Source organism: Aythya marila, assembly GCF_965140915.1.
Source record: "Aythya marila genome assembly, chromosome: 14".
In the NCBI taxonomy this organism is placed as follows: domain Eukaryota; kingdom Metazoa; phylum Chordata; class Aves; order Anseriformes; family Anatidae; genus Aythya; species Aythya marila.
In genome coordinates, this window is record NC_139055.1 from 13,914,779 (window position 1) to 14,183,809 (window position 269,031).

The 269,031-nt window shown below is 58.6% G+C and overlaps 17 protein-coding genes across 31 annotated transcripts; 9 read left to right on the forward strand and 8 right to left on the reverse strand.

Annotated features, from left to right (window-relative positions):
• Window positions 1-14,392: 14,392 nt before the first annotated feature.
• On the forward strand, window positions 14,393-56,629 carry FAT2 (FAT atypical cadherin 2; the record flags this gene model as incomplete). The annotated part of the gene is made up of 23 exons (XM_082771989.1): window positions 14,393-17,657; window positions 18,062-18,376; window positions 24,748-24,809; window positions 25,677-25,988; window positions 26,578-26,788; window positions 29,156-29,295; window positions 30,742-31,017; window positions 31,440-31,650; window positions 32,644-36,696; window positions 38,533-38,729; window positions 40,015-40,168; window positions 40,593-40,826; window positions 41,614-42,003; window positions 43,705-43,919; window positions 44,546-44,683; window positions 45,311-45,454; window positions 45,563-45,760; window positions 46,830-47,637; window positions 48,347-48,492; window positions 50,762-51,203; window positions 53,594-53,747; window positions 54,693-55,285; window positions 56,091-56,629. The coding sequence occupies 23 exons, from the start codon at window positions 14,393-14,395 to the stop codon at window positions 56,627-56,629; spliced, it is 13,197 nt and encodes a 4,398-aa protein (XP_082628115.1).
• Window positions 56,630-57,838: 1,209 nt separating this feature from the next.
• Window positions 57,839-75,846, reverse strand: LOC309883314 (proton-coupled amino acid transporter 1-like). Of its 2 annotated transcripts, none has more exons than XM_082771262.1 (11): window positions 75,769-75,846; window positions 72,910-73,057; window positions 72,368-72,458; window positions 72,000-72,088; window positions 71,691-71,786; window positions 71,336-71,420; window positions 70,085-70,303; window positions 69,809-69,907; window positions 68,350-68,516; window positions 63,991-64,160; window positions 57,839-60,012 (listed from the first exon to the last, which is right to left on the reverse strand). In XM_082771262.1, exons 2-11 carry the CDS (start codon window positions 73,050-73,052, stop codon window positions 59,747-59,749), a joined length of 1,425 nt encoding a protein of 474 aa, XP_082627388.1. In that variant the 5' UTR covers window positions 73,053-73,057; window positions 75,769-75,846; the 3' UTR covers window positions 57,839-59,746. The 2 variants fall into 2 exon arrangements, with proteins under 2 accessions (XP_082627388.1, XP_082627389.1); XM_082771263.1 differs by having other exon boundaries at window positions 75,762-75,796.
• A 1,816-nt stretch (window positions 75,847-77,662) lies between these two features.
• Window positions 77,663-81,266, reverse strand: GM2A (ganglioside GM2 activator). Its single transcript, XM_082771315.1, has 4 exons — window positions 80,948-81,266; window positions 78,775-78,927; window positions 77,914-78,096; window positions 77,663-77,822 (listed from the first exon to the last, which is right to left on the reverse strand). Exons 1-4 carry the CDS (start codon window positions 81,065-81,067, stop codon window positions 77,667-77,669), a joined length of 612 nt encoding a protein of 203 aa, XP_082627441.1. The 5' UTR covers window positions 81,068-81,266; the 3' UTR covers window positions 77,663-77,666.
• Window positions 81,267-85,498: 4,232 nt separating this feature from the next.
• Window positions 85,499-93,901, forward strand: CCDC69 (coiled-coil domain containing 69). The gene is made up of 9 exons (XM_082771459.1): window positions 85,499-85,748; window positions 89,387-89,450; window positions 89,774-89,937; window positions 90,056-90,143; window positions 90,271-90,344; window positions 90,506-90,607; window positions 90,973-91,092; window positions 91,342-91,439; window positions 91,566-93,901. The coding sequence occupies exons 1-9, from the start codon at window positions 85,701-85,703 to the stop codon at window positions 91,732-91,734; spliced, it is 927 nt and encodes a 308-aa protein (XP_082627585.1). The 5' UTR covers window positions 85,499-85,700; the 3' UTR covers window positions 91,735-93,901.
• A 1,364-nt stretch (window positions 93,902-95,265) lies between these two features.
• On the forward strand, window positions 95,266-107,261 carry ANXA6 (annexin A6). 3 transcript variants are annotated; one of them, XM_082771888.1, is made up of 26 exons: window positions 95,266-95,403; window positions 97,716-97,776; window positions 99,499-99,583; window positions 99,781-99,875; window positions 100,051-100,164; window positions 100,249-100,339; window positions 100,440-100,519; window positions 100,596-100,652; window positions 100,795-100,888; window positions 101,133-101,228; window positions 101,330-101,388; window positions 101,603-101,725; window positions 101,930-101,988; window positions 102,202-102,280; window positions 102,950-103,031; window positions 103,198-103,292; window positions 103,683-103,796; window positions 104,044-104,134; window positions 104,254-104,333; window positions 104,465-104,518; window positions 105,301-105,318; window positions 105,728-105,824; window positions 106,089-106,184; window positions 106,396-106,454; window positions 106,739-106,861; window positions 106,980-107,258. In XM_082771888.1, the coding sequence occupies exons 2-26, from the start codon at window positions 97,759-97,761 to the stop codon at window positions 107,037-107,039; spliced, it is 2,019 nt and encodes a 672-aa protein (XP_082628014.1). In that variant the 5' UTR covers window positions 95,266-95,403; window positions 97,716-97,758; the 3' UTR covers window positions 107,040-107,258. The 3 variants fall into 3 exon arrangements, with proteins under 3 accessions (XP_082628014.1, XP_082628016.1, XP_082628015.1); XM_082771889.1 differs by having other exon boundaries at window positions 95,276-95,372; XM_082771890.1 differs by lacking the exon at window positions 105,301-105,318 and having other exon boundaries at window positions 106,980-107,261.
• A 4,189-nt stretch (window positions 107,262-111,450) lies between these two features.
• On the forward strand, window positions 111,451-122,852 carry TNIP1 (TNFAIP3 interacting protein 1). Of its 3 annotated transcripts, none has more exons than XM_082771806.1 (18): window positions 111,451-111,548; window positions 116,389-116,559; window positions 116,990-117,112; window positions 117,242-117,321; window positions 117,427-117,495; window positions 118,603-118,794; window positions 119,048-119,142; window positions 119,221-119,302; window positions 119,492-119,584; window positions 119,691-119,756; window positions 119,901-120,032; window positions 120,107-120,235; window positions 120,548-120,670; window positions 120,844-120,969; window positions 121,374-121,454; window positions 121,565-121,759; window positions 121,918-122,008; window positions 122,394-122,852. In XM_082771806.1, exons 2-18 carry the CDS (start codon window positions 116,427-116,429, stop codon window positions 122,417-122,419), a joined length of 1,836 nt encoding a protein of 611 aa, XP_082627932.1. In that variant the 5' UTR covers window positions 111,451-111,548; window positions 116,389-116,426; the 3' UTR covers window positions 122,420-122,852. The 3 variants fall into 3 exon arrangements, with proteins under 3 accessions (XP_082627932.1, XP_082627931.1, XP_082627933.1); XM_082771805.1 differs by lacking the exon at window positions 111,451-111,548 and adding an exon at window positions 112,971-113,130; XM_082771807.1 differs by lacking the exon at window positions 111,451-111,548 and adding an exon at window positions 112,971-113,130 and having other exon boundaries at window positions 119,495-119,584.
• Window positions 122,853-123,539: 687 nt separating this feature from the next.
• GPX3 (glutathione peroxidase 3) lies at window positions 123,540-125,698 on the reverse strand. Its single transcript, XM_082771808.1, has 5 exons — window positions 125,487-125,698; window positions 124,683-124,836; window positions 124,451-124,568; window positions 124,265-124,364; window positions 123,540-124,165 (listed from the first exon to the last, which is right to left on the reverse strand). The coding sequence occupies exons 1-5, from the start codon at window positions 125,571-125,573 to the stop codon at window positions 123,959-123,961; spliced, it is 666 nt and encodes a 221-aa protein (XP_082627934.1). The 5' UTR covers window positions 125,574-125,698; the 3' UTR covers window positions 123,540-123,958.
• A 4,514-nt stretch (window positions 125,699-130,212) lies between these two features.
• On the reverse strand, window positions 130,213-132,889 carry SMIM3 (small integral membrane protein 3). Of its 2 annotated transcripts, none has more exons than XM_082771581.1 (2): window positions 132,762-132,889; window positions 130,213-131,174 (listed from the first exon to the last, which is right to left on the reverse strand). In XM_082771581.1, exon 2 carries the CDS (start codon window positions 131,022-131,024, stop codon window positions 130,854-130,856), a length of 171 nt encoding a protein of 56 aa, XP_082627707.1. In that variant the 5' UTR covers window positions 131,025-131,174; window positions 132,762-132,889; the 3' UTR covers window positions 130,213-130,853. The 2 variants fall into 2 exon arrangements, with proteins under 2 accessions (XP_082627707.1, XP_082627706.1); XM_082771580.1 differs by lacking the exon at window positions 132,762-132,889 and adding an exon at window positions 132,096-132,205.
• A 1,077-nt stretch (window positions 132,890-133,966) lies between these two features.
• DCTN4 (dynactin subunit 4) lies at window positions 133,967-144,272 on the forward strand. Its single transcript, XM_082771535.1, has 13 exons — window positions 133,967-134,159; window positions 134,890-134,960; window positions 135,339-135,517; window positions 136,422-136,465; window positions 137,234-137,341; window positions 138,879-138,952; window positions 139,049-139,161; window positions 140,467-140,576; window positions 141,569-141,642; window positions 142,055-142,109; window positions 142,598-142,705; window positions 142,997-143,094; window positions 143,776-144,272. The coding sequence occupies exons 1-13, from the start codon at window positions 134,025-134,027 to the stop codon at window positions 143,987-143,989; spliced, it is 1,383 nt and encodes a 460-aa protein (XP_082627661.1). The 5' UTR covers window positions 133,967-134,024; the 3' UTR covers window positions 143,990-144,272.
• Window positions 144,273-145,734: 1,462 nt separating this feature from the next.
• Window positions 145,735-152,712, forward strand: RBM22 (RNA binding motif protein 22). The gene is made up of 11 exons (XM_082771536.1): window positions 145,735-145,837; window positions 146,355-146,408; window positions 147,327-147,356; window positions 148,118-148,250; window positions 148,534-148,634; window positions 148,852-149,024; window positions 149,607-149,807; window positions 150,311-150,475; window positions 150,951-151,039; window positions 151,598-151,729; window positions 152,398-152,712. Exons 1-11 carry the CDS (start codon window positions 145,784-145,786, stop codon window positions 152,526-152,528), a joined length of 1,263 nt encoding a protein of 420 aa, XP_082627662.1. The 5' UTR covers window positions 145,735-145,783; the 3' UTR covers window positions 152,529-152,712.
• A 1,370-nt stretch (window positions 152,713-154,082) lies between these two features.
• On the reverse strand, window positions 154,083-160,708 carry MYOZ3 (myozenin 3). Its single transcript, XM_082771607.1, has 7 exons — window positions 159,406-160,708; window positions 158,362-158,448; window positions 158,112-158,266; window positions 157,859-157,927; window positions 157,612-157,756; window positions 157,157-157,328; window positions 154,083-155,291 (listed from the first exon to the last, which is right to left on the reverse strand). Exons 2-7 carry the CDS (start codon window positions 158,390-158,392, stop codon window positions 155,129-155,131), a joined length of 735 nt encoding a protein of 244 aa, XP_082627733.1. The 5' UTR covers window positions 158,393-158,448; window positions 159,406-160,708; the 3' UTR covers window positions 154,083-155,128.
• Window positions 160,709-160,889: 181 nt separating this feature from the next.
• SYNPO (synaptopodin) lies at window positions 160,890-173,018 on the reverse strand (the record flags this gene model as incomplete). The annotated part of the gene is made up of 4 exons (XM_082772004.1): window positions 160,890-161,804; window positions 163,200-165,499; window positions 170,784-170,972; window positions 172,754-173,018. 4 exons carry the CDS (start codon window positions 173,016-173,018, stop codon window positions 161,025-161,027), a joined length of 3,534 nt encoding a protein of 1,177 aa, XP_082628130.1. The 3' UTR covers window positions 160,890-161,024.
• Window positions 173,019-187,574: 14,556 nt separating this feature from the next.
• On the reverse strand, window positions 187,575-203,888 carry NDST1 (N-deacetylase and N-sulfotransferase 1). Its single transcript, XM_082771809.1, has 15 exons — window positions 203,800-203,888; window positions 195,055-195,979; window positions 194,199-194,681; window positions 193,821-193,908; window positions 193,424-193,578; window positions 192,136-192,321; window positions 191,764-191,892; window positions 191,453-191,635; window positions 191,037-191,133; window positions 190,770-190,893; window positions 190,406-190,580; window positions 190,025-190,195; window positions 189,322-189,431; window positions 188,663-188,765; window positions 187,575-188,494 (listed from the first exon to the last, which is right to left on the reverse strand). Exons 2-15 carry the CDS (start codon window positions 195,562-195,564, stop codon window positions 188,375-188,377), a joined length of 2,634 nt encoding a protein of 877 aa, XP_082627935.1. The 5' UTR covers window positions 195,565-195,979; window positions 203,800-203,888; the 3' UTR covers window positions 187,575-188,374.
• A 6,382-nt stretch (window positions 203,889-210,270) lies between these two features.
• On the forward strand, window positions 210,271-213,224 carry RPS14 (ribosomal protein S14). Its single transcript, XM_082771853.1, has 5 exons — window positions 210,271-210,422; window positions 211,572-211,722; window positions 212,027-212,188; window positions 212,395-212,471; window positions 213,114-213,224. The coding sequence occupies exons 2-5, from the start codon at window positions 211,574-211,576 to the stop codon at window positions 213,179-213,181; spliced, it is 456 nt and encodes a 151-aa protein (XP_082627979.1). The 5' UTR covers window positions 210,271-210,422; window positions 211,572-211,573; the 3' UTR covers window positions 213,182-213,224.
• Window positions 213,225-217,637: 4,413 nt separating this feature from the next.
• On the forward strand, window positions 217,638-221,803 carry CD74 (CD74 molecule). 2 transcript variants are annotated; one of them, XM_082771537.1, is made up of 9 exons: window positions 217,638-217,776; window positions 219,041-219,216; window positions 219,429-219,520; window positions 219,626-219,688; window positions 219,877-219,972; window positions 220,092-220,182; window positions 220,707-220,895; window positions 221,122-221,193; window positions 221,325-221,803. In XM_082771537.1, the coding sequence occupies exons 1-9, from the start codon at window positions 217,706-217,708 to the stop codon at window positions 221,330-221,332; spliced, it is 858 nt and encodes a 285-aa protein (XP_082627663.1). In that variant the 5' UTR covers window positions 217,638-217,705; the 3' UTR covers window positions 221,333-221,803. The 2 variants fall into 2 exon arrangements, with proteins under 2 accessions (XP_082627663.1, XP_082627664.1); XM_082771538.1 differs by lacking the exon at window positions 220,707-220,895.
• Window positions 221,377-241,581, reverse strand: TCOF1 (treacle ribosome biogenesis factor 1). 8 transcript variants are annotated; one of them, XM_082771530.1, is made up of 18 exons: window positions 241,454-241,581; window positions 240,766-240,821; window positions 238,581-238,723; window positions 237,861-237,967; window positions 237,242-237,602; window positions 236,355-236,452; window positions 235,639-235,863; window positions 234,725-234,994; window positions 230,880-231,051; window positions 230,572-230,723; window positions 228,874-229,032; window positions 228,226-228,487; window positions 227,923-228,005; window positions 226,960-227,179; window positions 225,549-226,109; window positions 224,058-224,158; window positions 223,462-223,498; window positions 221,377-223,020 (listed from the first exon to the last, which is right to left on the reverse strand). In XM_082771530.1, the coding sequence occupies exons 1-17, from the start codon at window positions 241,562-241,564 to the stop codon at window positions 223,466-223,468; spliced, it is 3,114 nt and encodes a 1,037-aa protein (XP_082627656.1). In that variant the 5' UTR covers window positions 241,565-241,581; the 3' UTR covers window positions 221,377-223,020; window positions 223,462-223,465. The 8 variants fall into 8 exon arrangements, with proteins under 8 accessions (XP_082627656.1, XP_082627654.1, XP_082627660.1 ...); XM_082771528.1 differs by having other exon boundaries at window positions 223,462-223,501; XM_082771534.1 differs by having other exon boundaries at window positions 221,377-223,498; window positions 228,241-228,487.
• Window positions 241,582-260,075: 18,494 nt separating this feature from the next.
• Window positions 260,076-263,524, forward strand: ARSI (arylsulfatase family member I; the record flags this gene model as incomplete). Its single annotated transcript, XM_082771332.1, has 2 exons — window positions 260,076-261,071; window positions 262,123-263,524. Exons 1-2 carry the CDS (start codon window positions 260,752-260,754, stop codon window positions 263,522-263,524), a joined length of 1,722 nt encoding a protein of 573 aa, XP_082627458.1. The 5' UTR covers window positions 260,076-260,751.
• Between the last annotated feature and the right edge of the window lie 5,507 nt (window positions 263,525-269,031).

The following is a 269,031-nucleotide window of genomic DNA, read 5'->3' on the forward strand; positions in this document are numbered from 1 at the left end:
GCAGCCCCCTGCAGCAGACGAGGCTGTTAACGTGCTCTGCCAGTGCTGTGGAAAGGCAGACCAGTGCTCCCAGTCTGCTGGCCATGAGGTGGAGCTGTCAGTGGCTTTTGCACTCACTGGGTGTTCGTAGGTGCTTTGTAAAGGGACCATCTAAAAGCCACCCCGACCTTCTGCCTGACCATTCCTCAGGCTCTGCCTGATGCGTGGCTCCTCCATGAGCACCAGCTTCCTCATACAACCTCACAGCAGCAAGGCATGGCAAAGAAAAGGGGCTCAAAGAGGGCTTCTGTCACCGCCTGGGAGAGCAAAGAGGGCACGAAGGAGAGCTGGGTGACACGATAGTCTCCTGCCTTGATGAAGAACAGCCTTTGCAACCTTGCAGGCTGATAGCTCTCAGCTTGCTCCATGAGACCAAATGCCCCAGGTCCGTCAGAGGCAGGAGCAAGGAGCACTGTACCCGGCCACTTGTGAAAGGCTCCGCACGCAGGGAAGTGCTGGCTCTTGCAGCAGTCAGCTGATGCCCTGAAGCCAGAGGTTTGCTCACTTGTACCTTGGTGTGTCTAACCAGAATACGCGCATTGTTCTGAGCCCTGCCTCAGCCCCATTGAAATCCAGCCACCAATACCTGATTTTCTCGCCTTCCGTGGCTGCGAGACGCAGCTCCATGGAGGAGCTTTCCTTTCATTCCTCCGAAATGCAACACCCACTGCCACAGCTGACTGATCCTCGGGCCCATTGTCATGGGGCATCTTCACGAAGAGGAGCAGATTAGCATGTTCTAGGTGCTCTTACGTCTACTATCACTTTCATAATCCACAAAACTTCAAGTTTTCTGCAAGTCACCTGACTCAACCAGCCAGAAAAATGGACAAGCTGAGCACGTAAAACCCTCATCTCTCCCTCAAAGACACCCTCACTGCTGGGCTTCTCACTGCGAGCAGCAGGGATGGTTGTGGCAGTGGGACCACCAGGCTGGGGCTTCCTGCGTCCAACTGCTCTGCTAACGAGTGCCACAGTGAAGCTTTCATCCCATCGATGTGAAGAGAGACACCGTGTCATTGTCAAAATCCTGATTTATTCGTAATGTTTTATTTCTGATGTACTGAAATATCTACACTCTGGGGAGATGCTTCCTCTCCAGTTCTCAGTCCAATCCATTCACGAGATTTAGTTTAAAATTCTGAGTAATTTTGGTTCCCTCAAAAATGCATTTTCTGATGAATTTACCAGATTGTTCTGGCTCACCTTCACTGACAACCCCAAATAGTCCAATATCATGCACCAAGCTCTCCCCATCTTTTTGGATTTTGATTAAACCACATGGATTTTCCCATGGATTGGTGTCCCGTGATTTGAGTCACTAGTGTCTTGTGAACTCACAAGTGTCTTCACTTGTCCAAGACAAGTTCCAGTTGAAGCTGTGTGTGTGGCTGGAGGACTACTCCTCTACCTGCTGCCGTGTTCACCTCCATCATTGCCCCCTGCACAGAGCCTCAGAAGGAGTGGTTATAGACCTATTCAGACTGTATTAAGTTAAAATTGTCCAGTGGTGTATTTTGTTTGTTTTTTGTTTGTTTTTTTTTAAAAAAAAAAAAGTTTTCTCATCATTTCCTCTTCAAAAAGCAGCACAGGGAAAAAGCTTTGCATAAACTTACACCTTTATCACCCGTGTGGAGCTCCACACCTCTAGTTCTTCAAACTCCATTGCAATCTAAAGGGGATAAATCAACATTTCCTGAGGGTTGGCAAGGTTGGAAGGAGGAGAGGAAAGGAAGGGGACTGGCACACAGAGGGCTGAAGGTACCCACGGACAGCCAATGCAGGGAGAAACACTCCCTGGGTCGGCACGTGACAGCAATGCCCAATTTCCCTGATTTTGCTTTTGCCAAGAAAATTCCCCCAAAGCTGCGGTGCAAAGTTTGGTCTCCCTGCGCTGCTGTCTCCTCGCTGCCTCCTTCTCTCTTCTCTGCCTCCTGCCTTTTCAGGACAGGGACCACCTTTTCATCCTCTGCCCGTACAGCGCCGAGCACCCCGAGGCTTTCTGGCGGCAGCTGGGGTTTCGGGGGGCTCCCCCAGCACAAACAACAACAACCTTCAAAGCGCCTCTCGGCACGCAGCTGCTCTGAGGGCAGCTTCAGGTTTCCCCCACCCCCTTCTCCCCATCCCTCCTTGCAACACCCACCTGGCAGCTGGTTAAAAACAGTCTTCGGGTTTTTCAGGTGTGTTGGAGGGATTTACCTGACATATTCCCCCCCCCCCCCCCCTACACACACCTCCCTTGCAGTTGAGGTCCCGGATTTCATGGCAATGGTAGTTAATCTAACAGTAGAAAGCTCCGAGATTATTTGGCTCTAAGGCTTGGGTGCTTGCCCAGCTCTGACACACGCACACACACACACAAGTTCACTTCTGCAGCGAGGGCGCGAGCGATGCCTCTCCTCCTCCTCCTCCTCCTCCTCCTCCAGCCCGTCACGGAAGGGCTGGCTCTCCAGCGAGGGAGTTCCACCTCCTGCAACTTTCTCCCTCGCTGCTCCCAACCTGTGCTGCCGGAGTTTCAGCCAGCCAAATCCCTTCTCGCAGGAATTTCTCCCAGCCCTCTCCTCCGCGTCGCGAGCGCCATGGACCCCCGGCAGCCAGCGAGCTGCTGCTGCTGCGGGAGGGGATTTTCAGCGGCGAGGGCAGGGAGGCAGTAAACTTCAGGAGAGGTCTCTCCTGTCCCAACAGGTAAGGCACGCTGCTCGCTGCTGCGGGAAGTCGAAATGACTCAGGGAGAGGTCTGTACAGCGTGGATGGAGGAAGGCATGGAGGATGGAGAGATTGAGTTGTGAAACTGCTTTTTCACGTGAGTAACTTTCACTGGAAACGGCCTCATCCGAAAGATTCAGGCTTCGGGATGCAGAGGGAGAGCTTTTTCATCTTTTCCTCCCTTCTGGAAGCCGTAGAGTGGGGGCTTATGGATGGAGCTAGGAAAACCTTTGGCCCTGTTTGCATGGAATTTGCATCTGGTCTTAACTGGACTTAGCTGGGGGACCTGAGCACGCCGCAGACAGTGCGGGCAGGTGGGCTCAGGGCAGCGAAGGCAGCAGGGCAGGCGAGCAGGGGCCAAGCAGAGAAGCGCCCGGGCGCGCACACGGGGCTGGGTGTCTGCAGGGAGCGTGCTGGGGCTGGAGCAGATGGAGGTGCTGCTGCACGAGCCGTGATGGCGCCCGGCCGTGGGCTCAGCTCTTGGCTCCACACAACCTCACCGAGGGGCAGGCGGTGCCCCACCAGCCTCCTGCCCCATCCTCCCCGCTGAGAAAACCCTGCTGCTGGCTCAGAGCAGGAGGATCCTGGAGGATCCCCGAGCGCAGACGCGGTGCTGGTGTTTCCCCGGCCAGCGCTCGGTGCCCGTCCTGGGCAGCAGAGCCTGGGAGCCCCGCACACCCCGGGCCCTGCCTCACTCAGGAGCGCACACCAGTGGGTGCAGGTTTGCATCAAGGCAGCTCTTTTCACCACCAGGTGATGGCAAACCAAGATGAAACCCTCCAGCAAATCCCGTCCCAATCCATGGCACGCGCACAGGAGTTATTTTTCCTGTACATGTGCGATGTTCAGAACAGAGGTGAAAATGAAGGGAAGGAGACCCGGGCTTGGAGCAAACCGGGCCCTTCCAAATGGCAGTTATCAGCTAATCAGCCTCCCAGGGCAATTAGAAGGCTTGGTGGTGTGCAGGGCTGCGGAGGGGCAAAGATCAACTGTCACACAATGGGGCTCGCTCCGGACAAAACTCTCTTAAAAAAGCTGGTGCTAACTGAAAACACTCCAGGGTTCATGGAAAGTCCTCCTGGTTTATGGCTGGAGCTGGGGGGCTGCGTGGGGGCTGGCAGGGCTGCAGAGCTCCTGCTCCTGCTTCACCCAGGCCAGCAGGGCTCGGCGTGCTCGGGCTGCGGGATGGCAGGGAGCCCGCTGAGTCCTCCGCCCCGGGGCAGAGAGGGGCACGGGACATGGCAGGAGCTGGCGAGGCGCCGCGGGCTGCCAGCTCCAGAGAGCCAGGAGGTTATCGGAGCCTCGGGGCTGGAAAGCAAACAGGCTGTATCAGGCTCCTGAGGAAGGCTGGGCTGTCTCGGTATTCGGGGAGGCAAAAAGCACCGGGCTTTGTATTGTGCACCCTTATCGCCTGCTAATACGCAGCGCACCTCTCCTTATCGGCACCGGTTCAGGGACATCCGCCTGTCTGATAAGTGCTGGGGTTCCCCAGGGACTGAGCAGGCTTCTAACCCCGCCGGGTGGGCTCAGCCTCTGCCCCTCTGCCCTCTGAGGGCAGCCGCTCCCCTGCTGCAGCCTGCGCCGCGAGCCCATTTCAAACCCGAACGCTCGCGGAAGGCAGCGCGTCTCCCAGCCCTCCAAACAAACAAGCATCACTCATACGTGAAGGGAGAGTTCAAAGGAGGCGTAACACCTGGAATCAAACATCTGTTAGAAACTAATGCGTTTTGCATCCTACGCTCCTGCCAACTGCTCCAAGGCAAGTCCTAGAGGATTCTTGCAGCTACCTCCGCGCTGCACAAGTGGCATTCCCTGCTCCGTGCTCCTCTCTTTGTGCTTTGCCACGTGTGGAGGGTGCGAGTGCAGCTGTACCTCGAGCAGTGGCCTCTCTCCTGTATCATGCATGAGCATAAGAGGATTAAATACCCTCCTTTTTTATTATTTTTTTTGCCTCTGGGTTGGCAACACTGATGCTCCATTGTCTATTAGCAAGCTGATTTGCTGAGCAAGCGATTTTCCTCTCAGCCACAGTTCTTTCCTTGGCAATGGGGCAGGTGCTGGTTTATTAGCAAAGAAACTTTCTTTCCTAATTCTTGGAAGAAGGAGCTCCAGGGAGGGGCAGGCTGCAAGGGCTGTTAGGAAGGTTAGTAGCTCAGAAATGAATGAGCAGCAGGTTTGAAATAAACCAAAGGAAGTATTATTATTTATTTTTTTTTTCATACAGAGGGCATAATTAAATTCTGGAACGCGTTGCCACAGGATATTGCAGAGGCCAAAAGCATACTCGGCTTCAGACAAGGTTTCGATCCGTTTGGGGTGGATGGGTGCAGGGGAGGCTGTTAAACACGGCAGCCCAAGAACAGCTCCAGTGGCTACTTGCACTTTCCTCCTTGTGGAGCTCCGTAGGACTGATCCCAGGCTGAGCTTTGGGAAGGTGCCGTGACTCAGGCAGCCCGGGACGTGCTGGTTATGCTGTGAACAGACTCCTTGGGCTCAGGCTGACCAGGACGCTGCCCTGCGTGTGCAGGCTGGCACCAGGCACTGTCACAGGTGCTGCTGTGTCGGTCACAGCTGCCTGCTCGCAGAGGTGTTGCAATGCCCAGATCTTTCAGAAAGGTGTTTCCAGCAGACGGTCCGGAGTGGGAGGGAGAGCAAGGAGAGCTGACAAGGACACGCTGCGGCAAGGAGACCAGCCTGGGCAAACATGCCTGTCTGGGGGGTTAATCCTTCCTCGGCTGAATCCCCAAGCTCCCCAGGCACTGGGCTTTGCAGCAGCTTGTATGGCTCCGGTGCATTGGGACTGTGGGTACAGAAAGCAGCAGCAAATCGGGTGGGCTGCTGCGGGCAGGACTGGGAGCCGAAGGGGGTTTATGGGCTTGGGGGGACCTCGTTGCGCCCAGTAAAAGTCTGCTTCAGGGAAATTCTGTGGCACAGCTACCTGTGTCCTTTTACAAGTGAAGATCGTGCCCTGACCAACTCATTCATCGTGTCCTCGGTGTCCTTAGGCTGCCTCTGAACACGCGAGAGGGGCAGCAAGGAGCAAGGCAGACAGATGGCAGCGGGCAAGGATGCTGCAGGCAGAGCGGAAAGCTGCTCTCCCTGCTCTCCTTCGGGCACCAGAAGGGAAAGACCAGCGGGGTGCTGGGCAGGGGGAAGAGCAGATATTCCTACTAGAGCAAGGACAGGTCTGCGGCTGGATGAGAATTGCCTGGGAGGAGAGAAAGAGGCAAGGAAGGAGGCACGGAGGCTGCAGGGCAGAGTGGAGCCGAGCAGTCCGTCCTGCTGGGCGCTGGGCTCCTGACCTGCATCCATACGGGCACGTGCTCCTTTGGCCAAATCTTCACGCCAGGATGCTCTCAGACTCCTTCCCCCAAAAATTTTGCCAATAACAGAGGAACGTGAGTGCCTTCCCCAGAGGGAACCATGGGGAAGGGCATCAGAGGACTGCCAGCACTCAGGTGATGTCCTCGCTGCAAACACCAGGGTGGGTTAAGGCATGGATGAGGTCCCCCAGGGTCCAAGAGCTCGGGGCTGGAGCCCCTTCAAACACGGCTTGGGGGGAGCAGAGCCCAGCTCGGATTCACATCTCTGGGGGGTCGGATGGGGGCTGTGTGCTGGGATCCCAACAGGGATCTCACAGGCTTTGCAGCACCTAAATAAACAGCTGTTTTGTGAGCAGCAGGATTCATGAAGCTGGGTTGCCCGCGGCACTCACTCTTGTGTGGATTCTCTGATGTCTAATAATTGGGTTGGGCTCACATTAGAGCCTTTTCTTCCAGCTGGGAGTCCTAATTTGGATTTCTCTCCTCTCTCCTGCTGATTTTCACAAGCTTGTGCAAACCTAATGCCTTTCAAGTCTTTACCTATCTGGTTAAATTTGGCCGAAACTGGCCGGTGGATCTGGAAAATAGCAGGGAGAACTGACAGTGTGGTCTCACGCAGCAGCTTCCCTCAGTGGTCTGACAACAGGGGAACTATTATCAGCGCAGGATGATTCGCATCCCAGGCATGAGGACAATGTGAAAGGCTCCCTGTGGCTTTTGGCAGGAGTTAGCAATCAAGAGCAAGCCCGGGATCCCTCGTGGGCTCTCGCAGCCTGTGCTGACGGTCACGGCACAGTCTCCGGGCCGGTGGGGTTGCAGTGCCCGAGGTTTGTGGCCCCGTGCACTGACAACCTCCGTGGGAACCGGCTCCCTGAGAGCGGCCCCGGCAGCAGCAGGGTCAGGGCACGCTCACGCGAGTACCTGGAGGCTGCGGCTGCCTCCTGTGCCAACACGCCTGGGCTGCTGCTCCCCGCTGCCCGGCCCCTCGCAGCCTGCCTGCCGAGCAGCTCCCACCCAGCTCCCTTCCCTCCAGCCCTGCCCTCATCCAGCCCCCCGGTGCTGCTCTGTTTTATGGCCAGCAGGTAGCCAGTCCCCATCAGATCCACCAGCGGGATCTGCTGTGTCCTGCCCGGCTCCTGGCTGCCCCAGCTGCTGTCCTTGGTCAAGGAGATGGTCACCTCCAAACCGACAGCTCCTTGGTTGTCTGTGCGATGGCAGCTTCTGGACCATGGGTAGGACTTATCCCTGCTGTGGGGAGCTGGGGAAGATGGGGTGATCAGCAAGGGACAGGCAGGGAGAGTGGAAGGGGGTTAGGGATACTGCATAAGGGTGCTTCCCCCTGCCCATGGCACAAGTCAGCCCCCTGGTATCACACTCCCTGTGGGACAGGAGCTGGTGGCAAAGTAATGCTGGCCCTTGGCAAGGGCTGGGTGTTGTGGGGTGGCCGAGCTGCCGAGCCTGGGCTCAGACCCCCCCTGAGCGCTCCATGGCTCCGGAGCTGTGCGATTGACTCTTGCTCTGGAGCGATGTCGCAATGCCAAGACAGATAAAGATCGCTGACCCTTATAGCTGTGTGGGAAGCTCAAGCCTGTTCAAGTTCCCTGCGCCTCGCAGACGAGCTCCTGGAGGCTCACAACAGTGACAGAAACCTCAGCTATGTGACACGCCGAAGCCAGGCTCCCTGGCATCCTCACGGAGCACTGGCTGGAAAGCACACACTGTGGGTGGAAAGGGGACAGGAGAAAGCCTTTGGCTTTATGTGCAAGGTGTTCCCTTGCACGTGACAGAAGATGGCTTGGAGGTGAAGACGTGTAGGACCTGCTTGCTTTGGTGAAAGAGCAAACCAGGGCAGCAGGCAGAGCATCAGGACACGTACAAAGACACCAGGATGGGGCAATGGGTCCCCAGGAGGAAGGGGTGAGCTGGTTGGGGGAGGCACCGTGGAGGAAGGTCCCTTACAGCCAGCCTGGAGCCCAGAATCCGACCGGGGGTGACCACCAGCTGGGGGGACAGACAGACCTTGGGACCAAGCACCCCACTGTGCTCTGCTGCCAGCCCTGATCATGGTCCTGGTGGGATCCCTCACTGGCCAAGGCAGAGCAGACCCCAGCAGTGCCACAGCACCTCGGAGTGAAGCAGCGTGTGCCCACCCTGCAGCCAGCAGCCCGACCAGACAAAGGGCTGTCCCAGCACCAGCCTGGGGCCCGGACCACGCCACCCAGCTCAGTGACTCACTGGCTTCCCCACAACTCCCTCCAGAGTTTCCATTCCTCCAACACCCCTGGGAGGCTGCTCGCCCAAGCTCCCCGTGGTACCTGAGCTCCCCAGGGTTAATGCGCTTGCCTGGTCCAGCAGGTAGGTGATGGGGTGAGCATCTCTGTGGTGCTTGTAAGGCTGCATCCATCCTGCTCTGGAGTCCTGTGTGAATCTGGCAGTCCAAGCGAGAGCCGCTGCTCCATCGTGATGTAGCCCTGGGTTGGAAGCACCTGCACCAGGTTTTAAATGATCAGCTGCCTCACTCCAGGCTGTTTAGAAAACTGGAAACAATTTCCAAAGGTCTATCCAAGCTATTTGGAGATTGGAAAGGTGAGATGGGGAAGAAACAGCTTGGCTGTGCCCTAGTGAAATCTGCAAGTCCAGCAAAAAGCTGTGCCCACACAAGTGCAGTCCCCGAGCAGGCTGCTGCAGAACTGTCCTGCCAACACCAGCTCTTCCAAAACCATCCACAGGCACTGGAAAACCCTGAGATAAACTGAGGAAGGGAGCACCATAACTTCAGGGACAATTCACATTAGTTTTCTGGCCCTGCGTCGTACCTCCAGGATGCGTTTCTTCTGCTTCACTGCAAAACCAAGCTCAGCGCAACCAAATCCAGAGCCCTAAGGACAGTGCCTGCCGCTAGCCTGGGCTCAGCACCCCACTGAGAGAAATGCTGCCGAGAACATGGGAACGGCTCCGTGCCATGGCTTGGGAAGGGATCAGTTTGTTTGTTTTGCGAAGTCCAAGAGAAACAGTTCAGAAAATACCCAGCTCCCCGCAGAATGCAAACCCCACAGGCCTGGCTTTGTTAGATGCCAATGGGAAACTCAGAAGCTGAGCGAGGCACCAAGAACAGGAGGACCTGATCCCGACAGCGTTGCTGCAATGAGGAAAGGACAAGCATTATCAAGCACCAGCCCCTGAGCAATGTGTACACGGGTTATTTTACTGCTGGGAATCGGAACGTCTCACAGACAGCCCAGCACCTGCACAACAAGCGGAGTTTTCAGTCGGTGACTTTCAAACGTGAAAAACCCCACGGACTGCTTTCTGATTGACCCTACTCAAAAGGTGGCCATGAGGAGATTGCCCTGACCATGGCTGAGCCCCTTCTGCTCCGTTACCACCAATGCAGGAGAAGACAGAGTCCAAACTTCCACTCACTTTCCCAAATCCTCATCCCAAAATCTTATAGAACTTGCTTCCTGCACTCTCCCTCTATTCCCCCATGACCACCAAATTTCAGACCCACCCCTGAGCTGCCCCACTGCTGGTTATTAGAACAACCAGACACAGCTCCCTTCTCCCCCAGCTCTAGTGCTGGGAGCCTCCAAGGTGTTGGTGTGCTCAGGGATGGTTTGGGTTGGTATTTACGCCAGGTGGGAGGTTGTTTTGTTAATGGAGAAACAAAGGAAGGAATGGAAAGAAAAAGCAAAAAGAGAGAGAGAAAGAGAGATAAGGAGAGAAAGAGTTTGGGATGCATGCTGAGAAAAGAGCTGAAGGGAAAGAGCTGTTCTTATTTTCCCATCAAAATTATGACTTTTCTCTGCTCTTCTGATCCCAAAACTTCAGGCCAAGCCCCCACCGCAGCCAGCGAGGGGAATGCTGCTCTTCGTGCATTCGTCTTGTTTTGTGTTTGGGGTTTTGATTGCTTTTAAATGCTCCTCTTGAAGGGAATCAGAAGGTGGGGCCGGGGCCACACCTGCTTCCTGGCAGGCTGCAGCGTTGGGCTGTGGTACAGCCAAAAAACATGGCAGCCCCATGCCCTGGGGCCCCCGGGGTCCGTGCCCCAACCCCGGCCGCTCGCCCCGGCCGGCGGAGCCGTGCCCTGCACCGAGCCCCCCGCAGCGCCCGTCCCCGCGGCCACCCCACGCACAGGCTTTGAACCTCGGCGCCGTGTTTGTTCCCTCGTTTCAAGCCAACAGATTGGGGCATGTCTCTGACAGAGGAGCCCAATTTGGATGTTAAATTTAGACGCGCGCTCGGGCTGTGATTAGAGATACACGAGTGTTTACTGGCTCTGCGGGGAGTTTGCATCTACAGGGCTGAGGGCGAAGCCCCTCGAGGCTCTCTGATCCTCGCCTGGTGATTAGGAGAGGAGGCTGAATCACCACCTAATGATGCTCTGGTATTTCCCCCAGTCAGGAGCTTGCCTCCCCTGCCTTGCTCCGTCCCAGTGAGGTGCTTTCTCCAGCACATCTGCCCCCCATGTGCACCCAGCTCCTGGAGGGCACCGTGCCCAGGGGAGCCATGCAAGAGAGGTGCAAAGACCCTTCATACTTGGGCAAGAAGCAGGATTAGAAGTATCAGATCCCGTGAGATGATGGAGCAGGGCTAGGTGAGGGTATTTAAGTGTCCAGTGCTTGCAGCCCCGAAGCAGGTATGGCCCTTGCCCATGAGTCCCACAGATTGTGCACTGGCAGCACAAGGACATGGGACAGCACAGCTCAGAGGAACAGGCAAAATGTTTCTCCTGATCTACCAGAAAAATATGTCACAAATTTCACCTGGTTCTGACATGGAAATCCTTGAACATCTTTGCAAGTACCCCTGAGCCTGTCCGCGCTGCTCCTGCCTGGCTGCCCAGCTCCCACCTCCCTCTGGGATTTTAAGTGCCAATAGATTGATTTTATTCCATTTCCACTTTATATGCAGCTTTTCCCATGCTGCAAGAGTCACAGAAAGCTGCCGTGTTTCTGTTAGTTTGTTAAGGACATCTGTCAGGGGAGATCCCAACAGGGCTTTCCCTGAGTCAAGGCTGGAGCTCATTGCGTTTGCCCCATTTCAGAGCAATGCACCCCATTTTCCTGCTGAGCTTCACAACAGCTTTTGGAAATGGCCCACTCCCATTTCTGCATGGTTCTGCACTGTGAATGTGGTGTAAGTGATTCCACTTTCTGCCCATAAGCAAAATGATCTATACACTAACAGCTATCATTCTGTCATCGTTAGAAGCTGTCCTTGTAAGCTCTAGATCCAAACAAAAATGAAGCTGCTAGAGCTGAAGGTTGGTATGTGGAAAAAGAGAAGGGGATCTGCAAGGCCATCTCCATCTGTTATGAGGCAGTGGGCAGAATCAAGGTGCTGGAGAAACCTTGATTTAATGGGCCACACCACTTTTTGAGACAAATAAGAGGCAGTCTGATAGCTGAGCTTGTATTCCAGGTGCTAGTTAACATGTGGACAAGCTGGAGGGACCTTGAGCACATCAAGAGAGCAAAAATATCAGCATGCGTTTTACGAAATTCTGCTGCTCCATCTGCAAACGTGGGCTTGTGCAGAGCTGCACAAATAGCGACAGGATTTCCTCTGGTACAGAAATTGTCCAGGCAGATACATACGCAGTAGTCGAGGTGATGAAATTGGACATCTCAGAGCACAGGCAGGTGCTGGCAGGGGGCACAAAGGTCTCTGTGTGCTAACGTTAGGGCTTTGGGCATGGGGCCTGCTGCAAAAAGAAACTATAAGACTTCAAGAGCTGATAGTGATGTCTACTGGAATATTCTCCCTAAATTTTGGCTGTGCCTTTCACTTTTTCAGATTATTTCCAGAGGAAATGAGGCTTCTGCCTCGTGCCCTGTGTGTGTAGTAACTCTCCATCCTTCATAATAACTGCTGAAGCCATTGATTGCCTTCAGCCCAACTTGTAATTGAGAGCAAAGCTCTCAGAAATATGAGGTCACAACAGGTTTTGCAAAATAATTAGCTGGACAGAGGAGTAAAAACCCCACAGAGGAAAAAAAAAACAGCAACCTGAGCGAAGCCCTTCTTAGATGTCAGGAAATCTACAGGCAACAGTCAGGTTAAGGACATTCCAGGAGAGATTAAGAAGAAAGTTTGCATCTTGTTAAATGCCAGAAAACCCACTCCTTGCTCAAGGTTATCCTCCCATATTGAATTGCTGGTGCCCAAGAAGGCATGTGCTCCAGCTCTGGCTTTTCTTGTGGTTGTGCAGTTCATAACGTCTCTGCCTTGTGGGTTCTCTGATGTCTTATAAGAGATGAGTTCACACTGCCATTTCAGTACAATTGAATTAAAAAGTCAATTAGCCCAGATACAAAGCGATCGGCTTCATTAATTCGCCTGCTCATGGAACAACACTGTATTTTTGTTGCTGTTTTATCCTGCTGTCTTATTCCACTCTGAATTCTATGTGACTTTTCCTGCTCCCCAGTCCTAGCAGACACACGCGCACGCAGCATGCATACACCTTCTTTCCAGGTTCAGCAGTTGAAAATGTTGGAAGGGAGCAGCTCTAGGCAAGTCCCTACACGCTGCAAAACTCTTAAGCGCGGTTAAGTAACGAGCAGATCTTTTAAGAACATGGTTTTCAACTCCTCAGAAGGAACAGCGTGCCTTTCTGGATGAGCTTGCACAGTCCTCCACGTTTTTCTTTGTATGCTGTGCGTTTGTGACTGTGCTGTATTTCCTATAAGTGAAATGACGTCATCACAAAAATGAGTCCGAGGTTTTATTTTTCACTTATGGCAAATCCAAATTGCATTAACTTGTCTGGAGCTCTGATAGTTTCCTAGAGACAAAGGCTTCAACTCAGCTTGAGACCATTTGTTGCAAATGAATGGCCACGGCAGGGAGATTGCTGGATGATTGGCACCTACTTACTAAGGAAAATGTGATTGGAAGGGAGCATCAAATTTACAGCTTTGTATTTATCAGTAATTAGCTATCTCAGTGAGAGAATATGACACAGATTGCTAGTTAGGCTCCAATAATTTGTTCCTAACATTCGACTTGACTTCTAAACTAAACTAGTTCTGGCTTTTAAAGAGATGAGTCTTGAAAAAGTGTCTGGAAAAACAAGTCTTCCCTGTTTCAATTAGGAATGTGCCAAATGACTGGCAGGTACTTGATATATAATTTAAATTTAAAAGAGGAAGAAACAGTTCTAGATAAAGATCTTCAGGGATATCTAGGGGAAATATATGCACCTATATTTAGCTCATCCCTGGCTTCAACCCCTAAATGCACACACAGCAGCACGCACTTAGCTTTTCAAAAGAACAGGCCTTGATCCCTTAACAAGCCCAGCAAAGCTCACTAATAAAGTTACAACCTTGTTATTCATAGATGTGCTCCCCGGTTCCCTCTGTGACATCAGACTCACGTCTTTGATACTACATATTCACAGAGATAAATCACAAAACCACAGACTTTCACGAGTTGTTAGAGAGGGAAGGAAGCTGATGGCGGGTGGTCATGGATGACAGGAATCCTGACCCTGGGGCTTTGCCATGAGAAGGAGGAACCAGGGAAATTACTCAGCAACTGACAGAGACATGGTGAAAGTGTCTTGCTAGAAAACTGCTTTTTCAAGCAACGCAGATGTTCCAACCAGAGACAGATCTAAGAATTAGAAAAAGGGTTTGGTAATTGTGATACAACTTGACTATGAGCTCAACTAGAGTGGGCAAAAAGGCCTCATGCTGTAGGGCTGGCTGATAAGAAGGAATTTGTACAACATAGCAGGGCATATCTACTGGGAAAAGGAGGAAAGATTGCTGTAGGAGGAGAAGAAAGGGAAAAACAAGCCACAGGGAGAGACATCAAGTCACAGTTGGTGTGTAAGCTCTCGAAAATATTTTGCAAGAACTTGTGTGGAGAGAGAAGTTAAGATGTAGAAGGGAAGATGGAGAAACAGATTGGAGGTGAGGTTTGGGTTGGGGCTGGGCAGTTCAAATATGCTGTTTGACTAGGGAGAAGGCAGAACTGAAGGGGGGTAGAAACGATATGCAGAATAGGAAATCAGCTTGATCATGACATTTCACAGAGCATTTCACATGGCATGTCACACTTTTACTATAAGGGAAAAACTTTAAGGAAAAAAAGTGAGAAGCCCTGGGGGGGACAGACCTCTGGGACAGAAGGGAAAAAAAGAACTGAGATACCAACCATGCTGGCAAAAGTCAGGGTAGAGAGAGTACAGAGGTAAAGACAGACTTTTCCTCTAGCACACTGGCCTTAATAAAACTACCTCTCTTCTATACTTGCCAGAATTACCCATGTTTTTCTTTTAATCCCTGCAGGACCTGAAGAGACACCACACCATGGAAATCATTACCAAGAGGCACTTCCTGAGTTTTGCTGTTTTACTGGTGCACTGCACGGTCCGTGAGGCAAGCTGTGAGAAAGGCAACACGTCCCCTCTGCACTTCACCCACTTCTTCTACAATGCCACCATCTACGAGAATTCAGCTCCCAAGACCTACGTGGAGAGTTACGTCAAGATGGGGATTTACAAGACAGACCCCGAGTGGGACATCAGATACAGAATAGCTTCTGGGGACACCACCGGTCTCTTCAAAACAGAGGAGCACGTGATTGGGGATTTCTGCTTCTTGAGGATAAGAACCAGGAGCAGCAACACAGCACTTTTAAATCGGGAGGTCAAAGATAGTTATATGTTGATAATCAAAGCCACAGAGAGCACTTTTGCCTATGAAGCCTGGGCCAAAGTCTTGATCCATATTCTGGACAGAAATGACTTGAAACCTCTCTTTTCACCCCCCTCCTACAAAGTGTCCATCAGAGAAGACACTCCTCTGAAAACAGTGGTCAGCACGCTCAGTGCCACGGATGCCGATGCTGGCCAGAATGCGGAGTTCTACTACTCCCTCAACACCAAGTCAGACCTATTCACCGTACACCCCACCACGGGAGCAGTTATGACCATGGGCAGGCTGAACAGCACCCATCGAGGCAGGCACCACCTGCAAGTTTTGGCTGTGGACAGAATGAGGAAGATCACAGAGGGGAATGGCTTTGGGAACCTGGCTAGTCTCACTATCCAAGTGGAGCCATCTGCCAGGAAACCCCCCTCTATCTCCACCGTGAAGGTGACACCTCCCGACTCAGCTGAAGACTTGCTCTATGCAACCCTGTCTGTAGAAAGTGGTGACTCGGAAGCAGGAATAGATTCAGTTGACCTTGTGGATGGAGATCCAGGCAGGCATTTCAAAGTTATCCCATCCTACTTTGGGAGCACAGAGTTCATGATTGTGTCAACCAAAGAAGTCAACTGGCTACTCTACCCCTTTGGTTTCAACCTCAGTCTGCAAGCCAAGGACAAGAGCAAGCCACCACTTTTCTCTCCTGTTAGAGTTATACATATACCTCCTGCCAAGTATGTCTCTGCCAGATTTGAGAAAGAAGTGTACCGGGTCCAGCTCAGTGAATTTTCCCCAGCTGGAAGCCAAGTTGTAATGGTGAAGATTACACCAGTCTTCCCAAATCTTAAATATGTTTTGAGACCCACTCCTAACAGCACAAATTTTAAAATCAATCCTCACACTGGGCTGATAACTAGTGTCAGAGCAATGGACTTCCATGAACAGTCTCATTTTGAACTTGAAGTTACAACCACTAACAGCCATACATCCACAGCTGTTTCCATTGACATCATTGACTGCAACAATCATGCGCCAAGTTTTAGTCAGTCTTCATACCGGGGGGCCTTTGATGAGAACACTCCTCCTGGTACCAGTGTCTTAACAGTAATGGCTACAGATGAAGATGAAGGAGACAACGGCTTTGTAACCTACACCATAGCCAACCAGAAATCAGTCCCCTTTGTCATCGACCCGTATTCTGGCATCATTTCCACCTCCAAGTCGATGGACTATGAGTTGATGCAGAGATGGTACCATCTGCGAGTGTGGGCATCAGATTGGGGCTCACCTTTCCGTCACGAAACGGAGGTGTACGTCTCCCTCGTGCTCAACAATGTCAACGACAACGCCCCTGTGTTTGAGAAGGCAAGCTGCAGTGGCAGCATCCCCCGGGATTTTCCTGTCGGGAACCCTGTGGCCACGGTCTCTGCAATCGACAGCGATGAGCTGCAGCATATCAAATACGAAATCAAGTCTGGCAATGAGCTACGGCATTTTGAATTGAATCCCATCTCTGGAGTAATATCCCTCAGAATATCTCTGAGAGATCTTCCCTCTGAACAGCCACTCTTCTACTCTCTGAAAATAACTGCAACAGACGGAGAGAACTATGCTTTGCCGACATCTGTAAATATCACTGTGGTCAGCCAAGGTCTCCCAGTCAAAATGCAGTGTGAGGAAACAGGAGTACTGAAGCAACTGACAGAGACTATCATACACTCCATTGAGTCTCAGTCCCAAGGCCATGGGCAGGATGACGAAACTTCTCTGAACTTGCACCTTATAAACCATAACGCTCCCAAATTTGATGACAGCTTTCCACGATCTATTGATATCATAGAGACTGTTCCCATCAACTCAACTATTGCAGACCTTTCAGCTGTTGATCCTGATACTGGTTTTAATGGGAAACTGGTCTATGTGATCTCGGATGGAAATGATGACAGCTGCTTTACCATTGACCTGGAAACAGGTCTCCTTCAAGTCCTTACTCCTTTAGACCATGAACGAACCAGCTTTTACATTCTTAACATTACTGTGTACGACCTTGGCACACCACAAAAATCATCTTGGAAACTGCTGGCTGTGAATGTGTTGGATACCAATGATAACACTCCTAAATTCCCACAGGGTGCCTACTGGGTGGTGGTACCTGAAAATGTAGCAACAGGGACAACAATAGCTCAGCTGAAAGCAGAAGATGCTGATACAGATGATAATGGGAGGGTAAAATATTCTCTGCTAACCCCCACTGACAAGTTTGCCATTAACAGTGTCACTGGAGAAGTGACAGTCACGGGTGCACTGGATAGAGAATCGTGGCCCTGCTACGTGCTGAAAATCGAAGCCAGGGACCAGCCCAAAACTGGCTACCAGCTGTTCTCCGTTACAGATCTCACCGTGACTCTGGAGGATGTGAATGACAACACCCCGCAGTGCCTGCCAGCCCTGAACAGTGTGAAGGTCCCAGAGGACCTGCCTGTAGGAACCATTCTCCTCTTTCTGGAGGCTTTTGACCCAGATGCTGGCTCTGGGGGAGAGGTGAGGTACAGCCTCATTAACGACGAGGAGATGATGTTCCATGTGGATAAGCTGACTGGGGCGCTCCGGTTAGAGAAGGAGCTGGACTATGAGAAGAAGGACTCTTACAATCTAACCGTGCAGGTCAGTGACAGTGGGAAGCCCTTCTCTCGCTCTTCCCTCTGCCACCTGGAAGTGAACATCCTTGATGTCAACGAGAACTTGTACCCACCACGCTTTGCCTCCTTTGTCTTCAAAGGCTGGGTGCAGGAGAACAGCCCCGAGGGCACATCAGTGATGATGGTCACAGCAAAGGATATCGACAAGGGGAAAGATGGAGAGGTTCAGTATTTCCTCCGAGAGGGCACTGGCCTGTCCATCTTCCGCATTGAAAAGGACACAGGTAATGCAGCTTGGTTTCAGGGTGCAACTCAAGGGCTTAAATCATGTGTTTTGTTTTGCTTTATTTTCATTATTTATTTTTATTTTATCCAATGTATTCAAATCCTCCCACTTTGTGCAGGGATGTACAATGTGCCTCCCTGTGTATGGGGAGGAACGAGCATGGCTTGTCTGCTCTCCCTCAGAATACCCAGGCCTTCGTTTTCACTCTTGTACCAAATTACCCTCAGCTCAAGCAAGCCCTCACCTTCCACACAATCTCATATCCATGCAAGGCTGGTGCCAAGGTTCATATCTCCAGCAAAAGCCAGGAGGCAGAGCAGAGACACAGACTGGTCTGGCATTAAGGATAAAGTGATCTGAGTGCCCTCGATCCCTCACAAGCCCTGTCTGTCATTCCTCTAGGCACCATCCGGACCATCGGACCACTCGACCGAGAAGGGACGTCTCACTACTGGCTGACAGTGCTAGCTCTTGACCTGGGAACAGTTCCTCTGTCTTCTGTGACTGAAATCTATATTGAAGTCACCGATACCAATGACAACCCACCTCAGATGTCCAGGCCTGTCTTTTATGCCTCTGTGATGGAGAATTCCCCACCAAACACATCTGTCCTTCAGCTCGATGCATTAGACCCTGACTCCAGCTCAGAGGGAAAACTGACTTTTCACATCCTAACTGGAAATCCTCAAGGACTCTTCACCATTAACCTCGTTACAGGTAAGACTGACCCGATTCGGCATTGGTTTTTGAGGCTTTCAGGTGCCCAAAGGATGTTTCATATTCAATATAAAGAGCCCACAGAGCTGCATTGTCATCTCCTTCTGCAGCAGAAGTCCCAGTCTCCAGATACACGGTGTGGGGAGGCTCACAAATAAAACCCTCAACCTGAAGGCTTCTATTTGCTCTTAGAGCGACACAGATGTGCTGTTTTCAAAGTCCTGCACAGAGAGAAGGAGCTGCGTTTAATATTCCCCCTTATAAACAACTGGCCTACTGCACAGCCTGAGCCAGCAAACACCCTTCTGAAGGTGACTATTTGCTCCTGGGACAGAGCAGGGCAGGATTAATAAAAATGAATCCCACTGCATTTAAAAGCTCCACCCATCCTCCGGCACAATTAGCGTAGTTAGTACAGTAAGCCTCTTCTGCCATCTTCCTAGACTGTATCTTTCATCTGAGGATTAATTACCAGATCTTTCAGAGCCATCAAAAACCCACTGATGTTTGGTGTAAACAGCTTCCTCAAACTATCCCAGCAGTGCTGACATTGGGCCAGTCTGGCAGGGAAAGCTGCGCCGTGCCCTTCGCTCCATCAGCTCCTGCGAGGAGACGGAAGGGAGGGCGCAGAGCCTCACTTTTGGAGAGGATTAATTGCATGACTTTGATCTCTTGCGGGTGATAAAAGCAGTTCACCTACTGCAGCGGGAGAGCAGCCTGCTCTCAGATGGGAAAGGAGCTGGGTGCACAGAAAAAGGCTGGTGCAGCTCTCGGTTACATGCTCCCTGGTGGCTCTCTGGCAGCCCTCTACAGCTGGCTGGGAGGAGGGTGTTAAGAAAGTAATTGTTATGCTGAAATGCTGAAATCCTTCTGGTTGCAAGAGATTTGTAGGGTGTCTGTACGTGGCACCATGTGGATACAGATGGAGATGTCAGCTGCACCTCTGCCACCCCCAGTCAGAAGTCTTTTAGCCAGGTCAGGGCATTGCTCTGTATCTGACCTTCCCACAAAGCCCAAATAAATGTGGACAGCTCAGCCCCGTGGACAGCTTGCACAAGTGCTGGGTTCCTGCTTGCACCCATCACCCTGCAGGACATCCAGCCTTCTCCATGCTCTCAACAAGGAAAACTTTCACCCTGGTGTGAGCGCAGCCCCACAAAGCCATGAAAAGACGAGCGGCACTGGCAAAATTCGAACATCTGCGAATGAGACGCCTCACCTCTAAGCCAACCCTTTAATTCCCATCTTAGACAAAAAAAGCTCTGTCGGGTGTGAGTCACCTCCCATCCATTTCTCTCTACAGTCAGGTAATTTGCATGTGAAGAGTGATACGTTTGTCAGTCCGTAAGAAACTCAGGAGCTGATCTTATCTCTTGGCCAGTTGCTGGAGGTCTCTTCTTTAAACCCTGAGCTTGGAGGTTGTTTAAGGACCTGCTTCCAAGCCTGATGAGGATTCATTTTTCCTTTTCTTTGCATGTGTTATCCAAAAGAACAAATGATTACCTGCAAACGTTGGCATAAACTGAGCAGTTTATATCCTCGTGCTTACAGTATCTAAAGAGAAGTCATCTACTACTACTGCCAGAAAAAATATCACAGCTTGTCTAAAGTTCTGAGCTGCAGGCAGCTTATTGGAACCCCTGTGATATTTTTGTTTTGCAGATAAGGACATGCTAGTTGCTCCATTAAGTAGAATAAAAATATAATCTTTGGTCTCGGCCTGGTGTTGGCAGATGAACCGCTGGTGTTTCAGTTTCTGGTCATTCATATCAGTGCAGGGCTGCATTCAAAAAACAGTTGTCCTAGTGAAGTGCTAATGAAAGGAATTATTTTTAAACAGGAAAAGAGAGGAAGCACTGCAAGTATCTGAGCACTGCAGTGCTACTAGAGCACTGGGGTTTATTCTGGATTTTTAGTTAGGACATATCTTTTGTTGTTCAAATGCAATAAATGTATCTCTTGCCTTATTAGCTAGAGGAAACCATCATGAAGAGACTCGTTAGCAGCTCAGTTCCTGAGATGCCAGAGGTCTGTATGACCCAGCTCCCCTGGGAGCTCCCCCTAGGAGCCCCTTGGCAGAGAGATAGGAGAGGAAAGTTGTTCTCATCGTGCGCACTGAGGGAATTCAGGACCCGACCGACTCCTGCAACAAGCATGTCTACACCCAGAATAACCCTGCAGAATAGCCCGGGATAATTATTGAGGGCATGGTGCCACACTGCTGCAAGTAACCTCTTTCTGCTCCTGGAGCCAGCTCGTTCTGCATTTGATCCAGGATCCCAAGAGGAGGGTGGGCTGACCAGCGGAGACAGACCCAGCAGGGACCCTTCTCCTCCTGGGGCCTTGGCAGGACACAAGAACAGCCACGACAACTGTCCCCAGCAGGGCTGGGCTCCTCCAGCAGCCCTGAACCACCACAGAAGGGCTCTAAGCTCTTCCAGCTCTCAGTTCCCTCAAGAGGGTGGAGAAAAAGAGGGAAAATAAATGAAAGGCTAATGAGAAGAGGGAATAAAACTGCGCAGCGAGATGAAAGCTTTCTGCCATGGGCGATGGAATCTCTCCAGCCCAGCCTGGCAGATGGTGCAGAGCAGCTTTTATGGGAGACAGATAGAGAGATAGAGAGATAGATGGAGAGATGGAGAGAGAGTTGGGTTCGGGGTATTTTGCTGGAAAAGTTTTCAGCTTGTTTTGTGCTGGGTTTGAGTCCCTGATGCGAAGCAGCAAGTTCCAGTCCAAACAGGATTGGGAGGAATGAGGAGACTGTGGCAGGAAGAGTCAGGATGAAGCCATTTCTCCTGCTGAAAGTCTGTCTGGAGAATCCTTTTGCCTTGGACTATTCACCTCCAGCTCCTACCTATTGCTTGTCCTGGTGTTTCTCCTGCAGTGTCCGTGTCCACAGGCTTCCCAAGGCTGCCTGTTGTTGCCTGCATTGCTCTCCGTGGAAGATCACCCCAACACAGCCCTGAATGTGAGGGCTGGCTGCACTGCTGCTGCCAGAGCCATGTACCACAGCTCCAGTGCAAAGCCAGCTCAGAACAAAAAGGGAGGTGATAGGAGAGAGCAGAGAGTGTGGAATGGAAACAGGCGTGGGACAAGAAAAAGAGGATTTAAAGGGAACGGCCTCTTCCCTTCCCCAGCTCCTGTGAAAGCCTTGTTGCTTAAAAACCTGATTCTGGCTATTTTAACTATTTGAGATTTTCCTCCCTGCAGCCAGGGCGGGGGGCCAGCAACCTCCACCCCAGCTCTGCTCTTGCCAGCAGAAGTTATTACTCTTTTTTGTTCCCTGACAACAACGCACTGTTAATTTTGCTGCTCCTGTTCCAACACGACCAGCTTTCCTCTCTCCCCTTTCCAGGCAGCGAGCGGGAGAATCGCAGACAATCTTTCCCATTGCTGCATGTAGGTAGGTGCTAGGGAAGGGCTTAAGCCTGGCTGCATGTAAGCAGGAGAAAGGATCGTTTCTGGACCTCCAGGTGAGCACTGAGCTCAGGGAGTCGGCCAAGTGCAGTCAGGACCCTCAGCAGTTTTGTTCAGCCACCAGAAGTCCCATCAGAAACCTTCGGGGCCATCTATGTGAGCACAGACAGGACACCCACTCTGGCTGCTGCTCTCTAGAGAGGCAGGGATTGTGCTGACAACACGCAGGTGCACACACCAGAACACTCTCATTAAAAACTGAAGGGCACTTCCCAGGTCCTTGCAAGGGGCAGCAGGAGGAAGGGAGGAACTTTTTCCCCAGGCCACAAAAGCTGTCAGCAGTTTTCCTTAAATAATGGTTTCTGCTTCCATTTGAGCCCTCCGGCCTCACAGGATGTATAACCAAGCAGCAACAAATAGAAGTAAGCATGAATTCCAGCTGGCTTCTCTCGAGCACTTCGTCTGATCCCCGTCCCCCTGTCTCTGGGCGCTCAGCCGCCACGGGAGCACCGCGGGCAGGTTGTGCATGGTGGCAGCCCTGTGTGGGAATGGGAGCAATGAACCCTTAACCACGAGGGGTTTCTGACCTCATGGCAGAGCTGTATCCACCTCTGGGGAGCAACTGGGAGCTGCAGTTGGGCTTGGGGTGAGGGACAGAGGGATTTTGGCTGGGGTCAGGCGGAGAAGCCAACCCTTTGACTTGTGGTCACCAGATAGGAAGCTAAACCCCAAAATGCTGACTGAGTTATGGCACAGGTACGTGATGGAGAGCAGAGACAGCTCTTGCTTCCCAGCAGATCTGAGCATCCTACGTAGACGCTCAGGATAACCATTAAGCCCCAGTCCACCTGCCATCACAGTCCTTCTCCAGCTGTAAGAATCTCAGCTATGATCCTGTTTCTTTCATTTTTATTGTTAGGTCGCAGAAGAATTTCAGGGTGTGGCCAGGCAGATCCAAATAATCTCTTTAGAGTGGTTTAAGTTCCTTCCATCAGCTGGCATGCAGTAACCAAGTGCACACTTGGTATTAGTCTGTTGCAACTGAATTTTGCAATCGGATAAACTGGAAGTGTCCGCAGTATCCCCACAGGTACTGGGTGGCTCCATTGGCGATATCCAGCTACATGCCCTATGGACTTGTCAGGCCAAAATCATGAATCATTCCCTGAAGTTGCTGAGTTTCAGACTTCGCTCCCTGCCCTCTCCAGCCTATTGGCAATGTGGACGGGAGCATCACAGATCTCAGCAAACCACTGCTGTGATTCCCTATTTAGGCCCCCACTAAGAGAATATTTCCATGCACATCAAGATTTTTTGCTCCTGTTGGAGCCCTTCCGCCTCTCACAAGCCTGGGAAGAATTCAGGAGCTCCCCAGCCAGGGTGCTCCCAGGCCACTGCCGAGTTCTCGTCACCTGACAAAATGTCAGAAGGAAGAGTAGAGAGAAAAAAAATCCGTGACATACGTGCAAAAAGAGCCTTTCAAATCTTCTTGTCGTAGCACATTAAGGAGTGTTGATTTATGATTGTAAAGGCATCAAATAAATGTTTAGTGCAGCGCCTGGTGCCAAACACGAATAATTTGAGAGAAAAAGTGGAAACGGTTAATGATAGCCTTGTTCCAAGCAGCTGCTCCTCACTCCCTCCTTCAGCTGCCCGATGTTTCCTGCAGCCGTTTGGAATGTTCTCCTGCCCATCATGCTTAAACAGCAACACACCAAAGAGTTATGATACAACTGAAAACAATATTGTTAATTAAAACTTTTTGGCTTTGGACCAGACATGAAAGTTGAGAGGGGTTCACGCCACTCTGATCTGTAAGCCCTTCAGGATGCACAAGCGCACGTGCTCACACCACTGCAAGTGCCTCCCATGCAAAGCATTTCCCAGCAGCAAAGGTCTGCATCACTGCTGTTGCTTGGCAGGAGAATTCACCCTGATTTTTATTTGTGTGAGGAAGCAGGGCTTCCCTGAGTGAGGAACAAATGCCATGGAACAGCAGGAGGTGCAGGGAACGGACAAAAGAATTCATGGGTGTCAGACTTGAGGGCCATCAGAAAATCATGTGTTACATGCATAATTTCCATCGTCTGTAAAATAATTGTGCAAATGGTCTAGAGCCGCTTTTCAACAATGGTAAAGAGTCAAGGCATGTGGTAAGGACTATTATCAGACAAGACATGGAAACTCAAACCTCAGCTCCATCCTTTCCACACTTTCGTCTACTCCGCTTAGGCCAAAAAGAGGCAATTATGATGATTTTCATTTAAACTCTACTTTATAAAAGCCATATTTTCCCTCCTGCATCCAGCCTATTCCCTGCAGTTAAACAATATTTATTTTTTAGAAAACCCTCAAATCTTGCAGGTGTTAGGGGACTGACCCCATCTCTCAGCAAGGGTTAAATAATGCACCGACATTACTATCAACAATGTACCTTATTTTTAGCCTCAATGCATTTGTTCTAGCGGTAGAAGAGAGGGTATTTCCCAAGACAGACGGCAAAGTTTTGTCAAAACACTGTAAATTACAAAGAGCAAGGTTCAACACGGGGAAAATAGGAGTTGAGACATGTTAAGAGGCCGAACTTGTGCCAGTGCACACAGAACGTTTCTGACTTAGAGGCATAAGAAAGGCTTTGTTTTCACCGTCCTGCAGCCTTTCTCACCAAGTGCCTCACCACAAGGTCTTCACACCCCTCAGCTGAGGTGGGCATCGGGTGGGTGACACATCCCTCGGGGTCCCTGCAGGCAGAGGAGGGAGAGCAGCCCTTCCACCCAGCGAGCCGCATTGACAGATGCTCTCTGCAGATACCTGTTGTCTCCTCTGACCCCAACAGGAGCAAGGAACAGCCCTGCTAGGCATGCTCACACTGTGCACATGGGGATTTGATCAGCCCTTGTTCTCCTTGGACGCTGAGTCTTGAAGCTCAAAGGTGTTTTTTTTTTCCTTGGCAGGTCTGATTTCTACAACTTCGCGGCAGCTGGATCGAGAATACAAGGCTGAACATATCCTAGAGGTGGGTAATGATGATTGTAATTAGCTTTATTTACTTACAAGTGTATTAAGTCCTCAAAGAACTTTCCTTGCAAGTTGGAGCACAGAGAAAGAATCTCATCCCATCAGCTCCCAACTGCTGGGAAACTTAATTAAATGGTGTGCGTTGCCGTAAGAGACAGCTGCAGCAGGACTGCAGGGTTTATTATTTCCTTGCTGAAGACTGGAGCAAAAGGCCTGTTCTGGAAGCTGTGGGAATGTAGGAAGAGGGCTGGAATTGTCCTCTAGCAGGATGGATAATAAATTGCCAAAGAAAGAGGAATCCACCGTCATTTATCTCGCTGTACCGAACATCATTCTGTAGCTTTGCACTGCCTGCCCCCATCCCTAGCCGCTCCAAGCCATAGGTATTTACATTATAGGGATCTCAGGGTGTTTCAGGCTGTCAGGGTGATTGAGGATAAAACATTTCTGTCTGCAGCGCAACAAGCTGGGAGCATGCACAGGCACAGCAAAGCAAGGGTGGGCAATAACTTGCTCAGCCGTTGCAATACAGGCTGAGATTTTTGGTTGTGTGGCCCCTAATGACAATGGCCTGACCTCGCAGTGGGGTCTGACCCACTCCCTGCCCTGCTGAAAAGCAGGAGCCCCGCAGCACATGCCATCTACTTGCACAAGCCTTGCAAGGTACAGCCACCAGGTTTTGCTCTGTGGAAAGGAGCAATGTCTGAAAACATTGAGGTACAAACGTAGATCCATGTGAAAACCCTATCATCCTTCAGGATGAGGGAAATAGGTAATGTTCATTACCTTCAGCCTGAAGGCTGGCAGCTCACAGCCCAGGAGACAACGAGCAGCTCTATCACCTTCTCCTTTGGCTTGCTGGCAGGTGGCTGTTTCTGACAACGGGGACCCAGCCCTGAAGTCCACCAGCAGAGTCGTGATACAAGTCCTGGATGCCAACGACAGTCCCCCCACTTTCCCCCACAAGCTCTTCATGGTGCAGCTCCCCGAGAGAGAAGCCTCAGAGACACCACTGCCGGTCTACAGGCTGATCGCTTCTGACCGCGACCAGGGCCAGAACAGCCAGGTCACCTACACCATCGAGGAGGAGGAGGAAGGGATATTCACCATCAACCCCACAACTGGCATGGTGTTCTCCAGGAAGGCTTTTCCTGCCTCCGAATACAACATACTGACGGTGAGAGGAGAGGGAAACAGGGAGTGGGTGGAGAGGGAAGGGAGCAGAAACAGAAAAGATAAAAGAAGGAAAGAGGTGGATGAAATACAGGGGTGGGAGGAGATCTTGTATGAGATAAGGGTGGGCTAGAGAGAGAGAAAGTGGGAGGGAGGGCATGAGAGGTGATGCAGAAGGGAAGAAGCTATAGAAAATTGAGGAGAAGATTGAAATGGACCATCCCATGCGCCATCAGAGATTGTCATGGTGATCCACAATCCCATCTGGATGTGGACCCAAACATGAACAGCCCTTGAGTTTCAGGATTAGGGCTCACCCTCTTCTGTGGGTCTTCACGAGCTTTGTGACCCAGGCCCCCGCTGTGCATTCAGCTCGGCAGGCTTGCTTGATGGCCAAGAGGCATTCGGGTCGCACGGCTCCACCAAGGCCAGAGCACGGCCTACCGGGACCAGATGTATTCTGTGGGACTTTGGGTGTCTAAAATTCCTGGTGGGTGGGAGAAGCAGCTTCCTAGGGGGCTTTAACCACTCCAGTCAGCCCCGGTTCTTGCAGCAGATTGCCAAAACAGCCCTCACCCTGCCTCTCCCGGCAGGTCAAGGCAACGGACGGCGGCAGCCCCCCGCTCTCCTCCCACGTGCGGCTTCACATCAGCTGGGTCGCCCGGCCCGGCCCTTCCTCGGAGCCGCTGGCTTTCGACGAGCCCCACTTTAACTTCGCCGTCATGGAGACGGATCCCGTGAACCACATGGTGGGAGTGATCAGCATCGAGATGGGCCCCAGCCAAGTGTGGTTCAATATCACAGGTGAGGCACAGAGACTGCACCCACACAAGGGTGTCCGGAGCGCTCACCCCGACTCCCTTGGCTTCCAGGGAAAGCTTTCTCACAGACACCGAGAGGTTTTAGCTACACTAGACAAAGCCAACTGTCCAAGGGCTCTGCTTCAAAGTGCAACTATCTAACACACTTTTTTTAACAACATTCTGCCACTTGCCAGTGTTCGAGGCATTCTCTGATGTCTCCCGAAAGGCAGGGCACACCAGACCCGGCTCCTCCTGGGAGCTGAGGGACATTTGGGCTACGGTAAAGCACCCTGTGAGGATCCACGGTGTGTCTGGGTCCTGCAGACAGCTCTGTCTCTGCCTGCCTGCAGAGCCCACGGTCCCACCAAGGAGCTGAGAAGGAAGGGCTCCTCATGGAGCTGGTTGGACCAGCCTGGTGGGGCCATCGCTTCCACCTCGCAGCGTCCTGGGGGTGATGTAGACATGAAACCAAAGTGGCTCTAGGGCCTCCTCTGAGACACGGGATGCCAGGGCAGAGGGGACGTGGGCTGTCACCCCCCAGGGACTCTCATCAGGCAGTGGGCGTGCAGAACTGGTCCTACAAACGAGGGCCAATTGTGCTCAGGTAATTTGGTGTTTTGAAGTGTTGCCCCAATCTGCCTCGCACAGCCTCTTCCTGACACTGCCTGCAGGGCTAGCCCTCGTCAAACAAAGCCTTAATTGGGCGAGTGAATAGCTTTCTCCGTTAGAATGTCAGGGCAGGGATAATGGTGCGTAAATACAATTAAGCAATGGGAGATACAAGGCTGCAAGGAGCAGGCAGTATCAGCGCGAGGCTTATCTGGCAGCAGCAGTGCCTGCGTGGGTTTGCAGCATTAACGACGCCTTCCTCTGAACCTTATCCCATCCTGAACCTGCTGAGCACTTGCCTGTGTGCTCGGTCTCGTCTTTGGTGGTCCCTGGTGCCCGACATGCTAGTCAGGGTGCTGTTGGTTTGTGTAGCAGAGGAAGAGGACAGGCCCTCATTTCACCAGCTTGGCGTCCCAGCAGCAGGCAGTCAGGCAGCTGAGGCAGAGATCCAGGAGCCCTCAGCTCCATGCTCAAAATCTTGCCTTTCCCAGTCCACAAGGGCTCTGTCACTGGGCTGGTGGTGCTGGCAAAAACTCTCACAAAGCAGCATTTTAATGGCTCTCCTTTCCTGGGCTTCCTCTTTCCCTTTGGCACCACGCAGAGGGAACCCTTGTCTTCTGTCAGGGAAAGGCATCCATGGGTCCCTCCCTTTTCCTCTGTCTCTGCTTCCTTCTGTCTCCTTCCCAGCAGGAAGGTGCTGCTCCAGATGGCTGGCAACCCCTGCATTTCTCCCGCAAGGGAAGGTGTGTCAATTAACAGCCAGCCAACATTTTCCCAGCTGGTAAGAGCATAAAACAGAATCCAGAGCACCTGGTAGCCAAGAATGGAGGAGCTGAGAGCTGGGATACAGTGGCAGAAAGCTGCTTCTATCTAGCCAAATCTCAGAATGACATAGTGGTGCTTCATCTGTGATGGGGAACTAGGGAGCCACCAGCAAGTGAGGTGTGCGAATGGACAGCGTGAGGGGCAGCCTGCTGGTGCTGAGCTGCTTGGGCTGTGGTTCCCGGCACTATGGAGCCATCTGCATGGAGGCAGTGGGCTCTGCTCACCCTGCAAGCACCGTCTGCTTCCCCAACTGTTCCAGATCTGGGCTGCTTCAGGAGCTCGCAGGCTCCCAGCCGTGGCAATGAAGATCACTGCTGGCATGCCCATGGTGTCACCTTGAAGTGGAGGCCAGCAGGAGCATTGTTCAGCCCTGCAGGCACCTGCTCCATGTGATGCAGCGCAGCTGGAGGCCTTGTGCAAATAAATCAATGCTCAGGTGTGTCTGTTGCAAATCTAGCCAGGACATCACATGCATATGTGCATCCATTCTCCTCTCCTCCCCCTCATTTTCTCTGATTTCCCTCATCTTTCCTCTCGTACTCCTTTGTCCTTATCCGTTACTACCTCCTTGTCCAGCTTCTCCATGTTTTCCCTGTCTCTTGTGTCCATCCCTCACATTTTGTATTGATTTTCCAGATCTGGGGGAAACCTTGCCTATGGCACTGCCTCCAACTAGCTGAGTTCCAGGGGTAAATGCCTACACACCCCCATTCCAGGTGTACTGCCTGGCATGCCACGTATCTCTGTGGCTGGGCGTGAGCTTGGTGTGTGGTTTGTGTACAGTGTCTGGAGGGGAGATCCTCATCCTTCAGATCTCCTGGCAGCTCCTGAAATCCCTTTGCCATGCAGGTGCTTGTAGCTAGCTCCAGACAGAAATGTAGCTGTAACTCTCCCACCATTTCCTTTTTTATTTTTCATTTCTCTCTTATTTCAGGTGGCGATGATGACATGGATTTTGATATTGAGAAGAGTACAGGTAGTATGGTTATTGCAAGAGCCCTTGATGCAAGGAAAAAATCAAGCTATAACCTGACAGTAGAAGTCACCGACGGGTCCACTACCATCAAAACTCAGGTAATCCTTTCTGCTTTAGTAGAAACCCATCGAGAATGAATATATGCCAAAGGGAATCTTCCTTCTGACTCCACTGATAAGGTGCCAGGTACAAGAATCTCATTACACCGTGATCTATCATTACACAGTGACACAAGTCTTGCACAAGTCCCAGACTAAGATTTTTTTTATGTTGTTGGAAACACAAACAGTCTAGGAAAGCCGTGTCCTTTCCTGCTGATATATAGGGACACAGCTACACCACTGGCCAAGCTGGGATGGCAGCACACACTCAGCCCTCAGCTCACTCTCAGCTGCTCAGACCAAATTACAGCATGGCTGGAACAACATACTAAGATGTAAGGTAAATGTGTGTGCAGCTAGGTCATGCTTGGGTCTGTGGGACCACAGCCTGGGACTCGCTGCCTTGTAAACCCAGCGCAGACACAACTTCAGGAGGTGAGGTCAGGTCCTGCCCTGTGCTGCTCCAGCACATGGAGCACTAACAGCATAACAGCTCGGAGCTGCCTGGGGCTGAGCGGGGCAAACGCAGAGGTGCTGTGTCCTCGGAGCTGCCACATGAAAACAAGAGCAGGTGAAAGGAGGCACGTTGCTCTCAGGCATGTCCCTGAGCCCCCGTTCCTGTGGCTGCTGAGGTTCACGTATCTTTAGCTACCCTCAGGAGGGGTGTTCAGGGCTTGATCTTTCACCAACCGTTCTCTCCATAACTAAGATGCAGCCAGAAATGCAGCCCTCCCTACCGAGGAAGGCCTAGATCATGAGTCACCCACCAGTGACGCTTATCGTGGGAAATTGGCTGGGGAGGTTTGTGGGGGATGATGAATGAGGAGCGCTTCTGTTCCTGTGAAACGCACTGCTAATGGAGAGCTATCTCAATTATCTTCAGGTATTGCTCCAAATAAACAAACAAAGCCCTGCCTTGCCTGGTGTGCATTCCCTGCCACCTTGCATCTCATCCCCAAGTTTATTTTGGCACTCAAGGCCCCTGGCAGATGTCAGGAAACCTGCTGGTGCAAAACACCCATGGCATGTTCAGGTTTGTTAAAGGAAACAAATTACTACCCTTGCCTGGGACTTCCTCAGATGCAGTCAACAAGTCAGTATGGGGGTGAGGGACAGTCAGGGTGTGAGACCAAACAGAAGAAACTAGGTGACTTTGCAACTAGGGCCCAGACAGGCCATTCTCAGAGCTTTGCTCTCAAAGGGGAAGATTTGTCTAAAAAGTGCAGATTGTGAACTTTTATTTTGCATTGCTTCTCCACGCACATGAAGAAGGCACAGCAGGGGTTCCCAGTCACCATGATCCAAGCATTGGAGAGGCTGTGATGGTTACAGGGCTCAGAACACAGTCCCACCCAAGAGGGAATAGGAGATGAGATTTTGCATGGCTCCATAAATCATGGCTCTCAAGGCTCTGCTGCCCTCACTGGGCTGTCTCCCCAACAGGCCTTTATCCACGTGATTGACATCAACCAGCACCGTCCCCAGTTCCTGGAGAGCCATTACGAGGTGAGGATACCTGAAGATACCCCCTCGGGGAGGGAAATCCTTCAAGTCAGCGCAACAGACAAGGACAAAGGCAAGGGGCTGATCTACACCATTCATGGCAGCGTGGACCCCAAAAGCACAAGACTTTTCCAGCTGGATCCTAGCAGCGGGGTCCTCACAACAGCAGAAGGCTTCAGTTCCCAGCCCATGCCACAACACACCCTGACAGTGATGGTGAGTCCTAGCCAAACCCTGCCAAATCCCTCAGCTTCACCAGGATATACGGGTTGGTGAAAAAATTCAGACTGGTTCAAGTCTTTGAAGGAGAATTTGCCTAGAGTGACAGGGAAGAGGAAAGCAGGGTGTTAAATTTTACTATATAAATCTAATTAACAACATAACCGTGAAATGCACCCTTCACCCAGCTACTTTCATCAGACAGCCACTGGCTTCTTGTAACAGGAACACAGATAATTGTTAACTTTTGTTTTCAACTCCATGGTTGTGCTTTGGCTCTGAAACTTGCAGGAGGGGCTGGTATCGATGAAACCCATCAGCCTCTGTAAGGGTCCTGACAAAATAGTGGGAGCCCAGTGCACAGAAGACTGCCTGCTCCCTAAGTGTGACCGTACCTGCTCTTCCTCCCTGTCATGCAGGTACGGGACCAGGAGGTGCCCATCAAGAGGAACTTTGTTCGGGTCATCATCCACGTGGAGAACTGCAACCTTCACCCCCCGCAGTTCAGCACCATCCATTACGAAGCAGAAGTGCTGGACTCAGCAGCGGTGGGCACAGAGGTTATACAAGTCAGAGCGCTCGATCAGGACCAAGGAGCCAATGCCGAAATCCACTACTCTCTTCAGGCAGGTGAGAGCCATGCAGCAAGGCAGTTTGGGCTATGAGCATGCCTCTGCTTCTGTGCTGTAGCTGGTGGGCAGCCAGCTGTCCAGCTTTCTCTGGTTGTTGCAAAAAAAACCAGCAAACTGCGCATTTCTGAGCTGTCATTCCCTTCCTATCCAGAGAAAATCTAGAGCAAGAATGTAATTTCCATGTTATGGAATGTTAGCATCCTTCCTTAAGAAGACAGTTCAGTGTTGTGTCACCGATCTATGGTAAAATATGACCAGGCAAGTCAGAACAACGTAAAATCTGATCTTCCCATCCATCAGAATGGAGTGAGGGATCACTGTCCAGTATTTAGGCAAAACTACTCACTTTGCACAACTTCTGTCATCAATTCCAACAGTTCTACCAAGAAATACATCCTCAGAAAAGGGGAACAGCCTCTCAGCATTAACTGATTGTCTTTTAGGGTCATACAAGCTCAGTGGGCAGGTATTTTATCATTTACTCTAAAGATTAAGACTTAAATACTTGTGGTTGTGCCACACTGCCTATTTAGCAGGCAAATTCTTTGCAGAAGATAAACCATCCGCCACTCCATCTTTCTCACTGCAATTGAGATCAAGGACTGGGGAATTTAATTGCTCCTGAAGTATTGGTAATTATAAGCATGACAGGGCTTGAAGCAACTAGTACCGTCTGTGCTGCCGTGTTCTGCACACAAGGCAGAAGTCTCAAGCACAAGCTCTGACACCACTAAATAAGCTCAAATCAGAAGAGCATTTATTCTCTAATTTACATTTTGATTGATTTAAATGTTAGCCCATAGATCTCAATGAGTTCATTGTTCTTAGAATGAAAATTATTTAGAAATTAATGAAGAAGATTGTTGTCTCTCAATTAAAGAAACAGATGTTAATTAGGTCTGAAATTAGGAGCATCTGTAGAAAAGAGGCACAGAAAGCCTAGAGCAAGAGGGTGTTTTCATTCTTTACTTTGTCATTTTTCTTCTTGCAGGTAATGGGGAAGGTTTCTTCAGCATTGACCCACATTCCGGAATTATTACAGTTGCCCAGAAACTGGACCCATCCAAGCAAGAGAGATTTACACTCATTGTAAAGGCAGAAGACCAAGGATTCCCCCAGCTTAAAGATTCTGCTACGGTGCATGTCCGCATTAGACCCTCTGATCGGACCCCTCCAAAATTTCCAGAGCCCGAATACATCACAGAAATCAGTGAATCCACTTCTGTTGGCTCTCCTCTGATCCAGGTTTCAGCCACAAGCTTGTCACCAGTCAGCTATGAAATAAAAGATGGAAATGGAGATGGAGTGTTTTCCATGAACTATCAGTCAGGCCTTATTTCCACCCAGAAGAGCTTAGATTTCGAGCAGGTGTCTTTTTACCAGTTGAAAGTCCGTGGCACCAACATGGCTGGAGCTTTTATGGACACAATGGTGCTTATCTATGTCATCGATGAGAATGACAATGTGCCCATCTTCGTTAAGCCTGCCTTCACTGGCTGGATCATGGAGAACGCTCCGTCACAAACCATGGTTCTGGATGAGAGCAATGCTCCCCTGGTGACGCACGCAACAGATGCTGACCAAGACTCCAATGCTTTGCTGGTCTATGAGATTTTGGAACCAGAAGCACTGAAATATTTTACAGTAGATCCCAGCACAGGGACCCTTACCAGTCGTGCTGATATAGACTATGAGCTTACCCCAGTTTTCCACTTCAGTGTACACGCACATGACAGTGGAAGTCCCAGTTTATTTGCATCCAAGCCAGCCAAGGTGACAATCCATGTTAAAGATGTGAATGACTCACCTCCAGTCTTTGTCAAAGACACTTACGAGCTTTCTGTCCTGTTACCTGTCCATCCAGGGATGGAGCTTTTGTCAGTGCAGGCAAAAGACGCAGATTCAGAGGTAACCTACAGCATCGTGGAAGGAAACCTTGATAATGCTTTCTATATTCATCCACTCACTGGTCTCATCTCCATTCTCAATGCTACCAGCTTGGGAAGCCACCGTGAGCTCACGGTCAGAGCTGGTGATGGCTTATATAAGAGCACTGCTCTGGTTAAACTAAATTTAACTCAAGTACAAGGTTCTGGCTTAAAATTTGATCAGGATGTATACACAGCAACTGTGATGGAGAACTCTACAGATGAAAAGACTCTCACTGTTCTTGGGGTCAAGGGCTATCAGCTAAATGAACCGCTCTTCTACTCACTTTTGAACGGGAAGGAAAGATTCAAAATGATCCAGGCATCTGGAGTACTCCAGACCAAGGGTGTGAAATTTGACCGTGAAACCCAAGACATGCACGAGGTAGCGGTGGAGGTGAAGGACAACAGGAAACCACCGAGAGTGTCCCAAGCCACGGTCAAAGTTTATGTAGAGGATGTCAATGACAATCCACCCCAGTTTGAGAACGTGCCGTACTACACCTCGGTGCAGGATGGCACGGAGCCAGGTGATGTACTCTTTCAGGTATCAGCAACAGATAAAGACATAGGCAATAACGCAGCCATTACCTACTCATTTGCAGAGGACTACAAGTATTTTTGGATCGACCCCTACCTAGGAGACATCTCACTAAAGATGCCCCTTGACTACCAAGCATTGAATAAATACAGCCTCCGAGTCATTGCTAAGGACAAAGGCGAGCCTCCGCTCCTCGCTGAAGAGGAGGTTGTGATCAGCGTGAGGAATAAATCCAACCCTCTGTTCCAAAGTCTGTATTACCGAGTGAAGGTGCCAGAAAACATCCCCCTGTACACCTCTATCCTCCACATACAGGCCCGCAGCCCTGAGGGCTTGCGCCTCATCTACAACATTGTGGAAGAAGACTCCCTGAAGCTGTTCAGCACCGACTTCAAAACCGGTGTCCTTACTGTCACAGGCCAGCTGGACTATGAGCTGGAGACAAAACACACGTTCACTGTTAGAGCCACAGACACAGCACTAGGATCCTTTTCAGAAGCCAGGGTAGAGGTGGAGGTAGAGGACATTAACGACAACCCACCGGTGTTTTCTCAGATGATCTACACAGCGTCTGTCTCAGAGAGTATGCCTGCGCATACCCCTGTTATCCAGATCTTTGCTTCTGATAAAGATTCAGGCAGAAACAAAGTTGTCTCCTATCAGATATTGGATGATGGTTCAGATGCTACCAAGTTCTTTAATATAGATGCCAGCACAGGGCAAATAACAACAGCTCAAGCGCTTGATTATGAAAAAAATCAGCAGTTTCGCATGAAAGTGAGAGCTGCAGATCATGGGATGCCTCCACTTAGCAGCGATGCCCTGGTAATTGTGGATGTGATGGACATCAATGACAATCCTCCCGAGTTCAGCCAGCTTCAGTATGAAGCCAAGGTAAGCGAAATGGCTACGTGTGGGCACATTGTGATAAAAGTCCAGGCCCTGGACCCCGACAGCGGAGACACCACCCGACTGGAATATGTGATACTCTCAGGCAACGACAACAGGCATTTCACCATCAACAGCACTTCTGGAATAATATCCATGTTCAACCGCTGCAAAAAGGACTTGGAGTCATCTTACAATCTCAGAGTTTCTGCTTCAGATGGAGTTTTCAAGAGCACAGTGCCAGTGTATATCAACACCACCAATGCCAACAAATACAGCCCCTCTTTTCGGCAGAATGTGTACGAGGCAGAGCTGGCAGAAAATGCTGAGATAGGTACCAAAGTGATTGAGTTGCTGGCTATCGACCCAGACGGTGGCCCGTATGGCACTATAGACTACACCATCATAAATAAACTTGCTGATGAGAAGTTCTCCATAGATAACAAAGGCCATATTACCACACTGCAAAAACTGGACAGGGAAAACTCCACCGAGAGAGTCATTGCCATTAAAGTCATGGCCAAGGATGGGGGTGGGAAGGTGGCATTCTGCACTGTCAAAATAATCCTTACAGATGAGAATGACAACCCACCTCAGTTCAAAGCATCTGAATACACGCTGTCCATCCAGTCCAATGTAAGCAAGGGCTCCCCCGTCATTCAGGTACTGGCTTATGATGCTGATGAAGGTGCAAATGCAGATGTCATTTACTCCGTTGACTCCGTGGAAGATGTGGCAGAAGACCTTGTTGAGATCAATGCTGCCACTGGGGTGGTTAAGGTGAAAGAGAGCCTTGTTGGTTTAGAAAACAGAGCCTTTAACTTCAAGGTGAAAGCTGAAGATGGCAGGCCCCCTCACTGGAACTCCCTTGTCCCAGTGAACCTTCAAATTGTCCCCAGGGAGGTGACATTGCCAAGGTTTTCTGAGCCCCTTTACACATTCTCAGCCTCTGAGGACCTTCCAGAAGGTTCAGAAATAGGGTCGGTCAAAGCTTTTGCAGAGGATCCCATCATATACAGCCTGGTGAAGGGAACCACCACAGAAAGTAACAAGGACGAGGTGTTCACAATGGATGAACAAACAGGGGCTTTGAAAATCAAAAAGGCAGTGGATCATGAGACCACCAAGTGGTACCAGATTGATGTTATGGCTCACTGCTCGCATCAGGAGACTGAGCTGGTCTCCCTGGTCTCCGTGAATATCCAAGTGCAAGACATCAATGACAACAAACCTGTTTTTGAGGCAGATCCCTACAAAGCTTTTGTCATGGAGAACATGCCATCAGGAACCACAGTCATTCAAGTGACAGCTAACGACCAGGACACTGGAAGCGATGGGCAGGTGACCTACAGCTTGGAAGCAGAGTCTGGCAACCTCCGAGGACTCTTCACCATTGATGGAGAGAGTGGATGGATCACCACACTGAAAGAGCTGGACTGTGAAACTCAGGAGACTTATCGTTTTTATGTGGTCGCCACTGACCATGGCAGGAAAGTCCAACTCTCTTCCCAAACCCTGGTGGAGGTGACTGTCTCTGATGAAAATGATAACGCCCCACAGTTCACATCAGACTTCTATAAAGGATCAGTAATTGAGAACGCAGAGCCCGGGCAGGTGGTTGTCACACTGAGCACCATCGATGCAGACATCTCTGAGCAGAACCGGCGGGTCACCTGCTACATTACCGGTGAGTTTGCCTGACTTTGTATCTTCTAAATGGGCAAAAATAATTAGAATTTCATCTCCAAGTGAGGCTTTGATACCTTGTCTTGTAAAATACTGATACAGAAATAGCATTACACTGACAGTCCTATCAGAAATAGTATAGGAAGCCTGAGCTCTGCCAGGAGCAAGACTCTTTGGTTAACAGAGTCTAGGGTATCCAAAAATCTTTAGAAACTAATTCGCAGTACTGTAATTTCATTTATTTACACTTTCCTGTTCACGTCAGTCTTTGTGAGTGTTTTGGCTAACAAGAAACACCAAAGATGACTCTTGCATCCCTGCAGCATCAGTTGTGCCAACTAAAATTAACCACTGCAGTAAAACAACAAAAAGTTATACTGGAATGTTTGTTGTGCATCTACACAAGTAGAAGCTTGATTTTACAGTACTGTTTGACCCCAAAGGGGTCCTGGAACAGATGCTTCAAATTAAAATGTTTGCTCAAACTCAAATGAAGACCCTTCAGGGTCAAAACATTTAACCAAATCATGCTGCAGCCTGTTATCTGTTATAGGAACCATTCAAAACAGGGGAGGAATGCTGGTACTTTCAGTTGGTTTATGGCATGCCTAGGAATTTGCAAGCCTTTGGGAGGAAAGAGGCAATTCATTTCTGTATTAGCGTTTCTGCCGTTTTAAAGGAAGCAGTAACTTCCAATTACTTTAAGCCTGAGAGAATGCACATTTGTGTTAGTGGTGAACACCATATATTCTTGCTGCTTTGTACTTAAAAGTGCCGGTCAAACTTTACACAAAAATACATAAATACAGCTGCAGTGTAGTGCTATAGCAGGAGGTGAACGCAGAGCCTGACTTCCTGTGTTCACCTGCGCATTGATTTCAAACACGCTGGAGCTAAATCTGAGCAGGGGCTGGGGTCTCCCAGCATCAGAAGAGAGGCCAGCAGATGTCTCAGTGGCCTCCAGACTCACGACCACAGCACCACTGCACACATAAAGCAGAAAGAGAGTGAATTTAATTTACCTGGCTGCACGAGGCCCTTCAGAGCCTGGCATGAACAAGCCCTGCAGCCAGCTCTCTTCATTGCCTCCCGTTACCCCGTGTGCTCTCTCCTTCTCTCTAATGGCTTGCGTGCAGCAGAGGACGTGAGCTCCTTGCCAGAAGAGAGGGATTCTCCAGGGGCAGCATCTGCCCCTTTTATATCCACCTTGTATAGCACCAGTGGGAGAGACACGAATCCGGTGGACTGGCGAGTCTGCCTGGTCTCGATTTTACCTATGTCTCTCATCATTTTGGTCTTATAGGATGAAAAGTAGCTCCAGGAAGCAGAGCTACATATTAAATGCATCTAAATATTAAAAGGAAATAAAACTATACATGGTATGTAACAATAAAATCCAACCAGTGTCTCCAGGGTATCTGCAATTCTCAGATCCCTTTAGGAACATACACCGAAAAGGCTGACATGTTTTAGGAAAGTGAGAAGATGTGGTTTTGCAGCAATGAATATGCATGTCTGCAGAACATTACAAAGACATTTTTGCAATTGTGAGCTGTTTCCTCTTTCCATTCCATTCATCTCCCCAGTGTAATACTCAGTGCATAACAGAAATGTGCAGGGTATTTTGCAGCTGTGCAGCGAGGTGGACCAACCACTCCCCTCCTGACTGCTGTGATAGCAGTGCCTTTTCCGTGTCACCACTGCAAGTCCTTCAGCTCTCCTACAGGACTGGCATGGAATATCCCCATTCCTTACCACTTCTGATTTTCAACGCTCAGTAAATGCCTTTTTTCTTTTTTCTTTTTTTTTTCTTCTTGCCTCTTCTTGCCCCTTCTAGAAGGAGACACGCTAGGACAGTTCCAAGTTAACCAAATCGAAGGAGAATGGACAATTTCTTCCAAGAAGCCTCTGGACAGGGAAGATACAGAGAAATATCTCCTCAAGGTTATGGCTTCTGATGGGAAATTTCAGGCTACCACAGAAGTGGAAATTTTTGTTCTGGATATCAATGACAACAGCCCCGAGTGCGGTCAGGTAAGACATCTGTCCCGGTACATCTGGGGGCATGAAGGGAGTGGCTGGGAAGGAGAGAACACAAGAGCAAGGAAGAAAAGGCAGAAAGAGCACATGTTGAGAGGGTTTGGCTTGTCATTATTCTTCTCACACGATCCTGTTGCTTTGATTATACTTAGCAAATTTAATTAAGGTGCACGTCAAGCAAGAACATTAAATCTAGCCTCCAAGCATGTTTGCCAGCAGTAAGTGAGCACCTAAGCATTATGAAGGATAATTCTTGGAGATAAACAATGCCAGGAAGCCTCCTGGGTAGGGGCATGTAAATTACCAAGTTTATATCCTGCTAAGCTGAAAGATTCCCATCAGGAGTGTTGTTACTGCAGAGAGCTGATCGCTGGTATGGATTTACTTGTGGTGAGAAAGGACAGAAGCAGTTGTTTCCCAAAGGAGATTCAAAGGCTTGTGTGAAATGAGCTTATTGGTCCCAGTCCTCACCTCCCACTGGTCCCAGTCCACAGCCTAGCAGCTGGCTACCCTCATCCCAGTGGCATAATGCAAATTACTGACCTTCACGTTCTCCCAGCAGGGACAAGGACTGGGTGCTGAAATGTCCCTATAGCAACCTCAACAGCTCTTTGCCTGGTGTAAGAGGGAGGATAAGAAAAATTAAATCTATTATTTACCACTTTCTAATGAAGAAATCTAGGCTTTAAAAGAGCTTCAAGCTGTCATTGAGACCCCCTGTTCACAAACAAGATCCATTTTACTAAAACTACCTGGCCCATTCCTAGAGGCAGAGATGGAGGTTTGCAGCCACTCTTAATTGTCTGCTCCCGAGCTTCACAGCATCATCTGTCAGCCCACGTGTTGAAATTGAATCATACTGGAAACAGGGATGCAACAGTCTCTTCCAGATAGTCATAATTAAAATGATTGCTCTGATATTTATTTGTATTTTTATAAAGCTAAATGGCACTGATTAGGTTAACCATGGGTCGTATTTTCTTCATCTCCAAGCCTCTCTCCAAGTGTTCTGTATCCTTCCCAGGCTGTGGTTTTCACAGTTGGCTGCTGTTCTGGCTAGGGCCATAAAAGTGCCAAACATAACAGGCCTGTCTTCTAGTCTGTGCTCGCATCTCCTGACGTTGTGGTCGTCTTTCACAACAGCTAGACATTAGGCACGTTGTGCTCTCCTCTGTTTTGCCCTTCTCTTTGAACCTTCTGCTAGTCCGTTCCTCCCCGTACGGAGTGGAGGTATTTTGGAGATGGTTTAGATACCAATCACACTTTCTGTCTTTGCCAGATATTCTACACTGGGAGAGTCTCTGAAGATGCTCAGCCAGGTCTCTTCATTTTGAAAATATCAGCGACTGACCCTGATGTTGGTAGCAATGCCCAGATCACCTACAGCCTCCACGGCCCCGGTGCAGAGGAATTTCGGCTGGGCCCCCACACAGGTGAGACCTGGATCTGCGAAGGTGTCCTCCCGTCCAGGCAGACACAGTGATCCTTCCAGGGATTACGTGGGGTTTGTCACATAGCAGGAGGCTTGATGCAGTGAGGTTTACAAAGGGGGGTTGAAATAAAAGATTTATGAGCACTTTTATCCCATGTTGGCATCCCTTGCATGAGGTTCTGCCTGAGTTGCAGGACTCCCCGTGCCAAGCCCTGCCAGGGCAACGGCTGGCAGAGATCTGAGAACAGCCCTGAGCTGTTGGTGTGGACACATCACCACTATTAACCTGATTACAGCCAGCATTCAAACTCAGTCCGTTCCTCCCACGGTTTGCTCAGGGCGCAGCCTGCTTGAGCCTCTCCGAGCCCTCCTGGGCTGCGGCTGTGGTTGCAGGAGCCAAGACCACCTCCTGTTCCTTCCCACAGGGGAACTGACCACCTCTGCGCCTCTCGACCGGGAGCAGAAGCCTACCTACCACCTCGTCGCCAAAGCGACTGACGGCGGAGGCCGTTCCTGCCAGGCAGACATCATGCTGAGCGTGGAGGACACGAACGACAACGCGCCCAGGTTCTTCCCCAGCCACTGCGCCGTGGCCGTTTTTGACAACACCACGACAAAGACACCCATCGCTGTGGTTGCTGCCAGGGACCTTGATGAAGGTGAGTCGGGATGGGATTTACTTCTTAGCAGAGTCCATCCTCCATCCTGAATAGATACCTTTAAAACTTAGGGGAGGGCAGCAGCACTGGGCACAGATGATTGAACCTTGGCAAGACGTGCCTGGATCTCATCACTGACATGTCCTCGGCTAGCAGGCTGGCATCAGCACTTTTGTGATGCTGTAGGAAGTACAATATCTGTACAAAATTGAAGACTTTGAGGAAAAGCTCAGGAACTGTAACTATGATGCACAGCACAAATTGTGACATGCAGTTTGTCTGGGCTCCAAACTGGACAGAAATTGTACCAAAGATGGAGAAAGAGAATGGGCACAATAAGAAGAAAAGGAGCTTTGTGTCTGGAGAGGGTTGATGATATGGATGGAGAGGTCCTTCTGAAAGTGAAAGATTTTCATGTATGTAAGGCTCTTAAGAAAGGATCTTTCAATAAACCTCTCCAGGAGAGACTCAACTTACGGTGATATAAAAGCAAGATGATATTTATCTGCTTTGGAAGCAGGGATGAAGGAAAATAGCATTTAAAAACATGGGGATTAAGACTTAGAAGCACAAGTAAACACAGACATGTGATGCTGATGGCTGAAGGTGGCTCGATGTCTGAACCTGCAGGTGGACAGAGACACCTTGGAAGGGGATGTCCATACAGCCTCCATTTTATCTATAAATTTTAGGTCACTTAGGTACCTACATTCCTACTGCAAAAAAACCTTTAAACCAGCAGCATTCCTACCCATGCACCAACGCAGCCTGTCCCTTATCCTTCCAGGTCCCAACGCCGAGGTGGTCTATTCCCTCTCTGACTCCGCCAATGGACACTTTTCAATTGAGGAAACCACGGGGGTGATCCGGCTGGAAAAGCCCCTGAAGGACTCACAGCACTCCGCCTTTGAGCTGACAGTCTGTGCTACCGACCGGGGCTCCCCAGAGCCCCTCTCTGCTCTCGGCACTGTCACCGTCTCCGTCGTGGATCTAAATGAATATCTGCCTGTTTTCCTGGCCCCTGAATACATGGCTATGGTACAGGAGGATGTGGCTGTGGGTACGGAGGTCCTCAACTTGTCAGCGTTGACAAGGGACAACACAGAAAACACAGAAATCAAGTATGAAATTGTGAATGGCAATGACCATGGGAAATTTCAGCTCAACTCAAATACAGGTAAGACGGTCTGATGCCTCCTTCTCTGGTTCTTTTCCTTTTGGTTTGCACTTCTGCTCTTCTCTCCTCTGACTTTAATCACTGTAATGTATTGCACTTGCTCTTTTTATGCCTTTGCTCTTTCACCCTCACCCACTTTGCTGATTCTTAAACATTTCTCAGGCTTTCATCCCCCTCTTTTCCCCTTCTGTTTCTCTGAAGGTCTTTTCTTACCACCTTTCACTTCTACCCCTCTCTCTCCCTGTTCTCACATCTGTCTCTCCTTCACCTCTGATCTTCCCAGCCTCTGTTTAACACTCCCCATTATTCTCTTCACATGTGTGTACATGTATGTCAGAAGAAAGGGCTGGGGGAAAAGGAGGATGTTAGAGTACTCCATTTTCTAAAAGAGCTTCCCCTGATGTCTCCAAGCAGTCAGTCTTGGCCACAGATCTTTTCTGCCCGTATAGAGAGTACAGCATGGGGGTAGGGAGTGCAGTCTTCTACACTAAATTTGTCAGCTAAGCCACTTTAAGTGCGACCCCAATCTTCCTGAAATTAACAGAAAGATTCCTGCTACATGTCTGGGATCTGAGATGGGTCTGCGAGAAAGAGGATTACATGGAGATTAGGATGGGGAAATTTTTCCACTTCAAAATGCTAGGGAAGGTGATTTCATTTAGAAAGCCTCTCCACTGTGATCTTACAAGGTACCTGCAGCCCAAGCTAACAGGCAGTTTTATTAGGCAGCACTCAGTGAATGTGGCTATTACCAATCCATTAACCACAAGCAGGTGTTGAGACAGGTTTACCAGCCAAATAAAGCACTGCTCTATTTGCACAGCGATCTGATAAGAGCTGTTATCGCGAGGCCAGTGTTAGATCCCTGGAACAAGCACCGGCTGCATCCTCAGTGGCCTTCTGCTCTTGGCTGTAACACCCTCACCCACAGCGCCTTCCTCAGCTTCTGTGTCCTCAAGGCTCCTGCTACTTTTTCCAAAATGATCTTCTCATTAGCATGTACACCTTAAAAGACAGCAGAGCAGTGTAATTTCCAGGGAATAATTCTGTGGCATTTGCAGTGCAGAACCCAGGAAAACAGTGAAGTACAATGTCCCATTGTGTTCTTGTGTCCCTTTCCTTTTTTTTCCTTTAATTTTTTATTTTCTTTCAATGTACGTCTTTATTCCTCGTTCCTCAATCATTTGAGTTCATCAGCCTCCCTTTTCCTTCTATACTACATCCCAAACCTTGGTTACAAATCACAACACCTTGCCATACACCTTTTTCTCCTGTACAGTTCTGCATCTACATCTCACACCTTTTCACCCTGCCTATGACACCAGTGAGTGGTGCTCTGCTACTGCCTTGGTCACAGCCTTTGATAGCATTGTTGGATTCTCACCCTATTTTGTCCCAGATCTCTTCCAATCAAGACTCCTGGAGACCTTCCAGAACGAGAGGTTGTTTCACCTCTTCAGACACCTGATACCAAACACAGGCAGGTTATGGCAGAATCACTTCAATTACAGCTTGTTTTATGTGATGTCATGACTTTCAATATCCTGCTTTTAACCAGAAAAGGTCAAAAACAGATCAACAGCACCTTACCAGCTGGCAGTCTTGGCAAGCATCTTGGTAGTCCTGAAGTATTCCAAAAAACTCTCATGTACCATTCATTTAAAGTATCTTCTGTCCTTTTCTGCCCATCTGCCCATGCAGGTGCCTTATACATAAATGGGAGCTTGGACTTCGAAGCGAGTCATGAGTATTACTTATCCATTGAGGGCACAAGGAAGGGCTCAGCTTCCCTAAGTGATGTCACCATGGTGGTGATCAACATTACTGACATTAACGACCATGCACCAGAGTTCATCCAAGACCCCTACTTCGCTGATATCCGGGAGGATGCTGCAGTTGGAGAAATCATCCTCACGGTATGATTATAAAAAAAAAGCCACTGTCTTTGCCTCTGCACTATGCATTATTTGTTCTTCCTTTGCACTTTACTCAGCTTTGGACACAGCCAGTTCGGTGGGTTTGTGATATTCAGCACCTAAAATTTAGGCATGACTTTAAAATGGGTGATCGCAAGGACTCCCAGCAGCCCACAGACAGGGCTGACACTTTGCTTCAGAAGGCACCTTTGAATGAAAGCTTGGAAAACCTAAGGAGGGCTCAGGAGCTTTGAGGACCTCCCAAAAGAGCTAAAATGCCTGCCCATAGCCCACACCATTGAGGCCTGAGGAAGGCAGGGGATTCCCTAGTGCAGAGTAGAGGAGTCAGGGTATTGCCGTGTGGAGTCCTCTGCCCAGCCTGAGTTACCATCACAGGGATGGTGAGGTCAGGAAAGGAACAAGGAGAAAGCCAATGCTGTAGCTTTGCTTATTTTTTTCCCAGAGAAAACTCATGAATGACACTGATATAAAACACCTTCTTTCCTCCTCATTTAAAGCAAGCTCAAACCAATACCCTTCAATTACAAAGAGGTCACGTCCCTGGAGATTCCCCCATGGCCAGGCCCTTTGAGGCCAGGAGTCCTAGTTGTTTTTTCTTCTGACAGGTGTCAGCTGATGACTTGGATGGAGCAATGAACAACCAGATCACGTATTCAATTGTGGAAGGGAACCCACTGGGACATTTTGCCATTCAGCCCAAAAGCGGGCAGATAAGCATTGCCAAGCATCTGGACAGGGAAGAGGTGAGTTCAAGAAAATGGAAACAGGAAAATTAAAACTGATGTGTCACAGAAGCCCAAGGGAGCACAGTATATTCAGCTGCCTGCTGTTTTCTGAATGATCTCCTGATAATGCCATAAGCAGAGAGCAACTCTTTCATTCATTCAATCATTTCCTAGACCCATAGGTGTAGAAACAGTGGGCTTTGGAGAAGGCAATACAGACTTCAGTGGTCACAGCTCTGTGCTGTGATCTGCTCTACCAGTACTTCAAGCTGTCTGGGTGAGAATCAGCCCCAAAATGGAAACCAATGTGGCTGGTTTATGCCCATATTCATCAGAGCATTACAGAAAATGGATATGGGCAGGAGCTGGAAAGGCCATCTGGACAATCTCTTCCATAAAGCAGTAGCAGCTCAAACCACTGCTGACAGATGTTCGCTCAGCTTGGGCCTCATCCATCTTTGGCAAGTTGTTTCCCTGCTCTGCAGCTACTGTGAGGCTGATTTTTTGCAGCAAGGTGCTGATTTACAGAGGGAGACCACTAGCTGAGGGCAAAGCTATTTAACAAGCTGTAGTAGTAAAAGATGAACATGAAAAAGCCTCCACTCTTGCATTTCTCCAAGTGACCATGAGCTATAAATCCTCCAGATCTCCAGCTACTCCCTGACAGTTCGAGCCACGGACAACGGCCACCCTGCTCAGTCCAGCGATGTCGCCGTGCGTGTCCATGTGTCTGATGTCAACGACAACCCTCCTCGGTTCTTCCAGCTCAACTACAGCGTGGTGGTGCAGGTAAGCTGGGGTGCTGTTCCTTATCCAGCAGCCCTAGGAGCAATATGAGTTCCCCTGGGCCTTGTCTCTTTGCTTCTCTTTCTTCCCTAGCATCTTTCTGCATTTCAGGAGAATGCCCCCGTGGGAACAAGTGTCCTGGAGCTGATCATGAGTGACAGAGACTCCCCAGAAAATGGTCCGCCGTATTCATTCCAGATTACACAGGGCAATGATGGGAAGGCTTTTGATGTCACCCAAAATGGTCTGCTGGTAACATCATCCGTCCTGAACAGAAGAGTGAAAGAGCAGTACCTTTTACAAGTCCAGGTAAAGCCTGCCTTTCTGTCCTGGTAGCTGGACTCCCAGCGGGGTTTAAGAGCAACACAATGAGATTAGGATGGCACAGCCGGATGGGAAATTCCCTGGTATTGGAGAAATCCAATCCAGGAAAAAATTCTGCAGTTTGGAGTCAGATTCAGAGCTCATTGCTCTGCAAAGTCTGCCCACAAGAAGCTGGGAACCAGCCTCGGCATTGATAAAATCAGTTAACATGATCATGAGAAGTGCTCTGTCGGCAGTGTCCTTAGGCAGATGCTTTTCCCAGCGTAATTCTAGCAACTTCAGTTTAAAGTGATCGTGCAAATTTTCTCCAAGTATCCTAGAAGTGATTTAAACTCCTCTTTTTGAGGGTTTCTACTGTGGCAGTGTAAATGAATTAATTTTCAATGTTATCACTAAGGATAGTGTTTTACAAACAATAGCATAATAACATGTAAAGTACATACTTCTCCAGTACTAGCAGTCATTCTAAAAGCTAGGTACTATTATTATTACAAACCTCAACCACTAACTGCCTAAGATGAGGGAGAGACTTATCCTGTAATCTGATTATTCACATTTTTCTATTCTGAGCTTCCTTGGCTCATGCTAGGCAGACATTGTCAGAGGTGGGATATGGGCTTAAATAGTCCGGAAGGTGAGCAAATGTGTCAACATGCGTAACTGCTTTTATCTATCTCTGTACACCCGGTTACGTATGGAACACCAGAGATTGGCAGCAGCTCTAAAGATGATTAATCCTCAGGAAATCAGAGCCACTCAGGTGTGCCTCAGCTGCTGATGAGCACACGGAAATGAGCGCGACCCCACCACGAACAGAAGGACTCAATCAGTCTCCAGGCTGGAAGGCACGCTGCCGCTTCCCTCGGGAAGCCAGCCCCAGGCAGAGGTCCAACACTGCTGCCAATTTTTCCTGCTCCTTCTCCATTCCTGCTGCCTGAGAGCTCCCACCCATTGCTGCCTGTGCAAAGGACACGGTCCTTTGGCAAAACCTCAGCCCCTCAGGGGACGGCAAGCAGCACACGGCTGTAACAGGTCCTTCTCTTTTCTTTGTCAGGTCTCCGACAGCGGCATCCCTCCCCTGTCCTCATCGGCATTCATAAACATCCAAGTGACTGAGCAGAGCCAGTACGCCCCCTCTGCCCTTCCCCTGGAGATATTCATCACCACCAACGAGGCAGCCTTCCGAGGAGGTGTGCTGGGCAAGATCCACGCCACGGACCGAGACCCCCACGACACGCTGGTGTACACGTTGGTGGCAGAAGTGCCCCGGGAGGGACGCTTCTCCGTTGGGGCCACAGACGGAAAGATCATCGCTGGGGACAAGCTTCCCCATGGCCATTACCTCCTGAACGTGACGGTGAGCGATGGCACCTTCACCGCCAGCACCACCGTCAATGTCCATGTGTGGTGCTTCACGCAGGAGGCGCTGGACAAGGCGGTGGTGCTGCACTTCCGACACCTCTCCCCAGAGGAGTTTGTGGGGGATCACTGGCGCAACTTGCAGAGGTTTCTAGGAAACGTCCTTGTCACCCGGCGCCAGAACATCCACATGGCCAGCCTACAGCCCGCGGCTGCCTCTGATGGGGTGGACCTGCTCTTGGCCGTCGGAGAGCCCCATGGCTCCCTGTATGAGCCTCGGGTGCTGGCAAACAAGATCACCGTCTCAGCGGGGGAGATGGACCAGCTTGTGGGACTGCGGATGAAGAAGGCAATTCACGTGCCGTGCCATGGGTCAGACTGTGCCCACCGTGTCTGCAAGGAGACCATTCAGCTGGATCCAGGCATGATGTCTACTTACAGCACTGCCCGGCTCAGCGTCCTCACCCCGCGGCACAGCCTGGAGCAAATCTGTTCTTGCAATGGTGAGCAATCCTTCTTGGTAGCATGCCACAATATAAACCTCTTAGAGCTTGAATAATTCACTCTTTTTTTTTTCTTCTTTTTTTTTTCTTCTTTTTTTTTTTTTTTTTTTTTTTTTGTATGAATCTCTGGTAGCTTTTAATTAAGCAACAGTAATATTTATCTCATTGGTAAAAGTCACTCAAGTCACTCATACCTAGCAAGTAACAAAGCTCAGTGATTAGATTTTCAATCTTTGAGCTCCTGTGTTTATTCAGGGCTCATAAAAATAGAGACTAACTGATAAATTCCAGGGAAGGCAAGTAGAGCATATTTGTTATGTGTACTCTAGAGTGCTTCAAGTAATGAGACAACAGAGGTTAACACATCACTTGGGCAGGAAAGGTAGGGAGATACTGTAGGCTAAGATAAAGACATATTAAAGGAAGAGGAAATCCAAGGGTGTTGTAGACCATTCTGAGGGCACCCAGAAGCTGCTGTGGGACAGAACTTGCAGGGCTGCTATCGCAGGACTGTCTTACAGTTGTGTACCCAAAAGAAATACTGGGAACACCAAATGGGAGCTGTGGGAGCTGCAGTGCAGCTGCACGTGGGTTGCTGTGGGCAGGATTGTTGCTGGGCAGTTATGGTGTCTGGCTGGGAAAAGAGGCAAGGCTGAAAACAGCCTCAAAATGTGACAAAGATGAGACCTTTCGCTCACTCTGCTTCCAGGAACGGCTGTGAGGTTCGGGGGCCACAGCTACATTTGGTACCAGCACTCTCAGGCGGGGTCCTGGCACATGCACTTTCGTCTGAAGACCCACCAGCAGCACGCCGTGGTGTTCTCCGCCAACGGGACCGACCAGGCCGTGTTGGAGGTACGGATCACAACATGCAGGGCTTCTTTCCAGTGTAAAAAGCACTTATTGTTTCAGGGAAGGGAACCAGAGAAAGAAGATGCAGTAGTTATCATCTCTAGTAATTGATCTAGAAAAGCAGATGAATAAAGAATAAGGGGTTTGTATATTCCCCACCAATTAAAATTGGTCTAACTGGAGACCAAGATCACGGGATGTACTTATCAGCTTACTGAGACTTATCCCCGAGACTAATCACATTGTGATCTACACACTGCAAATCTACCTGCAAGTGTTCATCCTGTCCCCGAGCTCCCTCATCCCTTCTCATGGTTTCGCAATCCCATCTTCCTATTTTGAAACACTTTTCTTCCCACTGCTACAAAAGACCGACACAGACAGGAAGCTGTGCAGTGGCCAACACCCAGAGACCTACCCAAAGTATGTGTTGCTCCTTGCTGTCACAGCCCTAGCCACTAAGGACAAAAGCAGAGAAACATCATCTCTAAGTCCTGTGCCCACCTCCAGCTGTGACTTTAAGCCATGCTGCAAAGGGCTGACGAGAGAAATATAGCTTCTCAAGAAGGGTCTGTCTGGCCTGAATGACTGAAGGAAGCCCTCAGGATTTTAAGCTTTGTGGTGTGCTTTTAAGCTTTCTAGGTATGAGACAAAGCTGTGAAAGAATTTTAGCTGACAGTTTGTAGATTTGGTAAAGAGGACAGCTTCCCCCAGGGGTAGACATATCATTGCTCTTCCAGTTGCTAAGCTCTACCGATATTCAGAAGCAGGACGCAGTGACAGGATGGCAAGCCAGGCACGCTGGGAAGGACTTGGCAGTCCATCAGCTCTTGCTCCAGGGAATCAAGTTCTCAGCCGTCTCCCAGCCCCAGAAATCGATAAGCCCAATCTACAGACCCATCTGAAGTGAAATCACCTTCCTCCAGATAAAGCAAAGTGACAAAGCTCTCTGGTGTGCCTGCCAATCGTGCAAAGGGATTTACACACACGTTGCCCTGAGGCCCTTCCATGGCGCGTGCCGGCTGCATCCAGTTCTCCCTTCCCTTTGTCATCCCTGCTTCTTTCGGCGGGTGCTCTCTCCTCTCACTGAGCTTTGTTTGTGCCACAGACTTCTCTAAGAGTGAACTGATATCCCACTCTGCATTTGGCCCCTCCAGAGCAGCCCGACCACACCAGATGTAGGTTCCTCTAAAGTTTGGTGTAGCCCATAATCACTCCTCTTGCTCTAGCCTCTTCCAAGCATCCTCGTCTCTAATGTCCCCCAGTGGAGATCTCATCTGCTTGGGATTCCCAGCAGCAAGCTGTGCAGGTTTTCTGTGAATGTCTTGTTCTGTCATTTCTCCTTCTCCGTGGGCTCTTGGCTTCTATGAAGGAGAGCTTTTATCAACAGAGCCCTGGGGAGAAAAGGTGAAAAAGGGATTTACCCCTGAGTTCATCCCAAAACAACACAGCCAACCTTTCCTTCCTCCTTCTTCCATGAGTTTTAAAGAGGAATCTTGGGTTGCAGACAGGAATTCCTGATGGCCCAGTTCAGTGCAGAAGACCATGGCTTGCTTTTGGAAGCTCAGTAACTTGATTGTCTCCCTCCCATCTGCTGGAGAGCAAGGACTGGATTGCAACCCCTATTAGCAGCTTTGGCCTGGGTTTCTGGCAGGCTGGTGAGGAGCTGGGTACAACAGGAATCCCTTTCTCTGCCTCCTGCCTTCTCCTTGCCTCCCCCAGAGAAAGCTGCCAGGTGCTGCTCCTCGTCGAGGTCCTTTCAGCATCCCTCACCCATGCCAAAGCGGGAACCACTCCAGCACCTTCCCCACCACTAGTGAGACAGTGAGAAAAGAATAAAGGCCACGTGGCCCAGAACAAGAGCCCATCTGTGCCCGGTGATGGAGTTAGGACAGCCTGAATACCAGGGCTCTGATTAGGCTCGGGAAGGGGGAAGAAAGGGTGAGCAGCTGCAGCAGCATTATCGCATGGCTCTGCACCCTGTTAGAGGGAAAGGTGAGCTTCCCTCCCTCCCTCCCAGTGGTCAGTGGTTGCAGGGCCATGGGCGAAGTTGTGCCAGCAAGATGAAGGTGGTTTGTAAAATAAAAGAGATTTCAGGGGCTGTATTTGCCTAGCTGGTAATTCTTGGGGCCCAAAAACTGGGATCCCTCTTGACTCACAATGCTCAGGCAGGGAGAGAGGGGACTAAGTAGCAAGAGGGATGCAGAGAGCCCCCACAAACACCACCCACATGCACCACAGCTAACCGGGCCCCCTGGGATGTGTTTTGCAGGTGGTGAACGGGGTGCCTCACCTCGGGTACAGCTGTCGGGGCAGCTACACCGGGAACCTCTCCTCCTCGCGCCTCGTGAGCGACGGCGAGTGGCACTCGGTCTTCCTGGAGGTGAAGAACACGTCTGTCCGCCTGCTCATCGACGGGCTGGGGAATGCCTCTCTCCAGCTGCCAGGGACCTGTGGCATCTCCCGGGGCAGACGAGACCTGCTTTTTGGGGGCCTCCGGCAACCCCTCCAGTCCCAGAGAGTCACACGAGGGTTCAGGGGCTGCCTGGATGTGCTTGCGATCAACGGCAGGGAAGTGGTCCTCCTGCCCGGGAAAGGGCAATCCAAGGAAGTGGTGGAGGAGGTGGGGATAAAGCAGTGCTGCTCCCCGACCGGTGCCTGCAGCAGCAATCCGTGCCTGAACAACGGGATGTGCTCCGAAACACACGGAGGAGGTACATGGATATCCTACGCAGAGCAATGGGGGAGCAGCGAGGGAAGGGAAAGTCACAACTTCTTCATTTGTCCCTATCAAGGGGCTTCTTGAGTGAGAGGTCCCCGGTCCCAGGGGAACTCAAGGGATAGCTGGCTCAGTGCAGGAGCAGCCGGGGCCATGAGATCATCCTCCTGGCTCTCAGCAGAGGGCCGTGGCCCAGAGGGAAGGAACACATTTCTAAGGAGCGTGCATGACCTAGGAGAGAGCACCTTTGCCAAAAATTCAGACGCAAATAGAAATTCCACCCTCCCCGCTACATCCCCTTTGCTTAAGGAGCCATTAGTGAGGTCGGAATTGGGCGAGATGGGATCATGCAGCGATGGTATCTGGGCAGAAACAAGCCAAGATCTTCATCTATCCCCACTGCACTCGGTGACTCCCCGGGGCTATGGGAAAGGATATGGGAAAACAGCAAGCTGACAGCCGAGAGCGGCAGGTTAACGCGGGGTGCGGGTGCTCAGCAGAGGTTTGGCACCAGGCTCTGCCCCAGACAGGCTCCCCACTGCCCCAGCTCCCATCAAAGGGCTTTTTCTACCAGCTGCATCACAAAAAGTGCTCATTCCAGGGTGAGGACCCCTCCCAGCTCCCCTCTCATGCCACTGCCGTGCACCCACATCCCAGCTGCCAGCACAGCTGCAGGGCTGCACCCCACAGCACCCTATCGCCTGAGACGGGCACCCTCAGGGCTCTGCAGGCTGTGGAGTGGGGCAGGAGCTCTGTGCTCCTTGGGTCAGCTGCCAAAGCCCAAACCCTGCCCAGCGAGCAAGCAAGGACCGGAGGAGGGAGCAGAGCTCCTCCTGCCCTGCCCGCAGCTGCTGGGAACGAGATCCCCAGCCCTGCCGACTCAGCAGCTGCCTGGCTCAGGTGAACTCGTTTGACGCAAGCTGTCCACACCAGTTAGCCTGGACCTAGTGCCTCAGCCTTAGCCCTGCACCCCTCTGCCTGGAAATCCCCTCTGGCTGGCCTGGAAGGGGCTCAAAGCCCTACAGGTGAAAACTCACTTCTGCAGTGGGTCAAGGCAGCACCTGCAAGCTTTGCAGAGAGGATACAAAAGTGAAAGAAAAAATCCCTCCCTTGTTAATAATCACCCAGCGCCCTTCCCATAGCTTCCTCCCAGCGTGAACAGCCTCCCCTGCAAACGGCCAGCTGCCCAGCAGGGTTCTTGTGGGATGCGGCCCCAGCAGGATTGCACAGGGCATTTCTGCAGGGCAGGGGTTGCTGGAGGGAGGCGTAGCTGTGAGGTTAGCCGGGGCGTGCGGCTTCCTGCAGCCCCGCGGGCTCACTGCCGGACACCGCGGGCACGCAGCGCGAGTTTGTGCAGAGCTCTGCCCGGGGACCGCAGGCACGGGATTACCCGCACAGGCTAAGGCACGTCTGGGCAAACGAGCCCGGGTGGGCCACGAGCCACGTGAGAACGCGTCTGTGCCGAAAGGGTCAAAGCCAGACCAGGCACCACATCAACTGAGAGCACAGGGCGAACGCAGGCAAGCCCCGCGCCCAGGAACACGTGTGTGTGCGCACACGCAGCCCCACGGGCGATGTCCAGCACCTGCCGAGCGAGCGCCGGCACGTCCTGGCTGCACAGCCCCTGGCACGCGTGTGGGAACAGGTCTGCCCTTGCTCGCGCTGCGCTCTAAAGCGGGGAAGTTTGGCTCGTGGCTGAGCAGCCAAGGCTTGGAGCGTGCTGCAGCGTGGCAAGCCTGACCTTCCCGCACAGCACCGCCAGCCGAGGGACTGGCAGGAGTTCAGCAGAGCCAGGGATGTTCCCATTTTGGGGTTACGTGAAGCAGCAGCCCAAAACCCAGGCAGCAGCAGCCCCTCCATGTCCCCAGGTGTGCCGGGCTCCTCTGGCTGTGACCAGTCACCTCCTGCAGGCAGGAGAAGCCAGGCGTGCCGAGACAGGCGCCTCGCGCCGCCAGGACTCGCAGGACCGAGGCTGCAGAGAACAATGGGTTGCACGGGATCGCTTTTAGCAGGGCCAGAAATGCTGATGCAGCCCACCAGGCTCCCCTTCCTTTAATCTAAGTTTGACCCCCAGTTTCTCCATGAGGTAAAGCCACGTGCTGTCTGGAGAGGCACTGTGTCAGGAGAGGGCAGGCTTCTCCTCCCTAAACAGCTCTGCAGCACCCAAAGCCTCCAGCAACTGCTCCAGGTCCTGTAATGTGGGTACCAGTTCTCCAAGGATGGTTTGGGTGCCCCACAAACATCCAGCAGCACCAAGTGCGTGTGCTCAGGCAGCTGGATTGAGCCCTCCATTTGTGCTATCAGTGCCGGGCACTGCTCCACACCGCTCTCACCAGTTCCTCCGTGTGGATGTGGTCTCCTTACAGCTCCCTCTCACCCCTCCAGGTTACACCTGCATCTGCTCCGGGCTGTTTTCTGGGGAGCGCTGTGAGCTCGGAGACAGCCCCTGCGACTCCAAGCCCTGCTTGCACGGGGGCACCTGCGTCCTCTCCGCCACCGGCTACTCCTGCCACTGCCCCGACTGGTACCTGGGCGAAAGGTAAGGCCAGGAGGTGTCCTGTGGTGGGCTGGGATCATGATGTGCTACTGGTCCCTGTTATCACCAGGCATCACAGTGTTTGGCTTTGGCCCCAAACCCTATGGTTAATACCACTTTGGAGTTCTCACCAGCAATGTTACAGCCTGGATATGTTTCCCCTACACTAAATGTCAGCGAGTGCTTGCCAAATATCCACAGCTGGAGAACTCACCAAGCCCAGAGGCTGCTCTGCTGCTTGGTGTCACCCGCCGCAGCCATGCACCCTCCCCAAGCTTCCTGCCCTGCCTCCAGCCCAGCGCCACCAGAGGTGCCCCGCGTGGGGCCCCGAGTCACTTAGCTGGGGTGAAAAGTGGTGTTTTTAACAAATGTGAAGGCAGAAATCATTACTGCAACTCTTGGATAAAGGAATGTATCTGGGCATTAGGTGGCAGTGTGATACCTGGAATGGCACACACGCCGGCTCACACATCCTAACGCAATGGCTAAGAAATAAGAGAAGTGAACGCTTCATGGTGTCTCTGCAGTGAGAGTAATAGGGAAAAAAAAAAAAAAAAAGGAAGGAAAATCAACCAGTGCATATTCCCCCTAGCACGGGGAGAGCATTACTGCTGGAAGGGAAAGTCCCTGTCCTGCAGGCAAGTGAGAAAGGAGAATATTTAGGTTCTACGGGGCTGAGCAGGACAGAGAATTCAGTCTGAGCTCTGCATATGCTCCATAAAATGCCAAAAAATGACCATCCTGTAAACCTTGCAGCCTTCTTATGAAAAGCACTATTGTAAATGCCAGGATCCCCACCCTCTGCCAGGAGAGGCAGGTAGCACGGCGGCTGGCAAGGGAGGCAGAAGCCCAGAGGAGGCACCCCAGGTGGGATAAACCAGAGCTCTGAGCAGGACAGTGAAGCTTTAGCCTCTTCCCCAGGCTGACGTTGTCCCCATCCCTTCCCAGGTGCGAGAAGCTGGCCGAGGAGTGCCAAGACAACCCGTGCCGCAACGCGGGGCGCTGCGTGAGCGCCCAGGGCTCCATCCACTGCATCTGCCCGTCGGATTACCAGGGGGACTACTGCACCCAGCCCATCATCACCCCCGCCATCGTGCCCACGCAGTGGGCGGTGGGCCCGGAGGAGATCGCCGAGATCGTGGCCGGCGTGCTGGGGGTGGCCATCCTGGCCGTGGCCTTCGTGCTCATCCGCAAGCGCTACCGCCACCGCGCCAAGGCGCACAAGCCGGTGGCCCGGGAGGACCCCGACCTGCTCTCCAAGAGCGAGTTCTCCAAGAGCGTGGGCGTGGGCACCCAAGCCGTGCCCCCCATCGAGCTCAACATCCTCGGCGACACGGCGCACAACAACCTGGACCGGGCCACGCCGGAGCAGCGCAAAGCAAGCGGCACTCCCGAGTTCGTCACCTTCAACTCGGCCAACGCCCCCAAGCACCGGGGCACCATCGTGTGCAGCGTGGCGCCCAACCTGCCCCCCGCCGCGCCCCCCTCCAACTCCGACAATGAGTCCTTCGTCAAGTGCACCTGGGCCAGGGAGGAGATGGGTCAGTAGCTGCAGTTTTGGCTTGCTCTCGCCAGGTCCCTTTACCCCTGTGAGGTGGATCACGCGTTTGCAAACATGGGAGAGCAATGGTGTCGGGCAGAGCAAAGTAAAATGTGGGTGAATGATGCCCTAGTCCCTCCACTGGCTCTTCCCTTCCCCAGGTGTCACCTCTGCACCCCCATTTTCAGCTTTAATTCACTTAGCTCCCATTAATGGACGGCCTGAATTCCCACATGCCCAGGGTCAAAAGTCCCTGTAAATGGGGATGTTGAAGCCAGTGAGGAATATTTAAGATCCTAAAAGTCAGCGTGAGTTTTAGTGGAGTCTTTCACACCAAATGCCCACAGCCAGAGGGATCATGCCCGGAGGGAAATGCGGCTCCAGGCAGCCAGGTCCCTGCTCTGTTCCTGCCCAGGAGCTCAGCAGCCAGGAGAGCTGCCAAAGAGAGCTGACAAGAGTGAAGTAGAGGGAAAGGGATCCAGTGGATCACTTGCTCTGCACCATCCCTTCATTGTGGAAGCTTTTTGCAACCATGTGGCGTGCTGAAGTGTGTCATTTGCGTGCTAGGGCAGGGAGTGTCAGAAGCCTGGTGGGAGCACTGCCCCGGCACAGGTAGGGGTGCCCTGAAATCCCATCTTCTCCCGGGGCAGACACTGCAGCTCCCCAGTCCCCACAGCTCCTCTCTCCCCTCCACCCCATCTCCTGCAGGCTCAGGCTCACGCAGTGAGAATCAACAGGAGGGCAGGAGAGGGAAAACCCCAACCTGGGGCACGCACTGCAGCTAACACAGCTCTCTTCTCTTCCAGTCTACCCAGCAGAAACAACCTACTGGCCGCCCCGCTACCTCTCCTCGGACGTCCAGGAGTATTCCCACTACGAGATCATCCAAGCCCCCCCCGCCTCCTCCTCCCACCCTCCTCTCCCCCCGCCGCCCCCTCCTCCGGCCGACGCCGAGCCGGTGGCTCTGTACGGGGGCTTCCCCTTCCCGCTGGACCAGAGCAACAAGCGGGCCCCCATCCCTCCCCGCTACAGCAACCAGAACCTGGAGGACTTCTTGCCGCTGGGGCCGGTGGAGATGGGAGCCTCCCAGTGCCAGAACGAGTACACGGCCATCAGCTACTACCCGGCCCAGCTGGTGCAGGGCGAAGGGGTCCCCTACCAGCCCGAGCCCGGCTACAAGCGGGTGAGCATGAGGCTGAGCGTGGCGCAGCCGTCCTACGCCGACTGCGAGGTGGTGGGCCACCACCAGCCCGGCCTCCGCCCCCAGCCCCTGCCGCCCCCCAACTACGAGGGCTCCGACATGGTGGAGAGCGACTACGGCAGCTGCGAGGAGGTGATGTTTTAACCGAGGGACTCGTCCCGGAGCTGAGAAGGGAAGCGCACACGTGTGTGTGTGTGTCCCCAGCCCGAGGGAGGCTGGCGTTCCCCCCCGCCCCGGTTTGCAGCATCTCGCCCCCCGCGCTGGGGTGGGATTTGGCTGGATCTTTTTGTTCCTGCTGTGGACGGAGGGGAAATGCTCCGGCCATCGCCAGGACACGGAGGATGCTCGTGGGATGCCAGTGACTAACCGGCCTCCTTGCCACGGAGCATTCCCCCCGACGACGCCGTGCATCTCCTCGCAGCCTGGGCTGCCCGGTCCCGGGGAGGAGCAGAGCAGGCACTGCAGCAGCCCTGGAGGAGAAGGCAGGGAAGGACTAGCACTGCCCAGCCCCCGGCGGCCAGCTCTGGTGCCGAGGACTTGCATCAGGGCGATGGTTTGCCCGGTGGGATGGTGCGGTTGGTGCAAACCCTCTTCTGCGTCTGCTCCCCACGAGGCTGGCTGAGAGATGAGGGGGTGCAGCCAGGCCTGCCAGCACGCCCTCAACTTGGCAAAAAGAAGTCCAAGAAAATAAAACAAACGTCCATTTCTACAGGGGAAAAAAAAAATTAAAAAATGCAACAAGGCACATGGCACCGGCATGGACTAAAACCAGCCCGTGGACCCTTCCCAGCTGGGCTGTGCTGCGGGGAGCAGGGGAACCTGCCCCGAGGCTGCAGCGGTACCCAGCCCTCACACCCCTGGGGCTGGTGTATCCCAAAAAGACTGCAGGGCCAGCCCCTGTGCCATGGACTGCACCCACGGCATCCCCAGCGCGGGATGGGCACCGACCGAGGGCTTGTTGTACGTCCCTGTGCTCGGGAATGTGCTGTTTCTTGTGAAAGGTTTTCTTCGGTTGGTCGTTTGATGTAATTTTTGTTCCATTGATTTTTTTTGGAAAGTATTAAAGATGATTTTTTTTTTACTAGTCTGATTTCATAGGATAACTGATTCTCCTGTAACTAGGAGATCCCAGCTTGTTTTGCACACTGGCACCCCTCAGCCCTGTGCTTGGGTGGTATTTGTAGAGAAAAACTGATCCAGAAACGGATCCCAAAAGCTGCAGCAAGTCCCTGGTGCTCCTGGCACACGGCTGCCCCACACCTACCCCCTGCAGCCCAGATGAGTCCCCTCGCATCCTCCCACAGCTCCTGCTCGCCTGCACAGGCGAGAGAAACCCCCTCCCATCGCTTTTTTCAGGTAAAAAATAAATCCAATTTATTGATTACAGTGAGATACATGATTCGGGTGCCGCACCAGTTCCCCCACTGGGCAGCCACCCACGCTGACAATATCCATAGGCACGCGACACGGACGTGAATCACTTCCATATGTACATGATTCCCCTGGTTACAAAGCAGCCTACATCACACAAGTGTCAAGTTTTCGTGTCCATCTGGCCCCTGCCAGGTCCCCTTGGTGTCCCACCACCCCTGCTCACCCCCCGCTGTGCCTCAGCCCAATAAAACACCAAAAAAAAATCACCAAAAAATGGTTAATGCTGCAGAAGTACCCCAGCGTCCTGGGAGCATGTAGATGTCCCCTGCCAGGGAGGTGACATTTCTGCACCCAAACCCAGCCCAGGTGCAGTAGCCTCATGGGTGAGCCCTGCCCAACCCTCCCTGCACAGCACCAGCGCTGGTACCAGCCTGGGAAGAGGCAGAGCCGGGGTCCCCACACAGCACAGGATACGGATATTGCACTTTTCCCACCCGCGGGGTGCCCTGGAGCTCCTACAAGCTGCATACACGCTGCTCTGCACAGCCTTCCCTGCCTGGAAGCGGCTCAGATGCCAGAAGTAAGCCCATGTCCTGCTCACCAGCCACGGAGGATGCACAAACACAGCCTGCTGGCACTGCATTTTGGCTGCAGGGCACACGGCGCTGAAGGCTCCCAGACAAGGGACCCCAGAGGGACAGCTCAGCCAACACCACTTCACACCACTAGGAAGAGACATCCCATGGAGAATGCATTTGCTCTCATCTGCCCCCCCCCAAAAAAATAAAAATAAAAAGCAGCAGAAAGGCAAGGCAATGCTCCAGGGAAGAGGCTGTGCCCCCCGAGAGGAAGGAAAGCAGCAGCGTGGCAGGGCAGAGCCAGGTGCCCCTGGGCATGCACTGGCCACAACGCAAGCAGCAAGAGGAGCAGAGGGAGAAGCACCAGCAAGCAGCCTCCTCCAGGGCACCGGAGCTGCAGCAGAGGATGGATGCCACCAGGGAGGGAGGAGGACCAGGAGGGAAGAAAAAAAAAAAATCTTTTTGGGGATTTGACATTCAGTGAGGGACTGCAGATGCAGCCAGAGCGCACGGGGCCAGCTCGGGCACTGTAAACAAGGCGCTGGGTTCTGTGATGTGACAGCACGCGGAGCCCCAGGGACACCACGGCCCCCTGGCAGAGCAGAGAGGGCTCCACACACCTGAAATCCTAATGCTTCCAAAAAAACGTGCGTGGGACATGTGCGTTAGGAAACTGAATGAAACCCTTCCACGCCAGCCCTCTCTGTTCGGTGCCAGAGAGGGCTGGGAACAGAGCGGGGGCACAGCAGGAGCCTGTGCCCACCGGTGGTGCTCGCACCCAGGGGTGCCATCGTGGGAGAGCTGGGGGCTCCCACACTGGCCCTAGGATGCTCTGCACCTCAGTGCTGCTCTCCATCCCCACGGGGCCGGGGCAAGGAGGCAGCTCCATGCTCTCCAAGCTGAGCTGAGGTCTCTCTGTTGCCACAAAATAAAGTGCTGAGGGGGTGGGGAAAGGGAGAAAAAAGAAAACTGGCACGAAGAAGAGCAGTCCCTGTTCCCCACCCTGACTGAAAGGATGGGGGAAATACGGAAAGGTCGGGATCTAAAAAAAAATAAAAATAAAATCTACATCCCCAGGATTCCTCCCCCTCCCAAAATACCTATTTACAGGAGTGCCGAGGGGGCTGCTTTGCTGTGTCACCTTCCCCCTAGGCAGGCACTGCCCCGGCCAGGGCCAGATCCCTCCTCCCCAGCCAGGCAGCCCCTTCCCAAACCCACCAGGACTTGCAGGAGGAGAAGGGAGAGCATTCCCAGGGACAACCTGGCCCCTGTGCCCCCAGCAAAGCACTCAGAGGGGCCGGGGGGACCGTCACTGCGCCGAGATGCTGGTGGCATTGATAACGGCCGCGGGCGTAGCCAGCTCCACCAGCGCCTCGTACGTGCCCACCACGAAGCCCACGAAGCCGATGAGGCTGATGGCCACGTCCTTGGCGATGACCAGGGGGTGCATGCCCTCCACGTAGTACGTGGCGATCTCCAGCAGCGGGGGGAAGATGAGAGCCAGGGCGCTGCTGCTGACGGAGCCCACCAGGGAGATGACGATGTCCAGGCGCGGGATGAGGATGGCCAGCACGCCTGGGGAAGCAGAGGACAGGAAGGTGAGCGAGGCGTGAAGGGAGCACAGCCAGCTCCAAACCGCCCCCCTTTCACCCCAATTAGAGCAGGCAAAGCCATCGCGGGGATGCTGTTACTTGCGTGATGCCTCTGCCCTTTTCACACACTGAACTTTGCAGAGAGACCCCAGCAAATGGATGCTGCTCGTGGAACAATCCCCAGCCCCTTCACGAGAGCCAGCACTCGCTCCCCCGCACCTCCCAGGTCTCTGCCTCACACCTGGGGAGCCTCAGAAAACCCACGAAAGCAGAAGGCGGCAGGAAAAAGCCGCATCCCCCCCCCCACCCCTGAATAAATCCATGTGGTTTGCGAGCGTTTAGAACCTCCCCACCCCCGGAGCACTTCCAGCACAGCCTGGAGGGGCAACATTTGTCCCGTAAAAACTGCAGCCAAGGAAAATCCCCCTGGGAGACTCCTTCCAGCTTCCAATTAGTGGCTGCAAACCCCCGCACGTTCGTGCTCCCTCTCCTCCTGCTCAGGGCAGGTGGAGGAACGGGGACGGTGCCTTCTCCTTCCAACCACCGCCACCACAGCAGCTCCGGGCTCTCCTCCTGGTGCCGTGGCCCACAAAACCCAGAGCCACCAACGGCGTTTGCAGTTTGCCTCACTGGGAAAAGTGCAAAAGGACTTGGCAGAGCACCTGGGTACCGCAGCACTATGCTTTGGGTGGATCATATAAAATAAAGGGTGGGCAAGGTCCCGTTCTGCAGCTGGGAGCAATGCTTGCGGTGAAGCTCTGTGCTTGAGTGCATTGCTACTGCTTCCCGGTCAAATCAAGTCCTTGGGAAAAGGCAGCCAGAGCTTTGCATGACAGAAGAGCGTCCTCTGCAAGAAAGGCAGGCTTCAGCACTTAATCAGAATGACCAGAAGAAATAGATTGGTTCACTGCGTAGACTTAGGAGACCCCAGACCTGTGGCAGCTACAGCTGCAGTGGAGATAAGCTCTCCTGGGGCTCCTCACACACAGGACAGGGAAACAAAGCAGCCAGCTGGTCTCTGACAATCACTGGAGCACGCTGCACTTTCAGGGGGGTCAGCAGGCAAGTGGCAGCTCCCACCAGCACACCCAGCTCCAGGGAAACCCAGCTCCTCCAGCCCTGTGCCAGGCACAGCAGCGCTTCAAACACAACAGCTCGATGCCAGCACCACCAAGACTGGAGGCAGAGATAGGGGAATGTCTGGGCAATGCCCTCTGCTGGGCATTTTGAACCTTTTGTGCCTGCCCCAAAAAGCTCCCCAAGAGCCTAGCTGGTGGATTTGTGGTCTCACTGCGTTGGGCCCTCCCGAGTTGTCCCAAAAGGAGTTCAGGGGGGAGCTGGATGGACAGAGCTCTGAGGGGACACGGGACAGGAGGGTCCCTGCCACCAGGAGCATCCCTGCTCCAGCAGCTGGCTGCTAACAGCATCCTCAGCCCACCCCACCCCGCTCTCTGGGCTCAAAGCAAACACAATTAACGCCCCTCCGCAGCAGGCAGAGCTGAAGTACCAGCTGCAGCCCTCAGCCTCCGGGGCAACGGTCGTGCTTTCCACAGATATTCATTCAAAGGGTTCTGAAGCCTGCTGGTTTTGAAGTCGAAGCTTGAAAGACACCCCTACACCAAACTGCATCCTCTCTTTGCGAGCCAAAAGCCACGATGCGGGCTTGTTCTGTGGCCACGCACTCACACAATGAATATTTATGCAGCCCCCCCCTAATTGCTTTTATCCTCACCAACAGCCACGGCGATTTCTTACGGGGAAAGATAAGGGGAGGAGGTACAAAGCAACCAGCACCCCCCTACCAACGCCCAGCTGCCTCCCCACCCCAAATGGGGGGGCACCGCTGCTGCTGTTGCCTAAACCCACCAAACCCCCTGTTCCCCTGGCCAAGCACACCCCAAGACCCGCAGGGAGCCCTGACATCAACCACTGGCACTGGGGAGCTGGAGCACAGCGGGATTTCATCCCTCACCATGCTGCAGGGACAGGACACGAGATCAAACGCTCGCTGCGGGCACTTTGGCCCCGCTTTGTGCCGGCTCCAGCTCCTCCAATAGCCTCTGGTCTCGCTCTCAGGCTGGACATGAAGAGGCTTTCCTCCTGCCTTTCTCGAGGAAATGAAAGGCAGAAAGATCAAAGGGGGCTCTTCTCAAAATGAGCTCTGAGCAATTAAGGGACCGGGGGAGGCGCCTGCCCCTCACCCTGCTGCTTTCTGGGCCCCAACCCCGCTCCAGCCGCCACCAGCACGGCTCGGCCTGGGGCAACCCTGGCTGTACAGAGACTGGCGGACGAGAGGCTGGAGAATCTGGGGGTTTTGGGTGATGGCAAGTTGGATACAAGTCAGCAGCATGCCCTGGCAGCCCAAAGGGGCGCATCAGGCAGGGCCCTGCTGGCCGGCCAAGGGAAGGGGTTGACCCATCCTGCTGCGGCCTCACCGCCAGCACTGCGTGCTGCTTTGGGCACCACAGTATGAAAAGGACAAAAAGCTGTTAAAGAGCTTCCAAAGGAAGGCTACAAAGATAGGGAAGGGTCTGGAGGGGAAGATGCGTGAGGAGTGGCTGAGGTCCCTGGGTTTGCTCAGCCCAGGGCAGAGCAGGCCGAGGGGAGGCCTCATGGCGGCCTGCAGCTCCCTCACAAGGAGCAGAGGGGCAGGCGCTGAGCTCTGCTCTCTGGGGACAGCGACAGGACCCGAGGGAATGGCATGGAGCTGGGACAGGGGAGGGTCAGGCTGGGGGTTAGGGAAAGGTTCTGCACCCAGAGGGTGTTTGGGCACTGGTTCAGGCTCCCCAGGGACGTGGACACAGCCCCAAGCCTGCCCATGTTCAAGAAACATTTGGACAATGCTCTCAGACACGCGGTCTGATTATCAGGTGGTCCTGTGTGGAGACAGGATTTGGACTTTGATCCTTGTGGGTCCCTTCCAGCTTGGGATATTCTCTTAAGACCTCAGCAAGCAGCAGCACCCTGCTCTCAGCCAGCACCACGCTCTGCTCAAGCCCAAACCAGAGCCACTGGAATGCAGGGCCAGGCCTCTGATGCTCAGCTGCGGTGCATCAGCAGCGTCACACCGTGCAGAAATGCTCTTTTTTTTTGGTGGATGACGCCTGGAAGTTCAGTCAAGCATCTCAGCTGTGCTGAGAACAGCAAGCGTTTAGCCTGCAGGAATCAAAGCCAGACAAAAATCAGATAATCCTGTACTTTGGTGACCTGGTGGCCCTTAGGTTTCCACACACCTACCTTTCCCAGCTCATATTTTTCCCCTTAAGAAGGCAGATAGGTCAAACCTCCTTCCCAACCTGCTAAAATCATGTGTTGGGCTGAACTTTAAAAGCACAGAGGCAGCTGTGCACAATGACTTCTGCAGCAAGCACTGGGCTGCACCTCAGTGCTGCAGACTCAGTCAGGACAGATCACAGCCCTCTGGGAGGCTGAAACATTTCTGAGAACCTACAGCTCTTAAAAGCCATCTCCAGGGGTCCCAAACCAGCCAGGTCCAAACACTGCCCTCCCACAACAAGCGGTGTCAGACTGTGCACTGACACTGCCCCAAAAGCTGTGCATCCTTCTGCAGGGAGAAGCCAGCAGTCCCCAGAAAAGCCAGAAGGTTCAAAGAGGCATCCCAGAAGGAATGACATCTCTATATCTGGCCAGAACACCTGGAAAAACCTTCCAAGATCTTAACTCAAAGCCAGAGGAGCAGAAGGCACTTCCAAGCCGTGCTGTTTCAGCCAGCACGTGAGGCTTGGGTAAGTCTCCTGCCAGCTCCACACCCTTCCAAAGGTCCAGCAGGCTCCGGTCTGAGCTGCCCACACACCAGACCAGCTGCTGGGACGTGTCATATAAAGCTCGATGGGACTGTATAGCTCCTCTAAATTAATTTGGACATTTGCCACCCCTCTGCAGAGAAGACCGCTCCCAGGTGGAGGGATGAAGGCTGTGGGACAGGCTGCTTTCTACTCACAGGTCACGCTAACCAGGGCCACCCTGAGGAGCAGGTTGACCACCCAGCCCCAGCGCTCCGACACGCGGGCGACGAGGGGAGGGATGATGATCTCGGCGGGCACGTAGAACTGCACGGCGTACGTGAAGAAAATCCCGAAGGAGAAGAGCAGCTTCACAGCTTGGTACAACCTGCAAACGAGAAGGAGGGGACCAGTGAGATTCGGTCTTGTTCCAAACCCCTATGGCATCAACAGCAAAAAGGAGGAGCACTCTGCCAAGAAGGACTTCTGTATCCCAGCCATCTACTCCTCTAAACGTGCTCTTGACAAATTAAGGGTGATGCATTCACTTCACCGAGACACTTCTTGTGCAAGGGATAGCAGAACCTCCGAGCCCACACCTAATTAGAGGTTTCAGCCCTGGCTTTGCGTAAGGAAGCAGCAGGCCAGCAGCCTCGAGTGTTGCTTCCCCTTGAGAAACCTCCTGGGCACGGATGTGAAGGGCCACTTCAAAAAATAAAAAAAGGCACGGGGATGGCCAATATGCCTCTGCCCACGGGACAGGAGCCTAATTTGCCCCTTGACACATCACGGCACCCATCTATTTTGTCGATGTCCCTGTGCAGCACTGCCATTGCCCACTCCAGGCAACACATCTTCCAGGTTTGTCACCACTTAACGGAGGGATACGGGCTCCGTGCTGCCCCCTCCATGTGTCCAGGATGACACAGTGCCACGGGGTGGCCTTCTTCCTGATTGCCAAGCATGGACAAATATTTCCTAACACAGATACTCAAGTGTTAGGAAACAGCCCTCACCAGAGACACAGCAAACAGCACTGATACTGCCTGCAGTCTGCAACCCCGACTCTCGGTCGGTGACCCAGAATGAAGTTCCTTCTACCACCTGTCCCCAGAGGCGATGGTCCCCTTGAACTTCACCTGCAGAAAACCTGCTTCTGAGCTGAAGAAAGGGGAAAAAGCTCTCTTCCCTGTTTACAGCCAGGTGGAATTTATTCTCTGCCTTAAGACAGGAGATAAAGAACACCTTCTACGAGGCTTATCAGCTCCAGCCATGAATATTTCACTGATTTCACTTACTGCTGATTGTGGGGGGAGGACTGTGCTGCCAGCAGAAGTCTGGGCTTACAAAGCAAACGCAACACACACATCACCACTTCCACCTGCAACTCAGCCTCCTCCACAGAACTACGGAGCAGCTGTTTCCATAATGCAGCAGGGGGCAAGCGTGGCTGCAGGAAAGCCAGAGAGCCACCTCCCTCCTGTCTCTGCCCTGAGCTTCCCAGCAGCCAGAACCAGGCTGTGACAGAGGAGCGATATCTGTAACCATATCATGTAACCATCAGCTACAGCCCTACCTGTTCCCTGAATCGAGGCATGCTGACCAAGCAGGAATCAGGGCTTGTAAAGCTGCAGCTGGAGCACCGTGTCCAGCCTCCCAGGACAAAACAGACACGAAGCTACCAGAGCAAGCTGAGGAGAAGCTACTGAGGTTGCTGGAGGACACGATGTGTGAGGAGAGGCTGAGACCTGCGTTTTTTCAGCATGAAGAGGTCAAGGAGGATATTGTTACTGGCTTCAGCCACCTAATGGGAGAGCAAGGAGAAGGCACAGCCAGGCTCTGAGCTGCACAGCAGGGGTGCCAGAGGCAGCAGGACAGAGCTGCAGCCCAGCAGGGTGGCTAAACACCAGAACATGGCCCCAGGGAGGTGGGGACTCTCCATCCCTTCTGACGTTCAACACTGAAGTTGGCTGTGCTCTGAGTAGGTGGTTGGAGCCGATGACCTCAGGATACCCTCCACAAACCAAATGATCCTGCGATTCGATAGGCAAACAAAGCAAAGCTATCAGAAGAGTGCAGAGGGCACCCACTCGGCCAAGCATGCACCGCACACGACTTGAGCGCACGGTAGCCTTGAGCCACGCATCCCACACTCTGCACATCCCATAGCTGTGTTCTCAGGAAGTGAACGCTGTAAAGCAATAAAGCGCTCTTAAGGCAATCCATTTTTTAAGAGATGTTATTAAAAAAAGGCACCAAGTAAGGCTGGGTCCTGATTCTGCACAGGTCAGGAGCAAGGACACCAAGCTCAAAGGGCAGTTTAAATACCAAGAAGGGGAAGAGCTCCAGGGTTAGCCTTGACCCAGAGAAAACTCAGGGGCAAGTGGGGTCTGGAGAGGCACTGCTTCTCCAGGAGAGCCACACCAGCTCATCCTGACAAGCTGTGCCCCGAGATATTTCAGCAAGAAATGGGAAACCCTCCTCTGACGGTAAGCTCTGGCATTACACACCTCCAACGGGCCGTACGCAACCAGGCATCTCCCCCCTCGCCGCAGGGCTTCTTCCCTTTTAGCTGGTGAGGTGAGGCAACCTTGCCAGGCTGCGAGGAAGGATTTCTGCAGAGCAGCACAGCGTTTCGGGGAGGCTGTGGTTAGACCCAGGCACCGGGAACCGCCACGCTCCTCGCTCGAGGAAGCTGCGGTGGCAGAGAAACGAGGCTGGAAAAGTCCTTAGTCATCCTCTATCTCAACGACTGCCAGCAGGCTCGGCAGACGTGTTCCTAGAGACCTCCAGGCGATGGATACGGCTGAGCAAGGCTGCAGCATCTCCTCCACCATCCCTGCCCTGTCTCCCACGCTGCAGGCAAGCCCCGTGATTTCTCACCCGCAGCCCTTCTGGCCAGCTGCTGCAGCCCGGCGCCTTTTTTACTGCTGGGGAGAAAACCTGCTGGCAAAGCAGAACTGGTAAAACACCCGTGTCAGGAGCAGGCCTTCACCCATCACCCAGGGGGTAAGGCATGCAGGGGAAAACAGCCTTCAAGGCTTTAGCCTGAGTTTCCCAGCCCTTATTTTAACAAGACAGATAACGTATTTCCAAGTGCAGTGTTTACAGCCTCCATCAAACGTTTTGCCAGAAAGAAGCAGGCACGATGACTGAAGAGTTTCATGCTCTGAGTCACAAGGGACCACAGCACTCCTTGCCCAGGGGCAGCCCTGCCATGTTCTGGGGCTTCCCTGGGCCCTGCTTCCAAAGGGCCATATCTGAGAAATCCTACGTGTCTCCCCCCCCAGAAAAATCACTTGGACAGAAAGAGAGAGACTCCTAGAAACACGCATTTGACAGAGGATCTTGCTTTCCCCAGAGCCACGCCTGGGCAGCTGCAGAAGGCCAGGATGTGGAAGTCCAGCAGTGACTCAAAAACCCAAGTCCTGCCCAAATCTGCCCAGGCTGTGGGGAGGAGGCAGCAAGTCACGGGGCACAGCACCGAGCAGCTGCTGACCGAGCAGAGGACAGGGCTGGGGAAGAGCACAGCCACTTCAGCTCAAACTCTCACTTCGGTCTCTTGCTGGATTTCAAGCCAGTGAAGGCTTCAAAGAGAAATTTTTTAAACTCCTAACCAGCCTGGTAGCATCCTGAGAAAATGTTTTGCCACGGGACAGCTTTCCAAGAAGCCTCGTGGCATCCAGACCAGACCTCAGCCCCGGCTCCGCACCGACACACAGAGATGCTTTGGGGCAAGCAGCACACGGAGGACACGAGCTTCTCTGCAGCCTCCTCCCTGCCTGCCAGGCAGGTGCCCCAGAGCAGCGAGTGGTGAGAAGGGACAGCAACGGGGTTGTGCAAGGCCTCCTCAAATACTCCCAAGAGGAGCAAGCTGGGAAAGGCTTTTATTCCCAACATCTGCATGCTGAAGAGCCTCCATGCTTCTCGTCACAAAGGCAAGGGAAGCTGCTGGCATTTCTCCTCCAGGGTTGATACGGAGCCACTACACTGAGCACCACCTACCCCCGGGGCTGTTAGTGAAATGCCAGAGGTGAAAGCCAGCACGGGGAACCACAGAAGGTGAAGCAAAGGAGTTTGCCCTGACACTCGTGTGCAGTTCCCACAAGTCCCACATCTTTACCCCCCATTTTCTAACCCATCTTGGTGGCTGGTGGGAGCTGCCAGAGCCATACGAGAGGCCCTGCAGGACAGGCAGGTTGGAGGAGCTGCAGAATTCGGCCCCTAAGGGATGGAGCACCCCGATGGCCACAGCATCCACGCACAAAGCCCCAGCTCGCCATGAGCTGCGAGGTGCCTGGGTGCAGAGCTTGGAGTGGGAGTTCGAGCTCCAGGGCTGCAAACAGGGAAACACAGCCCATGGGCAAAACCACCACGTCTCCCCCACACCGGGAGCTCCCAGCTTTGGGTTTAGGTTTCCCACGTGCTTTGTTTGGGGAAGAGAAGCGGTTTGGTGCTGTTTACTGATCACCTGGTGTGCCAAGGGCTGTATTCAACGTCTCAACAAGCTCCTCTGGCCAGTTTTGGCCCTCCCCCAGGTGAGGTGACCTAAGGGGTGACCCCCTGCAGGGACTCACCAGCAGTTGGGCAGGTTGAGCGTGATGCTGGCCTGGATGTTCGCCCCGAAGCGCAGGTAGCCCAGCACGCTCAGGCTGATGTACAGGATGGTGACGATCGTCATCCCCACGTAGAGTATCACCGGGAACTGCCGTGGGTTCTTCATCTTGTTTTCCAGAGGCAGCACCTGGAAGGAGGAGGAGAAGGATGGAGCAGCAGTTTTCTCCCCTGTTCCTCCGCACCCCCAGCCCCATAGCTGAGCACAGCCCTCCGCACCGAGCCTGGAGACCCCAGCTGGACCTGCTGCACTGGAGATGAGACCCTCTGCTCAAATTTGAGACCTCTGGGCTTAGCACGGCGAGCCCCCAGCAGGGTCATTTGTGCCCTTGCAAAGGGACCGTGTGCCTTGCCAGGGGCTGTGCCCACGGGAGCCCAGCACCTCAGGGCGATGCTGCCCACCCTGCATCCCAAAGCAGCATGGCGGTGCCCGTCCCAATTCCTTATCTTATTTTTCCCAGCAAAGGCTGAGGCATTTTTTCCTCTCGCTGCAAGTTTGTACGGACAGGTTTCAAACAGGCAGGACAATAAAAAAAGAACACACGAGAAAAAAAAAAAAAAGGAGCAGGGACAATGCCCCATCTTGACACTACCAGCACTTGCTTCAAAGAATTTCAGCAAACATTTTTATAGCTGTCCTTGGGTGGTGGTGATTTCAAGGAGAGACAGTGGCAAGACCAGAATAGCTTTTATTTGCTTCCCCACCTCCAAGCTGCGCAAGGAAGAAAGAGCGTGCACCTCGCTGCCAGCAAGAGATCTCTGTCCTGGGCAGAGCATTCTGTAAATACTCCTCCTGGAATGGATTTGGCACGCTGCAGCCCCGTGTTTACATAGCCAGCTTATATTAAGAGATGAAAACATTTTATTTTTTTTCTCCTTTGAAGGGAGCTCCCGGAAACAACCCACAGCATCTCAGCGAGCCATTAAAGCCTTCCACCCACCCGGCCTTCTCCGCAGCTGCTCTGTTTGCAGCACCTGGTCCGGGAGGCACACAGAAATCCAGCTCCGCAGCAGGCTCGTGCCGCGTGGCTGCTGGGGGGAAGTCACGCTGCCTCCCAGCAGGGTGGGGAGGAGCGGGTGACGTTTTACCATGCCGTGCTTTTCGGCCTCCCATTTCAGGATTCAGCCTGAAGCAAGAGCCAGGATGCCTCCTGCAGCTCTGCTGGCTGCCCTGTGCTAAGTGACACCCCCAGGGGAGCCCAACCTAGCGCCAGACACGGCCCCCTTCAAAGCTCGTGCTCCTCCAGCCTCGGGTGGAAGCACCAAAGGCTGACCCTGGAGGTAGCCTGGAGCGAACAGCATCATCCAGAGCCTGGGCTGCTCTCAGGGAGGCTGCTCTGCAAATTCAGCTGCAATGCACAGCGGGTCCCACGGCAAGCCCGAGCGCAGGCTGAGCCTCTCGTGCCACACGCCGAGACTTACCACCCCGATGCCTTCAAAAGCAAAGATAGCCGTGCCGAAAAACAGAGGGTAGGTCTTCCAGGCTGCTACCAGGGGCAGGTCGCTGGGATCGGGAATGTCCTGGAAAAAAAAAGCCCATACTGAATGGAGCAGCAGGGAGGACGCAGCCTGGTCCTGCAGCTCCCCACAGAGCAGAGGGCCAGCACCATACAGCCCCTCTCCACCCACCCCACACACCACCACAACCCCAGCACCCCGTAAAGCACAGGGAGCCGCAGCGACAGCATCAGCACATACCCTGACGATGTACTGGTAGATGACCACAAGGCTGACCAGCATGGCCACGTTGGCCAGCATGGAGAAGATGGACAGGACCTTGAGGTTCTGGATGAACGACAGCAGCACCACGAAAGGCAGCAGGGACAGCATGTAGAGCCGGGAGTCCATGGTGGGGGTCAGAGTCACCGTGCGGGTCGAGTTGCAGTCATTGTTGGTGTCGTTGGCAGCGGCCACGACCTGGGGAAGCAGAGGGATGCTCCAGGAAGCCCATCGAGGTCTGACAGCCACGGATCTCAGCAGCCCACCCCAGGTGGCTGGGATGACCACCTCACTTCATTTTCAGAGGCAGCTGACTGATTCAAATCAAAGCCATGCAGCCCTTCAGGTGGTTTTGGAGCAGATCCCCGTTGCTCCAAAGCTATTTTCCAAACCAAAGCTCTGCCCAGCACGGTGCCACCTTGCCTGAGCTACCACCCGCACCCTCGCTCCCCACCTCAGACAGAAACAAGCAACATTCCCCTCTCTCCACCCAAAAAAATGCAAAAAAATGAACCCAAAGCAACCAACAGAGAAGGGTTAACAAGAGGCACTGCCACGGTGCTAGGGACCAGGCTGCTACTGCAAGAGCAGGATTGGAGCACGCCGGGGGAACGGTGCTCAGCAGCATCCGCACGGCACGGAGCTGAGAGCACGGACCTGCTGCCAGCTCCTTACAGCCCGGCAGCCAGGCGGGTTCAGGGTTTCTGTTTATTTTCCTCCCGACGCCAAGCAGAAGGAAACTCTTCACCGTGTAATTAACCTCCAGAGCCGTGGGATGAGGCAAAAAAACTGGAATGCAAACCGGACCAAGCCAGGGAGTGGAGAGGTTCACGCCAGGTCCCGGTGGCCATCACACGCTGCTCGCTCACAGGGTATCAATAAACCAATTAGCCAAGCTAGGCAGGACATCAAAGGCACAATTCCTCCTCTTTCACCCCATTCCTGCCTTCCCTCCCCAGGAACGAGCCTCTGCTTCTCCCGGCCAACACAGGCAGCTCTGACATCTCTTCACGGGGAGCAAACAAGGACCCTCAGGCAGACCGTGCCCTCCAAAAACACCCCAACACAGGACTTGTACCTTCCTGAGCAGCAGCAGCCCCAAAAAACAGACCTTTTGTGAAGGGCAGGGCTGGGACACGGGAGGTAGAGCACAGCCCAGGCTCCTCCACGCCTCCCAGCCAGGTCGGGGGGCTCTCCCTGCCTGCTCACGGAGCAGGAGCGAAGCCTCACCTGCCTCAAGTTGTCCGCCAGGAAGACGAAGTACACGCAGCAGAAACCCAGCTGGGTGAGGATCAGGAAGAGCCCCACCAAGCGCCTAGCAAAGAGAAAAAACTGCTTGTTAGAAATGTAACCTGGGAATAGGAGTGCACATCCCCTGGGACTCCCCTGACTGGGGGCAGAGCTAAATTAAATACCCCCAGCGTTACCTTCCTGGGGGGGACACTGAGCACTGGGGCCAGGTGACCAAACACCATTTGGTGAGCCAAAAACCATTTTGCATCCCTGCTGCTGGGCTGCCAGCACAGCTCCAGGACCAGCCAGCTCCACCCCAGCAGCTCAGCACCCTGCCCGGGGGCTCAGGTACCTTCCCCAGACGGCGTGTGTCCGCAGCCAGGCGCTGGGGGTGGACTCCAGCCCGTACATCACGGCTCCTCCATAGTCCACAAACTGCTTCTGGAACCTGCCCGGCACAGAAAGAGAGGAGAGGCATCACTTCAGCCCCATCTGCTGGCTCCCGTGGCAAACAGTGGCACTAACGGGGAAATCGGTGGTGAAAAAGCCCCAGGAGGTGCCCGGCTGAGGCTTCACCACGGGGAACTTGGTGCTGGGAAGCTTCAGAAACGTGACAGGGGCCGGGGGGAGGGATGGGAGAGCCGCAGGAGCCGCTCCTTACCTGTAGCAGAAGTGATGGGCGCATTTCACCAGGATGCTCATGCAGTGCACGGCCACGATGCCCATCACCAGCAGGCTGAGAGGACCCAGCTGCGGGGGAACAGAGGGGGAAGGCTGCACTCTGACGGCCGGGGACAGAGCTGCAGGACGGGGTTTGGGGTGCAGACAGCGCCTGGCACCAAGGCAGGAGGAACCAGAGCACCCCCTGATCTCCCCACGGGCAGAACCACCAGGAGAAACCCCACAGAGGGTAAAATCCCATGGCCCCACAGCACAGAGCAACGGCTGAGGGGGATTGTGAGGTGTGTGCTGTGCTCCCAGGGCCCCGGGAGCGCACCAAGAGGGCTCAGAGGCTGCGAGCTGCCTTACCAGGATGCCGGCATTCTTCAGAGCCAGGGGCAGCCCCAGCAGCCCCGTGCCGATGTTCCCCTTCAGGAGGTGGATCAGGGTCTGGTACCACCTGAGGGAGGGGAGATGCCGAGGTCACCCCGGGGCAGAAGCACGCACCCAGACGCAGCCCTCGGTGCTGCCCCGGGGCCAAATGCTGCTCCGTGATGCTGGGGGAAACACGCACGAGGTCCAGACCCTATAGACCAAACCCAGCAGGAACTGGGACGGACTGGAGGTGAAGACTTCACTCTTTTAGCTCACCAACAGCTTTTGGGTGGATATCTACAGAACCAGCTCCCAGGCAAAACCCAACGCATGAAATCCCACCGGCAGCAAGCCCGGCATCACCAGGGAGCCACACCACACCAGGCAGCTGCCTGCCCCATGCCAGCAGCCCCCGCCACCCCGAAGGATCCCCCCCACGCCACCACCCCCCAGCACTGCAACACGGAGCCACCGCTTGTCCCCTTCCACCCCCCAGTGCCAAACAAAGCCCCGGCGGGGCAGGAGGGGTCCCTCACGTGGTGCCGTTGGTCTCCCCGAAGCGCTGGTAGGACTCGGGGTGCGCGAAGCCGTTGATGCCCCCGGGGGGGCTCCCCTCGGGCGTGACGTCCGTGGAGCTGTAGTCGTTGTAGTCCTCGCTGCGCAGGCGCCGCGTGGACATGGTCCCTGGGGACGGAGACGTGTCAGGGACGCCGGGGGAGCCCAGCTCCACCGCCCCCAGCCCGGGCTCCTTGGCATCGGCCATGGTAGGAAGGGACGGGCTGCTTCTGCTGGAGGCAGCGCTCCCGCAGGGCTTTTATAGGGCAGGCTGCCCGCCCCAGCAATCAGCCAGCCGCCGTGCCCCGAGGTCAAGGACCCAGGGCACGTTCCCCCCCCTCCTCCACGGCTCTTCCTCCAGGCTGGTGTCCCCGTTTCGGGCACACCCGTGTGGGTGTCCCTCGCTCCGGCCAGGAAAAGAGGTTTCCTAACACGCTTTTTTAGGTTTTTTGATAGTTAAAGGTTGAAAATTTGATTGTGCCCCACCGGGCTGGGGCACAGTCCCCATGCAGGCAGCACGGCGCTCCCCCCAAAGGTTTCAGAGCCATGGAAGTGCCCACGGGACCAGGGGGCTGCCCAGTGCAGCCTGGCACGCTCACTCCAGCCCAAAGCCAGCCCCTACAAGCCCCACAAAGTCCTTCAAGCCCCACAAAATCCTTCAACCCCCCCTGACAAAGCTCCTGCCCCTCGGCTTCAGCTGACGAGCCACGGGTTGCTTCAACTCCGGCACGCACCCCAAGGAGCTCCTGCTGACCTTGCACAGCCCGCTCCAAACCCAGCGCTCGCTTCCTCTTAAGGCACCAGAAAACGTCCAAGGGAAGAGCAAAGCCAGCGGCGAGCCCGGAGAGGACAGCGGGAGCCCCAGGGCAGCACCCGCTTTCGGCTGAAACCTCCTCCTGCGTTTGCACAACGCCCGCCAGGAAACCGAGCGCCACCGGGGAACCGCGCCGGGCACCCGGCTCCGCTCCCCCCGGCAGTGACCCACGGAGTCAGAGGAGGACGGGGCTGCAGGAGAGCCCTGAGAGCAGCCCCCACCTCATCCTTCAGGCAGGGCAAAGACAAAAATCTCCTAAAAGAAACAATCCCACAGCTGCTGGCCGTCGCTGCAGCTCACCCGACGCAGACACCGAGCGCTGTCCCCGCAGAGCCACCGCTCCCCGCCACCTCCCACAGCCAGCCCAGCTTCCCCGAGGCCTCCCGACCTCCCTCCTGCTTCTGCTTCTGCCTCCTCCTGTAGGATTTTTCTTCTTCCTTCCCCTCCCGGGGCTCAGGAGGATGCTCCGGGGATGCTCGGGCACCGCTCGTCCCCAGGCAGAAGGTGACGGCGACGGGTGAGCACGTGCCGCAGCAGGGCCAGCCTCCTGCCCCGCTGACTCGGCACCTCCGCAGGGTGCCACCAGGGCCACCCAAAGGGTCCCCAAATGGGACGAGCCCTGCCTGCCCCGTCCCCCCCCCCAGCGGAAGCGGCAGAGGCTCCGCAGCCGGGCTCTGCTTCCTGCGGGGCGGCTCCGCACGCACCCCCGGGGTCACGCGAGGGAAGGAGCCCGGAGCCGCAGGCAGCCCCGACAGCGGGGAAACGGGGACCGAGGGCGTTTACCCAACGCCATCCCCACGTTTTGCTCCACATCCCAGCCGGCCACGCTGCCCCGGAGAGGTTCCTCTCCTGCAGCACCGGCAGCGGTGTGAGGGCAGCCGCGGAGCCGGGGCCAGCCATGCTCCCAAGCCGAGGGCAGGACACAAAACCCATAAATCACCCCCGCCCGGCCACGTCACGGTGCCCGGAGCCGCGGCGAAGTTTACACAAGCGAGGAACCCGTTTGTCATCGGGCAGGGCTCCGCCGAGCAGCCCCGGCCACCGCTGGGCACGAGGCAGCCGAACGCAGCCCCTACAGGGAGCGGGGCAGCACCACAACCCCAAATCCCAGCCGCCTTCACGCGGGTTCCCCTACACGAGCAGCCCTGCTCCTTGTCCCCGCTGGCCCCCGCCCCACGCAGGACACGCAGCCACCGGGAAAAGCCTTGGCTAAATGGGATGAAACGGAACTCAGCGTGTCCCAGCCACGGTGTTTGGCGCGCTGCTGCCTGCAGCACATCGCGACGGGACACAATGGGGTTCTGGACTTGCACCCCATACATCACAACCCATGTGCCCCACAAACTTCACGCACCCTATGCACGGCATCCCATGCACCCCACACACCCCACACACCCCATACACCCCCCACACCACACCACCGAGCACCCCACAGGCTGCCAGCACCCCTGTCCCCTAGAACTGCCCCGCAGGGTGCCCCCCCACACCCCACATGAACATCATGTACCCCATACACCCCACACATCCCATACACCCCCTATATACCCCCTTTACACCCCATATACCCCACGTAGCCCCTGTCCTCCACGTACCCCACACACCCCATATACCCCATATATCCTATACACCCCTTATACCCCACACACACACCCTATACACCCCCTATACACCCCCTATACCCCATACACCCCACACATCCCATACACCCCCTATACCCCACATATACCCTATGTACCCCGTCCCCCATGTACCCCATGTACCCCACACCCCCCATACACCCCACACACACCCGCTATACCCCACACACCCTCTATACACCCCCCAATACCCTATACATCCCCTGTACCCCATACACGTCCTGTATCCCATATATCCTATATACCCCATACCCCTCATATACCCCATATATCCTATATACCCCATGCACCCCATGCACCCCACACATCCCCTATACCCCACACACCCCCTATACCCCCCCATACCGCCCACACCCCCCTATACCCCATACACCCCCCATACCCCGCACCTCGCCGCCGCCCCCCGCCGCAGCGGCCCCGGCCGGGCGCGCTCCCTGGGCCGCGCGGTCACGTGACACCCCGCTCAGCTGACCGCGCCGCCCGGCCGAGCCCTCCGCCGGCGCCTGCGCACGGGGAGGCAACGAAGCCGAGGGGCGTGGCCACGAAGTGAGGGCAAGCGGGCGCGGCCGCGGGACGGCGGGGTGGGCGTGGCGGTGGGCGTGGCGGTGGGCGTGGCCTGGTGCGGTGGCGCGCCCTGGCGGCGGAACCGCGGGAAAACCTGGCGGGAACCGGGGCCACGCGGTGGCGGCGGCCCCGCAGCGCCGATCGCAGCCCGGAGGGGGCAGCAGCTCCCGGCCCGCCCCCAGCCCCCCCCAGCGCCACCAGGCTGCAGCCCCGCGTCCTCCTACAAACGTTTATTAAGGGCCCGGCACCCGCCCGGCGGGGGGGGAGCAGGGAGCGGAGGGGGGGTGTTAGTGGTGCTGCGGGGCGAGGTCAGGGCACCGGGAGGAGGTGGGAGCACGGCGGGGTGCTGAGGCACCTCCTGCAGGATCTGCCCTGGCAGCCGTACCGGGGTTAAGGCGTTAAAGTGCGTGGGGGACCGGCAGCAGGCACGGAATGTCAGCGAGGGGGGGGGGCACAGATGGGGGTGAGGGGGTCACCGGCACCTCTGGGCTGTGGGGATGTGGCCGGTGTCAGAACGGGGTCAGGAGGTGTTTGTAGGGCAGCGTAGTTCAGCAGGATGGATGCTGCCCGCTAGCCCCAGTGCCTACACCACTAGCCAGCCCCCAGGCTGCAGCTGAAGGGCCCCCAAATGTGACCAGGCTGCTGGGCTTGGCGGTGCGGCCCCAGTTCATCCCACACTGGGTGCAGCATCCTGCCTCGGCTTGGTCCCAGGAGCGAAATGAGATGACCGGGACTTGGCCTTGGCCTTGGCCGTGTCACAGCCACGTCCCACCCTGAGCAATTGTGGCCCATGGCCGGCCACCTCCCCTGGCTGCTGGGAGCAGCACGAGCCGCCTGGTGCCTTGTGTCTGGCTGAGGTTTGGGGGCTCTCCCCCCTTTTGTGCTCATTGCAGGCACACGGGGAGGTGTCCCCATGAGGGCCTTGTGTCTCTGAGCTGGTCCCATGCACACCATGGGGATGCTCCAAGGGCAGACCTGAGCTGCCGTGCTGGGGACAGGTCTCCTGCAGCTGCTCTGGGGACACTTCTGTGAAATTGCCCCGTCTGTGCTCCGGCCAGAGGTGGGGACAGCCACCACAGCTCGCCCTGCATCCCTCCAGCCTGCCCCCGGCGCTCCCCACGTGCTCCCTCCTTTCCTTGGGCTGCTTCAAGAAATATTGCTTTTCCCTGGAATGTTTGTTTGTTTGCTTGTTCGTTGCTTTTGTTTTCTTTTGTTTTGTTTTCTCTAAAATTCCCCTGGTGAGATTAAGAAAAGTTTAAAAAAAGGGGGCAAGCAGGTAAAAAAAATAGCTACCCCCAAGCCCCACCAACAGGCTGGGGGGAGGCTCCAAAGCCACCCTGTTCTGGGCTGGGGACACGGGTGGTGGGGTTGGGGACAGAGGGACAGCCACGGGGGGCCCTCCTGTGCTTAGCATGAGAGGGGGAAATGGGGCAGGGGTGAGGGGGGGGGTCTCCTCCTGGCAGCGGTGTCACTCCCCCTGCAGGGACAGGGCTGGGGAAAGCCCCTGAGCTCGCCCAAATCTCTTCTCCTGCTTCAGATGTTAGTCTGGGACCACCGGGAGGGACACGGCGCTGGAGGGGGGTGCAGACAGAGGCGGGGATGGACGTGGGGTGGGGTGGGAGAGGTCGGACGGGGTGAGCTGAATGAGATGCAACTGGACGGGATGAGATGAGACGAGGGGAAAAAGGCGACGGGGGGAGGAGGGACGGCCCTCCCCAGCCCCTCACTGGGACTGCAGGGAGAAGCCCAGCTTGACGCAGGCCAGCTCCTCTCCCTTGCTGCTGACGACCGCCCGCACGCGGTAGTTGCCGTTGGTCATGAAGGAGGGCAGCTCGACGTCGGGCAGGGCGAAATCGCTGGCTGGCAGGGAGTAGGAGCCCTGCGGAGAGGGAAGATGTGTCAGCACGGCCCCCCCCCGAGCCCCCCGTCACCCTCCCTGAGACCACCCATGGGCAGGCTGGGGGCCGTACCGCTTTGAAGGGGCAGTGGCAGGGGATGCCGTAGGTGAGCAGCGGCTCCGGGCAGGGGGTGCCGGGCGGGATGAGGGTGTCGAGGATGGTGCAGATGTCGTCGTAGGTGCAGCTGCCCAGCTGGTCGATGCAGGGCAGCTGGATCCAGAGGTCGCCCAGAGCCTTCTCCACCACCAGCACCGTCTGGAAGAAAAGGTGTCCGGCACCGGTGCGACCAGCACAGGCACCCAGCGCCCCCTCCCCAGCCACCTCTCACTCCAGAAACCTTCTGGGACGTCTACGTGTCCAGCACAAGCCCTCACCTCCTTGGCTTCCTCCCTCCTTCCCCCTTCTGCTTTCGGTTCCTCTCCCCCCACAGGTTTCCCTTCCTCCAGGCTCAACCTCACCCCTCGGCACCGAGCTCTGCGTGCGCCCGCTGCTTCCTCAAACCCTGCTGCCCCGACCCACCTGGCTGGGCGAGGACACGGCACCCTGCTGGCCCCCTGCCCCGGCAGGCACCGTGGTCACCTTGGGCAGCAAGCCACCACGGACCTGTTCAGTCTCATCCCCCAAAATCCCCAAAAAGTGCTGCAGCTCGGCCAGGCTGGCCGGGGCACGTCCCAGGATGGAGCAGCCGGGTCTGGCTGCTGTGAAATAAGCGCTGCAAGGCTGGGAACACCCAGGGCACTTTGCACTTTGTTTTCTCCCCCGTTGGTACATCCCCAGGACATGGGACGCATCCCAGGCTGCTCATCCACCTGGGGACGTTCAGCCCAGCACCGCTCCGTGCCCGGTCCCCAAAAAGGACGGCTCATTTTGGGGCATTTTCTGGCTCCTGGTGGTTTCATGAGGCTCCCTGCCCGCCCTCGTGCCAGCACCCACCTTCAGAGGGGAGGCCATGGCCTTGTTCCCGTTCACGGCCGCGCTGATGCGCAGGTTTCCCGGGATGCTGATGGGGTCAGGCGCCACGGAGAGGCTCTGGAGCACGACGGGATCCTTCCCCTCACCGCAGTTCTCCCAGGAGAAGCCTCCAACCTGTGGCACCGGGGGGAGAAGAGTCAGATCCCGGCTCTGCCTTGCCCTGGGTCTGCAGGGGGCTTCCCCAGGGCTGGTCCCCCAACACGCCAGCTCACAGACAGGCAGAAAATGACCTTCAGCCCCCTCAAAAAGCCAAACCCTCCCTCCCCCTCCTCTCTCAGACCCCCAACCCCACGAGCCTCAGGGCGTTTCAGGATCTCCCCATCAAAAAGCAATTCCAACCCCCCATTCCCTGTGCATTTTCCCCAAACCCCTGTTCCCAGGCTGCCATCTCCACGCCAGCCAGCTCAGCCTCGAAATGCCTGGCCTGCAAACGAGCTGAAAATCATTTTTCACACCGGTTTCAGCACCGCAGAGCAAAGGTTGGGAAAGGGAAGGTGAGAGGAAGCGGGCTGGCCGTGTGGGCTGGCGGTGGCCGGAGCCGCTCGGTGCACAGACGGCGCTGGGGCTGGGGCAGCTCCCAGCCTTGCCCTGGGAAATCGGCTCTCGCTTTGCACTTCAAACGAGGTGGAATATTTCCCCAGTCCCTGGTGCTCGGGAGAGGCAGGCGAGCCTGACTCATCAGCCTCCCTGCTCCTTTCCACTCCTCCAGACACCTCGCGGGGCGGGCGCCGAGCCAGCTGGGGGACCTGGGCTGGGGAAGAGTCTGGAGGAGCCTGGCGAGCAGTTTGCTCTGGTGGGATGAGGGAAACCCACGTGTAGGGGATGCCAGGCGCACACAGGGGATGTCACACGGATGGGGGGACATCCTCTGTGTGTCCTGCACCGTTTGCTGTGGGTTTGGGAGAGGGGAATGGGGTCGTGCCCTCAGTGTGGCTGGGAAACCTCAATGCTCTGGTGCTGCTCCTCCTTGCCCTGCTCAGCACCCTGGGCTCATGGGGACGGCCAGGCTCAGCCCTCTGGTGTTTCCCTCATGTTCCACCAGTTGGCAAAGCCAGCAGCGAGGGCTGGCAGCACATTTTGCTCCCAAACCACAGCATGGAGCAGAACGATCCCTCGGCGCCACCTCGCATCCACCAGCCCTCGGGCAGCCTCTGCCTCCGGGACCGGGCGAGCAGGTGGAAGCAGCCAGAGCAGGCGGGGTGCTTCAAACCACAGAGAGAAAACCCGAAATCTCAGGCGGGAGGATGCCGGGGCCGTGCAGCACGAGCAGGTTTGGCTGGAGCTGCCCTGCGAGCGGCGGCGGCTGCGCGCCCCGGTGCCCGCCCCGGCGGTGGCGCTGCCCACGCGGGGAGCAGCCCCAGCTGGGCGCAGGGCAAGCCAGGGCACGGGCAGCACGTCCTGGGCTTTTGCAAGAGCTCGGAGCCCCTGCAGCCCCGTGCCCGTGGGGCTGAGGGCACAGAGGTGAGGAGGAGGGGAAGCTGGAGCGTGGGTGCGTGCGGCCGTGCGCCCCCTGCCCCTTCGCGGAGCCCTGTCCGGCCGTCATGCCCGGCTGCCCCCTCCCCAGGCAACATCAGATTCACTGGAAACAAACAAACAAAAAAATAAAAGATTTCCTTCCACAGCATGTGAAAGTCATGCGGAGGTCCCCCAGAGCTGCCAGGGAGTCTTCTCTCTGTGTTTCAATCGGCGAGGGTGGATCCTGCTGCCTGGCGCTGCGTGGGAGAGCGCACGGAGGGCAGGAATAACGCCCGGGCTGCCGGGAGGCTGCGCCGAGCACCCAGCCGGCTGAAAAGAGGCCACCAGGCTTCTCCTTCCCGAGGGATTTGTCCAAACCCAAATCCCTGGCTGCTCAGAGATGGGGAGATCCCGACCTCCAGTCCGCAGCCGTGCCCAAAAAGCTGCGGTGGGGATCGTGGGGTCCCTCCTCACCCCCAGCCCTGCTCGGTGACCCCGGGCATTGCACGGGGCGTTCGGGCAGGGGCAAAAAACGTATTTGCTCTCTTGCAAAACCCCGCGGCGTGCTGAGAGCCCTCCTGACCGAACACACCGCCCCCCACAAAGCCCCCCCAAACCCCCTGGACCCCCCTTCCCTGCAGCCAGGGGAGCGGGGAGGGAGGCTGGGGAGTTCTCTCACCTTGCTCAGCCTCCTGGAGCCGCTCCTCTCCACCAGGAGCTGCGGCCGCAAGCCCCCCAGCGCGGCCGGGCACAGCTGCAGCAGGGCGCAGAGCGCCAGCACCAGCCCCGCTGCCGGCATGGCCACGGCGGCTCCGCTCGCCGCAAGGCAGCTGCTCCGAAATCGGGGACACGAGCCCGGGAGGGAGATGCGAGAGGCGAGGGCTGGCCACAGGGCGCCGGGAGCTTTGCTGCAGCTCGCAGGGCCTGGGCTGGCAGCGGGGAGGCCGGGGAAACCAGGACGCGCTGTGCGCCGGGGCTGCACCCTGCTAGCTGCACGCCCAGCCCAGCTCCCGATTCCCCTCCCTCCACTTGTGCATGCTCGCAGGCTTTCCCATCCTCCTTTTTTTTTTTTTTTTTTTTTCTTTCTTTGATTTTTTTTTCTCTCTCTCAAAGCACGGGACTGGAGCTGCAGGGTTGCAGGACGGGAAGCGCTGCCTTCCCAAGCACCCACGGCTCGCCCTGCACCAGCATGGGGGGGGGGGCGCTGCCAGAGCAGGGACACCGAGGTGCCCACACCGTACCCTGGGCACCCACAGCACCCAGCGTCGGCCAGAACATCTCCCCATCTCCCACCCCTCATCTCCAGCCCCGCTCGGGCTGGCTGAGACATCTGCAAGCACGCACAGGGGCTGCACGTGCCCCCCCCCGGCCAGGCACAAGCAGCCCCGTGCCCCCCCCTCGCTCGGCACAAGGACACCCAGCAGCTGGAGCAACCTGAGACCCAGCTCCATGCCGCGCGTGCTGCAGCAGGGTGGGGGATCCCAGTTTGCTCCAGCACCCCGCTGCCCACCACCCACCCCCATTTCACCATTTAACACCCCCCCTGGTCCTGTCCTCCCCCATTTAGGCACCCCTACCCAGCCCCAGTTTGGGGTTGTTCCCCACCAGTCCCCAGTGGGACAGGACTCAGACTTTCCTCCCCTCGCGTGCAGATGCTGGCCAAGCTCCCCGTATGGTTCCCAGCCCTGGGAAGGGTGTCCTAGCTCCTCCAGCCCTGCCGGAGCTCTATTTTTAGCTTTTCATCCTTATTTAGCAGCACGGCCGGCCGGGAGCACGCAGAAGGACGCGGCAGCGGGCAGGGGATGGGACGGGCGCTGCCCCCGGCGACAACTGCACCCCTGATCCCCCTGCCGGGGCTTAAGGGCAAGGAATAAATAGCCCCCATTCCTGCAGGCCCTCCTCCTCCCCGGGAGCAGGGCGGAAAGTTTTCCCCGGGATTGGTTTCATGGTGGGGGCCTGGAGAACGGGGATGGAGATGCGTGGGGAGAGGCGCAGGCACCCGGCACCGTGCCCTTCGCCACCAGCGTGGGTGAGGGTTTCCCTCCTCCATCCCCGTCCTGTCCGCATGGCTTTTTTCAGTGTAAAAAAATAAAATTAAATAAAAAATAAAGATTAAAATTTAAATTTAAAATTTGCATTTAAATTTAAATTTTAACATAAAACTGAGAATTGAGTGTACGGGTCTGGAACGCGCTGTGGTGGCAGGGAACCACCTCTTTCTGTCTGGAAGATCGCAGAGGCAGGACTGCCTGGGAATCACCACTCGTCCTCCACGTATGGAGGACACCGAAGGAGCCCAGGAGGCTTTTTTGGCCCCAGCACCCACGAGATCCTTCCCGTCTCACACAGCTCCCCGAGCTCCCCCACCCGAGCTGCGCCCAAGTCACGAGGTCTCGGCGGCTCTGGCTCAACGCCTTTGATTTGCATAGAAGGAAAGCAGCCGTGGAGATAAGTGGCAAGGCTAGCGACTTCGCCTCTCCTTTACAAAAGCAATCCGAGAGCAAATAAAAAGGGGGCCAAAGGCTGCAACCACCGAGCCCCTCGCTCCATCCCCCTGTGCCTGCTCCTGGCCGCTAAATCTGTTTTTTCCCTTCTTTCCTTCTTCCTTTTCCTTCATTTTTTTCCAGAAGTGTTGGTTTCTGGAGAAAAAAAAAATGGGCAGGAGAGGGGAAAAAGACATTAAATGATCACAGCAGGTAGCTGTGCGCATGGGACACCCAGAAGGTTCAGGGGTCCAGCCCCAGGAGGGACCCCCCCATGCTGGCACCAACCCCCCCTGCTACCACCCCGTCCTGCCCAGTCCTCACCAGCTGCAGCTGGAGGGAGAGAGACACTCGAACAGCTCGCACAAATGCTTCTCTTATCCATCAGCTTGGGCAAACACTTTGAAGCACCATCGGTACAAATTAACTCTGTATTGGGTCAGCTGCCACCTTACCAACAGCAATTCAGCAGAGCACGAGATAAACCTTCCCTCCCGGGATCGCTTTTCCAGGCAAAACCCTTGGGGTGTCTCCAGTCGCTGCCATTCCTGGGAACCCGGGGACATCGCAGCGTCCCTGCCACCTCCGAAATCCTGGCAGAGGTCCCCGGCCACCCCTGGGATGGGGCAAAGCTGGTGGGGCCAGCACAACCCCAATTCCCCCTGCAAAATCCTCTGCGTCCTTCCCACCCGGCAGCAGCCCTCACCCCCCCGGCACTGCCATCCAGGCTGAGAACAGCTCCGATTTTCACCCTGCTCTTTCCCCACACCACAGGGTTTGGGGGAGCTGGCACATCACCCCCCAGGCAGGGGCAGGGGGACACCGGTGGCAGAGCTTGGGGGTGCTTAAAGGGAGTCCCAAAACTTTCTCAGCAAGAAGGCATCGAGGCAAACTTCAAAACAAGCCGAAGCCACCCCGGATGGGTTGGCCATGCACTGCTTCTGCTTTCCTGCCTCTGCACAGGCAGAAATCCCCTCTGCCACGCTCCCCTGCATCTCCAGTGTGGTTTGCAGACACCAGCCCGTGTGTGCCCAGCACCCCACGCTGCCCAGCAGCACTTTCTAGGGACAGGGGGAGAAGCCACATGGCCACGTCCTCGTCCTCGCCCCATGGAGAGCCCCTGCTTTGCTGGAAGCAGCTGGGCAGTCAAGTTTCCGTCTGTTTAACCACCACCCTGCAAAGGGAGCAGATTATCGATGCACTGGGGCAGAGAGAAGCACATCAGCAGGGCTGGTAGGGGAAATCTCTCCAGCGGCGCGCATCCTGCGCAGCCCACACAGGAAAGCCTGGAGAAATGGGTAAAATCAAGCTAAAACATGAGATTTGGGGGGCAGCACAGGCAGCAGGCAGTGCTGGGGGTGAACCAGAGGAATCCGGAGCCAGGCTTTGCGGGGCGTCTCGGTGCACCCCATATCTGCACCCCACTGTGACCCCGAATCACCACGGGCACGCGTGCGCACCGCTGGAGATCTGCACCCCAGCCAGACGTGCTGGCAGCCGGGCTCTCCTCAGCTGTGCACGCAGTTGTTTCGCTGCAGCCACGGCACCAGCAGCGTGAGTTCAGCCCCAAAATATGCGTGCGCTGCTGCGCTTGCCCGCGCTCTGTGCCTTCAGCCTCCGAAATCTGGCTCCGGGTTTTGAATTAACCCCGGCGAGGTGGAGAGCAGCTCCCTGCAGCCCTTTTTATCCCGTAAAGGATCTGCTCAGCCTGGCAAGCCGGGGAAGGAGGCTTTGGGGAGATAAGAGCAGCGATGTTCGCCGTGGTTCCGACCGGTGCCAGGAAGCCGCCGTGACTCACGGCACTGCTCCCAGGTTCCGCAGCACCTACCCGAGAGGACGCAGCCAGCCGGTCCCACCAGTCCCCACCCTTCCATCCCAAAAGCATTGCACAAGTCCCCTGGGAAGTGGGGGTGTCCCCGGCCCCAGCCCGGTGTCACCCCAGCAGCTCGGGGCAGCAGCACCACCTCCGAGCCGCGGGTGACACCTCGGCACCTCCCCGGTGGCACCCTGCCACCCGCCCAGCCGCGGGCTGCTTGGACTTCTCCCAGGGGAAATTTGGAAAATGTCAGAATAGAAACTTGTTGACAAATTCTGGCGATGTTTCCATAGGGGCACAGCCTTGTGACCAGGTTGAAACACTTTTTAGGGCAGTGCTGGGTGGCAAAGTTGTGTTCTTCTTTTTTTTTTTTTTTTTTTTTTTTTTTTAAGGTCAGGATGTGTTTTCTTTTAGAAATGTTTGTTATTTTATAGCGTTTAAAAAAAATAAAAAAAAAATCATCACAACCCAAGCACGTGGAGGAACCTGCCTTCTTTGCCCCCAGTTTTTAGGCAGGACGCTTTCATGTGCTTCCCTCCCTGCTCAGGACCCTTCTCCAAATCACAGGATTTCCACCCAGAAAAGGGCACCCTGGCTCCAGACCCAGCATTTGGAGCACTTCGGGGTGCTCAGGAGGGGCTCCCCCATTCCACACGTACAACCCCAAACCCCCTTCTCTCCAGCACATCCACCACCAGCCACCCCCAAAAACCCAGCACCTCCCCAAACCCCACCCTCCCACGACCCAAAACTTGACGGGATGACACCAAAACCCGGCGCGGGCGCTGCCTTCACCCCTCAGCCCTTTATTCCAGGGTGGGGGGCTCACAGGGACACCCCCCCCCCGCTGCGGGGCCCCCCTCTCCTCTCGGAGCATCCCAGAGATGCGCCCCCAGGGCCAGCCCCGGGGGCGGGCAGGCAGCGGAGCGGGGCGGGGGGAGCGCAGAGCACCCTCTCCCGGCGCTGCCTGCGAGCAGCCTCGGGGATTTTTGTTCTTTTTTATTATTTTTTTTTCTTTTCTTTCTCTGCTGGGACAGCCCCGGAGGAAGCCGTTGGCTGGGGGGGGGGCCGGGAGGGGGGGGGGGATGCAGCGCCCCGCGCCCCGAGGCTGAGCGGCTCCGGCCGGGGGCTCCATGGGCTGCACCGGCAGCGCCCTGCGCTGCTGTCCCGCTGGTGGCAAGGTAGGGATGTGGGGAGCCGGGGGGTGTCCGGCGTGGGGACGGGCTGGGGTGGGACAGGGGGGGCGTGGGGTTAGGGTTTGCTTGGGGGCTGGCTTTGCTTGGGGTCCCGGCTTTGCTTGGGGTCCGGGTTTTGAGTGGGGTCCGGGTTTTGAGTGGGGTCGGGGTTTTGTGTGGGGTTGGGGTTTTGTGTGGGGTCCCGATTTCGCGTGGGGTCGGGGTTTACGTGGAGCTGCATCTTGACGTGGGGTCAGGGTTTTGCGTGGGGCCCGGGTTTTTCATGGGGTCGGGGTTTTGCGTGGGGTCGGGGTGCGCGTGGAGCCCCGCTTGCGCTTCTTTGGCACCGGTATTTCGCAGGGGGCTCCCCACTTCGGGTCCTGCCCCCTGCCCAAAGTGGAGCAGAGCGGAGCCGAGCAGCAGAGCTGTCCCCCCACTGTGTGGGAGCCCCCCGGTGTGGTGGGGGGGCACCGGGCATGGCGGGGGGAGCAGCCACCTGCCCTGCTGCACCCCTCCGGGAGAGCCCCCGCGGCACGTGGAAGCCGTCCTGAAGGCGGTGAGGCACGCGGGGTGGCAGTGCCCCTTGGAAAGGCTTGTCCCATGTAGGATGGGGATGGGTCCCCCCAGACAGACCTCTGCTGTCCCCACAGCATCCCCCCCACCCCAAAAGCTGGCTCTCCCCCTTTGCCATGCCCCCCCCTGTGTGCCAGGGGAACCCCTGGAGTCCCCGGCATCGCTCTGCACCACAGAGGGCTCCTGCAGGTTAAACCCCAGGAATTACCCACACCTAATTACTGTTATTTTTTGCCGTGACCCCGTTGGCCTCGGGGTTGTTTGTGAGGTCGGATGTGCTGCGTGCGCCGCTCTCATGGGCTGTGGTGGCAGGAGGATGGAGGGGAAGGAAGAAAGTCAGAGGAGCCCCATGGTGCTGGCGTGCCCCCTGCACGGGGAGCCCCCTGCTCGGGGGGCAGCAGGAACACGGGGCCCAAACCCGACCCGCTGCTGGGGGAGCGGGCTCGGAGCTTACACACACCCGCAGCCAGCAGCAAGTGTCTGTATTTACAGCCAGCTCGGCTGCTTCTCTGTATCATGGAAAAAAATCCGCCCTCCTCCTCTGTGTCATGAGATCAGACGCTTCTGGGCCGCATTGAGACTCGGAGAGCTTGCAAGAAGGGGGCACGGGGCAGGGAGGAATAACAGCCCGGAGGCCCCAGGTGCTGTGAGCCGCACGTTGACCGAAATGCGGAAATTTGAAGGCAATCTGCAGGCGCCTCCCTTCCTGCGCTCCCCCGCTCTCAGCTCTCTGCTGGGCCCCGCCGTGCTCTTTGCCGCCCTTCGCACCCCGCACAACGGCCCTGCTGCTGTGACTGAGCTGCAATTCATTCCGAAAGCAGCACCAAAAACCCCCTTTGTGGCCAAAAAGGGTAAAGAAGGACACGGAGCCGCCGCTGCCCGTGCTTTGGTGCCCGACACGCGGGGTGCGCGACCTCCCCCTGCCCGTGGAGCACGTCCCTCGGGGCTGCTTGGGGAGCGGGGACCCCAAAAAGCCCAGGAGGGTCCTGGAGGACCGTGGGGACGTGGTGGGGGCGCAGACATCACACGGTGGAGGTGACCTTGAGGAGTGGGTGCGGGGCCGGCTGCGGTGGGCGGCCGGCAGAGCAGGAGCCCCGGGGGAGGCAGCTTGGCAGCCGCGTCCTCCCCGGCACCGGCATCGCCGGCAGCGATAAGGCGGCGTGGGCACAGGTGCTGCGGCCAGGGCCTGTTCTCAGGGGCCCCTTCCCCTCCTGGCTCTCTCCGCTTGCTTTTCGGCCTGGAGAAAGTTTGGGGTTGGGGTTTGGACGCTTTCCAGGGCCGGGGGGTGGTTGTTTTGGAGACAGGGAGAGAAAGCCCGAACGCAGAGCTCGGGGCTGTCGGCGGCGCAAGGGGTTGTGTGTGGAGGTGACAGCCAGCCTGTCACACAGCCCTGGCAGGGCACGGGGCAGAAACAAGGAGAGGAAGGCAGGTCCCACAGAGCTGGGCAGCTCCAGGCATCTGCGGGGTCCCGGGGAGGCTGTGGGGACGTCGCCCAAATCCTGCCCCTGCTCTGCACCACGGCCACAAAGCCAAACCTCCACCCCAGGGCCCTGTTCGGGATTTAAATGCCCGTTTCCTGCCTCTTTGTGATTTCATTTGTTGTCGGTAAGGTTGCAGAGTCTGATTGCCTAACGTGCGTGTATAACAGGAAAAGGGGAAGAAAAATACAGTGCAGGGAGCCACCTCGCACGAAAAGCTGAAGCAGAGGCCGCGGCTGACCCGCAGCTGCCCGGAGCCTCCACAGCCCCGTGGTGCAGTCCCCACGCCTCGAGGTGACCAGGGTTCGGGTGGAAATCCTGGTGAACCGACCCCAAAACAGTGTGTTCCTAGAGGTAGGAAGGGTGCCGTGACCTGTAGCCCTCCAGAAAGCATTCAGATCCACCTCTCGGTGCTGGCACACCTCTCGCTCCGTTTCTGAGCTTGATGCAGTTGTCTGAAATCAAACCTCTCGAGCTGTGGAGGGCTCCGAGGCTCCATCCCGCTGGATGTAGGGCATGGGAAAAGGGGAAAAATGCCCCAGATCCATGCTGGGGACGCTGTCTGTGCAAATCTGGGGGTGCCCAGGGCTCCCCGTCCCTGCGCATCACCTCTGTGACGGTTTGGGCAGGCGCGGGTCTTCGGGGGCTGCTCCTGCAGGAGGCACCTGCATCCTGCTCCCAGGTCATCCAAAAACCCTTCAGGGGGTGTGGGAGGACAGTCCTCCTGCACAGCCTTTGCTTGGTGAAGGCCCTGAGGGGGCTTCTGAGGTTCCTGAGGGGGCTTCTGAGGTCCCTGCGGTGCTCCCATGCTCTCATCCCTCCACCCCCTGCCAAACCCCAAACCCCGGCACGGGACACAGGGTGCATTAAATCATAGAGGGATGCACATCAGCACCTCAGAGGCCCCGCAGCCATCGGGACACCACGCACACGGCCGTGACATTTGCACCCTAACCACATGTGTAAATGGTGCACCACCACACCACCGCACCAGTACCGGAGCAGGAGCGCCGCGCACCCCGACCTCCCCGCACCTCCTCGCCCCGCCGCCTGGGCCGGGCTCGGCGCCGCGTCCACCAGCTCCATAGAAGGGCAGACAGAGCTGCAGCTTCGCACAGGCTCGGAGTTCCCCTGCTCTGTCTGGCAGCCGCGCTTCCCCGCGGCTTCGCGAGGGGGAGGAGAGGCAGCGCGCCTCGCCGCTGCGCCTCTCTTTGCGCCCGAGCCCGGCGCCCCGATCTGGTTTGTATCTGGGATCCTGGGCTCCACGGGCTGCCCGCTGGGATGGGGGGGTGGTTAGGGTCAGTGTGTTTAAGGGTTGCTGCCCCAGGGGCTGGGGAGCAGCCCGCACCCCTGCCCAAATCCGCGGGGATGGCACCAGGGCTGTGTTCACCCCACGTGGGGAGGCAGAGAGCCGGTGAGCTGTGCTTCTCCCTGTCAGCAGCAGATAAAAGCACATCAATCTCCTGGCTCTGCTCCTCCCAGCATCCCAGGACAGCAGGGACGGGGCAGGAGGAGGGCAGAAAAGCAGCAGCCGGCTGTCCCCTGCCCAAAGGTGCTCACGTTTTGCATCGGCACCTTGTCTTTCTCTGCCAGAGACAGCTGAAAGCCCAGCAGGGACCGGCTTCCCAGGAGCTCACGGCCTTGAAGACTGAGAACGGTGAGAAGGAAACGTGTCTCCCCCAATGCCCGGGCTCCACGCAATGCCCAAAAGCAATCCTGTGCCCGGGGGCGATGGCTCCAGCTTGGGCACAGATAAGGGAGGGAAGAGCTGATGGCACCCCAATGGCACCCATCATTGGGAGCAGCTGGGTCACCATGGGGCGCACTCACAGCCTGCCAACACCACCCCAATTAGCGCTAATTCGCACCGACAGGGTGGGAGGGAGGATTTTGTCTGGTGGAAGAGCAGAGAGGACCCTGAAGCAGCGCGGTGGTGAGCAGGACGTGGCCGGCCCCGTTTCAGCCCTGTTTGCGTTGCAGCCAGTGCTGGTCCACGGCATGGAGCTGGGCAGGAGAAGGCAGCGCTGCGGGACGGGCAGGGCACGGAGGCTGCACGACTGCTGCAGGGGCGTGAGGAGGAGGAGGAGAGGCTGCGAGGAGCCCCAGGCACGGAGGCCGAGGGACCTCGAGGTGTCGGCACCCAGGTGGGTCAGGAATAGGGCTGCCGGCGGGGCGGGGAACGCTCAGCCAGCGGGGACATGCAGGGCACGGACCTGGCGTCCCTCCTGCCCCATGGGACACTTGGGGTCTGTCATCCGCCAGGTGGAAAAGGGAAAAGCCGTGGAGCTGAAGGAGCAGCTCTCGGAGCGGTTCGAAGCCCTGCGGAGAGAGCACGAGGAGACCCTGCAAGGTGCGTGCCAGCCCCTGGGGGGCCGTGGGACACACACAGGGGGGCCACCACCGGCACCACAGGGCTCGGGCCGGGCTCGCTGTGCATGTCCTCGTGGCGGTGACACTCAGCACGTGTCCCCCCGCAGAGCTCCGGAGAGCGCACGAGCAGGAGAAGCTGCTGCTGGCGGAGACGCACCACAGGTCCCAGGAGGCCTTACAGGTACCCAGGGAGGAATCCCCACGGTTTTAGGACCACTGCAAGGTCCTCGGAGTGCCACAGAGACTGTGCCCAGCCTCACACAACCTTGGGGCTATCGGGGTGCCCCTGCTCGGGCAGGAAACCCGGACACCCCCTGTCCCGCTTCTTCCCCCGGCTGCCAGGAGACGGTGGAGGCGCTGAGGGCGCAGCTGAAGTCCTTCCAGGAGAGGATGAAGCGGGTGGAGGAATCGCTGCTGAGCAGAGACTACAAGAAGCACATCGAGGTGCGGGGAAGCGTGGGACCGGTGGCTCTGCGGGCTGCCTGGGTCACAGCAGAGGGCACAAATCTTAGTGTTTGGGAAGCGTCCTGGCCCACGGCTCGGCCCTGAGCTTCTCTGATGGACCCAGACAGGGGGTGCATGGGCTGGAGCCAGGGGAGGGGGCATGGGATAGCCAAAAGGATGAGTAAAACCCCATCCCTGGGAGGTGTGGGGGCTGTTTGGATCTCCTGAGCACAACCATGGGCAAAGCCTGGTGCACCGGGGGTCCAAACCCATCCCGGGCCATGGCCAGCTGAGCCAAGGTGGGGATGTGGTGGCCCCGTGCGCCCACCCTGCTGTGACTGCTGACCCCTCTTCATCCCCCCCAGGAGCACGGGAGCCCCAGCCCGTTCTGGGAGCAGGAGCTGGAGAGCCTGCACTTCGTCATCGAGATGAAGAACGAGCACATCCACGGCCTGGACAAGAAGCTGCTGAACCTGGAGACCGTGGTGGGTTCACAGAGGGGTGCGGACAGGTTTTGCTCTCTCCGTCTCCCCTCCACACCTGAATATCATCCCGAAATTGCAGCTGAGGTGGAGCCTGGTTCCTCCCTTGGAGTGTGGGCGCAGCAGGCAAAGCCAGCACGCTGCCATCGAGATGGTTCCCCAATGGATGGGGCATCGGGGGGGCTCGGAGGCAACGAGGAGCTGGCCGGGGGCACTTCCAGCCCCCTCCTCACCCCCGCGCTCCCCTTGCAGGCGGAGAGGAACCTGCTGCTGGAGGAGAAGCTGAAAACCCTGCAGCAGGAGAACGAGGACCTGCAGGCGCGCACGCAGAACCACCTGGTGATGACGAGGTAGGTGCTCCCCAAGGGCTCACCCCGCGTGCCCAGCGGCTCCTCGGCCGAGCCCGGCGCCCAGAGCCCGGGCAGAGCCGGCGGCAGCGGGGCCGTGCGTGCGGCAGCGCCGCTGTTTGCCCGCAGGCAGCTCTCGGAGGAGCTGCTGGCCGCCCGCGGGGCGCTGGAGAAGGAGGCACAGCTGCGGGAGCAGGCTCGCCGCGAGAAGGAGGAGCTGCTGTACCGAGTGCTCAACGGGGGGGACGGCTCCCCCTTCCCCATCGCCGCCGGAGACGTGCCCCTCATCGCCACGTAGCACCCAGGACGGGCTGGCCGGGCTCTCCGCTGGGTTTGGAGCCCGGAGATGCTGTCACGAGCCCCTGCGCTCCCGGGGCTGGCCCTCGGGGTGGCCGTGTCCCCGCGGTGTCCCCCTGCACGGGGCGACGGAGCGCTTCATGGGATGCCCCCACCTGCCTTTCCCCAGCCTGCGCCCTCCCTGTGCTGCGGGGGGGCCCCGCACCGTGCCGTGCCGGCAGCCTTTCCTCCGGTGTAAGGCCGTGGAGCTTTTTGGGGACAAAAGGGGCCACCCAGGGCACTTGGACAAACACTGGGCTGGATCCAACTCCACGCTTGGCTCCGAGCACACCCAGCATCGGTGCTGGAGGTGGGGCAGGCACAGGGGGTGCCGTGCCCAGGGCACCCAGAGCTGTCCCCATCCACGGGGCAGGGCTCCCACCTCGCCCTCCTCTCCCCGCCGCCCCCTCCAGCTCCATCCCACAGCCCCCGGGGGTGGCTCCCACGGCTCGGGCACGTCCCCGCTCACCGCCACGCCAAAGCCGAGCCCTCCCCGTCCTCCCCCATGGGGGAAAACCCCTCTGCGGGGTCGCGGCACGCGGGAGGGACCCGGGCTGGATGCACGCGAGCACTTTCCCCTGGGAAGAGGGGCCCTTCCCGGGGGGCTGCGTAGCCGAGGTGCGTGTGTCTGTGCGTGTTTGTGTGTGTGTGTGTGTGTGTGTGTGCACGCACGGGGCCCACGTGCTACGGGCTGGAAGGATTACAAGTCTACGAGAAGCAGCAGCCTCAAGAATCCAGCGTTGGTGGTGGTTTTTTGGGGAGGTTTTGGTGTTTCGGGCAGCATCGCGCAGCAGGACCCCGTGTTCCATGGGTAGGGTGGGAGCTGCGGCCCCATAGGAAGTCCCCCCGCTGCTGGGCCCCCTTTTCTGTCTCCTTCCCCCATTTCTTTGGGTTGGGTGCCCCCACCCCCAGCAGGCACCTCAGCATCTCAGCAGGCGTTTCCGTCCTTTGTGCCGATCTTATCAGGGGAAGGAGGCAGCCAGGAAGGCAGAACCAACCCCCGTGTGCCCGCCCTGCGTCCCCGCTGCTCCACGCAGCCCTGGGGGGTTTGGTTTTGGGTGCACCTGGGCAGGAGGTGCTGGGAGGGGGGCGGCAAACCCCCATAAAGGCTGCCCAAGGGTAAGGAGAGCTCTTGTCTCAGGACCTGCTCTGGTTTGGGCGTAGATAGGAGCCCGTTATCCAGCCTGCGGGATGCAGGGGGAAGAAACCAAACCCCCACAGCCCCCATGGAAAACCCCCTGAGCTGTCAGACACCTCCAGCCGTGCTTTATTAAATGGGATGCAGCAGGGGTCTGGCTGACCCGAAGCTGACAGCACAGCCTGACCCCACACAGCCCCTTCCCCATGCAGCTCGCCCCCTCTCCATCCCCGAGGTTTGGTTTTTCATTCTAGCCAGCACGGGGAGCAGGAGCCCTCAGCCCCTTCAAGCCCCATCGTGTGGGATTTTACAGGGCCAGGAACCCAGCTGGAAACCCAGCAGCACCCGTGCAGTCCCCACTGTGTTAGGGATCCCCAGGGGACGGGGACAGCTCCGCAGCACACCACAAATCCCACCAGGAACATTTTACCATGATAAAAAATAACCCAAAACATATCAAAGTCAGCAAAATTATTAGGATTTTCCTGGCAAGACAGGCTGCTTCCCCTGGCGGTGCTTTAGGCAAACCTCTCCAGCTGCACACCAGAGGGGAAGGAGCACCAGCCCCAGCAGCATCCCTGCTGGCCCTCCTGCTTAACCCCCTTTGGAGCCTCCTGGCCCTCCCCTGCCCTCTGCTGACCACCCCTGCACAGCACAAAGGGAATTTACGCAGAAATATCTTTCCCACAGCACCTTCCAGATCCTGCACACACGCACCCACCGCTAATAGCCTCAGGGCATCATTAGAAGGGGGTTAATTAATGCTCCCAGGCTGCTGGCGCAGGTGGAAGGAGGAACACCCTCCCTACAGCCTCCTTTCCCTGCACCAGGAGCCCCCAGCCCAATTTGTGGAGCAGATTTGGGGGAAATGCAAGCAAAAAGAAGCAGAAACACAGCCAGGGTGTAGCACAGCAAGAGCTGGCAGCTCCTTGATAGGGACACCAGAGGTGACCCCAACCTCATCAGGTAGGACACAGCGCCCCCAGAAAACAGGAGGAGGCCTGGGGCTGGGCTTAAATCTGTGGGTGGGGGCTCAGATGAGGCTGTTCAGGATCAGTAAGTTATATCAGTGCCCTCAGGCCCCAGCACAGCCCCTAGGCAGGGATGTGCTAATGGGGGCTGCTATGGGGTGGTATGGCACGACCTGGCTGTGCCCTGGTGTTTGGGGAGAGGGGTACCAAGCCTGGGCACAGAAAAGAGGTTAAAAGATTGCGTTTTGGGGGTGAAAAATAAAAGCAATTTAGGTTTATTTTGGGTGTTGTCTGCAACACGTCCCCAGCACACCCTGTGGGCAGCAGCGCCAGGAGCAGAGCGGGGCTGTTGTCCTGCGTGGCAGGGCGCACAAAGCCGTGCCTGTCACCCACGCAGCCTCACATGAGCGAGGTCTCCGGCCACCAACGCCACCCCAGCCCGGGCTGGGTGCCTCCAGCAGGGTCCAGCACAGCCCTGGGGGGTGTCACGCTGCACCGGGGGGCCCTGCAGCCCAGGATCCCCCTCCCAAGCCGGGCTGAGCAGTGCAGCTGCCCTGCAGCCCCCTGCGATGCTGCTGCAGGCAGCAGGAGCCAAAGGGGCTGGGCTGAGAGCCAGCAGCTGCTGCCCCATGCGTTTTGGGGGGATCCCAGCTTTACAATGCTCCTGCTGGGGTCACTGCAGGGACATCAGAGCCTGGAGGTGCCCCGCCAGCTCCCCTGGTCCTGCTGCAGCCTCGGTGCTGGCTGGGGAAGGTGGGAGGGAGCCAGGGCTGCCAGGAGCAGCGCGGAGCTGCTTGCCCTGCATCCGCACCCGCAGCTCTGCTGCAAGGTCTGATCTCTGTGTCTGCGGCACGGGAGGGAAATTTGGGGGAATTGGCACCCCCGGAGCTGGGGTGCACTGAGCACCTCTCCCCAGCTCCCTGCAGCATTTATCTCTGCCCCGTGGGTGCTCCTTGCTCAGCACCTGCCCCCTGAGAGGGTCCCGGAGGGGGGCAAAGCCTCCCTCGGCGTTTTCAGGGGGCAGCGGGGACGGATGCTCCCCCAGGGAAAAGGGGTGAGTGCTGGAGCTGTCTGGCAGCGGGACCGGGTAGCGGTGCCCCCATCCCCCAGCATTAGCCAGGAAAATGGGGGCGATGACATTTCCGCAGCTGAAATGCAATCCCGGTGTCACCCTGCGCCCTGCGTGTCCCCGCGCTTGGCACGCAGCCCCCGGTGCGCACCGGCGGGGGTCTCGCCCCCCCGTCCCCCCGCACCGTGGGCACCCAAAATCAGGGGGACGGGGTTGGCCTGGCGGTTGGCTCGGCGAGGGTGGGAGCACAGCTCTGACCCCGGGGGCCCGCGGCAGGCGGGGACTGGAGGCTTCTCGGTGACGTTGTGCCGAGGGGAGGAAGCAGCCGCACGGCAAGGGCGAGCGCACGGCCACGGGAGCGCCAGGAGCGTGCAGCGGGCGGCTGGTCCCGCTGCCCCACCCCGCAGGCCTTGGAAGCACTCGTGAGTGTGCAGCGGTGTGCAAGGGGCTGAGGTGTGCAAGGGGCTGGGCTGGGGGGCAAAGCGACCGCATTTGGGGGAGAGGGGAGGCAGGAAGGGGGGCAGCCTTGGGTGGGGGCGCGCAACGCCAGCGGAGGGTCCCTCCGAGGGGTGGATGTGGAGCGGGTGGGCACCCAACCACCTTTTATAATATTTTTATTATTTAAAAAATCATTTATTTTTAATCAAAGCCTGGGGCTGTGCTGCGGAAAGAGGATTTGGGGGCGCTGCTGTGGGTTCGGGGCCCATGGGTGTGTCCCGGCCGGCCGGGGATGCGGCTTTGTCTGCTCCCAGAGCTGCAGCACTCGCAGCAGCACCCGTCACCGAGCTGGAGCTGCCCTCCCCATGGTGAAGCAGCCCAATTTCTGTCCCCACTGAAGTTCTGCTCGGGGAAAGGCACCGTGCACCGCCACCAAGGCGCTAAAAGCACAGGGGACTTTTTGGCGCTGGGGTGGGGCAGGGGATGTCGGGGAGCTGCCTTGCCTCGGGGGGAGGATGGGGGCAGCTGCTTTTGGCCCTGCAGAGCCCCGTTTCTGCCCCACGGTCTGGCCGAGGGGGGTGCTGGGCATGCCACGGCCTCCATTGCGCTAGTGGTGCGGCCGTGCCAAATTGGTGCCGGGCTCCCGGGATGGGATCCCTCAACCCCAAGCCCTGGTGGGGCCACTGGGGTGTGGGGTACGGCAGGATCCAGCCAGCTGCAGCGGGCTGCAAGCTGTCGGGGGGAGAAAACAGGGTTTGGGGGAAAAAAAAAAAAGAGGTTTGGGGTAAAGGCTGCTCGCTCTGCAAAGGGCTGAGAGCAGCTGGGAAGCGGGGAGTGCCGCGGGTGGGGCGTGCATCCTTCAGGGCTTTTTGTCCAGGGGGACCCAGATGCTACCAGGGCCACTCCCTGGGTCCCTGTGGGTGCCAGCCGCAGGGGGAGCCCCCGCAGCAGCGTCAGGAGCAGGGGACAGGGGCGCTGCAGGGGCTGGGTGTGGCAGGGGATCCTCCGCCGCTGCTGAGATGAGCCGGGAGGGCTCAGCCCCGCTGCTGCATGCAGCATCAAGGGGAAAAAAGGCAGGGGGGCTGCACTGCAGGGCTTTCTCCGTGATGCAGAGGGGTAAAGCTCACGAGAATCTGCATCGTTTGCAGATTAGGATCTCTGGTTCTCGTGGCTGCAGCAGCACAGGGGCACGAAAGGGTGGGGCTGAGCCCCCTGGCACCCCCCCAGCCGCCCGGCGCACTGCAGCCCTGCTGGGCATGCGGGGGGCTCGCCGAGCCCCAACCACCACGGAAGGACAGCCGAGGTGCACGGCTTCCCCAGCCGAAAAGGGAAGGACAGCGGGGAGGTGGGGGCAGCTCTGGTCTTCTGCAAAACTTCCTGCGCTCAGCCAGACGCCCGCAGAAACGTGCGGGGCAGGGGGTGCCCCGCGGCACCGGCTCGCCCGCCTCGGGTGCCCCCCGGTCCCGGCTCTCGCATGGGGTGAAGCTGGGGAAGCTCTGGTGCTTTCCCCTGCTTGCTCCCCGGCCGAAAATCCTCCCGGAGAGGCCTTGCTGCGCCTGGTGCTTCCTTGCAACGTGTCGAGGAGGGAGGCCGGGCGCTGGCTGGAGCTGGAAGGGGGACGGCGCTCGGGGCCGGAGGCGCTGAGCGGCTCGGATGACGTTCGGGGACTGGTTCCCAGCCACCCTCCATTTTCCAGCTGTTTCTCTCTTTCCGTCGGCTTTCTCCGAGCAAGCCCTGCTGCCTGGGGACTTTCTCCCCGGGGGTGGGGACGCACGGAGGTGGCCGGCGGCTATAAACGGCACCGCTTGTAGAAAACAAGCTGCGGGTTACCCGAGAAACCGAGCTGCGTTTCCTGGGCTCGGCTCTGCTCGTTGGGCTGCCGGCAGCCTTCATTTGGTGTGTGGAAACCCAGGCAACGCCAGCGGGTGCTACCCAGCCCCAGAGGGCTTTCCCCAGATGTATTTAGAGCCAGGATGACCCCAGGGTTTGGGGGGCTGCGGGGTGGGACCCCAGGAGCCAGGGGAGCGCGGTGGCGTGCAGCGAGGTCAGTGCTGCAGCACGGTCCCTGCGGAGGATGCTCGGCCCATTTCCACTTATTCAGCGCTTTCTTCCCCTCCCGGTTTGTCATCCCCCAGCTGGCAGGAAGCTGTGCGGGGGCACGTCTCTGCTGTGCCCAGCCTGTAGGGTCCCTGACTCGCTGCCTGGTGCCAGAAGCAGCTCGGGTCTCAATGCAGCTCACATTTGGGGAGCCCCATCCCAGGGGTGGAGGTGCCCAGGGTGCTGAGGGGTCGTTTTGCTCACATCTGCTTTTCTCCTCCCTCCTGCAGCTCCTCCGTGCCCTCGGCCCTGTGATCCCCGGCCCCACAAGCCATGGCACCCAAAGGAAAGGTACGGACGGGGGAGGCCGGTGGGGGCAGCAAAAAAATCCCTTTGGGGCCGCGGCGGGATGGGAGAGAGAAACGGGGCTGTGGGACGGGGAGGAGGACGGACATTGCGCTGGGATTTGGGCTTCAGCTGGGGACAAACCCCGTTCGTGTCCCAGCCTGCTGCAAGCCCTCCAGCCTGGGGGGTTTCTCCCCCCTCCAGGTTTGGGGCTGAGCGAGGCAGCAGCTGCCCGAGCAGGTGTCCCCATCCCGGCGTGGGAGGGGAGCCGCGGCTGGGCAGCTGTCACCAGCTCCCCGTTCCCTTGAGAAAACCCACGGTTATCACCCCGGGTGCAATTAACCACGGCTCCCCCCCGGCTGATGAGGGGACGGAGGCCTCTAGGTGGGGAAACCGAGGACCCCCGGGGGGGTCCCGAGCCCTCGGAGCCATGCTGCGGGGTGGGAGCGGAGCCACGCCGGGAATTTTGCCTCCGCGTGCTCGGCCCCAGCCGGGATTATTTTTAGCTGCGAGGTCCCAGACAGGCTGGGATGAGTCAGAGGCTGGAGGAGGGGACGTGGGGGCCCCCGAGCCGCTGCAGCAGGGGGATGGAAGGGGTGGAAGGGACGGAGGCGTGGGGAGGGCGCAACCTCGGGGTGCTGCTGCCCTGCTGCGTAATGCTGCTGCACCTCCTGGACCCGTCCCCACGGGTGCAGGGGGTGATGCTCAGCGCTCAGCTCCTGCCTCAGTTTCCCTCACCCCCGGCTGCTCACCGGGCAGGGCTGCAGCCCTGCTCCCCCCGGGAGACCCCAGCACCCCCCGGCCACCCTCGTCCCTTCCTTATTGCCTCCGGGCGCCTCCTTTGCCTTGCAAATCTTTATCAATTGCCTTGCAAATCCTTATCAACGCCCGGCTCAGGCTGAGCAGGGGAGGTGTGGGAAGGGCTGACGGGAAGCGGGGCTAAATGCAGCCCTCCAGTAAACCTGCAACACAATCCGTCCCCGGGCCTGCACGCCTCCTCCCCAAGGACAGCTGGCCTGGCACCCGCCACGGGGGACAGCAGGGCTGGCAGCACCTCCCGGGAGGGAGAGGAGCCTGGAAAATAGAGCCAGGAAAACACAGGCGGGCTGCTCCTGTTTTCCTCCAGGTCCTGCCTGCGATGTGATGTGCTGGGGCTCCCTCGGGTTCATTCCCGGAGGCACCCCCTGGGTTGGGGACGCCGGCCCCTGTCCTGCCCCGCTGCAGGAATTCCCACCGGGGGGTTTCTGCTCGGCTGTCCCCCCGCCGGGGTCCAGCAGGGCCATGTCTGGTTCCTTCTGCTGAGCCCCCGCGGGTGGTTTCACATCTGCTTCCAGCCAGGGACGGTGCTGGTCTCGTGCGGGGTCTGGTGCTGTGCTCACCCGGCGCTCAGGCGGGCTGTTTGCAGCCCTGCTGCTTCTCAGGGCTTTCTGTTTAGCAGCTCTTGAGGATTTGTAGATTTGTCTCATTGCCCAGACCCCATGTGGAGCCTGCTCCTCCTCATTGTCCTGAGGGTTTCCTTGCTCGCCGCGGGTGGCGGAGGAACGACTTCCCCTCCTTTGCTTTGAATCCGACGCCTCTAATTCCTCGTGGCTGCGTTGCAGGGGGCTGGCCCCGGTCCCTGCCTTCAGGGCCTCTCCCTGGGGTCCCCCTCTTGTGCCCGAGGCTGAGCTCTGCCTCCTCCAACCCTTCTGCTCCGTCCCCCTGCATCTCCTCGCCTCCTCTCCCCAGGTCTACAGGGGCTCGGTGAAGGAGTTCCCCGGTTTCGATGCCAGCCAGGACGCAGAGGCGCTGTACAATGCCATGAAGGGATTGGGTACGGATGGCTTAGCAGCGTGCCAGGCCCCCTGGCTCCCCCTCCTCTTCCTCCCTGTGCTGCCCCTTGGCTCTGCTTCTCCTCCTGCCCCAGCCGGGAGCGGTTTTGGGCACGGCAGGACCGTGATGCTGAGCCCAGAGGGGGGTGAGAGCCAGCCGTGAGGCCGAAGGCAGCACCCAGCCGTCTGTCCCCCGCAGGCAGTGACAAGGAGGCCATCCTCGACCTCATCACGTCCCGGAGCAACAAGCAGCGCGTGGAGATCTGCCAGGCCTACAAGTCCCTCTACGGGAAGGTAACGGCAGGGACCGTCCCAAATCCGTGCCCCAAAAGCGAGCTGCAGGGGCTGCCACCCACGAGCCGTGGCCCCGCTGGGAGATGCTCCCCTGCTGCGGAGCTAAAGGGGTCCCAGCCCCTTCCTCCTCATCCTCATCCTCCTCTTCATCCTCCTCCTCCTCCTCCTCCTCCAGGACCTCATCGCCGACCTCAAGTACGAGCTAACGGGCAAGTTCGAGCGGCTGATCGTCAGCCTGATGCGGCCCCCAGCCTACAGTGATGCCAAGGAGATTAAAGATGCCATCGGGGTAAGGGCAGGGTCAGCCCCCCGGGACCCTTCTGGGGATCCCCATCCCGTCCCGCAGCTCACCGGGCTGCGTCTCTGCCCGCAGGGCCTCGGCACGGACGAGAAGTGCCTGATCGAGATCCTCGCCTCCCGCACCAACCAGGAGATCCACGACCTGGTGGCCGCCTACAAGGACGGTGAGGGCTGGGGAAGGGCAGGGGCTGCCCCGTGTCCCCTGGGGGGCAGAGTTAATGGGATCCAGCTCCCCGAGCCCTGATCTTTTTCCTCTTCCACCAGCCTACGAGAGAGACCTGGAGGCCGACATCGTCGGAGACACGTCGGGGCACTTCAAGAAGATGCTGGTGGTTCTGCTGCAGGTATGTCCGTCTGTCCGGACCCTACTGGTGATGGGGGACCGAGTCCTGCAGGGCTGAGCCCGTGGCTGTCCCGCAGGGTGCCAGGGAGGAGGACGACGTGGTGAGCGAGGACCTGGTGGAGCAGGATGCCAAGGTGAGGCTTCGCGGGTGCCATCCGGGCAGGGATGGGGCTGGATGGACCCGGAGCTTTGGTGGGCAGTGGGGCAGAGCCCTGTGCGAGCAGAGCCCTGATTTGGGTCCTCTACACCCCTCTCCATCCCTCTCCATCCCACCAGGACCTGCTGGAGGCCGGCGAGCTGAAGTGGGGCACGGACGAGGCGCAGTTCATCTACATCCTGGGCCGGCGGAGCAAGCAGCACCTCCGCATGGGTGAGCGCCTCCTCCTGCAGGGCTCGGGCACCTTCCCCTGCCAAGGCCACCCGCCTGGTCCCCTGGGCTCCTCTGCCAGCTGCTGGGGTGCCCTGCGTGCCCCACGAGGGCTCGTGGGGCTGGGCTGAGAGGTGGGGACGCCCAAGCCACCGGGACACCCTGCCCGTGTGCCCCAAGGGGATGCTGGCCCCGCTGCTGGCCGTCCCCAAAGGGCTCAGAGGCTTTGTCTGCTCTCATCCCACAGTCTTTAACGAGTACCTGAAGATTTCGGGGAAGCCCATCGAGAGGAGCATCAAGGGAGAGCTCTCTGGAGACTTCGAAAAGCTGATGCTGGCAGTGGGTATGTCGGCACGGGGGGCAGATGTGCTGTCGTTGGGCTGTGCTGGGCAGTGGGCAGGGGTGCTGGGGTCCCTCCCCTCACTTTGCCCGTTTCCCCTGCAGTGAAGTGCATCAGGAGCACGGCGGAGTACTTTGCCGAGAGGCTCTACAAGGCCATGAAGGTGGGTGCCTCGTCCCAGCCCCAGGAGAGCTCCCCTCGCCACGCTGTGCACGGGACCTGCGTGTCCTGGGCTCTCTGCTCTTCCTCATTCAGACCCAGGGCTGAGGGGCAGATCCGATAGCACCCCAAATCCGAGCACCCTCCCCAAGCCCCCTTGCAGGCAGGACCATGGGTTTGCTGTTCTGGGGCTTGACGTGGGGGCTCCTCCCGTGCAGGGGCTGGGCACGAGGGACAACACGCTGATCCGCATCATGGTGTCCCGCAGCGAGATCGACATGCTGGACATCCGGGAGGTGTTCAGGACCAAGTACGAGAAGTCTCTCTACAACATGATCAAGGTGAGGCTCGGGGCTTCCCGGCCTCCCTCCCCACACGGAGCCCCCTCCCCAACCCCAGTGCTGGGGGTCCAGCTGGGAGGAGGCAGCTGGGGGAGCCCCTTTCTCCCCGTGCCCTCCCCACGGCACCATCCCGTACCCATGGCACCATCCCATGCCCACGGCACGTCCCTGCCACGCACCCTTCTCACTCTTGCTCCTTTCCAGGAGGACACCTCCGGGGAGTACAAGAAGGCGCTGCTGAAGCTGTGCGGAGGGGACGATGAGTAAGACCTCCTGTCACCCCCCGTGCACCCCTCCTTGTCCCCACGGCACAAACCTCCGGGCTGGATCCTGGCAGAGCTGGTGCCGTGGTCGGTCCCCCCGTGCCCAGCACCCAGCGGGTGCAAAACCCTTTTTGGCCAGGCTTTCTGGGGGATGGGGCGACCTCTCCGCGGGGCTCAGCTCACCGCCCGTCCCCCCTTGCCCTCCCCTTGCAGTGCTGCGGGTGAGTTCTTCCCCGAGGCGGCGCAGGTGGCCTACCAGATGTGGGAGCTCAGCGCGTTGGCCAAAGTCAAGGTCAGCACCCCCAGACCACCCCTGAGCCCCCCCCTCCTCTCGCTGCTGCCAGCTTTTGGGACCCGGCCGCTCCTCTGCGCCGCGGGGCACGGCCACCCCGCTCCCTGCCTCTCGCTCTGCGCCTTCTCTCTCCGCACTTCTGGCTCTTCGGTTCCTCGGGCGTGAGGTCGGCGTGGCGTAAGCCTCGGAGGCTGCCCGGCCTCTGCACCACCGCTGCGGGCTCCACTAACTCCTCTTTCTGAAGCCTCTCTCTCGCTGTGGCAGCGGGTCCCGCATGCGCCCCGGGCACCCACCCCACGGCAGGGTAGCGCAGGAGGGCGCAGACACAAAGCTGGAACCCTTTCCGCGCCCTCTCCTGGCTCTCAGCTGCTGCACCCAGCTCTCCCCGAGGTGCCTCAGCACGGGCACGGCACCGAGCAGCGCTGCGGGACTCCGGGGACCGCCTGCAGCCTCCTCCCCACCCTCTGCCCGCCTGGCTGCGGCATGCCCTCGGATGGAGGGGCCGCCCGGGTGGCGGGGACATCCTCCCCCAGCCCCAGGTGCTCGCACTAACCTCACCACCCGCTTGCGCATCGCCTCTCCGGGCGGCACCGTCCCTGCATGCGTCCCCCCACCCCTGCCGCCACCCCGCTGTCTCGGGGCAGCCCCCGACCCCTCTGTGCCCCGCAGCTCCAAGGCACCGTGCAGCCCGCCGCCAGCTTCAACGACGACGGCGACGCGCAGGTGCTGAGGAAGGCGATGAAGGGTCTGGGTAAGCAGCAGCCCCTTCTGCTGGCACCACGGGGAGATGCTCCCCGACGGATTGTGGGGGGGGAGAAAATTCATACAGGGTCCTAGGGGGCATGAGGAGCTGTGGGTGGGTGGCGGTGTGCCCGGTTGTGGCCTCGGGGCTGCAGCTCTCGCTGCTGTCCTTGCAGGCACGGATGAAGGGGCCATCATCGACGTGGTGACGAAGAGGAGCAACGCCCAGAGGCAGCAGATCATTAAGGCTTACAAGGCTCACTACGGCAGGGTACTGCTGGCCCCGCTCCCACCCTACCGCCCGTGTCCTTCCCCCTCCAACTTCCTTCCCTCACTGAAAGAAATCCTGCTGGGGCCGTGGTGGGCGGCCCTGCTGTGCCCCATAATGACTCCCCCGTGGCAGAATGAGGTTTTCCGAGCTGCCTCCCACTCGGGGTGCATCAGCAGCCCCAGGGAACATCCTTTCCCCTTTGTTTTCCCCATCCTGGAGGCCTCCAGAGCCAGCATGTCCCCAAACCCCCCCGAATGTGACCTTAAGCAGCCCCGAGGTCTCCCCAGAAGCCTCCCCCCTCCCTGCTTTATCCCTGCTGTTCTCCCTGCTGTCACCTCGCTCCATCCCTGCGAAGGATCGGGGCTGTGAAACACCCGAATGCCTTTGCAGGACCTGATGGCGGACCTGAAATCGGAGCTGTCGGGCAGCTTGGCCAAGCTGATCCTGGGGCTCATGCTGACGCCGGCGCAGTACGACGCCAAGCAGCTCAGGAAGGCTGTGGAGGTAACCGCGGGAGCGACGCGGGCGGCTCCAGCCTGCCCAAATTGAGCGGTTTTACACCATCCATGGCAAAAGCGGGGTAGGGGCGATGTTGGCTGGATGCTGCAGGCTTTTGGCATGCTGTGGCACTGGGGTTGGAGCAGCTCATCCTTGGGGGGGCACCAGCGGGGTGATGCCGTGGTGTCCCCACGCAGCCCTGGCACCCCACATCCCACGTCCCACCTCTCCATCCCACCCCGCTCTCTTGCAGGGGGCCGGCACGGATGAGAGCGTCCTCATCGAGATCATGGCCACGAGGAACAACCAGGAGATCGCGGCTATCAACGAGGCGTACCAGCAGGGTACGGCACGGGGGGAGCACGGGGGGCACCGAGGGGCATCCTCAAACCCATCCCGTGGTCTGGTGGGCGGTGGACCCGCAGCCGGGGTGCAGTTCTCAGCTTTCCCCCCCTGTCCGCAGCCTACCACAAGCGCCTGGAGGACGACCTGAGCTCCGACACCTCGGGCCATTTCAAGAGGATTCTCGTCTCCCTGGCTCTGGTACGGGGATGGGCCCCTGCGTGCTGCGGGGAGGGTTTGGGGGACGCAGTTTGGAGAAGACAGAGCACGGGAGCACTTGGTGGGGGGCACCTCTCGGATGTCCTCTCCATGATTTCTGTATCCAACCACAGGGCAACCGCGATGAGGGGCCGGAGAACCTCACCCAGGCGCACGAAGATGCCAAGGTAAGGAGCTTTTTTAATTACTTATTATTTATTATTATATTTTGCGCCCCGAACCCCGAGCGTATTGCATCCCCGGGGCAGCACACGGTGCTAAAATCTGGGACTTCAGCTCCGGAGGCAGCCCTGGGCTGGCCTGCAGGAGGCACCCACGTCCGTGCGGTGCATGGGATAACCCCGCAGCTCCGGCTGCTTTGCACTTCAACCCAAAAAAACCCTCCCATCCTGGGCTGAGTGGGCCAGGACTGGAAGGCACTGAGGCACCAGGAGTGCTGGGCCCATTGCCTGGCTCAGCTTTGGTTTCGGCTGCCGGCAGAGGGAGCGGTGCTTGGCTGCCCGCGCGCTGCAGAGAAAGAGAGAGCCAGGAATGACACGCACACGGGGACGAGCCAGGCGGGCGGCGAGCTGTCCCAGCCCCAACTGGTCTTTTCCTGGCAAAGCCACCCCGGGCAGGCTGGTGGGAAGCAGCTGGGGGTTGTTTTCAGCCAGCCCTGCCCCGGGCAGCGTTCCCATAGGGCCCCGTTGGCCGCGGTGCTGGGGTCACACAAGGATGCTCCCCGAGGAGCATTGGGCTGGTACCCAAGCCCCAAGGGTGTGGGGCTCGCTTTGCATGGCCAAACCCCCCTCCCGACAGCCAGCGGTGCTGGGACAGATCAGGCTGACCCCTGGGAGAGGTCATTTTAGGGGTTTTGGCTAGAATTCCCCCACTTTGTCAGGGGAGGATAAGGGTTGTGCAGCACCTTCTGACCCTGTTGTCTTCCTGTCTCTCTCTCTCTCTCCACCAGGTTGTTGCTGAGACCCTGGTGAGTGCCTGCCCTTTGCCTTGCGCATGGCTGGGGGGGGGATGCTGCGGTCCCTGGGTGCGGGGCTGGGGCTGGGGAGCAGCCCCAACACCCGGCTCCTCCGGCCACGCTCGGGGCTGCAGGGTCTGTGCATGAGGATGGGGAATATAAAAAAGGATTTTGATTTTTTCTCCCATAAAACCCGGAGCATGTCTCTTCTCCCAGATAGCGTGGTGGTGCAGCTTCACACCTTCACATCCATGCACAGAAAATGCCATTTAGCTCCCCCAAAAAGCACTTTCCCTGCCCGTAGGAGGCCACCCACCCCATTCAGGACTCGCTGTCCTGGGAGGAGCCGCCTGGCGTCCCTTCCCCTGTCCCCTACACCCATCCCCTTGTCCCCCCTCCTCACTGTCGATTCCTCTCCCAGAAACTCGCCGACGTCTCCAGCAACGACTCCAGCGACTCCCTGGAGACCCGCTTCCTCAGCATCCTCTGCACCCGCAGCTACCCCCAGCTCCGCAGAGGTAAGGTCACCGCGCTCAGCACCCCCGGGTCCTGGGCTGGGTGTCCCCACGTGTGACACCCGGTGTCCCCACGGATGATGGGGGCAAGGTGGCAGGAGGACAAGGCACAACCCTACATTTGGGGAGGCTGGTTGAGGTCACCCACACCCGCGTGGTCCAAAAACCTCCACGGCTGGGGCTCGGGTGCCCTGGGAGCGTTGGGGCTGGGACGAGCGGCTCAGCGGTGACCCCCCCTTTTATCCCCCCCTCTTTTTTCCCCCGTAGTGTTTCAGGAGTTCATCAAAATGACCAACCACGACGTGGAGCACGCCATCAAGAAGCGGATGTCAGGGGACGTGAGGGACGCCTTCGTGGCCATCGGTCAGTGACGGGCACGAGGCAGCAGCCCCCTCGCCTGCCCCTGCCAAGCACATCCCCACACGTTCCTGCTTCTTTGGGACCAGCATGGAATGGGGTTGGGGCGTTTGTTGGGGCCGTGCCCATGCCCCTGTACCAAGCAGGGGCGCAGCTCCCAGCTGGGACGTGTCCCATGGGTGCCCCGAGCCCACCCCGTCCCCGCTCTGTGTTGCAGTGCGCAGCGTGAAGAACAAGCCGGCCTTCTTCGCCGACAAGCTCTACAAGTCCATGAAGGTGTGTGGGGGCTCTCACGCAGAGGGAGGGGGCTGTAGGGCCCCTGGGGCTCTGGGTTAACCCCCCAGCAGCAATGGGGCTTGGCCTCCCGCTGTCCCCGGGGAGCAGGGCTGAGCTCAGAGCGATTCCACATCATTTTTCTGGATAAATGTGGGACGGGGCAGCTCGTGCCGTGCCAGCAGCACGTCTCCAAGGGGACAGCTCCAGCTTGGGCTGTGCTGGAGGAGCCACGAGGGTCCTGGACTGTGTTTTTTGGGGTTATTTGCTCAAGCTCCTCTCTGCAGGGTGCCGGCACGGATGAGAGGACCCTGACCCGCATCATGATCTCCCGGAGCGAGATCGACCTGCTCAACATCCGCGCCGAGTTCGTGGACCTGTTCGACAAATCCCTGCACCATATGATCGAGGTGAGGGCACAGGGACACCCCTCTCGGGCTCGGCACCATCTCCAGCCTGGCCCCCAAGCCCTGGGCAGGGGCTCCAGGACCAGAGGTGGTGGTGCTGAGCCCTCTCTGCCCCCTGCAGAAGGACACCTCCGGAGACTACCGCATGGCTCTGCTGGCCCTGTGCGGCGGGGAGGACTAGGGGGCCGCGCCAGCCCCGACTTCTTCTGAGCCAGCAGCACGCACACAGCCACCGCCTGGGCCTCACTGCAGCTTCGGGGGCTTGGGGGGGTCGCTGGGGACCCCCGCGAGCCCCCCTCACTTGGAGCAGCACCATATCGCAGGGAGGGAGGGGAGCCTCGGGGAGGGGGGGTCACCGTCTGTCCGTCTCGGTGCAGAGTAATTCGTACCCAAACGTGCCACTTAACCCAGGAATATTTACCCGCGGGGGCAAGACGGTTTTCGGTCTGGTGAATAAAACCTTACTGTCGCTGAGCGGGGGGTGAGAGCAGCCCCTATGGTTGGTTGGGATGCGGCCGGTGCGGGGTCCCGGCAGCTCCGTGCTGCTGCAGGCAGAGCTGGGGAGGGGGGACCAGGCTCCCCAAAACCCCCTGAGACCCCCCGAGCGGCACCAGGCCAGGCACAGGGGTCGGAAACGTGCCTAGGGCTGTCCCCGAGAGCTCCAGGCCGTGCCTCTGAAAGCCCCTGGCAGGTTTCGTGCTGCTCCCCTGCAGGCTGCGGTCAGGGGCTGGGCTCTCGTGCGGATGAGGCTTGTTATAAACCAGAGATAGAAATCAGACTCGATGGCACCCACTCGCCCTCGCAGACGGTTTCCTGTGCTTTCAAGTTGCCACGGAGGCAGCCGGAGCGCACACACATGCCACAGAGGCTACACCCCCAGCCAGTTTGTGTTTGCGCTTCCCCCGGCTCCCGGAGGAAAGAACTGGAATTTCCAAAAGCGGGAAATTCCAGCGCTTTCAATTGTTTCCAAGCCCGAACAAAAAGCCTTCAATACCCGCGTTTTCCTCAAAAAAAAAAAAAAACAGTCCGCTGAGTAGAGGTTCGCCTTCCAAAATAGCAAAGGGGCACGGGGAATAGGAACAGCGCTGCTCCAGCACCTCAAACCCCGCCAGGGTCGGGAGGCAGCAGCGTGCACAAACCACAGCAGCCAAAAGGCCTCGGCGTGGGGTGGCTGCGCTCAGCCTGCCCTTGGTGCCTTCCTGTAAAACATCGTGCCACAAACACGCTTTTCTCGGGGGTGAATAACCCCAAAGAGGCTTTTTTGCCCTCTGGTAGGGGTTTGGGCTCCTCGATGTTCGCTGTGGGTGGAGGTTACCCACCCCTCAGCAGCTCGTGTTTTGGTGGGGAGCTGCCGCAAGGGCTGCGAGCAGAGCACGAGGGTGCTTTGAAGGGAGGACATGACCCTGATCCTCATCTGCCCAGCTCTTCCCGGGGCACAGCACCGTAACGGTGCAATCCTGATGGAGAGGGACCAGGGGGAGCAGAGCTGGTCCCATCCAGGCTGCGCACTGGGAGCTGTGCTGGCCCTGGGCAGCCCCTAAAGCCCCTTCCTGGCCGTGCCATAAACCCGTGATGGGTGATTCCATCGCTCACAGCCTCTTGAAGCCCCAGCACCCCCCTGAGGGCCATATCCCCGCCAGCCCCCTCCCCAGAAGCCCGGCTGACCCAGGCACCCCACTCCCTCCACACCAGGAATTCCCCTGGCACCCGCTGCCGCTCACCAAAAGGCCAGCGAGATAGCAGAGTCACGGCGTGTTTGGGGACAGGGAGGGAGAGCGAGATGGGATTTCCTCCTCCGAGGAACTCCCTGCCCTGGAAGAGCTCTCCTGGCAAGCCCTGCTGCCCAAACCCCTCCGTCTCGCTTCCTGCGCCCTCCAGCAGCTGCTGTTGCAGCTGGGGCAGAGGACAGCCAGCGAGGTTTTAATTGCTGCGAGTGCCCAGAAACAGCATTTGGGATGGATCGAGTGGAACCTGGAGCAAGGGGAACTGCGACGAGGGAGGGCAGAATGCTCAATGCTTGTGTGTTGTTTCATGCACAGACTGCTGACTAGAAATGTGTACTAACTGGCAAAATCTTTAATCGAGTACAAATTTCCCAATCTGGGACTGTTTTGCCCACGACAAGCCTCCACACGGGGCAGGTCACAGAGCCTTCAGACGAGGCGGCTTCAGCCCTGCAGCACCCCAGCTCTGCAGGAAGAAAAAAGACCCGTGTTGCACTGCAGGACCATCTTTCCACCCGTGGGATCCAGCCCATGGCGAATGGTAAAACGGGAACAAGAGGACAAAATGTCAGGGCCAGGGGCCTGCAGCCCTGCGCTGCCCAGCATTGCTGCGGGCAGGGGCTGGCTTCCAGGCACGGCCAAGGCTAGGTTGCACCGGTTGCGACATCCGAAAAACCCCACGAGCCCTCGTTGTGTGTGCAGAGGGTCAGATCCTCGCCTCTGAGTCAGCTCCAGATCCTCTTTGGTACCGTACCTGCGAGGGGCAGGCACACGGACGCTGCCATCCCAGCGAGATGCTCCCGATTTTCACCCACCGTGCTCCCCATCCTCCGCAGGGGGGAAACCCCTCGAGTCCTGAGAGTTATTCCTCCAGCTTTTTTTCTTCCTGAGCTGGAGGAGGAGGAAGCGGTGCTGCCTGCACATCTGCGTGCTGCTCGGCGGTGGGTGCTCCCCACGGCGAGCTGAGGCTGGGAAGCGGCCGAGCGATTGCAAGGGGATGAGACACGGCCTGGGCAGAGAGGGAGAGGGGAAAATCCCCTCTGTTGAAGCACGACGTTGGGATTCCGAATCATCGGAAGCTTAAAGCACGCCAAATGATCTTGGAGCGCTCCTGGGGCCTGGCTCCTGGAAGCTCTGGGGGTGTCCACAAGCTGCTGCATCCAAAAAGAGGGCGAAACGAGGCAGGTGACAGCAGCCTTGGGACATCCCCACATCCACGAGAAGCCACAGGGCAGCCCCGAAGAAGGCAGGGGGCTGCAGGAGGCCCGGAGGAGCAGGATCCCTCCCCGACATCTCCCTGTGCCATCCCTCCACCAACCTCTCTCCCACCCGAAGCCCTCCCGGCAGCCCACCGCCCCAGCACCTCTCCCCCTCGCCCTCCCAGTCCCCCCAGGTTAATTGGAGTTGCTGATTTGCATAGGCAGCAGATCACAGCCTTCTGGAAATCCCCTGCTGCGGCCGGAGCTTCCTCCCCGGGCTCTTGCAGCGTCATCGTCGTCCTTCTGCTTTCCTTCCCCCGGCAGGGTACCGGGATGCGGCAGGTCAGTGCGGTGTCAGCAGCAGCCCCCAGCAAAACCCCACTGCTGCTGCCCACGGGCACCCTCGTGAGGACCTAAACCCATAAGGGTCCCAGGCAGATCTAACCCAGAAGGGGTCCCGGGGCCCCGCAGAGATCCGGCAGCCCCCGGCATGGCCACCCGGGGTGCCCGATCCCATCGTCTCCATGGGGTGAATGCACTCAGCTCGCCTGGCGGCATTTAGGGCAGGATTTCTTGGGTGCTGCGGGCTGCTGCTCGCTGAGGAGGGCGAACCCAAAGGGAACGTAACCCTAAAACGAGCAGAGGGCAGGAGGATTGCTCCCACAGGCTGCCCGCGCTCTCACCCCGCCGCAGCACGGGCTGGCCCCGCAGGAACCAGCAGCAATGACGGTGCCCTCACGTGCACCAGGCTGAGGCTGCCCCCAAAAAAAACCCTGGTGTGTAAAAGCAGCAGCTGTGAGCTCATCCCCAGAGCTGCTCCTGCTCGCCCGTGAATCACGGCCGGCATCAGGTGAGCCCCATGAGCACCGAGGGACCGGGGGAATGAGGAAGAAGCGACAGGACGAGAAAGCTCTGCTGTCAGCCGGCCCCGCTCAGGGGGAAATTTGTCCCAGCCAGCCTGGGGGTGACCCAGGAACGCAGAGAGCAGCCGGGGAAAGTGGAGAGCTGTTTGAGGGGGCAGAGCAGGGTCCCCCGTCCTCCTGGCCCTATTGCAGGAGGAATGTGTCTGGCACATCCCCGGTGGAGATGTGAGCTCCCCCAGGCTTTCAGGGGTAACTCAGGACCACGGGTGAGGAGCTCAGCAGCTGGGTTCAGCCTCTCTCAGATAAACATTTCAGCCTGGGGTGTTTATTCCAGCTCCAGCTTTAGTTGCGAGCACCTCAGTGCACAGTCCTTGTGTCTGGCACACCAGCCTGCCTTCACCAGCAGGCACAGCTCCTCCCTGCTGCCCCACGGAGCATCCTCCTGTTTCGGGTGGCCAAAAAGGGGACAGGCACACACAAGGGGACAACGACAGCACCTCTTGCAAGCTGCAGCAGGTTCCCTGGGGATAAGCACCCAGCGTTTGCAAACCTGCAGCCGCTCAAAGGCAACCCGAGTGATGCAAGCCGCTCCTCCAGCAGTCCCTTGGTGAATCACAGCCTCCCCGGCAGCCCCCTCCCTGCCTGCGCTGGCTGACTAAGCCCTCGCACCCCTCGGATTGGGAGGAATGGCACGGGAGAGCCCTTTAAGCGCTGCCTGGCTGCCTATCAAAACCACGCAGAGGCTGTCTGGGGCCTCCATCATGGGGAATTCCCCTTCTCCATGCCTAAAAGTAAACTCAGCTGGGCCGGGCTCCTGCAGTCGGGGATCGCAGCCGGAGGGTGCCTGCACCAAAGGGCTCGTGGGCTCCTGTCCCCCTCCCCGAGCCCCTCCGCGCCCGGCCGGGTGAGTAGCACGCAGCTTCGTTCGGTGGGCAACGGGATGGGGAAGGGGGGATCGCAAGAAGTTTTTCGGCCCCCAGCCCCAAAGCTCTGCAGATCAGCTCTCCAGGTCACCCCTCCTGCCCCTGGAGGAACAGGACTGGGTTCGGCTCTTTTTTTTTGCTGGAGGGGAATATGGTATCAATGGGATGCTTTCTGGGCGCGTGGGGTTGCGTTTAGCTCTGAAGGCGGGTTTTCTGAGGGTTTGCAGAACAAGATTGGGCCTCTGAGGTAAAATATGTGATTTGGGGAAGAACTGGGGAGATGTTGCCTGTTCAGGGGTGCCTGGCTGAGGAGCACAGCCCCGTCCCCACGGCACCAGCACCCCGACCAGCACCTCGGGGTGCCAGCACCTGCCCAGCTGCCTCAAACCCCAGCAGGGCTTCAAGGGCGACATCCTGCTCAGATGGAAAAACACACAGGGAAAGGAATTTGTGTTTTAAAAAGCTTTATAACCCAGAGAGCAGCCCAAGACCTCAAATTAGCGAGGAACAATGGAAGCGAGCAAAGAATAGGGCTGGGACAGCTGGAGACAGCACGAGCCCCATGAAGGCCACCTCGGAGAGCACAACTGTATACAGAAAGGAAGCAATGTGAGGGTACTGGCTTAGTATGCTTAGTATGGGGCTTCTCCACTTTATTATTTTTATTTTTTAATACCCTTGTGGTAAAATAGGGGCAGGTGAGGCAGGCAGGTAGCGTCGGAGCGAGCTCCAGAGCCCCGCGGGAGCCTGAAGGCATTCCCCACGGCTCCTGCTCCTCTGGCCCATTCCTGCAGCCCACAAAGCCGCGATCACCGGCACCGGGAGATGATTGCTGGGCACGGGCACTGCAGCTGGAGGTGATAATTGCTCCCCTGTAATTAGAGCCAGCTGTAATTAGAGCCAGTGGGGAATTCTCCCTGCCCCAGCTGCTTATGAGGAAAGCTCTGTTGGTCCTCCAGCACACACTCTGACCAGACAGCCCAGGGTTTCCACAGAACCCCCTTTTTTTTTTTTTTTTTTTTTTACCCTTTTTTTCCCATTTTTCCCCTCACATCAGCTCTCCCCCCTCAGAACCCCAACCCACCACAGCGGGGGCTCAGAGGGGGCTTCCCACCAGGAGGGGCCCGGCCATTTTGTGTGGCTGTAAGCCGGGAAAGGAAACCGACAGCCGCGGGCCTACTGCCCACCTCACGAAAATAATAATAATAATTTTATTTTAAAAAAACAGCGAGGGTTCACAAAGCCCCCCGCCCCCCCAGCACCGCCCCGGCCGCCATTACAGCGCGCACTGCCCTGCGCCGCCACAACCCGCCCCTTTTATAGCTCGTAACCCGCTCCGATTGGCTGCGGCGCCTGTCGGTCAAGCTGGGAAATTCCCGGGGGGGCGGGGATAGCGCTTCCGCCCCGCTTCCGGCTGGGCTGAGGGGACCGGGACCGGCACCGGGACGGGACCGGGAGCAGGACCAGGACCGGGAGCAGCGCCGGGAGCGGGTCCAGAACCGGCACCGGGACCGGATCCAGCACCGGGAACGGCACCGGGAGCGGGTCCAGAACCGGCAGCAGGTGGGCTCGCCCCGCGGCCGTGCCGCCGTTGCCCCCCGCAGGGCCCTCCCGGCCACTAGGCCCGAGGGCTCTGCCCGCCGCCCCCCCCCCCCGGGGCACGGGGCCTGCTCCTCCCCTCCCTTGGGGTCCCATAGCCCGGCCTTCCCCGAGCCCTGAGGGCTGCTACCGGGCTTGGGGTCGCCGTTTGGGGTCCCTACCGAGGGCTCGGTGTGGCTCCGGGGGCTCGGTGTGGGCCGGAGGGCTCTGCGGCGCCTCCATCCCCTTGGCCGAGCTGTCAGGGTGCTGCTGCCTGTCCCCAAGGCCAGGTTTTTATTTGCCACCTCCCGGGCGGTGAGGAAGGACGTGGAGCACCGGGGGCAAACTCCAGAGGCTCCGGTGAGGCACCGTGGCACGGCCAAGCAGGCGATAAGAGAAGCAGAGGGGCTCCTGTGTCCCCTGCCATCCCTCCTGAGCACGGCAGCAGAGGTTTTTAGCCCAAGGGATGTCTGGCCGTGGAGCTGGAGGGGATAAGAGGCTTGGGGCCGCGGTGTTTTGCTGCTTTCCAGCAAAATATGCAGCTAAAAACACCCCCACGGCGTGCAGCTGGGCTCTGAGGGATGCCGAGGACGGGTGGCCGTGCCGTGGGGGGTGATGCTGTAAACGTGCAGGGTTTACTTTCCTCCTAAGCATTCCTGCTGGGGAGGAGGCTTCCCAGGAACAGGGTGCGCCGGGGCGAGGAAAACCCCGCTCTGCATCACGGGGGGAGCTCCGCCAGCCTCGTGCCCCCTCCCGAGCACGGGGACATGGCAGAGGGGACAGGTTCTGTGTCAGGTGGGGACCTCGCAGCGTCCCACGGCTCTGCTCCCCGGCTATTTAAATGCCGGGCTGTTTTCAGCTCCTCCTGGGAGTCTCCGCTGCCCACTCGCTCTGTCATTCTCTCCTCCTGCTGAGCTGTCGTGAAAATTTACTACCTAAAGGGCCGGCGGCCCCGCGTCTTCCACCCGGCACCCGCCCACGGGCAGCAAACGCCGAGCTGCCGGCGGTGACCGCGGCGTCTCACAGCCTCTCCCGGTGCTGCCACCGAAGGGTTTTCTGCCTCCCTCCTCCGGGAGCATCTCGTGACCGGCGAGGAGTCACCGGGAGGACCCGAGTGGTTTTAATCAGAAGAAAAAACCCAGCCAGCCCACCCGAAACCCGGCAGGCGTGGGGCTGGGGAGTGCCGGCACGCCTCTCTGTTGTTCTCTCTCCTCCCCCGTTTTTGGTGAAATGGGAGGTTTTTGTTGCAAGTCGCACATTTCGGCACTCCCAGCCCTTTAAGAGAAAAAGGGAACTCTGAGAGCAGGCCTGGGAACTGTGACCTGGTCCGTGTGCCTGTCCCAGAGGTGACAGCTCTGTCCTAGGGCTTCCGTGCAGAAATTGGGCTGCCCCTCGACCCTGTGCCCCCCAGCCAAGCTCGTGCTGCCACAGTGCTCCGTGCTGCCTGCGCCTTGCTCGCTGCTGAATTCTGTCTCATGGGGGGATAATTCACAGATTTCTCTCCCCGAGGGAAGTGATAAAACCACAAGAACTGGGAATTAGCAGAGCCTGGAGCCTTTTTTTTGGCTTCATCCAGTCTGGTTGTGGTCCACCCTGTGGTGGACGTGCTGCCACCTCCCTGAGTGCCCTGTGTGTCCCGCTGTCACATTCCGTGACCCCCTCCTCACCCGTGTGCATCCCTGGGCAGGGGACGGGGACGTTTCACAAGGCTGCGGTGTCACCGCGGTGCCACTGCGGTGCCACTTCAGCTGCCCGCTGGCCCCGGGAGCTGGCGGCACAGAAACTGCCCTGCTTCTTCCTCAGCTTCCTGCCAGCTGCTCTCCTCCTCCAGAAATAGCCCTCCCTCGGCCTGCCGGGGGCTGCAGCCGAGAAGCTGCCGTCCCCCCGCTGCCACGCGCCCCCCTTTTGGGGATGACGAGCCCCCCGTGTGAGCTGCGGCCCCCAGCACAGTCCTGCCAGCGAGCAAATGTGCCTCCGCCGAGGCCAGGAGGTGCCGTTCCCAAGGCAGGCTCCTGCTGATGCTGTGCTTAATTACCTCCCAAGGAGGCGGGTGTTAATTGCTGTGGGTGCTGCCAGGTGGCGGCTGTCAGCCGGGAAGTCCCCAGGTTTGCCAGCCCGCCTGGGCCATCGGCCCAGATTGCGCCTGGCACGGGCACGAGCCTGAGGTCGAGACGGTTTCGGGGCTGGGCTTTCCCTTCCAAAACAGCCCCCCTGGAGCCCTTCCCATTCCCAAGCTTTGGGACGGGCACTCGGGGAGCTCTGTGGGGTCTGCCCCGTGTCCCCATCGCCCTCCTGGGTGCCGAGCCGCCCCTGGCACTGGCACAAACGGGCACCAGGGAGCTGTTTTGGCAAGCGGGGCTGTGATCAGCAGCAGCTTCACCACCCCCGGGAGTGGGAACCTGCTCCCACGAAGCAAGGAGTTTAACTGGGACACCCACACCAGCAAACAGCGCGCTGCCTGCGGGGGTTCCCCTCCCTCGTGCCGTGCTCCCGGCACTGACCTGGTCATCTCTGGGCACCCAGTTTCAGGAACCTGTTCCGTGAGGACCTGGTTTCTTAGGGTAAATCCGAGGGCGCAGCATGTCCTGGCTGCTGGAGGCTCAGCCCACGGAGCTCTCAGGCTGCTCCTCGCCCCGTGCCCTCTGTTGTTTTCATTTGCAACGCGTGCAGTGCTGGGGAGCAGAGTGGAAGCGTCTGGTGGTTTGTTGTTATTTTCTTCTTTTTTCCCTCTCCGCTCTGTTTTTGGTGAGAAATATTTGCAGAACTCTTGGTCTGAGGGGCTTTCCAGTAGGATGTTGGCAGGCTGGGTGTGTTGGTTCGGCTCAGTGTTTGTTTGCCCTGCTGCGCAGGAGGAAATTGTGACTTTGGTTTAAGACTCCGTCCCTTTCACACTCGGGAGGAAAAAGCATTCAGCAAGAAAACACAAGCCTGGCCCCAGATCCTTTCCAGAGGCTCCTGAATGAAAAGGAGAATCCTCCCGGCCGCGGGGATGCCCCAAAACCTCAGGGTCTCCGTCCCCAGGGGGATGCGGGTGGCTGCCACCTCCCCGGGGACCGCTGGTGATGCCCCCTCTCGTGACGGCTCTCGTGGCTGTGACTCAGCCCGGCACGTTCACCCACGTGGGGTCGGAATGAGCAGAGCCCTCGGGGCGAAATTCCTTCACCTGGTGCCCTCCGTGCTCGCCGTGGTGGGGACCAGGGACCCGTGGGGTGCGGAGAGGTGACGCCGTGCTCGTCCCCGCAGGGATGCCCGGCCGGGAGGTGGGCGGCTGACTGGCAGGCATGGAAGGGAGAGGCCCCTACCGCATCTACGACCCCGGCGGGGGCACGGAGGAGAATGGATCCGCGGCTTTCGAGCGGCTGATGGAGGAGAACGCCCGGCTGAAGGAGAAGATGCAGGGGATAAAGTGCATCGGTAACTCTGTCGGGAACTGCTGGCGGGCAAGGTTTGGCTGCCGGGCAGCCCCAGCCTCGCAGCCTGCGCCCCTTCCCTGGCTGTGTAAAAAGGGTGCCCAGAGCCAGGGCTTTAACAGAGGGGCTGGGACCTTTGCTGAGCTCCTGGGGCGCTTTGCAGCGGGATGCGGGGCTCCAACAGCCGGGACGTGCCGGTGCTGGAACGCCCCAGCCCAGCAGTGCCACCCCCTTTCTCCTCCTCGGCCGCCTTCCCCCACCCCGGGTTTTGCTTTCGGTGTCGTGACCCAGCTTCCGCTTTCGAGTCCTGCTTCTGCAGCCGAATTTCCACCTCCCTCGTGAGCCCTTGGGGCTCATGGCCGGGGCTGCGGCAGCGCGGGTCCCCGGGGAAGGGGGGTGAGCAGCGGGTGAGCATCCTGCTGCTGCCCCCCCAGGAGAGCTGCTGGAGGAGTCCCAGGTGGAGGCGTCCAAGCTGCGGCAGAAGGCAGAGGAGCTCGTGAAGGACAACCAAATGCTGATGGGCTCGTCCGCCTTGGAGGAGCTGGTGGGAAGCGGAGGTAGGGGGAATTTGGGAGATGGCAGCAGGGACGGGACAGAAAAGGGGAAGCTGCATCCATGCCTGAGCTCACAGTCCCTGCTCTCTGCATCCCAAAGCACTCACAGATTTCTCTTCTCCCCTCTCACAGCCGCCGGCCCCAAGCCCAGCTCCACCCTGGCCGCCCCAGGCAGTGCCCAGCCAGAGGCAGAAGCGCGGAAATCTCCAAGTGTGAGTGCTGAAAGCCAGAGCTGCTGGGGGATGCACGGCGGGGAGATGCTCTGTCCGGGGGCTGCCGCTCCGTGTCGGACCTGACCTGGCTGCCTCCTGTTGCAGGGCTCCTCGTCGGAGTTTGAGATCGTGGCTGTGGAAGCGCAGGGATTCCCCCAGGACAGCGGGAGAGCGGTGAGTGAGTGGGGCTGGGGCTGGGACATGGCCGGTCGTGGGCAGGGGGAGCTGCACAGCCCCAGGGCTGTGCTCCCCACACCTCGCTCCGTCCCACCGTGTGCAGGGGGCTGGGGGAAAGGCATCCATGCCCCTGCCATCTGGGGAAAATGGTGTGGCAGGGACGGGAAGGGCCGTGATGGCCTGGTGAGCTGCTGGGGGTGCCCTGACTCCAGCCATCGCAGCCCCCATGGCAGCACCAAGGGGACAAATATTAGGGGACACCCTGTGCCAGGCTGGGGGCTCGTTGGACACCCGGCACACACCCGTGGGGTGATAAAGGACCAAGTGGGTGGTGTCCCCGCTGTGCTGCACCCCCTCCCGTGGCAGTTTCGGGGCTGTTACCCCAGGTACGGGGCACCGGGGCAGGAGGGGCCGCTGGGGATGCCCAGGGAGTTCCCGAGGGCGGCCGGTGAGTCAGCAGGGCTGGGAGCGCTGCGGGCAAAGGTGTGCCAGCGTGTCCCCGGCTGGGAGGCAGCCAGGGCCAAGTTGTGTTGTGCTGGTGCTGCCACAGCTCTCCCAGGCGTGCAGGACTGCAGCAGCCTCGGGCAGGGAGGACGAGCCCTTTAGGGACACCCTAAAGGTGCGTGCGTAGGGAGGGGTGTGCCGTGACGCCTGAAGGTGTGCCCAACCCAAGCTCTCCCAGCCTCTGATAAATGTCCCGCACACTGTGTGGGGCTGCAGGGGTTGGGCATCAAACCTTTATGAAGCCAACGCAGTTTTGTTAGTGCGCTGAGGGCTGCTGCAGTGCCTCTGTCCTTGGCAGGAACCTGGGTGTTGCCACGGCCTGAACGCTTGCAGTGCTGCCCTCTGCTCCTTACTTCCTTCGTGGGTGGTGAAGAAGTGTGGGGTCAGAGGAGCACAGCCTGTAGGTTTAGGGCAGGTGTCTTTGGGGCACAGCGAGGGCAGCACTGCCCGCAGGCACAGATGCCATCAGAGGGAGGGGATGTGTGAGCAAGCAGCCAGGAGCGGGGCAGAGACACAACCAGAGACAGAACTGCCCAACAGGGGGGCTCCGCGCTGCTCCCTGAGCCCCTCTGACCCCAATTCATCCCCTTCCCTGCCCAGGACCTGGAGCCGCTGCCCACCGAGGACGCCAACCTGCTGCCCCAGCTGCAGCAGCTGGAGAGCACGCTGAGCGGCTGCACCCAGGAGGCCAGCAAGGACCAGGTCTTCGTGCGCATGGGCTACATGGCCTCCGAGCTCAAGCGCCTGGCCTCCAAGGTGCACAAGAACGAGCAGAGGACGTCGTTCCTGCAGGTGAGTCAACCCTGCCCATTTGTTTTTTTTTTTTGTTTTGTTTTGTTTTTTTCCCTTTTTATTTAACCAGACCCCTTTTGTAGCAGCTCTGTGAGGTGGGCACCCCCCTAAAGCTGGGAATGAAGGAGGTTCTTGTGCCAGGGGTTTGGTGCACACCCAGGGAGGGTCTTGGGGCCGTCAGCTTTGGTAAAAGGAGGGTGTTTGTGTGCAGTGGTGCCGGGGGGTCCTCACGCTGCTGGTGTTCGCCCCGCAGACGCTGTGTGAGACGCTGCACACTGAGAACAAGGAGCTGCGAACCAAGCTGGAGAGGGACCTGGAGCAGAGGAACCAGGCCCTGGAGAAGCTCAGGTGAGGGTGGCCGGCAGCGAGAGGATGGGGTCGCCCCGGGGGGTTTCTCCCCGCTGACCCGGGGGTCTCCGCCTGCAGGTGTGAGAACCAGGAGCTGCGGAGGATGGTGACGCTGAGCAACCAGGAAAGTGCCAAGAGGGAAGCTGCCGAGCAGCAGCAGGTACGGGGGCAGCGTTGTCCTCGGAGGGGCTGGGGAGGGAGCAGGGAGCCAGCAGACACCCGAACAGATATCCCCCACCTCATCTGAGTCCTCTCCCAGTGTGACTGGAGCACCTTCTCAGGGTCTTTAGGGAAGGGGTGGCTGTGGGAAGGAAAATGGCTTGCAAAAACCCCGCGTGTGCACCCACAGCAGAGCGGGGCAGGAGCAGAGAAGGCGCTGGGCAGAGGAGACCTGGAGGCCAAGGAGAAGAAGGTGAAGATCCTGGAGCACCAGCGCAGGGAGGTGAGGATGGGGCTGGGAGGGAGGCAGCAGCACGGAGGATCGGGGTGGGTTTGGGCTGTGGGGTTGCGTGCTGGGCCCCTGCTCAGCTGGGACTCTCTGCCCGCAGCTGCTGGAGGTGAACAAGCAGTGGGACCAGCACTTCCGAGCCATGAAGCAGAAATACGAGCAGAAGGTAGGGCTTGGGGCTGTGTCCTCAGGGCTCATCCCTCTGCCGGGCACAGAGGGTGCTCAGAGGAGACCCCGCGTGGGGAAGGGGCTCGGGGCAGTGCCTTGCTGAGCTCCAGGTGGCCCCAATGTCCCCGTTCCCTGCTGGCAGATGACAGACGTGCACCAGGAGCTGGCCGAGGCCCGGCGGGCGCTGACCGAGATGGAGGCAGAGCGGGAGCAGAAGCAGAGAGATTTCGACCGCAAGCTGCTCCTGGCCAAATCCCGCATCGAAACGGAGGAGGCGAGTCCCCGGGGTCGGGTGCTGGGAGGCTGCCGGCCCCGTCCCCCTCCCCTGACTGACCCCAACCCCTGCAGGCGGAGAAGGACAGGCTGGCCATGGAGGTGCGGGACCTGCAGCAGAGGATGCGGTTCCTGCAGGAGCAGCTGGCGCCGGTCACCAGGCAGAGGGAGTACCAGGAGAAGGAGATCCAGAGGCTGAACAAGGTGAGGGACGGGGCACGGCCCCTGCAAAATGGCTTCTGTGCTCTTCTCCTCCCTCACATCCAAAGCTGATCGTGTTCAGCCCCTTCCAGCCCAGCTCCTTGCCCAGGAGCCATGGAAGAAGCCCCCTGTCCCGTGCTCACCCTCTTCCTGGGGGTGGCAGCATCAGGAGATTCCCACCCCATCCCTCTGGGCTCCCCAGAGTGGGGATATCTGTGGTCCTTCATGCCCTTTCCCAGCTGTACCCCCTTCCCACGACCCCCCAGAGATGTCACCCACTCTGACACCCTCCGTGTCCCTCTTTTCCCTCACCAGGCACTAGAGGAGGCCCTGAACGTCCAAGCCTCCCCGCCGCCCATCTTCGCTGCCACCCTGGAGCCGGCCGGGAAGGTGCCGCAGCAGGAGCTGCTGACCCAGAACGAGCTGCTCAAGCAGCAGGTAGGACAGGAACAAGGGGCACGGTGGTGCTGGGGAGCTCAGCATCCTCCAGTCCTTCGCTGGACACGCGTGCCAGGGGCTTGGTGCAGCTGATGGGCTCAGGGAATGATAACGCAGCAGCGGTGCCCACCTCGGGGAAAGCCAGGCACCCACCCAGCCCTGCTTTCCACCAGGTGAAGATTTTTGAGGAGGACTTTCAGAGGGAGCGGAGCGACAGGGAGAGGATGAACGAGGAGAAGGAGGAGCTGAAGCAGCAGCTGGAGAAGCTGCAGAAGCAGCTGGTGGTCTCCAACAACCAGGTGAGCAGCGCCGGGTCCTGCGGGGGCAAGTCCCCATCAGCACGGAGGTCACCGTGCCCACCTCAGAGCAGGAGCTGAGGAGGGATGGAGGGGACAGAGAGGTGGTTTTGCTGCCACTTGTCCTTGCCAGAGCTGGATTGGGCAGGCTGAAGTTTGCTTGGACGGGTGACACAATGCACCCGTTGAGCCTGGCACAGGAAGGTGTCTCTGAAAGGTGTCAGCAGCTATCCACAGTGAGCCTGACGTGTTTGTGCCCATGGGGAGGGCTCTGGGGCTATCTCCTCCCAAATATCTCCATCCTGCTCTTCTCCTGGAGGTCTGGTTTGGGGAGACTGGTGCAGGCAGTCCTGCGGGGCACTGAGCATCAGGGTGGGCTCTGCACTAAGCTGTCCCCTTACCCCCAGCTTCGGGCCTCCAAGGACGACTGCCAGAGGGAGAAGGAGGAGAAGGAGAAGCTGAAGAAGATGCTGAAGCAGCACAAACAGGTGGGACGAGGGAAGAACCCCTCCTAGCCTCGGGCAGGGGGGCTGGAGGACGGTGCTTGGCATGGGTGGGCTGCCCTCGGGCTCTCAGCATCTCCCCTGGCTCCTCGCAGGCTTCTGGAGAGCGGCTGCACCCCGAGCCGCTGCCGGGGCCGCTGGGCCCCGCCTGCCCCATGTACCAGTACCAGTACAGCCCCCCCGTGCCTCACCCCGTCTACCACGGCTTCGACGAGTGGCAGCAGATCCGATACCCGCCGGCAATGCCGGGCGAGCACACGCCGGGACAGAACTTCCACCATTTCCCCCCGGTGAGCACCTACCCGCGGCGGCACAACGGGGAGCACAAAGTCCCCTGGGCGAGCGGGTTTGGGGTTCAGGGTTTGGGGTTTTTTGGGCTGCGTGGAGTGCAGCCTCGTGCTGTACGTGCCTGGTCACTCACCGGTTCTGTTTCCATCTGCTCTTGCAGCCAGAATACCCCTGGCGCCCGCCCTGCGCCATGTCCCGGAGCCAGAACGCCCCGGCCGTGCCTGGGGTGAAACCAGTCCCCAAGGATTTGGGTAAGGCTCCTTCTGCAGCCCCAGGGCCAGCACACCTGCTGGGGAGGCATGGGATGGGTTTCCAGGCAGTGCTTTCCCCTCAAGCCCCCACTGATTTGAGGAGATGGGCAGCGAAGCTGCCGCGTGCAGCACCCAGCCTGGCCGTGGGGTCAGTCCCCGCTCTGTCCCCCTGCTCATCCCCTTCCCTAAAGCCCCCCAGCCACGAGGGGCTGGTAGCAGTGCTGGAAATGTCTGCGGGTGCTGCACCCTGAGCATCCTTGGGGTTTATGGCACTGGGTGGGAACGGCTGTGGGCTGGGGCCCTGCACTCCTGCCCCTCGGCCACCGTGTCTCGCTCTGGGACGAGGAGCAGTGCTGAGGCCGTGCTGGTGTCTCTCCTTTCTCAGAACAGGCAGGCCCCGGATTGCCGTAACGCCCAGGAGCGCCGTCGCCGTGCCACAGGCTAGCAGCAGAAGGAAGTAGGATGTGTGTGTGTGCCCGTGTACATAGAGCTAGGACCTTCCTCCGGCCCTTCGCCCTGCGCGGAGCCGGAGAGCCCCGCGAGGAGAGCGCGGCGCCGCCGGAGGGCCCGCGGGTGGCACGGCCGTGTGCCCGGCTGGGCGAGCGGGGCCACGTCTTCGGGAAGAGGAGCTGGCGCTGCCCAGGGGCTTCCCATGGTCCAGGAGCTTTGCCTCCTCCCCATGAGGAGCATCTCCCCCAGCGGGTCCCCTCCCGGCGCAGGGAGAGCCCGCACCCGCAGGCGAACAGCCGGGCCGAGGGTGGTTGGTGTCGTCGTATTTATTTAAGGACCGAAGCTAAGCTGAATCTCTTTTGTTTTCTTCCTGAAAGAAAAGCTTTCTCCGGAAGAGCCTCGGTGTAAATGCTCGAGGTGGGAGTTGTCTAGACTGTTTTTCCAGATTTGTTCCCATGTAGCCACGTGGCCAGAGCAAAACAGGAACCGAATCGCTGCACAAGCAACCCCGTATTTATTTATCTGAGCGCCTGCTCTGCCTGCTCAGCCCCCTGTCCCCTGCGTCCCCCCGCTCCCTGCGGCTCTGCGGCCGGGGCCAGCTGCTCCAACTCGAGCTCGCTCCAGGAAAACAAGTCTGGAGGGGGGAAAAAATAAAACCCAGCCTGCAAGCGTCACTGTCACGTGCGAGCCAGCAGGAGCCGTGCAGCCGGGGCATGCTTTGCTCCAGGACCTGGGTGCTGCTTACAGCTCGCAGCAGCGCTCCTCCTGCCTGTTTTTGCCCGTGGTTTTTCCCTTCTTTGCTCTGGACTGAAACCTGATCAGTGCTCCCCTCGCTCTGCCCTGGCCCCAGCCTGGCACGGCCAGGGGCTCTGGAGCCAGGCTGATAAATCCGTGATTGCTGTAAGCCGGAATAAACACCGGGAGGTTTTCCAGCCGGGGGTGGCTGCAGTTGTCATCCCTGCCTGGAAATGCTGTCCCCTATCCTCGGCTTGTCCCCTGCCCCATAGCCGAGGTAGGTGACGCCTGTGTCCCCTCTCTGTCCCCACCTCGGTGCCCCCCAATCCTGTCGCAGAGGCAGGGCTGCGCGTTTGCAGAGCCTTTATTTGGCATTTCTAAGGGGGGGGGAACACGGGGTCCGGCCCCCCCGGGCTGGGAGAGGAGCGCGTCCCTGCGCGGCACCGCGGGCAGCCTGAATGCACTGAAGAGCTGCTCCGCGCCCGGGCAGGATCAGGCCCGGCCCGCCCCACAGCAAGGGCTTTAGGGCCAGGCCTTCATGGAGATGCGGACTTCTGCCCCCGGGGGGGCGACCCCAGCGCCCGCTGAGCTTTGGGGTGAGCTGGTGGCCGAGCTGCTGGCTTGGGGGGGGGTCACCAGCAGGGGTGGAGGTGGGAAGGAGGCGGTGGGGACTGGTCCTCGGGGAGAGGGACGGGGATGCAGCGTGGGGTTGGGTCTTTGGGGGGGGAGAGAGGGCATTTTGGGGTGACCCCCTCCTCCCCGGCCCTACTGCCCCCGCTGCTGCCGCATGTAGGCGATGATGTCGTTCTTCACGGTGGCGATGTTGGCGCGGTGGTACCAGCGCATGACGGGCACGCCGTCGGGGCCCACCAGGAACTTCTCGAAGTTCCACTTGATGTCGTGGTTCCGCAGGGGCTCCCAGAAGAGGTTCTTGGGGTTCCCGAACTCCTCCGCCACCGGTGGGCAGGAGTTCTGCAAGGTTGGGGCGACAGGTCAGTGCCTCGTGTGTCCCCCTCCCCAAAAAACAAAGCACGCTGGGTGCTGGCCCCCCCCCTTTGGCACGGCACCCACCTTCAGGAAGCTGTAGACCTTCTGCTCCTTGGCCCCGTTCACATCCCCTTTCTGGAAGAGCTGGAAGTTGGGGACGAAGCCGCCTCCTGGCCGGACGTACCTGCAGGGGGACAGCAGGGGGTGACCCACACCTCACCCACAGGGGGGGCTCCCAAAAACCTCCTCAGCAACCCCCGCGGTACTCACTTCAGCGCCGGGAGGATCTCGGAGTTCTGGCCAGGCTCCTGCTTCCCGAATTGGTTGGAGGGGAAGCCCAGGACCACGAGCCCGTAGGGCCCCAGCTCATTTTGTAGTGCATTCAGTTCTGCGCGCACAGACAGGGCTGGGTTAGTGGGACCAGGAGCCAGGATCCTGCAGCTGGGGGGGCAGCGTCCCCCCTTCCCCAGGTCCCCAAGGCCCCGAGGTGTCCCCTCCTTACCCAGGTACTGCAGGGTGAGCCCTCAGTAGGTGGCCACGTTGACGAAGAGCACCATCTTCCCCGCGTACTTCCTGAAGGGGATGTACTCGTCCCCGTCGATGGTCAGGGCCCCGTAGTCGTAGATGGTGCCCCGCACCGAGTCATAGCATTTCACCTGCGGGACGGGGAGCGGGGTGGGGGTGTCCCAGAGCCACCCGAACCCACGGGACGGGGCCGGTGGCTGTCACCCTCACCTCTCCTGCCACCCCTGGCTGCGGTGCGCCCAGGTGGCGGCGGTGAGCCGGGCAGCTTTACGCACACACGCGTGTGCAAAGAGGTGCACACTCACGCAGCGGGGTCAGGGCTCGGCAGGGATGGTTTTTTGTTTTTTTTTTTCCAGCCGGGATCTCTCAGCCAGGCGAGAGGCCAGCCAGCAGCCCCAGCGTGCCAGCGCCCGCAGGAAAACAGCCCCAAAAGGGCTGGCACCGGGCACTGGGCACTGGGCACCGGGCGGAGCGGGGCAGGATGGGGTCCCCAAGGAGAAGTGCGAGGGTGGAGCAGCAGGGGTTAACCCGGGGGGGGGGCACCTCGCGATCCCAGGGCACCCAAAGTGGCACCCGGGGGCTATTTTGGGAGCTGGCAGGACGCAGAGTCACGGGGAGGGGGGGCTCTGCCGGGGGGGGGGCTCAGCCTCCGTGCGGCCGGATCCTGCTCCGCTCCGCACCCCGGGCGCACACGAGGCTTCCCCCCCGCTGCTTCCCGCGACCCCACACCACCATCCCCGCGGTCCCCCGTGCCGGGGGGGGGCCGCCCCCCACCCCATACCTTCTCCTTCTCCTGGCTCTGCCCCGGCTGGACGAACCCGGCCAAGACGAGGGACAAAATCCAAGCTCCCCGGCACCAGCTCCCCATGGCTGGGGGCGGCTGCGGGGGGGGGGCGGTGGCGGGCACCCCCCGATAAAACGGCACGGAGGGGCTCAGCCTCGTCGCCTTCTGCCCGTTCCCAGCCCGGTGGCGACGGGGAAATAGCGGCGGGGCCGCCCCGCGGAGCCAATCGCCGCCGGGAGGGACGGGGCCGCGCGTTAACCGTGTGCGCCCTGGGGCGGCCGCTGCGCAAAGCGCCCCCGCCCTCGGGGGGGGCGATTTTTTAAGGAGTTTGGGGTTTATTTTTTTTGGTATGGGGGAGGTGGCGGGGCCAAGGTGGTATTTGTGGGGCGTGGGGTTTGGGTTTTGTGGGGGCAACGCGCTGCGGGGTGGAAAGGGAGGGGGTGCTGGGTGGGGGGCACCGCGTGGAGCGGGTCACCGGGCTGGGGACGGGGTCTGGGGTCACTGGGCTGGGAGCTGAGCACCAACCCCATCACATCCCTCTGTCAGCATCCCTCGGGAGCCTGGGCAGGGGTCTGTGGGGTCCCCCCCAGCTCCAGTGCCCTCTCCCCCCGTGGCCGTGCTGCTCAGGGGTGCAGAAGCATCCATCGAGCTTCACGCCTGCAGCCAGAGCAAATGGGGCTTTCCTGCTCTTCCCCAAAGCCACCCCGGGTTTGGGGGGGCTTTGCCCCCCGAGTGATGCTGTGCTCAGCGGCCGGGGGCAGGGCATGGCGGTCCCGTAGCCCTCATTGTCCCCAGGGACAGGAATTTCCAGGGCCCTGCTTGCCTAACCGGGGAATGCAAACATTTATCCTGGGCCGGCTCCAAGGAAATATCCGCGGTGAGGTGTAAATTCCCTTAAGCCCTTTAAAATAATTTAATGGGAGGATCGACCAGCCGGAGAGGAGCTGGGGGGAGGCTGCGGTCAGGGGGTGACCGTCCTAGGGCAAAGGGTGGCAGTGGGGGAGCCCCGGGGGACCCCAAACACCCCGCTGCCAGCACCGGCGTGGGAGTTTGTCTTTGCTAGAAAGCAGGGCCAGCCCTGCCAAGGCTTTGTCAAGAGCAGCCTCCCAGGAAGGGCAGCAAGGCCACAGCTTTGGGGGAGGCTGGGAGCGATCCCCGTCCCACGGGGAGGGCAGGAACGGGACGTGCTGGGACAGGCTGGCTGCAAACCACCGTTGGGTGCACGGAGGAGCTGGGATGTGGGAAGGGGCACCCTGGGGGGCTGCATTTGGCACCCACAGACAGCGGTTTGGGGTTTGGGGGCCGATGCTGGTGCAGGAGGGAGCAGCGGGGACGCTCACCGTGCTGGGGTGAGCGGCCCTGGGGGCTGCTCGGGGCCAGCAGGGGGAAAAGTAGCAGGCAGGGACACGCTGCTGATGGGAAGCAGCTGGGATTGCTCAATAAATCGGGGAAATGGGGCTGCAGAGCACTGAACCTCCGGTCTTTTCTAGGGACAGAAGGGACGGGGCATGCCCGTGGTGGGGACAGCCAGGGCAGGGTCTCCTCCCTGCACTAAGGAGCGGTGCCTCTGGGTGGAGGGGACCCCACAGCCGGGCCGTGGGGCAGTCGCTGCGGGTCCCTCTGTCATTTGGGTGGCATTTCCCCAAGGCTTAGTGGCTCAGCCCTTCCCTAGAGCCTGTCCCGGAGCGCTGCGGGGCGGTCCTTCAACTCCACACAAACAACAGCAAAAAATAAAAGTGCCTTTTTGACCTCTCCACCCCCGGCTGGAGATTCCTGGCTCGGGCAGCGGGCTGCAGGGTGGGAGATGAAATCCTCCACAACGCTCAGCCCCCGCATGGGGAGCTCAGAGCCCCGAACGCCGTGCTCCTGTGGCAGGGGGTGCTCGGGATGCGCCGCTCACCCCTCGCAGACGTGGCCGTGGGCGGTGTGAGGCGGCTCCTTGCCAAAACCGGAGAGGCTGCAAGAGCCAGAGCAAGCAGGCTCGACCCTCCCCTCCCACCTCCTGGGCTCGGGGGGTGTTTGGGACGGAGGGGCTGCAGCTCGGGGCCGGCACGTCGCTCACGTCCCGCAGCCGGCGGGGCTGCACACCCTGGGCACACGGAGCTGCTCGGGGCTCCCCGCTATTTCCCATCACGGGAAGAGCCTCCCACTCCTGTTCCTTGCCCTAATTGCCCCTGTGGTAGTTTTTTTGGTAGCTTTCTGTTGTTCCCAGGGATTTGGGGCCGGGAGGAGGGCTGCACCCAGCCGCGGCTCCCCACACATCCCCAATCGCCTCCACGCGCTCGGGAGGGCTGACCCGCTCCTGAACTGCTTTTTTTTTTTTTCCGAAACCAAACTAAAATAAGGGGCTGACCACGCGTGAACCTCCCTCCTCGGATGTTTTTCCTCCGGAGCCGGGCTGGAGCCAGCCCCCGCCTGCTGCAGCTGTTTGGCAGGGGGCTGAGGCTGGGGGCCAGCGGCACTTCCAGCCCCCGTCACCGCCTCCCCGGGGGCCAGCAGCATCCAGCCCCTCATCGCTCGGGTGCGCAGCACAGCACCAGGTGCTTTTCAGCCGATCACATCCAAACCCGTGTCCCCTGGCGGTGCTTGTCCCTTCTCCACAGCACCAGGGGTCCCCCCGTGCGCCCTGGCCACAGCCCGGGAGCCGGCGCGTGGCACTGGCACAGGGTCAGGCCCGGGGCAACCTCTGAACTTTTGTTCTAGGTGTGCAACGGGAAGGAAAAGCAAAACAAGCTCTGATGGGAGAGAGGCCCGGCCAGGCAGGGGAGGGGATGAGGGTGGCCGCTGGGTGCTCCCCATCTCTCTCCAGCCAAAGGAGCCCCCGGCCATGCCCCCGGCTGGGATTTGTTCTTTCCCAAAGTGGAGAAAGGAGGAGCCCACGGGGTGCGAGGACTCTGCTGGTTGTTCCACTGCAGCCAGGAGCTCAGAGGGCGGTTTGGGAGCCCGTGAGCCTCCCTTTAGGGCTTTGGTGTGGGCCCTGTGCCAGCAGCTGCTGCAGGCAACACCACCTCTGCCCCCATGGCCAAGATGTTTGGGGTCAGCTCCTGCTCTCCTCTGGAAATACATGACCAAACCTCTTAGGGCTGCACAAACCCCGTCCCCTTCCCTGGGACCTGCGGGGACAGGCTCAGAAGCTGGAGCTAGCACAGGGGGGCTGCTGCCGGAGCCCCCCGCGACCCTCCCGAGGAGCCCCCACCTCCTCGGCGCGGCTGGGCAGCGTTACGCAGGAGCCGTGCAGGCGATGCGGCTGCCGCTGTGCTCCTGGCAGCTCTCGTCACCGCTCGGAAGCGAGCTGAAAAATAACATCCTGCGTCAGCGCCTCGCCGCAAGCAGCCTCCGCGTCCCTGGGGCCGGCAGCCTCCCCCCGGCACGCTCCAGCACCTGCCCTGACCCCCCCCCCGGGCGCACACATCGCGAGCCCCCGGCTCCCTTTGGGCAGCAGGAGGCTTTTTTCTCCTGCAAAACGCCAGGCAAAGGCTGCCCAACACCTCGGGCGCTGCTCCAAGCGAGGGCCCCGCGAGGATTTGCTTCTCTTGCTGGCTCTCGGGAGGAGGAATTTCCAAGCGTGCAGCAGCCCCAGTCCAATCCCCCCACTTGTCATGCCTTAAAAATGTCTCGGCTCCCCCTCGCCCTCCCCTCCGTTGCCTCTTGTTTTGTTCCGAGTGGCTTCTTGCCTCCTTGCCCCTAACAAAGCCTCCTTTTCACTGCCTTTCCTGGAAACCTCTGCCGTGCTTCCCAGAAAACTCCCACCACAACAGGCGACCTCACGCACACACCCCAGGAGAAAACGAGGTTCGGGGAGCTGGAAACGGCCCCGGGAAGGGCTGGGGGAGCAGCTCAGGCTTTTCCTCGGCAGCGTTTCGCCCCCGGCCAGGCTTCCCTCGCCGCCCACAGCCTGGCGCGTGGTTTTGCCTCTTCCTCTCACGGCGCCGATTCCTGGAAGCTGCGCCGGTGCCACCGCCGCTGCGGATTTCCCTGGGGGCTGCCGAGGCTGCCGGCAGCCCGGGGGGGACGGGGAGCAAGGGGGGGAGCAGAGCAGGGGCTGCTCGGACCCGGTGTAATCGCCTCCAGCTGCCGGCACCGCGTGTGCCAGCGAGGGAGGGCGAAGGGAGGAACAAAGGACAGACAGAGCCGGGTGGAGGACAAATAACTCCGGGTGGAACCTCCAGGGCTGCGGCTCCGGAGGGGAGAGCTGAGTAAAAACGCATTTCCAGGCTGGGTGAGGAATATGGGGGTGTCCCTACCCGGCACAGCCACATCCCACAGCTCCAGGGTGGCCGTCCCCGCGCCCCAAGGTCCCCATCCCCACACCGGGCTCCTTCCCCCCCCCCCAGCCCCATTTCCAGCCTTCAGCACCCAAGGGGCCGACTCCTCAGCGGTGCGAACAGGGTTTAACCCGCTTCCCACCGCCGCCTTTCCCACATCCCCGCCTGATTCACCCCGTTGCTCACGGCCCCTCTGGCGTTGAGTCACCGGGACGCCGGGTGCCGCGGGGCTCCTGCCACGTGCAGGGCTCCGGGCGAGCCGGGGTGGCTGTGGGGGCAGTGACGCAGGTCGCCCACGCCTGAGAAACGTGGCCACGGCCCCACAATGTGCTCAGCACCACCAGGAAGCCCCCGGGCACCAGCAGCCCCTGCTGAGGATTCGTGCTGCAGGAGGCAGGGGGCCCCGCCGTGCGCCCTGACACCAAGCGCAGCCTGCACGAAGCTGCAGGACGCACGTGCAGAGCGAAGTCCTGTTTATTTTCTGGCAGTCCAAGAGATTTTCAGCCCTTCTCAGTGCCTGGGCACGAGACCCCTTTGCTGTCTGCGCCACAGGGAGCGGGGCAGGTGAGGGGTACACAGGTACGGGCTGCCCACGCTCCTCAACCCCGCAAGATGCGGAGGACCCAAGCGCCCCACGGAGTTCTCCTGCGGTTTCAGCCGATAGCTGGGACGTGGAAAAGCTGCTGCCAGCTGCTGCTCTGCCCTGCAGCAGGGACGGGCTCCTTCACCGACTCTTTAGCAGAGTTTCTGGATGCGCAACCAGAAGCCGCATCCCTCCTCCTGCTTCCACTCTTCTTTTCCAAGCACCCCCAGAGCGGGGTCACCCAAGAGAGAGCAGCTTTACCGGGCATTTAGGGCCGTTGCTGCCCAGCTGCTGATGCCAGGGAGGGTCCCGATGGGGAAATAACACAGCTGCGAGGGGCCGGGGTCACCAGCAAAGGCGAGCTCGGCACCGCGGGACCAAGCTGCGTCCATCCAGCCGTCACCTCCCCGTCCCCACAGCCCCCCAGCTCCGGGGCCACGGGCTCCCTGCTGCTCCCGGGGGGGCTCGGTGCCTTCAGCCCGGCTCCTGCCCCATCTCCTCGTGCCCAGCCCGGGCTCACACGATGCTGTTGCGCGTGGGGTGAGTCCGCACCCGATAGATGATGACGGCGGTGGCCGGGCAGAGCACCAGGGCCGTCATGACGAGGACGGTGGCCAGGATGATCAGGACGATGACCCAGATGTCCAGGATGTGCTTGGGGAGGGTGGTGGGGTCCGGGAGGTCCATCCTGCAAGAAGGGGGGGCACACCCCGAGCCGCAGGGCGCTCAGCACCCCGGGGAGATCGCCTCCAGCCTGGGCTCCTCGGAGAGCGCAAAGCCTCGGCCAAAGCTCCTCTGGGAAGGCTGAGGGAGGATTTATGGCGCGCTCCGATGCGGCTGGATGAAAGCCAAAAAAAAAAGAAAAAAAAGTTCCCTGCTAATTGCTGCTGTAATTAGAGGAGCTGATGAAGGCAGGCGGCGTCTCACCGCTCCCCCCAGGCACTGCCCCAGCCCCACAGTGGGGTGCCCAGGCTCTGGGGGGGGAGTGCAGGTTCCCGGGGGGCAGCGGCTGCTTCGGGCACCCCAAGAGGTCCCAACCCCCCCGGCACAGCACCCCCACACCTCCCGGCCCCTCCCGCAGCTCCCCGCTGAGTCACACAGCCCGTGGCTTAATTAGCAGGGCTCGTTAATGGAATAAGGGCACAGAGGGCATCGGGGTGGTCTCAGGGTGCAAAGCACGTGTGGGGCTGAGCTCCCAGCACCAGCACCCGTCCATCACAGCCCCAGCACCACCAGCACCACCACCAGCACCCATCCCAGTACCATCATCACCCAGCCCAGCCCCAGCACCCTCCCCAGCACCCATCCAAGCCCCAGACCCCATCCACCCCATGCCAGCACCCATCCGTCTCAGCCCCAGCACCCATCCCAATACCCATCCCAGCCCCAGCACCCATCCCAGCCCCAGCACCCATCCATCCTATCCCAGTACCATCCATCTCAGCCCCATCCACCCCATCCCAGCACCATCCCAGCACCCATCCCAGTCCCAGCACCCATCCCAACCCCATCCATCCCATCCCAGCCCCAGCCCCATCCATCCCATCCCATCCCCATCCATCCCATCCCATCCCACCCCGACCCCCTTGGGGTGCTTCCCCCCTCCACAGACAGGGAGAAACCCCCCGGACCCTCCCTCTCCGTGCCGGGGGTGCCCCGGGGGCCACGCGTTTTGGGGCTGGGGCCAGCAGCCCCGGGCAGCCCCGAGACCCCGTGGGGCCGATCCCCGAAGCCCCCCCCCCGGTGCCCGACCCTCACCGGCGGCGGGGAGCGATCGCGTCCCGTCCTGCCCCGATCCCAAAACCCAGTCCCGGGGAGGCTGCAGGGGGAGGGACGGGGCGGGGAGGGGAAGGGAAGGGGAAGGGATGGGGCCGGGCGAGGGAGGGCAGGGCTGCGAGGAGAGGAGGGGAAGGGGGAGCACGGGGAGACCTGGGGGGGCTGGGGGAAACCGGGACAACGGGGGGGAAACGAGGGGCTGGGGTGGGGATGGATAGGGGGACAGAGATGGGGACAGACACGGGGACAGGTATGGGGACGGGTGTGGGGAGAGACACGGGGACAGATATGGGGACAGACACGAGGATAGACAGAGGGACAGATATAGGGACAGACACAAGGATAGATGTGGGGACACAGGAACAGACGTGGGGACAGGTATGGGGACAGACAGGATAGATATGGGGACAGATGTAGGGACAGGTGTGAGGACAGACACGGGGACAGATGTGGGGATAGGTATGGGGAGACACACGGGGACAGATATGGGGACAAACACAAGGCTAGACAGAGGGACAGACACAAGGACAGATATGGGGACAGACGTAGGGACAGGTATGGGGACAGGTGTGGGGACAAACACAAGGCTAGACACAAGGACAGACGTGGGGACAGACACGGGGACAGTTGTAGGGCCAGACACAGTACCAGCAGCAGGAGAGGCCCACGAGAGCGCTCGGCAGTGGGGCAGGAGGGCACGGAGCCTGGCCCGGGGCTGGCTGCTGCCGTCAGATGACGCTGCCGGGGGTTATCAGCACGCAGAGGAAGCCTCGCGGCTTCCCTCCGGAGCTGCACGCAGAGACAGGGGCTGGGGACGGGGCTGGGGGGGGCACACGCTGCAGGACACCCACGGGAAGCCTCGGTGGCATTTCCCGGATCTGAGTCCTGATGCACCTCGTGCCCTCTGAGCGCTCTGCGGGGCACAGCACCGAGAGCTGGGGGGGTTTTGGTGGATCCCACAACACGGGGCTGCTGCTGGGTCGCTTGGTTTGGTTTGGTTTGGACACTGCTGCGCCCCACAGCACCCACAGGGCAGGTGGGGACCCTGCTACCAGGGTGTGCCCTGTGCCACCACGTCCTGCTCGGGCAGGCGCATGCCTGACAGCACTGCACGGCCACTGCAACGCTGCAGGGGGCACGCAGGTGATGCACGGCCACTGCACGCTGCACAGAGCCTTGCACAAACCCTTGCACACCGCATAAAGCCGTGCACAGACCATTGCACATTGCACAGGCTCTTGCATAAACCATTGGACGCTGCACAAACCCTTGCCTAAATCATTGTGCATTGCAAAGACCCTTGCATGCTGCATAAATCTGTGCACAGTCCCTTGCACGCTGCACAGAGCCTTGCATAAATCATTGCAAACTGCATAAATCCGTGCACAGACCATTGCACACCGCGCAAACTCTTGCATAAACCATTGGACGCTGCACAAACCCTTGCCTGACTCATTGTGCATTGCACAGACCCTTGCATAAACCCTTGCACACTGCATAAACGCGTGCACAGACCATTGCACACTGCACAGCCCCTTGCACGCTGCTCAGACCCTTGCACAAACCCTTGCACGCTGCATAACTCCGTGCACAGCCCCTTGCACGCTGCACAAATCATTGCACACTTGCATAAATCATTGTGCATTGCACAGCCCCTTGCACAAACCCCTGCACACTGCATAACCCCGCGCACAGCCCCTTGCACACCGCACAGCCTTGCACACACCCCACCCCGCTCCCCCGCGGCACCGCAGGGGTTAACCCCGCTGGTCACGTGGCCTCCACCCCTCCAGCAGGGGCGGGGCGGGGCGGGGGCGGGGCGATGACGTGTCCCCTCCCTCCCGCGCGCGCGGTGACGTCAGCGCGGCGGCGCGGCGCGCGCGCGGCGGCGGCCGCACCTCCCCCGGCAAGATGGCGTCGCTGCTGCAGTCGGAGCGGGTGCTGTACCTGGTGCGCGGCGAGAAGGAGCTGCGGGCGCCGCTGCCGCAGCTGTACTTCTGCCGCTACTGCAGCGAGCTCCGCTCCCTCGAGTGCGTCTCGCACGAGGTAACGCCGGCCCGGCCGCGCCGCTCTCCTCCCATTGGCCGCCTCGCCCGTCGCTCTTTCTCATCGCGCCCCGCTATTGGCTGGCGGAGCGGCTCGGGGGGCGGGCGCAGAGCGGGGAGCGGTGGGTGTGGGAGGGGGAGGGAGCCGGCGGTGGATTGGCTGAGCGCTGGTGTCAGTCTGCGCGGGGAGGGCTGGGATTGGTGGAGGCGGGCGGGGGGGGCGGGAGTTGTGAGGGGTTAGTGTGTGAGGGGAGGCGGGGGGTGACAGGGCGGGGGGAGGGCGAGAGGAGGGGCGGCCTCGTCGCCTGCTCTTGGCTAATTGCCACAGTGTTAATTAATTATAATTAAATGACCCTGGGGCAGGGGTGAGGCGCTTGGGGAGTGTGTACGGTTTGGCCTGGTGGGTGACCAAGGACCCGATAATTGTGAAAAATAAAGAAAAAAGTGGTTTATTGAAGCTTTCTGTCACAATAACGGCACAAATAAGCGGGAAGCGCCTCACGGAGCCCCCACGGGCAGCCCCGGGGGCTGAGGAGGGCCCCTTCGCGTCTGGTTTGAGCCCCTCGCTTTGAGGAGCCTCCCCACGTAGGGATTAATTAAACAGCACCTGGGGCTGAGGGCAGTGGGGTCGGTTTGGGGCTGGGAGGGGCCGATCCGAGCCAAACCCCACAAATATCCCCGAACCCGGAGCCTCACGGGGTGCCTGGGCCCGTCCCTGTGCTGTTCCGCAGGTGGACTCGCACTACTGCCCCAGCTGCCTGGAAAACATGCCCTCGGCCGAAGCCAAGCTGAAGAAGAACAGGTAAGGGTGGGTCCTCCGCTTCCCTCGGCCACGTGCACCTGAAGCTCTCCTCAGAAATCACATCACTCACTACATCTTAATCCGTTAGGGGACAAAGTGCCTTCCCACAATGTGCCACGTACCCTTGGTGTCATCCTTTTTTTGGTGACCTGCTCTCAAACCACAAAGAGAAGCATTATTTCTATCACCCAAATTTTTCTCATTGCTGCCATTCTTGCACTGACCCTAAACTCCTCCATTCCTCTAGTGCTGCTGCATTAGATAGGAACGTTTATTATTTTAATCATGATTTGCTCATTGAAAGCATTCTCCTGTGCCTGTGGGCTGCGTCTGGGCCTTGTCAGCTCACTCTCACACGTAGGCTTTCCTCTTTTCCAGGTGTGCCAACTGCTTTGACTGCCCCTGCTGCATGCACACCCTTTCTACCCGGGCCACCAGTATTCCTGCTCCGCTCCCTGATGACCCGGCCAAAACTACGATGAAGAAAGCCTATTACCTGGCCTGTGGGTTTTGCCGCTGGACTTCCCGGGATGTGGGCATGGCAGATAAGTCTGTTGGTAAGTGACAGGCAAAGGCACGAGGCTAACAGCAGGAGTCCGGCGTCTTTCGGAAGTTAAAAGATAATCAAAGGTGGTTTGTGGCTGGATGGTGGGTGTAATGTTTGCCTAGGTTTTGAGTCACAGTTGGGGAATTCACAGGAAAATGATTTGTCTCTGAAGTCTTGGCTGCAGAGCTGAGTGCGTGTAACATCTGGCCTGCTGCCAGGCTCGTGTTACCTGCCTCATGAGGAAGCTGTAAAACACAGGGCTCTGACAGTCGGTGGGCTCTGCCCCTTCTGGAGAGCTTGCTCGTTCGCCTTCAGAGTCTTTGAAGTTGCTCAGTCTAACAGCATAGAAACCTAGTTTATTTTCTGTCACTTTTTGTTTACTCAGGCTTATTTCAGAGGTGCTAGTCTTTGCACTTGTTTTTTTTCTATTAATGACAGCACTGGAACAAAGCTTTTATCTATTTCTTGACGTGTAAGGCATGCAGAAAGCATCTGTCTGGCTCCAGGAGCGAGGCTGAGTAGACCAAGCAGGTCCTCTTTGATTTCTGGTGTTCTGTGACTGTAGACTTGAAGCTGAAGATGCGAGGACACTGGCAGCTAGAAATAAGAGAGTGTTCTTGTAAACTTAATTGCATGCTGCTGGGTGCTGTGCTGAGCATCTGTCAAGCAGCAGTTGCTTAAAAACACAGTATAAAAGCTGGGCAAGTGACTTCCACCCAAACCTGCCTGGGAAAAGCTTTCAGAGGTAGATAGTTATGCAGGTATGAGCTTGAAGATTTGTAATGATAAGCGTAGTGAGCACAGGGCAAGCCATGTTTCACGATGAGGTCCAATGCAGTTCGAGTGTTGGTGATTTCTGTGTAGAATCAAGAAACCTTCTCCTGAGGAGTTTGTTCTTTCTCTTTCTCATGCAGCTAGTGGCGGCTGGCAGGAACCAGAGAATCCACACACGCAGAGGGTGAGTGAAGGAGAAGGCCGTGCTTAGGCTGAGGTGGCATCAGGTAGAAAGAGCTGTTAGAGGTGCTGAGCCCTCTCGATCGCTTTTTCTGCACCTGTGTAATTCTTCAGCTGCCAGGTCCAGCTCATGATCTCTATCTTGACTGAATTCAGTGGAAGGGAGGCCTCTGAGAGGCTCTTCCTTGGATGCCACGGTGTGAAATCCAAGTTCAGAAGAAACTTGGTTGCAAAGATCACGTCTAGCAGCACTGTTAAAATGAAACTAGTGGGCATGTTGTGTCTGAATGTCTTGGGGAACTGGGGAAACGGGGGGAAGGCTGCTAAGGGAGAGTGCTGCTAACCTGTGACAGAGCACATCAGATTTTGCTTTACTGGTCTCCATTTAAAATTCTTACTGCAATCAAGTTTAAAAACTTGCACATTGCTCTGGAAGAAGAAAAGGCTTGATTCTAAAAGGGGCTTATGTCCAGGTACTACCATGCAGTGTGCTTGGTGGGCTTTCTTCATGTGAACAGAACTTATTTTCTGATCAGCAGTGCTTACAGGATCTGGAAAACAGAACTGCACCTCTGTGACCTTTCCTTGCCACCAGTCAGGGCTCTGCACTAAACATAAATCAGCCTCTGGGTGGGGAGATGCTGATTGCAGCACTAACGCAATCTACTAAGACACAGAGTTAAGACAAAGAAATACTGTGACGCCGGCTCCTGCAGCTGGTCTGGCGCTTGTTCTCCTTTCACTGTGTATCTGTTCCTCCTCGCCCCTGCAGATTAACAAGCTGGTGGAGTACTACCAGCAGCTGGCTCAGAAGGAGAAGATCGAGCGGGACCGCAAGAAGCTGGTGCGACGCCGAAACTACATGCCGCTGGCCTTCTCGGTGAGCTGTGAGCACCGTGCTGCCAGTGCAGGAGAAGCGATGTGCAGCAGCAGCAGCTTGGAAACTTAGATGAGTGGTAGCATGATAGGGCTGCTCTGCTTCTTTATTTGTTCCTAACTGAGATCATGAAGAAAATGCGCTAGGGCACTTGGGTTTCTTTGGGGGCGAGCAGTTCTGCACGCATTGTGTATTGCCTTGCCTCACTCTCTGATAGTCCTCTCTGATAGCACCAGAAGGGTTTGTAGCTGCCATCTGAAGGAACACGTTATCCAGCAGTGAAATGCAGCACAACTGCACTCATGATACCAGTGGTAGCTCTCAGGATAGTTTCATACCAGTGCTCGGTAACAGATCAGAATTATCCTGCGCTTTGCTGCGTGAAATCTCAACTGAACTGAACTTTAACACTCAATTGTGGCCTGAATAACTTGTTTATTGTACCTGCCAGGTAAATGCTTACTTTGTTCAGCTAGGTGACTGCGTACGCTTGCTACTTTTCAATTAACTGTGCCTGCTCTGTGCCCTTGCTTGTGTCTTATGGCTGCATTTTTTGTCTCCGTTGCTACCTGCTGCTATTTTGGGGGCTCTCCACAGCAACACACTATACACGTAGTGGTAAGTCTCTTCCCGGTTTCTGCTGGTGTTAAAGCTCTCCCGGTACCAACTGAAGGGCAGTAACGTGTCCTGCTCGTCACCTGTCCTCAGGGCCTCTGACTTGGACGTGCCTAGAACAAAGGCACCCGAGGGCTAGCTAGTTAGAGGGGAACGTGGTACAAGAAGTACTGCTTAGTAGCTTAGAAGCAGGCAGTGCCTTTGGGTAAGTAGCATGTGATTTAAAAGCATTCCTTCACAAAGCCTGGCCAAGACACAGACATCTTAACTGCCGGGGGGAAACGGCGCTGACATCAGTCTCCTGATCCTTGAAGAATCACCAGGGCAGACGCTCACATTTCTCATTTGGTGAGAATTGGATTTTCAGCTCTGCCCGGAAGGAAGATTGCTTCCTAACGTCTTGTGTGCTTCTCAGCTGTAGGGAGCTGGGGGGTAGCTCAGCTGTTCCTGCCGAGCCGTGGTGCCTTGCGAGAGAGTCAGAGTAACTAAGTTAGAGCTGCAAGGCTCAGAGGAAGCTGAACGCTCCAGCTGCTTCTAGGAGTGCTGCAGAGCGTCTCAGATGGACACATAATCGTGTTTACCCAGTTCTTAGGCAGTTGAACTCTCATTCTGCACTACTTGTTCAGTACAGAGAACACGTCAGTAGTGCAGGCTGGTGGTTAAGGGAAGAAACAATTTTATAAGCAGTACACACACACCTGCCTCTTCCAGTCTGCAGCGTAGTGGTAATTGTTTTCTCCTTACTAACAGCTTGAGCAGGAAAAATAATCTTGAGAGACCTTGAATACCTTTCCCTTTTTGCTTTAATTTGCTTGTTTCCCTATGCTTGTCATGCAGTTTTAAAGGGTGAGTTTGCAGGAGGTCTTTTTGTCCTGGCAGGAAGCAGGACAGAAACTATTTTCTGACAGCACCTTTTTCCCTGTAGGACAAATACGGCCTGGGAACCAGGCTTCAACGCCAGAGGCCCGGCGCCCCGATCAGTGCTCTCGCTGGACTCTCGTGAGTTCCTGGGTTGGGGTTATCTCTGTGGGAAGGACAGGAGGTGTAGGGGAGGAGGTGTTCTCTCTGACCACATTTTCCCTTATTTTGCGTCAGTCTGAAAGAAGGCGAAGACCAAAAGGAGATCAAGATTGAGCCAGCTGATGCAGTGGAAGAAGTGGAACCTCTTCCTGAGGATTACTACACCAGACCAATCAACCTGACAGAGGGTAATGCCTTAATGTCCTGGCACTTCTGCCGTTCCCTTTTATAACATGGGCAGTGCTTGGAGACTTGCCAGTAGAGTTCCTAGTGCTCTGAGGTTTTAGAAATTTTTACATTGTTGTTGAAATGGTGTGATTTTTTTTTTTTTTTGACCTTTTAAATGGTAATTTTGATTGCAGCTCAGCTTTGTATTATATGTGAAAAGCTCAGAGCCAAAACCAGCAGGCCTCTTTACTATTGTTTCCTCTTTTTTTTTGGTCTTGGTTCCTCTGCATGCGAAATGTCAAGATTTGGATGGAGGAAAGGGCTGACATTCTTTTTCAAATAGTAGCAGGAAATAAGGAAGTGGTTGGGCTGCTGGGGAGTTGGCACTTTAATTGGCCTGTTCAGTAACAATTGTGCGTTATTTTGACATCAGCTTGGAACAGCTTGCGGACGCTTTAGCTGGCTCGTGATTTAATCAGCAAATATTGTAAATTGGCCCAGAAAACTGGGGAGCGAATGGGATAAAACAGCGGGTACAGGAAGCGATGTGGACTTCCTGCTGAGGTGGCTTTAAGCAGGTCAGATGTCCTCAGTAGTTCTGTGGGACCACAAAGTCCACCAGCATCAGTTCATGAGGGCTTTTTGGAACGGGGCAGAGCATCTTTGTGGTAAGACTCCGTCAGAGTTGTGAAAATACGATGCTGGTGGAGAAGACAACTCACAGTGGTTCCCTGGCAGGGGGGCTGCCAGGTGGCTCGCGGCCTGTTAGGCACTGGGGTATTCACCAGGAGCCTGTTTTGGGGGAGAAACCCACGGGGAGTTTGGCCACTGTGGTTCCTTGCCTTAGGAACTATGCAGTCACTAATTCTCTGCGTGAGTCTGAATTATGCAAACTCCTTACGGAGAAGCTGGATGTTCGACTTGCGCAGTGCCCCGCTGTGGCAGTAACAAAGCTATGAAATCTGATTTGCCCTTTGCAAAAGCATGGTTTGTTTTCTAGATGTCAATAAAATACTCTTGCCATCTCAGCTGAGCTTCAAAAACAGATCAAAGTTTCTTGTTCCTCCTGGCTTGGCACTTGTATTGTACAAATGTTACCATGCCCAGTCAGGGCAGCCCTTTTTACCCCTCTTACCCTTGTGTTCATTCACTGCTAGGAACAGTGACACTTACCAGTGGCTTCTGAATTAGTGGGTGCAGGTGAAATTAAATTCTGCACAGCGCACTGCGCGCTTGCAGTTAGCACAGCACATATTTACAGTCTAGCTTGAGTTCCAGTGCCTGGGTAAGACTTAAACTTGGTTTGTTTTCTCTTGTGCACCCAGTGACGACCCTGCATCAGCGTTTGCTGCAGCCCGATTTCCAGCCGATCTGTGCTTCCCAGCTCTACCCACGTCACAAGCATCTCCTGATCAAACGCTCGCTGCGCTGTCGGGTAGGTGGCTAAACAGCACTTGTAGGCTCACAGGAATTGGGTTGTGGGGAAACGGGCTCTGTATTTCTCTTTAGAAGAAGCTGCTCAAATGCTTCTTGTTGTTGTAAGTTCTCTAGAACGTTCTCTTGGTGCTGTTAGCAGTTACAAGGGAAACTGTCACATCTCTGATGTGACTACGAATGTGAAGGGGTAGCCACACTGTCAAAGACACACAAAGGTGAATTTGCAGAAGTGTCTGTGCACCGTGCCTAGCAGAGGACTTACAGAAGGCAGCCCGTACAGTTGGCATTACAAAATTCTGCTATTATTAAAGACAAAAATCAAGTCAGTAAACAACATATTAGTGATAGGCACCGTAGAGTGCTGAAGTTGCCCCTGGAATGAAGGCAGAAAGAGTGGAAAAGCAGAGTGCTGCAAAGTAAAGACAAGCAAGAAGTAAATCCAAGTTCTGCCTTTGGCTTGCTACATCATCTTCAGAAAGCTGCTTGCTTTCTCAGTGAAATGGGGATATTGATCTAGTTCCCAGGCTAATAGAGCAGTATTCTCCTAAGTATTTAGGATGCAAAATGCTTTGCAAATGCAGATTATTTTCTCAGAAATAATTAACGTCAGGCTGGGCCTGTATTGGAAGAGTAGTCTGTGAGTGGATCAGTTTTGGGTTGCAGCTGTTGGCTATTTAATGGATTCTGGAGTATAAGTCAAAGGGCTGCAGTTACTTGTGCCTTCTTCCTGCTGCATTCAGTGTCTGAGTATTTTTCATCCTGGTTCTGAATCCTGTGTTTCTGAGATTGCAGTAGCTTTGCTGGAATGACGTTTTCAAAAATATGAATAACTTGACACCGGTCTGACTGCGTGCACCCCACGTTAGCTGTTACGTGCGCTGTGCTAGAGGGGTAGTGCTGTGGCTGGTGGCACTGTGCCTGCAGCTCTGATTCATCAGTTTGTGACTGCACGCTGTTTTCTGGTGTTTACTAAAATGTCTTTGCTTCTAGAAATGTGAGCATAACCTGAGCAAACCAGAGTTCAATCCAACATCTATCAAGTTCAAGATCCAGCTGGTTGCTGTGTAAGTAAGATGCAGGGGCCGGGGGTAACAACTGCCTACCAACGCTTAGTTAAAGCCTTGTATTTCCATTTCTTTTGTACTTTTGATTTGACCTCTTTTATGATTGATTGTGTCATTTCTTACAATGATGTAATTGCCTTTTGTATTTTATGGGTAAATTTTCAGTAAGATTGCTTCATAATCTGCTGAAAACTTCAGTTTGAAAGAAGGGATGGTGAGCTGTTCCAGCCCCATTTCACAGCAGGAGTTAAAAGGATTAGCCTTACATAGCAAAAGGGCACTTTATTTATCTGTTTGATGTAAGCTAAACTTTTGTAGTGTAGAACATGTCTTGCTGGATGCCTGTGACTACGTATTAGGTTGCAGACAGCTGCACAGTTCCTTGTGCCCATTTCCTTTGTTCTCCTTGCAGGAACTATATCCCTGAAGTGAGGATCATGTCCATTCCCAACCTGCGCTACATGAAGGTCAGTGCTTTTTTTTTTTTTTTCCAGAAACGTTTTATGGTGAGTCACAGCTGAGAGGTGTGCATGGGGGATCTTTTTGGGAGCTTGCACGGTGTGATGAATGTTTCCTGAAGGCTCCGCTCCTTGCAGAGAGGGCACAGGGTTTAAGGGAGTGGTCAGAATAATGCTGCGTGTACTTGTCACTCTGCATGAGTAGATCACAGTGTGCTGTGATGTCTGGCATTGCAAGTACATGATTATATCTGGTGAATAAAAGGTGTGGGGTTGCTATCTGGGCTAGAGTCCAAAGACATGCATTTCTGCTATTAAAAAGAGTGCTGTGTGACATTGCCACCTTTCATACAGAACGGGGCTCTTTGCTTTCAGTCCTTTGAGTACCTGAGACAATTTTGAAGGTGTTAATCAGTCACAGGGCGTGGAGGTGCTCACAGTAAAGGTGACTTTTAGAATAATTACTTCTTGACCTGGGATTCTTGAATCTTTTCCAGGAAAGCCAAGTTCTTCTGACTTTGACCAATCCGGTGGAGAACATCACGCACGTCACGCTGCTGGAGTGTGAGGAGGGAGACCCTGACAACATCAACAGCACTGCCAAGGTACTGTGCCCTCCTGATTTTATTCCTTGGAGGCTTAAATGACCATCACCAATGTAAGCGTCAGCTCATAATGCATTTTAAAATGGTGTCTGCTCACTGAATCCAGAGCCCAAGGGAGAAATGCACAACTTCCCAGGCAGAGTGGTAACTGGGTGCTGTTAGAGAGGAAAGCCAAGGATGAATCACTTCTGTTAAGCCATAGTAAAGCAGACCTCAGAAGGGGAGTGCTCCATCCTGCTCATAGTGTACATGGTGAGTACTAAAAGGCTGCTTCTCTTTGTGTCATTTCAGGTGGCAGTTCCTCCCAAGGAGCTAATTCTGGCTGGCAAAGATGCTGCAGCAGAGTATGATGAGCTGGCAGAGCCTCAAGACTTCCAGGATGACCCTGAGTGAGTGCGGTCTGTTCTGTGGGCATCCTGCCCCTTAAATACTTGGCACTTGAACCGAGTAATTTGCTCTCCTCTCTCGTCAGTACTTCTTGTTACATTGACCACATATTTCGGTCAGAGATTAGCAGTGCAAATCTTTTTTCTGTTTGTGGTTTGGACTCTTCAGGAGATGTTTGATCTAAGGCAAGGGTTGGGTTACAGGTGCTGGTACTGATTCTGGGAATACTTTGTAATCCTCTCCTCTGTAAGCAGAGGGTTCACAGGAGTGCCCAGAATTATGCAGTGGGGGATGCAACTGAGGTACCTCCAGGCCTCAGGGGGGAATATGCTCAGCAGGCTCTTACAGAGCAACTGGAGCTAAAATATCACAGCCTCTCCTTGTCGCACAACGGGGTGTGTAACTTGTGTGGCCAAAGCAGGCCTGTTCTGTGTGGTGGGTTTGTCAGCAGCTGCCAGCATGAAGGGGGTACCACATCCTGCTCACGGGGCAGGAGGGGCTGCTGTCTCCTGGAAGAAGAGCAGCAGGGAGCAAGCTACACACCAGGAGAATTGTTCTGGCAGGGCATGTGCAGCCTGCGGGCTGTAAACTGAGCATCCCTCTGACACGGCACCAGAATGAGCCTCTCAGAACAATTGTTTGAGAACTCGGCTGACCCAGTTCTTTTGTTTTCTGCCTTGCAGCATTATTGCCTTCAGAAAAGCCAATAAGGTAGGAGTTTTCATCAAGGTCACCCCACAGAAAGAGGAGGGCGAAGTGACCGTGAGCTTTAAGATGAAGCACGAGTTCAAAAACCTGGCTGCTCCCATCCGGCCCAGCGAGGAAGGCGACCAGATCTCCGAGGTCATCTGGCTCACCCACCACGTCGAGCTCAGCCTCGGCCCAGTGCTCCCCTAAAAGCTCCCGAATTGTGTCCCGGTGGCTGGCCGCAGGACGGACTGTCGGTGAACGAGTGCGCCCTGGTGAAACCTTCTGTCAGCTCCTCTGCTGTGTGCGTGTGCGCCACGCGCCCCAGCCAGGCCACGAGGAGGAGGCTGCGGGGTGGGGGTGCTGTGCTTCGGGATGGTTTGTTCTCCTCTTATCGTAGTGCCCACTAACGCTCTGCTTCCCTACACTGCCACAGGCTAGTTTAACTTGCAGCACGTGTGTCAGCACGCAGAACGAGCTAGCTTTCTCCAGGTTTGCACTACTCCTGGCTGAATTTGGCTGTGTCAACAAAAAAAAAGAACCCGTATTGGTTTTTCTTCATGTCAGCCTGCAAACCTAATGTTACGTACCTGATAGTGAATGTCTCATCTCACACAGAATTACGCCCTTCTCGAACAAGTATTTTAGGAGGTGGCAAGGTCTGCTGCGTTCTGGCAAGTCTGTTGCCAGCAGCATGCTGCTTTCTTCTCTTTTTTCTGCTTCCTTGTAGGATACCTCAAGTAACCGTGGAGCACTCGGACACGAAACCCTTTTATTTTCGTGAAAAGCCCCTGGCCCGTGTAGCTTCCTTAGCCAGGGTGATGCGTCTTTTCACAAAGGAGATGGTCGGTTTGCCCTTAAACTCCAAGTGTAGTGTACTGTAGTGTTCGTGGATTTGAGTGGTGACCAACTGCGCTGTGAGCCCGTTGTGTTGCGAGCTGGGTGTGGTAGCATGATAGATTATTACAAGCTGGGAAAGCAGATCCTGCTGCCTTGCTTTGCGGTCCTGAGAGGCTGCCTGGCAGTCTTGGTATTAATAGATGTGTGTTAAAAGATAGCAAGTGAAGAGTACTTAAACGTGGAGAGTTAAAGTTAGGTCCAGTGTACAAAAAGGAGCTGCAGAGGTTGTCCAAGTTCGTGCTTTGTCTTTTTCCAGTTGTGGGAGGGGGGAGTGGAGGAGGAAGGAGCATTGTACTGCTGGGGAAGGATCACTGGCTGCGGTGTGCCTTGGCCGCAGTCCCTGCTGCGAGCAGTGATTACGAGCAGGGCACCCAGGAGCAGATCCTTCCTCGGGAGCCTCCAGTTTCACTCCCAGCCGAGCCGTTTGCCTTCACGACACAGTCCCATGGCCTTTGCTGTGGTGGTGGCGGGGGCCAGGCCCCCTGCCACCAAGCTGCAGCTTCATTACTCAAAAGATGCTCGCGTGGGGCTCTGCCAGCCGGGGATTCCTGCCTGTAGCCACACTAACCTAAACACTACCCCCACCAACACCCCAAAATTGCCCCCTGGGGGGCTCCCTGCGAGCCCCATGGCTGGGGATGGCCTCGCTGTGTGTCCGTCTGTCCGTCTGTCCCTGCTCCTGTGTGAGTGCCCCCCCCCCCCGCCCTCCTGCTTGACTGCTGTAGTAATAAAGCCGCCTGCCTCTCGGCCTCCCGTGCTGTCCGTCGCAAATAATAACGCTAATAATCGTTAAAATAAATGAATAAATGCATAAAAATGGCAGCGCCCCCCCCCCTTCCACAGTGGTTTCTCCCCCCATTCCCTATGGGCTCTCCCCCTCCCTCCGCGATGGTTCGGTCGCCATCTTCCCCCCCCCACCGCCCAAATGGTTTCGCCCCCAGCTCCCAATGGGTTCCCCCCCCCACCCCGTCCCAATGGTTCCGTCCCCCTCGCCCCAATGGTTCGGCCCCGCCCACGCTTCTCTAGCCACGCCCACCGCGGCGGCGGCGCCGGAAGTGACGCCACTTCCGCCTCCCCCCGAGGCGGAGCGGCGCGGGGGCCGCCATGTCGACGTCGCTGGGCTCCAACACCTACAACCGGCAGAACTGGGAGGACGCCGTGAGCGCCGCCACGGGGGGGGACGGGGGGCACCGGGGGGGATCGGGGGGGACGGGGACGGGCCCGTTCGGAGAGCACGGGGTGGGGCTGGGGGCGTGGGGCAGGCCCGAGGCCGGGGTGTGGGGGTGAGGGGCGGCGGGGGGGGGCGGGTAGAGACAGGGAGGGACGGGAACTGACAGGGGAAAAAGGAAAAAAAAGAGAAAAAAGGGAATAAGGGGGAAAATTGGACGGGCACTGGCAGGGGAAAAGGGGAAAAAGAGAAAAAAGAGAAGAAGGGGGAAAATTTGGGGAATAATTGGGGGAAAAAGGGGAAAAGCAGGAGCAGCCGGCCTGCTGCGGGCCTGTCACCAGAGGGGTTCGGGTGGGGGGCTCGTGGCTGTGCCCGAGGGCGGCCTTTGGTGCCCTCCCAGCGCTCAGGTGGGTGACAGTCGGGTGTGTTAGCACAGGAGGTGATTTAAGCCCTGCCGCGGTGATTTCGTTGCTAATTCCGCGTTTTCTTTCTTCCTGCTCGATTCAGGATTTCCCTATTCTGTGCCAGACATGTCTTGGAGAGAACCCCTACATTCGCATGGTACGTGCCTGGTGACAGCAGCCCTGTGCTGGGCCGGTCACGGATGCCTGCCCGGGGACTCTGCGGTTCTGAGAGCAAAAATAAGCTGGAAAACAGGAGGTTGAGCTGTTTGCACTCCCAATTAGCTGGTTGTGCACAGCAGGATCTAGTTCATACCTTTGTTGGTGTGTCATGGCACGGCGGTAGGCACAGGATGTAGGAATAAGTTGGGCAAAAAGGGGGAGGAAGGTGGCAGGAAACAGCAGAAAACAAAGCTCTGGGACCAGGAAATTGTGTGCTGCAGGGAGCGGGGAGCTACTGGAACATTAAGTAGATGAGCACAGTTTGTGATGTGCAGGGTTTGTACCCGTGAAGGTACGCTAAGGCTGCCTTAGGGAGGCATCCTGGCAGTCATTTAAATCCTTGTTGACCTTGGTTCTGTCCGTTCAGGCTGAGTCAGGCCGTGCTGTGCCGCTTTTCTCTGTTACTGAGGATGAGGGTTTAGGTTCCCTCCTTGTTTCCTTTCCACAAATTTTGCTGAGAGCTATTACAGCGTTTTTAAGAAACATTTTATTGCTGATAGAAATGAAGGTTCAAAAATGGTTTTTGTGTACTTGGTTTAGGTAATTACATCACCTTTGTTTAAACATAGCTATTAATGTTCCATTTCATTTGCACCTCTCCTAGTACATGAAGCGAGGCTCATCAAACCCTGTTTAAATGAGTGATTCTAAAATGGGTTGAGAGTTTCTTAGGATTATTTTTGTCCTGTTCACCAACTGAGGAAGATTCCACTTAAGCACAAAACATGGGGGTGGGTGAGCCTTGGTGCAGCATGTAAGGGAGAGGACGCAGTGCTGTAACTGTGATGTTTTGAGTCTTTTTTGGTCAAGTTAATGATATTTCACATTTTCTTTTTTGATTTTGATTATGTTTCAGACCAAAGAGAAGTATGGAAAGGAATGCAAGGTATGTTTGGTGTCTTTTGAAGCATGTCTAGGAGCAATATGTTGCGATGTTTATAAAATATCTGCTGCCTTCAGGAAAGTGCTTATCTGGGTTAACATCTTAACGCACACATAACTGCATAACATTTTAGGGCAGTCAACAATCTGCTTTGTTACGTGGCTGTTCTTGTAACAGTCAAAGTATTGGTTAGACAGACCTCGGGTTTGCTCGTGTTTATCAGAATCTTTAGGTTTTGCTAATCTCATTGTACTTTATTTAAAGGTATTGCAACATTCAACTCTGTTCAGTCCTTTCTGTTGCAAGTTTCTTTTTGTTGTTAAGTGGTGCATGAATAACTGGAGTTTAGGGTTTGCTGTGAACATGTTGTTCTTGGCCAGCCAGAGATTACTGTTAGAAATAACCCAGGTTTACTTCTGAGAGGGATGGAAATATTAAAAGTTGTTGTGGCTTGATGGAAGTTAAGGTCCATCCCTGCTTCCTTTATCAGTTGTTACCTGAGGTAGGGAGAAGGTTTGAGTAGAAATCATGCTTTCCTTCCTCAGATTGCACGTGCATTGGCTGCAGATGCATCTTTCCTGCAGATAACGTAGAGGGCAGTGGCTTTTATCTGGACCAGAAGTCCCATAACCTCTCACTGGGCTTGCTGCTATTCCATTGACTGTTCAATTTACAAATAACTGCCAATTTATCTTTAATAATGCAAGACCCTGAATGGTAAGTTCAGTGCTTTGGGATTCAGCTCTCTGCTTTCTGTCTCTCAGATTTGTGCCAGGCCCTTCACAGTGTTCCGCTGGTGCCCTGGTGTTCGCATGCGCTTCAAGAAAACAGAAGTGTGCCAGACGTGCAGCAAGCTGAAGAACGTCTGTCAGACCTGCCTGCTTGACCTGGAGTATGGTGAGTACCAAAAAGCATTAACTAAGAGAAGCAGCAGTTCTGCTTGCCTCTGAAATGAAAGTTGGTGAAATGGCTTTAAACGTGTGCATGAAATTGGCGTGGTTGTCTGCAGACAGACTTTGAGAAGAACAAATCTTGATGATCAGATCTCTTCCAAGATTCAGGGACAGCTTGGTGTACCTGGGCAGTAGATAAGTTATCTTTGGCTGATGCAGGATGTAGGAGCTATTTTTTGTTCTTTCGGTTTGTGCTTCATAGGGATTTTTTGCTTGTTTAATTCTAGGTTTGCCAATCCAAGTCCGAGATGCAGGACTCTCCCTTAAGGATGAAATGCCTAAATCTGATGTCAATAAAGAGTATTACACCCAGAACATGGAACGTGAGGTATGCAAGTGTGGTTTAATCATGCTCTGTTTTGTGTGGATGTGTGCAAGGGAGGGAAGGGGCCAAATGCGCTTTCTCTGAAAAAGAATTACCCGAGTCATCTTAAAATCACGTGCTTCCTTTGATTCTGTGCGTTACTTCTGATGTTTTTATATTATACAGTATTTGATATTGTAACAGCTCTCAGCAAATCATTTGTCTTTTAACTTCTGTGTAGATAGCCAACTCTGACGGCACCAGGCCAGTGGGCGCGCTAGGAAAAGCGACTTCCACCAGTGACATGCTGCTGAAGCTGGCGCGGACCACGCCGTACTACAAACGTAACCGTCCTCACATCTGCTCCTTCTGGGTTAAAGGAGAATGCAAGCGAGGAGAAGAGTGTCCTTACAGGTACACATACATCTTAACAGTTATATCTGGCCACAGGGAACACATTTATCTTCCCCTAGGGACTGAGAAGCAGGAAATGTTGCAGTGGGTAGGGGACACAATGCAGTGATTATTGGGGTCAGTGTGAAACCTGAAGGAGCTGGCGTGCAGCACCACTGAATGGATCTTTGTTGTGACAGGCTCGGTGGTGAGGCATTTGCTGCGTGGTTTTGTAGTGTGTGGCCAAAGCAGTGACTGCAGCTCTTCTGCGTAGTTCATTTCGTCCCTTCGTGGCATCAGTCCCCTCCGTCAGAGGTCTTTGTGTTTGAACAAGAGGCCGTTTGAAATCCAGCTCTTGTGCTTTGTGGTGCTGAATGCTCGGCTCTCAGAAGTGCCATTCACTCAGAGCTGAAGGCGGTCCTGCCTGTAGCGTGTTGTTAGCTGCAGTCTAAGCTCTTGGGGCTTTTTGTTGCATTTTGGCCTGTTTATGTCAACAGGGTTATAAACCAGACTTTCTTTAGAGGGGAGAGGAGCAGTTGTAGTCACTTTAACCTGATGCAGCTGTCACTGGTGTTACAAAATGCTTTGTTTGCTGAACCTTAGGCATGAGAAGCCTACAGATCCAGACGATCCTCTGGCTGATCAGAACATCAAAGATCGTTACTACGGAATTAACGATCCTGTGGCTGATAAGCTGCTGAAACGAGCATCGACCATGCCTCGACTGGACCCTCCTGATGACAAGACCATCACTACGCTGTATGTCGGAGGGCTCGGAGATACCATCACTGAGTCGGATCTCAGGTGTGTTGGTGCAGCTGTGCTGCACGTGCCTTTGTATTTGATGCTTTGGCTGCTGCTCATCTTCAAGGGAAGGAAGAATCTGGCTTGCAAGGAAATAAAAACAAAAACAAAACTGGCTTTCAGTGTTCCTTAATGGGGAACTGGTTGGTGGGCAAGTAGAGAGGAGTACCAGCTTGTTGGAGAACAGACAAACAGGCGTGCTTCAAAATGCTTTGATTAAGAGAGAAATCTTAACGATGAGTCATTCTCCTGAGCTCTTGGGGGTACTGTTATGCTTTACAACAAGGCCCCATACCTTCTGTCTAGCTAGCTGCTGAGAAAAGCTGCTGCAGTGATTTTATTGCTCCATAATGACACAAGGGAGCCAAGAGACTTGATTTGTAGTGGTTGTTCTGAAGTGGTGACAGAGAAAAGAAAGGATGTGATCATATCGATTTCATCACCCAAAACATTACCCTGCGGCTAGGAGGAACGGGATTTCACATGCATGTTTTTCCACGCAGAAATCACTTCTACCAGTTTGGGGAAATTCGGACGATAACTGTGGTGCAGAGGCAGCAGTGTGCTTTCATCCAGTTTGCCACCCGGCAAGCTGCAGAAGTGGCTGCTGAGAAATCCTTCAACAAGCTCATCGTCAACGGCCGCAGGCTCAATGTCAAATGGGGAAGGTGAGTGGGGTGGGAGGTGTGCACACTCGTTACCTCTTTCTCAGATGCCTTGTGAGCATTCCCCTCAGGGGCTCGATTCTTAAGTGGAATTCATTTTTTGTGGGTCTTTGTTCAGTTTATGCAGCCCTGAGGAGCTGGATTGGACGTTAAGCTGAAGTAGGTGCTGAGTTGATACACAGTTGGGGTTCTCTTGCAGTCTCTTTCTTTCAGTAGTGGGATCTGGGTTGGATATGACACAAACTGTGTAAGGGTTGTGTTGGCTGAGGGCATTGGATGAGTTTCACAGTTCTGCTTCTTCTCCAGGCCTTGTGAACGTTATTTGCATACTTTGTATCAGCCGTCTTTGGCAATGAGGTTTTCATCCTTGGCCTGAAGCAATGGATCCAGATTAGATAATGTGGAACCACTGCAGTATAAATATCTGCTTATCCTGCCTTTTCTTATCCTTGTTCTCAAAATTTTGTCTGTTCTTTAGGTCTCAGGCAGCAAGAGGAAAAGAGAAGGACAAAGAAGGTACCACAGAATCTGGGATAAAGCTGGAACCAGTTCCAGGACTTCCCGGAGGTAAGGGAGTAGTCTTCATCCCTGAAACGTTTCATGCTGACCTTCTTCCACAAGAAAGGCTGGTGTTCAGCCTCCGAGAACATTTTAAATTCAGGACACTAGAGGCACTGGTGAGCCCAGAGCAGTCACTGGCTGTGGGTTTGCAGCAGATAAAACCTGGCACGGGAAACGAGCTTTGTCTAGAAGCAAATTCTTGCTGGAAAGAGAGGTTGTCATGTGATGAGTGAAAAGTTAAGGCTGCATTAATTAATGTTACTCAGGTCCAAGATACTGGCAACCCACGCTGTTCACGTCTTGCTTCACGTTTTTGTAATTCATTGAGTGTTGTGTGAAGGAAAAAGCAAAGCTGGTTTCTGCTGGACTAAAGTGGGGAGTGTTCTGGGGGTTGGTGCAGTCCTGTTCCTTGCTCCACCTCGAACATGTGGCAGCAGCAGCAGTTTGCCCTTGTGGAAGAATTGGTTGTGCCTCCTCCTCGGAGGCAGATGTGCCTGCATTTTTTGATGGAGAGATGAGGTTTTCCATAACCACAGTACGTGTTTGTTGTTTTTTTTCCTGCAGCTCTCCCACCTCCTCCAGCTGCAGAAGAGGAGGCTTCTGCAAATTACTTCAACCTACCTCCAAGTGGCCCTCCAGCTGTGGTGAACATTGCCTTGCCACCACCTCCTGGCATTGCTCCGCCACCACCTCCAGGTACTTGTTTTTCCTCTTTGATGAGGGTTTCTAAATTGGTGTTCCAGCGCAGCGGGCTGGAGGTCTGCTCCTCCTTGCTCAGCCTAACTGCAGCACTGAGGCATCCCTGCATTGATTTTCCTGATGATACAGGCTGAAACGATGCCATAAAAGGAGCTGTCAGCACAGTTTGATTAAACTGAGCTGCCTGTTGTGGTAGGTATTCACCTGCAAGTTTTCAGGCACGTTACAGATCCCTGGTATGGGTATTCACACCTGCCTAGGGCGTTTGCTGGCTGTGTAAACGCTGCACTGCCCTGAACTTCAGGGGGTATTTCCACAGCTGGTTGAACACAAGCCTGTGTTTGTGTACATGCATCTGTCTGGAGGTTTTTTTGTGGGGTGTCAGACTCTTTGGTTGCTCCACAGTTGAGCAGAAAGCATTTAGCTTGGCGTTAGTCACCCATGCCAGTCCCCCAGCAGCTCATATCTGGGACTAGGAATGTGTTGGGTAAGGATTGCTCCCAGTTCCTCTGGGAAGAGGGAAGGAATTTGAGGAACTGTGGGAGCTGGGCGCCTCTCTGAGTTGCAGCTGGTGGCCAAGCGGTTTCCATCGGCAGTTTCAAACAGCGGGACATTTGTGGGGTTTGCTCTCGTGCTGTGTCTCAACGCGACAACTCTTCCTGCAGGTTTTGGACCACACATGTTCCACGCCATGGGGCCGCCGCCTCCCTTCATGAGAGCTCCGGGCCCCATTCACTACCCGTCCCAAGATCCCCAGAGGATGGGTGCCCACGCGGGAAAGCACAGCAGCCCCTAGCACATCGTCTCGCCCTTGTCATTTAAGTAAATGTCATTTTCTAGTTACCATGGTAGTGCCGTATGTTGAGCTGTGGGTGAGCTAGAGCAGCCTTATTTCCCTGCTTGCAGGCGCTGGGCAGGCTGAGCTCCGCGTCACCGTTACCGTCGATGCAGCCCGGGTCTTGCGTTTAGTACCGGGGGGGTGGGGGGCAGGCAGAAGGGCTGTCGGGGGGGGGGGCTGTGGATCAGGTGTACCAGGATTACAGTGCTCGTAGTGTATCCCATTTGCACACTTTTGAAATAAACTTCTGGAAAAACAAAAACCAAACCCTCTTCAAGCCCGTTTGATATCCTCAGTCTGAACACCGTGGACTATTTAAGTGTAACGAGAGACTTCTCTGTGTCAAGTAGCCACTGAATTGTGACCCTAATGACCTATTAATCGTGTAGCATTGAGCCAGGACTGAATAAGAGCTGAAAAACAAGCTTGTCAATGTGCCAAACCCATGGCTTTGCCTTACTAGTGCCACAGAATTATTTTTTTTCCTCTACTTTTTAAAGACTTGTAACAGAAAGAAACCTTCTGGTGCTTCACTTCTAATCCTGCATGTCCTGAGCAAGAAAAGTTGGGTTGTGCAAGCAGCCCCCTGGTGCTGCAGGCGTGACCTGGAGTGACAGGTTGGCAGTTTTAACCTGCTTATGCTCCCCAGAAGGTGCTCGTGTGCCCCCCCTGCAGCTGTCCGCGGCACAGCACAGCTGCAGACTCATCCTGTGCATTTTCAGAACACGATCAGGGCTTTCAAGGCAGTTGGATAGAGTCTCCTCTGAAACTCTGAGATGGATCCAGCACCTTTTGATAAGACCTTTCTGTGCTCCAGCTATAGTGTTTGTCTAGGAGCAACTGCATGGAGCCTGCCTTTGAATAAGATGTACGGGCACATGGCTAGAGGATTCTGAGATACCTGTATGTCTGCTGCTTTCATGTAACTGATCTGTGGGCATCTTTCTGTAAAGCAAAACATGATGGACCTGTTCTGAAGACTCCTTTGCTTGTTTAAAAAATAATACATTAAACACATGAGTTTTTCAACACTTTGCTTAGACCCTGCTTCCTGGAGCAGGGCAGCTGAGGACTTCGATTTTTTCGGCTGCTGCCAAAGCTGGGGTGAGGAGTGGGCTGTGCCAGGGGGTCCATGGCACCAGCGGCAGGGCTGCAGCACAAGCTGGCCTTCCCTGGAGAAAGGGCTGAGCTGTGAGCACAGGTAATTAGTTTGTGTCAGGTAAGAGACATCCCAGGCAGTGCTGGGGGGGCTGAGGCACACTGAGGGATCAGGAGGGCTGTGCTGTGTGCTGCTGCCCTGTCCCCAAGGCTCCGGTCAGGGCCCGTGAGCACTGCAGACAGACCTTGAATGCAAGCAAGGTGTGCACTACAGCAATTTATTTATTTTCCAACCAGGTTCCCCAGAGGTGTGTGTGTTCTGCAGCTGATGGACAGAGGGAAGAGAGGTGTGTTTAGAACAGGACAGCAGTCGTACATCATACATTTTTAATGTTAGAGGACTAGACCTTTATTCTTTACATTTGCTTATCCCCTCATGCTTCTGTGGGAAGAACAGGGCAATGCAGGTGTCCTGCCTCAATGCTGTGTTGTCACAGCAGAATCCCTCCACGGCATTACAGTGCGCTGTACAAGCCAGGCAGCTGTTAACTGCAGCGTTACCACAAAATTTACTTACCTGGTTTAACCACAGCGGTGGAAAAAATACTTTTATCCCAGTGCTCCTGGTTTCACGGGACTAAATAAGGGTGACAGGAAGAACTTGACAGAAGCAGTTGTAGAAAGCGTGTGCTGTGTCAGAGATCTTTGGTAGCAGCTGGCAGGGTTTTCCCTAAGTTTTTGCTTGCTCTCCTACGAACTTCTAGCTGCGTGTCCCACCGCTGAAAAAACATTGTGTAGTCAAATCCCTACTGCTGATTTTTGCATTTAAGAAGTCCGTGCTTGCTGTAGGGACACGACTGCACTGCTTTTCCTTCCCACTGATGCTGTAGTTGCTCAAATCCCCCAGCAGTTTCTTTCAGACTCCTCAGACTGGCGCAGTTGTGGACCGGCTGTATGAAGCAAACCTGGCACTGGAGGATCGAAGGGCTGAGAGGTTCGAGCGAGGCGTGCAGGTGGGAAGCCCAAAAAACAGCAGTCACGTGCTAGCCAGGAGCTTCTGGAAAAAGTGGCACAAGTTTCCAGCTCCCAGTGCTCCCCTCCCTGTCTGGGCAGCGCAGTAAGCAGGCAGGCGACCAGCTCATCCTTGCTGTTGTCCAGCCAAGCCTCAGCTCGCTGCTTTTAACGTGCTGATGCCTCTGGTTGCTCGTCCTGCTGCTGTCCTGCAGTCCTCACCTCCTTTCCGTGTCCTTCGGGTGGAATTCCTCCCCGGGGGCACCACCTGTCGGAGCAGGGCTTGTGTGCCAGCGCTTGTTCAAACCCCGAGGAAAAGGAGGACGAGCTGAGACCTCTAGCTTGGCTTTCCCGAAATGCTAGGCGAGGACACTCACCCCCCTCTCCCCTACTACGGCTGAGTCTAGCGAGAAAAGCATCTGTGGCGCCAGGGAAGGTAGCAGGGGGTGCTACAGCTCGTCGCTCTCCGGCAGGACCCGCGCCCAGCCCTGCGGCACTCTGTTGAAGTTGGGTCTCTGGGCGAGCAGCTCCAGACCGCTCAGGGGGTCCAGCTCGGCGGCGGGCACGTAGAAGAGGTCGCTGAGCACTGCTCTGTCAAACGGGGTGGGAGTCCTGCAGAGCAAGGCAAGTGAACTTAGCACATTGCAGAGAGGAAAAAGCGTGTTTTACCTCGAGCCCAGCAGCAATCGGTGATACCCGTGACAAGCGACCACCCTCTTTTTTTCCCCCCCGGGATGCTGTTACAGCCTCTGCTCGCCCCGCAAGGTGCTTCCCTTGCTCAGAGCACACTCCAGCTCTGGGTGTGTGAGTGCCCGTGGCTGTACGGGGAGGGAGGAAGCGTGCTGCTGCCTCACCACGGGCTCTGCCACCAGCCAGAGATGCGAGAGGGCTCTGATTAAGAGAGCAGGTGGTGGTGATGGACCCACCAGCGACTTGCCTGCAGCTAACGTGTTGTGCAGGGGCCGAGGCTCCTCCTGCTGCCTCCTGATTGCTCTAGCACATGTGCAGGCTTTCTCCTGGCCCCCGTTCCAGCCAGCCTTTTGGGACAGCTTCTCCACCTCTGACTAAGAGGACGAGCAGTGCGGGGGCAAGAGCTGTCATCCCTTCCCGGAGAAATGCGCGGAGGGAGCGGGGATGAGAGTGCCAGCTCCCCGGCCGCCAGGAATGTTGGTTTTGGAGCAGCGCAGCACGGCTGACCTACCAACGAGGCAGGGCTGGCAGTGTTTGCCTTGGGAAGCTGCTGGAGCATGAGTAATGTGGCACTGTTTTGCAACAGCGTCCTAGCGAGAAATTAGCGGGGGAAAGGTAAAAGAGGGGGGTTTGCTCCAGAAACAGCCTCCTTTCTGCGAAAAGACAGGCGCTTGCAGAGCTTTGTTCTCGCTCTCTCCTCGAGTGGCACACCGTAACGAGGTCCCTGCATCACAGCCCGGATTTTTAAAGCTGGGAATAAAGCCGCCTGCCTCCCTGCGGCTGCTGTTGAGGTGGTGAACTTGGCCTTGCCCCGGGACACAGGCGGGCCCTGCTGGGATTCACCTAGCTCGAGGCGAGGCTGCTGGCTAGCCGGGCTGCTCCCAAAAGCGTTTCTGTGCCGTTTGGTATTTGACGAACTGAGGAGGGAGTTAAAAGCCAACAGCTTGGAAGATCATGAAAAGCCCCGTGAAAAGCAGCTTGGCTGTCTGAGTCTTCATGCCTCAGTGAAGAATTAGAGGAGGTGGCAAGAGGCTCGGTGTTAAATTAGCATCCATCTGTATTAAATAACAGCTCGGGCCTTGAAATAGAAAGGCAGCGTGCGAGAGGGGAGAAGCGGCTCGGGGGAAAGCATTATTCAGAGCCGTGCCCTTGCTTCGGTCCCTGCCCACAAACAAATGCTGAGGCAGGAACGGGAGAAATGCTGGAAGCAAAGAGCTGAGCACCCGCAGCAGCTCCTCCGACATCGCAGCAGCGCTACCTGGGCCTCTCCTTGCCTTCTCCTTGCTTTCCCTCGGCTGCCCGCTGGGTTTCCTCTCCCTCAGCTCTGCCCCAGTGCTGCCCAGTACAGCCCAGTACAGCCCAGTGCACTGTCAAGCTTTCAGAGGCATGCAGAGGAAAGGTGGAGGTGGTGCCAAGCTTTCTAAGCTCGGCAGCGATGTCCCCCACGGCTTAAATCCGTGGGGATGCTGCTGGAGGGGCAGAGCTGGGAGCTCCCGTGGGATTTGGGGCGCTCCCAGCTTGCCCACAGCCCTTCACCCTCCTGAAGGAGGCTCCCAGCGAGGAGCAGAGACAAGACCTTCAACCCCAAGCACGCGTTTGGAAGGGATCTGGTGACCTCTGAGCACCCTGTGGGGGGATTAACCCCGCACCCCTGCGCTTCCAGCAGCTGCTCGGGCACCTGGGGAAATTCGGAGAGGTTGGGGCTGCCCCTGCTGCCCCTCCACCTCCAGCTGCTCCTGGCGGGGAGCACGGACGGACGGTGGCACCCGCAGCTCGGCCGGCCTTACCTGTTGAAGCTGATGAACTCCCCGTAGGAGGGTCTGAGGGGCAGCTGGTTCTCCCTGCCCACAGCCTTGTCCTTGTCACCAAGGAGCCCCTGCCAGGGGGAGCGGTAGCCCTTGGGGATGGCGGTGACGTTGAACTTCTCCGGGGGCACTTCTCGGAGGGGCCCCGAGTACCCTGCCAGGGGGAGAGGCGGCGTTTGCTGCTGCAGGGCGAGCCGGGCGGGGGGGTCAGGTGTATAAGAACAGAGCCGTGCTTATCTATCTCCAGATCCAAGGATGCAGCAGGGCTGCTCCCTCTTGGTCCCGTAACCTCCAGGGCTTTTGGGATCACTGGGACAAGGAGAAGTCCCCCCAGGGGGTGTCTGGGCACCCAGCGAGGGAGCAGGGCCAGAGCTGGGGGGGGCTCCTGGGGCTCACGGTGATCCCAGCGGGGTCGGTTTTGGGGTGCGAGCGCTCACCTGGGGCCAGGTTGTCCGGGTTGAGGACTCTGCCCATCTGCAAGACTCTCTCCGACTTCTTGGGCACCTCCGGGGGGCCGCCCTGGGGCGACGCCGCCACGTGCAGCTCCGAGTGGAAGCTCTGCTGGCCCTCGGCGTCCCCAGCCTGCGGAGGGAAGGCTCGGGGCTCAGCACCCGAACCAGCAGGATGGGGGCAGGATCCCCGTCCCGCTGAGCAGGGGGAGCTGCTGCCTCCCCGGGTACCCACCGGCCGCTCGTTCGCCGTCCCCTCCAGCCCAGCCTTCTCGGTGCCATGCGAGCCACCCGGCACTGGGAGCTGCAGGGAGGGAGGAGAGGGGTCGGTGGGGACACGGGGGGCACCCCCTTGGTGTCACCCACACTGCTGAGCCCTCCCCTCTCCTCCCTTTTAGCCTCAGTGAGCGTGGCCGCTCCGCCGGAGCCCTGCAAGGAAGGGATGCGAGGGTGGAGGGGCACCCTGCTGCCCGGGGCTGGGCTCCCACCTTCTTGTAGCCGCTGGGGTGCTCGAAAACGAAGCGCTGCATCCGCCTCTGGCGCTGCTGGAAGAGCTGGGAGCCGCGGTTGGTGCTCAGGGAGAGCTCCTCCAGCATCACGTCCTGCGGCGTGCTCACCTTCTTGCCCAGGTCCAGCTGGGGCGCTGGGGACACCAGGGGAGAGGGTGGCACAGCTGCTGGGTGCCCCTCGCACGGTTTGGTGGCGTTCCCTGTGCCCCCCCCCCACGCGCACACTTACCATCTCCAGGGTCTGGTTTCATGATGGTCATCGCCCGCTGCCGCGCTCCTGGGGCAGGGAGATGGGATGGGGACGGCTCCCGGCCGGCTGCAGGAGAGAGGTGGCCGCGGGTGATGGCTGGGCACGGGGAGCAGTGCCTGGGGTCACCCCTTTTCCCCGCCTCGGGTGCTTGGGGGCTCCCCACGGCACCCCCCGGGGATGTGCATGGCCCAGGGGTGCCCCCGTTGACCCATGGGGGAGGGCAGAGCCGCGGTCGTGTGCTCAGCACCTCGGGGTGCTCGCGCTCCGTGTCCCCCAGCCCTTCTTTGCTGTTGTCCCTTTTTCATCTCGCCCCCACCGGAGCCCCTGGGGACGCTCAGCACCACCCCACGCCCGTCGTCTTCCCTCTTTAGGGCAGAAAATGTCCCCAACACCGGTGTCCCCAGGGCTGAGCCCCGCTCGGAGCAGCACCCCCAGGCCGAGCAGAGGTGCTGACAGCCCCGCAGCGCCTCAGCAGAGCTATTTTCAGCTCCCGGGCAGTGCAGGACCCGCAGCCCCGACCCTTCATGGACAACCCAGCCCTGGTAGCAGGGTGAACTGGGGCATGGGGACACCGCCTGTCCCCCCCAGTGGGGCTGGGGGGCTCCTCAGCTCCCAGCTCCTCTCCTCGGGGGCAGGATGGAGGTGCCCCCCCCTGTGCTGCCCACCCAAAATATCCCGCAGCAGCCGGGATGTGCAACACAGAAAGCAGCACGGAGAGTTTTGGGGGCTTGGTGTTGGGTGCATCCCGCATCTCTTGGCTCGCACTGAAGCTGTACCCATCCCCTAAAAGCCCCGGGCAGCGCAGGGCCCCCCAGGGCTGGTTCCTGGCACAGGGCTCCCTGCCAGCTCCGCGTCCGAAATCTCCCATCCTCGGCTGGAGACCCCGGGACCCCCTCACCCCTTCTCTCACCCCCCTCCCCGCTCCCTCTGTGCCCTCCCTGTCCCATGGGACACCCCACGGCTGTCCCCACGCCCTGCACGCCCCCCACCCACTGACCCAAATTTGGGACCTCACCCCCCTACCTGCCCAGGGGGGGCTCCTTGTGATACCGGGGCGATGCGCTCTGCCCGGGCTGGGGACGAGGACACAGCCACCAGCTTTTGGTGGCCCCAGCTGGCTCCGTGCGGCACCCGGGGCTCCGTGCTGCTCGCCCCGAGCCGTGCCGGGCTCCAACCGGGGTGCCAAGGTCCCGGGGCAGGCCAGCAGTTATTTCTGGCTGAGAAAGGGGGAGGAGCAGGGTGAGCCCTTGGGGACCGCCGCGGTGTCACCCCGGCACCGAGTGGGGCTGATCCTTGGGGCGCGGGACGGTGTCACCAGCAGGAGGTGGCCGCACGTGTCCGAGCCCCTCGGGGCGGGTGGGAGGCAGGCAGGCGGTGGGATAAAGTGGGGTTAGGTCCCTTTATTGCTGAGCTGGGTACACAACGGGGTGGCGAAGGCGGTGGTGGGGAAGGGCAGCTCCTGGGGGGGCGGAGGGGCAGGGAGCAGGGACGGGGTTGTCCCCACGGCGTGCCCCAGGGAAGGGACGGGGTGGCAGGGGGTCCCCTACCTGGGGCCGTGCCCCGATGGCCCACGCACGCTGCGTCCCCTGGGCATGGGGTCGCTGCCTTGGCACCTCCCAGCACCCCAGGCTGGCTCCTGCTTTTGGGGGAAGCGCTGTGGGGGCCCGTTATTGCCCTCCCCGGGCTCTGCCACATAACCGTGCCCACCCTGATGCCCCCCTCCCCATCACCCTGTGCACCCACCCGCCAGCACCATGCCCCTGAGCTCTGCCCCGTGCAGGGAGCTGCCTCCCGTGGGGCCCCCAAACTGTCCCTGGGACCCTCTCAGCGTCACCGCCTGCACCGAGACCTCCTCCAAACCCTCTGCAGCCCGTACCGCTGCCTTCTGACCCCCACAAACCCCCATCTCTGCAACCTCCATCCCTGCTGGGTCCCTCGGTCCCATTGGGTGGGGATGGGGTGAGCCTGGGGCTGGGGACAGGGACAGTGCTGGGGACAGGGACAGTGCTGGGGGTGGCGCTGGCCCTCTCTTTGCCCGGGCGCAGCGCGAGGTAACCTGCCCACGGTCCCCTCGGCACGGCAATAAATAACTTTGGCTCTCTTCGTCATCACTGGGGAGGAATCTGGGGGGAATTTGCGTGGAGATAGGGTCAAAAAGTTGAAAAAAAAAGCAAGCAGGATTTGGGGACCGGGGGAATAAAACATGAATTTTCCTCCTCCAGATCTGGTTTTGGCCGAAACCAGCCGGGTCAGACCCTGCTGGGGGAGGGAGTCCCGGCCACGGCACCCACCCGAGGGGCGCGCGGTGACCCCATGGGTGCCAGCGCTGCCGGGGCCACCCTAGGAAACCAGAGCTGGGGGGCGCCGGGCACAGGGGACACCCAGGGGCTGTGTCCCCCCCGCCAGCTGCCCCGCTCTCCGTGCTGACCACGCAGTCCTGCCCCGAAAGGTTAGGCTGGTAAAAATAGAGCCAGGCCATGGGACCGCGGGCAGGTGGGAGGCAGCTGACCCCGGCGGCACGCCGATGGGGACGGGGACGCTCCACGCATCCCCAGCCCCTGCCCGTGCCTCTCCCTGCCCGGGGACCCCCTCGGGTGGCACTGCGGGGGGCTGGCGGTGCGGCGTGGCCGGGGCCGGCTGCTTTAGGAGGTGCAGGGGGCCCCCGAAGGCAGCCCCCCAGGTTTCAGCCGCAGGCTCCCGGTCCAGCCGCGGGGACACAGGTTGAAGCTGTGGATGCCCGGGCTCTTGGCCCCCGAGTCTTCGGAGTCGAGGGAGACGTCCGAGTCCGTCGGGGACCGGGAGCTGTAGCGCTTGGCTGGGGAGCGCGCGCCCACCACCGGCGATGGCAGCGGGCTCTTGGGGGTCGGGGACAGCCCGGCAGAGCCTGGGGACAGCAGGAGCCGGCGTCCCTCTGCCCAGGAGGCTCGGGACACCCCGGGGGAGGCACAGGAGCGGGGCCCGTCCACCCGGGGCGATGGCAGGGGGCTCTTGTAGCCGGGCGAGGGGCTGCCCGGTGCGGCCGGCATGCTGCAGGCGGAGGTGGCCACCTGCGGGGCCGGGGCTCTGCACCCCTCCGGCCGGGGGGATCGGGGCAAACCGGGCGACCCCATAAGCTGGGGGCTGGCGGCCGGCGGGGTGAAGGGCCGGGAGCCTTCCGTCCCCACGGCTTTGGGCGAGGAGCTCTTCCTGCGGGCAGCGTTGATGATGTTCCTGGCGAGCCGCGCTTGCATCTGCCGGCTGGCCCGGGGGTCGGCGTCCTGCCGCAGCGGGGACAGGGACCTCTCGCTCCACGGCGGGGATCTGGGGGGGCCCTCGTCCAGCTCGGGCACCGAGGCCGGGCTGGCCCAGCCGTCCAGGCTGCCCTGGCGCCGCGCAGATCGGGGCGTCCAGGTGGGTGAGGCGGGGAGGGACGTGCGCCTGTCCTGGAGGGGACAGAGAGCAGGTTAGCGGCCCCACCGGGGTGGGGAAGGGGGCAGAGCATGGGTGTTGGGGAAAAGGGGCGAGAAGCCAACAGGTCTGATGCCCCACTGTTATCACAGATCATTTTTGAAGCCCTGGAGAGTGAAGCAGAGCTGCAGGCAGGTGCGGGTACATGGGCGCATCCCCCTGCGCCGCAGTGCTGGGGCTGGGTTAAATCCCTGCAAGAAGGCTCCTGCACCTGCCTGGGTATTTGGGGCAATTAATTACCCCCCCCCCCCCGAGGGTGTGCTTCATCATCCCTGCCCCAAATAGGAGCCAGGATCTGTCTCTATGTGCTGGTGGCACAGCACGGCGGGGCAGAGCCCCCTGAGGTGCCAGGGGTCCGAGCCCCCAGTGCCGAGCATGGTGAGGCTGCACCGCCCCGCAGCTCCTCCCGAGGCAGCAGGAAAGAGAAGAGACAGTCTGACAGTGCACGAGAGTGTATTCAGAAAGAGGGGGGGGGAAAAAGGCAGGAGAAATAAAAGCACAGTCGAAAGGCAACTCGTTAATGCAGAGAGCAGCAGGAGAGAGGGGCTCACGGAGCTTGGCGCAGGCAGCCCCCCGTCCCCATCCCTGCCCTGGTTGATTTTTCCCCCTGCAGAGGCTGGGGCAGGCACGGGGCCAACATCCAGGCTGCGAGGAGGCCAGGATCTGGGCGAGGGGCATCTCTGCTCCTGGGGTGAGCCAGGAGCACCCTGCACGTGCTGGCACAGCCGTGGGAACTGCCTGCAGACCGCCGGCACCGAGCCCTGCCCGTGCCCGTCCCTCGTCCCCCCGCTGCGCCCGCCTTGCTCAGCACCAGCCCCAGCAGCTCAGGGCCTCTGCCTGCCCGGGGAGCTGCCCCCAGAGCTGGTGGCTCTCCTCGGCGGCGTGGGAGCAAAGAAGGAGAAGTCCCTAGAGAGCAGCAGGAGAGACAGGAGCAGGCACAGTGAGGCTTTGGTACGAGGAGGCTGGGAGCTGGAGGGGCTGGAAATGCAGGAGGTGAGAAAAGAGACGGAGGCAGAGCTGCGACGCTCCGGAAAGTTTCCAGGCAAGAGAAGAGAGGAAGCACCGGAGGCACTGCGGGGTGGCCGGGCTCCTGTCACCACCTGGGGGGCCCTGTGCTTTATGCCCCTGGCCCCTCTTGGCACAGACGCGGCTCCTGGCGCACCGGGGGGCTCGGCACCGCATCCTCTCACACCCTGCACCGCCCTGGAAGCTGTTGAGCTACTTCTTTTTTTTTTCCTTTTTTCCCCCTTTTTTGGCTCGGTTCGGCCGTGAGCAATCGGAGAGGACTCGGCCGGCGGAGGGGAGCCCCCAAAACCCTCTCCGTGGTCTCTCCGCCCCCGCTACTTGTAGTAAAAGGAAGGTTTCCACACCTGCGCCTCGATCCCCGCGTTCCTGGTGGAGTAGGAGGGCCGGGGCGCCTGGAAGCCCCCCTTCACTCGGCGGCACGGCGAGGCCAGCAGCAGCTCCGCCGAGGCTCCGGGAGCGGGGAGGCTGCTCGCAGGCAGGGGCAGAGCCCCGCTGGCACCGGGGAAGGGGCCGGAGGCCGCCCCGCCGGCAGGAGGCTGCCAAACGGGGGAAGGAGGCAACGGAGAGGCCGGGCAGGACGTTCGCTGCGGGCAGGGGTAGGCGTCGGGAAGGGAAGGTCTGGGCGGTGGCACGGCCCTCGGCGGAGCTTTGGATGGGGAGAGGATGAAGAGCGAAGGCTGGAGCTGGTAGGGCTGGTGCTTGGAGAGCTCCAGCTCCCTCTGGGACGCCTCGTTCTCCGCCAGGGTGTGGGCACCGCCGCCGTAAAGAGACGCCGGGGGGGTTTTGGAGGGCCTGCAGGGACTCTGCACGGGGTGCCTGGAGACCATGGGCGAGAGGCAGGCGGCGGCGTCGTACTTCCAGGAGGGAGGCAGGGACATGGTGGGCGACGGGGAGCGCAGCAGGTCGGGCTGGGAGGGAGCCTCGATGATGAACTTCTCCATGCGGGACTGCCTGCGGGCAAACAGCTCGGCCCCCTTCCCCCTGGCTTCGGTGAGGTTGTGGCTGGGCTGGGGCTTGGGTTTGGGCTGGATGCGGGGGGATTTGAGGCAGGACGACCACGCCGGGGCATCGTCGGCCGCTGCGAGGTGCTGCCCGCCCCTGGCCGCGCTGCTGGGGACGAAGTTGGAGGCTTCTGCCCCCAGGGCGAAGGGCTCGTCCTCGGCACCGGGCTCCCCGTGCTCCTTCTGCTTCTTCCTGCTGTCCGCGCTCTGCACCAAATCCAGCAGGTCGGGGTTGGGGCCCAGCTTCGGCTTCTCCACGAAGGTGAACATGGACTTCTTGTGGGCCCTGCGGGCCGCCGACTCCTCCAGGATGCCCGTTTTGGGCAGGGGGGGCACGGCCCCCGCCCCGTGCACGGGGCTCTGCAGCACCTTCTGCTCCACGGGGGGGTACAGGGCCGAGTAGGCGGGGGGCGAGCGGACCCTGCTGAGCGGCGGGGGGCTGCCCAGCGTCTCCGCGTAGGTGGGCGGCGGGGGCAGCTCGGTGGGGGCAGGGGGGGCTCTCTCGGGGGGCTGGCTTGGGACTCCCTCGGGACCCTGGCTCGGTGTGGCGGGCGTCTGGGTGCCGAACGGCCTGGCCGTGCGGTTCTTCACGGGCTTGGGCTTGGCCAGGGTGAGGTGAACCTCGTAGTACTGCCTGCTCCGAGCCCCGTTCTGCGCCTGCCCGGAGGGGGTGGCTGTCCCCACGGGTGAGCTGGCTGTCCCCAGGGGGGTGCTGGCTGTCCCCATGGGTGAGCTGGCTGTCCCCACGGGTGCGCTGGGCATCCCCATGGGCTCACTTGGCATCCCCATGGGCACGCTGGGTGACCCCATGGATGTGCTGGCCGTCCCCATGGGTGCGCTGGGCATCCCCATGGATGCATTGGCCATGCCTGTGGGCACGCTGGCTGTCCCCATGGGTGAGTTTGCTGTCCCCATGGGTACGATGGCTCTCCCCATGGTTGTGTTTGACGTCCCCATGGATGAGTTTGCCATCCCTATGGGTGTGCTGGCTGTCCCCATGGGCGCACTGGCTGTCCCCATGGGCGCACTGGGCATCTCCACGGCTGCGTTGCCTGTCCCCAGGGTCACGCTGGCTGTCCCCACAGGCGTGTTCCCTGTCCCCACAGTTATGCTGGCTGTCCCCACGGGTGTGTTACCTGTCCCTATGGTAACGCTGCCTGTCCCCACGGGCGCACCGGCCACCTCGCCGTTCTTCTGCTCGGGGATGCGCATGCTCTGAGGTGGAACAGGAGCAGCCACGCTGCCCCCCACGCCATCCTGCATCCCTCCAAGCCTCCCCACCTCTCCCTCTGCCCTCTCCCTGTCGTGCAGCCCGTTGGTGGCGGCCGGTGCCATGTTCTCCTTCAGGTAGACGCTCAGCGGGACCTGCTGCGCGTCGGCAGGCTCTGGCGGCGTCCCCCCGGTGCCGTGCCCCTCGCCCTCCTCCATGGCTCCTTGCCGAGGCTCCGGGCTCAGCGGCAGCCCCGTGCCATGCCCCGCGCCGGTGCCGGTGAGCCCGTCGACGCGCTGCTTGCGGCGGTGGAAGAGCAGCACGCCCTTGGAGCTGGGGCCGGGCGCCGTGGTGAGCTGCGCCACGATCCTGCGGCTCCGCGCCTTCGCCTCCTTCAGCTCCTTCTCCGAGAGGCTGGAGCTGCGGGAGAGACCTGGGGAGAGAGCAGAGTGGGGGGGGGGGGGTTAGCGGGGCTCGGCACCCCCTGCAGCACCCACGGCTCCTCCTCGAGGCCCCTCACCAACAGCAGAGGGATGCGTGGGGCTGGGGTGGGAAGGGGGGACCCCGGTTTGGGGTAACGGGGGTCTCCCCCACCCAGCACAGCCCCTGCCCGGGGTGCTGGGCTGCAGCTCTGCAGGGCGGTGCGTTCCCAAAGCCACCAAAGCGCGGGGGCACGCAGAGCCCTGCCCCACCTCCTAATTTCAGAGCCTTATTTCAGCTGGAACACGCTGCCTACGGGAGCAGGGACTTGTTCCTGCTGGAAACAACCCCTGAAGCCCCGAAGACAGCCGCTGCCGGGCTGCCCTGGCCATTGGTCCCCCCGAACAAGGACAAGAGGAGCAGCGCGTCCCCGAGCCCCGCCGGCCGCGGGACAGCTTATCTTGCAGGGCTCTGTGCGCCGATGGCAGTGACCGTATGGGAAAGGAATTTCTCCAAAGGCTTCGGGAGGTTTCAGGTTGCAGCTCGCAGGGTTTCAGCCCCCGGCTCCAACACGCATGGGGCAGGGAAGGGGCCAGCATGTGTCCCCTCTCCCAAATCCCTGTGCGCAGCCCCGTGCGGGCAGGAGAACGAACCCAGCGGGGCAGCATCGTCCCCCAACACCTCTCCATGGGGCTGGTGGCCAGCCCAGGGCTTCTTGGTGCAGCAACACGAGATGGCAGCAGCCGACAGGAGCCGTGCACAGCCTGACCCCGTCCGACGCAGCCCGCAGCTCCGCGCCAGCCTCATTCCTTCGGAGCCCATAAAAGTGCTAAAAACAGCCGGCCGAGCGCCTGCTGAACCCGCTGAAAGCCCCCGTGAGAGCCGCCGGGCTTCGGGAGCGCTGGCCAAAAGGTCAGGGTGAAAGCCCTTCCCAGACACCGGGAGGATGTGGAGCTGCCGGGAAGGCATTTTCTCGGGGTGAGACATTTCCTACCAGCGCGCCCTGAAACGCCCGCGGCCGCGCACGTCTGCCCGGGCAGCCCCAGCCCCTCCGAGGCCACTGCCAGCTCCCACCCTACACATTTGGAGCTGTCCCCGCTGCAGTGGGGTCGGGGCAGCCCCCAGCCTCCTCTCCATGAGCTCCTTCCCCTGCTCGCCCTGTGCCCGGCAGCGCGGCCCCGTGCAGGGGCTGGAGGTGGGTGGCCGGGGCTGCCCGCCCCAAACCCAGCTCCTCCGGGCGCAGGCAGCGTCCACTCCCCTTTCCCTTCATGTGTTTTTCATTTTCTTGCCTTCTGTGCCGCTTGGGAGCCTTCCAGGATATTTTAAGCGGTGGTTCAGCCTACCAGCGAGGGAAGGGATGAGTGACTAAGCCAAATCCTTCCAGAGAGCTCATGGGGAAGCGAGAAGGCTTCTCCGTGCTGGGCATCTCCTCTTCCTCGCCCTGCAGCCCTCCTGCCTTCCCCTGCCATCCTCACGGCCGGTCCCAGCCCCGGCACCCCTCAGGCGTGCAGGGTGGCCCTGCCACCTCCCAGCCTCGGTGTCCCCGTGCCGTGGCACCCGTGGGTGGCACCTCTCCCTCCAGCCTAGGGCCCTTGCTGGCAGCTTCCCCACACCTCCAAAACATCCCCCAGAGCAGCACCCATCCCTCGCATGCCACGTCCTTATGGAGGCTCACAGCACTTTGACCTGCTGCTGGATGAAAGGAGCCCCAGACTGGGCAGCTGCTGGGAAATGCCACATCTACGGGGTGCCAGGGGACACCTGCAAGTCACCGAGCCCCGCACGGAGCAGCACGCAGTGCCCGGCCACCAACCCCTTGAGCAGGGTGCAAATCCCTGCCCTTCATCTCGGTGCTCTGCAGAAACAGCTCAGCCCCCAGCCGGTGCGGAGGAAGAGGCTGGAGAGGAGGAGGAGGAGGAGGAAGAAGAGGAGGAGGAGGAGGAAGGAGCACCAAGCTTTCGGGCGGCCCCACAGCGGGTGGCTTTTAAGCCGGGCCAAGGGGAGAGGAGGGCGAGAAACGCCAGTGGAAACTCTCCTGGATGATGATCCCCGTCTGCAGCAGCGCTGCTGGCATCCCAAACCTCTCCCTCCCGCGGCCGGGCATTGTTTTAAGGCAACTTTTCTATTTGCCTTGGCGGCGGCACAGAGCGGGGAAGCGGCTTCCTCCGGCAGGCGGCGAGGCCGGGCTGGCTGGAGGGCGGCCAGCACCGCGGGTCCCGCTCCTCTGCGCGCCCTCCCCGTGTTTATCCGCGGGGCGGTGGGGAGAAGGGGGCCGGGAAGCTGTTGGGAAACCGGCCGCAGGCTCCAGATGTCGGAGAATTTCGTGCCCCGACCCCAGCAGCCCGGCTCCCTTGGAGGCCGAGGCCGCTGAAGAAGCGCAGCTCCCCGCGGAGACGTTTGGGAGCCTCTCGGCCTCGCTGCTGCCTCTCAGCAGCAAGCAGGGGGGCCTCGGGGGTGTCCTTCATGTTGGAGGGATGACTCAGCCCTGGGGCAGAGATTTCCCACTTGGACCGGCTGCTGGCAGAGCCCTCGCAGCCCCGTGCTGCCAAGCAGAGCCGGGATCTGCCCCCAGGATCCCACACGGACATGCCCAATCCGCCAGGATCTGCCCCCATGGACCGACCCCAAACCCCCAAGCAAATGCCAGGGGCCACCTCCTGCCTCCAGCCCGAGCTGCCCGCCCCTGCAGCCCCTGCTCCTGGCTCCATCCTTCCCCGTGCAGACAGACAGACAGACAGACAGACAGAGCTCCAGGTGCCACAAACATCCCGGTGCCGCGAGGAGGGGCGTGGGGCTGCAGGGAGCCCCGGGCAGCTTGGAGAGGAGGTGAAAGCAAAACCCCGTGCAGCCAAGGGCATCCGAGGTTCGCACGGTGCTGGGAACAGGCTTCCGGCCACGCACGGGAGCCTGGCCCAAAGCTCGTGTCCGCAGGGTGAGTGGCTCTCAGCGCGCTCTTCCCCTCTCCCTTCCTTCCTTCCCACGCCGCTCACCGGCTCGCCAGCGCTGCCTCTCAGGAAGGAAACGTCTCCCAACCCCAAATGTCCCCGCTCCTTCCACGAACAATGAACCCAGCTCTGCCAACACTCCGGGGACATCCCCGAGCCCCGCGCTGCTGGGATGCCGGGGCAGGAGGTGAGGTGCTCCCTGGCACGTGTGAGCACCTTGAGCATCATTTCAGCGCCGAGCTCTTCATCTGGGGCCGGCACAGCCCCTAACTCTGTCCATATTCCCACCTAGGTATTTGTCCTAAGCTCTCCAGCCGCCCCAGAACTGAGTTCCAGCAGCAGCCCCAAAGCGCCGGGCTTCCCAGCCTCTCCCCGAGCTGTCAGGCGCCCCGCACCAACACTCTGCTCTCTCCCGCAGTGAGGGTGATGAGGGCGATGAAAGGCATTTTTGTTGTTCCCCCTTCCTGGCCAGATGGGAATAGAAAAATCCTTCTGGCTCAGCTTTCCGCGCAAAGGATGGGGCCCCCCTCGCCGGGCTACTGGGGAGCATCTGAAAGGCATCCAGCAAAGGCTGGGGTTGCCATCCGACCCCAAATGATGCTGGAGGATGTCTCACACCCAAACGCAGCCTGTCCTGCCCTAACACCAACCCTCAGAGCTGGAATGAGGCGAGGAGCTGGCCCCGGATTGCCAGGCAGGGAGATGCCCCAGGCCCAAGTGTGATGTACTCAGCTCCACCGTGCTGTGAACGAGCCCCAAAGCAGGGAATTACGCAGCAATCTTGGGAAGAAAAGCGGTGATTTTGGGGCTGTCACCTGCCAGGGCCGGGCGGCCACGAGCACCGGGTGCTGGTGAGACATCCTCGCAGGGAGAAGCCACGAGGTACCCGAGGGGAAACGTGAAACCTGGGGCCCTGCTGGCACCTGACACATCCACGTGGGCTCTGACCTGCTCCTGGCCGGGGTGCTCGGCCGCCCCAACACCACGGCGCCTTGGCCAGCCCGAAAAAAACCCAGCCACGGCCGGGTGGTGCTGGGGAGGGGGCACCCCGTGTGTCCACCCCACTGCTGAGGGCTTTGGACACCGCGGAAATTAAGCAGGTTTTGGGGCAGGGAAGCCAGCTGGCCTCCTGCCCCAACTACAGCTGTGCAGGGCGCACAGACCGCTCGCATGAAGCCTGCTCTTCCCTCCAGCTCCCAGTTATCCCAAATAATCTGCTGCTAGGAAAACAAGAAGGGTAGCACCAGCAGGCAGTCTGGCTAGCTGGGAACAATTAACATGCACGGATAAAAATACGACAATTTTCTGCCTCGTTCCCAGCTTCCAGCCCTCCCATAGCCTGGATATAACAACTCCATCAGGTTTTTTACCCGTGCTGGCCCTGGCAGACCCTGAGACCCCCTGTTCGGGTGGTGGGAGCAGCCCTGAGCTGCCTGGCAGGGCGCAGAGCGCGGGGCCTCTCCTCGCGGGTGCCTCTGCCAGCGACAGGATCTGGCACAGCGAGAAAATTCGATTCGCTTGCAAGTTTTCCCTGCGCTCAGCTCGCAAGGGCTTTGCTGGATTTGGAGCTCTCTGCCTCCCCGCTGCCCCGCGCTGCTCCTGGCTCGCGGCCGTGCCCCGGCTTTGCCCAGCCCTCGGCACCCAAACTCACCCCGATTCTGCCTGAAATCGCCCCGAAGTCTCCGAGCAGCGAGTCCCGGGGCTCCCATCTCCCATCGGAGGGGAAAAAGGGGATGGGTTGGGGCTTTTTGCTTTTTTTTTTTTTTAGGGCACAGCAGCCGAGGGGATGCAGCGGGCAGCACCAGCCCTGCTCACATCCGCGCTGGGGAAGGAGAGGCTGCTGCTGGCACAGACGTGGAGCCAGCATTTCCCCCGGCCGGCCAAAATGAAGCTGTCAGCTCTCCCAAAAGAGGCTGGAGCGGGGCAGCCCTGCCACCCATCCATCCATCCACCCACCCCCCCGCAGCGGCAGGGCCATGGGCACCCCATGGGCACCCCGTGGGCACCCCATGGGCACCCCGTCCGTGTCCTTCCCCGTGCCCGCCGCACCCCGGGGGCGCACAGGGGGGGGGGCTCCTTCCCATGCAGACCAAACCACGCAGCCCTCCTCACCCCGGGGGGCACCCCCGGACCCCCACACCCCCTTCTGCACCCCCAAACCCCCGCGCCCCCCCGTGCGCCCCCAAATCCCGGCACCCCCCCGTGCGCCCCCCGTGCGCCCCTCATAACCCCTGTCCCTATCCCAGCCCCCCCGACCCCCTGCCCTCCTGCTCGCTTCCCCCGTGTCCCCCCCGCCCGATTCCCGTCCCCCCCCGTCCCCGGGGCAGCCTCTGCCTGCAGCCCCCCCCCTACCCGCGGTGCCGGTGCCGGTGCCGCCGCCCGACTGCACCGGGGGAGGAGGCGGCGGGCAGGAAAGTTGCGGCAGCTCCGCCCTCGGAGAGGGCCCGGGGGGGGGCGGCGGGCGGGGGCCGGGCGGATCGGGGCTGCCGTGGGTCCCTCCGGCCCTGCCCGTGCCCGTCCCGGTGCAACGGAGCGGCTCGGCTCGGGTGGGGGGGCAGCAAACCCGACGGGACGGGACGGGAGGGGATGGGGATGGGGATGGGGACCCCGCTCCCGGTGCCCTGATGCCACCCTGGCACCCCCCCCGGGACACCCGGCCCTGCTCGTCCCATCCCGCTGGGTCCGCCCTGAGCCCCCCGGGGGGGTGAGAGCGGCCGGAGCATCCCATCGATCCCCCCCTGAGCATCCCCTGATGCCCTGAGCATCCCCTTACCCAATTTGAGCACCCCTTTAATGCCCTGCGCACCCCCTTTCCCCTGCCCCTGGCCCCCCCAGTACCCCCAGTGTCACCACCTGGGGACCTGCTCCCCACCTCCGCTGCCGGGGGGATGCTCGGCGCCACCCCACGCACCAAACCCTGCCCCGCAAGATGAGCTCCTGGCCTTATTTATTTATTTTTTTTGCCTTTCTAATTTCCTTTCTTCCTGCCGGTCTTTGCTTTTTTATTTATTTATTTATTTTTTGGTGTGCTTTTCTGGTTTTTGAGGGAGCCTGGCGCTAGCCTGGCAGCCCCCGGGGAGCGAACCCTTCTGGTGATTTGCACAGCAGACGGAGAAACCAGTCCTGCCTCTGCGGCTCCCAGCCCGAGCCTCGAGCCGGGGCTCCCCGTGCTCCCCAAAAGCTGCCGACCTGCCGGGTGGCTCTGCACAGCTCGGGGGCTCCCCTGCACGAATTTTGGGTGGGGATGGGTGCAAAGAGCCACCAGACAAGGGGAAAAGGAGCAAAGCCGGCGCCTCCTGACACCCCCCGGGGATGCTCTTGCAAACGGAGCCACCTGCTTGGTGCCCTGCCCCTCACGGACATGCAGGGTTAGGGTTTTTTTTTGGGGGGGTTTGGGGGAAGCCCCGGTGCTGCTGCCAGGGCTGGGGACCCTCGGTGCCATCCTGCCTGGAAAAAATGACGGCGGCACCGGCGGTGATCTCAGGCGGAGGAGGAGGAGGAGGAAGCGGGGCAGACGCGCTCTTTCCAACAAACCTGCTGAGTTACTTGAAAATTCCAGCCTGGCAGCGGGACTGCTGGATCGCAGCTCGGGCTGGGAACACGCTGAGCCCGGACAGGGGCAGGCCTGACCTTTTCGGCTGCGTATCGACCGTCCCGAGCAGGGGGAGGACTGGGAGGGCTGGCTGGGGCTGCCCCCTCTGCGCACCCGGCCCCGAAATGCTGCGGGCGCATTTAGCAGGAGCGGGGACGAGGTTCCCATCAGCAAGCCCTCGTCCCGTCCCCGGGGTGCTGCCTTTGAGGGCTTGGGGTACCCGAAAGGAGGGAGCCCAGGGGATGGATTGGGGAAATCTGGCTCATTTTGAGCCCCTCTGCGTGAAGGGGGAGAGGTTGGTGCCATCCCTCCCCGGGTTCGGGGGCTGCTCGGGGAAAACAACCCCCCCCCCCCGAGCCCAATTCCCAGCAGGATGGGGACACACCTGCCCCAGCAGCTGAGGTAACAGCTGCTCGGGAGAGAAATAGGCAGAGGGCTGGAAGCAGGGCTTAAAAATGGGCCTGCAGGAGGGCGGGGGTGACCCTGCTGGAGCATCTCCCCCGGGAGCATCTCCCCGGGGACACGAGAGGGGCTGCGGCCGGAGCAGGAACCCCCCCGCTGCCTCCCCCCGCTCCCGGGGGAAGCCGCAGATTCCTGTAGGGTTTTGAGGCCACGGAGATCATCCCAAAATGAGCCCGTGCCAGGGCTCAGCGGGGAGGCTGGGACCTCAGATCCCAGTTTTTTTGGGGGGGGAGGAGGGCAGAGGGTGGCAGGAGGGGGTTTTGCTTACTCGCTTTCCTCGGCTCGCTGGCGGGGTTGATGAGGACTCTCTTGATCTTCACCACCCTCCACTCCTGGCTGGGGTCAGCCGTGGGGCTGGCGGCTGTGGGGAGCAGCTCCGGGGCAGAGTCGGGGGATTTTTGGGGGGCTGCGGGCTCGGCCCCCACGGCCAGGCTGCCTCCGGTGAGTTCGGGGTCTGGGACATCACCACTGACCCCATGGAGCTCCCTGCTGCTTGTTTGCCCTGCCAGCAGCCCCGTGTGCCCCTCCGGCATCCTGCCGGCCGCCTTCACTGCTTTTGGGAGCGGTGCTCAGCGACCCCTCAAGCCCCCAAAGAGCCAGGGCGCTGCTCATAGTCCGAGGGCTGCTCGGGATGCAGGGGGAGCGTGGGGGGCTCAAGGCGATGGCCACGCATCAGCCCCTCGCTCCCCTGCTGCACCCAGGGGTGTTCCTCTCCCAAATCTGGTGTCCGGCTCTGGGGTGTGCTCCGGGATCCCAGCCGAGGAGCTGTCTTCAGGGGGTGTCACCCAGGGGGGGGGTTTTGCAGGAGTTTCTCCTTTCCAGCCAGGCACAGCAGCGGCGTCCCAGGACCTGTGTGAAGGGAAGGGGAGCGCTGAGTGCCTGCACCGAGCTCCTCTGCCCTCACATCCCAACCTGGGCTCCCATCCCAGGGCGAGGAAGCCCCCCCCCGGGATGCCGATGCTCCCTGAGACGTGGAGGTGCCCCTATTCCACCCCACAGCCCCGTGTCACCACACCGGGAGGCGAAATGCTCACACCCAGGGCCCTTTTGGGCCGGGGTCTGCCCAGGCAGGAGTTTTTGGAGAGGAAGGGCTCCGGCCTGCTGCCTGCCCAAGCTCCGCGGCAGCCCTGGCTCCGTCTCCATCCTGCTGCAGAGCGCGGCTCCCCGCTAACAAAGCCGGGCTGTGTTTAACCATTGAGTGACTCACGGCTCCGGGACAAGCAAGGGCAGAGCCGCTTCCCTCTCCTCCCGCTCAGCACCAGCACGGCTGAGGCACGGCCTGGCTCCGGGGACAGGATACGCGGGGAAATTCCTCTGCCCTGAGTCCCCGGCGCAGCCACCCCGCAGCAGAGCAGGAGGGAAGGGAGGTGCTGCCCGCCCGACCCCAAATCCGCCCCAAAACGCTGCCGGGATTTTCAGCCCCACGAGCATCCCGCGGCTCCCTCCGGGGCACGCGGCCCGTCTGGGGGACTCTGCCTGCTCCTGGCGAGGTTGGTTTGGAAAAAGAAAGGGAAAAAATAAAAATAATAATAATAATAAAAAAAAAAAGGCAGGCCATTTTGAAAGCAGGCAGCGAAAGCTTGGCTGCGAGGATTTCAACCAGGCTCTCGGGCATTTCCCAAGTGAAACGCTGCATTTTTTGGAAAATGCCCAAAGGAAATCTTCTGTCACTTCTGCAATCCTTCCCCCTGCCTTGCTCGGCCGGCGAGGGCTCAACACGGATTTGCAAAGAGATCCTGGGGGGGTGGGGGGGTAGATTTCAGCGTTTCTCTTCCAAAAAAAAAGGGATCTCACCCTGCTCTTTCTGCAATTCGGGGCTCCTGTAGTTGTGGAGAGCCACCACGTCCACCAATATGGGTAGGGAGAGCACCCACCCGTGCCAAACTGGGGCAGGGGAGGCGTTTTGGGGTGCCCCTGTAGGGCAGCAGGGGATGCTCAGCCCGGCAGGCAGCAGAGGGGGGGGGCTGCGGTGCTCCTAGGGAATGTGTGAGCTGTGAAACGGTGCCAAGGGAAGGAAGAGTAAAAAATATAAATCTATCTATATCCCCAAATTCACCAAGTGCTGAAATCTGGTGGCAGGAAGACCTCTTGCTCTCCGCTATCTGTCCCTGCCCACTCGCTGGGGTCTGACGAGCAGCCCCCCCCCCCCCGCCCGCCTCTCTCGCAGCCTGCTCCCCCCCCTCCCTCCCCAAATTGAGAAGGGAAAACTAAAGTTAACTTTCCACCTCCCACACAAATATTCTTGGCAGGCGCTGCTGGCACTCGGGCTGCCAATCCCGGGGATGCGAGCCCTGCAGAAAGCCTCCCCCCGGCTCCGTCTGCCCGCAGCTCCCCAAGGACCCCCCCAAAACCTGGCTTGGGGGGTGGGTTTTGGGGCACCACGGTGACCTGGGTGCTCCCGTCCCAGCTCCGCACGTGGGCACTGGGTGGATAAATGGGGGTAAATTGGGGCGCCCCCCACCCTGCGGGGCCACGGGGATGCTGTGGGGCAGGGTGTCCGTCCCCAGGCTCTGTCCCCGTGTCCCCGGACACATCGCCGCCCTCCGCTCGCCTTCCATCACCCTTAAATGCGGCCGGGCAGGGGGTGGGATGGGGGGGGGACGGGGTGCGAAGGCTCTCGGGTTTCCCAGCGGGGCGCTGTCACTCAGGCAGGCCCCTGCTGCCCAGACTTTCAGTCCCCAGCTCCGGTCACAAGATCGGCGCCTTCCCTTTCCAAAATAGCCCGGGCGCAGCGCATCCAGCTGGGGACTTTTGCACCTTTGGGTGCCAGCAGCTGAATGTCCCGGGGTGTGTGTGTGTGGGGGGGGGAGCTTGGCGCAGCATCTCACCCCCCGACACCAAAATCCCTGCAGTGGGGACCCCGGGATGGGGGCGCAGGGCTCTGCTCCTGCCACCACCCGCCCCAAACCCCTTCAGGTTGCTCCCCGCGCGATTCCTGCACCGTTTTCACGAGCCGTGAAGCAAAAAGCCCCAACCCCACTGCCCCCTGGGCTGGGTGACCCTGTGGCACCGTCCCTCCACAGCCAAGCACCAGGATCGGATGCATCCCACAGGATAAACGTGGCAGCCCCCCCGTGTTTCGGTGAAGGAGCCCCCACGGAGCCGTCCCCGTGGTGCTGTGCCGTCACCCAGCGGCGTCTGGAGCCGTGCCCGGGTCACCCTGTGCCCAGCTGCTCGCCCTTCTGCTGCAACCCAATATCACCCCCGGGTCCCTGCAGGCACGGCCGAGCCCCCAGCACCATCCTGTGCCCCCCAGCACCCCCTCTCTGAGTCCCAACGCCTGGCAGGCTGCAGGGGATGGGGCCAGCTCGGTGCCACCCCGAGCAGAGCGGGGCTGGGATGGCAAAGGGATGGAGGTGGCCAAGCCCTGGAGACACCAGGGTGCTCCCTCAGCACCACAGGTCCCCGGGCCACCAAGCTGGGACGGATCCTGCCCCAAAATGAGACAAGGACGGCCCCAACCCGTGGGGCTGGCAGCGGTGGTGCTGGGGTAGCTCGGAGCCAGCAGCGTGCCGGGGAAAACAAAAGCCTTCTGCAGCCTTCTGCAGCGCTGATTTACTACCTGGACGGAAACCGGGGTGGAAAAAACAACATTCCTGAGAGCTTGTCCCCGTGCAACCCCTGCCAGCCCCGGCGTCCCCGAGCAGTGGGACAGGGACAGGGGGAGGTCGGGGCGCGTGGGGCGCTGGTCCCGTGGCCGCGCCGTGCCCCGCGGGGGGTTGCACCTGCCAAAAATCAGCACCCGGGTGGAGCTGTGCTTACCGCTGGGGTTTGGAGGTCTTCCTACTCCCTGTCCTCCCCAACGGGGCCACCCGGAGCCATGGTCCTGCTGAGCATCACGGGCACGGCCGCGGGCAGGGCAGGACCCGCCTGGTGCCGGGACGCACGGCTCAGCGCCGCGCGGGGCAGGTCGCTGCCTGCCCTGCCCTTTGCTTATCTTGGACCCTGCGAGGCCGGAGCAGGAGCTCGGTTTGATCCCCCGAGCTTCCTGGAGGTGAGGACGGCCCCACCCCGGCTGTCAAATCTGCCCGGGAGCACTCTCAGGGTGGTTTCAGGGAGGAAAGCGCCAGCTTGGCTGAGCCGGAGACCTCGGGTGCCACAAGCAGGGCTCCCGTGCCACCGAGGTGGGTGGGTGGGGGGCCTCGGGGACCCCCGGCCAGCTCTGTGCAGGGCTCGGGGCGCTTGGCTGGAGCCCTGGCGGGTGGCTGTGGGGTGCCAGGGGTGAAACCACAGCTTGGCCTCTCCAAAGCCAAAACCCCACGGCTTGGGGCCGGGCATGACGGAGCCTTCGCCCCTTTCGCTGCTGAGTGTGTGCTGATGAACGCTCGCTAATTAGGCACAGCCCCGCTGCAGCAGCACGGAGGGGGTGTGCTGGGGCTGCCTCCCCCTGCAGGTTTGCTTCACGGCCCCTTCACCCAGCAGGAAAACCCCCCAGCAGCTCCGAAATCCAGTTTTGGCGACCTCCGTGCGTTCGGAGCAGGGTGACGGAGGGATGGAGCAGCTCAGCCCCGCACAAACCCCATCTGCTGGTCCCACTGTGACCCCCCCCAGCCTGGGGGAGGCGGGTGGGGAGGGGGGGCCGGGTGCTGGGAGAGGGGAAGCAGCTCCTGCACCCCCAGAGCTTTGCTTTGTGCCCCCCAGGAGGCAGGGTGGGAGCGCGAGGACAGAGGGCTGCACACACAGCCGAGCCTGGGGACAGCCAGAACCACAACAAAAAGGACAATTTACCATTTTAGGGACTGAGAGCACTGAGCACGGGACCCTCTGAGCCCCCCGGTGAGCGCTCAGGGACGGCCCATGGGAAACAAAACCCCACGGGAACGCAGCCAAGCGCAGCGCACCCACGTTCCCAGCCCTTGGCCCGGCGGCACTGCGGGATGGTGGCCTTGGGACACGGGGTTTGCTCCGTCCCAAGGCTCCGGGCAGGAGCAGGGGGGAGCAGGAGGCAGCAGAGCCCCCAAGGGCTGTGCCCAGCACCGGAGCCTTGCGCCCCGGAGCATCCCCGTGCGGTGCCGCGCGCTGCAGAGCGCAATGGAAGGGTTTTAGGATGGGGCTGCGGGTGTGTGAGGGGCAGAAATGGGGGCGATGGAGCTGCTGGAGCCAAACCCTGCACAGCCCCTGCCTGTCCCCGGGGTCTGGGGCTGTGCCCGAGGGGGCACCGATGCTCCGGGGTGGGGGGACACGGCTGCTGCCCCCCAGCCGGCTCTGCTCCCTCCCTTCCCCTCCTGCTCTGCCCCTTCCATCACACACAGCCCCACGGCAGCTCTGCCCTCCACCCGGAGCCCCGTGCCCCCAAATCTGGGGTCCCGTGCCCGTGTCCCCCCCCCCATATCCCGGTACCTGTGTCCTGGCCGGGGGCCGGCAGCGCCCGGCTCTCCTCGCCCCGCTCTCTCCTGCAGCCGCCGCGCAGGGCAGGGAGAAGCTTGGGGGGGGGGGAGAGGGGCGGGAGGAGGGGAGTGGGGAAATGAAACTTTAATAGCACAGAGCCCCTTTTGTTTCGCAGCATATGGGATATTTCATACATGCTGAAGGCATTAACCACCTATGCGCTCCGAGCGCTCGCAGCCCCCGCGCTCGGCTGCGGGGCACGGCTGGAGGCAGCAGCAGACGGCCCCCGGCCCCCGGTCCCAAACTGCCTCGGGGTAGGGGGGGAGCCCGAATAGCAGCCCTGCATCACCCCCTGCTTGGCTTTGGGCAGCCATATATCCCAAATTCAAGGCCATGTCCCCGTTGTAGGGACATGTGCGTGCCCGCGATGGAGATCCATGGGGTGTGAGACCCTCAAATCCTCCCCTCCCCACCTCACCCCCTGCCTTGGGGACACGGCAGTGACACAGGGGCCTGTGGGGCTGTGGCTGATGGTGGCAGAGGGGCCGACAGCTCGCCCCATCCCTGAGACACTCAACCATCCCTGAGAGCAGCGAGCAGGCACAGGAGGGCTGGAAAAAGCCTGTTCTGGGTCTCCTCGCTGTGCCTCCCTCCGTGGCACACGGGGACAGACCACGGCACCCCTAAATCGGGGTGGCACCACTTGTGCGAGGGCATCCCTGGCGTTGCACACCCCTCCCCATACAGGAGGCGTCGGCTCCGACCCCACGGGCAGGAGAGGACGCGGGCGCACGGCCAGGGCGCAGCCACGGTCAATTGGTACTTTGTCCGGTGTTTATCCAGTCGGACCCTAATTTGAAATAAAAAACACAGCCCGTAAAAGGCCTTTACAGCTCTTCAGAGCTCGTAAACCTGCAGCGGCGGAGTAAGGGGGCCGGCTGATTGGGGGCAGCCAGGAAAATTTATTGCAGATTTCGGTAAGTTAAACATTGCAGCGCGGCGAGCCCCGGGGCCGCCGTGCTGAGCAGGCTCCCAGCGGCAGGGACGGGACAAGGGAAGCTTTATGGGGGCAGGAGAGGGGAGGGGGCTGGGGGGCAGCGGCTGCGCCAGGACCCCGCTCGCCCCTCGCCATCGGATGCGGCACGGAGCGCGCCGGCTCCACCCCAAATGCCAGCACTGCCACTGCGGGGAGCCCCAAAAATATCCCCCCAAAACAATTTTGGACTCGTTTATAATGCTAGGAAGTCCTTGCAGCAGCAGGATCCTGAAGCCCCAGGTGCTTTATCCAAGGCGAGGGGATGGATGCGGGCTGAGGTGCTCCTCGCCAGCATCCCCGGGGCCGTGCAAGGCTCACGGGGGCAGAAACCCCAACCCCATCCGTGCCACGGGCTCGGTGGGGACCTCGCTGCAAGCCCGGCCTCGGGCAGGAAGAACGGGGAGCGGGGCAGCCGGGCTGGTCGTGGGAGTCACGAGAATTGGGAGAGAATGAGAGGAAGCGGCCGGGGTGGGGACCGCGCGCGGGGAGGTTGGGCAGCGGGGGGAAGGCATTTTTCCTCGCCAGCGTCTTGGCCGCTTTGGTGTGAACTGCTATAAATTTGCTCCTTATCTCTCGGACCATTTCATGTTTTCATGAAAAGAAAATAGTCTGCAGGAAAAAAAAAATATAATAATAATAAAAAGCCGTCGATAAAGCATCCCTTCGGCACAGGGAGGAATGCAAAACGCCTCGCAGCCACGGGGCCGGGGCTGGCGGCGCGCTGGGAAAGCGCTGAGACGGGGCAGGGCCTTGGCTCGGCCACCCCAGGGCTTCCTGGCACGGGGTGGTGTCAGCACCCATGGGTGCCCTTCTCCTGTCTGCACCCAGCCCCGGGACAGCCCGTGCCAGCTCCTTACAGCAGTGGCCTTGGACCCCCCCAGGGTGCTGTGGCTGCGCTGGCAGGAGCCCAGGTGGTCGCACAGCCCCCATCTTCACCCACATCACCGCCCAACATCGCCATCGTCACCCCGTGGTTGTGTGTCCCTGCTCAGAGAGCATCCTCCCGGCGCCAGCAGCGAGGCCACGGCTCTGCCATCCCCACCTGGGGACGGCACAGCCACATCTGAGGCCCAGCGTGAGGCAGCAGAGCAAACATGCAAGAAAAAAAAAAAAGTGACAGCAAAGGGGATTTTTCAGGGCGGGGAGGAACGGTTAGTGCTGCGTTTTGTTTTGTTTTCCTTCGGTGATGTTTCGTTTTCTGTTCCAAGAGATCAGAAAAGCCGTTTCCAATGAACAAAAAAAATAATAATAAAATCAAACCCTTCTGTTTCGCCACGCAGCCCAGCATCCTCACACACGAGCACCCCCAGGTGCCAGCCCCCTCCCGAAGCCCAGCTCTCCCCCGGGGCCGTGCCGTGCCAAATGCCACCACCCCACATCCCTCCTGGCCCTGTCCCACACTGCGCGTCCCCTCTCCGCGGGGCAGCGCGCTGCTCGCGGGGCCGGCGTGTGGAAATAGGATGTGCGTTCCCGTGCCAAAACATGCACGGAGCACATGCCAGCAACGCCTGTGCCGCCGCACAGAGCAGGCTGTGTAGTGACGGGGCGCACAAGTGGCTTTTGTTGGAGGGTTTTGGCCCCGCCGGCTGCTGCGCGCTGCTGAGGGGCCGCCAGGTCCCCAGCGCTCCGCCAGGGGTTGGTGCTTGCTGAAATCAGGGTGTTCCCAGGTCCTCCCCAATTATTATTTTTTGCCACCTGTCCATGCACCGGCTCTTTCCTTTCGGTGGGGCACTTCTGTGCCTTTCAGAGCTGGAAAAATGTTGTAGCACAAAGCTGGGGCTGCTCGGCTCGCGGCACGGGCTGGCAGTGCCCAGGGCAGGTTTCTCCACCGGGGACGAGGACGGTGGCTGTGCAAGGGACACGTTTGGATGCGTGCACCCAGCATCCAGCCCCAGGGCACTGGGGTTCAGGGCACGAATTCCCCCAGCCCTTGTCCCCACAGTGGCTCCCGGCAGCTCCGGGGGCTCCGTTGCAGCCCCGCCGCCGTCTGACGCAGGCGGCTCCGCTTCCAGACGGTCCTCACCCCCCCCGGGCTGCAGCTGGAAGAAAGCCCCTTTGTTCGGCTCTGCAAACACAGCCCACGCTGCTGGCGGACCCCAGCGCCTGCCCTGACCCCCACCGCCCCAAAACACAGCCAGCCTGGCCCAAAAGGGGACGGGGACGGGGCAGCCCCAACGTCACTTCTCCAGCTGGGATCGGTGCACGGGAAGGTCTGTGTGGGCGCATGGGCACGGTGTGATCCTACAGGGATGGACAGACAGACGGGGGGATGCTCTGCAGGTAATTTTCATGGCCAGGACCTTCACAGGGACATAACGGAGCTCACCAGGCTGGGACGGCGCTGCTAATGGGAAGCAGGCGCTGCCCCCCGCCGCCAGGTCCCCCCTCCACTCTGGGGGTCAGCTCGTGTTTTCTCAAGAGCTGATTGCCGAAAAATTGGAGGCTGTGTGCCCGTGGGGTCGGAGCAGTTTGGGGCCAGCCCCAGGTGGGAAGCACGGGCACGGGGAGCCCCGGCAAGTGGAGCGAGGGGGCTGTGAAGCCTCCGGGTGCGCGCTGGCGAGGCGGGGAGGAAACCAGAGCACAAAAATGCGATAACCAGACGCGAGCCCCGGCCCTGGCGCGGCGCTGCTCCCGCCGCCGCGGGTCAGCCCCGCAGACTGTTTATGGAAAAGCCCGAGTTTAGCGCGAAATCCATCTCCCGCTTCCTGTTGATCGCCGGGAGCCAAGCGCCGCGCTCGCCAAGGGCTGCAGCGGCGCAGGGGGGGGAGCTGGGTGAATGAGAGAGGGGGGCGCCGAGCGCAGGGCAGCACCGAGCCCCCCGCAGGTCCTGCTGTGGGGAGGACTGGGGGGCACTGGGAGATCAGGACAAAGGCTCTGAGCTGCCTGGGGGGGGGCGGGTAGCTCCCCCAGACGTGGGTGCCTTGCACAGAGGAGCCTGCAGTGCCAAGGGCGTGCGCCCAGGGCCAGCACCGCCGCTGCCGAGGTTGTCCCAGGCAGGAGCGGAGCCAAGCGGGGCCGAGCTGCGGATGCTGCTTGCTGCCTGAGTCATCGGCCGTGGCCAGCCCGGAGCGAGGCAGAGCCGGGCCTGAAATCCTGAAATCTGGCCTCTTTTTCTCAGAATCCATGCGAAGAGCATGAGAAAAACGCTGGGGGAAGGGGAAGCACCGAATGCGCCAGGCTGCTCAAATCTCCCGTCCTTCAAAGAGCCCCGACCGGAGATAGGGGCAAAGGTGGGGGGGGCTCCAACTGATGGGGACAGCCATGGGGAGCCCCCTACCCCCACCACGGGGCTCCAGAGACCCCCCAGTGCCCCCTGCTGCTCCCCACGGGGGCCGTGAGCGGGAGGGGGCCGGCAGGCGGGTTGGGGAGCGGGGTGCTCATGTGGCCACCAGCTGCTTGGAAAGCATTCCCTGGCTCCAGGTCAGAAGTACAGATTTTTATAATTATTAGCCCTCGGTAATTTACCATAAAATATTTATTCTGGCTCGCTCCGAGGCGTTTGAATCGTGTTGGGTCTGCGTGTGCATGTGGAGGCTGGGTGCTCTGCTCCCAGCCCCGAGGAACACGCACGGGGCTGTGTGTGGCCCTGGGCAGAGACCCCCAGCAGCAGCCCGGGATGGGGTCCAGCCCCCCCCTCCCAGTCCTATATGTCCCATATCCCCTCCCCATTGCCGCAGGGCCCCCCGCAGCCCATCCTGGACCCACAGCAGCTGTGGGAACACCTCCTTCTCTGGTGGCCTTGGGGACAGCGTGTGGCAGGGCTGTGGCTTCGCACACGGCCAGGACCCGCGTGGCACCGGGTAGGGGAGCAGGCAGGGGGTGCCCTGCTTGGAAGGGGCAACAAGGAGAAACCAGCCCAGGAAGGCTGCTGGGGGCACAGGGTGGGGTGGGGATGGTGGGGAGGGACGAGGTGGGGAGGGGCCGTGTGTCCCCCCCAGCTGGAGGTGAAGCACAGCGGGGGCTGCCTGTGGCATCCGAGCGTGCCTGGGTGGTCGCTGGGGCAGGGCTGGGGGCGTCGGGCTTTGGGGATGGGCTGGGGGGTCTGGGGGGGCTGAGAGGTGCTGAACCCGCTGTTTGGGGTGAGGGGGACGTCCCCCAGCACCCCTCCCGGCAGGATGGGGCCCCGCGGGCAGGCGCAGCTCTGTGAGCCCCCGCGGTGCGCGGGGAGGGACTGGAGGGGAAACTCAACCCAGATGTGCGACAGCGGGAAAGCCTCGGCGATCCCCTGCCTGCACCTAGGGCTGGAAGTGCCGCTGGGCACAGCCCTGCCCCTGGCTGCAGCTTCGCCTCCCTTGCTCCCCGGGTGCCCTGCCGAGGAGCCGAGGGTGCTGTCCTGGGGAGGAGGCGGAGAGGGACCCGTGGGGATGCTCTGAGTAACACCGAGCCTTGGGGCAGGGATGCGAGCAGCCCCTGGTGAAGGGGATGAACCACGGAGATGGGCGTTTGGGGTTTGGTTCTGCAGGCCAGCAGTGTTGGCTGGGTGACCAGGTCGGCCCCCACAGTGTTCCCTGCCTAGCAGACAGCCGGGCACGGGACGCCGTGCGCTCCCCTGCTGCCTTCCTGCATTATTAAAGCCGCATCTCCTATCAGCCCCCATCTTTTTCCACGGGCACTGCACCTCCCAGGAGACTCCCGGCTCTGGCTGTGCCAGCAGCAGGGGCAGGACTCGCAGAAGGTGCAGGGAGCACCCACGGCACCTGGCGCAGGGACACCTCGCCCCCAAATATCCCTCTCATGCCCTGTGCCGGCGATGCAGGACGCAGCTCCCAGCGCTGCTTGCTGCACACTGAGCAGCACCACAGCTCTGAAACCCCTCAGCCAGCCCCGTGCCCTGGGTATCTAAATATATACATATATTTACAGGAGGTGCATGGTGTGAGAAGCTTTCCGGAGACTTCGCAGCCGAGGGGTCCGTGACCTCCCAGGAAAAAATCCGCGGACATTTTTCAGATACCAGGCTCCGGCGTCGCTTCATGGCAACATGCAACTACGTCACTTGGGGTCACGGGACATCAGAAGAAATATTTTGCATGGCTCTCGTTCAAGGAGAGGCTCTTCCTTGATTACTCTCTCTAAACAAACCCGGCCTCACTGTAGGTCCCCTGGAAAGCTCTCCAGGCACAGGGCTTCTTCCTCGGCACTGTCGGGTCCGGGCACGGGACCTGGGGCCCTGCAGGAAGCTTTGGGATGGAGCTGAGAGCGGGGCTGCCCCCGAGCTGATGCTCCAGGTGTGTCCCTGAGGGCAGGCAGACTGAAATCTTCACATCACCTGGATGTGACCTCCAGCCAGCTGGTGCCGGGGAGGCTTCCCTGCGGGGAGCAAACAGCCCCCCAGGATCTGGTGACTGCAGTTATTTACGGGGTGCAAGCACGCCCCTATTGCGCCCTGCGAGGGAGCAGCTGCCGTGGCTCTGCCCGCTGCAGGGCTGCAGCCCGGGCAGGTTTGCTCTTGCCCTGCTTGATGCTTCCACGCAGCTCCGGAGGCCGGTTCCTGGTGGCAGTCACTCTCATTTCTACCAACAAAGCTCTGCAAAGCTTGATTTCAAAGCTCGCACAGCGGCACGTCCACCCCGGCCCCCTGCACCCCTGTCCTGGCTCGAGATGCTGCAAAGCCCATCCCCAGCCCCTGCCTTCCTCCTCGCCCCCCCAGGAGGCTCGGCAAGACACGTTTATGGGTTTTTCTAAGTCAAGCGAGGCTGCAAAGCTGCAAACTCCGCTCTGCTCCCTCCTTTATGAGCGGGACATTCAGGCACTCCCTCCCCGGGCTGCGCACCGTGCGGCTGAGCCGCGCTCCCTGGTAGCAGATGGGGAAATGGGGGGCCATAAATCACCCAGCTCGCCAGCCCTCTGAGCAGGCAGATCTCCCGGGCAGAAACCCGTGAATCTCACGGCTTCCCTCTCCTCCTGCAGCTCCCGCTCCCCCTCGAGAACCTTCCGCGGGAGCTTTTGGAGCCGGGCTCCTCTGTCCCCTCCTGCCAAGCCCCGCTCCTGGCGGCCAGAACGGCAGCACGGGGCTGTCGGGAGCACTGCGCTTCTCCCGGACAGAGCCTGGCCCCGACGCGGCTCTGCTGAGGCCGTGGGGTGCCCGGCACCGTGTACCAGATTTTTGGGCACCGCTCCTGCACCGGGGATCCTCCGGAGCACCCCTGTGTACCCCCGAGCACCCAGGGAGGATGCGGGATGCACCACGGCACGGCCAGGGGATGCGTCAGGACGCGGGGATGTGCCAGGCACGGCTCGAGGTGGCCTCGTGGAGGGACTGAAGCCCCATGTGGCTCACTGAGGGCATCGAGTGCCCGCAGGGGGAGGCTGCAGCACCCCCGGGCGCAGCGGTGCCGGGTCCCCCAAAACGCTGGCCGGGGCTCCCGCTTCTCCCCGCAGCGCCCCGCCAGCCCCAGCTGCTCCAGCCCCTGGCCCCTGCCCAGCCCGGCCCGGATTTCGCCTCGTTTGCACATTTTCCACAGACGCAGGAGCTGGAAAACACCCCCGGTGCCAAAGGGCCAGGGGAGGTCGGAGCCTTCCTCCTGCCTGCTGCCCTCCTCCTCCTCCTCACCCACACGCTGGGGCTGCTGCAAGGCGCTGAGCCCGGAGGCGCATCCCATGAGGCCCCAGCCACCCCATCCAGCTCCTGACCCCGTTAATTAACAAGCAATTAACTCCGGGCAGCAGCTGGTCCCACCTGCAGCAGGCTGGATGAGGCGGGGGGGTGCACGTCCCCGAGCTGGCAGGGGACAGGGGGACCTCGTGCCACCACGGGGCAGGGGCTGAGCCACCTTCTCCCGAGCAGGTCCGTTTTGGGGAGAAAACCCCGGGGAACGGGCACAGGGCACGTGGCTGGGATTTGCTCCAGCACGGCTGAAAATCAAAACCCTAAAGCAGAGCGGGCAGCCCCGGGGCAGGCAGCGGCCCCCTCCTCTCCGGCCCCGCACATCGTTTGTCACTCGGACAGGTTCAAACAAACCCCGCCGCTGCCCGGCTGGGATTAATTAGGCTCCGGCTTCGTTTCCTCCAGCTTTCTGCAGGGGCCGGGGAGGAGGGGGAAGGCAGCAGCCAGGCGGGCTGGATCTGTAGGAAAAAAGGCCAGCGGGGCTCCCCAGACGGAGCCCCCAAAGCCCCAGTGCTTATGGCTGTGAAGCTGTGCTGTGTGGGGCAGGGTTTTGGGGTCCGGGGCAGGGTTTTGGGGCACCGCAGGCTGTCCCAGGGGCTCCTGCAGCCGTCTCTGCCCGGTGTGTGAATCGTCAGCACCCCAAAAACCGGGTTGTGCCCCAATTTGGGAGCAGGGGGAGCACAGGGTGGTCCCAGCTGAGGGGACACGAGGCCGGGGAACGGGGCAAGGCTGCGGGTGCTCGCTGCGGGCTGTGCAGCGCGGCCGGGTCCAGCGCTAGACGGCTGCTGCCACCTCGTGCATGGAGCCGTGAGGCTGCTCCCAAATCCACCTCTTTCCTCCCCAAATCCTCCCCCAAGCCCTCGGGCTGCCCGGGGCCATAACCACCAAAGCAGATCTGTGCCATGGGAACGGGACCGGGTCTAAAGGGGCCAGGTGCCACCCCCCAGCACCCCCAGTGTCCATCCGAGCACCGGGGACCCCCATGGGACCCAGACCTCAAGGAAAATGAGGCTGGGGGCCTCGCTCCCTCCCTGCTTGTGCTTGGGGGAAAAAAGGGACACGAGGCCCCGCGAGCCCCAGCACAGCCCTGGCTCCCCCCGCTTCCCCCAGCCCCTACACGGGTGCTGCTCCTGCCCAGCACCCCCAAAAAGCTCCGACCCCACGCAGAAATGTTGGAAACCAGGAGCTCTCCTGGAAACGCAGGACGTTCCCTTCCAGCCAGAAGAGCAGGGAACGAGGCACAACCAGCAGCTAAAACCAGCGCACCCCCTTTTATTTTTATTAGCAGTCAGTTCAGCAGGACCTTACAGCAGCGACTGGGACGCTCTGAACGCAACCCCGGGGACGGGCTTGGACGGAGCCGAGGAGCCGACGGAGCACAGCGGGGGCTGGCTCGGGTCCCCAGCACCCCGAATTCATCCGTGCGCCCCCAAATCTCCCTGGGGCTGGAGACAGCACGCGTCCTTCCCTCCTCCCCGTCCTCTCCCGTACCTTTGGCTGCTCCTCCGGCGATGCTGTGCTGCCCGGGAGGGGGGCAGGCAGCCCTCTGGTCCCCACGGGAAGGGGGTGCCCGCGCCGCACCCCAAAACCAGGCAGCTCGGGGCCGCACAGCACCCAAATCCCCTCCCTGCACCCCAGCTGCTCCCTGCCCCAGCCTTTGGCACACGCATCCCGGAGAGGCCACGAGGAAATTGAGGCATTGAGGCCCTTCCCCACAGCAGCCCAGTATGGCTCAGTGGGGGCACTGGTGCACACACACACACACACACACACACACGCTCACACTCACAGCCTGGGATGGGGACGGGGACGGGGACACGCTGGCAAACCCCGCTGATGAGAGGTGGCAGCAGACACCCAGACACACGGACGGGGGGCGAGGGAGAGGCAGAAGCGGGGCTGCAGCTCCTGCACGTCACCGCTGCGGTCTGGAGCCACGGCTGTGCTTGGGAAACCTGCCCCAGTGTCCCCCCCCCCCACACACCCCCCGATTTTTGTCCGCGTCGCGTGTAACAGCTGAGACCACATAAAACCCTCGGGGTTCAGGTACAAATTCTGGCACCGAATTAAAACAAAACGAGAACGAAACGAGCCCTCCCCTCCACCCCCCCCCCCCCCACGCCCCGACATTATTAAAATACTTTTAGCTTTTAATATTCAAGAGGTTCCAAGTTCTCAGCATCCTTCCGACTGCAGTTATCTCAAAGTCTGCCCCGTCCCGCAGGCCGCCGGGCGCCTCGGGGCTGTACCACAGGAACCACCACGGGTGTAAAACACCTCGGGCAGGGGCTGCGAGCACCCCGCACCCTTCTTCTGCTCCACAGCGGTGCCCCCGCACTGCTCACGGACCGGGAGGAGGAGGAGGAGAGTGAAAAGGAACGGAGACGCCCAAGGAAACAGCATCCGAGTCCGTGAAACAAAACGGCGCCTTTCTTCCCGATTTTTAGAGCTGGGTTTGGGGGGAATTCCAGAAAATCCCCGATTCCTGCCGTGAGGGGCAGGGTCACTTCGTGTGTCGGCTCTCCAGCAGCTCCTCTCCTCTGCTCCAGCTCAGCACCAGTCACCTCCAGCACGCCCGGAGCTGCTCCTCCCTCCATCGCCTACTTGGAGGCGCAGAACAGCTCTGCCGCCGCTCGCAGGCCCAGGGGACACAGGGCCAGTTTTGGGCTGAGAAAGGGGGAATTTGTGCCAATTCCCAGCTTCTCCCATCAGAGCGGGACGGGAAAGGACCTCACCACCAGGCCCCGGAATTAAAAAGGAAGAAAACGAGAAACAAAACGGCCGTGGGGCAGGCGGGGAGGTGCCAGGAGCCCGGTGCCCAGGCAGCCCTGCTCGGGGGCCGCGGGGGGGCTGCGGGGGTCCCCTGGAAGGTGGCAGCTGGATATTGCTCAGGGCCGTGTTGGTGCTGGGGGCGGCAGCTACCTGGTGCTCTGCAGCTCCTCCCGCAGCCAGGTGGGCAGAACCTGCCCCATTTTGTACAGGAGCTTGGAGAGCTCGATGTTATGGTCCCGGTAATAGTCCCGCAGGAAGGCTCGCGACTGCAAGGGGAGGAGAAGGTGGAGGAGGGTTAACGGGACGGGACGATGCGCCCAGCCCCGACCCCAGCACCCGGCAGGGCCCTGCCCCATCCCAGCTCCCACCCTGCTGCGTGTTTCGGGCACAGCACCAGCAAAACCACCGTCCCGGGAGGTTTTCTGCGTACTCACATCCGAATCCATCTCGGGGTACTTCCTCCCTTTGCTTTTCCCCAAGCATTTGGTTTTCCCTCCTTCCAGCAGCTGACACCAGAAGCCTTTCTTTGGGTCAAACCTGTGAACGGAGAGCTCTGCCTCACCCAGGGCTCCCAGGGCTGGTGGCAAGCCCCACTGCCCGGCTGCTGCTCCTGAGCCTCGTTGTAATTAGCAGCCCAGCTAACAGCTCATTAACAACCAACCTGTACAACAGGTTTTCCCTACAGCCGGACAAAAATGCATTTCTCACTTACACTGCCCTGCTGCGAGGAAGCACGGGAGCTGCGTGGGCTTTTGGCTGGTATTTGCTGTGCCCTCCAGCCCTGGACACCCTCAGCACCCCGCAGAACCTTGGCCCACACTCAGGGTGGCCAAACATGCAGGCAAGACCAGCACAGAGGCAAATTATTGTGTTTTTCTAGGAGCTCTGAAGGGTTCTGCTTCCTATGGTGGACGGCGGTGTCTGAAAGTGTTTTCGGTGTCTGCTCCGAGCTCCCAGGGGCCGGGTGCTGCCCCGGGACAGCTCTGTGCTCCCGTTTCCCCGAATTTACGGGAGCAACGCCCTGCTCTGTGCCCTGGGGAACAGCAGGTTCCCTCTCCAGGCCGAGGGAGGGATTGCTCAGGGCAGGACTTACGCCAGAGTTTTGTGGTAATCGATGAAGTTGGTCACCCCGAGGAATTTCTGGACTGTTTCCATCACTTTGGCAGGTTCTGTTCGGAGCAGCTTGCCGTCCAGGACAAGAATCTGCGAGGAAGAAGGCAGGGCTGTGAGGTTTCCACCTCCTGCTGGCTCCCAGCCCTGCTCTCCTGAGGCGTAACAGCGCCTGCTCCTCTCTTCTTCAGCACTTCCCCGAGTGTTTTGCCACCTCAGAGCCAAATCTGCCACGAGTCTGCGCAGCCTCCCCTTTTGAATGCCAAGGGTGAACATGTCCAAGTGCTCACTTACCTTGGCTGCTGGAAAATTAAACGCAAATAAAAGTCAGAGCCAGGATCTACCCAGGACAAGATGAGAGCTTCAGCTCAGGGCTGTCCAACCCACAGCCAGCCGGGATTACATTACAGCAATTATGCCAGAACCAGACAGCTAACAGGCCTCGTAAGGTTGAACGACGATGGAAAAATCATTCAGGAGCTGGGCAGCATCGCCTGACGCGGCCCCTACACCGCCAGCAGCACACTCTCCCTCCCCACGCAGGTCACAGCAGGGTCGGGATCTAGCCCCGATTACCCCTGAGGGCAGCTCGAAGCCAGGAACAGCTTGGCTTGCTATTTTTGTCCCGCTCCAGTGCTGCGGTGAGGCTGGCAGGGCGAGCAGGGTGCCACGGCTGTTGTCCCTACCTGGTTGGCGTGGAAGCTGTTGAGCCAGCGCTCGATGTGCGTGGCGTACCAGCCCGGCACCAGGCAGCGGTTCTGCAGGGCCCGGAGCTTGGCAGCAGCCTCGGGCCCGGCCGTGATCACCTCGTGGAAGGTGTACTTCAGGGCCACCGGGTCGTCGTGGGCTCGCTGGTGCTGTCAAACACGAGCAAGGCGGGGTTGTTCCCGGAGCAGACACCCGCGGGACCCAAACCCCGGGCTGCCCACGAAGCTCTGCAGCTCCTCTTGAGCTTCCCGCTCAGCTCGGTGCCAAAAATTAGGGATCCTGGAGCCAGCCCAGGTCCCACACTGAGCTGGGAGGGGGAAGCTCGCAGCCCAGTGGGAGCTGGGGGCGAGGCAGCTCACCTGGTACCAGGAGTAGGCTCGATCTGCAGGGTTGATGAGGATGGTGATGACTTTGGCCTTGGGCAGCAGGGCCGCAGCTCGCCGGGGAGCAACTTCGGAGTCAAAGTAGTTGGCACTTTTTTCAAAGTAGAAATCGGAGGTGGTGTTGGAGGGGATGGGGAAGAACTCCATGTACCTGGGGGACGGCAAGGGGCAGAGCTGTGTGGGATCCGTCCCACCTTGCAGCAGCCGGGCTCCCCCAGCCCCTCAGCCCAGAGCCCAGAGGCTGTGAGGGTGATGGGAAACCCCCACGACGATGCTCCTGCTCCCAAAGGGCCCAGCACTCCCAGCTCTGCCCCCGTGGCAGGGAACCACCAGGACCTACCAGTCAATGCCCTTGTGGTAGTTGTGTCCGTTGAAGAACTGTATCTCCTCGAAGGTCTCTGAGCTGGGGTAGTTGCTGCTCAGGTCCGGGTGCATCCCCAAGAAGAGATAAAGGGCAGTTGTTCCTTCAGACAGAGAAAACTGGAGCTGATTTGGGCCAGACCTGCTTTGCTTTGGGTCAGCAGGGCCGAGCGGAGCTCGTTGTGGGGTGCAGGGGACCCGGCATGCCTCTCGGCGTGCACACAGCACGGGGGGTGCAGGGAGGTACCTGTTTTTTGGGGCCCGATGATGAGAAGCTTTGGGAAGCGGTCGCAGGTCTTTTCTTTGGACCAGATGTCTTTGTGCCGCTTGTCCTCACAGGGATCCTGAAACACAGAGGAGGAGGAGGAGGAGGAGGAGGGTCAGGGACGGGGCGGCCTGGATGGACCCTACACTGCGACTCAGCTGCTCGGGCAAAGCACTGGGGTTATTTCCAGGTCTGTGGGGCAAATTCTGCCCTGGCACTGCCTGCAGAACCACAGAGAGGTGGAAAAAAAAACACTTATCCATGGGATCACAGGAAAATGCAGGCTGGGAAGAAGCTGAGGAGGCCACTCAGCCCAACCTCCTGCACAGATCAGGGCAGCTATGCCCCCTTTCCCTCTCCTTGGGGCATCAAACCGGGCTGCTCCCCCCGTTCCCTACCTGCCACAGCGGATCCTTCTCCTCGGAGAAGATCTGGAAGTATTTCTGTGCCAGCTGCACGGGCGGCAGCGTCTGCAGCTTCAGGTTGGTCCAGGAGTTGAGGAAGCGGACCAGGTGCTTGAAGGTGTACAAGCCCAGGCGGTCGTTGCCGTAGTTGGACAGATGGGTCATGAAGATGCTGATCTGAAGAGGAGGGGACGCAGCAGGGCTTAGCAGAGCCTCACCCGCCCTGCACCAACAGGCCCTGCTCTGGCTGGGATCGTTGGGGACACTGCTTTCTGTGCCACTGTCCCCAGGCAGGCAGTACTCACGGGGTTGAGGAGCACGGTCAGGAACAGCTCGCCCCCGTTGATGATTTTGTCCAGCTCGCTGGAGCCCCCGGGGTACTCGTTGTAGAAGATGGTGTGCGTGAAGAGCCCGCAGGTTTGCCGGGGGAGGACCTGGGGTGAGGGAGAGACGTGTCTGGAGCAGGTGGAGGAGCCGGGGTAAGGAAACAAACAGCCACACGGCCTCCTCCTGGAGTTTGGGGCTGGATCCCAAACTAGCAAGGGATCCTCGATCCCTCAGCCTCCTCCAGCTGGGGCTGAAGTAGCCGAGCCGCCCAGAAACCACACAGCAAGATTTTGGAGAGGAGAATCTCCTGCAGAGGAGAGAAGCAGCAGAGCTGCAGCCCGGCCACCTACCATGATGCCGTTGTGGATGAAGCCGCGACGGTAGCGAGCGGGTTTCAGGTGGGGGTACTCCTCCGTGCTCGTCACTTTGATCGACCAGACCTGCTTCCAGGCTTCGTACAGCTGCACGTGCACGGGGTAGACACCCGAGTGGTGGGGGGCCACCGCGTACCCCATGTCGGTGGGGATGCCGTGCTCCTGCAGGGGAAGGATCGGGGTCTGGGTGAGCAGGGAGATCCCAAAACCGCAGCCTCCCGGCTCAAACCAGCCTCCCCCCAAGAACTGCCCAGCTCCAAGCACCTGGACAGCAAGCAGGGCAGGTTGTACCCGTGCACCCTCTCTAAACCAGGGCAGTTTCCAGAAAAAGGGGGTCCAGGAGCAGGCACGCTGGGTGGACACTGGCTGCTCCTGGACTTTCCTCACCTCTGCCACCTCATCATTGAGGCCAGCACCAGCAAAGCTCGTCAGTGGAGACGGAGCAGCCAAAGCTACACAGGGCTGTGGCGCTGGTGTACAGCAGGAGATATAAAGCAACGTGGAAATTTTAAGCTGGACACCATGCCCGTCTCTTTCAGCACAAGTCGAGATGGTCCAATCCCTCTCTTTAATTAAGCACCTCTAATTAACAGACAGGGAATTCAGGTTGGCCTGAAGAGCCGTCTCTCAGGCCGTAGGACCCAATTTGTTATTACTGGGTCTGCCCTTACTGGGCTTGGATTGACGACGGTCATGAGCAGCTCAGTTGATCACAGCATGACTTGGTGTCAACGCTGCCTCTATCCGGGCCCGATCCAGGTTTTTCCAAGAGGCCAGACGATCCCCAGCCAAGCCAAAGGTCAGAGCCTGCCCTTAGAAAGCCAGCGAGTCCCTCAACACCTCGGCCTGCAGAGGGAGTTCCCCGCAGCCGGCGCCTCCCTGACGCAGCCACGCTGACCCCGCTCCAGGATGCCACAGGGGCCAGCACCAGGGCAGCATCAAACCACACCGCGCCGAACAGAAACCTCAGGCTTGGGTGAAGTCCAAGGCACAAACCCAAGAGGCTGCTTCCCTCCGTAGCCCTCTGGGTGTGCTCTCTGCCTTCCCACTAACGCTGCCCCAGGGCAGGCAGCGGTGCTGGCCATGTGTGCGCAGCTGCAGCCACGCAGGGGGCAATGTGGGGACACTTCCACAGCCCAGCTGAGGGGCCACAGCGGGCCAGGCCACCACCTCGGATCCTGCAGCCTACAAAAGCTCTTTGTAACCCCTCGCCCCATCCCTTCCCCAGCCCCATAAGCGCCCCCGCCGGTGGCGTCTTACTCACGACAGCGAATTTCTTGTTTAGGGTCATCTGCTCGGCCAGCACCGACTGGTTGTGGAAGAGGTGTGGCTGCATGTGGCTCCACATGTGCGGGAACCACCAGAACTCCTTCACGTAGGACAGCAGCAGGTCGTCGCCTTCGTCCTCGGCGTCAGTACCTGCGGGGATGACACTTGCTGTCACTGCAGGGTACACAGAGCTGAAGGGAACCCTGGAACAGGGCAGGGAGCAGCTCACGTGGAGATAGGGAATGGATACGGGGTCCTAGCATGGGGTGCCAGCTGTGAGAGGCGCTCTCGGGGGAGTAGAAAGGCTCCTGGACTGGGGTGGTGTCGTGCAGCCCCTCTCCCCTCCTTTTTGGATTGGGATTTTTGGATTCACAAGCCCTCGGCCCCCTCACCTGTGTGGAAGAATTTCCCTGAGTATCCCAAGTTGAAGGTGAAGTTGGGGATGTGGGTGCGCAGCTCGTTCTGCGTGTCGAACAGCGCCTGCGAGGGGGGAGAGAGAGCACAACAACCTCAGCCAGGGGCGGTGGGGCACAGCCTCACCACCAAACCCGCAGCAAAGCGGGGCAAAAACCTTCACCCCTGAAAGCCCTGAGAAGGCTGCAGCGGCAGCACTCCAGGAAAGGGGCTCCCAGGGGCCAGAGGATGCTCTGAGAGCAACAAAACTCATCCCCGGAGCCAGCAGCATCCCAGAACAAGCACAAAAAGCTCCCGGACTCCCCCCGAGCCCCACGCAGCCCCCTGCCCACCCAGCCAGGACGTAAGAGCAGCACCTTGACGTCTTCCACCTTCATGCGGGTGCCCTCCTTGCCCACGAAGATGTCGTCGATGTCCACCAGGATGTAGCGGTCGAGGGGCAGCGAGAGCCTCTTGCCCGTCAGGAAGGAGACGGCGTCGACGAAGACCAGCTTGTGCAGCCAGAAGCTGAGGTTGTTGCCGAAAAGCACCCTCTGGATGCCGTCGTGGAGGCCCAGGTCCTGCATCACCGTGGTGTGCAGCGCCGCGTCCACGCTCATGTGGGGGATGGACTCGGCCGACTTGGTTTTGGCCAGGAGGACGGGCTCGTAGGTGGAGTGGTTGGACTGGAAGACGGTCCAGTCCTCGCCGGGCAGCACGCCCTTCTCCACCTCGCTGGGCCGCGTGGTGTACAGCAGGGGCGACTTGGGGTTGATGCTGCAGTCCTTCAGCGCCAGGTTGGAGTGGAGGAAGAGGGGGAAGCCCTTCAGCTGCGCGCTCAGCAGGCTGTTCTCGTTGGCCTGCCGGGGGAGAGACGGGTTAAATGAGGCAGGGCAGAGACGGGGAGGCTGGGGGAAAGGGTGTTTGGAGAGCCCAGCGCCACGTAGCTTTGCTTTTTGTTGTTTCTAGTCTTTTTTTCTCAGCCCCGCAGCCCGGCCTGGCTCTGCAGGGGGCTCCTGCCCACCCCAGGCATGTTCCCTCACCCTGTGCCCCTGCCAGGTCCCTCCCCTCTTCTCTCCCTCACCTGCAACCATCTGCAGACCCGCCTTTCCCACCCCCTGCAGCGCCTCAACAGTGCAGGGGGACCTGCAGAGGGACAGCCCCGGGCCAAATTCATCCCCAAACCACCACCCTGCTGGCTCTGGCCCCTGCCGCAGCAGCTCAGCCCTGCACCTTGAAGAAGCCGATGATGCCCACGCCGTACTCCACGCAGTATTTGTCCAGCAGCTCCCGGTTCCAGGCGTCCAGGTTGACGTACTTGAGGATGTTCTCGTAGATGATGAGGGCGAAGCGCCCGCGGTCCTTGTCGGTCAGCGTGGGCATGTCCCCCTTCCCCGGGGCGATCTCTGTCCTGTACTTGAAGCGGCTCGACTCCAAAATAGCCACGATCTCCTGGCCCAGCTGCGAGTAGAGGCTCTCCACGAACACCAGCACCAAGGGGTCCGTGCGGGAGGAATCGGCCACCTTCAGGGCCTTCAGCGGCAGCAAGCGGGAAGGGGCGACCTTGGGTTCATCGCAGTCCGGCCCCGGCACGTCCCCGGAGGGCTCCAAGCCCCTTTTCCAGCCATATAAATAATAGGCCGAGACGAAAACGCTCAGCAGGCAGAAGGCGAAGAGCAGCAGCAGCACCACCTGGGGAGACACCTGGCGGATACCCCTCCGCGCCCTCGCCAGCACGCTCATCCTTGCATCCACGGGCGAGTCGGGGCCCCCCCCAAAAGCCCTGCCCGCTCCCCTCCCCTCTCCAGCCCCAGGGGAGGGGAAGAGACGTCCACCACCACCGCCCCGATACGAAAAGGAGCCGAAGGAGCTGGAGCAAGGCGACTAAGAAGAAATTAAAAAGCCCCGCGGGGCGCCCGTGCGCGCGCAGGCTCGCTCCCCTCCGGCAGCCCGGCGTCCCTCGCCGCCCGCTTCATGTCACCATGGCAGAGGCGCCGAGGGTCCCCGTGGCCAGCCGAAATCCCGGCGGCAGCGGCCGCGGCCCCGCAGCAGCTCCATGGGCTCAGAGGGGCGAGGGGGCGGCGGGCGGCCTCGGCGCGGCGCTGGGCGGGCGGGCGCCCATGGCGGCTCCCCGGGGCTCCCGGCTCCGCGCGCTGCCCTGCAAGAGAGAAAAAAGGGGTGAGAGGACAAAGAGGGGGGCACGGTGAGCGCAGACCCACGCCTCGGAGGTGGTTTAGGCGGGCGTGAGGCTCCGGCAGCTGCCTCGGAGAGGTGCCGGCGTGCTGGGGCTTGCAGTGAGAGCGCCTCGAGCGCGCGGCGGGGCCGGGATGCTCGCGTGCCGCGAGGTCCCGGTGTTGGTGGGGGCACCAGGGGGTCCCCAGCAGCCCCAAACTCGGCTCTGGGATCCGGCTGAGCCTTTCTACCACGCAGCAGTGCCGCTCCTCCCTGCCCTGCTGCGGGCACGTGGCCCACAGCCTTTTATTCTGTGCCGGTCGGGTCCCTCGGCACGCGCCGTGCCCGCTTTCTCCCCGCTTTATGGCACCCAGCGAGAGCCCGGCTGCTCCAGGGATGAAGCAGGAGCAGGGAAACCGAGCGCCCCTTGTAGATCCTGCGGGACCCCGAGCACCAGGAGAGGGAGGCTGGAGGCACAGAGCTGGCAGCGGGGCGAGCAGGGAGCTGGTACGGGGATGAAAGACCCCTCTGGACGGCCGGGACCCCGCTGCCCTCCTCGCCCCACACGTCCCCGGTGGCAGGGGAGGGCTGAGGGCAGGCAGCCAGGCGCCGCGGGCAGATGCCACCAAGGTCAGCAAGACAAAGCCGAGGGGAAGGCGAAGGCGAGCGGGGGCGTCCCCGTGGAGCCAAAGGGACCTTGGGAATTGTTCTTTTTTTTTTTCCCCTTTCCCTGTAAAAGGGCTGCTTAAAAAAAAAAAAAAAAAAAAAAAGAGGAGGAAAAAAGGAATAGCTCCGGGCCGAGCCCCTTCCCCGAGGGAGCAGGCTGGGGGCGCAGCCAGGCAGGGCTGGGCAGGGGGCAGACGAAGCTAATCCGGGCGGTAACGGGATTAAACGTGGCCAGCTGAACGGGGATTACACGCCGAGGCTTTGCGGGGTAATCCTGTCATTCCTGCCCTTACCTGCTGCAGGGGCTGCCCCGCGCCCGGGCTGCTCCCAAACCTCCCAGCAATGGGAGAATGAAAAAAAAAAAAAAAAAAGCCTGAAGTTTTGGGGAAAAAAAACAGCACCCAAACATGGGGCAGTGAGGGCAAGGGGTGGACACGGGGACACAGCGGGCACGGAGCTCACCCTTTACCCTACAGAGGTGAGCGCCAAGCCGAATGCCTCCCTTCTGGCCCCGAAAAGCTCTGCTGGTGCTAAAAATACCCCGCGAGGGCTTTTCTCTCCTTCATTTCCCCCCAGTTTCAAAACAAACAAACCAATGACACCTTTGCCCCTCTCCTGCTTCCCCGGGGAGCGAGGCTGCCCCGCACCCGAGCCCCCAGCCCCGGTGTCCCGGGGGCTGCAGGAATCCCACTGCCTCCTCCCCAGGGAGCTAAGTGGGAAGAGAATAAGAAACTTAATGGAAAAAGTCGTTAATAAAGATGATTTTGTCGCCTGGATTTATTTCTCCTGTTACTTGCAGCCGCCAGGAGTAACCCAGCAAGGGAGGGGAGGATGCAGAGCCACTGGGTCTGTTTTTGGGAGCACGGCACTGTCAGATCCCACTGCCAGCCTGCTGTGGGTTTGGGTCCAGGACAGAAGTTGTTCTGCACACCAACGGTTTTGCTCTATTTTTCTAAAAATAAAGAAACAAAACCGGAAGAGTAAAATAGGAAAACAAAAATAATCAAAAGAGCTGGCAAGGGGACAGCGGGAGCTAAACTTCCTCTTAACCTGGTTCTCAGAAGCTGCTCAGGTGCCTCCTGCAACCCACGGTGGTTACTGAAGAGACAGCAGCCAAAAACCCTGCAGCCCCAGCCCCACGTGCAGGGGCACAGCCCAGGGCAGTGTGGCACAGAGCGGGGCTAAACCAGAAAGGACCATGAGAGGAAGGGCTGTGAAAACACCTCTGTCCCTTTGAATTTTGAAGGGCAGAGCTAAAAAGGGGGCAGAGGGAGAAGAAAAACGTTCCCCCACGCGGGGAGCACCCGCTCAGCGGCTGGCTTAGCGCCGGTGCTCGTAATCCGGGAGGCTGACAAACAGCATCAGCATCACGGCAGCCTGCGATGTACCGGGGGTGCCGCAGGTACAGGCAGCACGCATCGAGGTGGTGCACGAGCCCTGACCTCAGATCAATCAGCTGGCCCGGCACGGGGGGGTGAGCTCCGAAAGGAGGGAGTGATGTGGCTGAGGAGGGGGCAAATCTCCCCCGTGCCTCCCTTGCACGGCTTTGGGAAGGGCTGCAGGGGAGGCAGCCAGCACCGACCTTCCTGGGGGGCAGCCCCCAGCCCCACAAGGGCAAGGACCCCGTGCCCAGACCCCAATCCCAGCAGCTCGCAGACCCCATGGCTCAGACAACCCGCAGAGATGTTCCCCAAACATCCCACCCGCCCCACCAGCACCCTTCAGAGGCGCTGCCCCCCTGGGGACCCTTCTCCCTTCTGTCCCCCCAGATTTTGGGATGGGGACGTGGCCCCGGGATAACCACCGCGCTCCCGCACGTAAGCGAGCCCGCGGGGTTAAGCCTGGCTGGACGAGGATTTAGGGGCAGGACGAGGATTTAGGGGCAGGACGTTAATTGCACTGCTCAGCTCAGCAATTTGGAAACACTTCTGCCCGCTCTGACACCTCCCTTCGCCCCCCCAGAGGCCCTGGGGTCTCGCACAGCCCCACAGACACCCCAAGGATGGTGGGTGAGCCGTGAGAGACGCACGACGCCAGCCAGATCCCCTTTAAAATGTTTAAAATCCCTCTGCAGGGAGCTCCCTTTGCTCTGACGGTGAAATTTGGGCCAAAACGAGGCCGTTTTGGCCAAGCCGGCCCCGTCCTCGCCGAGGAGAGCTGCGCGGCCGCTACCGGGGCGGTTGGGTGAGGCCAGAGCAGGAGGGGCTCAGCCCCAGATTACGCACGGGCTGCTTAAGTGCTTAGCGAGCAGCAGTTACAGCACCCCGGGGATGGGGACAAAGTGCTCACCGTAGGATGCTGGCGCGGTTGGCCCCGTCCCGCGGCCCCAAAAGGTGCGAAATTCAAAATAAAAAAGGACAAAGGCGGCCACGGGCGGCCCCCAGCTTCACCCAAGGGGAACAAAGAGGCAGGAGACGACAAGGTGATTTTGGGGGCTGGAATTGGGTGATCTTTAAGGTCTCTTCCAGCCCGAGGACACCACGTGGAGATTTGGGGTCTGAACCCAGCCCCAGGAGCCCAAGGCCAGGCTAGAATCGGGGCTCCCCCCAAAAAGGCAGGGGAGCTCTGTAGGTTCCTCCTCCTGGCGTGGGTTTTTTGCCCTTGAAGCCTCAGGAACGCCTGCACTCATCAGGAACCTGTGTTAGGAAGGGGAGCCTGGGGAATTCGCCCCAACCCTAATTGAAAGAGACGCTTAACGAGGAGAGTTTCTTTTGTCTGTTAATTGAAACGGGTTCTGACTGACAAAACTCTCCGTGAATTTTAAGTGGGTTCACGGGGGAAGGAAAAAATCCCCTCGATGAATCAGATTGTACTGCTTTGAAATGCGCCGTGTCCGTTCTCCTGCTTCTCCGAGTGTCCAAGAGCCTTTCTAGATGAGCAGGGTCTGAATTTCAAGCACCTTCAAGAAGAGAGAGGACTGAAGGAAAATAATCTTACGTGAATTTTTACACTTCACAGGGAGCAGGCAAGGAGTCACACTGCACTGTCACCTGCTATGAGGACACCAACCCCAAAAAACACCAATTAAACCCCCTCCAATGCCAACTTCTGCTATTTCCAGCGCTGCTTGACCAGGTTTTCCCTGGTCCTACTGCAAAGTGAAGAGGAGGGAGGGCTGAGCTCAGGCTCTGCACAGCTTCTCCCCCACAAGCTGCCCCTTCCTCGCAGAGCCTTTGGGGATGCTCCCTCCGGTCTCTATCCACCCTACAGCCAGGGGCAGCCTCCCCGGGAGGAATTCAGCCTCCGAAGGGCCGGGGAAGCTCCAAGGAAGGCTGTGGCTCCCCAAATCCAGCCCCTCGGGGCAGGCTGGAGGGACGCTGCCTGGCCCAAGGTCGGGGGCCAGCCCAGGCAGAGGTCGGATCTTTTATTAGAGCGACGGAGGCAGTTGGGAAAGCTGGCACGGCCGGGGCACGCGGGCATTCCTCCGGCCCCAGAGCACATCTGCTTTTTCCTGAAGGTATTAGCCGGGCTAATAAAAGACATTACCTCTCCGCCCAAACTTTGCCACCCTTAAAATGTAGCAGAGGCGGCCGCGGTGCCCACCAGCCCTGGAGAAACACAAACAGAGCCCGGGAGCAGGTGCAGAGCACAGGGGGCACTTGCAGGATTTATTTCCAGCCTCTCACCCATCCCTGGTAAAGCCCAATTTGTCCCCTGTAAGAGCAGCATCGGGGCTGCTGGTCCCCAGGCTGCACGAACCCGGGCAGGATCTCCACGTGCAACCTGTTGCATCAGCTCTGCCTCATCCTCCTCCTCCTCTTCAGGGGCTCTGAGCAAACGCACGAGGAGTGATCCCACCCGCAGCACCCCGCTGCTCACGCTCACCCCAAAGCTCACCCCAAAGCAGCCCAGGAACCACCGAGGCTGAGCAGCCACCCACCCCAGCCCACCCCAGCCCACCCCAGCCCCCTTGCTGCCCAGCCTGCAGGCGCGGGCAGGGTTTTACGGCTGCGGATCGATTCGTCTGCTGCCAGCCCTGCCATTCCAGTCGATGGCTTTTTGCAGGGAAACAAAATGAATCAGCGGCTGCCGGCTGCCCTCTCCTTCCAGCCGCGCCGTGACTCACCCAGCCTCGCCAGGGGTCCGGCGGCGACGGTGGCTCCGCTCCTTCGTGCACCACGACGGGCACAGCGAGGGCGTGAGGGGGGCCCGACACACACAGTCCTCGTGAGGAGGCACTTGGGGACCCCAAGGTCTGCGACAGGCCCTGAGAAAGCAGCGGCTGACGTCCCCTCCGCCCAGACCCCAAGACACGACTACACCCTGCCTCCTCCTGCTCTGAAACCACCTGCACACACAGGGCGGGCACTGTAAAAATGGAAAAGGCAAGAGCAGCACCGCACCACCTCCTGGCACTGGAGGAGCCCAGGAGGTCCAGAAAGTCCAGCAGGGCTAACCACACACCATAGACTGGGAACCGCAGCCCTCCGTGGCCATAAAGCCATCGCAAGATGTAGGCGCGATATTTCACCACGACACAGCACTGAGAAAAATAATATTAATCATTCTCCCTTCGCTCCAGCCTAGTTTCTGACTTGTGAGGCATCTTCCTTGCTTCTGCTGTTGCCGTTACCACCAACAGCGCGTTAAAATCCGCCCCGCTTTACAGCCCTGACAGCTCGACGTGGAAAGAAAAGGGAAGGAACGAGCCCACCTCTAACAGGCAGCCTGTTGAGCTGGGATGGATTTCCCAGCCTCACCTCAAAGAGACACAAAACGGAGCCAGCAGCTTCCCAAAGACGCAGGAAACGGGGAAAGAGGGGCAACACGCAGCGTGTCGGAGCCCTGCCAGCACCGCCCGTGCCCCGCCGCAGCCAGGGGATGCAGCACGGGGGGGATCTGCCAGCTGCAGCCCCCAGGTGGGCTCACACAGGGTCTTGGGGTGATGTGTACCCACACACTGATGCTCCCACAGAGGGACATCCCATACAAACATCGCTGCTGCCACCTTCGTCACTCCCCGTGCTCACACGGGCGGAGAGAAGATGCTCGGCCACCCCGCCAGAGGCCAGCGAGGATTTTTTTTTTTCCTGTCCTATCACGCCACGCACGGTTTTTTTTGCTATTGTTTAATTTCCTTCTTCTCCTCCACCCACGGCAAGATCCCTCAGAAGCGAGGAGCTTATTTCCTATCGAATTCCTCCCGGCTGTTGGATTTGGAAAACACCCCCTTCCTCCGCCGTGCTCCCCGCGCGCGCGGCCAGCGGGAGCAGGCACGGAGCTCACTCAGCTCCCTGCTCGCGCCTCAGCCCCAAATCAGCCAGCTCAGCCCCGGTAAAACACACACACTGCTGAGACTGAAGGAACCAAGATGCTGCTTTGTTGCAGGAAGAGCTGCTGGTTCAGGGCAGAGCTGCTGGTTCAAGGCTGCCGCTGACAAAGCACTGGCGAGCGCAGGTAGTGTGAGGACCCAGCAGGGACGTGGGGAGGGAAATCCCCTGCTTGCAGGAGGACCCCAGCCCGCCAGGAGGGGTGAGCTGACCCCACACATCCCCAGCAGCAGCCTCGGAGAGAAGCAAAGCCTTCCAGGTGACAGCAGTGGCCAAGCTGCACGGCTTCGGCACCGCTGGGGACCCCGGGCTGTCCCCCAGCGAGAGGGGACAACCTGTCTGCACAAAGGCAAAGGCGGATACAAAAAACAAAAGATTTTTGGGCAGGAAAGAATACAGCTACGCATTAAAGCTCCGGGAGTTCACTCCTGGCTGACTAAATACCAGGATCTCCTCTAGAGGGGATTATAAGGTGCTTTCTGGAGACTCCAGCCAGAAGAGCAAAGCCGCGCCAAGTGACAGGAGTGGACCATTACAGCGCTTCTTGGCTGCGCTGCCTGGATCTCCTTTAATCCTTTATTATTTTTAATTAATGTCGCTTATGCTCTTCAGGAGTGGAGACACCACAGGCCTCACAACCCACGCCTTTCGCACCCACGTTGCAGCTCGGCTCTGACCTCTCCCAGCGCCAGTTTGCATCATCCCCTGGTACCGCACAGAGGTCAGGAGCCCTTCGGAGCCCGATGCCCGGGCAGCTGCGGAGTGAAGGCATTCATATCCACCCTGCACGGCTCGTTCTGCCTCCTCTGCTCTTCCACAGCCCCCAGCACGGCACACTGGGGATGGAAAGCTTGGGGGACCCCGAGGGATGCAAGGCCTGATGGAGCCAAGAGCTTGCAGAGCTGTGAAGTTGTGCAGGGGGTGGCGGGTTTGGGGAAAGCAAGCCCTGCTCCTCCTCACTCCCCATTAGCTCCATGAGCCGGGCAGCTGCAGGAGGACAGGAGGAGAGCCCAGACACCCGAACGCAGGCACCTGCGTCGTGTCGTGATGGTGAGCTGCCCCCCAAACCTGTGGATCCCAGGGGGGCTCCGTGAGCCCCACAGCTTGGCCGGGTGCTGGCTGCAAGGGGCAGAGAGGTGGTGGCGCTGGGCACCTGCTGGGAGGGCGGCGGTGGGATGGAGACGTGTGGGGCCGGGCTGCGGGGCTGTGCTGAGAGACCGGGGGGCTTCCAGGCACGGCTCCCACTGAGAGGGGCCACGATGGGGAGAGGCACAGCACACCGGGACCGGGACCGGGACCAGGACCGGGACCAAAACCGGGACCGGGACCAGAACCGGGACCAGCACCGGGTCCAGAACTGGGACCAGGACCGGGTCCAGCACCAGGATCAGGACCAGGACCGGGTCCAGGACCAGGACCAGCACCGGGACCAGGACCAGGACTGGGACCAAGACCGGGTCCAGGACCAGGATCAGGACCAGGATCAGGACCAGAACCGGGTCCAGGACCAGGACCAGCAACAGCACTGGGACCAGGACCGGGACTGGGACCAGGACTGGGACCAGGACCGGGTCCAGCACCAGGACCGGGACAAGGACCAGTACCAGCACCAGTACCAGCACCAGGATCAGGACCAGGACCAGGATCAGGACCAGGACCAGGACCAGCAGTACCGGATCCCCTCAGCCTCTCCCACCCGGAGCAGCAGCAGCCCCCCCACCACCACCACCAGCAGCAGCACCAGGCCGGAGCTCGGCGTCCCCGCGGCCTCGCCGCCCTTTGTCTGCGGGCCCCGCTCCTCCTGCCTGCTGCCTGCCTGCCCCCGTCCCCATTGCCGTCCCCGTTCCCTTCCCCGTCCCCGTTCCCGTACCTGCATGCCCGGCCGCGGGCCCCGCTCCTGCTCCGCTCCGCGCCGCCGCCACCGCCACGGCCCCGCCGCCGCCGCCGCTCGGCTCAGCCCAGCCCGGCCCGGCCCGGCCCGGCCCTGCCCCGCAGCCAGCGCCGCCCCCGGGCCCGCCTCCCGCAGCCTGCCCCCTGCGGGCCGACACGGCCGGGGATGGGGCTGGGGAAGGGGCTGGGGTCGGGGATGGGCCCCCCCCGAGGTCTCCGTGCCCTCAGCACGGAGCCCGGCCCCCGCCGTCTGTCCCCACACGGTCCCGGTTTGGCGGCGGTCCCCGCCCCGTGGTGCTGAGGGGATCCGCGCTCAGCCCCCGTCACGTCGAGACACAGGGTGTTATCTTCAGCTGTGACATGATCTTCCCACAAAAAAGCCCCAAAAAGGGTCCCCCAAAGGGTCCCAAGCCACCCCCCGGGGCTGGGATGTGTTTGATCCCCTCAGTGAGGTTCCCATCGGGGCCCTTCTCCCACTGCTGCTCCCTGAGGCGAGCACAGCAGGGTGTCCTGAAGGATGCAGCCCCAGCTGTGTTTGGTGTAATTGGTGTGCCGGGCTGCTGTCTCCCACAAAAAAAAAACTTTTATCCTTCTCTATGCACAATCCACGTCAGATTTTTGAAGCCGGTTAAGCCCAAGGTCGTCCCCATCCTCCTCCCCAGCTGCAGGACCCAGGGTTGATCTCACAACAAATTCCAGCTCTCCCACCCCAACTCCAAGGTGTACATCTGAGGCAAGGGCTGGCCACCTCCAGGACCCTTATGCACACACAGATTCCCTTCATTCCTCAGAGAGGGTTAAAACAGGGGCTGCCGGGGGCTCTGCAGCCACGTGGAGACACAATCCCATCGGGAAGGAGTTTGTGCTGGGTGGCACGAGCTGCCCAGGTCGGGCTCGCCAGCACACACCGTGTGGCTGCAGAGGGCCCCGAGCAGGGCTGTGCCCACCCGTGGTACGAGGACCCTGCTTCCAGGTCAGGGTCAGCCCCTGGGGGCAGCCCATGAGGGGCTGAAGGGACTTTGGGGTGCTGCAGAAGGGCGCGGGGTAGCGTGGGCTCGTCTCAAAGCAGAGGAAATGCGTGGAGCTGGATGAGCTGATTCGGAAACGGAGAAACAAGACAAAGCAGAGGAAGGAACAGCTGGGAGCTCCGCACCCGTCCGACCTATCCCCAAGGCTCTGAGCTCCCATCCCGGATTTTGACGTGTTTGCGTACGACAGGGGAATGCCTTGCCAAGGCGTTTCAAAGCAATGCTGAGAACAAAACACCTTCTCTGAGATCTCCCTACATCCGTTCCAAGGCATGACAGGAGCTCGTGCTGCGCCTGCAGGGCTGTGTCTGCTCCCAGCCCGGCTGGGTGCATTACCCACACCCCGGGGCAGCTGCACGGCATGGGCATGAAGAAGACCCCACGAGGTTTCGTGTCCAGCCCACGGGGACGAGACGCAGCAGAAGGTCTGTCTGGAGTTTGGCTCTGGCAGCACGCTCTGGGAGAGCTTCCTACTCGATGGGAGGTGAGGAAGCAATTTCAATCAAATGAAACAAGCAGATAAACAAAACAAAACAAAACAAAACAAAAAAAAAGGGAAAGAAAGAAAGAAAAAGAAATAATAGGGAAGGAGACTTAAAGAATCGCAAACAATTACGACTGCAAATTTTCTAACGCACTCTGAGGCATTCATTGAAGTCAAAGACTCCTTATCCTTAAACATTCACTTCTCTCACAAGTATTTTCTCCAAAGATCTCTGAATATCATGCCTAAGCCAAAGTTACTTGAAAGCTCGGAAAATAAAAAGGGACAAACAGGAAATTTTTCAACTGCGAGCTGCTGTAAGGAATATTAAAGGAATTTTTTTTTCAGCCTTAAACGATTCGCAAACTCAGCCTGAAAGAGTATCTGCACTAGGAATAGCCTTCTGAGGCCAAGCTAACCTCTGTCAGAGTTTTAACAGAGGAAACTCATGTACAAATCATCGAACAAAAAGCCAACGATGAGTAATCAAAGGCACACACCAAAATCTGAGGACAACCTCCAGAATCCACAGTCTCCAGTGGTAAAATTTTCCACTGAACACTTACTTTGGAGAAAAAGGAATTTGTTGAACACTCACTCAGGCATCTGCTAATACAATTTTTTCGAAAAGAATGACCTACTCGCTGGACACAGAAGGCTGCTCATAAATACATTCATATTTATTAATACCAGTTCCACTGTTTTACATGAATATCAGACAGCTATTTTTTTTCCCCTCTCTCCTGTTTGCAAATAGAGTGGAAACCAGTTCCTTTCCTGCATACTTTGACTTGCAGGCTCCTCTTCAGCACATCTGTTGGAAAGAAGTTTAGCAGCTTTCCTCTGCATTGTCTCCAATTTATTAATCAACACCTTCAGCTTCCTACTGAGTTACAGCCAAATTACAGTCCCCTTGAAGTCCATGGCAGCACTTCCACCAACTTCATTAGGACCAGACACCGGCTCTTGAAGTCTCTGCCAATTCCTTAAGTGCTTTAACTTCAGCGTTGGAGATTTCTTTTTTTAATCTTCTTATGCCTGTTTCTGACACATCGTTCTACATGTGTGCATGCACAAACGGCATTTCTAAAACTAAGAAGCCTGATGGCCTTAGAAGTGAAAGGAAAAACTTTTCTTTATTTTTTTAAAACCTGTGAATGGCTGCATTCATGGCCCTGAATTTCACTTTATCGGCGTTATTAGAGGAATGATGTCAATGTGAGGGGCCTGGAGCTGTTGCCCACCAGCCCCACGAGAGTCCCAGGCGCAGACCCTGCTCCACACCAGGCAGATGGCAAGAGTTCAGCCTCCAGGAATAACTTCGGCCTCTTCTTCCTCCAGTCTCCGTTTCAAGGCCATCAGTGAGGCCATCGGTCTAGCGGCAGCACGCAGCGAGTGGGAAACTGGGGCTGGTTTCCACCAGGGCCAAAGCCTGGGCAGGATGAGGGATGGAGAGCAGCATTCCCATTTCGGCTCTCAGGCTCCCTTTTTGTTTAGTCACTGGCTGAGTTACGAAATCCGCTTGCAGCGTCACCCTGTCTGTGGGTTTCCCATGGGCTGGAGAGGCTACAACCAAGGAGCAGCTGGAATTTTAATTACATGTTTAAGAACTAAATCTGAGGGATTTCTCAAAGCAAATACACATCGTCTCTGCCACTGACCTTGCTGTGGCCTGAGCATCCTTCCCACCAGGCTGGAGGACGCAGTCCTCGAGTCCCTGCCGGGTGCCCCTCCTGTGAATCATCCCAGCCTGGGAATGTTCCTGGGTCCTCGGCAGCCTGGTCCTGGTTGGCATTTGGGCAGCTCCCCTGCAGACACACCAGGACTGGTGCAAAGCCTGTGGCAAAGAGAGAGGGGAGAAATCCTCCCTGGGAGTAGGAAAACCCCATCCCGCAGGGTGCCTTGAGGGATTGGGCCCAGCCTGCTTCCCAGCTGCTCTGGGGCTGTGGGCAGCGTTGCACTGGGAAGCGCTGGGTTGTTGGGGTTTTTTGGAGGTTCATTTGGAGAGCCAGTGGTTGTTTCAGCCCGTTACCCCGCACGTGGAAGCTCGCCCATTTCCGTGCCTCTGGCTTGCATCTGTTCCACAAGGACATCATCTGCGGGCGGGTGCGAGCCTCGGGGAAGATCAGCGCTGTCTGCCCTGTGCACGCACACGGGGCTGCACTGAGCAAGCAGAGAAACAGCAAAAAGGGGAGGAAAGATCCTCAGGGAGGTGAGATTCAAGGGAGGGAAGGCAAAACAGAGGGAAACCCAGCCCCTCAGATCAGCACCCCTCAAATCTGGGTAAAAATAGGGCACGGAGGAGTCCCTGCCATCGGGATTTGTGTCAGAACAGAGGGCAGGCAAAGGGCAGGAGTGACGGGGGGATCAGCCTTGCCCAGGCCACCAGCCCCGTCCTTCCCCTCGTCAGTCAAATCAACCCGCAGCCGGTGTCACTGGAGCCCCTGGCTGGAATTACAGCAGTCCTGCCAATGTATATTTTAAAAGACTATCATTCAATATTTAAACTGGAAGATCCCTGGTGCAGCGGCAAGCTGCTAATGAAGAGAGGAGCAGGCAGGGTGGCCCACGGAGCTAAGTGGGCTTTATCATTCCTGGGAGGAGGCACAGGGAGGTGCAGGGAAGCCTTACAGAACAAACCTCTTCTCCCTGGAGGGACCTTGCATGCTTGGCCAGAGAAGGGAAAAGATACCCTGAAAGATGTCGGCCTTGCTGGGCACGTGGAAGCTCCCCTAAAAAAATTTCAACACCCCAGGATTGCTCAGCCTTCCTAGCCCTCTGCATCAGAAGCAGAAGGCGGTGCTATCCAAGGGGGCTCAGCAGCAGACAAATGCATTGCACTGGCCTCTTTTCATGCCAGAGCAAAAAAGCACCAGGCAAGGCACGAAGGGGATTCAAAAGTTTCCCACGAGCCAGCAGCAAATTCCTTTGTCCAAGCAGAGGCATTGGACCCTCCCTGCAGAAGGGTTTTCGGGCCTTCAGATTGTGCAATCCCTCCGGTGGAACAATTACATGGAGCCTCCCTCAGACCTCATCTACAGCCATCTGCTTCTCCTCTGCTCCCCTGGTTTCACTGAGGAGGAATTTAGAGAAGCGGGGCAGGATCAGGCCCAGGAAGCGTATCGCAAGTGCTATTAAGTCAGGTTCAATCTGTCTTTTTTCCAAAGGTCTTTGATGTTTCCCATCTTTACTCTCCTGAGCCCCATTTAAATCAGTTGGAGCTGATTTAAATATTCACTTGCTGGATTGCCGTAATGTAAAACTTTACAAATTTACATTCTATTTGCTGTAGAGGTGTAAGAAGTCTCCCCAGATAATTGTTCCAGGAGGGAGTCCCGGCACCATCATTCACAGCTATAAAGTCTGTGCCACTTACATCAGCCTTCTGACTTCCCAGCAGAGAATTATGTGTATTTAAATATCTCCCATTAGCTCCTAAAGAGAAAATGCTCCAAAGACTTATGCATATTAAAGTCTCTATGTACATCCCCTTACGGGTAAAATTCCCGAACACCTCCTTATAGTCTTATAGCGATGACTTTTCTGTGAGAATGATAGGAAGCGTTATGCAACCAGCTCTTAGAGGAGGAAATAAGGCAGACAGTAACAACATTAGAAACCTGCTTGATTCCTGCAGAAATTTGTTAGGACAAAGAAGCACGTACAGCTGGGCTACATTAGCAGGTAAGCCTCATCTAGGAGTCTCCTGGGATCAGGCAGCTGAACAACGAGGTTGAAGGTCTAAGATGTCAACAGAGATGTTGATTGTAGAGCATCTCCCTGTTTGGTTTTCTTTAATGGGTCAGGCAAGGTCGCTGCACGTTAAGCTAGGGCTTTAAGGTCTTAATCGGAAGCCTTGAATTGAGCGGTAGCTGTTCTCCTGGATGAAGATGTTAAGCTTAGACCCGGTGCTGTCAATAGCTAGGAGTCTTGTGGGTGGATGGGGTCTTGGTGGAGGAACAGCCCTGCCCTGCAGGACTCCAGGCCTTTCCAGCGTTCTGGAGCAAACGTGTCTGAGCTTTTCCTACAGCCGATGAACCCGGGCGGCTGTCTGGATCCCACAGGAGATGCAGTTGTGCTCAGCCACCCGCCAGCAGTGCAGAAGGAGCAGCTGGTGCCTGGCCTCTGCCGGGACCTCCCAGGCGCGGTGCCAGCTCTGCCCGGTGCCAGGGCAGCTGCTGGAGCAGGGGGCCCTGAGGTCCCGTCCCCACGCACGAGCTTGGTTTGTGAAACCACTCTGGGCATGCACTTCCAGGGCTCCCCTGCCAGGAGCAGAGCCATAATGTGCTGAGGGAGGCCCTGGGGTGGATGTAGTTATGCCAATACTAAGTGCTCCCCGTCTCATTTATTTTGCTTCACTGAACTGCAATGAGCAGTATGTTATACGGGGGGCACTTGCCACATGGCTATGCTACGTTTGAACAAAACTTCGATGCGTGCACAAAGCCCAACGGAAAGCTCTGCACTGCGGCTTCTGCTTCAGGATGGCTTCTGTCAGTGAAACTAGGTTAAAACAGAGACCTGACGGCCTCCTGGGACAACGGGCAGAGGGGCTGACACAGGGCTGGTGGCCATTTGAGACAGCCCTGGTAGCCCACACTCCTGGCACACGCACTGACCCATCCCAACACATAGGGAAGCTGGGCCGTGTGGCACCATTGTGTAGTGCTTAGGAAGACGTTTAATAACGGCAAGACGCCGCCCAATGGAACCGAGAAAGGCTCTGAGGGACCGCGTCCCTCTGAAGCGTGGCGCCGCCATCTTGGGGAGGGGACAGCTGCGAGGCCACCGCCGCCATCTTGAAGGGGGCGGTGCCGGGAAGAGCGGGAGTGCGCCGCCATCTTGAGGAGGGCGGTGCCGGTCGGGGCGGGCGCCGCCATGTTGGGGAGGGGCACACTGAGCGGCGAGCTCCGCCATCTTGAGCAGGTCAACCCCGGTGGAGGCGGGCGCCGCCATCTTCAGGAGGTCAGCTACGGCGCGCGGGCGGAAGCCGGCCTCCCGCCGCCATCCCTTCCGGCTGAGCGCGGCCCCTTCCGCCCCCCTCGCGCTGCCACTTCCTTTCCAGCGGCGGCCGCCGGAGCAGACGGGCGGGTGAGTGCGGGCCGCCCGCCGCCATCCGATAACATCCGCCTGTCCGCGCCTCCCCCCGGCTCCCCCCCGGTTCCCCCCGGCTCCCCCGGCCCGCCCCGCTCGCCGCCCGCTTGCCCGGCCCCGGGGCTGCCCGAGGGAGGCGGTCCCGGCGGAGCGCGGCGCTAGGCCGCGGCCGAGCCGGGGGCTGGCGTAGGTGGGCGGTCGGCGGAGGGCCGGGGTAGCGGGAGGGGCACGGCACGGCCGGACGGGGGGAAGGGGAGAAGGGCTGGGGGGCTGGGGGCTGCACTGGGTCTGGCAGCGGCTTCTTAGGGCCTCTTGGGTGCCGGGTCCGCGTCCAGCGTGTGCTCAGTGGGGTGCTGAGGAGCAGCAGGCGCGTTGCTTTGGGGCAGAGCCTGGCAAAAACTGCCCGTGGGTTAGTGCTCGCTTTGCTTGGGGAGGTGAGTGCTGCTGGGCTCTACGTGCCTGTAAGCAGTGGAGTTGCTTTGGGACAGTAACGTCGATGCAGCCTTTCGCTGGGCATGCCAGAAAAAATTGTTGGAGTGGCTCTGTAGTGGCCTTTTAGACCTTGATTTAACAGGGTTACGTGCTGTTCCTAAGTAAACAGGAGGCCACCAGGCTAAGGTTTGTGGATAAAAGTAGGTCATGCCTTGAGTTCATTTTCTTAATGAAGTCACTATATTTTTCTCTGCTGCAAAGCACCTACTCTAGCTGGTGTTTGGCAAAAGAGGTAAACAGGCAACCATCTCTTTGTGCTTCAGGAGCAGATGTGTGGGATTGCCAAGCACCTAACTAAACATTCCTGATTGCTCCATTTGCCACTATTCATGTGAGGTGTAGGCCTTAAAGGCAGAAGCACCAGCAGCTTGAGACCCCTCTATGCAGTTGTGGGTGCTGGCCTGCTTGCCAGCATACAGCAAAGCTGTAAATCCTTGTTTGGTTTTCTTTTTTATTATTATTATTATTATTTTTAAGATGTCCAATTATACCTCAAAATTGCCAGATTCATTTTGCCATCAGGAACTCAGTTGTCCTGCTTTGTAGGAGGTTGCAATTGCAGAGCAGCTCATAAAATCCTTTAAGAAAATGCTGAGAAATCCACTGTCACACATATTTCATGTACTAATATGTTATTTTGTTGGTTTTGTTCAGAAATGGCACCCCGTAAGGGCAAGGAGAAGAAGGAAGAACAGGTCATCAGCTTGGGACCTCAGGTGGCTGAAGGAGAGAACGTGTTCGGCGTCTGCCACATCTTCGCTTCCTTCAATGACACTTTTGTCCACGTAACTGATCTCTCTGGCAAGTGAGTATTGCACACTGGTCGCCTCGCTGCAGTACCTGGCTTTCTCACTATTGAAAACAAAGATTGTATTTGGCAAGAAGATCCACAGCAGTCCTCGAGAAGCTGTAAGATAAGATGCTTTCTGTTTGTGATCATAGATGTCTTGCTGTGCACCTCTGTGGTGAATATTGTGCTTGAGGCACTGCAGAGTGGCTTGCTGATCCAGCAGCGTGTCAAAATGGCTCATTCCATCACCAGGCAGAAGCTGATTTATAGGAAGGAGAATGGAATTCCTTTTTCTGAACGTGTTCTTTTCTGTTTACAGGGAAACCATCTGCCGTGTGACTGGTGGCATGAAGGTGAAGGCTGACAGAGACGAGTCCTCTCCCTACGCAGCTATGCTGGCAGCTCAGGATGTCGCCCAGAGGTGCAAGGAGCTGGGCATCACTGCCCTGCACATCAAGCTGCGGGCAACCGGTGGCAATAGGTACGTTGGGGGGGGGCGGGCACTGGTATGCAGAGGGTGTGCCTGGTCTTGAAACCAGTTCAGTTTGGGTCTGAGACAGGAGGAAGGTGAGTTCCAGTATTGGGACGTTCTGAAGTGAGGAAACTGATTTTTTAAATGAATTGTTTGTGAATTGTGTTCAGCTTGTGAATCTTTAAGAGACTGATGGCTGCGATTCTCCCTTCCAGGACCAAGACTCCCGGTCCTGGTGCCCAGTCAGCCCTGAGAGCTCTGGCCCGATCCGGGATGAAGATCGGCCGCATCGGTGAGTGATGGAGCTGCTGCGTGGGTGGCACCATGTGTCAGTGTGGGGCCTCGCTGCTAAAGTAAAGTTTTGAGGAATTATGAAGCAGAAGGAGCTCTGGGCCCATATGCCACAGGGTTCTTTAATTGAAGACTCACCAGGAGGTGGCGTGAGTTGGCTCCGGATTCCAAGTGGTTGGCTCCATGATGGGCCTGTGCTGGAACTGCTTGTGCCAGAGCTGTTGGGTTACCTGGAAGTACCGTGCTGGTCGTAGTCATTACTTACTCATTCTTAAACTGAGTTCCTCAAACTGTTTGAGGGAGAATCCTGAACTTTGTAGGGGAGTTGCAAGATGTGGTAGTGCCGGGTGCCCTGAAAGTCGCACTGTGTGTGGTGTGTTTCTTCAGAAGTGCTTGGTTTAGGTGGGCAGGAAGATGGGGATTTCTGCATCCTTGGCATTAAAATCCTCGGGTACCAGCATTTGGTGATTTCACGGGTGCTTTACCTCCCGTGGACTGTTCTGTCAGTGCGTGGCTTCTACAACAGCTGCTTGCTGAGGTACAGGATGTTGGGGCTGACTGCTTGGGGTGGGTGGCTTTGCCCAGTTTTTTGGGGGTTCCTCTGGAAGCTAACTGCTTGTTTTTTGTTTCTTTGCTCCCGCAGAGGATGTCACTCCCATCCCCTCGGACAGTACTCGCAGAAAGGGTGGTCGCCGTGGACGTCGTCTGTAAACAATGCTGCACCTTTCATTATTAAAGCTCTCTTAAAACCTTTTATCTGTGTGTTTGCGTGCTGAGGCGTGCTCTGAAGTTGAGCAGCTTTAGTCTGATGACAGCCACAACAGAGGTGCTGTGTGTGCTCGAACGTACACCAGAAAAGCTTCTAAAATGACTGAAATTACAGCTCCCTCAGCTGCTCTGCTGATGCGTTTATGCTGCCAGATGTATTTCAGAAAAATGACTCCTCACTTCCCGGCTGTGCCCTGCTTCCTGCACTGATGTTTACCTTACACTGAACGTGCTGCCATCACATAGAATAAATGCCCGTTTCCACCTCTTAAAATGTTCTCTTCGCAGCTCTCCAAGCTTTTAAATGACTTGTTTCTGTCACCTCCTTGGCTATAGAAAGATTTCAGACCAAGGGAAGGTGTGTGGGCATAGGGAGAAGTATAGTTTAAGATAGCTGAGTTCCTGCATGCTCACGGTGTCAAGCTGATGGTTAAAATAGTGGCTTCTGCCTTTCAGGAGATGAAATTATCAGAATTCCTCCTGTGAGATGGTGACCACAGCCCTAATACTGCGCAGTGCCTGCGGTGACGTGGGTCAGTCTTGTGCTCTCCTTTGATCTCGAGGGCAGGGCAGCAGGCAGCTTATTTCAGAGGCAGGGTCTCCTCAGCTGCAATTCCATGCTCTGCGGTGGGAGTTTGTCTTGGCAATGAGCGAGCACTTCTAAAACAGTTGTCCAGGAATGCTTGCAGTCAGGTTTAAGCGATGGTAGCTGTGTCTTAATCAGGATTGATGAAAACTTAGAATTTTTAGCACAGTTCCATGGCAAATATAGATCATTGTATAAATGATGATGTGTGGCCTATAAATGAAGCTGGAAGGCAGTGTCCTGGGCCCTTGGACAAAATCTGTCTCAAGATCCTGATGTCTAAGGACTTCACTCCTTTCCTGCAGGCTTTCCCACACCTTTGTATCTTAAAATACTTCACAGGATTCCTTCACCCACCCACCTCCCTCGTTACCAGAAAGGATACCTTGACCAGCAGCTTTGTCGGAGGCGCTCTGCTTTCAAAGCAGGCTCTGTTCCAGTGAGGCCGCTCACCCCAAACGAGATCCAGGGCACATTGCTCCTGCCGAGCTCCGTTTTCAGCTCCCCGGCTCTAGCAGTAAAAGGGGATGTAAGTCGGTGGAGGAAATGAGACTGATCTGAAGCCATGGCGCGCCTTCCTTTCTGTAGTTAAAAAAGCTTGGATGCTTGTGGTTTCGGAGTTAGTCACGATCTCTTCGAGGTGTCCCTGCTGTGGAAAAGAAAGCTACGCTTGTCAGCGAGCTAACGAGCGGTGGGTTTTCTGCAAGCTGTTGCTTAATACATGACTTCCCGTTTGTGTGGAAAAAAAAATCTCTGCCGGGCCCCATGTTCCTAAGCCAGCATTTCTCTTGGCATAGCCGGGGTGTTTTGTTTGTAATTTTATACGCGGCTGTGGAAAACTTTAGAAATAAACTTTCCCTTCTGCCTTAAAAGTGCATTATTGCAGTTTAAATAGCCATTTTCCTGTACTCTAAGTGTTCTTTGAACTTTGTATGGAGAAAATGCCGAAAAAAATGAAGCCAACGTTGGTTTGTTCAGGCAGCACGGAGCTGAATGTAGCCTGGTGCTGAGGAGGGGACGGCGCAGAGCTGTGCGATCTTTATTAAAAAAATAATCCTGAATACAGTTAAAATACAGTTAAACCTTGTTGTTGTTTTGATGTTAAACTGTCCACGGTGATGTTCATCGGGCTGCTTCGGGAGGTGGGTATTTGGGGAAAGCTCTGGGAAGCACAGCCGCCGTGCAGGGAGCTCGGAGAAAAGGGAAGGTGTGCTGAGAGCAGCTTTGGGTCTGCCTGGCTGAGCCCTCCCACGCAGGAGGGTCAGGGCTGGCCGCAGGGTTGTGTCCCCACAGGACCGCGGGCTGTAACCCCAATTCATGCCTCACTTTTCTCCACCAGTTGCTCGAGCAGCCGCTGAGCCCTTCCTCGGTGAGCCAGGGGCTCCTGCTGCGCCGAGCACGGTGCGTGGGCTGGGCTCTTAATGGCAAACTGTTTTATTTTTTCAGCTGATCTGACGTCTTCGGAACAACCTCCCGCAGCAGCGTGAAATCCCCCAGAAGAGAAAACAGCAAATGAGGAAGAGAAAGGGGAGAGCTGGGCTGTGGTGGGAGCACAGGGCCTGGGGCCCGGCAGGGCCTCCTGGAGAGGCCTCGTGCCCTTTGTGCCCCTTCCTGCCCCTGTAGAGCTGGTTTATCTTGTGCAGTCAAGTGTGAATCCGCCAGTCCTGTAAAAATACCCCAAAAACAGAGCCGAGAGGTGGCAGGCACATGGCAGTGATGGGTTTGTGTTCGCTGGTGGCTCCCAGGGCCCTGTGAGAGCTCCCAGCTCTGTGCCTGCTGTCACGGGCTGCCAGAACCAAGCCCCATCAGGGGAGCGTCCCCGGGGATATTTCCACTGACGTGTCTGAAATAAAGGCTGTGAGGCCTGGGTCAAGGCCTTGGGGCAGCACACAACTGGGAACCAAGCCCCCAAACTGCTCCTCATCCCAGATGTCAAAGTGGCTCAGTTTGCCCCCAAAAAACACAGCCGAATCCCCAGCCCCTGTAACAGCGTCACAGCTCTCATGGGCGGCACACAACGGAGCTGTGCTGACTGGGCTGGGGAGGGATTTGGGATGGTCTCGGTCCATGGTGGGTGGACAGGACCCCGGGGCTGGGGGGGATGTGGGGCTGGGGGCTGCACCCCGCTGGTGGGGGCCGGGCACAGCCCTGAGGTGATGGAAGAAACACTGGGGAAAATAAATAAATAAATAAATAAATAAATAAATAAATACATAAATAAATAAATAAATAAATAAATAAAAGGCTGAAAGCTGCTAAAGGGAAGGTCGCCATCTTCCTAGGAAAACCGGTAACTTACTTCTGTAAAACTTCAAATGCCACAGCCACGTGTGCAAAGTAGAAGTGTTTTTTTTTATTATTACTTTTAATTTTATTTTTAATTAAAACCCTGCGTGCAGAGCCAGGGCTGATGCAGTGCTGAAAGCCCCGCGGGGGGCTCGGTGCCAGGGGCAGGCCCGGCTCAGGGCTCGGTTGCAGCCCTCTCCCCCCGCGGCTCATGGCCCGCAGCACGGGGCAGAGCTCCATGAAATCGCTGCTTTCGCTTTCCAAATTCCTGTTCTCGCTCCCCACTTCCCCCTTCGGGCCAAAAGCTGTGGTGGTGCCACGGCCTCGGGGCTGGGTGCTCGCAGCCCCGCTCCCCCTGCACCCAGCGAAGGGCCAAAGAAACCAAATCCCTGGGATCCCCTCTGTGCCTCCCCGGGCTGGACATGTTACCGGGTGGTTTTATGGGATTTTTTCCCTTTTGAATGCCCAGGGTGTGTTGCTGGTTTCTACAGACGTGCTAAAGTGTTGCTTGCCCTCAGAGCAGCAGAGGTTCTTCATTAATCTTCATTAATTAATGCCTGCCTTTGGGGCTGGTGCAAGGGGGCTTCTGCGAGCCCCTGCCCCAGTCCTTGGGGGTGACTCCGGTTATTCCCCAGGCCACATTTCTCAGCTGCCTGGCTGAGATTTTTATTTTATTTTTTTTTCAGTGCAGTCCCTGCTGGCACAGAAGTCCCAGGGAAATGGGAATATTTGCTAAAGAAGCCCTCTTGTCCTCGTCACAGCACCACAACATCATGCAGCAGGAGCTGTGTGCCGAGGGCTGCCCAGTGACTGGTGACACCTTTATCGCCACCCCTTTAATTTCGTTCTCAGTTCTGCTCTCCCTGCCTGCAGCCCTGCTGGGTCCTACCTCTGGGGCCGTGGAGCCGTAGGGCCGTGCTCCTGCTGTAAAATCCCTCTGTAAAATCACCAGCACTGTGCAGGGACGGGGGCTGCACGGCCCCATTGTGGTGTGTGGGGTCCAATTTGTGGGGCTGCTCGTCCTTCCTTGCTTTGGGGTGGGGGCTGTGGGGTGGGGGCTGCTCATGGGCACCCCAAACCCACCGCAGGCAGGGTGTGAGGGCTTGGGAACACCCGGCAGCTCATTAAATGGTGCCCCTCAGCCCCTTTGGTGGCTGGGAGCCCTCCCCAACGCACCCCACATCCCACTTTCCCCCATCCTATACCCTGTACCCCACACCCCATCCCCTACCCCTGGGGACCCCAGAGCCCCGTGGTGCTGTGCCGGGTGTCACGGCGTGGTGGTGGGACGGGAGGCGATGCCCGACGTGGTGGCAGCGAGATATTTGGGACAGGAGCAAGATATTTGGGATTGCACCCAGCTGCAGTATTCGGGACGGGCCCCGGCATCATCTCTGGACCCGAGACCTTCTGAGCAAAGCTCTGCCTGGCAACAGCTGATGCGGGTGCCAGCAGCCAATGGGGCTTTTTTTTTCCTGCCCCCCCCCGCCGAGGGTGGCAGTGGGGGGGTGCCCCGGGGGGGTATTTCCAGCCCTGGCCCCCCCCAGGGCTCTCATTTCCCCATCGGGTTTGGGTTTGGTGCCGACGGTGCAGCCATGGCCGAGGAGCAGCGGGACCTCATCTCCGACCGTGGCAGCGGGGTGCTCCCCGTTGGGGACACCCAAAGGTGCTGGGGGGGTCCCGGAGGGGGGGGCACGGGGGGACAGAGGGGCTGTGGGGCAGTTGGGGTCATGCTGGGGGGCTACATGGGGTGAGGTTGAGCGAAGGCGGCTGCGGCGTGGCCATGGGGTGGAAGGGGTCACGGCATGGATATGGAGCAGCGTGGTGTGGTTATGGGGTGGGGGCGGATTGGGGACCGAGGGGGGGTCGCGGAGGGTTTTTGGGGGTGATTGGGGCATGGGGTGGGTATGGGGCGGGTGGGTTCATGGTGTGGTGGTGGAGCAGTGGGGTCATGGCGTGGCTGCGTGGTGGCTGGGGGCACGGCGTGGCTGTGGGGCCGAGAGCTTCGTGTGCTGGGTGTGGGGTTTGGGGGGGCACAGCGTGGCTGTGGGGTGTGGGGGGGTCCTGTCCTGGCTGTGGGGTGAGGGGGGGTCCTGTCCAGGCTGTGGGGCAGGTCCCCATCCCCGTTATAGGGGCGGGCAGGTTCCCATCTGGTTATAGGGCGGACGAGGGCACAGCATGGCCCCACAGCCCCATGGGGCCGCCACCATGCCCCAGCCAGCCCCCACCTCCCAACCTCTTTGCCCCCCCCCGATTTAACACCCCCAGCCAATGAAAAACCCGGGAGCGGTGACATCATCGGTCACCAGGCAGACAGCCTGGCAGCGGGGCCAGATCCCGACATGTGCAGGGAGCACCCTTGGGTGCTGCACCCCGCAGGGCACGGGCGGCTCCCTGGGGCAGGACATGGTCCAGAAGGGCTCGGGGCCAGGCCACGTAGCCATTTTCTGCCTTTTTTCTTTTTTTTTTGGCTTCTGTGCATGATCCCAACACCACACCCTGGGCACGCATCCAGGCTGCGGCGAGCGGGGGCTTCGCTCCTCTGCTCTCTCCAATTTTTGTACCAAATAAGAAATAAATCAGGGCGTGTTTTCTGACCCCTGGGACCAGCCAGGCTTCGGGCGGCCTCACCGCCCCACGTAGGGCTGTACCCCAGACACCCCAGCCCCGCGGGTGCCCCCACGTGTCCCCACCTTGGTTTCAGTTCCCGGTGCGCGGCGGCCACCCGAGCGCAGCCGAATCGCTTGTGCAGCACCCGGCCGTGCCCAGGGGGGGTTTGCATTTGTCTGGGTGCCAGTGAGCTCCTCGGAGCGGGATTTGGGGATGGTTTGGGGACAGTGGAGACCACAGGGCTCCTCCACTGGGCATTGGGAAGGGATTTGGAAATGCGCACGGCGATGGTGACCGGGTCCTCCCCCTGTGTCCCGCAGGTCTGCCTTCGGGCGCAGAGCCGCCCTGTCCACGCTGTCCATCCTGGTGGCCCTGCTGATCGCCGGCCAGGCCGTCACCATCTACTTCGTGTACCAGCAGAACGGGCAGATCAGCAAGCTGACCAGGACCTCCCAAAACCTGCAGCTGGAGGCGCTGCAGCGCAAACTGCCCCAGAGTCAGTACCCCCCGGGGCATCGCCGTGATGGGGAGGGGACGGGGGGAGGCACCTGGTCCTGCTCTGCCACCAAAGCCAGGAGAGAGCGAGGGCTTGGTGGTCCCCGGGGGTGTGGGGATCCCTGCTAGGACCACCTGGAGCCAGGGGATTAAAACGGGGGGGTGACAGCGAGGGGCTGTGCCCTGCTCCTCACACTGCTCCCCCCTCGGCAGGCAGCAAGTCCGCCAGCAACATGAAGATGTCGATGGTGAACACCCCCCTGGCCATGAGGGTCCTGCCTCTCGCCCCCTCCCTAGACAACGCGGTAAGCCACGCTGCGGCCACGTGCCCCAAACTGTGCAGGGCTCAAAGCCCCCCCCTGGTGCTCACCCCCCTGGTGCTCACCCCCACCTCTGCTTCCCTTCCCCAGCCCGTGAAGGACATGGGGCCCCCCAGCAACAAGACCGAGGACCAAGTCAGGCACCTGCTGCTGGTAAGCTGCCCCGGGAGCTCCACCGAGCCCCACGATGAGGCGATGGGACCCTTTTGCCAGCTCTGCTGGCTGGGACTGGGATTTCCTTGGGCTCCTGGAGCTCCTGGGTTTGGTGATGGAAGCTGGGCTTCCCCCCGCCCCGTCCCCGCATCCTCCTCCCTCTGTCTCACCCCGCGTGCCCTCTGCAGCAGGCAGACCCTAAGAAGATGTTCCCGGAGCTGAAGGACAGCCTGCTGGGCAACCTCAAGAGCCTGAAGAAGACCATGACCGACGCGGACTGGAAGGTCGGTGCCAGTCTCTGTCCCCCTGCCCTTCCCTCACTGCCACGGCCTGGGGGGGGGCAGCATAAATCCTGCTGGGGACCCTGGGCAGCCCCCGGCTCACGCTGCTCCCCCCTCCACAGTCCTTCGAGTCCTGGATGCACAAGTGGCTGCTGTTCGAGATGGCCAAAAGCCCCAAGCCGGACGAGCGTAAAGCCATCCCGGCGGAGAAAGGTAACCGGGGTGGGGGCCCTGAGCTGGGGGGGGGGTTAGGGCCGACCCCAAAGGCAGCTGCACCCCTTGTCCCCTGCCTCCTGACCTCTTCCTCCTGCGGTCAGCCTCCCCTCGGAGGCCCTTGGGGAGAAAAAGCAAGGCTGAAAAGCCAGAGCAGCGCCCGGACCCCTCGGGGTTTGGTTACCCCGGGGCTTCAGGGGGATCACTGAGGGGGGTAAAATTAATTAGCCGCTTCAGGGAGCTCGCTGAAGTTAATTAGCTGCTCGAGGCGGATCTCTAAAATTAATTAGCTGCTTCTAGATGAGGAGGCAGGGTCACGGTGCTTGCTCCCACCAGGGGAGACGGGTTTCCTTGGGGAAATCCCAGCGAGGCCACGCTCCCGACTGCTGCTGCTTCCCCAAATGGGCTCGCCCCGCTGCCTGCCCCCTGCTGCAGCCCTTTGGGCTCCCGGGGGGTAGCAGAGCCCGAGGGAGCAGCTCACGGCCTCTCCCGTCTGTTTTTTTTTTTTTTTTTTATTGCCCTAGTGCAAACTAAGTGCCAGGCAGAGGCCGGTTTTGGTGGTGTCCATCCGGGTCGCTTCCGCCCCGAGTGCGATGAGAACGGGGACTACCTGCCCAAGCAGTGCCACGCCAGCACGGGCTACTGCTGGTGCTGCTACAAAAACGGCACCAGGATTGAGGGCACGGCCACCCGGGGAGAGCTGGACTGCTCGGGTAGGTGGCGGGGCGAGCAGCGTGCCCAGCTCACGGTCAGGGAGAGGAGAGGGCGAGCACGGGGCTGGCACCCGTCCCCTCGACTCCCGGTGCCCCAGGAGATAAGGAATCGCATGAATCTTCCCCAAAAATACAATTAAAGCCCCGTGCGCCGTGCTGCCGAGCCCCCGGGGTGCTGGGTGAGGCCGTGGGGGCTCCACGCTGAGCTGCTGCTGTCCCCCTGCAGGGGCTGCGCTGACGGAGCCCGAGGAGATGATCTTCTCCGGGGTGGACATGCTCAAGCTGGGCGCTGAGAAAGGTGAGAGAAAGGGGTGGGCTTCGGGGATCCGGGCATGGGAGGGGATGGGGACACAGGTCTGGGTTTGGGGGGGATGAAGGGGGCAGAGAGGGCTCAGTGCTGATCCCTCCCTTCTCTTTCTCTCCCAACAGCCAAGTAGAAGAGGACACCTGCAGCTGCCCACGCGGCGTTCAGCACCCCAGCTTGTTTTTTTTTTTTGCTCTATCCCCTTTCTGCTCTTCCCTCGCTTTCCCAAACACCCACAGGCACTCCTCCTTCCCAGTGATCGCTTCCCCTCCCCTGCTCCAGGGCCTGGCCTGGGGTTGATGAGAGTTGGCCGGGGCTGTCCCCAGGATCAATGCTACAGAGGAAACGCTTCCTAAAACTGGAGGTGGAGCAGGCTGGAAGCATTTTCAGCTGCAGCAGACCCCCAGTCCCTTCCCCTGTTGCTGAAGGGGTACGAGCTGCAGTGAGGGCGTTGTGTGAAGGACACCAGCTGGTTCCCAGCCCTGTGCCTGGCCCCCAGGACACTTCTCCCCCAGCCCAGGCTCTGCGATTGCTCCTGCTGAAGATCGAGCCACTAACGCCTGCTTTCTTGGCCTGAACAACCATTAAACGCAGCAAAACCACCTCCACCAGCTTCTTAACTAAAGCCTGTAGGTAGGGGCTCTGTTAGCCTACTAAAGCTTCCTATTTCTGGTGTTTTTTTTCTTAATACTCAGTTTTGTAGGGATAGGTGCTCACCTTCAGCTTCTCCCTTCAGGGTAGGGTAGCAGTGGGAATAGGAGCCAGGCCTGGAGGCAGAGGGGCTTTTAACCTTCCTGACCGATCTGATTATTTCCTTGATAAACGATGTCACAAGCTAATTATTTCAAATAAACTTTTGAATAAGAAAGCCTCAGAAGCAAGCAGCCCCAGAGCTGGGTACTTGCCCTAATGAAGACTTCAGGAAAAGAAAACTGCAGGGCCCCTGCGGGCACACTGGTACACACCATGTTCCTTACCCCGCTCGTCCAGTGGCCCCTGCCCAGCTCTGTGGAGGCTGAAATCACCTTCAAATGCATTTGGGAGGGGTTAAGGGGGTGCAAGGAGAGCTCCCTGCTGTGCCCACGCCTCGCACGTGCTGAGGGTGGCAGCCAGCAGAGCCCACAGCCAGGCTGCACGGCCTGGGAAGGAGCAGGAGGGGGCTGGTCCTTCCTTCCCCACCTCCAAAACCCCACGGTGCTGCCCCCCCACCAAAGGGCTCCTCGCTCCTCTTCCCTCAGACACACCTGACGCCAAGTCTGACCGTTCCTTTTATTTTGTATTCCATAAAAAAAAGGAAAAAATATACATATGCAGCCTTGGCTGAGAACAGCTGCTGGAAACAGCTGCTCAGTGCAACTCCCGGGACACGATAACCATTCCCATCAGGGTTAGAATAAAAACTAAACCGAAACAGCTCTCTTCCATGGGCAGCACAAGGACTGACACCACGAGTCGTGGAAGGGGAAAAAGAGAGAGTAAAAGTTTCTTCTCTTAAAAATAGAGCTCTGTGAGGAGAAAGAGATGGCCGGGTGTCAACCAGGAGGGAAGCAGCCTACGCGAGCTGGGTCTTCTCTGGTCAAACTGCCTCCCTCGGAGCAGTTCTGGTGCGACTGGGGAGGGCAATAAACGCAGCTCTGGGCCCCAGCAGGACAGGAGGAGGCAGAAAGTTACACTGCTCTGCTCTACAAGTCACAGTTAAAAGAAGTTATAAATTATTGTTTAAAAAAAAAAAAAAAAAAGTCGGAATTCTCCCGATGAGCTTCCTGTCCGCTCTTCTGTTTGATCTTCACCCATAAATCCTTAATCACAGGGCCGCGGTACCTTTGGGGAGAGGATTTAAAAGAGTTAGGGACGGGGAAGGAGAGTAACAGCCTCACAGCTGAGCAGAGCCAGGGCAGATCCATCTGGTCCACTTCCAGCCGGCTCGAGCTTCGCCAGCTGATCCACATCGCTCTGCCAAGCTCCCTGTGGTCAGCACGGACGCCGCGAGGCTGGTGACAGGGGACAGCAACGCCTCGGCTGGACGTCCAGTTAGTTCTCAGCAGCTAGAGACGAGGTCAAGCACATCCAGAGGCCAGCACACTCCTACGTGGCTTTCCTGACACTGCTCCGCTCCCTGGCTCTCTAGCATGGGGCCGGCTGGGCTCCCAGAGGGTGCTCAGGGGGCACACTGTCTTCCCGAGGCTGGCCCAGGAGGACTGAATTTGGCCAAGGTTACCGCCGCTCAGAGGGACCGACTGAGAGCTCCCCCGGGCCATGTACCTTCTCACAACATGCCTTCAGGCTCGGATGTTTTCTTCTTCTGGAAAAGGAAAGGGTGGGAGACAAATCAGTACCGCCCGCACCACAAATAAAGGGCCAGGCAGAGCCCTGAGCCAGAGCCCTCGGCTGACAGCTCTACAGGGACACGGCCGGAACAAGGAGCACCCCTTTGCCTCCCTCTGCCCCCTCTCCTAGCCCTTGGGATGGGATGGAACGGCCCCAAAAGCCCCCAGGAGTTCCCCTTTCTTCTGAAAACACCTAGATGAAGAGGCAGCGAAGGAAGGCCTCTTGCCCTTTGGGTAGGTTCCCTGAAGACAAAAGGGTTCCTGGGTTTTACCCTTCCAAGGGAAGGGCTCTCCCCTGGAGAACTAATACAGGACAAAGCCCTTCCCCAAGCCACCCCCATCCCACACAACCAGGGCTCAGGTTTTGTGTCTCGGGAGTACCCACAAGCAACAGCAGCCCCCCCTGTACCAACAGGAGGCCAGGACACGGCTCTGCTCCTCTCCAGCCTCACGCACGGCAGGCAGGAGCATCAAAAGCCCTCCTCAGAGCAGCTCTCCTCCACGCTGCCCCAGCCTGGGCGTCGCACCTACCTTCTTCTTCTTCTTCTTCTGAACGTCAGCAGAGCCGTCGGCTGGCAGCTCCCCTTCTGCAGCCCCCTTTTTGCTCTTCTTTTCTTTCCCACTCTTTTTTTCTGGGAGAGGGGGAACAAAAGTCAGCTGGGACCTCCGAGAGGGGACACAGAGCTCTCTGCTGAGAGGGGGACGTCCCTGGTGTGTTTCTGGTCACATCCAAACCCCAGCAGTACCTCGGGGCGAGGGCAGAGCCCTGCCACAAGGCTGAGCCCAGGCCTGTTTCCCCAATACCCAAGGCCAGGGTACTTGAATCCCACCATGCAGAATTCGGCAGGCTGCCTCTCTCTTCCCACCTCCTGCTGCCGAGGAACTACTCAGCTCTGGAGGCTGGGCACGTGCCAGAAAGCAGAGCACAGGGAGCTACCAGCAGGTGGACACAGCTCAGCACAGCCAAGAGGCTGCAGGGCACCTCTGCGCACCTACAGGAGGGCTGACGGACAGGTCTGCCTCCTCCAAAAGGAAGGAGAACAGAGCAGGAACCCTAGATCTGGCCCAGCCCTTCCATCTTCTCTCTCTGTCTCTCATAAGAAAGGAAGCAGCCCGCAGCAGCTAGCACCGAACCAGTTAGGATTTGCAAATGCAGGCTGTACTGCAACGGGAAAATAAAGGTCACTGCATTAGGGCAGCAAACAGCATCAGAGACACAGGCAGGAGAGGCAGGAAATGCTTAACTGGGAGCAATAAGCAGGAGGCTGCTGCCTTCTTCCCCTTTCTCCAGGGGTTTGAGAGCAGCAGAAACAACCCCGAGCCAGATCTCCTGGCTGAGCCGCTCGCCTTTGGGCAGCTCCAACACAGAGCCCTGTGCATACAGACAGGGGGCTTCCTCTGCCCTGCTCGGAGCAAGTCAGTCCCTCGGGAGGTAACAGCAACCTGCCACAGTTCCCCTTCACTCTCAGTGCACGTCAGAGGGGCCGGGGCTGGTTTCTCAGAGCTGTTCTGCATCGCTGGCAGAGCAGGCAGAGAACAGCTTCGAGGTCTGGTGGCTTACAGCTGCTGAGAACTCTCCCCGAACCCGGGGGGCTGCAGGTGGAGGCAGAGAGGCCTCAGGAGGTTCAGCGCAGGCTTGACTCCAACTTCTGCCAGCCCTGGGAAAGGCCAGGAAAGGAAAATGGCCTGGTGGGACAGGTCACGCCCCAGAAGACACACTGGGACATCAGCTTGCCCTGCAAGGATCAGTAAGGACCTGCTGCAGTGCCTACCAGGCTGGATGCGGGACAGGAGTGCCCAGCTTGCTCCCTGCAACGTGACCCGGTGCCAAAAGTGCAGAAAATTCAGTGGAGTGGGGAGTGAGGGACCTGGCATTGGCTTTGGGGGGGCAGGAGGGAAGCAGATGAAGCTAATTACAAGGTGGGTGCTGCTTACAAGGTCCTGCACCAGAGGCTGAACACGCAACAGCTGCACAAACCATGCTGCAAGCGCAGCCCCCAGCGACAGCACACAGGTACTCACTTTTACTTGTTTTTTTCTTCTCCTTGCTGCCTGTCTGCTTCCCCAGGTCATCAACTTTCTTCTTCTTCTTTTTGGGTACTTCTTCGGTAGCTTGTTCTTTCCTCTTCTTTTCCTTTGGCTGCCCAACGGCCCCATCATCTCCTGGCAGTTTCCGCTTCTGCGACGCTTTCTGCTTCTTGTTCTCTTTGTCTTTGCTCTTCGATGCTTTCACAGCCTTGCCCGCCGCAGAGGAAGCTTTCTTCTTTTCCTTCTTTTCTTTTTTCTCCTTTTTCTTCTTCTTTTTCTCTTCCGACCCTCCCAATGTTTGCACTGCTGGAATTTTGGCAGCTACGGTGTCACCTTCGCTCCCCGAGCTTGAATCCTCTGCCTGTGGGACGGAGAGCAGCGTGCCTGGCACGGGGATCACAGGCGTCCCTTTTGCCCCGACATCGTTCTCTTTCACAGCCAGGGCTTTCTTGACCGGGGAAGGTTTGAGGTTGGTATAACCTGGATCCATTTTTCCAGCCGCCTTCTCTTTGTTGAAGGCTCCTGGGGTTTCCTGTCCTGGAGGGGGGTTGGTTTCTGCAGGAACAGTGATAAGAGAGAGATAACTTTGGGAGCATTGATCACACAGAATGCGGTCAGCAGAGAAGGGAAACGTGCATTTGAAGAGGAATACCCGGTTCTTTCCCCAAAAGCACAGATCTGCTGGCCATCCCTTACCACAGGGCTGGAGAAAGATGCCTTAGCCTGCCATCAGATTTCTGGGAAGCGGGTAACAACAGCCCCAACAGCCTGGCCACATCCCAGGAGAACGGGGATTAGAGCAGGGGGAACAGCAGCAGCAGAAGGGCGAGCACAGAGCGCTCCGTCCCAGAACACCACAACCAGTCGGGGGCTCCCCGAGGTGGAAGGGGTGCAGCAAACCAAACTGGGAGGCAGGGAAATGGCACGATGTTTTGCTTCTCTGTAGGTCTTCCTGCTCACTTACCTCCTCTGCCCTCCAGGAACAGCGCCCAGAAAGACCCCAGGGGTGCTGGCACTGCAGAAATGTTCTCCAGGCAGCGTTTGAACTTTCCCTACAAGCCCTCCCCAGCACAGCACAGCAATGCAGTGTGAAGTTTTCAGCGAGAGCCCTGCCTGCTTCCTGCTTTAATTACCACAGTCAAAGCAGAGCTTGGAAAAAGGCAGGGACACAGAGCAGCAGGAGCACAGAGCACGCTCTCGCAACGCAGCCAGCGCAGGAGGGGAGCTCGGGGAGGAGATGACGGCGCCGTGGCCAGGGAGTGCCAGCAGACGGCAGCAGCACTCCACGCTGCGCTCTGCAGCGGAGCTGCAACGGGAGCAGGCCCCTGTCCCAGTGTCACACGGCCGTGCCAGCACAGCTTTGCTCCCGGGCCAAGCAGATTTCGGGCTCTGCCAAGGGACCCACCTGCTCTGTGGTTTGCAGACACCTGCTCCACGTCTGTTTCCGAGTCGCTGCTGTCGCTGTCAGCTGGGGCTGCTCTCACAGGGACCTTGGCGAGGGAATTAGCAGCAGGCACGGCTGCTTTTCGTTGCCCTGCTTTGCTCACAGGCTGGGGGGGAGCTGTCTTTGGTGCCTGAGGTGCTGCCGGGGTGCTGGAGGGGCCCGGATAGCCTGCGAGGAGGGACTGAAACAGCACAGACACGCTGAGGAGGAGTGGTAGCAGGGCAGCCTCCCTCCCACTGGGCACGCAGACCTGCCTCTGCTGCTACTGCCCCCACACCCCAAGCGAAGAGACCCCTTTGGCCACCTGCAGAGCCATCCTACAGGGTTCAGCCAGCCCTGCGGAGAGGCCACGGCAAGGCTGGGCCGCCAGGAGAGGGGGCAGCACTGCCAGACCCTGGCTGAGGCTGCAGCAGCCAGAGCTGACGGCTACAGGGTCTTTCCTTTGTTCTCGCCCAGCAAAGCAGCCACGGGGGAGGCTCCTGGCCATTAGCGGGCACCCACGCACAGCTAATGCACTGCAGATGTGCTGCACGCCCTGCACGTTACTTACAAAGGGAATTTAACAGCTTGGACACGGGTTAAGTTACAAATAAAAGGGGGGAAAAATCCTGCAGCTATCGGCACCGCGCGCCAGCTCTTCTGTTTTAACCCTTGCATGGCACCACCTCCTCCATCCCCTCCGGCAGGGGAAGGTGCCACGAGCCCTCAGCACGAGGCCTGGCTGCCCGGGGAAGCATTCCAGATTCAGAGAGCTGCTTCTGCCCACATCAAACGGCCTTACTCACAGCGCTGCACCAGGGAGCCCCCACTCCCCTGCTGGCAAACCCACTCAGCACCCATTTGCTCTGGCTGAGAGCTCGCTCAGCCCTCTCCCTTCCACCCAGGAGTCAGCGGTGACAGGAGAGGACCCCAGCCCGCCCGTACCTGTGACACTGCCTCCTCTTCCTCGCTGGAGTCCGAGGAGGAGCTGTGGCCTGGCTCAGTCCCTCCTGCTTTCTGCAGCACGCCTGCTGGAGGAGCAGAATTCACCCCGTTAAACCTTCCCCTGCCACCTGGGGCCGAGTTCAGTTACCCAGTACACGGGGACTGCCCCCAAGAGGCTTCTGCCTCTAAAGGGGAGCACTCGGCACAGCTGGAGAGAAAGAAACTGCGCTCCAGCTGTGCCATGAAGGTGACACCTCCCAGCTGTCCCACCCCAAGCCTGCCCAGCAGCACTGAGAGCATCACCCTGGGAGAACTGACCGGGTTTAGGGGGCAGCTTGGGCGTCTCCTCCTCGCTGTCGGAGGAGCTGCTGCTGTCCGAGCTCTCCTCTGCCTGGCTGGGGGGTGCAGCCTGGCCCAGCCTGGAGTCCTGTGCTGGCTGCGGGCCTGGCTTCTTCGACTTGTCCGTGGGGCTCCTCAGCACCGGAGGAGGCTGCGGGGCAGCAGCGTTGGCTGCAGGAGCTTTCCCTGGGGAGGCTGTCTGCTTTAGGCAAGGAGGAGGAAGGGCCTAAGGAGAGGAAGATGGAATGCATTGCCACGGAGCTGCATGAACCACCTCAGACCACCTTCAGTCCTCCTTTGGACCACCTCAGCCCTCCTTCAATCCCATGTCACGTCAAAGAGAGCCCAAAAGCTCTCAGGCAGGGCGCAGAGAACCCCATTTCCCCCAGACCCACAGGTGAAGCAGGGAGCTGTGGCCAAGCAGACAGCTCCTGACTCCTTCCAGTGTGATAACAGTGGTTGAAAAATAGAGCAGTCCCTGCTCCCCCATCTCCTCCCCGAACAAGCTCCCACAGCAGGGGACGCGGCTCCAGCCTCAGGCTCCAGCACACCCACCCCGTCCGCCCACCTCTCCCCAGGGGAGCTCCCCACATTCATCTCCCCTGCCGTTACCTCTCCCAGCACCGTGCTGCTCCCCGAGCTCTCAGGCACTCTGCACAGCAGAGGGACAGCAGGCGTTTTTGTCCCCTTCCCAGAAGGGGACGGGGCAACGGCCTTGGCAGCCGCTGTGCTGGAAGCCGTGCTCGGTCTGATGTTCTGCTGGGACAGGCTCTGAAATAGATGGGAGAGAAAATCAGGACAGAGCGTTACTCAGAGGGAAAAAGAGAAACACACAGCAACCCACCGCTAGCTCCTGAGCCCTTCCATCATCTTCAGCACAGCCCTAATGCTCAGATTTTTTTTCCTTTTACTATATCACACGTTGAGGGTTAGCTGGCTAAAGACACAAAGCAAGGACACCAACCACAGGGCAAACGTGCCTTCGGGTCCTCAAACAAGCCACGGATTAGAGAGCAAATTAACAAGAAGCAGTTGTGTTTCCTCACACTTGGAGCCAACTAAACGTAAGAGGGGTTAAAAATAGAAGAGCCAGGGGCACAGAACTCAGACACTGACACAAACGCCAGCAGAGGAGGGAGCAGGAACAACGAGGGAGCGCTCAGCCTCCTGCTCCCTGTTACAAACGAGGCTTAGCAGGCAGCCCTCCTCGTCTCTGAGGAGCTGGGCCTTGGTGGGCTGACATTTCTCACGCAACATCTGGCCTTCAGGAAGGCAGGCAGCGCTCCACAGGACGGAGAGCCGCCAACCTGACGCGAGCTCTCCGCCGTCCTGCACAGAACTCGAGTTGTAGCAACTGCGTTAGTTTATAGCCTTGGTATTTTAAACAAGCTTTAAGCAAGGACTTCTTAGGCTGGCTGCCTTCCCACCAGCTGGGGAAGAGGCAGCCTTTCCATCGGTCCTAGAGCTGGGCCAACACGGGGAAGGGTTTCCTTCAACGCACGTAATCCCTCTCTCCCAGCAAGGGTACCGGCCAGAAAGGGGACGCGTGTGTGCAGACGTGTGCAGGACAAGAAGTGCACTTGGCTCGTGGCACCAGCCCCTGCAGAGCAGCCAAGCCCCCACCGTGTAGGAATGGCAGCCACGCTCCTCAGTCAAGGCTTTCTCGTGCTTTTTTCTTGGGCTCAAGCTACAGCAGAGCTGCAGGGACACCCAAGCTGGCTTCACGCAGAGGCAGCTCAGGCCCTAGACTCAGTTACAGAGCTGGGATCAGCTCCACACCCACTCAGGAGTGTCTTCTGCGTGGATATGGGGTCGCCTCCACTCTCTGAGGTAGCAGTCTGCCTCCTCCTGTTGTTGAAGGGCAGCACGACTGCCGTGCCACTTCAGGAGAGCTCCTTCCAGCCTCCCGAGGCTTGGTCAGCAGGAGTCCAGAGAGCTCCAGCTGCTGGAGGAACCAGCAGGTGGGTTGTCTCAGAGCTCCCCTGCCCATGGAAAATTCCGCCTGAGAGGTTTTTGACTTCTTTTCCAGCGTGCTTAACTCCCTCAAGTAGGGCCAAGGGGACAGAGGAGGCCTAGGCTGAGGCTTGCACAACCAGTCACCTTCCTGCCAAAACATTCACACCCTCCGCCGCTCTCACAGACAGCAGCAAGCCTGCTGACACGTGCACGCAGAGAAGGGGTCACTGAGACCCGGGGGTGCTGCCAAAAAACCCTCCTCCAGCTGACAGGAGGTTCCCTGTCACCCACCCAACTGCTGCCTCCTGTGCTACCTCCCGAGAGCCCCCAGCCGGCGGGTCGGCAGCTCTTTACCTGCGTGGGGGGAACCACGTCCTCATCCGAGTCCGACTCCTCGCTGGAATCATCGCTGCTGTCCGCAGGAGGAGGGGCTGGGGCTGGCAGCGGGGCTGGCGTGGGAGCTGGGGCCTTCCTCACGCTTGGCTGGGGCACGGCGTTGGTTTTCGCTGCAGGGGGAGAAAAAGAGACCGTCAGCACAAGCAGAGGTTGCTCTCCTCCAGAAGGGGATCTCTCACTAACAGGCTGGGCAGCTCCACGTGCAGGGCAGAAGAGGAAAGCACGGGGATGGATGCGAGGGATCCCGGCCACTCCCAGAGACTCACCAGCCTGCGGAGGCTGCGGCTGTGCCGCCGGGGACTCCTCCTCGCTGTCAGACGAGTCGCTGCTCCCGCTCTCCGAGCTCGGGCTTTTCAAAGTGCTTCCCGCTGCCTTCTCGGGCACCCTGGCTTTAGCCTGGCTCAGGTTGGGAACGGGCCCAGGCTGTTCTGTTAACCTCTTAACCAAAAAGAAACACAGGCAAAGAAAAGCCGTGTCAGTAAAGGCGTTTTTGAGGGGTTTAAGTGCAGTTTCAGCTCCAGCTGGGTTTTGTCTAACCCTAACAGCTGTGACCAACACTCACTCCATCCTCAGGAGCACCACAATTGGAAGTGGCTTCAGTCACTGCCTTTAGCAGAACTTAAAAATCCTTAAGCAACACAGAAATCCCATTAGGATGTGCCTTGCACAGCTCCATCCACACCCAGATGCCCCAGGACGGGCCGTGAGGTGGTTCCCAAGCAGCCAGTGCGTCAGCACGAGGCAGCCACAGCTACGGCAGCACCAGGCACACAACTGGGGGGGAGCTGGGGGAGCTGCTCTCTTCCCAGCCCCTCTTTTGGTTTGGGCAGAGGGCCGCAGACCTCTCTCCTGCACCCCGCTGAAGGCCAGCAGCAGCAGAGGGAGAGAGAGTGCTCACTGTGAGAGCTGGAAGCTGCACCAGGCGCAGAAATCCTGCAGGCTGGCAGCGCTCTGCGCCCACTCAGTTTACTCCACTCATCGCTCAGCTCCGGGCTGTTCTGCCCCATCCCACCCCGCACGTGACAGCAGCCGGCTTCGGTGCCATCTGAGGGCCCAGGAGCTGCTGCGAGAAGGGGAGGACGGATTCCTGCCCTGCCACACGGCCCCTGCCACCCCTATTTCCCAATCCCGTGGTGCTGCAGAGCCCACGCCTGCTCTCAGCCCCGCAGCAGAGGGCCAGAAGCCCCCCGACAGCCGTGGTCCATCCGAGGGCTGCTCCTGGCCAGCAGCCCAGCAGCCTCCCGGGAGGCCAGATCTTATCACGCTGCCTGGCACGGCCCCACCGAGGACTGCCACCGGGGCAGTGTTTATCATCCCCCAGCCAAACGCCAAACAGACAACAGCATCTGCATGTTTATCCCATTACGGAACAGCCCGCGGAGCAAGCCAAGCACATTTTGACTCTGCTTAGAGAAACAGAAACCTCCACGAGCACTTGAGGACGGGGGGGGGGCTGCAAACCTCGCTCGGCTGTTTTGTTTTGATACCAGTGAGTCACTATCTCCAGGAGAGAGGCCAGATTTGCAACGCTGAAGAAAGGGAGCTAGTTGAAGCAGAAATGAGACTTCAAATGGTCCACTCGAATGCACGAGCTGCTCTCCCTCTCCTTCCCAAGCAGTGCAAGGGGAAAATCTTCCAAGATCCAGCCCCACTAACTCACTTTTAAGACCTTCACAGCAACAGGACTGGGTTATCCTTCTCCTTGGCTGCACGGCATGAGGACTGCTTGCTTGTCTAACTTAAGAGATTGGAGAAAAGCTACGGAAGAGCTGTGCAGAAGCATCCTGGCACAGAAAGAGCAGCACAGCATCCACAGAGAAACCACCCTAAGCTTTTCTACAGCCTCGGAAGTCCTCAGATCTTCCTGGAGGGAGTCCAAGGTCCCTCCATCCACCTCATCTCGGTCCCTGCCAGGCAGCTGCCACTTCCCATGGCGAGGCTCCAGACGGGATCGGGCCAGCAGCGTGGCTTCAACTCCACCCCGGGAGCAGGGTGACAGAGGAGGGGGGGGTTGTGACAGCTTCGAGTCACAGGTACTGGAGTAACTCCGAGAAGAGGAAAATAACTGGAGAGGAAATCATCCTTCCTGCTCCCCCTGCAGCCCCCGAGGCAGGAGCTGCCTGCAGCTCGGTACCAGTGATGACTCAGCTCCTGCACAACCCATCTGCCACCCGGGGCTGTTGGCATCATGCAGCGCTGCATGGCAGGAGGGGGCAGTGATGCCAGGCCACGCAGGGATCACACTCTGTAGGGATCACACTCTGTGGCTGCCCGTGCAGGGGGAAACACCGCCAGGGCATCAGGGCTGGGGCCAGCAGCTCAGCTGTGTCACGGTGTGTCACTGCCACCTGCAAGGAGCAGCAGCAGGAGGCAGGAGACAGGCAGAAACTGTCTCACGGGAGATTTGGCTCTCTCCCTCTGGTCCAAGATAAAAAGTCATAGGCACAACTACCGGCACGGCCCACGAGGGGTCTCCTGGGATGCTGGAGGGTGACAGAGGTTCCCAACGCGTGCATCTCATGCTCAGTCCTGCTGAGCTGAAACAGAAGCCTGTCCATGGAAGGCCTGAGTGCCAACTGTGGCTCAGCATGTCCAGAAGAGGGGAAGCAGAGCAGAGCTAACATTTCCAGAAGAAAGGCCGCTCACAGCATCGTTAAGGTCACTCTGCGCTGTCCCCCTCCAACAGCCTCCTCCCCAAAAATATGCAAACACCTTGTCAACTTCTCTGAGTCTTCAGGGGTAAACATACCAATTAAGCAGTTCAATTTAGGCATGATGTTCATTTTAATTGTGCTAATCCACCCCCACAGGGAAAGACGAAGCAGCTTCCAACGCTCTGTATCTGTTTGGATCTTGCACAGGAGCCAGAGGAAGTTGCAGGATGCAGAAAGTCAGTGGTTAGCATATGCCCAAGTAGCAGATGGTGAGGATGAGCTAAGAAGAGTTTGACTGGGAGGACAGGACCGTGGACACAGCTAAGCTAATGGTTTAATCTTCAGCCTTCGCTTCAGGTCTCTGCCTGCAGGCTGCTAACACGGGAAGAAAAGGCCAGTTTGGTAAAAATAAGAGCTCCCCCAGCGACCAGGTCTTCCTCGCTGACTGCATTTGGTGAGGGGTAAGAGCCCTCTGCAGGAGGGAAGATGCCCACGTGGTTAAATAGACCCTGCAAGACAGCCACCTGCTGCTGCCAGCTTCAAATCAGCACTGGGGGGAAACAAACCCACCCTAGCACGCTCCTCACCTACAGCCCTGCTAGGATGGACGAGCCTCAAAAGAGATTTAGAATGAGCCCCCCCAGTCCAGCTAGCAGAATAGCTGCACCTGCCACCCCGAGCTGAATTTTCACATGGAATCACGCAGGAAGAGAGCAGCACGGAGCCAACTGTTCGAGATGCGTCCCCCTCCACCCACCTCGGCAGACCAAGGCTAGGAAGACAAAAAACACGGAGCCTCTCTGGCTCCTGCCTGTCAGTACTGTAAGGATGTGTTGACAAAGAGCCTCCCTGCAAGGACACGTGAGGCTCTGCCCCCGGGTTCCCTTCCTCCCCGGCAGATAATAGCTGCCATTTCCAAAACGCTGCTCTCAGAGCACTTTCCTAAAGGCCCTGCTGCTGCCAGGCAGTGCAGGTCTCCCCACAAAGGACCTGAGGATGCTTTTACAGCTGAGGATGCTTTCACAAAGGGATTTGGTGGGCCAACAAAAGAGAGAGGGATCAAAACAAGCCTCTGCAGGAGAGCCAAGACCATGGCACTGATGACCCCTCACAGGAGGCCCATTTCAGAGGGGCAAGGCACAAGAGGAACGAACCAGTTGATATCAGACTGGTTGACAAGAAGCACTTGGCTTCTCTTCCCCTCGCACAGATTCTCCTGCTGCTGGGATACCAGTCCTCAGCTGAGCTTGCTTGCTGCATTTTCCAACAGCTTTTGCAACTTCCCCCTCAGGAAAGATCTGGAGAACCCTCAGGAGCACAGAATCACCAAGCAGTTAAGATGGAAAAGGCCTTCGAGATCATCACATCCAGCCATCAACCCGACCCGATCAGTGGTAGCACCCAGTGGCTTTGCACACCCCAAAGCTCAGGACTGAGCTGCCTGCAGTACCACCCACCTTCTGGCTGACAGGCACAGGCAGATCCTCCTCTTCACTGCTCGAGGAGTCAGTGCTCTCCTCCAGCTTTGTGCTTTCAGCAGGCTTTGCGGGAGCAGCAGTCCTTCCCGGCAGGGTTTTAGCCTGCTTTGGCACTGCTGGTTTTGGGGCTGGCTTCCCTTGGGACAGAGGAAGGGGTTTTGCTGGAGCTGCTTTGCTGGCGAGTGATGCTGCTGGTGTGGTTTTCGCTGGGGGTGGGATGGCCTGGGAGGGTTTTGGAGGTGGCTTCATCTGGAGAAGACAAGAGCAGTGTGAAAGAAGGCAAATCCCATATTAGCATAATTCATTTCCTCAGACCGTAATCAAGGCAAGATTTCAGAGCCCCCTGGGAAAGGCAAATGCTGACAGATTAGCAACTGGCAGGAAAGACGAGGCATCCTTTCAACCAGCTGGCTGGGGATACTTTCCCAAGATGAGAAAATAAGACCAGACACTTCTCGTCGGCCTTCTGGTACTACAGTCACCTCCAGTGAGGTAAAGGAGCAGCACTCTCCACAGGAGGGAAGCTAAGCTGCACGACGGTTTGCCAAATTGGATGCTATTTATTGCAATTTATAGCTGAGAGGCAAATCCAACCATGACAACTTGCCTCTTCAGATGGGAAAAGAACTGCTGAGTGTATATATATATATATATATATATATATATTATTTTTTTTTAAATTCAAAAGGACTGGTGGATTTTGTTATTTTTTAAAGGTTTGATTAAAGCTCAAAGACATTCAGGTGCCTTTAAACACCCTTCCCCCTCACGCCTCTTCCCTCCCACCCCCGAGATGACTTTGCTATACACGAGATCCGTTCACAAAATCCTCCTCCCGCTGCAACTCCCAGCCTCGGCGAGGCAAACACGGAGAGAGCCTCGGAGAGACGCACTTGGGGTCCTGCTGGAGCTTCCTCCTCTTCGCTGTCTGAGGAGTCGCTGCTCTCCGAGCTGTCCTCAGGCTTCACGGCCCCAGGAACTGTCGTTGGGGTGGGCTTGGCCTGGCTCGGTGGCACTGCTGTTGGCCTTGCTGTGCTCTTCTTGGCGGGTGCTGCAGCAGCAGGTGGGCTTTTCACGGGTGTTGCGTTAACCTGTGCTGCTTTCACAGCTGGCTTTGCCTGGGAACGGGAAGAACAGGAGAAGCAGGTAACATCTCACAGGTTCGGGGGAGAAGAAACTGGATGAGAGGTGCAGCTACGTGGAATCTGTTTTATGCAAGGCCTCTGTGCTGAGTTTGACCAGGAAAAGCTTGTTCAGGCTCAAAGGCTGTGGAGCAGCTGAGCCAAGCTGCTTCTTCTACAGACTGCCTGCCCTGTCTGCCTTCCTCCTGAGTGGCACATCCGTGGAGTTGTGCTTAATCGCCTCCTACAGATCAAAGGGTCTTCCCCCCACTCCAGGCACTGGGAGGAACTGGAACGGAGTGGTTGCTGCTGGCAGAGGTTAGCGGAGCTCCCAGCCACACAGCACGTTTCTATGGGCTTAGATTTGGGCATTTCACGCACCCCGGGGAAGAGATGTTCTCAGACTACAGCTCTGCAGCATTTTCTCTCCCCTTCAAGGGAAAGCAAATGATTTCCTAGGCACAAGGAGCCTGGGTTGGAGAGGTTACCTGGACTGCTGGAGTGGCAAGCTCCTCCTCCTCAGATGTCTCATCGCTTGACTCCTCACTGCTGCTGCTCTCTGCGGCCCCAGCTGCCTGCTTCAGTTCTGCATCAGAAGAAAGGAGCTGTTACAGCTGCTGCCCGCGCCGAGCTCCCCGAGCACGATGCTAATGCGGCTTTTGAAGTCAGAAAAACAAATCAAGCAGCAGAGAGAGGCTAAGGGGATTTGCAGGGAAGAGGGCCCAGTCTTGCCAAAAGCATCAGCTGCCTGCTGGGAACAGCTTCTCCAGACAAATGTTTAGCCACAAACACCGCTCCCCAGGTGCAGGCTGAGATGGGAAATCCCTTCCTGGGCACTCTGACCCCGTGGGGAGCTGCCCAGCCACACACAGCTTCCTGCAGGGACACCCTGCTGGACCTCCTCGGGGAAAGAGTCAAGAGCAGGACAATTTGCAGAGCTTCTGCAATCTATTCCTCAGCCCCAAAACAAACGCTCTTCAAAGCGGTAAAAGAGATTTCCCTAAAGACTTAAAAGAAAAAAGAGAAGATGCTGAAGTTCCTGTCTAGAAAGCCAGAAGCGTCTACAGGATTAGTGCTGCACCTCCTCCAGATATGCTGCGCTTGTCTCCAGCCTTGTGGTGCTGGATGCTGCCAGAGATGCACACAAAAAACTCCTCAGCACAGGATCTGCTGCTCAGAGCGGAAGCAAACACGCTGGATTCATCCAGCAGAGCTCCAGAGCTGCCTGCTTCACGTTCCTGCAGCCTCCCCAGGAGCAAGCACTGCTCCGAGCTTCCCAGCAGGCGAGCTGAAAGCGACACCCTGACGGCACGGCTCACACCTGACCTGCAGCAAAGCCGCAGCACGCGTGCAGCTCTGCCCGCAGGCTCCTTACCCACTTTGGGGGCTGGGGGCTTCGCAGCAGGAGCCTCCTTTTCCTCCTCACTGTCCGACGAGGAGCTGCTGCTGCCACTGCTGCTGCTGGAGCTGGAGCTTTCGGCTGCTTTGGTTGTTGCCGGTGCTTTGCTTTGCCCTCCTTTGCTCACGGCTGTTGCAGCCTGCGCGGGCTTCCCAGGACCAGGCTGTTTCTGCCCAGCTTTGGCCGGAGACGCAGCCGGTGCGCTGGGCTGCTGCTTATTCAAGCCCACAGTTCTGTTTGCAGCAGAGGGCAGCGCTGCTTTGCCCACTGGAGCACTGGGTTTGTGAGGAGAATGCAGCGAGTTGGCAGCTTTGCCGCTCTCCACAGCTGGTGGCACCTAAAGGAAAGAAAATAAATGAGAAGCCCATAGATATAGGAGGGGATAAACTGGGCACAGCATATTTTAAACAGCAACCTCGCAGCTGGGCAAGCCGTAACACTTAAGAGACAGCTAAGGAAGGCTTCTACCAGCACAGGAGGGCCATTTAAACATGGACCTACCCCAGCCCACAGTTCTGTACAGGGCAAAGAATCCAGGCCAGCCCTGGCCTCAGAGTACTGTTAGCATTCAAAGCCAAGGCGAGCAGCCTCTTACCTTAACTGCTCCTTTTCCAGCTGGCATTTCTTCTTCTGACGAGGAGTCATCATCTTCACTGCTTTCTGCACTCACTGCTGAGTTCGTGACCAGGGCACAGCTGGCTGCTGCACAGAGAGGCACCAGGAAATCAGGACAGAGCCTCTGACATCAGAACCAGCCCCGGTGTGCAGCAGGGCTCCAGCAGGCAGGTGCCCTGCTCCTGGCACTCCGTCCTGCCCACAGCCAAGGCAAGAAATTGGCCAGGACCTGCACACTGCCAGGGGCTGGTCTGCAGCACATGAGACTGAGCCAAAACAACATGTATCTGCGGTGTTTTTTTGTTGTTAGGCTGCACAAGCCAATGCCTCCCACATCAGCTGTAGCAGAACTACCCAGAGCAATGAAAATAAGCCCTTCCCTCACCCGTGAATCAGGCCACCCTCTGCTGGCCAGCCAGGACGTGCTGGAAGGTGCCCCGCAGTGGGCAGTGTGAGATTCCCAACACTTCACCCCAGCTGCAACACCCATTCCTTCCCTTCCCAACGAATCCTAACAGATTTTCGCTGGCTTCAGCAGACATCTGTGCTCCTCAAAAAACGCTACACGCGAAGGGGGTGATAAATCTGTCGTCCTATTTTCATACGAGCACGAGGGAATAGCCATCGTTTGAAGAGCAAATCGGACTGCTCTTACACAACCCTCTGCTGCTACCCTGCCAGGGAGCTGGCAGGCTCCTACCGTTCACGGGTTTTATCTTCTCTTTCTCGTCCTCTTCTTTCTCTGAGCTCTCCGAGCTGCTCACGGGATCAGGAACTCTGATCTTCTCTGGGATGGCTGCCTCGTCATCGCTCACCTTCCTTCTCCTGGCATTCGAGGGAGTTCTGAGGGAACAGAATGTGTGTCGAAAAGGGGAACGATGAACAAGTTGGAATACTTGTTCAATCCACCCTCAGGCCAGGCTCAACCCCAAGGACACGTAGTGTCATTCAGAAGTGAGCCTAAAGGCTGCAAAAACATTTGAACTTGGGTGCACAGACCAAAAGGAGGTAAGGGTCAGGATACAGACAGGTTTATGAAAGGAAGTGCCTGGCCCTAGAGCAGATGTGGTGAAAGAAAGGGAGGGAAAGGCCACAGACAATCATTAAACTCCTAAGCTGTTTAAGTGGATTAAAACATCAAGTTGGAAAAAGATGTTCCCAGGCTCAGAATCCTGCCTGTACCAGCAGGACAGATGACATGGCTAAAGTTCTCTCTAAAGTTACTTTTCAGATGAAGGCACGGGTAAAACCTTAGCTTTATTGGGAGGGTAACACTGGCTGGGCACACATCTTTGTGTGATTCACACGTGCAGCACTTCTAAGCTGGTAAAACCCCTTAAACACACGTAACTGTCAGAGGCAGAAAACAAACAAAGAAACCACTTTTGTGCCAGTTATTTTATTTTTGCCTTATTTTATTTATTGATCTGATTTAAAAAGAAGTCCAGTTAACAATCTGGTCAGTAAAGACTGTGCTTCCTGGGAGGGTGTTTCAGCTGTGCAATGCTACTTACACTTCTTTGTTTTAAGCCAAGCCAGACCCAAGGCAGATCTGCTGTTACAAAGTCCCGTTAACTACTCCAATTATCCTTTTATTTATTTATTTATTTTTACTCCAATTACCCTTTAAAAAAAATATTTTTTAATAAAACACAGGGCAAGCTACACAGGCAGGCAGCACACCTGACTCTGCAGTGGCTGGTAATGGGACAGAAGCTGCTGGGAGGATTTGTCACGTGTGTCCAGGGGTCTGAATACGGGGTGCAGGAGGGCAGCAGTGCAGGAGGGAAGCACCTTGGAGCTCCTGAGGCCAGCAGCGCCCTGCCTGCTCCTCCTGCACCCCGTGCTGGGCTTCCCCACCACACCCAGGCACCTCTGCAACCTTCCCTGCCCGCCCAGCACACTGAACACAGCCCTGGAGGGAGGCCACTCCTTAATAACTGCAAATCCCTACTGTTAGCTTGGCTTTGAAAGAGTTCTGCAGGAAAGCAGCGAGGACAGGCTCAGTTAGATGGGTAAGAGGCACGGCACAGAGTCTGAGGTTGGGCATTTCGGGGCCAAAAGCCTCTGAAGTGACAAAAAAATGAGAACCACAGCTCACCCACACGGCTAAGCGGGGCAAATTCTGCACAAACCAAACCACTACGGGTGGAACCATGAGACACGAGTGCCACCAGAGACCAAGGAATTAAACACAACACGAATGCCCTGCCACCCCCAGGTTTCAAAGTAATAAATAATGCACGGGAGGGGTTGCAGCAGCCCCCAGCACAACTGTCACAGTGTAAGCTCAGCATCAATGGCCAGGCCAAGGAGAACAAGAGCTCCTCACCACAGGCAGAGCCCCAGATGGCTCAGCACCACTAAACCCGGGCACCCAGAGCACGGGGTAGGCGCAGATTCACTGCAGGCAGGGCGCTCCATGGGAGAACTGCACAGGAAAGCATCGGGCTGAGCGTGCAGGGGCTTGAACGGGCAGGGTGAAAGCAGCAGCTGGAGCCAAGCCGAGGTTTAAGGCCCTGTAAGAGTCCTGAACACCTCAGCCTCTGCTCACGTTCTCTGTGTGGCTGGGGCTGATCTCCCCGTACAGCACGTGGCTTTAAAAAGAAAGTGAAACAGGGCTGGGGGGGAGATTCTCGCAGTGCAGCACGCCTCTGACATCCCCACAACACTCCGGTATCGACCTCCAAGAGCAAGAAGCACCTCCAGCTTCTGAGAGCTACGTAAAAGCTTACCCCTAACCTAGGAAAACTTTATCAAACACCTTCTGAACCGACCCGCCCAACAGCAGGGGCTCGGAGGAGAGCAAGTGGAGGGAAACCCCTATAAATCACCACTGCACGGGTAGCACGGGCCGGCCGCCAGCAGCTCTGCTCCCGACTTACTTCTCCCAGTGCGTGAAGATCTCCTCCAGAGAGGTGGCCAGGGAAGGCAGCAGCTTCTGAGGGGGGGCAGAGAGCGAGTGTCAGGCGTTGGGACCCCCTGGGCACCCTGTGGGGGGGCAGCACCCAGTGCCTGCCCCGAGACCTCCTCCCAGAGACCCCCCCCTCTCCAGAGACCCCTCCTCAGAACTCCCCCCAAGCTTTCCCCTGGAGACCTCCCCCTCTCTAGACCCCCTTCCACAGACACCCCCCCAGACCTTGCCCCCCAAGACCTCCCCCACAACCCCCTCCCCACAAACATCCTCCCAGAGACCCCCCCCTCCAGAAACCCTTCCCCAGAGACCCCCCAAGCTTCCCCTTGCAGACCACCCCCCTCCAAACCCCTGCTACAGCCCCCTCCCCTCAAACCTTCCCCTTCCCAGACCTCCCCTATACACCCCCTCTCCACCGACCCCCCCAGACCCCTCCCCAGAGACTCCCCCTTTCAGAGACCCCCCCTCCAAGCTTCCCCCGGCAGACCTCCCCCCCTCTAGACCCCCTTTTATAAACCTCCCCCCTCAGACCTCCCCCCCCCAGCCCCCTCCCCTGAGGCCTCCCCCTGAGGCCTCCCCCTGAGGCCTCCCCCCCCAGGCCCAGCCCCCCCCCAAGGCCTCCCCCTACCGGAGCCCCCCCTCAGCCGCCCCCCCGTTACCTGCCCGAGCTGTGCCTGCAGCTCCCGCGCCGCCCTGGCGTACCCAGCCCGCAGCAGGTGCTGGTGGATGAGGGCCAGCAGCTCCCGCCGCCCGCCCGCCGCCGCCGCCATGGCGCGGCCCTCGCTCCCCCTCAGGCCCCCTGGCGCCGCGTGCCGCGCTCCGTCGCGTCACTTCCGCTTCCCCGCCGCGCTGCCCGCCGGGAGATGTAGTCCTCTGGGGGGGGTACGGAGCGCTACGGGGGCGCGGTGCCTGCTGGGAAGTGTAGTGCTGGGGGAGAGGGGGTGGGGGGAGGCGCGGGGCTTGCTGGGAAATGTAGTGCGGGGGGGCTGGGGGCAGGACCCCAGGGTCCTGGAATCACCACCACTGACATTAACCATATCGCCAAGTTCAACACCTAAACATCTTTTAAAGACCTCCACATTCAACATATAAACGTATTTTAAAGACCCCCAGGGATGGTGACCCAACCACCTCCCTGGGCAGCCCACCCCAATGCCTCACAACCCTCTCAATAAAGAAGTTTTTCCTAATATCCAACCTAAAACTCCCCTGGCGCAACTTTAGCCCATTCCCCCTCATCCTGTCACCAGGCAGGTGGGAGAACAGACCAACCCCACCTCACTACAGCCTCCTTTAATGTATAGAGAGCGATAAGGTCGCCCCTGAGCCTCCTCTTCTCCAGGCTGAACAAGCCCAGCTCCCTCAGCCGCTCCTCGTAGGACTTGTTCTCCAGGCCCCTCACCAGCTTCGTCGCCCTTCTCTGCACCCGCTCAAGCACCTCCATGTCCTTCTTGTAGCGAGGGGCCCAAAACTGAACACAGTACTCGAGGTGCGGCCTCACCAGAGCTGAGTACAGGGGGACGATCACCTCCCTAGCCCTGCTGGTCACACTGCTTCTGATACAAGCCAGGATGCTGCTGGCCTTCTTGGCCACCTGAGCACACTGCTGGCTCATATTACTGAGGGTGCACTCGATCACCTCATCCAGATCATCAATAAAGATATTAAAGAGAACTGGGGCTGGGAGGGGGCATGGGGCTTGGTGGGAAATGTAGTGCCGGGGGTGCGGGGCTGGGGCTGCTGGGCATGGCTGGGGAGGGCGGGGGGGCGCAGGGGGGCCGGGGAGCTTAAGAAGGAAGGTCCAGAAGGAGCTGAGCTGGATGGGGGTGGCCAAAGAGGGCCTGGAGCCCCTACAGAGGAACGCTAGGCTGGGGGCACCCTTGGGACACCCCAGGGACCCACAGTGGGTAGTGAGGACATGGCCAGGAGTCAGCCCAGGAACTACCTGGGGGCTCAGTTAAGGGCAGATGTGAAATGGGGTGTCCCAGGAGGGGCCGTGACCCCTTCCACCAGCCCCTAGCAGGCCATCAGAGCCCCCCAGTGAAGAGGATGGGTGGATAACCACCGGGGTGTGGGCAGGGTGGTGGTTATCAGGCAGGGCGGTGGTTATCACAGCACCTCCCGCTGCATTTTCCTGCCGTGAGGAAAATTTCCTTGCTCCCAGAGCTCTCCCCAGCTGAGCCCTCCGGGCTGATTTACTGTCGGATGGATGTGAAACTGCTGTGAAGAGCTGCCCAGGCATTTTTGGGCTAAAACAAGCAAACAACGAGAAGAGAAGAAGGAGCCCCTGACACAGAGCAGCTGCTGGAGAGCGGCTGCGTGGCAGAGGGGCTGCCCCGTTAGCGCTCCCCCCTTCCCCGCGCTGATACTTTCCAGGAAAAATCTGGCTCCCGTCACTTTGGCAGAGCTTTATTTTTGGAAGGTTTAATAATGTCCACGGTGCGCCTGTCACTCCCTCCAAATACAGAGCCTTTATTTGCATTTATAGGCAAGATTAAATATAAAACTGGCCCCGCTCCAGCTGGCTCCCGCGCCAAGTTTCTTTGACACCAGCGTCGTCCAAAGCCATAAAGCCAGCGGCCAGGTGGCAGTTTTACAGCCCCTGTAAATGGGGCACGGACCTGGCCAGTCCTTTCTGGGGGTGACCTCCGCCGGCACAGATGGTCACTGAGGCTCGGGGTAAATGTGGAAGCTGCAGCCCTGCGAGGGCGACGGCGTGGCTGGCCGAGACATTGTCCCCTTGCTCCAAGATGACCCTCACACAGAGGTGCAAGGCTTGATCAGCTGGCAGCCTGGTTTGGAGACCCAATTCTCCTCTCCAGTGAAGGAGAAGAGCCCTGTAAGGGGAGTATCCCAGGGCAGAAAGCCCTGAAGTGTGCTTTCTGGGGAGGTTATGGACAGGGACCTCTGGAAATGGGGTGGGGTTGAGATGCAGCCCCTGTGATACACAAAGGGTGCTGTCTGCTGCAAGCTTATCGATGAACAGATTTTGACCCACTTTGACGTGGAACAAGAACCATCTGCAATGGTTTTATACCTCCTTTTCTGTTTGTTCTTCTATTAAAAAAAAATAAATAAATTCCTAAAACCAGACCAATCCTCCTGCATCCCTATCCCTGCATACCCCATGGTGTACAGGATCCCTCTGAGCACAGGAGGGGCTGCCCATGCCTAGGGCAGAAAGAGGAGCCTCTCTGCCAGGCAATGAAGCCCTCTCACCAAACGGCATATGCAAAAGGAGTCCTGTGGGGTGTAGGGAGCTGCAAGAGCAGCACTTAGATTGGTGTGGATGGAGGAAGGATGGGGCATCTGGTGCTGGGAGAAGGGCAGGTGAGCAAGCAGAAAGTCATCAAGAGCATCAGAACATCCACTTGCAGAGACAAGGGACAGGGAGCACATCCCAGAGACTCACAGGGATGGATAACAGGAGCAGACACATGTGGGCAGGGCGAGGGAGACCCTCAGAGTCCTGCAGAGCTCAGGGGCTGGGCTGGGGGCGTTCGGCCAGGTTTCAAAGAGACAGAGATGAGCATAGATGAGGGAGAAACACATTCAGGAGGTGCTGCTCATTGGAGAGGCAAGTAGAGTATGCTAAAGCCCAGAGTGCAAATGGACAAACGGCTTTAAAAAATATCTATTTTTTTTTCCCAGGTGTCTCTTTGCAGGTCTGCTGCAGTTCAGGGTCACCTGAGTCCAGAGCTCCATACCTTCAAACCATGGGCACCCTCAGCAAACCGCAGAGCGGAGCCCGGTAGTAACACAAACCACTTGAATGAAGAAATCTAAAATACATATATATGTACGCTGCACCACAATTACAGGTAGAGAAGGTATTTGAGGCGGTTAGTAAACATGCCAAATAATAAATACAGTTATTCAGCCAGCAAACAGCTGCGTGATTATAAATAGGAAAATTTACCTCAGCCCAGAGCCAGCTGAGGCCCAACAACATCCATTTATTAAGCGGCGATGTTTTCGGGGGCATTTTTTTTTTCGCAGGGATGTTGAAAATATTTTCGCCCGCTCTTTATTTTAGGAAGGTGAACCGTCCCCGGTGGCTTTCAAAGGCTAACCTCTTGGGTATGCGTTCCCGGTGCCAAGGCACTGAGTCACGAAGGGAAGGGAGGAAGCCGTGTCAAACCCAGACGGGGATAAGGCGGCCGTAATTTGGGAGCCAGCTCAGCTCCGTCTGCTACCAACCGCACGGCCCCGACCGTGCCCTCAGCCCTGAACGCAGAGAGCTTGGGGGAAAGCTGCTCTGTCCCCATTCCGTCCTGAATGACTGCCTGTGTCCTGGCCAAAGCCGGGCTCGGGGAGCGTGCTAGCAGCTGGAAGCGCTGCCCGTCCTCTGCCGGGTGGGAGCCGATGGGCTCTGAGGGGTCCTGCTGGACCCTTGGGCTTGCAGGGACACTTTTCTGCTCTCTGCTGCTCAAGCTACGAGCTCTGGCTCGAGGGATTTGTCCGCTCACACGTTAGGGGTGGTTTTCAGGCGTTGCTTCTGCTTGTGCGATGCTGGAGAATGAAGGTTGCCTTGAGCAAAGTGAGGGGACGCCGTGATCCCCGCGGGTGCTGGGTCGTTTCCTGGCATCTCTGGGGTCTGGCTGCTCGGGGGTCCCAGGCTGATTGCCTGAGGATGTTTCTGCCTCCTGCTGCTGGTGGTTACAGCGTGGGGCGGCAGGGATGGTGGAGAGGTGCTGTGCATGCTTCTAGCTGCTTGTATCCCCTTAGGGGAAGGATCATCGGGGGTGCTTCACGCGGCATCTTTAGGGTGGCTGCTCCACGGGACCCACTGCCTTGTCTGGTCTGGTCCTGAGGGTGCTCCCTGCTGGGGTGGCACAGGAGTGGGGATGTGTTAGGGCAGGGGCAGTGCAAGAGGGACAGGAGGAGGGAGAAGGGATGGGGAGCAGAGGAACTGGGAGCACAGGAGCCAAGCTAGAGGAAAGAGAGAAGTGGGGACGAGGAAAAATCCTCATTTCCAAGGGAAAATCAGGCAGGGGAGGGAGGAGGCAATGGAAAATGAGAGGCGAAGAAGAGGAAACGGCCAAGGGAAAATAAAAGCCACAACAGCGGCTGGCTCGGGGGGCTTGGTTTTACTCCTGCCCCCAGTTAGCCAGCCTGAAGCTGGCGTTGCTCAGCTCGGGGTGCGCGGGGAGAGGGTTGCCAGGTGCTGCTCCGTGAGGCTTTGAGTCACCGCGGGTGTCAGCAGCCCTCGCTGCCGGGCCCGGGGGAGCAGCGGGGGCAGAGGGGTCTGCGGTGAATCCCCCTGCCCTCATCCCACAGGGTGGGCTCGGGCTTGGCAAGGAGCCTCCCGCAAGAACAGCCTGACTCAGGAATCCCGTTTTCTCCCCGTTTTGTTATGCTGTTCTTCCTCCTCCCCCCCCCCACCCCCCCCTCCTTTTTCTTTGTCTGCTAATGCGCAACAGATGGGAGGAAATGCCATTTTAAATGCCACAGCATCCTGATGAAACGCGATGGGTTATGGCAATCTCCGATGAATCACGGCATTGTTTTGTGTGCACGGCCCTGCTGTGGCTCGGCCTCGCCTCAGCAGCTTTCTGCCTCGGCTTTCACGGGCACAGCCAGGGTCACGGAGGTGTCCGCACCGGGGGCAGGTGCCCTACAGGACCGGGGTGTTCGAGTCACATTAATTAATTAACCGGCCACATTTCTGGAGTCGAAACCGAGCCCGGGGGGCCTTATCGTTGGCAGAAAGAGCAGCTAGTTTAGAAACATCTGGTCCGCACTGCCTTCGGGGTTATAAATTACACCAAATTCCCGTGTTGCGTTTATAGGATTTCCGCACAAGGTGCAGGAACTCGGTCCCCAGAAGGATGGAGGATGCAGAGGAGCAGCAGAGCTGTCCCCAGCACCTCCAGCTTCGCCCGTGGCCCCTTTGGGAAGCGAGGCCGTGTCCCCAGCCCTCGTCCCACGGCCGTGCGGATGGGTTCTGTGATGTGGTTCCCTGCGGCTGGGGGTTTGCTCGGGGAGATGGGGTCGTTTCAGCCAAGCCATGGGGCAGGCATCAAATAATATTGACTCAGTGGCGGGCAGCCTGCTGCCAGATGAGAAACAGCAGCTCAGAAGTGAAAAAAAAAATATATATATATATATATACACACACATAACCCAGCAGCTCCATGACCCAAAGCCGTGGTGACCCAGCCCTGTTGGTTTTTAACTAATTAAGCGTGGAAAAAAAAGTCACCCCTCAGCCCGCGGAGCATAAAGCAGCCTTGTAATTTGGGTGGCTGCGCGAACAGATTTGAGAGCTCCGACGAGCAGAAGACGTGACATTAAAATTTGGTTGCAATCTGCTTAATTTTAACAATCTAGCTTGGGAATGCGTCCCTGGGTATGTCGAGCTGCCTGCGTGTCTCCTGGCATGGCAGAGACTCGGCGCTGGCACCGAGAAGCCGCCAGCATTAAGGCGTTTAATGCCTCGTGCCTGCGTTAGCTCTAATACGCGCTGCTGGAGCAGGCAGAAGGGTTGTTAGCACCAAGCAGCCCACATCCCAGCCCTGCTTTAACCAGGCTGCTGCTCGGGGCTGCTTTGTGAGCGTGATCCTCGTTAAAGGGCCTGGCAGCCCCGCGGCGCGGCGGGGCCAACACCAACAGCCCGGCCGTGTTTGCCCAGGTTTCAGCAGCTCTACCTGGAAGGAAAGGGAGAGGGAGAGGGGCTGTGTTTGCTTTTGCAAAGCCAGGGGTTTGGGGGATTGTTTTTCCCCCCGCCAGGCGTCCTTTGCTGATTGAACTCATGTCAAAAGCAGGAAGAGGAGGGGAAGGAGGGAGCGGGGCCACGCGGCTGGGGGTGGAGGGGGAAGAAATGGGGACTTGGGGTAGGAGCAGTCCTGGCTCTGTCTGCGTGCTCCCGACGTGCTGCTGCCCTGCACCGTGGCTCAGCACTCTTCCAAGCACCCTGAGCTTGCTCCTCAGTTTTTTCAGCAGCGAGCTGCCCCGTTAGCTTGGCTGCACCACATAACCTCACCCTCGGGTGGTCGGTCCTGCCCGGCCCCGGGGTCTGTCCCCAAATCCCTGCCCGTAGCCAGCACCTGCCTCCTTCCCGTTGATTTGCTCTGAAATCCCACAGCAAATGGAGCCTGGGAGGCTGGGAGGCAGAGGGAGGGATGTGACTGCGGGGGTCACGCCGAGAAGGGTGCTCCTGGGGACATCACCGTGTCCTGCTGTCCTGCTGTGGGCACAGCCACGTGCCAGCACGGAGCCGCAGAGGTACAGAGGGCTGTCCTCAGCTTGGGGGCAAGCAGGAGGTGAGAATCCACCCCCCTCTTACCGGGTGTTTCTGCTTTGCACATTAGCATCCCTTCCCGGTCCCTCTCGTGCCTGGCCGTGGCTGCTGGGAACGCCGAGAGGGCCATTAAGGAGCTCTTGATGTGTGTTTATTTCGTTCGGCACATCCTGAGTGCCGTGCTGAGAGCTTTAGAGAACGTTCGTTACGGTGATTGCTTTCCCTGCTCGTTAAGATGGAAAAAGCCACAGCGGCTGAGGGAGGGGAGTGGCCGGGTGCCAGACGCCGCCGTGCTCCGGGCAGACCCTCAGACCCTCAGACCCTCAGACCCTCAGACCCTCAGACCCTCAGACCCTCAGACCCTCAGACCTTTTCCTTCCACACGTGCCTTGCCCTGGCCTCGGGAGGACGAGGGCAGTGCTGTGAGGAGCACACCCTCCCCGTGGCCACCTCCCCGTGCCCAAATTATGGCACGTTGAGGGGAGTCTCCTGCAGGCTCCATCTCCGAGCCGTGCCTCGTACGGTGGGGGGTGATGTCCCCAGCACAAGGAGGTCCTTTTAATGGGAGAGCTCAGGTGGGTCAGAGCCTCCCACCATTCTCCAGGGTGATTTAGATGTTCCAGAAAAGCTCAAGCTTCCCGCAGGAACAACTGGCAGCTGTCTGCAGCCTCTCTGCCATACCAGGGAAGGGGCCGTGGTGGACGCACACCACGAGGCTCGGAGATGCCTTGACCCCACTGATCGCTGGCTGTCGTGTGCCCCCAAACTGGCCACGTTGTGTTTAGGATCTGAGCTGGGGAAATGGGATTTTTGTGCGTCGCCCCACCCGTGGAGGCTCAGCTCATCCTGTCCCTTCTCTCCAGGTAGCTCCAGCTCTTGGTCTGCAGCTCGTGGAGAAGTGAGCTGGGTGGCGGGACACAGCCTGGATCTGCACCCTCCTGACAGCAGTGACAGTCCCCGTCCTCCCTGCCCTCCCGAGGGGACAGCACGAGAGCCGCCTGCTATCTGCCTGCGGCAGCAGCACAGGGGGACTGCAGAGAGCTCCCTGCCTTATCTCGCTTGAGGGTTACTGCAGCAAAGGGATTTATTCCGGCCTTTCTGCCAAAAAAATGTACACCGAGATTCCACCAAAGCACATCTATATGTTTCTCTTGGAAGCAGACAAAGCTCTGGCATCCGAAAAGCCCTGCGCTGTTATTAATCTCTGGGGTTTTATCCAAGTTTCTTTAGGAATCTGGACGTGCTTGAAATGGCTTTCAGATAAAGCTGAATGAGTCTCCCTCTCCCTTTGAGGCTGGTGTGGCCTGATTTCCCAGCCGAGCCTTGGGTGGGTTGGGAACGGGGTGGGAGATTTCCAGCCACCTAAACCGGGGAGGAGGGAGCCTCTTAAAGCAACCCGATCCGAGTGGATCGCGGGCACTTTCCTGGGAGAGCAGCAGCGTGCCATGGGCTATCCGAACCAGGGGAAGGCTTCCTTGGTCAGTGTTAAACCCCATGGGCAAGCAACTGTTACCAAGACACAGCTCACAAGGCAGGCAGGCAGTTTGGAGAGCTGGGCAGAGGTGATGCTCCATGGTGAGCAGCCTCCTGAGCCCCCTCGGAGCTTGGAGCCCCCACTTTGGGTCAAGCCCAAGGTGCTCCCCAGACGTCCCCGGAGCAGGGACCCTGCTTGGGGCCACCTCAAAGCCACAGCAAGCCCGTCAGCCACAAGAGGGTGACAAAGTCCCATCCTGCGTTGTGGTGGCCCTGGACAAACCCCGGGATGTCCCCAGCTGGCACAGGACAGCAGCCCACCCTGGGGAGCTAGCTGGGATCGGGTGACCCGAGGCTCTTGGAAAACCCTTGCTGGAGTCCTCAGTCCGAGGGAATGCTGGCTGGAAACGAGATCCCAGTGCTGAGAAGCTGAGGGCTTTTTTATTTTTTCCACCTGGCTTCAGTTAGCATCGGCAAAACGGTCCGGTCGCCAAACGAGGGGAGAGCTCCCAAAGACGGGAGCAGAGGGATCCTGGAAGAACTCCTCAGCAAGCGGCCACAGCCAGCCTGCCCTGCACCTCCGGGCTGCCTGCAGGGAAGGTGCTGGGACCTGGGGACACGGCTGGGCTGAGGAGCCACCCAGGCTCAGATGGGGCTGGGACGGAGGCAACTCGGTGACCGGGACACCCCAGTGCCCTGGTGGCTTGTCCCAGCAGAGCCCAGGCTGGGCTGTCACACTGCACAGGCTGTAGCCGTGGCCGTGCCCATTCTCTTGGGCTCCTCATGGTGCTTCAATCCCATGGGGAGCTCTGGGGCAAGCAGTGGTCCTTGCTGCCCGTGCCTGTCCCTTCTTCCCCATGGCATGATGTGCACAGGGAGCGTGTGGCTTCCTGCACCCTGATCTGCCCCAAGAGCTCCCAGAGCATCGCCCGCCTGCCCCAAAAGCTTGAAGCACTGTCCCAGACAGGACTAACACACTCTGGGGCTCCTCCAAGGCCAAATCTCCTCCTCCACGGTCCCAGGAGGCCAGGCAGTGGCTGTGGGCTTGGCGGCATCTCCGGCGAGGAGCCGCGGCCAGCTCCCCGAAACCTCATTGCATGGAAGGAAAGCCAGCAGGGGGGCGACCCGTGCCAGGCTCAGATCGGGGAGGTGAACCTGGAGATCCCCTCGCTCCCATGCTTGATTGATAAAAGGACGAGGGAAAGAAAAATAATAAAAGAAGCCCGCTCTGAAAAGGGAGTTGGGCACTACCTGGGCTCAGGTGCCTTTGCTCAGGTGGAGCAAGGGCTGACGGCTCCCCGAGGCTGTGCGTGGGACAGGCAGCTCCTCCGTGCAGCCTGCGCTCCGAGGAGGTTTTTCTGTTTTCTCTTTAAATACTAGAGCTAATTAGTCGCTGCTCATGAGTAATCGTTTGGACTAAACCGCCTGGTTTCGTTTAAAGTGGTCAGTACGAACGGCCTCGTGATTCGGTAGGAAAAAAAAAAAAACCGAAGAAAGGCTCCTTCTCCTCCAGCCTCATGGGGCGGCGGCGGGGAAGTGGGCACCTTTCCTCGCCCGTGCCCAGGATCTGCCATGAAGACTTCCCCGGGGAGGAGGAGGGAGAAAACATCGCCTCCGTCTGCGGGCAGGGCTGGGAGGATGAAAGAGGGGCTGCTTACAGCGTGCGGCTTGCCAACAGCCCCGAAGCAGCACGCAGAGCCGCCGGCTGCCACTTCCCCAACCAGCACCTTGAAAGCCCACGGCCCATGTTAACGACACCAAGCTGCACCACGCCGAGTTTTACAGCCCTGGGTGAGAACCAGGATGGTAAATCTGCCCCCGGCGTCGCTCGCTCAGCCGCCCTCCATCCCACGGAAACCTCTGGCAAATCTGGTGTTGACTTTGGCCGCGCCTGGTGTTAATGGCAGGGGGATTTTCGAGGCCCTGGCCGCGGCGGTGCTGCTTTGGACGAGCCCGTGGTGGGGGGACCGGGCTCTGTGGGGTGTGCTCGGCGTGTTTTGATGGTGAGGAGGCATTTCCCAGCAGGAATGTGGGAGCTGCAAGGGGGAGAAAGTTGGGGCTGGTGGGGCCAGGAGCCCTGGTCCTGGGTGGGGGGAGGCTGGAGGCACCCCCAGGGCTCCCAGCACCGCCGCAGACCCCACAGGGTCCGTCCCCTGCCCCTGCCCGTGCTGTGCTGACCTGTGCTGATGCTTGATGCTCGCCGTGCTTTCCGTGCTGGGCTCCTGTCACCTAGCAACTCTGCATCTTCTCGCACGGCGGCGTGAAATAAACGGTGCTGAGCAGGACCGCGGGCCCTGCCGGGCCGTGCACCCCCTGCCCGCCACCAGGAGCGGCTCCAAAACCCCTGCTCGTGCTTACCCCTTCCCCAAAGCCCTGGAATTTGGGATCTGTGCCAGTCCTGCGATACCAGGGACATCAGGAGGTGCTTTCTGCCCGTGCCACGCTCACTTCTCTGGGGTGGGATCCCTGTCCCACCTCGGCTGGGATCCCGGGGCCGAGCTCCGTCCCCTGCTTTCGCTTCGTGCCGTGTTTCTGGAGCCGAGCATGGGCAATACCTTTCCATTTATAGTTCCAGCGAGGCACGGTTGGATCCCGTTCCCGTCATTTTTTATCTCGACTAAAATGTCGGTTTGGAAGGCCTATTATTAGCAGTTTTGTAGAGCTTCTGGATTACTGCGGGTAATCATGAATCACCCTCTGCAGCAGTGATATAGGGACTCTCAGCCTCCCGACAGCCGCCCTGCACGTTACGCCCCTGGCTGGGAGCAGAAAACCCCCGATGCCGACGGCTGGGCTCGAAATACGGCGCTCCAGATCCTGCTGTGTGCTTCGGTGCCAGCCTCGAGCCCGTGGCTCCCAGGAGTGTCCCACACATCCACCCCGAGGCCTCGGAGAGGGAGAAATCCCGTGCTGCGCCCTGCTTGGCTTCCAGCCCCCTCCCCAAAACGGGGTTTGGTGTTGTGCAGGCTGGGCAGCAGGGGCGCCTGACCCTAACCACGGGCAGGTTTAGAGGGTCTGGGGAACCTGCACGCACTTCTAGGGGATTTGTTTCTAGTAAAGATCTCCAGGAAAACATACCCAAGGGCTAATAATCCCTAATAATAGGGATTTTCTACCTCCAGCAGTGCAGGAGATGATGCACCCCCTCCCCTCTGATCCCCTTAAAGGGTTCGGTGGGCTTCCCTGTGGACCCAAAGGCCTGGGGAAGGCATGGCTGGAGCCCTCCTGCCCTGCACCATGGGGACCAGCACCTCGTCTGTGTCGTGTGTGTCATTTGGGTAGACTTGAACAAATAAAGCTCGCCCCGACCCGCTGCTCTGCGAGGAGCTGCCCCGCAGCCTGTCCTTCCGTGGACAAATCTCACCCCGCAGAGCTCAGCTGCAAGCGAAACGTGCTGCAAAAATCCCTCCCGGAGCTTCCCATTTCTGTGAAACCCTGCATCGCGTTCCCTGGTAAACTCAGCTGATGGGAACTTGCTTTTCTTATTATTGTTTTGGTCCCGTTCCCGTTCAGGAGGGAAGAATCCAACCTCCCAAATTTCCTCCAGGCTGCCTTTGCTGACGGAGCTCACTGCGCGGCTAGGAAAGGCAGCTCTGGCAGCCCTCGGACACGAATTTTGGGGCAACCTCCTCGCCCCTGGCTGAGGTCCAGCACCTAGATGAGTCTCGGGGTCTCATCAGCACCCCCTGCTCCGGCTCATGCTGGGGAAGCAGCAGCAGTGGCTGCGTTACGGGGCGAGGGGAACACGGGTGCTGGAAGCCCCAGCTTTGGGATCCTGCCTTCCACCCCGCTAAAAGGGCTGTGGGCACCCGGGGCCCTGGGAGAAACTTCAAAGCAGCCAGCACAGCACCTCCTGGTAGCGGGGAAGGCTGATGAATAATAGAGTGGACCCACCCACTCCCGCTCTAATCTGTCATGTTCTGTGGAAATTAAGCCTTTCGCTTACAAGAAGGCAATTTGTGCTCTTGGCATCCTCAGCGAGAGAGCGAGCTCTCATCCCTTCCGCGGGGTTACGGATACCCTTTGTGTGCAGTTAACGCGCTGCCTAATTGGGCTCTTTGCCTGCTCCACAACGCTGCCCCCGAGCACCCTGCGGGGCCGGGGCGGGCAGGGGACCCCCGCTGCCTCTTGCTGCCACCGCAGCATGTTTGGGGCCAGCTTTATGCTCCAGGACATCGGTCCCCAGCTGTCCCTTGTCCAGCAGGTTTGTTCCCTTTGTCCCTTGGGGAACAAACCCCAAACAGGCGGCGCTCGCCCTAATGGGTTACAGGTGCAATTAGGACCGGAGGCAGGTGTGTTTTCCTTGCTCTGAACGGGACAGGGGGATAAACAAGCAGGGCAACGGGGACTGGAGTGCCCTGCTGCGAGCTCTCCAGGTGATAAAGGGCTCCTTGTCTGCGGCAGGCACCCGAGCTGGGGGGTGTTGAGGGTTTCTCTCCCCTCCTTCGCTGCGCCCTGGCGGGGAGCGGAGCCCGGAGGCGTCCTGCTGCCGGCCCTCGCATCTCCTGCCAGCCCAAACCCACCGCAGCCTTTGAAGAGCCTGAACTTGAAAGGGGAGCTGGAAGGGAAGGGAAGGGAAGGGAAAGGATGGATCCGGGGGCTGCCCAGCCCTCGGGAGCTGGGGAGGGGAGCAGGGGGCACCGGGGACGGAGGTGCCCCCGGCCGTGCCCAAGCGGTGCCGGGAAGAATCGCTCCTTCTTAGCGAGCCAGGGGTGGCTGGAGCATGCTTTGAGGAGTGAGTGAGGAGCTTCTGTGTATCCCACGGCGAGCCGTGTCAGGAATGAAGCTGGGGGAGTCCAAAAGCAACAGGCTGGGCAAGCCAACGTCGGGGTCAGGCAGTGGCGCTGCCAGAACCCAGCTATGCTGAACGCTTAAAGCCTTCCTTCCGCTGCCTCGGGACCTTCTCTGCTTCAAAGGGGGCCCTTGGAGGCAAAGGGAGCTGCTGTAGGTGAAGCTTCTCCCTTCTGGGGGGTGGCAGAGTGAACACAGCATCCACCCAAGGAGCTTGAGCTGATGGGATGAAGCACAAACCCACCTGCCTATGGGGACCTCTAGTTTTCCATCCCAAACTGCCCCACGCAGGGATGTTTCCCATCAGCTGGGACCCCCCCACTGAGCCCCGGGGCTGGGAGGTGACAGTGGGGGGCACCTTGCTCACGGGAGGGGCTGGATTTGGGGTCTGGAAACCGAGGGCCGGGGGCAGAACGAGGAGGGAGAGCACCCAGGCGGGGCGCAAAGCAAGCCATAAGGCATGGGAAGGAAGCAGCGGTGCCAAACCCGCGGGCTCCTCTCCAGCTCGTCAGTTCCTCAACGCGAGCACGGCAGTCGGGAGGGGAGGGGAAGGCGGCGAGCTGCTCACCCAGCACTGGGGTGAGCCGAGGGGACGGGCGTTGGAGCAAGGAGCGGGGCTGGGGGCTACCGGAGGAAGGGGAAAGAAAGGAAACGCGAGCAGGAATGTGCGCAGCTCGTTTCACGAGAGAATATGCAGAATCGTTGAAATGTGCCATCGGGGACCAAAAATGGAAGAAAAATTCCTTAGCCCGAGACAAGCTGACTCGTACTGAGAGCTTTTATTTCTCGTTTCAGGAGCAAGGGGAGCAGCAGTGTTTTTTGGGCAGGAACAAGCCCTGGCCAAGCCCAACACGTGTGCGTTAGGAAAGGCTTCAGGATGGTGCTGGGGCTTCTGGGCGCCTCTCGGTGATGATGATTTTCAGCTTCTCCAGTGGCACAGAGGCAGGCAGGGCACTGGAAAAGGCCGTGTGGCTCCAAAACAAGATCCCAAGTGCTGCTGAGCCCTGCCACGGCCGATGCTGTCCCGTAGGGATCCCTCTGTGCCCGAGCTGTGGCTGCTCCATCCCCACGGCGTTAGCGATGCTGCAGGAGCCGGTGCAGATTTGCTCTTTCCTCCTCCCCTGGCTCCATCATCCAGGGAGCAAATTATGGGGTGTGTTAAAAACTGGGGGGACAAAGCATGCTGGCACATCCCACCCCAAAAACGCGCTCCGGGGGCCGGCAGGGAGGAGGCAGAAGTGCTGCGTACCCGCTGTGTGCCAGGCAGAGGAAGGTCCCCTGGGTGATCAGACACAGGAGGAGCAAAGAGGCAGGGAAAAGACAAGGACAGGAGCGTGATCCATCCCCTGGCCAGCAGCAGGACCCTCAGGGTCTCTCTGAGGCTCCCCAGGTCGATGGTTTGGCCCCAGCCCTGTCCCCTGCCGGCTCCCCGCAGGGCAGCAGCTATTGGAAACCTCTCACCCCTCTCTCAGAGGGCTTTTTATTGACACCCCTCTCCCAACAGCCGACCAATTCTGAGACTTTCTCTTAGCAAAGCAGCTCACGGGAGACCTCTGGCTCCCAGCCCCTTGGCCTCCCACCCTCCCCGCTCCCACCGAGCCCCCAAATCGCCCGGCTGTGCCGCCCTCTGATCCTTTTCCCCCCCCCTCTAGACAAAATAACAAGCTCTCCCCTTTCTCGGGACCGCTCGCTTCTTTTCCAGACTTGCCTCGGCTCTTTCATCACGCCAATAAAAAAGCAAATGCATCACACGTTGGCCGGGGAGAGCGGAAACCCTTAAACATCTAAGAGGCGGCAGCGCCGGGCTGTGTTTGCCGAGGCCAGGCACGGCCCCCGATGCCCTGTTAGGTCGAACGCCTGGCTCTGAAGGAGGAGAGAGGGGACTTATTAAAAAACCCTTTCCTATTTCTCGCTCCCAGGGCCCGTTTCGGGGGGCCAGAGGCCGAGGCGTGAGCCGGGAGAGGGGCTGCCGAGGGGGAAGGGCAGCGAGCCCGCGGCGTGCAAACAGATTGTGCAATATTTGCCTCGCACAGAGCTCCCATTGTACGGCCTGGGAGTTCTGCTTTCAATAATTCCCCTGCTCATAATGCCCCATTGACTGGCGAGAGAAAGGCGGTATTGAGGGCTGGAGGGGCTCCGGCCCCGGGAAGGGTTAAAAAATAAAGAAAAGATGGAGGGATAAAAAAAAAAAAAAAAAAAAAAAAAAAAGAGAGAGAGATTTGAGGCTTGGTTTGAAGCTTTGCTGTGTGGCCCTCGTGGCAAATCGTGGCCGTGGAGAAGTGTGTGCAGCCTGTTTGCATAACCCGGCGTGCAGCAAGCGCCCTGGGAGCCAAAGCACAAGTGCGGCCAGAGCCGGGGGGCGGCGGGGAGAAGCAGCAGGAAGGGCCGGGATTATTTTAATTCTTGCCCCAGGCCGCACAAAATTAATAATGGAAAAAAAAAAAAAAAAAAAAAAAAAAAAAAAAAAAAAGAGCTGATGTTCAAATATTTGGTTAGAGGAACAGCTGTGCAAATGCAGGCTGCTGTGCCAGCTGTGGGGACACGGAGAAAAAATGGCTGGGATGCTGCTCCAGGCTCAGCGCCTCGGCTCCTGGCCGAGGAGAGCACCCGGCACCCTTCCACCGGGTTAAAAAGCACCAAAAATGAGCCATGAGACCGTAGGGATGTGGAAATATTTGGCTGGGACGTGGGATGCTGCCTGTCCCCGTGAGCAGGCAGAGGATGCTCTGCCCGTGGGGCCGCTGCCAGCCCCGTGGGAGCACCCGGCACGGCCCCGTGGGGCTCCCCATGGCCTGGGCACCGCGGGTGGGAGCTGGCTGTGGGTGCAGCGGGGGGAGCAGGGGTGGTTGTGCCCTGGGGAAGAGGCAGGACAGTGGCAGGCAGCGGCTGTGGGATGGGACATGTAACGCCAGCCCGCTCAGCAGATGCAGCCAGGCCAGCTGCCAGGGGAAGCCTCCCCGTTGTGCAACGCCGCAGCTCTCCGAGGGAGCTCCTGGCTCTTGAGACATCTCCCAGCGAGGCCGGACAAGTGGCTGCCCCGAATTCAGGGCGGTCTGGGGGGGGTGGCTACAGGCCCTGAGAGCTTTTTCCATGCGTAGACCTTGTGATGCATTAATCACCCACGGAGCAGCCTCGCAGCTGGCTAAAACTCCCTGACCCCGAGCCTCCAGAGCTGGCTTTCCTCCCCCTGCCTCCGTCACGCTTCTTCCTCTCCCTCCTCCTCCTCCTCCTCGCTCCCGGCCGCTCCCATCCCATCCCTCCGCTTCGAATGATCCCAGCAGGGCTGCTCTGAGGGTCTGCGGGTACCTTTCCTGCTGTTTCTCCTGGGATCTGCAGAGCTCCCCCCGTGCCACTTTTCACCCTGTCGCCGTGTCCTGGAGGGGACCCCAGGCTGTGCGCCCCTGGGACGCTTCTGCCCGCTGCCACCCGAGCCCTCAAAGCAGGGTTCCTGCTGATGGGTTCGGTGTTTGTGCTCTGCCAGCAGGGCCTTGGGCTCTTGGAAAACCTCTCCGAGCTGAGCTAACCCACTGCCTTCCCCCCTAGACCCTGGGCCAGCTGCGCAGAAGGTCCCCTCTCGGTGCCACCACGTGCCCGTGTCCGTGTCCTTCCCATCCTTCGACCCTCTGAGCCTCCAGCAGCTTAAACTCCTGGTGATTTTCCCAGCCCACGCTTCCTCTGCTGAAGGCATGGGCAGGATGTGACCCACCACAGGGCTGCAGCGGCCGTGACGCCGTCCATCCCTGCCTCTCCCCTCCTGCACGTCCCTCCCAGCTCTCCAAAGTGTCCCCAAACGCTGTCACACCTGGGCTCGCTCCCCCAGCCCCAGCTCTGCCCCAAACCCTTCCCTTCAGCCCCGACACCTCCAACAATTCCCCCTCTGATCCGTAATTCAGCAGGTCCTGCAAATCCTTCCCCCCGTGCTTCGGAGGGGTGAGCGACGGCAGCTTTCGGTAACACCCTGCCATTAATTCCCAGCTCTGCTATAAACAAAGAGCGTAACCCAGCCGTGTTGGCTAAGTGGAAGCAGGCGGGCTGTGGCAGGGAAGGCACTGGGTTTGAATATTTCCGAGAGGAACTCATCCAAACCAACCATTATTGAGGGTTTGGAAGGAGCTGGGATCGCAGTCCCTGCCTCTAACCCTGCCCGTGACCCGAGGTTTTTGCGGGGAGCCACGGGAATAGGGCTGCACGTTGGGGTGCTCCCCGTGTCCCGCAGCCCCTGGTGGCTCAGGGGGGCACGGAGAGGTGGGTGCAGGGCCCCCAGCCCCGGCTGCTGGGGTCCGTGGGGAAAAGGAGAGGAGCAAACGGGACCCTGGCACCCAGGGCCACCTCCTTTGTGAACCCAGCCCTCTTCCCCCGCAGTCAGACCCAGGTTTTTCTGCGAGGAGGGAGTTGCTCCACGCTGAAGGAGAGTGGGGAAGGGAGAGGAGGAGCGGGCGGAAGGAAAGAGTGATTAACCCCCGGGGATTAATCAAACCTCGCCGAAGGGTTTGACCCAGCCCTGCAGCACCGCTCCGAGCGAGCGGGGATTTTTGCCAGTAGGGAAAGGGAAGTCTTGTGCACAGCTGTCCCTGTCCCTGTCCCCGTCCCTGTTCCCTCTGCCTGTTGTCTGATTCCAGCAGGGAGAAGCCCACCCTTCTTTCCTTCGGGTCTCCCCAGCCCACGGGAGTGGGGAGCCCCTGCAGCACCTTCCCATCCCTCTCCCTGCTGGTGCTTGGGGTCCCCGAGGGGCAGGCTGGTATGGGATGGGGGGAGATTTGGGGTATGGGGAGGGGCTGGGGGCATCAGGGGAAGGACAGCGGCTGGGGCAGAGTGGGGGAGAGCCCAGAGAGGGGACGTGGTGGGGGGCACAGAGGAGGAGAGCCCAAGGAAGGGGTTCCCGGGGACATGGGGGGACCCGCCGGAGAGCCCAGGGGAGGGGACGTGGAGGGGCCTGGCAGAGGGAAGCCAGGGGGAGGGGGCAGCGGTGGGGGGCCCGCAGAGGGGAGCGGAGGGAAGGGGGCCGGGGGGGCCCGCAGAGGGGAGCCATCTGGCTCTGCTGTGCAGCACAGCCATCCCAAAGCCCCCGCCGAGCCCCCGCCGCTGCAGCCCTGCGGTCCTAAAGCCAGGCAGTGCCTTGGGGGGGGGGAGTGTGCTGGGGTGTCCCACGTGCGGGGACCCTCGGGTCCCCATCTGGCCACGTGCACATGCCCAAATGTCCCCCCGCATCTCCCAGGGCTCTCCTCCCGGCTCCACGAGGGGTGGGGGAACACGTGTGGGTCCGTGCTACCAGAATCCCCCCTCCCCGTGCCAAGCCAGGCAGGGCCCCTATTTCACACCAACCCCTTCCCTGGGCTAGCAGTGGCCACGGTGACCCCAAGCAGCCCCTCTCTGCCTCAGTTTCCCCACCCACAAAGTGCACCCACCTCCCCCCCGTAGTGCCCAGCACACCCTGGGGTGCCTTTCTTCCACCCCAGGGCTGTTCCCATAAAGTTTTTACATCCCCCTTTTGCCCGGGTGGTGGTCCTGGCCCCGTGGGTGGCCGTCCCCATGGGGCTTGATGGATGCTGAGGGTCTGGGGGGCTGCGGGGAGCTGCACGTCCCGGGGCTGAGCCGCGGCGAGGCGCGCAGCCACGCTTAGGACCCTGCAGGCTCGGGTCTTCCCAGCTTTTTTTCCTGGAGTTGCTGAGCGAGCGGGGAGGGGCCGAGCCTGCGGCTCCCCATAAACCTGGCCGCTTCGCCCAGGGCCCGGCAGATGTGGGGACTCTCCTCGTCCCCCCACGGCGCGGCCACAGGCTGCGTCCCGCTGCCCTCGGAGCTGGGCGCCTCGCCCGCCCTCCCCGCCGCGCTGAGCCCGAGTTTCCAGAGCTCTTCGCACAGTTGGGAAAGACTTCGGGGCTGGCCGAAAGGAGCCGGGTGAGCGGAGAGGGAAAGAGGGAGGGAGAAGAAAGGAGAAAAAAAAAAAAAAATAAGGGGAAAAAAATCATGGTGGTGAGGGCTTGCCAAGAAACGCTTCGGGAGAGGACGGTGAGAAAAGGAGACGGCGGCTCTTCCCCGAGGGGTGAGGACGGGAGCCCAGCACCTCTGGGCTTGAACTTTAGCACCCTCTTCTGCGAAAGCGCACGGAGCAGGATCGCCTCGTCCTGAGCCAGCCGGGAGAAGCCAGCCGCTCTCTCTCCAGCGAGGCTTTTTCTGTGCTGCTTGCAAAAGAAAACACCAGGAAGAGAGCGCAGGGAAGGCAGCCGGCGCTCGCGGCGCTCGGGACGCTTCGTGAGCAGCCGTGGGGCTGTTGGGAATCGCCGAGCGGGCTTTGGACTGAACGCACCCCGGCACGGCGGATTTATCCCTTTGTGTGTCTGCCTCCATGGCAGCTCCCCCCGCAGGGGGCAGCCCCTAGGTGGGGGGCTCTGCGGGCACCCCGCGTGGCCCTGGGGTGATGCCGGCACAGTAGCGCCCGTAGGCAGGCTCAGGATGGCTGTGTACGCCCTGACGGGCTTCTCGCTGGTCAGCCTGCTGAGTTTTGGCTACTTGTCCTGGGACTGGATGAAGCCCGGCTTGGTGGCCGACGTGCCCACGGGCCCCCTGGAGAAATCGCTGCCCCCCACCTTCACCCGGCCGCCCCACATCATCTTCATCCTGACCGACGACCAGGGCTACCACGACGTCGGGTACCACGGCTCTGACATCCAGACGCCCACCCTGGACAGGCTGGCGGCCGAGGGCGTGAAGCTGGAGAATTATTACATCCAGCCCATCTGCACGCCCTCCAGGAGCCAGCTGATAACCGGACGGTAAGCCCCTGCGCCCCCCCTGCCCCGCGGGTCCCCTTCTGGTCCCCTGCCCCTCGAGGTTTGAGCCTGGCTCGCCACGAGGCAGATGCCCCAGGGAATGGGGTTGTGCTGGAGGTCCGCTAGGGAAGGGGTCTTGCTGGCTCCGGGGGTGAAAAGTTGATTTTTTTTTTTTTGCCTGGTTTAATAACAGCACGTGGCGGGTCACCGAGGCCACAATGAGGATGGGGTTGGGGAACCGAAGTCATGTTGGGAGGAGGCGGTCTGTGGCCACGAGGGCGCAGGGAGGTGTCCCCAAGGCGGTCCCACGTGGGTGACACTGGGGTGCTCGGTCTCTGGGGTGGTTTGCTCTCACGTTGGCCCATGGGGATTCATAGGATCATAAAATCATTGAGGTTGGAAAGCCCTCCAGTATCATCTGGTCCAACCGTCCCCCTACCCTTAGCATCCCCCAATAACCATGTCCCCAAGCACCACGTCCAGCCTTCCCCTGAACACCCCCAGGGATGGTGACCCCACCACGTCCCTGGGCAGCCCGTCCCAATCCCTCACCATTTGTTGCTGGGCTGTGGGGTGGAAGGATTTCCCTCCCCTGAAGATGCTGCCTCTCCCTCGGGCCCTACTTTTCCTGCTGCTCATCTGATGCCGCATAGACCGGATCAGGGGGAGGGAGGACGGGGATCTGCACGCAGCTGGGGCACTGCAAACCCTTTGGGATTGCTGAGCAGCTCCTGCTCATCCTGGCAAAGAGCCCAACAACTCCGCCAGGCCGGCAGCAGCAGGGTGACTGCTGGTGGCATCCTGGTTTTGAAAGATCAGGAGCCCAGGGTACTTTTGCAATGTCTCCTGAGCGTGTGCACACACACACTTTTTTTTTTTGCACTTGCTTTTGGTGCTTTTGTGTGGGAAAGGGGTTCCCTGCTCTGGCACGGAGCTCATCCCATGGGGTTGGGGTCCCAAAAGCCACACACTTTTGGGGTCTCCATAAGACAAAGTGCCATCACCCAGCCCCGCTCCCCACCGCCACCGATCCCTCTTGGCTCTCCCCCGGCAGGTACCAGATCCACACGGGGCTGCAGCACTCCATCATCCGCCCCCGGCAGCCCAACTGCCTGCCCCTCGACCAGGTCACCCTGCCCCAGAAGCTGCAGGAGGCCGGCTACTCCACGCACATGGTGGGCAAGTGGCACCTGGGCTTCTACAAGAAGGAGTGCCTGCCCACCCGCCGGGGCTTCGACACCTTCCTGGGCTCGCTGACGGGCAACGTGGACTACTACACCTACGACAACTGCGACGGGCCGGGCGTCTGCGGCTACGACCTGCACGAGGGGGAGGACGTGGCGTGGGACCAGAGCGGGAAGTACTCCACCTTCCTCTACGCCCAGCGTGTCAGCAAGATCCTGGCCTCCCACAGCCCCAGGGAGCCCATCTTCATCTACGTGGCCTTCCAGGCCGTGCACACCCCGCTGCAGTCGCCCAAGGAGTACATCTACCGCTACCGCTCCATGGGCAACGTGGCGCGCCGCAAGTACGCCGCCATGGTCACCTGCATGGACGAGGCGGTGAAGAACATCACCTGGGCCCTCAAGAAGTACGGCTACTACGACAACAGCGTCATCGTCTTCTCCACGGATAACGGCGGGCAGACCTTCTCCGGGGGCAGCAACTGGCCGCTGCGGGGACGGAAAGGGACGTACTGGGAAGGGGGCGTCCGCGGCATCGGTTTTGTGCACAGCCCTCTGATCAAGCGCAAGCGCCGGACCAGCTGGGCGCTGGTGCACATCACGGACTGGTACCCGACCCTGGTGAGCCTGGCCAGGGGCAACCTGAGCAACGTCCCCGGCCTGGACGGCTACAACGTCTGGCCGGCCATCAGCGAGGGGAAGGAGTCGCCGCGCACCGAAATCCTGCACAACATCGACCCCCTCTACAACCACGCCAAGTACGGCTCCTTGGAGGACGGCTTCGGCATCTGGAACACGGCCGTGCAGGCCTCCATCCGCGTCGGGGAGTGGAAGCTCCTCACCGGCGACCCGGGCTACAGCGACTGGATCCCCCCGCAGACGCTGACCAACTTCCCGGGCAGCTGGTGGAACCTGGAGCGCCTCACCGACGGCCCCAGGAAATCCGTCTGGCTCTTCAACATCACCGCCGACCCCTACGAGCGCTACGACCTCTCGGAGCAGCGCCCGGACGTGGTCAGGGCCCTCCTGCTGCGCCTGGCCTACTACAACCGCACGGCCATCCCGGTGCGGTACCCCGCCGAGAACCCCCGCGCCCACCCGGACTTCAACGGCGGCGCCTGGGGGCCGTGGGCCGGCGAGGACGATGTGGAGGAGTGGGAAGGAGGCCGGGAGCCCCCGAAGAGCCGGGGCAAGAAGAAGAAGTGCAAGATCTGCAAGCTGCGCTCCTTCTTCCGCAAGCTCAACACCAGGCTCATGTCCAACCGCATCTGACCGGGGGCTCCCCAGCGTCGATGCAGCCCGGTCAGGGGGGTGCCGGCAGTGCTGTGGGGTGGGATGGAGGGAGAGGGACGTCCCGGGGGGTGCTCAGCGCCCTCCTGCTCTCCTTAGCCCCTTTGCTTCGGGGCACGCCGCCCCCAAAACATTGCCCTCCATCCGGACCAGCAGCTGCAGGAGGGGCGGGTGGGTTGGTGGGCAAAGATGGGTGATGAGGCTCAAGGCTGAGCTGTGCACAGCCCCTTTCGAATTGGGACACATTTTTTTGGGGACCAAATTGGAAGCTCTAAGTGTTGGCTGTGGCAGCAGCACGAGGTGGAGGTGCCGCCGGCCTCGGCTGCTCTGGCTGCACGTTTCCCTCCGCGTTGCACTGTAGATACGTGTTGCTGCCTTCCCACGTGCTGCCAAGCAGCTGTCTGCTTTGCTGTTGAGTTTCCAGGGCTTTCCCTAGCCCACGACTCCCAAATTTCCCCGTTTTACTTCCCAGCAGAAGGACGGACTCCTGACCACGGATGTCAGACCCGGAGCCACCAGGGCTGGACCCAGCCTTGCTGCCACAGGGACCCCGCGTGGGGCCACAGCTCCTCCGCGCTGGTTCGGGGTGGCCAGGAGCAGCCCCGGGGCTGTGGCCCAAAGGGACGTGGCTGGAAGTGGTCCCCTGATGTGCACACAGAGGACAAATGGCTCCGCACGGCCCCACACATTTGGGACAGGTTTGTCCCAAGCTCCGGCAGCCTTCACATGGCTCAGGTACATCCCAGCTCTGACCAGACCCCGCAGCCGCATGGCAGTGGGCACCCCTAAATTCCTCCCCGTGCATCCTCCACCTGTGACCAGCTGACTCCATGACCCCAGGACAGAAAGATCTCAGGAAGGTCTGTGCAGAGACGATTTGCCCTGCTCCACGACCACAAGACATGCAACCACGGGGACGCGGGGAAGGAGCATCCCCCTCCACCCCTCCTCTCTTGCTGCCTTTGCTGCAGCCACCCTGGGGACCCCAGAGCTGTCACCACATCCCCTCGCCGTGGCCAGACCCTGCACCCCCAGAGTGATGCCTGCCCGGGGGGACCCCCATCTGCCCACCGAGGGGCTCCAGGCGATGCCTTGGTGTGGGGCCAGGCAGCGCGGGCAGCGAGCAAAGCGCCGTGCCCCCGCGCCTTCCACAGGGTGCGAGCGCGCGTACGTGCGCTCAGATGGGAGCTGGCTTGGATGAAAGAGGGTAAATAGCTTTAAAAGCATTTTGGATGCATGGTGCATTTCCATTTACACAATGTGTTTTACATTTCTCCCCACAGGTTTCTCTTGGTGCAGCGTGTGTAGGCGAAGGCCCTGCTGTGAATTTTGAAAATAGTTATTTTTGTCTCTGGAAAATGAGGCCCGTTAGGACTTGTCAGCTCTTGGATGAGCAGTGTGGGCTTTTTTTTTTTTTTTTTTTTTTTTTTCCCCCTCTCTCTCCCTTGCAAAATAACATTCATTTAAAATCTGTCATTGAAAGATGTGACAATTGGCAGCATGCACGCTGAATACCTTTCAGTGCGCTTTCAAGCCCTGCGTGTGAGAGAGGGACGGGGACGGGAAGAGAATGCAATGACACGTTTGTGTTTTTTTCTTTTTTTTTTTTTTTACTCTTAGCTGGATTATTTGGGGGAATTGGGATTTTCTATAGAAACAAAGAAAAAAAAAAAAAAAAGCTGACAGCAAGGCATAATACAGGAGGCCCTCTCCTTGCAGGGATGGGAAGGAGTTTGCAAAGCCGGAGCCTGGCTGTCGGTGCGCCCGTCCCAGCCGCTCCTCGCATCCCTGTCACCATGTTGCTGGCTCTGTGGGCACATTCCCTGCAGCAGGACCAGGGACGGGCTTCACAAGGGGCTCAGCTCCCCCACGAGCCCCACGATGCCCCATTTCCATCCCCACCTCACTTACCAAGGTGCTCTGCTGGGACACCACCAACCCCGTGCCCATCGGCAGCGTGGCTACAGCACCGGCTGCCATTTGGCAAAGCCTCCTGGCGAGAAGTTGCCAAATATAAACCGGAGCCTTGCAGGAGGAGGGTGCTCAGTGCTCAGCACGCAGGGGCTGAGGTCCCCCCGGGGTCCTGGCACGGGGCTGCAGGGCCAGGAGGAGCAGGCAGAGGGAGCGGGGCTGGCCCTGGGGCGGCGGCGAGGTGCGAGGAACGGTTTTCATTTCCATATTTATGTAAACGCGTCCAAGTTTAGTCCTCCTTTTATTTTTTTATTTTTTTTTCTTCAAAAATGGAAATTTCCATGAAAACGTGCTTGATTTGTTCTCCCTTCGGTTTTACTAATATCTCCATGAAAACTGTTCGCCTGGTCTTGTCTCGTTTCCAGTTTCTGATCTCCTGGGCCGGTGCCGGTTTCGCGCCGTCAGTCTAGCCAGAGTTTTAGGTCTGGGTTCTCTCTTTTTTTTTTTTAAGTTGAAATCTGAATTTTATCAAAAAGAAGCATTTGAAGGAAAGTGCTAATCCCTGAAAAGAGGAGAAGTAGGCAGAAAAACCTCTGGGTGTTGGGAGAGAGTTGTCCCTCTCTCAGCGCACCCAGGAGAGCGCTTGTTGTTCCCCATATCTCCAGCCCCCCCAGCACCAGCACCCTTCCAGAGCTTTGCTGCTGTGCAGAATTTGCCCCTGGGAGCTCGAGTTAGGGTAACGGGGCTGGAGAACAGTGGGTGAGCAGCTGGAGAGCTTCATTTCAACGTCGTCTCATCCCCATCCCAGCATGGCTCATGGATGGCTCCAGTGGCATCCAGTGCTGGGCAGCTCCAAGCTAAGGGCACAAAGAGAAATGTGCCAAAATCGGGGATGGATGGGATGGGATGGGATAGATGGGATGGGGTGGTTGGGATGGGATGGGATGGGATGGGATGGGATGGGATGGGATGGGATGGGATGGGATGGGATGGGATGGATGGGATGGGATGGGATGGGGTGGGGTGGGGTGGAGTGGGATAGATGAGATGGGGTGGAGATGGAGGTGAAATGGAGCTGGGCATGGGATGGATGAGGCAGGATGGGTGCACCTGGGAGCCTCTCCAGCCCCGCAGACCCCTTCAATCTCAGCGAGCCAGCACCCTGGGAGCTGCGAGCTAGGGAGGGGGTGCTCTGGGCAAAGGGCTGCACCTCACGCCAGACCCTGGTGTCAGGGAAAAGGTGGCCCTGGGGACCCTCGTCTCACCAAAAGCAGTTTCTGTGTTGCCACTGGCGTAAGTGCTGGGGCCCGCAGGGACAGGGCACGTTTGCAAACACAACCTTAAGTATAAATCAGCTCTCTTTACCGCGGTATTTATAATCCCTTCCTAAAAATAACCGAGACTTTCAGCTTCCCAGAGGACAGCAACTGAGCATCCCCCAGACCCCAGCTTGCGTGTGAAACCGTCCCAGTAATTTTGGGATCTCTGCAGCTTGCAATCCGCTTGCTGTGCCTGTGAGAGGCTGCTGGGGGCTGTTAGGGGTGCAGGGGGGGCTGCTGCAGGTCCTTATGAGCCCTGTGGGGCTGCTGCTGATCCCACACGTGTGGGGTTTGCCAGAATCCCAAACCACACCCTGCTCTCTTGGGCAGGCGGCCGCACTGGGGAGCCCAGCAGCAGGATGCAGACACTGGGTGCCTGCAGGCAGAGCTGGGGGAGAGCAGGAGGCATTTCGGGAGAGGCAGCCCGGAGATGGAGAGGAGCCTCTGGGGATGAAGGTCTCCATCAGGCGGCCAGAGCCCAGCACGGCAGCAGAAGAGCAGCCCGGTGGCGGCGTGTCGAGGGCCACCAAGGAGCAGGTTTTGGGGACAGCCCGGCTCCAGATGGCTGGGAGAGGAGATGTCGGCCAAGGAGAGGTGTCTGAGGAGGGTCCTGAGGGGCAGGGATGGGATTTTCCCCTTCCCCTGGGCCCAGGGCCCCCCCCGTGCTGGCTCCCAGCCTGGAGCAGGAGCGTCCCACCCGGAGCCTCGGTGCTGCGCCCGGGGACGGGGCTCGGCGCACAGCAGGGCCCGGCTGGGAGAATTTCAGTCACAACGCTCAACGTGCTCGGCACCGAAACACCCAGCTCCTCCTCTCCTCAAAGAGGGAAAAACGCTGATAAAAAGAGAAAAAAAAAAAAAAAAATGCAAACAGAGAGGAGGCCAGCAAGGGAAGAAACCCTTCCTGGAGAGCCCTGCCTGTGCCGGGCTGCGCAAACCCCAAAAATCCTGCACACCACAGGGGGCTTTAATGGGATGGGGGGCGCAAAGGGCTGCTTTCTGCATCGGTGTCCATCCCTCCCCTTGGGGACAACCCCCCGGCAGGGACAGCACACCCACACTGCTGTGAAGGCATCGGGGTGAGCTCTGCTCCCTGTCCCCATCCCGCTGCCCTCGGGGTCCCTGTCCCCGTCCCCATGTCTGGCCCCATGTAGGAACGGGGCCCCTGGCACCGAGACTGGATGCGGGGCCATGAGGGTGGGGATGGGAGCGGGTAATGGTGCAATTAATGGAAAAGCCATTAGACCTTTCTCCTCCTCCCCCTCCTCTTCCTCACTCAGCCGCTTGCTGTCCTCCTCCACTTCCACCTCCTTTCTTCTCTCCCTCTCCCCGCTCCTCCTCTCTCTCCTCTCAAAGATTTCTCCCTATTTTTGTCTGGTTAGAGCCTTTTCTTTTCCTTTTAACCCTACAGTTCCCCGGAGGGGAGCTGCATCAGCCTCATCTGCCCAAGGCAACGCCTTTCGCAGCCACCCAGAGCCCTGGCTGCCAGGGCCCTTCTCCTCCTGCAAAAATGACCAGAAATGGGGTAAAACCCCAAATAGGGGCCAGAAACCGGGCACCTGCAAGGCTGGAGGTGGAGGTGCCGGCAGCGAGGCGTGCTCCCCGGAGGCCTTGGATCTCATTACTCCACTTTTATCGCCCTTTTCCATTTCTTTTTCCCCCTTTTTTAAACCAAGGGCTCCCCTTGTGGCGTGTTTCAGCCCAAGCCACTCTCCCCACACAGGGGGTGACCCTCGGGTGCCAGCGATCGGGGCCAGGCCCCCCCGGGGGACCCTGCTGCTGGCGGGGCGGTTTGGGGACCTGGGGACCTGCCTTGGTTTCGCTGCCTTCTCCTGACACACTTCTGCTCCATCCGTGCCGCCCGTCCCGCTCTGCACCACCCCGTCCCCCCCCCTGCAGTCCCCCAGGGATGCTGCTGCAGGGCAACCAGCAGGGCCTGGATTTTTTCTTTTTTTTTTTTAATTTTCTTATTTTTTTTTTTAGCTGGGGGGGCAGTTGCTGGGGCGACGGCATCCTCCTGCAGCATGGAAACCCAGGTTTCCATGGAAACCCATTTTTGCCCCAGTTCTCCTGCCACCGCCACGTCCTCCGATTTGCTTGTAGGGTTGGCGATTTTGGGTTTGCCCCCCTTGCATCCCCGCAGAGCTTCGGGGGGACCCCCGGGGCAGCCCCAGGGGCCGGGTCCCCCATCGGGGCCGCGGTCCCCATGGCGGGCGGCGGGGTTTGGGATGCAGTTGCCCAGGCAACAGGAGCAGGGCGTTC

What these genes read in the sequence shown, in the direction of transcription:
- LOC309883314 (XM_082771262.1), bottom strand. Translation starts at nt 73,052, where the DNA reads ATGTCCACGCGGCGCCTGCGCAGCGAGGACTACAACGACTACAGCTCC. An exon ending in GCCCATCACTTCTGCTACAG is followed by an intron (nt 71,787 to 71,999) that starts GTAAGGAGCGGC and finishes TGTGCCGGGCAG; the next exon opens with GTTCCAGAAGCAGTTTGTGG. An exon ending in TGGCGGACAACTTGAGGCAG is followed by an intron (nt 70,304 to 71,335) that starts GTGAGGCTTCGC and finishes CTGCTTCCCCAG; the next exon opens with GTCGTGGCCGCTGCCAACGA.
- GM2A (XM_082771315.1), bottom strand. Translation starts at nt 81,067, where the DNA reads ATGCCGGCAGCGGGGCTGGTGCTGGCGCTCTGCGCCCTGCTGCAGCTG. An exon ending in CCATGGCCTCCCCTCTGAAG is followed by an intron (nt 78,097 to 78,774) that starts GTGGGTGCTGGC and finishes CTTTTCTTCCAG; the next exon opens with ACGGTGCTGGTGGTGGAGAA. An exon ending in GCCACTGCCCCTTCAAAGCG is followed by an intron (nt 77,823 to 77,913) that starts GTACGGCCCCCA and finishes CCCTCTCCGCAG; the next exon opens with GGCTCCTACTCCCTGCCAGC.
- CCDC69 (XM_082771459.1), top strand. Translation starts at nt 85,701, where the DNA reads ATGGGCTGCACCGGCAGCGCCCTGCGCTGCTGTCCCGCTGGTGGCAAG. An exon ending in GGCCTTGAAGACTGAGAACG is followed by an intron (nt 89,451 to 89,773) that starts GTGAGAAGGAAA and finishes TTTGCGTTGCAG; the next exon opens with CCAGTGCTGGTCCACGGCAT. An exon ending in AACCACCTGGTGATGACGAG is followed by an intron (nt 91,440 to 91,565) that starts GTAGGTGCTCCC and finishes GTTTGCCCGCAG; the next exon opens with GCAGCTCTCGGAGGAGCTGC.
- ANXA6 (XM_082771888.1), top strand. An exon ending in ACAAGTCCCTCTACGGGAAG is followed by an intron (nt 99,876 to 100,050) that starts GTAACGGCAGGG and finishes CTCCTCCTCCAG; the next exon opens with GACCTCATCGCCGACCTCAA. An exon ending in ACAAGGCTCACTACGGCAGG is followed by an intron (nt 103,293 to 103,682) that starts GTACTGCTGGCC and finishes ATGCCTTTGCAG; the next exon opens with GACCTGATGGCGGACCTGAA.
- TNIP1 (XM_082771806.1), top strand. Translation starts at nt 116,427, where the DNA reads ATGGAAGGGAGAGGCCCCTACCGCATCTACGACCCCGGCGGGGGCACG. An exon ending in AGCAGAAATACGAGCAGAAG is followed by an intron (nt 119,757 to 119,900) that starts GTAGGGCTTGGG and finishes CCCTGCTGGCAG; the next exon opens with ATGACAGACGTGCACCAGGA. An exon ending in ACGAGCTGCTCAAGCAGCAG is followed by an intron (nt 120,671 to 120,843) that starts GTAGGACAGGAA and finishes GCTTTCCACCAG; the next exon opens with GTGAAGATTTTTGAGGAGGA.
- SMIM3 (XM_082771581.1), bottom strand. Translation starts at nt 131,024, where the DNA reads ATGGACCTCCCGGACCCCACCACCCTCCCCAAGCACATCCTGGACATC.
- DCTN4 (XM_082771535.1), top strand. Translation starts at nt 134,025, where the DNA reads ATGGCGTCGCTGCTGCAGTCGGAGCGGGTGCTGTACCTGGTGCGCGGC. An exon ending in ACATGCCGCTGGCCTTCTCG is followed by an intron (nt 137,342 to 138,878) that starts GTGAGCTGTGAG and finishes TTTTCCCTGTAG; the next exon opens with GACAAATACGGCCTGGGAAC. An exon ending in AGTGCTCTCGCTGGACTCTC is followed by an intron (nt 138,953 to 139,048) that starts GTGAGTTCCTGG and finishes ATTTTGCGTCAG; the next exon opens with TCTGAAAGAAGGCGAAGACC.
- RBM22 (XM_082771536.1), top strand. Translation starts at nt 145,784, where the DNA reads ATGTCGACGTCGCTGGGCTCCAACACCTACAACCGGCAGAACTGGGAG. An exon ending in CCTGCTTGACCTGGAGTATG is followed by an intron (nt 148,251 to 148,533) that starts GTGAGTACCAAA and finishes GTTTAATTCTAG; the next exon opens with GTTTGCCAATCCAAGTCCGA. An exon ending in CCCAGAACATGGAACGTGAG is followed by an intron (nt 148,635 to 148,851) that starts GTATGCAAGTGT and finishes ACTTCTGTGTAG; the next exon opens with ATAGCCAACTCTGACGGCAC.
- MYOZ3 (XM_082771607.1), bottom strand. Translation starts at nt 158,392, where the DNA reads ATGACCATCATGAAACCAGACCCTGGAGATG. An exon ending in GAAACCAGACCCTGGAGATG is followed by an intron (nt 158,267 to 158,361) that starts GTAAGTGTGCGC and finishes TGGTGTCCCCAG; the next exon opens with CGCCCCAGCTGGACCTGGGC. An exon ending in CCCGGACAACCTGGCCCCAG is followed by an intron (nt 157,329 to 157,611) that starts GTGAGCGCTCGC and finishes TCCCCCTGGCAG; the next exon opens with GGTACTCGGGGCCCCTCCGA.
- NDST1 (XM_082771809.1), bottom strand. Translation starts at nt 195,564, where the DNA reads ATGAGCGTGCTGGCGAGGGCGCGGAGGGGTATCCGCCAGGTGTCTCCC. An exon ending in AGGGAAATTCTTCCACACAG is followed by an intron (nt 193,579 to 193,820) that starts GTGAGGGGGCCG and finishes TCATCCCCGCAG; the next exon opens with GTACTGACGCCGAGGACGAA. An exon ending in CATCGGGCCCCAAAAAACAG is followed by an intron (nt 190,894 to 191,036) that starts GTACCTCCCTGC and finishes CTCTGTCTGAAG; the next exon opens with GAACAACTGCCCTTTATCTC.
- RPS14 (XM_082771853.1), top strand. Translation starts at nt 211,574, where the DNA reads ATGGCACCCCGTAAGGGCAAGGAGAAGAAGGAAGAACAGGTCATCAGC. An exon ending in GTAACTGATCTCTCTGGCAA is followed by an intron (nt 211,723 to 212,026) that starts GTGAGTATTGCA and finishes TTCTGTTTACAG; the next exon opens with GGAAACCATCTGCCGTGTGA. An exon ending in CGGGCAACCGGTGGCAATAG is followed by an intron (nt 212,189 to 212,394) that starts GTACGTTGGGGG and finishes TCTCCCTTCCAG; the next exon opens with GACCAAGACTCCCGGTCCTG.
- CD74 (XM_082771537.1), top strand. Translation starts at nt 217,706, where the DNA reads ATGGCCGAGGAGCAGCGGGACCTCATCTCCGACCGTGGCAGCGGGGTG. An exon ending in TGACCGACGCGGACTGGAAG is followed by an intron (nt 219,973 to 220,091) that starts GTCGGTGCCAGT and finishes CCCCCTCCACAG; the next exon opens with TCCTTCGAGTCCTGGATGCA. An exon ending in GGGAGAGCTGGACTGCTCGG is followed by an intron (nt 220,896 to 221,121) that starts GTAGGTGGCGGG and finishes GTCCCCCTGCAG; the next exon opens with GGGCTGCGCTGACGGAGCCC.
- TCOF1 (XM_082771528.1), bottom strand. Translation starts at nt 241,564, where the DNA reads ATGGCGGCGGCGGCGGGCGGGCGGCGGGAGCTGCTGGCCCTCATCCAC. An exon ending in ATCTTCACGCACTGGGAGAA is followed by an intron (nt 238,724 to 240,765) that starts GTAAGTCGGGAG and finishes CTGTTCCCTCAG; the next exon opens with AACTCCCTCGAATGCCAGGA. An exon ending in GCCCCCAGCCCCCAAAGTGG is followed by an intron (nt 236,453 to 237,241) that starts GTAAGGAGCCTG and finishes CTTCTGATGCAG; the next exon opens with AACTGAAGCAGGCAGCTGGG.